The sequence below is a fragment of the Cnephaeus nilssonii genome (assembly GCF_951640355.1).
Source record: "Cnephaeus nilssonii genome assembly, chromosome: 5".
In the NCBI taxonomy this organism is placed as follows: Eukaryota; Metazoa; Chordata; class Mammalia; order Chiroptera; family Vespertilionidae; genus Cnephaeus; species Cnephaeus nilssonii.
In genome coordinates this window covers 19444986-19730414 of record NC_137076.1, presented here as the reverse complement: position 1 = coordinate 19730414, position 285429 = coordinate 19444986, and the positions used below count along the sequence as shown (strand labels likewise).

The 285429-nt window shown below is 49.3% G+C and overlaps 7 protein-coding genes, 1 long non-coding RNA gene and 1 pseudogene across 21 annotated transcripts; 4 read left to right on the top strand and 5 right to left on the bottom strand.

Annotated features, from left to right (window-relative positions):
* The first annotated feature begins 25781 nt into the window (after window positions 1-25781).
* On the top strand, window positions 25782-28236 carry KLF2 (KLF transcription factor 2). The gene is made up of 3 exons (XM_079772418.1): window positions 25782-25947; window positions 26185-27016; window positions 27615-28236. The coding sequence occupies exons 1-3, from the start codon at window positions 25873-25875 to the stop codon at window positions 27788-27790; spliced, it is 1083 nt and encodes a 360-aa protein (XP_079628544.1). The 5' UTR covers window positions 25782-25872; the 3' UTR covers window positions 27791-28236.
* An 18356-nt stretch (window positions 28237-46592) lies between these two features.
* Window positions 46593-146587, bottom strand: EPS15L1 (epidermal growth factor receptor pathway substrate 15 like 1). 9 transcript variants are annotated; one of them, XM_079772231.1, is made up of 24 exons: window positions 146511-146587; window positions 121279-121320; window positions 120994-121083; window positions 120494-120541; window positions 118488-118583; window positions 117384-117446; window positions 114459-114584; window positions 112805-112864; window positions 106025-106258; window positions 101977-102134; window positions 99443-99599; window positions 99111-99196; window positions 94890-94962; window positions 86747-86908; window positions 85962-86159; window positions 84077-84247; window positions 79424-79547; window positions 78442-78492; window positions 77006-77142; window positions 71781-71841; window positions 70923-71005; window positions 63711-63843; window positions 52250-52455; window positions 46593-47199 (listed from the first exon to the last, which is right to left on the bottom strand). In XM_079772231.1, exons 1-24 carry the CDS (start codon window positions 146541-146543, stop codon window positions 47056-47058), a joined length of 2736 nt encoding a protein of 911 aa, XP_079628357.1. In that variant the 5' UTR covers window positions 146544-146587; the 3' UTR covers window positions 46593-47055. The 9 variants fall into 9 exon arrangements, with proteins under 9 accessions (XP_079628357.1, XP_079628358.1, XP_079628362.1 ...); XM_079772232.1 differs by having other exon boundaries at window positions 84083-84247; XM_079772235.1 differs by lacking the exon at window positions 52250-52455 and having other exon boundaries at window positions 47056-47199.
* Window positions 110570-112103, top strand: LOC307100783 (large ribosomal subunit protein uL18-like; annotated as a pseudogene). The gene has a single exon. The product of its transcript is annotated as a large ribosomal subunit protein uL18-like (transcript).
* Window positions 146588-155187: 8600 nt separating the features above from the next.
* Window positions 155188-173526, bottom strand: CALR3 (calreticulin 3). The gene is made up of 9 exons (XM_079773154.1): window positions 173432-173526; window positions 173152-173253; window positions 169161-169364; window positions 167047-167141; window positions 162734-162922; window positions 158204-158311; window positions 157979-158110; window positions 156946-157038; window positions 155188-155550 (listed from the first exon to the last, which is right to left on the bottom strand). Exons 1-9 carry the CDS (start codon window positions 173520-173522, stop codon window positions 155407-155409), a joined length of 1158 nt encoding a protein of 385 aa, XP_079629280.1. The 5' UTR covers window positions 173523-173526; the 3' UTR covers window positions 155188-155406.
* A 224-nt stretch (window positions 173527-173750) lies between these two features.
* LOC307099991 (uncharacterized protein C19orf44) lies at window positions 173751-191722 on the top strand. 3 transcript variants are annotated; one of them, XM_079772243.1, is made up of 9 exons: window positions 173751-173844; window positions 177405-178170; window positions 179828-180152; window positions 183569-183642; window positions 184303-184720; window positions 185800-185895; window positions 187288-187454; window positions 188922-189003; window positions 191591-191722. In XM_079772243.1, the coding sequence occupies exons 2-8, from the start codon at window positions 177406-177408 to the stop codon at window positions 188991-188993; spliced, it is 1917 nt and encodes a 638-aa protein (XP_079628369.1). In that variant the 5' UTR covers window positions 173751-173844; window position 177405; the 3' UTR covers window positions 188994-189003; window positions 191591-191722. The 3 variants fall into 3 exon arrangements, with proteins under 3 accessions (XP_079628369.1, XP_079628368.1, XP_079628367.1); XM_079772242.1 differs by lacking the exon at window positions 173751-173844 and having other exon boundaries at window positions 177091-178155; XM_079772241.1 differs by lacking the exon at window positions 173751-173844 and having other exon boundaries at window positions 177091-178170.
* Window positions 189030-208100, bottom strand: CHERP (calcium homeostasis endoplasmic reticulum protein). Of its 3 annotated transcripts, none has more exons than XM_079772228.1 (17): window positions 207990-208100; window positions 207507-207680; window positions 203533-203717; window positions 202381-202518; window positions 201941-202092; window positions 200302-200446; window positions 200118-200207; window positions 198556-198814; window positions 197643-197818; window positions 195837-196272; window positions 194242-194480; window positions 193283-193416; window positions 192459-192545; window positions 191863-192012; window positions 191653-191769; window positions 191118-191212; window positions 189030-190867 (listed from the first exon to the last, which is right to left on the bottom strand). In XM_079772228.1, exons 1-17 carry the CDS (start codon window positions 208012-208014, stop codon window positions 190674-190676), a joined length of 2796 nt encoding a protein of 931 aa, XP_079628354.1. In that variant the 5' UTR covers window positions 208015-208100; the 3' UTR covers window positions 189030-190673. The 3 variants fall into 3 exon arrangements, with proteins under 3 accessions (XP_079628354.1, XP_079628356.1, XP_079628355.1); XM_079772230.1 differs by having other exon boundaries at window positions 191118-191161; XM_079772229.1 differs by having other exon boundaries at window positions 189031-190867; window positions 200302-200413.
* Window positions 208101-208296: 196 nt separating this feature from the next.
* Window positions 208297-217428, top strand: LOC307100092. The gene is made up of 2 exons (XR_013813582.1): window positions 208297-208463; window positions 208591-217428. It is a non-coding gene; the product is annotated as an uncharacterized lncRNA (long non-coding RNA).
* Window positions 215922-228807, bottom strand: SLC35E1 (solute carrier family 35 member E1). The gene is made up of 6 exons (XM_079772406.1): window positions 228338-228807; window positions 228007-228077; window positions 225444-225581; window positions 223566-223691; window positions 219254-219499; window positions 215922-218783 (listed from the first exon to the last, which is right to left on the bottom strand). The coding sequence occupies exons 1-6, from the start codon at window positions 228744-228746 to the stop codon at window positions 218553-218555; spliced, it is 1221 nt and encodes a 406-aa protein (XP_079628532.1). The 5' UTR covers window positions 228747-228807; the 3' UTR covers window positions 215922-218552.
* A 128-nt stretch (window positions 228808-228935) lies between these two features.
* Window positions 228936-272920, bottom strand: MED26 (mediator complex subunit 26). Its single transcript, XM_079772405.1, has 3 exons — window positions 272590-272920; window positions 233804-233878; window positions 228936-233365 (listed from the first exon to the last, which is right to left on the bottom strand). The coding sequence occupies exons 1-3, from the start codon at window positions 272659-272661 to the stop codon at window positions 231713-231715; spliced, it is 1800 nt and encodes a 599-aa protein (XP_079628531.1). The 5' UTR covers window positions 272662-272920; the 3' UTR covers window positions 228936-231712.
* Between the last annotated feature and the right edge of the window lie 12509 nt (window positions 272921-285429).

Below are 285429 nucleotides of genomic sequence, written 5' to 3'. Positions count from 1 at the left end.
CCGGGCAGAGCAGGTGGCTCGGGGGCCTGAGTGGGGCCAATTCCCTGTCCCTGGGCCCTGGGTCCGGGGACGACAGCCAAGTCCAGAGTCCCGAGGCCGCCTCGCTTCCAAACTGACGCAGAGACGGGACGTGTGGGTGTTCCTGCTTTAAATCCCTTTTCTCCGGCAAAGAATTCAACCTCCCGGCACCATCAGGGGAGAGCGGACTCAGCTGGGCTTGCGGCTGTGCACGCCGCACGCAGGCTCAGCGGCTGGCAGTCAGGGTTCAAATCCTGGCTCTGCCACCTGCCGCGGGGTCTCAGTTTCCCCATCTGTAAATACAGGACCAGCAATAGCCCCTGTGCTGTTGTGAGTACTGACCACTCAGAGGGGACCCTGTAGTGGGTGCTGTACGGGGCTGAACAAGTGCTGTGAGTTCTCACCATTATCTCCACCGGCTTTACTTCCCTGGGTGAAGCCCACCCACATATTCTTTCATCTAAGGTGGGCGTCGGTCCCAGCATCATCCCACCCTCCACAGGGTCAGCCGGCGAGGGCTGGCATCGGGAGTTGTCACCGTGACCCGAGGAGACCACACGGCCACGCTGCCTGAGGAGATCTTTCCAACCTTGCCTTCCGGGAGCCAGTGAGCACCCCCTGACTCTTTGCACCTGGAGGCCTCGCTCGCCTCACCCTGTCCCCACAGAGATTTGTCAGGGTCTTCCTGACTCCGGGGCCCATGTCCTTCCTGCTCTACCGTTAGACGTGAACATGTGGGAGTCAGGAGGGTGCAGCGGGGAGGTGGACGATCATCACCCTTGACGTAGGCAGGTCGTCCGTGCTCTGAGGGGTGGGGGCGGCCTTCCCGGAGGGCTGTCACTGCCTTCAGAACAGCGAGAACAAAGCCTGGGCACTGCCCACCTGTAGGGGCAAACCCAGCACCAGGGTTTGGGGCACCTCACCCTGGACTGAGCCCCACGGATCAGGAACATAAAAGAAGCCTCCAACGACCAGTGTCAGGAAGGAGAGCGATGACCCCAGGACAGATCCTACAACAGAGTAAAAGGGTCACAGAGGCGCATTATACACATTTTGATGCCCATCGATGGCTCTGATGACATGGACAAATTCCCGGAAAGACACCGATTCCCAAAGCTCACTCAAGGAGAAACAGCTCACCAGGACAGCCCTGTACCCGCGGTTGAGAATTTCCCACCCAGAAACCTCCAGGTCTGGACGGCGTCCCTGTCAACTTCCCCACACCGTTAGGGGAGAAATAATGCCCGTTTTACACGGACGCTTCCATAAAACTGGAGAGGAAGGAAGGCTTGGCAACTCGTGCTACATGGGGGGCTGCTGTGGGGTGCTCTGTTCAGTAGAGCAATGGGCCCCGCCCCCCTCACCCCAAAAGAGCTCCTGTTCCCTTCAAGGGGACGTGTTCCTCGGCCGTGAGGGCAGATCCCCACCCGGCTTGGGGAAATGAAAGGAACGCTTGCTCTCCAGAAATCGGATCCAGACGTGCCAGGCTCTTGAACGGCGCCTTTGTACCCTGAGTGTTGCCACAATTGCGCCGTCCCTGGCTGTGGCCTGCAGATCGCGGCCGCCTGGCTCCGGGGCCTCGTTCAGAAGTCGCCGGCGTCCTCGACCAGCTATTTTTAACTGGCCAAAGGGGACTTGTTATGGACCGGGGGCGGGGGGGGGGGCGCAGTGAGAGGAGATGGGGGCATCTGTGAGGCCGAGGGCTGTGGCAGGCAAGCCAGGGGCTCCACTGGGGTGATGGTGAACGAGTGATGTGAATGGACGCACCCAGTCAAGCTCCAGGCCTCAGTTTCCCTCATCTGTCAAATGGAGGTTTGAATTTCATCAGGGGCTTTAATTCCAAAGTAGTATGAGAGCCACATTCCATCATCAACCAACCCGAGGGCCTCTCCTCCCCCTCCCCCCGCCCCGTCCCCCTGCTCTCTCTCCCTCTCCCTCTCTCCCGCTCTCCGTCTCTCTCTAACTCTCAGTGTCTCTTCCGTGGGATGCATGCATTTCTGCAGCATTGCCTGCGCGGGAAACCGCTCTAGTCCAAGAATGAGATGACCAGTTCTACTGATGGATGGATGGATGGATGGATCGATCGATCAATTATTCCTAAGTAACTGGCCCAGAGCCTTGCGCAGTCACCCCGTCCCCACGTCCCAGCAGGGCGGCTGCCTTCTGTCCCCAGCATTTCAGAACAAGCCCGTGTTCTCTCTGGGATCTGAGTTTTTCCGTGAAACAAGGAAGTAGACGGCCAGGCCCCTCTGGGAAGGGGCCTCCTGTCCCCACCGAGATGTCCCGAGAACCTCGAACTCCCAAGGGGCTGGGCTCAACTGCACACCAGCCCACGTGCAGCGGCACCTTCCTCCAACCCACCTGGATGGGCAGGTACAGAGGGGAAACTGAGGCACGAAGAGGCGCCGTCCCTCCCCCAGCCCAATAGGGGCGGCTGCCTGGCACCAGGAACTGGGCTGTTCACCAAAGTGTCTCCTGATTGTCGAAATTGGAGCTCTGTGCTGGCCATCACTTGCCCCTGCACATGGAGTCTGTGCTGGGGGCCGGGCTCCTGCCTGGTGTGGGGGGGTCTCAGCCCATGAGGCTGCCTGGCCTAAGCCCCTCCTTCCTTATTCCCTCTCCAGATAGGAATCAGGCCCATGGTGGCCCTCCCGTGGGCCCACCCCCACTGGGACTTGAGCATCCTTGGACTGTAGAGGGCATTTTCCTGAGGGATACCCCTGGGCTTGGGGGGGGGGTCCACAGACCCACATTAGAATCCAAGCTGGCCACTGACCTCCCGGGCCTCAGTGTCCACTTCTGTTAAAGGGGCACATTTTGATCCCTGCTGCCGAGGATTATGGGGGCCTTTCAGCTGAAATATACACGGCGTGGCTCCTGGAAGCAGCTATCCAACCAAAGAGGGGCCCTGCTCCCTGCTCCCTGCTCTTCCGGGACCCTGACCACAGGCCTGATGAGAGCCCAAGCCCCTGCCTAGTGTTTTAAAAACTGTGGTAAAATGTACATCTATCCTATCTAATAAAAGAGTAATATGCAAATTGACCATCACTCCAACACACAAGATGGCTGCCCCCATATGGTCAAAGATGGCTGCCCCCATGTGGACACAAGATGGCCGCCACAAGATGGCCAGCAGGGGAGGGCAGTTGGGAGGGACCAGGCCTGCAAGGGAGGGCAGTTGGGGGCGATCAAGCCTGCAGGGGAGGGCAGTTAGGGGTGACCAGGCTGGCAGAGGAGGGAAGTTGGGGGCGACCGGGCCTGCAGGAGAGGGCAGTTGGGGGGACCCAGGCCTGCAGGTGAGAGCAGTTGGGGGGGACCAGGCCTGCAGGTGAGAGCAGTTGGGGGGGACCAGGCCTGCAGGGGAGGGCAGTTAGGGGTGACCAGGCCTGCAGGGGAGGGCAGTTAGGAGTGACTAGACCTGCAGGGGAGGGCAGCTAGGGGCAAACAGGCTGGCAGGGGAGCAGTTAGGCATCAATCAAGCTGGCAGGGGAGTGGTTAGGGGGTGATCAGGCTGGCAGGCAGAAGCGGTTAGGGGCAATCAGGCAGGCAGGCAGGCAGGCGAGTGGTTGGGAGTCAACAGTCCTGGATTGTGAAAGGGATGTCAGACTGTCCGTTTAGGCCCAATCTTACTGGGATCGGGCCTAAACGGACAGTCTGACATCCCTCAAGGGGTCCCAGATTGGAGAGGGTGCAGGCTGGGCTGAGGGACACCGCCCCCCATGCACGAATTTCGTGCATTGGGCCTCTAATATATATATAAAAGCCTAAGCGACCGTTAAGACCGGTTGACTGACTGACTGGTCGATGAGTCACTGTGATATGCACTGACCACCAGGGGGCAGAAGCTCAGGGCAGGAGCTGCCCCCTGGTGGTCAGTGCGCTCCCACCGCCAAGGGACCCCATTCATGCACAAATTCATGCACTGTCCTCTAGTAACATATAATTGGTGCCATTTTAACCATATGCAAGTGTGCGATTCAGAGGCATTTAGTTTGTTCAACCTTCACCTCTATCTAATTCCAGAACATTTCCATCACCCCAAAAGGAGACCCTGTCCTCATTAGCAGGCTTTCCCCATAGCCCTCCAGCCCCTGGTAACCATGAATCTGCTTCCTGTCTCTGTGGGTTTGCCTATTCCGGACATTTCATATCCACACGATCATATGCTCTGTGGTCGTTTGTGTCTGGCTCCTTTCACTCAGCACAGTGTGTCCAAGCTGCATCCACGTGGGAGTGAACATCAGTCCTTCGTGCCTCCTTATGGCTGAGTAACATTCCACTGTGTGGATGGACCGGGTTCTGTTCATCGAGTCATTCTTCCCTGGATGGACATGTGGGTTGTTGCTCTCCTTCGGCGACCATGAACAGGGCTGCTATGCACATGTGTGTGCAAGGATTCGAACATCTGCTTTCAAATCTTTGGGGCTGATACTCGGGAGTGGGATAGCTGTGTCACGTGGACATTCTATGTTGAACTATTTGAGGATTCCTGCCCCGTTGTGACGCTGGCAGAATTAAGCCTGAATTCCCCGTTGGACACACCTGCTCCCCACAGCACCCCGGGTTGCTCACCTTGCCCTGGCTTCTCTCAGCCCTCGTCTTCCTCCCCAAGGCACTGGTCATGGCGATGATTTAAAAAGATGTAAATAAAGCCCCACCCCACCCCCCGCCATGGCCCGGCACCCACTAGGACCTTAAGCCAAAACGGTTGCTCCCTCACACCCTACCCCCCACTTCTTGAGTTTTTTGTTTTCTCCTCTGTGTAGTATTGCCAGAAAAAACACAGGATGCCCAGCTAAATTTAAATTTCACATAAACAACAAATTTTTTCCCATTCTGTGCAAAATTTGGGATATGCTTATACTTAAAAAAAAAAGAAGTGCTGTTTATCTGAAATTCAGATTTAATTGTGTGTGCTGCATTTTATTCACTGAATCTGGAGACGGCCTTCGTGACCATGGCTTCTCCTGGCCAGGCGGAAGTCCCCAAACTCACAGGCATCACAGCCAGGCAGACCCCAAAGGCGCTGTGTTGGTGGCCCCAGCGTCCGATCCACCTGCCTCCCGTCAGCAACATCCCGCCGAAGCCTGAACCGCCGAGGTGTCCCCGATCCACCGTGAGTTCCCCGAGAAAGCTCTGGGGACAAGGACTCTGTGAAGACCCTGGGAATTCTGCGAAGGCCCATTTCAGTCTGATGACAAATGCTCTAAATCGGTCCCCAGCCCCAGGCTGCCGGAAGGCCAGTGAGCAAAGGGGTGAGCGCACAGGGTGGCCCCATGAGAGGACACCTCACTCGGCCTGCCTCCGGGGGCACCGAGGTCTGATTCACGCTTCCTCGTATTCAAACGGAGCCCACCGGGACCGGAAGCCTCGCTGTGAGGGGCAGGTTGGCCCGCACGGGTGACACTTCTCCCCCTCGATGCTCCCCAGAACCTGGCCCAGGCCCTGCGCACACAGGATACTTGGGAGATGGCGGCAGTGCCTGTAAGGAAACCACTGCCATCGCGTCCCTCAGGAGACGCCGCTGGAAGGAGGGCACCCTCCCCAGGGCCCGGCTGATACAGCAGCGATGGGAGGCCCAGGGCCTGAGAGAGAGAGAGAGAGAAACATCAGTGATGAGAGAGAATCATTGATCGGCTGCCTCCTGCACGCCCCACACTGGGGGTCAAGCCCGTTACCCGGGCATGTGCCCTGGCTGGGGATCAAACTGTGACCTCCTGGTTCAAAGGTCAGGCAGGGCCCTAGGACTTTTAGGAGCCACTGGAATTTCTCAATTTCTTTTAAAATTAGAAGAAAAGAAAAGGAACTTCTAAGGCAGAAAAATAGATTTTCATTAGTCCCTTGCCTCCCGGGAGAATAAATGAAATAGTTAGGGCCTATGAAAATCTACTCAAGTATTGTAACTTTTTTTTTTCTTTAATGAAAGGAGTATATCTCATTCCATGCAATATTTGGTACATATTTATGCTAAAAAATAAAAGTGTTTATCTGAAATTCAAATTTAACTGGGTGTGCGGTGTTTTATTTGTAAACCTGGCAGCCTGGTCTTTGGGGGACAGCTGGCCCGCACAGCCAGGCAGGAGCCTAAGGCCCAGCAGACGTGCCCAGCCCCCTCCCCCCGGGGTTCACATTGCCGCCCGGAGCCTCTCCCACAAAGACCAAGGTGGTCTTACTAGATGTTTGCACTGGGGAAGCCGGAAAAGGCCTCTCCCTGTGAACACACTCACACCCACTCTACATGTGCGAATGTTGGGAGGCACCTGAAGGTACAGCCCATTTCTCAGATGACAAAACTGAGGTTCAGGAAAGAGAAGCAACTTGGCCAGGCTCTAGGCCAGGCCTCCTCAAACTACGGCCCGCGGGCCACATGCGGGTGTTTTTGCTGTTTTGTTTTTTTACTTCAAAATAAGATATGTGCAGTGTGCATAGGAATTTGTTCATAGTTTTTTTTTAAACTATAGTCCGGCCCTCCAACGGTCTGAGGGACAGTGAACTGGCCCCCTGTTTAAAAAGTTTGAGGACCCCTGCCCTAGGCTGTGGTTCTCTTAAAAACCTCTTCTGGCCCAGCCGGTGTGGCTCAGTGGTTGAGAGTTGACCTACGAACCACGGTTCCATTCCTGGTCAGGGCACATGCCCAGGTTGTGGGCTCCGGTTCCCAGTAGGGGGCGTGCAGGAGGCAGCCGATCAATGATCCTCCCTCTCCCTTCCTATCTCTTCTGGGGCAGTTGTTTTGTATCTTTTTGATATCGTGCCCCGCCCCTGCCCCCCCCCCCCCCCCCCCCCCGTTGATGGAAGTTGTAGACACTTCATTGTAGAGAAATGCCCCGGTATCTTGCCCTCAGTGTCAGGGGTCCATAGGTCCTGTGAGACTCGTACAGAGAAGCAAGCCTGGGTCAGGACAGAGGCTTCCCGATCGGACAGCTGGGCTCCTGGCTCCACAGAAAATCAGCTGTGCCTCGGTTTCCCCTCCCTCACTACGAAGTGGTGCAAATATTACTGGCTCTCCAGGTCCTGCGGACCATGCAGGGACTGACACATAGTAGGTCTTCAAGCAACATTATTTGTTTTGTTTTTGTTAATCCTCACCCGAGGATATTTTTTCCATTTATTTTTAGAGGGAGTAGAAGGGAGGGGTGGGGGGGGGGGAGAAAAAGAGAGAGAAACATGGGTGTGAGAGAGACACATCGATTTAGCCTCCTGCTTGAGCCCGGACGGAGGCCAGGATCGAACCTGCAATCCAGGGGCACGCCCTTGACCAGGAATCAAACCTGCGAACCTTCGGTGCACGGGCTGACCCTCTAACCACTGAGCCACGCCGGCCAGGGTGCAATGTTAGTGTTTTACTCCTGTCCCTCAGCCCTGTCCCCACCAACACACACACACACACACACACACACATACACACACACACATACACACACACATACACACATACACACACACATACACACACACACACACACACACACACACATACACACACATACACACACACATACACACATACACACACACACACACACACACACACACACACGGCTGAACTTCCCCTCTACTCCTGGGGGAAAAAAAAAAAGAAAAGGGAAACTCCCTCATACTACACATATTTTTAAAACCTGCCCTTTCAGTGGAAAAGTTTCTACATCTTCAGAAAAACCCGACTGTTTGACTCGACTGCGAGGAACACGTGGCTATCCAGGGGACACATGCCTGCAACCGTGCAAAGAGGCTGTGCGTCCCCCACGCCCATCGGACGGGCCCGCGTGATGTGGGGTGAGGCCGCGGGGCACCGGCTGCCAGCCCCCCAGGGCCGCGAGGAGTCTTCTAGAAGACACCGGAGCATTCCTCCTCAGGGAGTCAGAAATCACCCCGTCGTCGGGGCCTGCCTCAGGTTTCCAGCTCTGCGATCCGTTGTTTTCCGTTTCGTTTTTCCTCCTCCTCCTCCTCCTCTTCTTTTTTTTGTTTCCTTTCTCAAATCACGTTTGTTTTTCCACAATCGAAAGTGCTCACACAGATCTGGCCCTGGCCTTCCAACTCGCTGTTCCGACCGAGCGAGACGTGTCAACAGCCGCGGCCCCCGCAGCTGGCCGGTGGGTGACACTGGAAAACCTTCTGGACAGTGAAAAAAAAAGGGAGTTTTCCAAAACTCGGCGCGGGACTTACGTAACTGGGGCCCGGACACAGGGCTGGCTCTCCAGCTTCTGCGAGCGCAGGGCGTGCAGGGCGGCGCGAGGGGAAGGCGAGTGCTGGCGGGGACGCCTGCCTCCTCCACGAGTGATAAGGGGAATGTGGGCTGCAGCTGGGAGGCCAAGTGCATATTTGAAATACGTTGGCAAGGCCGAGTCCTCGTAAACTGTCCTGAGTCTCCCGGGAAACGGCTCCAGCCGCCACGAGCAGAGGCGACCCAGGCACACCCGTGGGTGCCCCACAGCCACCCAGGGCTTGGTCATGGCTTCTCTTTATTCCTCCCAGCACCTCGGGGGTTCCGCCGCACCTCGATTTTGTAGGAAACAAAACCCGGAGTGCAGAGAGGGAGGCAGCTGGCCCCGGGAAGTAACACGGCACAGGAACGATGCCGTAGTCCACATTTTAAATATTTTCTTTAAAGACCACCCATCCCCCAACAACCTGGGGGGAGAGGGGATGGTTGGAATGAGGACCTGAGAAATTCATAAAGTGGGGATGGCAACTGCCCCTGGCTCGGTGTGGCAGGGATGTCTCTTTTCACAAAACTCAAACCTGGGCGTTATTGACTTGCCGCTGCCTCCCGGTCAGTCCTCCAAAGGCAGCTGGGGGATGCTGTCACCTGTGGTTCAGGGTTTGTGTCCAAGGTTTGGGGTTTTTCCCCAGACTCTGGGGGCCACGCTCTGGGCCCTATACTCAGGTGGCTGTTCTGCTTTCATAAGCAATAAATCAGTACAGCCATTTTGTCAGTATCTGCTAAAGCAGTGGTCAGCAAACTGCGGCTCGCGAGCCACATGCAGCTCTTTGGCCCCTTGAGTTTTTAGCAAAGGCCAGCTTAGGAGGACCCTAATTCAGTCAATAACAATGTACCTACCAATATAGTTTAAGTTTAAAACATTTGGCTCTCTTGCCGAAACCGGTTTGGCTCAGTGGATAGAGCGTCGGCCTGCGGACTCAAGGGTCCCGGGTTCGATTCTGGTCAAGGGCATGTGCCTTGGTTGCGGGCACATCCCCAGTGGGGGGTGTGCAGGAGGCGGCTGATCGATGTTTCTCTCTCATCGATGTTTCTAGCTCTCTATCCCTCTCTCTTCCTCTCTGTAAAAAAAAACAAAACAAAACAAAAAAACATTTGGCTCTCAAAAGAAGTTTCAATCGTTGTACTGTTAATATTTGGCTCTGTTGACTAATGAGTTTGCCGACCACCGTGCTAAAGCAAAGACCCAGCAATCCCACCCCTAAAGAAATGTGCGAACCTGTACATGTATTTCTTTATGTTAGTCATAATGGCCACAAAAAGAAACAAGGGAACAACTCGAAGGTCTTCAATGAGTGAACCACGGTGTGTTTCTTTAATGGAATACTATACACCAGTGAAAAGGAGCACGCGCCCGCTTGTTGAGGAGGAACCCAGGGGCACGAGCTGAGCAAAGGAGCCAGAGGTGAAAGGGGCGTAACTGTGACTCCCCATCCGTGAGATCAACAGCAGGCAAAACTCGCCTCCGGCGACAGAGGCCCGAGGTGTGGCTTCCCTCGCCAGCAGAGGGAGCCGTCTGGGGTGCTGGATGTCCCCACGTTTTGATCTGGGTGATGGTCCCATCAGCGAAACCCTCTGAGCATGCACTTCAGATGTGATCTCTCGGCTGCATGCAGGTTTCGCCTTCACCTGGAAAGGTCGGACAAGGCATTTCTCCATTGAGCGCCCAGGGCGTGCAGGAAGGGCAGTGATGACGAAGACCCATCCCTCCGGTCAGCTCAGGGGCCAGGCAGCCACAGGTGGAAGCAGCAGGTGGAGGGTAGAGCGGGAGGGTTTGGCACAACCTTCCACACATGATGAGCGCAGGCACGCGGAGCCCCGCCAGCCGGGTCCCCAGCGAAGCCCTGCTCTGATGGGGGCGGGAGGGGGGGGCAGGCACAGAGGGATTCCCCAGAGCAGGAACCGGCCCTGCAGGCCAAGGCGGGGCGGACGGTGGTGCAGAGAGAGGGTCTGAAAGAACCTGTGCTCACAGGGACCACCTGCCTGCCCAGGGGGCGCTGTCATCTACTACGGTGGCCACTGGGGTGAGTGCTCCCTATGCACCAGCCACTTCACAGCCTTCGTCTCGTGCGCCCTCCCAACACCCCCTAAGCTCTATTGGCAGATGTGGCCACGGACTTGCCTGAGGCCCCCAAACTGGGCCCAAGGTGGCAGGGTCCCCCCCACCCGCTGGCTTCCCTGGTGACTCAGCGCGCCCCGGGACAAGGTGTGTCTGCGAGCTGCCTGCACGCACGCAGCCTCCCCCAGCGGCCACCACCCTTAGCACACAGCCTCCGGGTGGTGGGACCCGGTGAGTCACGAGGACCTGGCCCTCGGTTGCCGGCTCCGAGGCCCTTTGTCGCTACAAATCCACCGGCTTGGGGAAGGCCCCGCCGCCGCCGGGCCGGCCCCTCGAGGACGCTTTCCCCGTGGCCCACGTGGGACCTGAGGAGGACAAAAGCCGATGGCCAATCATTCCCCAAACCCCAAAAGTGAGCGCACGCCTCCTCCGTGCACGGAGACCGAGGGCTTTCCACGTGAATGTGGTCCCTCCATTCTCGTCCGGGAGCTTGTCATCAGGGTGTCGGACCCTCGGCCCAGAGGACAGAGGACTTTTACCTTCTCAGGCACCTCGTCTTGATTTGGGAAAGAGGCGTTGAGCTGTGTTTATACTAGGAACCAAGGGACTCCCGCATCCCCTTCTACCCACGGGCCACATCAGCAACCCTTTCATAACCACCCATGGGAACAGCAGAGAATAAGCCAGGGGCTCCTGCCATCCACGGGCCATAGTTTGAGACCCTTGGCCTAATCAGTTCCTACCCATCGCCCCCTCCAGGAAGTCCTCCTGGATGCCTTCCTGGCCTTATGAACCTATGTAGACTCCCACTGTCCCAAGTTAAGAACCTTCGGCCTAGACTGCAAATTCCTCTAGGCCAGTGGTCGGCAAACCGCGGCTCGCGAGCCGCATGCAGCTCTTTGGCCCCTTGAGTGTTCTAACGCCACTTCTTCAAAATAGACTCGCCCAGGCCGAAAACCGACTTCTGCGCGTGGGCCACGAAGTTTCAATCGCACTGTACGTGCGCACCCGCACGCGGTATTTTGTGGAAGAGCCACACTCAAGGGGCCAAAGAGCCGCATGTGGCTCGCGAGCCGCAGTTTGCCGACCACTGCTCTAGGCCAAAGAAACCTCCCTCCACCTTCCCTCCTCCCTCCCACCCCACCCCACCCCCGCTGCCCATCACCACCACCAATGCTTAGGACAGAGCCTGCACACAGCAAATGCTTAAAAATGGATGTAAACCAAATCCACTAAATTAGCAAAAAAAAAAAAAAAAAGGGGGGGGGGGGGTGGAGGGGAATAACAAGTGTTGGTGTGAAGAAATTGGAACCCTCAAGCATTTCTGGTGGAAATGTAAAAATGATGCAGTTGCTATGGAAACCACCTGGCAGTTCCTCAAAAGGTTAAACATAGAATTACCACATAACCCAGCAATTCCACTCCTAAGTATAGCCCCAAAACAAGTGAAAACAGATGTTTAAACAAATACTTGCACACACATGTTTGCAGCAGCACTGTTTATAATAGCCAGAAAAAATCGACATCCCTCCGTGGATGAGTAGATAAGCAAAAGGTAGCCCATCTATTCCGTGGAATATTACTCGGCCATGAAAAGGACTGAGGCCTGACTCACAGCCTTGGAAACCCCATGCTGAGGGCGAGAAGCCAGACACAAAGGCCATGTAGCATGGATTCCATGTATCCGAAGCGTCCAGAACAGACACATCCACAGAGGCAGCAAGTGGATTCGTGTTTGTCAGGGGCTGGGGGAGGGGAAGGGGAGTGAGTGCTCATAGGAACAGGGTTTTTTTGGGGGGGAGGGGGGTGTGATAAAAATGTTCTGGATCTAGATGGTAGTGATGGTTGCACAACACTGTGAATGCTAAATTGTTCACTTGAAAATGGTTAATGCTTATAGTCCAAATGCTTGTGTCCTCCCCCCCAAATTCATGTGTTGAAATCTGCCCCCCCCCCCCCAACGTGATGGTAATAGGAGGTGGGACCTTTGGGAAGTGATTAGGTCATAAGGGTGGTGCCCTCCTACGTGGGATTAGACCCCTGGTAAAAGGCAGCCCTTCCACCCCGTGAGGGCGCAGCGAGGAGGCGTCGTCGACGACCCACCCAGGGGGCCCCCACCGGCCCCTGGATCCTGGACGCCAGCCTCCAGAACGCTGAGAAATAAATCTGTTGCTTATAAGCCCCCGTCGGTGGTGGTCTGTTTAGCAGCCCCAACGACTCAAACGGGTAAATATTACGTTATATGAATTTCACCTCAAACATTTTCTGAAAAGTTAAAAACAAAAATGAATGCTCAGGACCAGAAGGGACACATCCAAACCCCCCCCCCCCCCTCATTCTCTCTCCAGAGGTCTCCGCCCGCGGCACCCTCCACGCCGACTCAGCCTCGCTCCCACCAACAGCCGGGCCCCCAAGTGTTCCAGGCCAGCGCGGGCCCCACACCCCTTCCCACCCCGGATGTGTGAGCAAGCCTACGGCGGAGCCCGATTACCGTGGGCGTCGCCAATATTGTCTCAGAGGGGTGCGGGCACAGGTGTGAATCGCAGGCCGTGACTCAGGCCTTGGCCCGGCTCCCAGCAGGACGATGTGAGCGTCGGGCTGGGGGTGGACTGCACCTCTGGTTTTTCTCGCTCCGTACATTCCAGCGTGTGATGGGCCGTCTTCCCGCCGTTTATAAGTCACTGTTTGGGGTAAACAGTACAGATCACTGAGCACAAGGCTCCCCAGGGTCAGGGGAGCTCAGAGTTTTATTAAGTCGCAAGCATCCAGCATCTTGCATGCTGGCTGGGGGCAGCGGAGGTAGGTTCCCTTCCCAGAGCTGGGGAGGGGGCCAACCGGCCAGCAGGCCCCGGAGTTTGTAGGAAATGCAAATCCCAGGTCTAGAAGCAGCCTGGCTTCCCATAGTTAGACAGAGGGTCTCCCCACCGCCCCCCACAAGGGGGAAACTTGGAACCGTTGTTGCTCCTCACGAAAAGAGGGGATACTACCGCCATTGGGCAGGGATGCTGCTCGGGATGCCCCACTGTGCGCTGATTGAGCCCAGCTGTCGGCGGTCTGGAGGTTGGAAACTCCTGTAAACCAGTTCTCCTCCTGCCCTGCCCGCCCCTGCTTTTCAGGACGTCGTCTGGGGGATGCACCTTAACCTCAGAGACAGGCACGGGAGTTGGTGGGTATCAGCAGACCCGAGTTGCTGTGTGGCCTTCAGTAGGTATCTCAGCCTCTCTGAGCCTCTGTTCTCCTCAGAAAAGTCAGACCGCCTCACAGAGCGGCTGGGCTAGTTCAGTCAACTGTGAGCATCCAAGGCGCCGTTCTCCGGGCTGCAAGCTCGAGAAGCACGCTCAGGCCGCCCCCAGCCCCTGCCTCTCGGCCCACGTTTGAGGCTGCAGGGCGTCCACCTCGCGGAACTGCGTGGGAAGAAGATCAGAGGGCCGTTTTGAAGCCCCGCGCTGTCCTGGGTGCATGTGCCTTCCAGCAGGGCAGCCCCGCCCGAGAAGGGCACATCCTGGCAGCTGGCCCAGAGCCTGGCACGGGCTGTCGTCATATCCTGGAACCAAACCTCCCTCTGGCCCTGGAGATGCTGGAGGTGGTTCCTTCAGCGCCCCGGCCGTAGAGCACGCGGTTCACCAACATCACGGTGAAAAGCCGTGCAGACAGCAGGTGCCCTGGGATGACGTGACGTGGCGGGCACCTCGTCTCTGTGGCCCTCCCCCTACACCCCAGGCCCCCTTCTAATCACACAGACCCAGACTGGGGGACCCCGGCCAGCACGCGGCAATTCTGCCAAAGACACGCGAAAGCCAAGGGCAGTCTGAGAAACCATCAGAGACCCAAGGAGACGGGGGCGACAGGATGACTCCATGCCGTGTGGGACCCCGGAGCCCAAAGGGGGGCGTGCGTGGAAAATCGGCGGGCACCGGAGTAAAGTTGGGGGTTTAGTCAATAGCACCGTCCCCACAGGAACTTCTCAGTTCCCACCTCTGTGTGCTGGGCCCGGGAGAGGTTAACTTCCGGGGAAACTGGGCGAAAGGGTCCCGAGAACGCTGCATCTTATCTCTGCAGCTTTTCTGCAATTGGATTTGTCATTCCCAAACGCTGAAAAAGGTTATTTGTAAAAACAACAAGGACTCGAAGCTAAGACAGGGAGGGGAACAGTCCCTGGGGACATACTTAGGCGAAAACGTCATTCCTTGTCTATCTGACATGCAAATGCAGCCGGTGTCCTGTGTTTATTCTGGCAGCTCCAGCCTCGGCCAAGGGGCTCCAGGAACCGGGCTGGGAGATGGGGGACGGGCTGCAGGGGGGGGATAATGGGTCCCTATGTCACAGAGGCCAATAATGACTCTTAGTGATAATAATGGTGATGACAACAATAATAATCGCGCCTCTCTCTGGGCATTCACCTTACTTCACCCTGCCCGTTAGCGGGGCGCCTGCCTCCCTGCCAGGCGAGGGGGAACCTGCCGTGCCCGGCGCAGGCCCAGTGTGCGGGGACCCCAGCTCTCTCCCCCCTGCAGCCAGCTCCGGCTCTGTGCATGAGTTGCCTGGGGCTGCTGTAACAAATGACGGCCCGCTGGGGGGATCTAAACACCAGAAACGTGTTCTCTCACAGTCCTGGAGGCCGGAAGTCTGAAATCAGGGTGTTGGCAGGGCTGGTTCCTTCTGGGGACCCCGAGGGACACTCGGTCCCGGGCCTCTCCCGGCCCCTGTGGCTGCCGGCCACCCTGGGCCTTGCTTGGCTTGTAGCTGCTTTGCTCCGTCTTCACACAGCTTCCCTTTCTCTGCCTGTTTCCCCTTCTCTTTTCTGCTGACACCTGCCACCGGACTTGGGGCCACCCTAAATCCGGGATCATCTCATCTCGAGACCTTCCACTTCATTCCATCTGCAAAGACCCGGTGCGCAGGAGGATTGCACATTCACAGATACGGGAGGTTAGGATGTGGGCATATCTTTGGGGCACACCATTCACCCCACTATACTGCAGAGATTTCTCCATCAGACCCTGTCGCTCTTCTTTTTTTCCGCCCCAAATTCAGCTAGAAAAGCGCTCATCTCGTGCAGGGACCAAAGGCCAGCCACGCACCCAGGGCCCATGTGCAGAGCGGCCCAAACGTTGAAGAATGAGAAATAAGAGGAAGCTGGTGTGGTGGAGCAGGGATCCCAAACCCCCACCCGCGCCTCAGTTTCCACCTCTGTGAAGGGGGCTGATTCTGCCATCTCAGTGAGATCCATCCTGTTGAGTTGCAAGGACAAGGGGGTGGGGGTCTCCCTAATCCTCGACCAGCCCTTATCTTGGCTCCCAGTGGAACGTGGGAGAAGCCCGGTGTTCCTGGAACAGGGAGAGAGAGTGTGTGCAGGAGAGAGCGAGAGAGAGAGAGCCACCGTGGGGACTGGAGGGAAGAAATGAGATTGTGCCTATAGGCGCTCAAAATAATATCAGAAGAATAAATGCCCCCAGGAGTGGCGGGAGCATAATTAAAAGACCCCAACCCTTGTTCTAACCCAGGGGAGCCTTTTAAAATAGATCCGATTAGATGACTCCCCGAAACGTTAGATGTGGCATTACCCCATGACCCAGCAACTCCACGCCCAGGTACGTATACCGCAGTATTAAACACGGGGATTCAAACTAATACGTGTGCACAGCAGCCAAACACTGGACACAACCCCAAACGCCTATCCCCTGATGCACAGCTCAGCAGAGGAGGGCCGCTCCCTGTAGAATATTCTTCAACCGTGAAAAGGAACGAAGCACGGACACACCTGACAACAGGGAGAATTTTGAAAACATGCTGCTGGGGGAAAAGCCAGATACTCAACGAGCGCACGTGTGATTCATTCATGGGAAATGTCCAGGACGGGAAAATCCATAGAAACAGAAAGCAGCTCTGTGGTTGCCAGGGGCTGGTGGAGGGGGAGGAGGGGTGACGAAGTGACTGCGAAGGGGGACGGAGTCTCCTTTTGGGGAAATGAAAATGTCCCGGAATATTTATCGAATGGAAAGAAGTGATGGTTGCCCAACGTTGTGAAGGTACTTAAGGCCGTTGAGTTGTTCGCTTTAAAATGGTTAAGTTTACGTTATGCGAATTTCAGCTCAACTTTAAAAAACTTGAAAGTGGGGGGAAAAATTGGATCCGAAAGATATTTATACTCTTTTGTTTTCCAAAGAAATTGTCCCAGGCGCCCAGAAATTACCGGTCCCAAAAGAACTTTACAAATAAACTTGAATAAAGTTAAACAGGGTCCTTGCGAAATTCACTCCTTACAGAGGCGGCCCTGCCATTATTAATAAAATGTGGTCATGACATAACAGCATCACAATCTCCCACCCCGTGAGGGCGCTGCGGTCAGCGGGTGAAGCAACGTGCTCGAGGCCGTTCACCGAGGACCGGCCACGCAGAGGCAGATCCACAGCCGGTGCCTCTGGCTGATGACGGGGAACCGGGAGCCGGGAGCCGGGAACCAGGAGCCAGCAGGCGATGCTCCCGGGGAAGGGGAGGCCCTGTGCAGGCTGGTTCTCCGAGGAGCCGGGGTCACACCTTCCCTGACCTCAGGGGCAGGTCAGGGGGCTGTGCCGGGCTCCCAGGAAGAGGACCCCTAGGTGCCAAGAAGATAGAGCTCAAACTCAGCCACCACCCTTCATTCTCCAGGCCTCCCCTGCTGTCCCCCTCACACGAAACGCATGGCGGTGCGGGGTACGTGAGGGCGGCACACACAGGGGACACCGCCTCCGGGCAAGGTGTGCCGGGGAGCCCAGCAGCTCTGACCAGGGGCCCAGAGGGGTGACCTCACAGGCAGCAGCACTGAGGCCCAGGCCAGTGAGAGGAAGAGAGGCCAGGACGAGTGAGGGGGCGAAGGATGCCACGGTGCACTCCTAAGCTATGGGTGTGAGAGCGTCCCCGGACCCCGAGAACTGACAGGGACAACACGGGACCATTGCACCTTAGAGGCAGCCTGCATCCTTTGACAGGTGAAGGGACACACGAGCTATGATCCACCCACACGTGGAATACTACTCGGCGATGAAAAGGAATGAACACACAGAACGATGCTGAGGGAGAGGAGCCAGACCCGGAGGACCACACTGTGTGGTGGCATTTATAGGAAACGTCCAGAAAGGGCTCATCTCTAGACTGAGAAGGCACATCAGTGGCTGCCGGGGGCTCGAGGTGCGGGCAGGATGGACCACAAAGGGCAAGAGGGGTCTCCTCGGGGTGATGCGAAGTTCTACAGCTGATCGTGGTGAGGGTTGTACCACTTGGTAAATTCTATAGTATGTAGATGACACTGCAATAAATATAAATAAAAATTTTAAAAATTTAATCTAAAGCCCCGGCTGGGTGTGGCTCAGTGGATAGAGTGTCAGCCTAAAGGTCGAGGGTTCATTCCCAGAAAAGGCACGGGCCTGGGTTGCAGGTCCCGGCCCCAGTTGGGGCACCCCCCACCCCACCACCTTCCCTCCCTCCTTTCCACTCTCTCTAAAAATCAATGGAAAAAATATCCTCAGATTAGCAACAACAAAAATTAATCTAAATAAAAATTTAAATAAAAAACAAATATAAACAATTAAAATTTATATCTAAAAAAATTTTAAAATTTTTAATAAAATAGATAAACTTAATAAAATAAAAAATTGAAAATCTAAATAAATTAAAAAGTTTAAATAAAATTTAAATTTTAAAATAAATCAAAATAAAATAATGTTTAAATGAAATATGTCTTTTAAAAATTAGAAAATTTTAAATCTAAATAAAAGATTTTTTTATCCTCACCCAAGGCTATGTTTATTGAAAAAAAAAAAAAAGAGAGAAAAACATCAATCAGTTGTCTCCTGAATACACTCTGACCAGGGATCGAACCCACAACCTTTTGTGCCTGACCTGGAATTGAACCCACAACACTTTGGTGCACAGGGTGATGCTCCTATCAACTGAGCCACCCAGCCAGGGCCAAAGATTTTTTAATAAAGTAAAAATAAAACAAAACAAAAAGTAGCCCCTAGATGTATGGCCAACAGGTAACAAAAAATTTAAGAAAAAGGTCACTCTCAACTTGGTCATCGCTAATAAATTGTACCTGTACAACCAGGTGCTTGAGACATGCCTGATACTGAATGTCCAAACCACTGAGACTGAAAGTCCAAACGACTAACCTGTGGGATGTCTTCAGATTCCTCCCCCTCCCCAAATTCCTGACCTAATGCCCGGGAGCTGCCGGAGGGCAGACACCAGCTTCTCTGGCTGACAGCCTCCCGGCACCTGCCCAGTGAGAAGTATCCCACAAACGCCTGTTCAATGCACACTGAGAGGCTGCGATAGTTTCGGGGGGCAGCTCAGACTCAGGTCCCAGGGCAGCTGTGCTGGCTCCTCTCCATGGAATCATCTTCTCTAAGCTTCAGACCAGAGAGTCAGTATTTCCTGCTGGCAGGCCCTACAGTCTCTGTCTGCGCATGGTCTCCGGGAAGGGGCAGGGCTGTGGGCCAATAAAGTTATGGGCACTGGAATTTGATTTTCATAGAATGTGCATGTGTCGTGAAATGTTATTTTGATTTTTTTCCCCAACCATCATAAATGTAAAATTCTTGCTTAGCTATTGGCCAAACAAAAGCTGCAATAGTCACATATTGCATGATTCAGTGCATATGAAAAGTCCAGAACAGGCAAGTCCATAGACAGAAAGCAGATTAGGGCTTGTCAGGGGCTGGGGCGAGGGGAATGGGGCTGGGGTTTCCTTTTGGGGTGATGGAAATGTTCTGGAACTAGACAGAGGTGACGACTGCACAACACTGTGCATATCTAAATGCCACTGGATTTTTCACATTAAAATGGTTAATTTTATATTATGTGAATTTCACCTTGATAAAAAAATTATAACACACACATACATGTACATAATTAACATTGGAATATACACTGAGTGGCCAGATTATTATGATCTCTGAACACATAATAATCAGTGTGTGTGTGTGTATACATATATATATATATATATATGTGTGTGTGTGTGTGTGTGTGTGTGTGTGTGTGTGTGTGTGTGTGTATATATATACACACACACACACTGATTATTATGTGTTCAGAGATCATAATATATATATTTTAGAGGCCCAATGCATGAATTCGTGGATGGGTGGGGTCCAGCCAGCCTGGCCAGGGGGAGGGGACATGGGAAGTTGGTCGGCCTGCCTGCTGGTCGAACTCCTGATCGAGGGGACAATTTGCATATTAGCCTTTTATTATATAGGATATACACTGAGTGGCCAGATTATTATGTGTTCAGGGATCATAATAATCTGGCCACTCAGTGTATGTGAAATATAAAGAATAATACTATTGATTTTTCTTTTAAGCTGTAAGCCAGGGTGGGTCAACTTTTGATTTAGGTGAATAAAGATTGCTATCAGGAATGAAGGGGCTCTTCTGGGAAACGTCCCTTACACATGATGTCTCCGCCCTAATCAATGACAAGGCAGGCATGTTCATGCCTCTTTGATGGATGAGGGACTAAGGTCCAAACTAAGAACGCCACTCGTTCGAGGTCACTGAGCAGCAAGTGCCAAGGCCAGAAAGTGACCTGGGCTCTTGGCTGGGCTCCCCCGTTACGTCCATCACGTACTCCGCTGAACAGACCTGCTGTGAGAACTGAATGAGAAAACAGGCAGCTCTTCAGTGCTGGGCTTGGCATACCGTCGGTGCTTAATCAATGCCGCTTTCTCCCCTTCTCCTGTCCTCTGTGTGAACAAAGGGCAAAGCAGTCCTGTCTGGCCAGCGAGGAGATGATGGGTTTTCCTAGGTATCCACCAGTCGTCACCAGCTAAGCCCTGCACCTTCCCCTCACAGTCAGGACTTAATTGTTCATACGCGGTAAGAAAGCCCCGGAGACAGCAAGACTAACGGGAAAGTTCTCGGCCTTGGCAGCAAGGTGGGGACCTCCGTGAGAAGCCCACTCTCAGGGGCGTCCCGGCCCGCGATATTTCCCGTCCCCGAGAAATGCCGAGCTGCCAAGCATCCTCGCAACACGGGGAGCCCGGTTTGGCAAGACACTGTGAAGGCATTGCGCAAAGCTAAGCAGAAACACCCCGACCGGCCCAGCTGGGAGTCGTTTGTCCAGTTGGCGCTGTCATGTGACTGTAATTCCTTCAGAGCGTTCATAACTCGTCTCGGAAGCTCAGCTGCATTTTCAGTGACGTGTTTTCTGTAGAATTCCTGAGTGCTTGCTCTTGGGAGCTGGGCCAAGTGTACACAATAGCTATTTGGGGCGGGACAGCTGGTAAAGGGAGAGGCGGGCTGACCTCTAGAAGAAAAGTGAACAGAAATCCAGGAAGCTAGACATGGCCGGGACGCAGCTCAAGGAGACGGTAAGCTCCCTGTAGGGAGAAATGGGCCATGGACCCTGTCAGCTTCCTCTCCAGGTCCAACAGAGCATGGAGAGGGAGTTTAATGTTCATTTGTTGCTGAAACAGAAAACTTCTGTTTCACACGTTTCCTGAGCCCTTAAAGACAAGCCTGGCAGGAGAAGGTACGCCTTAACAACACACATGCCATTCATACAAGCCTCTGCCAGTGACAGACATTCTTAATGAGCATTGATAATGAGCACTGTGCTAGTAGATTCTGAGATTTTATCCAGATTCAGTGCTGGGATTTTATATTCTGGATAAAATCTCAGAATCTACCAGCACAGTGCTCATTATCAATGGATTAGACCCAAATGGAAGAGGGGTCAGCAAGGCACAGACACACAGCCTGTCCCTATTCTTTCGGAACTCACCCATATCACTTAGCACCCACCTTGTATCATCCGTTCACCTACTGACCACCTCGCCGCCAGAGATATGTCTTATTCCTGGACTTTTCCCCACCACCCTCCCCAGCAGCTGATGAGACAGGCTGCTCAGAGACTTCAAAACGTTGACACGGGTAAGTCACCCTCCTAGGAAGAGGCAGCGTTGGGAACTTGACCTCAAGTCCGGAGCCTTTCTCCAACAGCACTGTCACCTGAGATGTCACCAGGACACACACCCACACGGACATGTGTGGCCTCGATAGCAGGGTGACAGGACCCAGCGTGAGAGGGACCATACTCCAAGCACCCCCAGCCCTGAACACTGACGCTCTCCCAGGATGCCCTGCCCAGGACCCCCTGTCTGACTATTTGGCGTGTGCCCTTAATTGGGCAGAAAGCATTCTTGAGCATCTACATGGACCATCTCATTTCTCAAAATGAAGCTCAGAGAGGCTCAGAAAGGTTAAGTGACATGCCCAAGGTCACACAGCAAAAATGGCAACTCAAGTCCATGCTCTTTCTATTCGTTGGTGATTCTGTGTGTTGGTTCCATTCACTGGACACCCTGAAGTGTCCACACTGCCCTGGGAGATCCTCGTGGATAGCAGCATCCTCGTGTCCTGTTTGTTTCAACCCCATGTCCGCAGCTGGGGGGTAGGGGTCACAGAGACAAATCCAGGGAGATCCCTGCCTTGTGGGGCTCCCTTGTCTGGAAGGGAAGCCAGGCAGAACAGTTGGTTGCCATGATATATGAGCTTTCTGGGGAGGTCACAACAGACGGACACAAACTGGTGGCTCAAAACAACAGAAATGCGTTATCTTATCATTCTGGGGACCAGAAGTGGCTCCAGGCAACCTGTGGTGTTCCTTGGCTGTAGCTACAATGCTCCCATCTCGGCCTGTCTGCACATGACTGTGTTCTCTGTGCTTGTATCTCTGTGTCCTTTCTCTTACAAGGATCCTTATTGGATGTAGGGCCCATCCCAACCCAGGATGATCTCATTTCTAGACCCTTAAGTACATCTGCAAAGACCCTCTTTCCAAATAAGGTCACACTCACAGGTACAGAAGGTCAGGATTTGGACATCTCTTTTGGGGAACACAATCAACCTACTACCCATGGGGACAGAAAAGGAGGACGTCCCCAGGAAGCTGGGGTGAGCTGAGGAGAGGAAATGTGGACAGTCCTGCAGGAGGGGAGAGCCAGTGATTAGACAGTGACTTTTTAGATTCAACACCCAAAGCACCGTTTGTGAAAGGGAAAATTGATGAGCTGGTCTTCATTAAAATGAAAGACCTCTGCTCCACAGAAGACAAGCCACAGACTGGGAGACAACCTTTGCAAAACACCTTTCAGATAAAGGACTGGTGTCCAAATTATACAAAAAAAAAAAACCCTCTTAACTCTATAATAAAACAAACAACCCAATTAAAAACTGGGCCAAAGATCTGAACAGACACCTCACTAAAGAAGATACACTGATGGCAAATAAGCGCATGAACATAGACTCCATATCAGATGTCAGTGGGGGACTGCATGTTAAAACACCAATGAGATACCACCACACACCTAGGAGAATGGCTGAAGTAGGAAACACGGACAACACCAGATGCTGTCCAGGGTGTGGAACAACAGGAATGCAAAATGGTACAGGCTACTTTGGAAGACGTTTGGGGTGTTTCTTACAAACCTAAAATAGTCTTATCTTGGGATCTATTCATTGCATTCCTAGGTATTTACCCAATAAATATGAAAACTTATTTCCAGGCAAAAATCATGAATGCTTATAGCAGCCATATGCAATATATAGTCAATATAGCAACTATGGCCCCAAACTGGAAGCAACCAAAATGTCCTTCGGTAGGTGGATGGATAAACTGTTACATCCAGAACCTAGATTCTTTCTCAGCAATAAAAAAAGAAATGAGCTATCAGGCCACGAAAAGACACAGGGGAACACTAAATGCATACTGCTGAGTTCAAGGAGCCGGTCTGAAAAAGCTACTTCCTGTTATGAGTCTAACTATATAATATTCTGGAAAAGGCAAAACTGTGGAACCCAACCAGGGGTTAGGGAAGAGGGAGGGACGGAGAGGTGGAGCAGGCGACTTTCAGGACAGTGGAGTGATTCTGTATGGGAGTGTTACAGGTGACACATAAACGTTGTGCATTCCTCAAAACCTACAGAAAGTACAAAACCTTTAGAGTGAACCCCAAAGTAAACTGTGAACTTTAGTTAAGAACAGTGAATCGATCGTGGCCCTTCAATGTAACCAAAGGTACAACACTAACACAAGATGTTACTAACGGGGGGAACTGTGTGTGTAAAGGGGGAGGTTATAGGAGAACTCTCTGTACTGCCCGCTAACTTTTTCTATAAACCTAACATTGCTCTAAAAAAATCAAAGGTCGTTAGTTAAGGGGGAAGGAAGGGACTGAGCCAGAGCCAAGCAAGCGGAGAGTGAGAGGAAGGCACACTTGGTGGAAGACACAGCAAGTACAAAGGCCTGGGCGGGGAGGTACTCGGTGTGTGCCAGGTCCTGCAGGGAAGCTGAGAGTGGGGAGAGGGGTGGGCTGGAGTGAGCTGCAGGAACGGTTGGAGGTGGAGGGAGGACAGGACCAAGGCCGGCAACTGCCTGAGAACCATACACCTTGGGGACCAGACTGAGTTCCCTACATCCTTCCCTCATTATCCTACGGAGAAACTGAGGCTCCGAGAAAGGCAGCAAGAAAAGCACTTGAAGCGAGCTCACAGGATGTCATCTGCACGTCCACAGGAAAGAAAGAGCCTGGGACCCTCGCCATGTCCCTATTATCGCCTCCATTTCACAGAGGAGGCAGCAAGCCCCGAGAGGCCCAGCCACATACAGCGAGGGGCCAGCGGTCAAGGCCGATTCTCCGCCATCACGGTGGCAGCCACAGGGAACATGTCTGGGCTCCACGGAAGCACCTCTGGGTCCCCACTGCCCAGCAAATAGGGTTTATCAGCAAGTGTTTGTTCAATCTACCGTCGGATGAATCACGGTGAGGTGGCACGGCTCTGAGGCTCCATCCAGCTGGGAGGGTCCAGGATTATGGGCCCCAAAGAGGTTCCTTGGCACCTGTGTGGTGCGAAGGCCACCCCACTGCCGCAGCCCTGGTCTGCGGCACCCCGGCTTCTGTCAGCGGCAAAGCCCTGCTGGCTCCCAAGGGCAGGCGCTACCTGCACCTCTCGCCACCTGGCCCAAACGTGGGTTCTGGAGTCCAGAGACCAAGGCTGGATACTGGCTCCAAGTCATAGCATAAGATGCTACCCCTCCAGTGCCTACAAGGCCCCCCTTTCTACAGTTCTGGACTCACAGAACTCCTCCTGGGTGAGGTCACCATCCTCCTCTCCCCCCTCACACACTCACTTCCTCTCTCCCTCCTCGAAGGCCCCTATCTCCACCATACTTGTTCTTTTACACACACACCTCCGCTAGAGCGGAAGATTCCCAGTGCCGTACAGGGACACTGGGAGGGGCAGCCCCTTGCTGGCAGGGCTGTGGGGGGACCCAGGCGGTGTATGTAAGAGGCCCAGCAGGCAGGCTTGTTCCCGGTGCCCGAACCAGCACTGCATGTGTTGGAGCAGAGACTGTCATCTCGTCTGGAGTCTCTTCATTCCTGCAAATCATGAATGTGAAGCCGCCAGACCTGCCGGCATCAGCAGGACCTACAGCCTCTCCCAGAGCCCCCAGGGCCTCGGGCGCCCTGCTCTGAAGGGCTTCCTTGGGGAACAGTGTCTCCAAGAGGGAACATTTCACCGTAGCCGGCTTGGCTCAGTGGATAGAGCGTTGCCTGCGGACTGAGGGGTCCCAGGTTCGATTCTGGCCGGGGGCACATGCCTGGGTTGCGGGCTCAATCCCCAGTGGGGGGTGTGTAGGAGGCAGCTGATCAATTATTCTCTCTCATCATTGATGTTTCTCTCTCTCCTTCTCCCTTCCTCTCTGAAATCAATAAATAAAAAAAAAGGGAACACTTCTTGATGTCATCACGCAAGAGGTTTTGAGGGTGATGAGCAAGCATAACAGTGGGTGGAGCTAGGTGGGCCCCCAGAAAATGAGGGGCTGGGTCTCTCCATCCATCATCATGAGTCCTGGGAACCCCAATCTCCCCATCCATCGGGGTGTCTGGGAAACTCCACCCTAAGGTGGCTGGACCCGGTCACCTCATCCCTCTAGGTTTCTGGAGACCTTTCTGCGGCTGCTGCGGGGCCAATCGTTCACCCACCAGGGGTTCGGGGACCTCTCTGAGGATTTGGGGCCCATTCACCCCATCCATCGGGGATCCCAGGAGGCCACGGGGCCCAGTCAGAGTCCCAGGTCCCCGGATGCCACCCCCGCTCCAGGTCCTCCCCGTCAGCGCGCAGGCGGGAGCCCACGGGGTGCCCCGGGGATCCCTGGGCGTCCCGCGGCTGTTGTGGAGTGCGTGTTGATGCCGTCGCCCGGGAGACACGCGGGGGCGGGCCCCAGGCGGGGGGCGCGGCCGGGCTGCGCGCGAGGGGCCGGGCCGAGGCGCAGGGCCCTGGCGGCCGCAGTGGCCGGGGCCGCCGCCGCCCGCCGGCTTATATACCGCGGCTAAATTTAGGCCGCGCGCGGAGCTCGTCCCCCATCCGCGACGCGCTTCCGCGGCCCCGCCTCCGCCCGGCCCCCACGCGCGCCGCGTCTATAAGGCCGGGGCGGGCCCGCCCGCGGCCCGCAGAGCCGTCCCCGCCCGCCTGCGCCCCGTCAGTCGCTCCCCGGTGTCCGAAAGCGCGTCAGCCCGGGGTCCCGGTCATGGCGCTGAGCGAGCCCATCCTGCCGTCCTTCTCCACTTTCGCCAGCCCGTGTCGCGAGCGCGGCCTGCAGGAGGTGAGGGCGGCAGGGACAGCGGGGCGGCCGGCTCAGGGTAGTGGAACGTGGGCTGCGGGGCAGTAGAACGCAGGCGGCGGGGATGGTGGACTTAGGGCAGGAGAACCTAGGAGGCGCCGAGGGCGAGCTCAGGCGGCGGGGGCCGCAGGCTCAGGGTGCTGGGACGACAGCGGCGGGCGGCGGGCTCCGGACCCGCCGTGCGCTCACGCCCGTCCCCCATCGCCCTGTCCCCCGCAGCGCTGGCCGCGCGCAGAGCCCGAGGCAGGCGGCACCGACGACGACCTCAACAGTGTCCTGGACTTCATCCTGTCCATGGGGCTGGACGGCCTGGGCGCCGAGGCGGCCCCGGAGCCGCCGCCCCCGCCCCCGCCGCCTGCGTTCTACTACCCCGAGCCCGGCGCGCCGCCGCCCTACGGAGCTCCCGCGGGCAGCCTGGTGTCAGAGCTGCTGCCGCCGGAGCTAGACGTGCCGCCGGGGCCCGCGCTGCACGGCCGCTTCCTGCTGGCGCCGCCCGGCCGCCTGGTGAAGGCCGAGCCCCCCGAGGCGGACGGCGGCGGCGGCGGCGGCTACGGCTGCGCGCCCGGCCTGACCCGCGGGCTTCGAGGCCTCAAGCGCGAGGGAGCCCCGGGCCCGGCTGCCGCGTGCATGCGAGGCCCCGGGGGCCGCCCTCCGCCGCAGCCCGACACGCCGCCGCTCAGCCCCGACGGCCCCGCGCGCCTGCCTGCGCCTGGCCCGCGCGCCCCCTTCCCGCCGCCCTTCGGCGGCCCCGGCTTCGGCGCCCCCGGGCCCAGCCTGCACTACGCGCCGCCCGCACCCGCTGCCTTCGGTCTCTTCGACGACGCGGCCGCCGCCGCCGCAGCAGCAGCAGCTCTGGGTTTGGCGCCGCCCGCCGCCCGAGGTCTCCTCACGCCGCCCGCGTCCCCGCTGGAGCTGCTGGAGGCCAAGCCCAAGCGCGGACGCCGGTCCTGGCCCCGCAAGCGCACCGCCACGCACACCTGCAGCTACGCCGGCTGCGGCAAGACCTACACCAAGAGCTCGCACCTCAAGGCGCACCTGCGCACGCACACAGGTGAGAGGGGAGAGTGGGCGGGGCAGGAGGCGCGGGGCCCGGGAGGAGGGGCGCAATCAGAACCCCCCGGAGTAGCGGCTAGGTCCCGGAGATTCCGGAGGAGGCGCGCACTCTTAGGACTCCCCTGGGGGCGTGGCTCGGGAGGTTGGGGCGGGGAGGTGCTTTTAATAACCTTTGGGGAACTCTGACGCACAATATTGGGGAGGGGGCGCACGCTTAGGATCCTCCTGGGAGTGTGGCTCAGGACTTTGGGAGCTGGTGCGCACTCGGGAATCCCAGGGAGACTGTCTCAGAATGACAGGGAGAGGATGCAAACTTGGGACACCTCTGGGGGCGTGGCTCCCAACACCGCGAGTGGACTGTGCGCGCATCGCGGACCCTCTGGGGACGAGAATCAGAAGGAGGGAAACAAGTGCTTAGGGACCTTAACGTTGCAAAACTTAGTCGGGGGGGGGGGGGATCAGCTCAGGGAGTTGGTTTGGGGTCGGTTGCACGCTCCTAAGTAGCCACCTCCGGGGCGAGTGTCTTTGCGCACCGAGGCCAGAGTCACTGGGAGGGAAACTGAGGCCCGCTCTCGTCCCCCCCGCCCCCCCTACAGGCGAGAAGCCCTACCACTGCAATTGGGACGGCTGCGGCTGGAAGTTCGCGCGCTCAGACGAACTCACGCGCCACTACCGCAAGCACACGGGCCACCGGCCTTTCCAGTGCCACCTGTGCGACCGCGCCTTCTCGCGCTCCGACCACCTGGCGCTGCACATGAAGCGGCACATGTAGCCCGGGCGCCCCGCCCACTCGCACGCGGCCGTGGCGGGTCCCACGCGCCGGACGGACGCGGCCCCCTCGCAGACTGTGACTTGGTATTTATTGGGCCTTAAGGACTGGACGGGGCACAGCGTGGCCACCGAGGAGGCTCCCCGATGACGACGCTGCCGCCCTGGCCCCATCAGAGACTGAAGGCCCCGGTGGGAGGAGACCACGATCCTCCTTGACGAGTTTTGTTTTCAAAATGGTGCAATAATTAAGCGTCGTCTTCGCCCCGCCGGGTCTACACTAGAGGATCGAGGCTTGATGCCTTGTGAAGAAATACAGCCTTAATGTGTACTGTCTACAACGTGTTTTTTTTTTTATAATATTGTACATAGCGACTGTGACAGATATTGTATTATTATTGTAAATAAGGAGACAGGCGGCCATTGGCTGCCTGGTTCATTTTTATAAGACTTTTGCTGTGTTGTTGTTTTTTTTAATTAAAAAAAAGTTTTGCATCTTTTTAAAAAAAAAATCACAGCGCTGATCTGACTGCTTGAAAGCTGGGGGCTCGGGGCACTGGGGGAAGGGCTGAGGGACACAGGCAGCTTTGATGGAGGGCAGCCTGGCCTGGCACAGGGGTGGGGAGTGAAAGTGGGTGCTGCCCCGGCCAGCACTCAGCTTGCCAGCTGCGCAGCGCCCGGCTGCCAGAAACCTGTGGGTTTTTCTATAAATTTAAACACTGCATTTTAGGACTGAGGAAGAGCTATTTTAAGGTTGTTCCCTGAGCCATAAATTGCCTCCTTTTCCCCAGAGCTGGGGAAAGTGCTGGTCCCACTGACGTGGCCGCCTCTGGGCTGAAAAAGCCTCAGCTAATTCTGAAGCTTTTGAGGTTTAAGCCAAACTCCTGGAGTGTGCAGACTCTTTTCGGGGGGGGGGGGTGTTTTTTGGTGTTTTTTTTTTTGCGGGGAGGGAGATGTTAAGTTTCTGACATGCTTTGCCTTTTACTAGTCTTTCCTTGAAGCAGGATTTTTTTTTACAGGAATGAGTTCCCCATCTTATTAGGAAAAAGGCCGAGTGTGGTGGGTGCTCCTTCTCCAGACGGGCAAACTGAGGCCCAGAGAGGAAGCGATGGAGTGGTGGCCTTCGGGTGCCAGCTTGATCTGGCTGCTTCCCGGGGGTCCTCAAACCCCACTACAGGGGATGGGGGGGGGGTGACGTAAACCACCTGTTACTGGCATAGGAGGGACATGAGTCCTCCCTCCGCCCCCAGATGCCCCTGTGTGATGGAGTCACATCAGAGCCTTATTGGATGGAGCTGGCCACTCCAGAGACCCACCTTGCAAGCAAGGGTGACCCCTGCCTTCTGCTCTGTAAGTCCCAGTGGAGCGAGGAGGTGCCCCTCCCTGACAGATTGCCCTGCCACCCCTCATCTTCCCCCTTCTCGGGGCCCTGGGTGGGTAACCATGGCCACCAACAATTGCACAAGTGTTTTCCAGAAAGTGAAAATAGCTCATAAGTATCGACTGTTTTAAAACACTCTCGCCCATTGCGACAGAGGCTGGGATTTCCTCCCTCCCTCCATCCTTCCTCCCCGCAACCCCCCCAGGGCAGCCCTGGAAACAGCTGAGAGCGTTTGGTAATCCAAAAAAGCAGAAATGGGAGCTGACAATCTGATTCATCCTCCTCGAGTAAATAACCTGGCCCCACTTCCGCCGGGGGGGGGGGGGTGTGTGTGTGTAAGCGCGCGCACGCTGCTTGTACCCTCTGCCTCTGCAGCTTTTGCAAAAACTGCCCCAGAGCGGGACAGTGTCCCCTTGGCCTGTAGAAACGCCCCTCTTGGCTCAGATGGTCTCCGAGGCACTGGGGGCAGGAGAAAGACAAGGACAGGTCCATCGTTTCTGCTCGCTAGGGTCTCCCGTCTTTCCTGTTGAGTTCAAACTTACGAGGAAAGCTCCTTTTCTGCTTACTTCAAACTGCTCCCAGGTGTTACCCCTCCCCTTTCCCTCCCCCTCCCCCCTTCCCCAGGCTTCTCAATCCAATGAGAGGCCATTTGTCACGGACTGAAGGTGTGACTTTCTGTTTTCTGAGCGCCTCCATCCGATAGAATAGAAAGTGCCATCCTCCAGCTCAGCTGTCCGGCTCAGCAAGACACGGGGCCGCTGCTGATGGAGGCAGAGATAGAGAGACCGCTCTCCTCACGTTGCCCCTTTTCAAAACCAAGTGTCCGCGTCCCTCTCGTGGCTTCCGGATGGGCGCTTCTCCACCAGGAGCACCCAGCAGGAGAGAGGTTTGGTTATCACAACGGCGGGGGGCGGGGGGTGCTGCTGGCGTCCGTGGGCGAGGGTCAGGAATACTGCAAACACATTCTCGAAGGCACAGGAAGTCCCCGCCACAGGAGATGATCAGCCCCCTGTGTCAACAGGGCCGCGGTTGAGAAATCTGCTCTGGTTCCTAAAAGATCAGCGTGTTCGTTGCTCTGATGAGCACGGAGGTGGCCCTGTCCCGGGAGCAGGTCCGGTGGCTGGTGCCACCGGAGAGCAGCGCTGACCCCTCACGGCTGGGCCCAGGCTCCGGGCTCTGGAGAAGACACGGGACCCGAGAGCTTTGCTTTCCCGTGAACCAAGCCCTGGAGTCCATTTGCAAAAACGTTAAATGTCAAAGAAGAAAAAATACTCACCCTGCTTTCCACACACATTCCAGTCCCCGTTGTTTTTGGAGGGAGGGGCTGCCCGCCGGGGGCTGAGTGGCTTTCACATGGCTGTGATGATGAATGTATCCTTTTTCCCCGGGCAAGGTTATGACAACTTTTCCATGTTTTTTTTTCCCCTCCATGGCATGTTTTTATTATCCTTTTAGACAGCTGCATAATATTCCATTTAGATGTGCCAGGAATTGCTTGTACAAACAAGCACTGAGCATATATTTATACTTGGCCATGTTTCAGATGGTCCTGGGGTTGGGGGGTGAAGGCTTGGAAGGGATGAAGGGTTTTTTTTGGGGGGGGGTCTAGGGGGGCTTTGGGCAACACCAAAATGAGCTCACAAGAGTGACTCCAGAGATGGGGGTGGGATGTAGGAGCTGCTTTTCTGCTGAAGTTTCCGGTATGTCAGGGAGCCCGGCACCTGCAGGACGGTGTGGTGGGAAGTGGGGGAGGGGAGCTGTCAGGGGTGAGGAGCCCAGCACATGCCTGACTCAGCACCCCACCCCATCAGCGGGCTGAGTTAGCACCTAGGCCCGCCAGCGCCCTGGGGAGGCGAAGGCAACCGGTAGAGGTGGCTCGTGAAGGCGGCAACACCAGGCAGCTCCCTCCGTTGGCCGGGACCCACACAGAGCGGGGGGGGGGGGGGGATGCCATTGGGAGGCCGTTCTCTACACTGCAGGATGCTGAGCAGCACCCTTGGCACCCCCGCCCCCCCCGAAGCCAGCAGCACCCATCTCCCAAGCTGTGACGACCAAAAATGTCTCCAGATATGGCCAAGTGCCCCCCGGAGGCAGAATCGCCCCCGATGGGTCACCCTGGGCTCGGGCTCTGTGGGCACCTGGGAGACTCGGCACCTGGGACTGTCTGCCCCCCGGAGGCCGCACACGTGCCAATACACACCGAGTGAGAGGGAGAGAGGAGGTGACTCAGACGCGGGGAATCACCTGGTCAGACCATCAAACCCATCAGGAGTTTATTCTGGGGACCCAAACCAGAGTCTTTCCAAACAAGTAACACCGAGTTTCCCCCTTGGCACTGCTGGCACCTGGGGCCGGTCATGCTACGGGGTGAGGCTGTTCTGTGCCTTAGAGGGCACTGAGCGGCGTTTCTGGTCTTGACCCGCTAGATGCCAGTAGCTCCCCCTTCCCCTCCCCCAGACCAGAATGTCTCCAGCCATCACCCAGGGTCCCTGGAGAGGGCGGGGAGGGAATCTCCTGTGGTGGTGACCAGTGTGTGGGCAAACCATTCTCCCCATGGGAGCCCCGGGCTGCTGTGTGGGCCTGTGTCCTCGTCTGAAGGTGAGGATGCTGCCAGCCCGGAAGCAATGACAGAACAGGGACCAGCGCCCGGCGCTGGGGTGTGGCCAGTACCACGGGTCTCCCCTGAGGAGGTTGGTGTGCTTGCATTTTAAGTCTCCCTGCCCCCCACCATCTGTGTCTATGTCTTTGTCTCTGTCTCTTTGTCTAGATGGGTAGAAAGATGATAGATAGATGATAGATAGATAGATAGATAGATAGATAGATAGATAGATGATAGATGATAAACAAATAATCGTTCAATCTCCCTCTCTCCTTTTCTCTTTTTCATTTCTCAATCTCTCCTTCTCTCCTCCCCTTCTTTCCCCTTCCATCTCACTGTCTTCCCTTCTTCCCCTGCTCTCCCTCTCCCTCTCCCTCTCCCTCTCCCTCTCCCTCTCCCTCTCCCTCTCCCTCTCCCTCTCCCTCCTTCCCATTCACTCATGATCTCGATGCCTCAGCCCCAATGGAGTCCTGGGGAAGCAGAGGTGACTTCGCCTCAGCCCTTGCCCCAGAGCCAGTTGACAGCGTTTGCCGAGTGACTGATCTGGGGCTACACTGAGCTGAGCTCAGGGGGAGCAGGTGCTGTCATCCTAGGCACTTCCCCCAGATTCTCGCTTTCAACCCTCCCCACAAGCTGGGACCCTCCCAATAGCCTCCCCTGTTGTCCAGGGGCAGAAAGTAGGGCCCAGTGCTGGTACAGGTGGCGGCGCAGGGCTCGAACCCAGGCCGGCCCAGTCCTGACGTCAGCGCTCCTACCCGAGCCTAGAAACATCTGTGCGCTGAACCAAACCAAGCTGGCCGTTTCCCTCCAGGCACCGGTTCCTGGAAGCCGGTGCATCCCCCGGAGGCCTCCTCCACCTGCACATCCTAGAAAGCTCCTTTTCCAAAGAAATGCCGGACCGGAAGGAGCAGGGTCCGGTAACCCAGGTGCCTGGGGAGCCCGGCCTGGCTGTCATCGGAAGCAGAGGGAGGCCTGGGTGGCAGTTGCCCAAAAAGCTAAGCAGGGAGTCCCCACGTGACCCAGGCTGCCCCCTCTCTGGCAGAGACCTCAAAGAGCGGAACACAGGGACTCACACGGATGCTTGTACACCATGTTCACAACGGCCGAAAGGTGGCAACCACCCAAATGCCCTCAACAGAGGAACAGATAAACACAACCTTCCTCAGCCGTAAGGAGTGAAGCACCAACACCCACAGTGCGGGTGAACCTGAAGACAGGGCGCTGAGTGCGAGAAGCCAGGCACAAAGGCCACGTGTTGGATGAAACGTCCAGAGCAGGTGTGTCCACAGAGCAGAACGTAGGATGGTGGGTGTGAGGCCATGCGGGGGGGGGGGGGGGGGGGGCGGGGCAGGGAGTGTTCAAGGGGGACAGGGTTTCTGTTGGAGGGAATGAAACCGCGTCAGAAATAGATGGTGGGGATGGTTGCATAACAACAGGAGCGAGATTAGTAGAACTGAATTGAGTGCTTTAAAAACACTGAAACATGGAATACTTGAAAATGGTGAATTTTATGGATGTATATATCTTACCACAATTTTTTTAAAAAGGCAGGGAATGTGGTTTCTGTGAGTCTGACTCTGGACTGAGTACGTGCCACGTGTCTGTGCTACGTTTACAGGTGGGAAAAGGGGGGGGGCTTGTGGGGGCGGGGGGCAAGGTAACCGTCCGCAGAATGGAGCTGAGCTTTGAACCTGGATCTGCCTGAAATGAAAGTTTTCCCACTGAGATACCTCGGCAATGGACGGTCACTGGGTCTCTCCAGGACTCAGTTTCCCCAATAAAATCAGAATAAATCTAACGGCCCCATCACTCTAGAATAAATCTAACGGCCCCATCACTCTAGAGTAAATCTAACGGCCCCATCACTCTAGAATAAATCTTAACGACTTCACTGCAGAGCCTCTCTTCTCACTCCTCCGTCCTCACTCAGCCACACTGGTCTCCTTGCTGCCCACCAAACAGGCCCTCCTTCAGTCCTGCCTCAGGGCCTCCCCACGTGCTGTTCCCTGGGCCTGGACTGTGGTTCCCTGCATTCTTCCCATAGCCGCCAGTGGCAGCCAATCAGAGCTGTGCTGAGGACCTCTCTGCAGCCTCGAAGCCGGAAACCAGGTCCTCAGGCGAGAACAGGAGGCTATTGGCCAAAGGGCCCGGGTCCCAGTGGCCCTTGCCAGGCAGGGGGTGGAGGAAGCTGGCCCTGGAGCCTCAGTTCCCAGCACCTCTGCTTCCTGCTCTGTGCCTGGCCTGCGGCAAGGCCCCGCGCGGACCCTCACCGCACGGCTCCCTCTGTAGCCACGCCCTGGGGAGGCCCCTCGGGTGCCACCTCCCGTCCTTGCAGAAGGAGAAACTGAGGCCTCGGAGTGCTTCCCAGAGCCGACACCAGTGCTGGGACCCCCGCCCCGAAGGCGGTGCGGCCTGGAGGACCAGGCTGCTCCCATTTCAGGAGGGAGGCAGAGGGAGGAGGCCACTCTCCAGGCCCCAGGCCTGCTCCCAGCCTGGGCACGGCCCGCAGCCCCCAGCTCCCCCAGCACCTGCTCTCCTCCTCTCCACCCTTCGTGCTCTTTCTTTATTCGTTGTTGTCAAATACACATAACATGGACTTGACCGTTTCAACCACTGCTGCGTGTCCAGGGCAGGGGTATTGAGTACAGTCACATCGCTGTGCAGCCATCACCTCCATCCGTCGCCAGGACCTTTTTCGTCCTACAGAACGGAACCTCTGTCCCCACCAAGCACTGACTCCCCAGCCGCTGGCACCCGCCATCTACCTCCTGTCTCTGTGAGCTGACTCCTGCAGCAGCCTCACGTCAGTGGGATGGCACCGTTTGTCCTGTGGTGCTGGCTCGTTTCAATGGGCACCCTGTCCCCCGGTTTCACCCCTCCCGTGGCGCGTGCCCTCCGTTCCAAGGCTGAGGCGTGTTTCATTGTAGGGACGGACCCCGCCTCCTTCATCCGCTCGCCCTGCAGTGGACACTGGGGCTGCCTCCGCCTTTGGCTGTGGTGACTGACGCTGCTGTGACCGGGGCTGGGCTGCGAGCCCCTGCTGTCCGTGCTCTGGGGGCTCTGCCCAGAAGCAGGACTGCCGGATCCCTGTGTTTTCTCTTGGGAGCTTCGCTCCCTGCCACTCAGAGGCTCGGGAGTGTTTTATTTTCTGAGCCGCTCCCCCAGGAGCCGCTGGCCAAGACCAAGCCCCTGCAGCCGTCCCAGGGTGTGTTCGGTTCTCGGTTCTTTACCAGCTCCCTGCCGGGTCAGCCCCAGCCAGCCAGACTCGGGGCCTCCGTTTCCTCCTCCGTGAAATGGGAGCAGCAGCAGGAGTGGGGAGGGGAACCTCGCCAGCGACCTGGCTCCCGGGCTGCCCGGAAATCTGGGTTCAGCAGCAGCCGGAGCTGTGCAGAGAGGCAGAGCACCACCCGGAGCTGGACAGGCCTGCGGTCGAGGTGCCACTCACACCCGGCACACCCAGCCGCCTGCTCCGCCTGCAGGGTGCTCTGTGTGCAGTGAGCACCCTGCCCCACCAGGCCCCAGGCATCCAGGTCAGCCCCCCTAAGGCGGGGGGGGGAGACACAGATGCCTGACACCAGGCCCGGAGACCCTCCACCAGGCAGGGCCTGAGCTGGGCCGAGGCTCAGAATTCCGGGTCCTCGCACTCATTCCGGAGGCCACTCGGGGGGACAGGCCGCCCAGCCTCCAGCTCCCTCTGCCCTCCGGAGCCACAATACTGACCACCCGGGACCTGGGCACGTCAGCCGAGCGCCTGCCAAGGACACACTGCTTGCCAGGACTCGACTCCGTTTTAACCTAGAACAATGTGAACAGAATGTGCTATTGACAAGCCTTTCTCCACGCTCCCCTCCTGCCCCACTTTCTTTCTTGTTTAATACGGGGAACCTATAAACCAACTAGACGTAACTGACCTCAAACAGCAGCAGACACATTCTTCTCAAGTGCGCACGCAGGGAACATTCCCCAGGCCGGGCCACAAAACCAACGTCCATCAATTGAAAAGGATCAAGATAATCCAAAACAGAGAGAAACTTGGCCGATGAAGAAATCCGCGGAGACGGGTAACAACAGTGCGGAGGACCTGCTCGGAGGCTCGGCCAGCAAACCCCGGGAGGAAGAGAGGCACGCGGGGCCTGAGCTGCAGATTGCAGCTGGCGTGGGAGGCGGCTCTGGCTTTGGACGGGGGGTGTTGTAGGTGCGTGGGGGTCTGGGTCTGGGGGCACCCAGGACTCATCTGCAGATTTGGGGTGTCTGTGAGGTTGTAGCCTCCGGAATGGGAACCTAGTCATCTTCTGGGGCCCCTGAGAGCAGCTTCCCATGCTCTGAGGCTGGCAGAGGGGAGCCCACTGGGGCCCTGCTTCTGAGGGCCTGTGCCAGCTGTCCAGATCCACGCCTCCCTTGCTCCTTAGAACATGCTAGAACCCCTTCATTCAGCATCCTGGCCCTTTACGGCCCGCAGCCCCCTCCTCTGAGTCTCTACTCCTACACCACCCTCAGTCCCCATCCTAATCTCCGAGTCCTGCCTCCCGACCCCAACTCACCCTTACTCTTCCCCAACCCCATCTCTTTGCACAGGCTGTTCCTGGTGTCAAAAAGCCTTTCCCATGTGTCCACATGGCAAACCATAGTGCACTCTTGCAGGCCTAGCTCATGTCACCTCCTCCGGGAAGTCAGCCATGACTCCTCAAGCAGAATCCTTGCTCTCCGCCATGCAACCCGGCCTCACCAGGGTGGAGGCATTGGGAGGGGTATCTGGTAGCCCTGGACGACGTGGCCTGAGCAGCCAGCCGTGAGGGGCGCTGCATGAGTGGAGGGCCTGGTTGAGGAGGGTCAGCGCTATGAACGGGCATAATGGCTTTGCTCCCCGGTTCTCATAAGGAATCAAACCCAAACTGCAGGGTTTCTTGGGTGACAGGATTTCCTATCGATTCCTAAAGAGCCCAAGATGATGCTGAATGGAGTGTGCAGTGTAGACAGGACCGGGACTCCAAAGGCCCAGGTTGACCCAGTGATGCTGGGTAGTGTGCAGTGTGCAGTGTGGATGGGACTTGGAGTCCACTGGCCCAGGTCGGCCCCAAGCTCTGGTGCTCACCTCCCAGCGAGAGCTTTCCCTGGGCGGGTCAGAAAAGTAAGCACATCTTTGTCCATCCGTCCATCCATGGACGCCAAGGTGCCGCCACGTCTTGGCTATTGTGAATAATGCTGCGGCGAGCAAGGAGGCGCACCTATCTCTTCAAAATAGCGTTTTGGGTTTCTTGTGATAAGTACCCACAGCAGAATTGCTGCATCACACGATAGTTCCATTCTTAACTTTTGGAGGGACCTCCATACTGTTTTCCATAGTGGTTGCACCGATCTGCATTCCCACCAAGAGTGACGAGGGCTCCCTCTTCTCCACATCCTCGCTAACGTGTATCCCTTGTCTTTTTTAGAACAACCATTCTGACAGGCGTGCGGTGATATCGCATTGTGGTTTTAGTTTGCATTGCCATAATAATTAGGGGCGGTGAACATCTTTTCAATGAAATATTACTCCACCACAAAAAAGATGGAACCTGGCCATTTGCAACCACATGGATGAACCTAGAGGGTATGATGCTAAGTGGAATAAGTCAGAAGGAATGGGACAAAGGTCATATGATTTCATTTACATGTGGAATAGAAAACAAACAAAAAAGAAACAAACAAAACCAAACCAAACTCATAGCTATGACAACAGATTGGTGATTACCAATGGAGAGGCTGGTGGGGAGAGGGTGACATGGGTATCAGGCGTCAAATATATGGTGATGATTGAAAACTAGATGTATAGGGTGAGTAAGCTATAGTGTACACAGATGTCGAATTATAATGTTGTACACCAGAAACTTACATAATGTGATAAACCAATGGTACCTCAATTAAAAACAAAAGAAAATCAGCCCTAGCTGGTTTGGCTCAGTGGATAGAGCCTCAGCATGCAGACTGAAGGGTCCCGGGTTTGATTCTAGTCAAGGGCACGTGCCCGGGGTGAGGGCTCGATCCCCAGTAGGGGGCATGCAGGAGGCAGCCAATCAATGATTCTTTCTCATCATTGATGTTTCTCTCTCTCTCCCTTCCTCTCTGAAATTAATAAAACATTTTTTTTAAAAGGGAGAAAAGTGAAGCAGAGAGTAATGCTTCCACACTGCGGGTGCTCAGCCTCTGCTGTGTCCTCCCTCTGTCCTCCTGTGTAAGTGGAATCCCATCTGGGTGGCCTCAAGCAGGACCCAAATGGCATGTGGGCCGTGACCCTGGGATGCTGGCTCATCCGTCTGTGGGCCACACTTGGAGACGCTCGGCTCTACATCGTCACAGTCACTCAGGAAACAGTTCTGCACCCTCAGACCCTGTTCTAGAGCTGCCGTCCTGCCTTCCCAGGCACATCCTGACTGCCCTCCACCTCTGTCACCCGTGATTTCAACCTTGACCCCAAGTTGGCCTTCTGGGGACTGTCCCAAGATGAAAAGACACACTCCTGGGCCAAACCCCTTGTCTATGACTTTGGGGTTCTGTGATGTTCCAAAGCAAGGAGGAAAAGCAGGAGTCAGGAATCCAGCCCGGCCCACCCCTCCGCTGGGCTGTAAAACCTGCCCCGGGCTCCAATCCCGACTCTCCAAGCAGAATTCTCCACATTCCCGGTGGTGTTTCCGTTGAACCCCAAACCTCAAACACATCCTGATGTCTCATTTCCTCAACGTGCCCGGGTGACTTAGGCCAGCTCGTGGGGGCTCATCCGTTCGTTTTGAGTCATAGGAAAGTGTGTTGAAGGAAGGGTTTCTCATCTCAGAAGTAGGTGGTTGTTTCATTTAACACGGTCGGTTCCCACCAACCTCTGCCGGCTTCTGTGGGGCTCACCGGGGGAGCTCCCGGCCAACGCTGCCGTGCCGGCCAGGATCTGGGCCCTCGGAGACAGTGGAGCAGCCCTGGCGACAGGCAGGGTCTGGGGGCCCTGACAGGTCTGAGCAGAGCTCCTGAGTTCACCACGATCAACCTGGGGTCTCCGCCCCCGTTTCCACCTTTGCAAAAGGGGGTCGTGAGCAGCTGTCTTGGTGGGGCACCGCCTGATGGACAGGCCTGCACTGTGCCTGGCACACAGTAGGTATGCAGTGAGTGCATGGGGACTGTTATGAGAGAGCTAGTGGAACTCCAAAGAGGAAGCCCACACGTTCTACTACATCCTGCTGGTCACGGGGCGGGGGCATTGTGGGCGGGGGCAACTGGCATGGCAATCCCAGTGTCACCAGCATCTGTCTGCCCCTGAGCCGACTTCTGCTCAGGGCGAGTGTCACAGTAGGGCTAACCGTGTATTGGAGCCTTCTCAAATGTAAATGGGCATCTCTCGGGTGTCTTTTCAGTGGGAGGAGCCTGGAAAGGGTTTTGCCTAGAGTCGTGGTCGGCAAACTGCGGCTCGCGAGCCACAGGCGGCTCTTTGGCCCCTTGAGTGTGGCTCTTCCACAAAATACCACAGCCTGGGCGAGTCTATTTTGAAGAAGTGGCGTTAGAAGAAGTTTAAGTTTAAAAAATTTGGCTCTCAAAAGAAATTTCAATCCTTGTACTGTTGATATTTGGCTCTGTGGACTAATGAGTTTGCCCACCACTGGCCTAGAGGAAAAGTTTTCATAATTGCTTTATTGTTGCTGTGTTGTTTGGTTCAGAAACGATTTGAATGTGTGTTGCACTATTCATGATAGTCAAATAGTAGAGAGAACCCAAGTGTCCATCAAAGATTGAATAAGCATGCCCTGACCAGTTTGGCTCAGTGGATAGAGCGTCGGCCTGCAGACTCAAGGGTCCCAGGTTCGATTCGGGTCAAGGGCATGTACCTTGGTTGCGGGCACATCCCCAGTGGGGGGTGTGCAGGAGGCAGCTGATCGATGTTTCTATCTCATCGGTGTTTCTGACTCTCTATCCCTCTCCCTTCCTCTCTGTAAAAAATCAACAAAATACATTAAAAAAAAAAAAAAAAGATTGAACAAACAGGATGCAGTCCCTCCATACCGTGGAATGGAATATTACTCAGCCACAGAGAGGACTGAAGCACTGACTACAATGTGGATGAACCTGAAAACATCACGCTGAGTGCAAGAAGCGAGGCGCAAAAGGCCACATGTTGTATGATCCCACGTATACGAAATGCCCAGAATGAGCGCGTCCACAGACAGACAGCAGATCGGCGGTTGCCATGGGATGGGGGTGACTGCTCATGGGGACAGGGTCTCCTTTCGGGGTGATGGGAATGTTCCGGAACTAGAAAGAGGTGATGGTTGCACAACATAGTAAACATAAATGCCACAGAGTTGTACACTTTATATGGTTCATTTTATGTTATGTGAATTTCACCTCAAAAAAACAAAATCGTTTTTAAAAAGAAGCAATTGGGAAATAGAAGCTTCAGTTGTAAAACTTTACTTTTTTTAAATGAAGTTCTTTTTGTGAATGTGATTGTGAAATAAAATTCATCCGGGGAGACGTGGATAGCAAAACAAGGCATGTACATATGCACAATGTGTTTACAATGTGTACAAGGTGTATACACATATACAGGGGGATATTACTCGGTCTTAAAAATGAAGAACATTCTGGCACATGCTGCGACATGGATGAACCTTGAGGACATTGTGCTGAGGGAAATAAGCCAGGCACCGAAGGACATTAGGTGACTCCGCTTATATGAGGTCCCTAGGGTAGTAAGATGCATAGAGAGGAGAATGGTGGGTGCCAGGGGCTGGGGAAGAGGGGGAGTGAAGAGCTGGTGTTTAATGGGAACAGAGCTTCAGCTTTGCAAGATGAAGGGAGTCCTGGAGGTGGATGGTGTGATGGCTGCTCAGCAGTGTGAAGGTACTTAATGCCACTGAACTGGCCACTGAAACATGGTTATGGTGGTGAATTTTCTTATGTGTATTTTACCACAATTTTATAAATAACTAGGAAGGAAGGAAAGAAAATCCTGTCACCTCCCCCATCAGCTAAACCATCTTACTTGACCCAGTCAATGAGATAGAGAGAGGGGGACAGAGAGGGGGTGGGAGAGAGAGAGAGAGAGAGAGAGAGAGAGAGAGAGAGAGAGAGAGAGAAGAACTGAGAAGCTCATACAACTCAAGAAAGTGGAATGGAAAATGGAAAAATGAGAGCATTTTCTCCAGCCGTTGGCCTTCCCTGGGAGGGCAGACAGGGACGGTGACCCGACTGGCTGGGGCGTGCCATGAGGGTCAGAGGACCATGATACAAGAGAAAGGAGGACGACTCTGTGGCCTCAAACAGATGTCCTAGAGAGCAGGCGTCCCTGGAATTTTTCCTAGCTGGAAAAGATCGATTCTGTGGGAATGTCTCAGTCAAGGCCTGAAGAGAGAACCATATCCCATGGCTCACACTCCAGCTCCTCAAGTTTAAATGCAGGCGGTTTCTATGCATGAATGCCAAGCCATTTCCAGTAAGTCTCGCTGTCAGCTTAAAAATAACCACCGTGGAGGCCGGGACAAGCTCATGATACAGTCCGTCCGGCAGTGCCACAGGAGGGCAGTGGCCTCTGTCCCCTTCAAGTGGGAAGTCCCCTGGCCAAACCTCTGAATGAAAGGTAACATCCTGCTTTGGGGCACGACCGTCATTATCCAAATGGTGCCCAATCACGGACTTGGTCCATGGCGCCCCCTTCTCTCCCCAGACCTTCATACGATCGCACAGAAAGTGCGTGTCAGGGCTTGGCCCCCTGCCCCTCCCGTAGCCGACGCCCGCTTTCTTTAGAATGAGGTTCCCACAAGGAGGAGTGATGTAGTTGCTTGTCTCATATAGACAGAGCCACCTCTCCGCTTGTTCCTGGGCAGTAGCGCTAGAATATATGAGCCTTGCTATCAAAGTGCAAGCGCTCGCTATCACAGCAGCCATCATGTTAATAACAACCACCTGAGTCAGTAATAACAAAAACCACTACTACTGGCTGGAGGAGGGGGAAATGGGGAGGTGTGGGGTATAGAGTTTCGGTTTTGCAAGACAAATTCTAGAGAGCGATTGCACAACAATATGAATATTCTTAACACAACTGAACTGTACACTTAAAATGATTAAGATCGTAAATTTTATGTTATGTTATTGTAAACCACAATTAGTGATTTTACTAAAACTACTATGGGTCTCAGTACCTGACTTAAATGTTTAGAATATGCTGGGAACTCTACTGTGATCCACACAACAGCCCTGAGAGGTCGATGTTATCACCTCCACTTTACAGATGAGGAAGCATGACTCCTGAAGTCACGGCTATCAAGAGGGGAGCCGGCTTACACCCCATCTGTCGGGCTCCAGCGCTCTGCCCTTTCCAGCACACCCAGAGCCTCTCCATACTGTGACCGCTCTGCTCGCCCGCCCACAGGAGAGGAAAGCCCTCAGTCACTTATCCCAGCACCTAGAACCAGAGGAATCGGAGTTCTGGTCTACCACATTGTTCTCTTAGAACCAGGACCCCCACTTCCTTTACAAAGTGTGTTTATGGTTCAACAATGGCTACAACTAGTGTTGGGTCTTTTTTTTTGGCTCTTGGAGTGGAAACTCTGCCCTTTGTCTTTAGTACCAAGAAACAACATTCATTGCAGACCATTATCTCCGAAGTCCTTCTGCTCTGGTCCTCAGAGGGAACGCTGGCTTTAGCTGAAGGTTAGTGTAGGAAAACCATTGGAAAGCTGCAGATTTGTTCATTTATTCAACTAATGTTTCTTATCATGTACAAGTTTTTAAAGTTAATATAAATACATAATTATATTGATATATATTTTCTACATTGATGTAATTTACATATCAGTGATATATTCTATTTATTAGTGATAGGTTCTTTGTTATCTTACCCTATTTATTATATATTTATTTAAACTAGCATTTCTCCCTTAGCTACCAAATGGTTATCAAGAGTGGACAAAATATTTTAACAAAATATATTTGACATGTAACATTGCTTAAGTATGAGGTGTACATGTTAATTTGATACATTTACATGCAGTATGCGTGTAGGATTGCCACTGCAGCGATAATTAGCACCTCCATCACATCACGTATCTGTCATTTCTTTTTAGTGGTTGGAATACTTAAGTTCCAGTCTCAGCAAGTTTGATGATTTTAATAGTGTTGTTTATTCATTTTTAAAGTAATAGTGTTGTTTATATGTGGACAAAATATGTTAAATAACGATGAGGCCAGTACAGATGACATCTATTCCATTTTCTTCTTGTACCTGAAATCCTAAACCATGTGCCTTTCTAGAAACTTGAATCATCATCTTAAAAGACTTTCAGAGCTTCCCTGGGGGTCAGGTCCAACCTGCTTGGCCAGATGGTAAACTGAGGTCCCGAGGGTTTAGGCAGTGCGCCCAAGGTCATGACTCAGAGTGTGCACACAGCACGGCCACCAGAAAGCAAATCAAAGAGATATTTAAAGACCCACTAAACATAAACACAGCTTGCACCATGCCAGCCCACATCACGTAATCTCTCTGGAATAGGCTTCTGATAAGGATCACATTTCCATTTCCCTTTATATTTTTCCAACAACAGCTCATGATACAATTTGTACAGCTCCTCGTAACTTGGACTGGGGAAAATTTTGGGAAGAAAAAAAAAAAAAAGACCGTGTTTCAAAGGAACCAGATCTGATAAGGGAACAGAAATATTTACTCCATTATTTCAAGAGGCAGGTTCTTTGTTTCTCAGACGCTTCCTGTTTTAAAAATAGCTTTCCACAACTGTTCCAGGACTTGAGTGTACTTTTCTATGAAATTGACTTTGAAGATGTGATTTCGTTTACTTGGAGCAAGTTGCAGATAATCAGTCATTCTTTTTTCCAAAATGATGTTAAGACCAGGTATCCTGAGCCCCTTGGGTTCTGGTCCAACTGCAGCTGGAGCTGGGTCACTGGACCTGGAGGGGGTGGGAACCAGCTGTCACAGGTGGGAGCTGGGGGACGTCACCCCCTAAGGGGACAAAGGCTTCCAACCATTAGGGCAGTAAGTCAGCGATACTACAAAATCAGAAGTTGCCGCTCATCTGGATTTGTGACGGGCAGAAATAGGGTGTTACTTTTCATTTTGTTAGGTGTGATCACGGCACAGCGGTTACGGGGGAAGGTGCCACATTTCTTAGCAACACATACTTGAACATGGATGGGTAACATGACGTCACAACCAAATTGTTTTAAGGCCCCTCTGTTAAACGGAGAAAGGGAGAAAGGGAGAAAGGGATTGGTGAAGCGAAAGTGGCAACATCAAACCGAGAGCTGGTGCTGGGAGACGGTGGTGGGGAATTCTTGTGCTCTTCTTGCTGCTATTATGTTTGGAGATTCTCATCAGACGTTTTTTTCACACTGGATACTTTGTTTTTCAGGAAAGGGTGTGAGTGTTCTCTGTCAAGGAAGAGGCAGAATAGAGCCGGTGGGAGTGGGGATGGATTGGTGGATTTGAGGCTGTGTACACAGCAGATGTGTGTGTGTGTATGCATGTCTGTGTATGTGTGGCTGGGGAAGGAGGAAAAAGATTTAAAACTGGCTTATAACCTCCTTTTTTGGAGGGGAGGGGGTCTGAGAACTTCTAAGAATCAGGTGAAAAAGTCATGGACAAAAACAAACAACAAATATACACGAAATATACAAACATTGAAGCCCATCCCATTCTCCTTGGAAAGAACTCTTTCAATCCATTGCCTGGTCTTCAACTTCAATGCATTGCAAGGTTTTCAACTCAATGTACGGTCTTGCATTTACAGGACATAAAGAGCCTCTTTCCGGGTCTTTTCTGGGTAACTGGGTATGTAAAGCAGCAGCAGGAATAACAAAGCTTTTCTGAGACCAGCCAAACACTGAGCCGCCACCACTGGCGGGCTCTGGGGCTCTGGGCAAATAACTGCAGACACTGAGCCTTGGTTTTCCCATCTGGAAAATGGGCTAACACCCCACCCTCCTCACCTACAAGGCTTCTCTGGGGTTAGAACAAAATGATAGAAGTTGAATGGCTCTGAAAACTGTGAGGTTTTCGCCAAACAGTGTAGGTCTCGTGTCCAAGTAGGGAGCTATAACCACCTTGGAGAGAGGCGATTCGACGCCTTCCCGGAAGGGCCATGATGGTAGGCACACGTGGCACTGTGTTCTCAGATGTATTCTGGTGGCTCCTCCACAGGAGGAGGAAGCCTTGGGAATCACCTCCAGCCACATGCTGGAAGCGGCTTACTTTTCCAGAGAGGATCAAGGGCACCTGGCACCAGGCCTCAGACCCATGTCACCGCGCTGACCATTCTCACCTAAACTGGAAAGGCCACCAAGACTGAGGAAGTCCCAGGAACTGTCTCAGCCCAGAGGCACCTCAGGAGACATGATGACTAAATGCAGCGTGGGGTCCTGGGACAGGAAAAGGACACCAGGGGGAAACTGAGGAAATCTGAATAACGTATGGACTTCAGTTAATAATAATGTCTCAATACTGGTTCCTTAACTGTAACAAATGTGCCATACACATGTAAGATGTTAAAAACAGGGGGAACTGTGTGAGGGCCTTATGGGAACTCTTTGTAGTATCTTTGTGATTTTTCTGCAAATCTAAAACTGGGTTTGAAAAGTAAAATTAAAGTATAAAACCAAGCAAATAAATAAAGTCATCCCTTGTTATCCACAGGGGATTGATTCCAGGACCAACACAGATACCAAAACCCCCAGATGCCCAAGTTCCTTATATAAAATGGTGTAGTATTTGCATGTAACCTACATATCTTCTCATATACTTTAAATCAGCTCTAGGTTACTTAGAATACCTAATACAATGTACATGATATGTAAATAGTTGTCATACTATTGCTTAGAGAATGACAGAAAAGCCTTATGTTTTCAGTACAGACGCAGCATAACATTTCCCCCCAATATTTTCTATCCGCTGTTGGCTGAATCCGTGGATGCAGAACCCGCAGACATGGAGGGCCGCCTGTACCTCTCAGAATGATTGCCTGGTTAGGATAAGGCATTGGAATCAGGCAGCCGAGAGCCACCGTGCAGGGGTCGGGGGTCGCCAACAGCCCTGCCCCAGCTGGAGCAGGCAGGGGAGAGAGCAAGGCCTGGGACCCAGACACACAGAACACGGAGAAGGAACTTTTCAAAAGGGCTTCTAGGGTCTATCTCAGATGGGGTGGGGCTGCGTGCCCTGTGATTTCCGTCAGGGCTGATCCTGGAACATTCTGGGCCTGTGAGTCCTGGTGTCGGCAACGCGCCCTCTTGCATGGCTTTGGGATTGGAGGCTTCTCTGGATCAAGGCTGTTCTAAGGCTGTGCTCTGGCCTCGGGTTCCATCTTTATCGTCTTTACCGAGAGAAGTTGGCCTAGGATGTCTTGTCTGCCTGAGGACAGTGAGAACCAAAGCAGGGCCAAGTGTGCCGTGTCATCAGCATGTCCTGAGGTCATCCCAGCAGTTATGTCCAAGCTTCTGGAATGTTCCGGGGGAATCCAGCTGTCCTAGTGGAGTGCTCTCCCAGTCTGCCTTTCAGAGCTCATGGTGTGAAGAATGCCCCTCACGGAAATCAAACCTCAGTGAACTGTATGCGGGAATCTCTTCAAACAGCAGTGAGGTGACAAAGGACTGCATCCTTAGGGGACAGGACGACCCATGAAAACTTCCAAAATTGGCTTTCTCTGTGGTCCTAGAAGCTACTCAAACAGGATTTAAAGAGAAACACTCAACCCAGCTCTCCACGTCACTGTGGCTGGTCTGCCTCTGTGACATCACGCGTGAACGTTAATGCAAGGAAAACAATATTTAAATGAAAGGGAAGAAGAGAGCCTTTGTGTTTTGTATTAAAATATTTTATATTAATCATTCAAACTTAATTTTTATACAACGAATGCATACATCGCCAGGGATCTGTCTCGGGTCGGGGAGGCGGCAGGGTGGGTGCGCCCTGGAGCAGCTACGAGCAGAGCGTGGCAGGCCAGGAGGCGCCGCCCGCTCCCTCTGCCCGGTCCAGGAGGGGCACTGTCACCAGGCAGGGCTGTCACAGTGGAGAGGTGGTGGCGGCGGCGGCGGCCTGTGCCTTTCCAGGCCTCTCTGCAGGGCGAGCCGCATTTCCTCGCGTGGGACGAGCCGCCCAGAGCCGGAGGCCTTCTGACCAGCAAGTGCTTGACCTACAGTGGCTGTGACATGTCACAGGTGCAACGGGACCGCTGTGCGAGTGCGTGTATATACAGACTCGGAGGCGTTTCCTGTTGAGAACCCGCCACGGCGGTCCTGCCCCGCGCACGTGCTTGGCTGCCTTCGCCTAGGCGGGCATGTCCGCCTTGCTGAGCGCGATGGCCAGCTCCAGGTCCTCCTGTTCCTGCCGCCGCAGCCGCGCCAGCCTCTCCTGCTCCGCCTTCTCACTTTCCCGCTTGGCCCACGCCAGCTGCTGCTCCTCATTGCCAAACTGCAAGGGAAAAACACAGGTTGGGTTACATGGCTTGGGAGCTGCAGCCACCGGCCGGGGGTGGGGTGCGTAGGGACAGGGGAGGAGACCGAGAAGAGGCCTGTCAAAGGTGGGCAGGAAGCCGGGAACCGCACGCAATGCTGGGATGCATGGGGTGGGGGAGGGGGGTGAAAAACCAGAAAAAGCCAAAAGCTTGTATCTTGGCTGGAGTTGGGAAGGGGACACGCACGCCCAGCCCTGACACCCAGTCTGGGAGGGGTCACATGCACGAGAAGCAGGGCTGAGTCTGACCTTAACCGCCACCTTGGACCTCAGAGAAACTAGCCACCTGTCCCCTGCCGGGAACTGAAGCAGCCAACACGACGCATCGGTGTGGGACACTAACTCCCGCGGCCCCCGGGCCTGAGTCTAGGAGGCTTCCTGAGCTGGGAGAGGCCCCTGCCCAGCCTCCTCTGGGGCCGGAGGGGCGTCTCTAAAAGCAGCCGCGGAGCAGAGGTCAGCTGACCCCCAAGGAGCTAGGACGGCGAGCCTGCAAAGCCTGGGCCTCGAAGGCGGGCTGCTGACGCTGGTGGCGACAGGCGCCGGGCCTGCAGAGTCTGGCTTGAACAGATCTCTGATTTCCAATGTGCCAAAAGGTCTGGAGGCCAAGTGTGGCGACAACGGTCTTGAAGTGTGGCCTCTCCTCCCGCCCAGCCTCGCTCCGGCTCACCACGACGGTGCCCTGGCATTTACGCTGCCATTCAGTCCACAAGGTTTTCATTGTTGGCGTCCTTCTCCGAAAGGTTCCATTTTTTTTTAAATGGTTTTTTTTCAAACAAGGGAGAAAACGGTTACGATTCCAAGATGGGTGATTGCAAACCACCCATCTGAGATCCCTCAGCTCTAAGGAAAGAAAAGAAGAGCCAGATCCACACGCTTTTCTCCCAGGGTGGTCCCTGGCTCCCCCGGGCTTCCCCCGAGGTCCCCGGTAACTCTGCTCCATCTCCCAGTGAGACATCTATGTCCCGTGGGCCCGGACGTGAGAGCAGAGCTGCGGCCTGCTCTGGGCCTTGGCCTCCCTTAGCCAGAATCTCCGTGCTCAGCACTGACTCTGCCAAGCCCTGGGTGACAGAGATCAAGTGGCAGGCTGGCCCTCTGACAGGTGCCCACGGGAACAGACCGACCGATGATCCCAATCCCACACACTCCCGTGGAGGCCCGTGCAGGCCCACCAGGGTGCAGGGGAAAGGAAGTGTGACAGGAATGCACAGCTACTTCTCCACACACACACACAGTCCGCGTGACAACCCAGAGGTGGGATTCCGGGACAGATGGCAACACCACGGCCTGGGGAGGGGAGGTGGCTGCAGAGCCAAGTCCTCAGCAGCCTGGATTCTCTTGGGGTCGGGTAGGGGGTGGGGCTGTCAGCTGTTTCTGCAGGAAGTCTGGGTACAGGATAGTAACCAGGCCTCCAGGGTCCACCTGTGCTCTGGGCATGGGTGGGCCGAGCACCCAACACTGGCGCTGCCAGAACGGAGGCTGGGGTGAGAGGGCTGGGCTGAGACAGGCTGTAGGCCCCAGAGAAGAGCTGAGAGTTACCCTCAGCTCCTTGGGCCAGTGATTGGGCAGTTCTGAATGATTCATGGTTCGATGGCCGGTGTGGGAGTGAGAGAGGGCCCGAGGGTGGGACCCGGCAGGGGAGTGGGGAAGGGTGATGGAGGCAGCCTAGTCTGAAGCAGAGGTGTCCTGGCGGAAGAGGGGGCAGCCCGGTAGGCCTCTCCCCACCTGGCCTGGGAGTCAGCATGAAGTACCATTCTGGGAGGAAAAGTTAAGTTTTCGTTGAGAAACTGCCCTGAAAACTGCCCCCCCCCCCCCATCCCGTTGTGTTTCCACCACTGCGCACAGATAAGCCCCAACACTCTGTGGGGAACTTTCCAACCCCTCAACAGGAGAAAAACAAGGAAAAAACAACATATGCTGGTGGAAATGACTCCAGGCTGCTGCTGACAGGAGAGGGAGGAGACAGGTGCACTGACAGGGACCCGCCCCCTGCCTGCCGGTGGAGGGGTGGGTGGGGCTGACGAGTGATGCCACGGGTTATCCAGACCAAAGCCTGGAACCAAGGCCTTGGTTCCCAGGGTCCCCGCGCAGCCCGTGTGTCTCGGAGCCGTCTGCTCACGGATCTGCACTTCAGATGAAACAGCTGACAGAACGTTCCAGGTGCCTCCTGAGTGGACCGGTTCAAGGCCAGCTCAGGCCCCACCGTGGAGACTCGAATCACGCATGTGGTCTCCGTGCGCCGGAGAAGCATCGTGGACGGTGACGTCCGAGAGAAAACTGGCGGAGGGGGTGTCTGTGTCTCCAATCAGGTGACAATCCTTTCTGGGCCCTGGTGCAGACGCCGGAACAAGCCTATTCTCCAGTCGTCTGACCTGGAGGCGTCACGATGGCCAGGATCCGGGATGCCGGTGGGCAGCTCTGATCTCTGTATCACTCTGGTGCCATCATGGGGCTGAGACACACAGTGGGCACGAGGATGCTGCCCCTCCAAGACTCCTGCCCGAGGGCGCCCACTCGGGAAGAACGCTATGCGGTTTTATTATTGATCCTTGATTCAGACAACTCCTCACAGGAGGGCCAGGTGCCATTCCTCCATGGGACCAACATCCGCATCCTGAGACATATAACGGCTCTGCCACACATCACCCGAGGGACACTGCTAGCCGCCTCCCATTAACTCACTTATTCTGATGTTGAAATTGCATCCAACTCACTCCACAACGCACTGTTTGCCCCATCTGACATTTGCTCTGCTCTCAATGCAGACTTCCGGAACAGGTGCCGTTCTGCTAACCTATAAACACTGCTGCCTAATAAACACGTTCGCATGAGACAGAAAGGCTGGTTTTTAAAGAAATCTCGGAGAGGTTTCCCGTGAACAAGCACAAGTCACCCACTGATGGAAACTTGGGACTCGTAAACTAGAGGGTTCTAGGTGGCAGAGCTGGGGTGCCCAAGGGGGACCACATACATGTTTGACATTGGTGCCTGAACTCCAACACGGACCAAGCTACCTTTGCACAGGTAACACCATGTCTTGGTGGCACTCAGAACATCGGATCTGAGAGTCACACTGCCAGTCCGCGGGGCAGTGAAAGACCCTCCGTTTTTACTGGGGAGCTAAAATACACCGGAGAAACCCACTCTGGCCTTCTTTGCGTTAGCACAAATCCAGGTCCAGTGTACCCTGAAACCACAGGCTAATGGGCTGAACCCCCGACGCCAGGAAAATGCAAAGATACCCTGATTTCCCAGAGGGGGACAGGTTTTAACATTTTTGGACTATGGTATGACCAAGGGGAACAAACCAAACCAGTAAGATTCCTGTCTCTCCTCCAGCCATCCCATGAGAGGGGGCAGAACCTCACTGATTTCCAGACTTCCTCTGGAAAACCTGGGGCATCCGAAGCGGGAAAAGTTATTTTAAACAGAAAACAGAGCTGCAAACTCCACTGGGCAGAATCAGATTCCCCACCTGGAAATGAGGGCGATTAAATACCGGGAGTGTTTTAAAATCAAAGTTAACAAGCGTTCTGGAATGACCAGAAGTGTTGAGCCAAATGATAACTTAAAACCTTGGTATTTTTTTTAACGTTTTCCAAAAACCCAGCCCTCGGGAGGGTGCGGGGTCCACGGGAAACAGAGTTGTGCGTTTCAGAAAGAGAACAGTCATTTCTTCAAATGGCCATTCAAATCCACTTACCCCTCTGCCCTGCCCAAAACAGAGTACCTGAGTCATGCATGAATGGCTCTATTTTTTTCATCAGCATTTAATATTTTTTCCACTGAAAAACAAACGTGGTCCTATTCAAAAAACTGTAGATAAAGCAGGTTTTGTTTCTGGCTTTTATTAACAATGTCTCCATTTGTACACATCCACAGTGTGCACAGGCTGTCAACAAAACCGAGCTAACTGCAGTTGTAAAATATTTACAGGTCGCCAAGAGCCAGGAACATAGCAGCGCATTGGGCGGCTTCAATAAACCACAGGATAGTTGGGCACGAGGTGGATCTGAAATGAATCGGGCGTTCACGGGGCACGGGTATGGATGGCAGAGGTTGTTTTAAGAAGGATATTCTAGGAGTCAAAGCATCTATAAATAATGCACGTCACACCTAACCAGAAAACAAGATACTTGGCAAATTTGAACGAAGAGAAAACTTAAAAAAAGAAAGAAAAGAAAATGTGGGTGCACAACAGACAGTAAAACCAATTCTGGGAAGACAAACTCTGAATCTCTCTGAGAACAAGATCTTTGGGTACTGATGACGGTGCCAAAAACACCAAAAGTGACAGCATTTATAATCTGGAATCTTTCTCATACCAAGAAATAGCCAGACTTCTGAAAAGGCACTTGAATTTGCTTAAATAGCTTTTGGAGGGTTTGGAGTTGGGGTTTTGTTTTGTTTTGTTTTGGCAAAAGGGCTTCAGAGTGGTTGTTCTAGGCTGGATTTCTCTTTTCATCAGAGCTGTTAACTGAAACAAAAGCTTTAAAAAAACCAAACTGCTCTTCCTTCATGTACCCGCCTGGGTCCTTCACTTCGTACTTGCTGCACAAAATGCGCTGAGGAGGGACAGTTAGAATTCTTGCAGAGACCTTTTGGGGACAGTGAGATCCTAAGGTAACTTTTGCAATCTTGCTTTGATACTTCAGAAGTGTCTGACATCTCAGCTTCCAAAAGTCAATGAACACAACAGCCTCCGGGCGAGAGAAACAATACAGAGAGTCGACCCGGACAGGGAAAGACAGAGACGGACAGGTGCAGCCACCAGCTTGGGCCACCATGCTGGAAGGACATGTGCCCTCATCACAGAGTATCCAAACCATAGCACTTTTTTTTATTGAGAAACATTTTTTTCTTACAGAAAGCAGCAGTACAGAATAAATAACACAGTTGATGGCATGAGGTACCAGGAAACGTAAGCCAAAAAAACCAAAAAAAAAAATAGCCCCAAAGAAGCTGCAAGCGGAGGGGAGGGAGTGGAACGGAGGCGAAGAACTCAACTTACAGAGGTGAAGTCTGCAAAGCCCAGGGAAGAGGCTTTAGAAGGCTTAGCTGAAGAGGAGGGAGCAAATGGATCTTTTCCACTAAACGGGTCCCCAAACCCCCTTTTATTTTGGAACGGGTCACTGCTGTCAGCCCCGAGCGGCTGGAATGGATCGGGGGAGTCGGGAAAGTCTGCAGAACCGAGCTGGCTTACAGGTGTACTTTTACCTGGAAAGTTCAGGAGACAGAAAAAAAAAGAAGAGAAAAAACAAATACAAGTTACTGACCTCGGACAGAACAGAGTCCATGAAATGGGGTTGCTATGGGATGAACTGTGCCCGCCCCCCATCCCCCCAACTCATGTTGAGATCCTCAACCCCAGGACCTCAGAATGTGACTGTATTTGGAGAGGCCTTTAAAGAGGTAATTAAGTAAAAATGAGGTCATTACATGGGCCCTAAGCTGAATGGTGTCCTTATAAGAAGAGATCAGGACAGACACAGGGGTAGACCTGTGAGGACACAGGGAGGAGGCAAGCCTCCGGAGAAACCAACCCTGCTGACACCTTGATGTCACACTTCCAGCCTCCAGAACCGAGAACAACAAATGTCTGTGCTGTGAGCTGCCCAGTCAGAGCAGCCCCAGCAGATGCACACGGGGCAAGGAGGTCTGCCCGGTGACTGAGCAGCTGAGAGCAGGACCTGCCCACAGTGGTCCGCCTGCCTTTGTGAGTCACAATTTAATGGCACGCCAATGCCAATAACTGTGCGTTTGTTCACGGTCTTCTATGCTGCCTTCATCCAGGACAACAGAGTTGGCCACTTGGGATGGAGAACGTAAAGCCTGCAAGGCTAAAAATATATTGGTTATAGCCTTTTACAAGAAAACTGCATCCCCTCGCATGGAGAGGATGTTTAGCTCTGATGCCTGGCAGGCAGTAAGCAAGCCATATGTGAGACTGAGGGATGCTCCAGGCCCCCGGAAGTCAGAGCCAGGCCACCTGGGTACCCTTCGAACCCCAAAAGGAAACGGAGGACTCCAACTGCAGCTCTGCTCTGCCAGAGGTGCTCAGATACAGGTGGGTACCCCCCCCCCCCCAGTGTCTACAATTTCCTGTCCAGCTCCCATCCAGTCTCCTCCAGCCCTCTGCACCCCTTCCCACTGAGAGGAGCACCATGTGTGAGGGTGGCAGGGGAAGCCTCCAGGGCAGGTCCTCTTTGGGGTGGCTGGTTCAAAGCCCCGAAGAATTGCCTTGGGGAGAGCCCAGGCGATGGCACCATCCGAGGCTTGATCACAGACACACACATCCTCACACAAAGCACACTGGGAGGGTGTGTGTATGTGTGTGTGTGTCCTGGAGCACCTGCAGCCACTTCTGGGCCCAGGGAGACCAGCTCTCATGTGTACACTGTGCCAGTGTGAGGACACCACACCCATGGGCAAGGGGGCCCTGGGAGACAGCGTCCAGAGGGATGGGGACACAGGGAACAAATGCTGACCTCCTGGCCTGACTACCCCTGGTCTTTCCACAGCCATTTCCACTGCCCTGACTGCCCAGCCCGGCTAGTCTCTCACACCTCCACCTCCCCTGGCACCTCCCTTAGCCACTCCTCCCCTGCAGCCACCCCCACTGCGTTGGCCACCTCCCATGGCACTGACTTCTGTCCTGGTCTAGCCTCCAGCACACCTGAGGGTCCCCGAGGGTCAGCTCCATGTGGGTGGTGGAGCTCAGCATACTATAGGTGCCAATAAATCCCACCCTATCCCCGGTTCTAGCCAGGGATACATGTGAGCCAGGGACTCAAGGCCTTTGGGGGAACCACTCTGAGAAGCTAGGAGGGACTAAGGACCTCTAGCTTCCCTCCTCTGCAAGAAAGAGCAATACTCACTGGTGCACTTGTGGGCTAATTTTTTACCAAAAACTAACATGATGATGGACCAAACAGCAGAATTCTAACCCGGGAGAGAGTAAGAGCTGCTGGAGACAGGCTGAGAGCCCCAGGGAAGGGCACAGACTCAGGTTCCGGCAGCAGGTCCGGGGCAGCTGCCTGACTTTTGGGGCATTCCTTGCAAGGTCTGGCTGGTCACAAAGGACAGATGTCTAAGCAGGATAAAGAGGTCAAGCTGATCCCAGCCAGGGGTCCGAGTGTTCAAGTACATCACCCGCTACTGTGTTTTTCTTCTTTTTAATTAAGAACTTCCTCCCCTGGTTTGTTTTTTGTTGTAGGTTTTTTTAATTGCTTTTGGGGGTGTGGTAAGAATCCAGCCTGCTGGGATTTGAAGCTGAGGTTTCTGACAAGCAGAGATGATGGGGAGATGAAAAGCATCGTTCACATCAAGAATTGCTCACGCCTGGTTTGGCTGGTGCCGAAACCGTTGTTATTTAGAAATCATGACTGTGTTCATATGAAACCAGGGCACATCAACTGCTCTTGTTTTCAGAGGGGGAAAAACACAACGGTTTTTTCTCGGTCATCTGTTTTTGTGTTTCAGCACAAGGCTCAATTATTATTGTGCATGGCACTTGCAAAGTCAGGGGTGTTGCCAATTCGGTTGACACTCTGCTTGTGACCAGAGGCTTTCTGAGTAGGACACACACCAGGACAGCCCTGAACCCAAACTTCTCTCTGTGCATCCCCACTTATTTTTAGCAGCTACACTTTTAAAACATTCTGGGTCTAGTTCCTGCTTTTACATAACCACTTCTGCTAATTCCTTAATCGTTTTCCGATTTTCTGAGGTGCAGTTTATCTCAAACGTGACAGAATAACTTTAATTTGCTTCCGTGTCCCTGAGCAAACTCATTGCACAATTTTATGCCTTTTCATGGTTCCAGGTACCACGAGAAAGGATCATGACTGATGCGTGTTTCAGAGAAGAAACAAAAAATCTTTCAAAAATTGGTACAAACGCTAACCAGGATCATGCCTGGCACGCACGGTTTGGTGTCATCTTCCTAGATTTCTGCCCAGGGAACCACCGGCCCCCGAGTGTAGCAGAAGGCGGTGACCAAAGTCAAACGAAATGGAGACCCCTGGGGGCTGCAGGCTGCCGACCTGGCACCCACAGTGATTCTCCAACACTTAGAGTAGTTTTCATGAACAAGAGGAGGACGCAAGATTGAAGAGAAGGCAAAATAGGGCTTATTTCAAACCGCAGCAGTTTCAACAGTTACCCAAGCGGTGCACCGAAACCGCACACAGGACTGCCTTTAGCAAAAACAATATGAACCCGATGGTTTACCACAGTGTGTGCTGTTAAAAAAAAAAAGCTTGGTGGCCGGCTCCACCCTGGTAGAAATGTCTTCAATTCTCCTATTTCTGAACTTCTCAAGGCCTGAGAGCCCCCGGGGCTGGGATCGGCCAAGTGGCCAGGATCAGGGCAGTGACTCCAGAACGAGTTATTGGCAACGAAGCTCCCAGTTCTGCTTTCCCAACATGCTTTTCAGGAAACCCTGGCCAGGAAGGGTCCCTGAGAGCCAGTGCATGGAAAAACAACAGAACACAAATACACATTCTGCCCCGCCCCCCAAACTTCAAAAAATATGAACACTGAGAAGGCTGAACGAAGACGGAGTCTCTCGTTCAAAATTCTTAGGAGGATAATGATAGGTTTTGGATGATTTAGGATCTCAACATATCTGATTAATAAAATATCAAAAAATATACGAGTGTGAATGTGTGTATTCATTCCAACCTTTCCAACCAGACACTTGCTGAGTTCTATTTATAAAATTCAGGGCTATAGTTGGAAAATGCAGTTCTGCAGATGAGAGATAAATACAAAAACAACAGAAAATAAAAAAAAATAAAAAACAAAGGTTTGTGGTCAGGACAGCTGCCCCACCTCAGCTATTACCCTACACAACACAGGACGTTCTCACAACTGCCATTTATCCCAACATGGGACATCCACACAAATATCACTCACACTACACAACATGGGACAGCACACAACTGTCATCCATCCTACACAACCTGGGACTCCCATCCTACGGGGGATCCTCACACAACTGTCACTCATCCTACACAACCTGGGACTCCCATCCTACGGGGATCCTCACACAACTGTCACTCATCCTACACAACATGGGACGCCCACACAACCAACCAGGCTTCTTAGAGTCACACCACAAGGAGAGCTGTGGCTGGGGAGGGGGCTCTCCTCATTCCTGTGGCTTCTCCCTTCCCACCCCCACATACCAGCAAAACAGAGTTGAATTGGGGGGAGTGGGGAGAAAGCGAGAACCAGGCTGTTCAGAGCATGATGCTTCAAATTCAAAATTGCTTGGGAACTTTACAGAAAAAGACTGCTTTTCACCAACACGGACCCATGTTTGCTCTGGCTCCCACTATGGTGGGCCGCGGAAGGCCAGGGTGCACAGGACCATCTTCTCACCGGCCTGCAGGTGAGGAGTCCTGCAGAAACAGCCCTCGCTCACGGCTGCACATGCGAGGAGAAGGCGAGCGGCAGATCAAAGCTGTGCCAAGTAGCACAGCCCCGCGATAAAATCTGAGGTCCCACCATCACAGCATTGAGATTTTCCACTAAAAATATTTACTGAATTTTAAGAAAATCTGCTTAATGCATTGAAGGGAACAGGATGAGGTTTGGTTCTGAATTGTTGAGAAAAGCTGAACAAATATTTACTATTATCCACTGGGCTCCCTACAACTGGTGTGTTTCCATCCTCTGGGAGGGGTCTGGGAGGTCAGAGGTCATGGAAATCTCACAGGGTGAGGAGCCCAGTGGACATGGGGTCAACCAGAATCAGAAGGAAAAGGAGACAAAGGGGGGAAAGCAGCCACGCACTTTGGGTCCTCCAAAGATAAATACCTCTTGGAATGAGAAATACAAGTTTCAAGGTTTCCACGAAAGGCTACTATGACATTTATAAGAAACCTGGTGGAGGAAAAATCAGATCTACAGCCAAAATGGGGGGAGGGGAAGTTACATGATTAACAAATGAGTCCCAACTCAGTCATCACGACAAAAAAAAATACAGACTGCAGGTCTCACAGTTCTGCTTTTTGAAAAATCACATTTGTTCTTTGATTTGCACCTTGGACACACTCTGCCGGTCTGCCCGCACCCTCCAGGGGCTCAGGTGCCTCGGGGGCCTGGGGAGAAGCTAGCTACACAGCAGCCAGGTGGCGGGGCCCTGGGTCTGAACCACAGGGGCCACTGCCTTTGTTCCTCCCTACAGAGGAACGCTGATGCTGCCAGAATGCCACTTCTGCTCTGGCAGAGAGGTGCTGTGCCCACATTTAAGAAAATCACCAGGGTGCCACGCTGTGGGTCTGGAAGCGGTTAGAAGGCATGTGTGCACTGGAGGGCCACGTGCAGAGCCCATCAAGAACATTCTCCCGCTGTGGGGGTGGCTCAGGAGTCAGGAGAGCCTGTAGCAGAATGGGGGACCCCCACGCTCATTCTTTTTATGACCATCTGCCCCCAATCAATCATACATCTGCTGCTTTTCAGTTGACAATGGTGGGGGGGAGGGGGGGCACAGAGGTTTGACTCAGTGCTTTGAATGTGAGAAAAAGAAGAAATGAACAACCATGTTCACCCCCATCAAGAAAAAGCAGGGTAACACAAGGGAGCACCGTCCTGGCCCCCCTCACCTTGCTGTAGGTAGAACCAAAAACCCAAGGGCTGGTGGCAGGTACACAGGTCCCAGAGTGGTTGGGAAGGGCACCAGGGGCAGGGCAGTGTCTCCTGTCTGTTCACACCCATGCTCAGATACAGGATGGGAGTCAGGCTCTCTGTACCCCACACCACGACCCTCCAGGGCCCCAGCTGGCTGAGCCAGCTGAGCCAGCTGAGCCCTGATTTCTGTGCTTCAAGACCCCAAGCCTGGGCATTTGTAACGCACTGAACAACAGGTGACAACTGTGTCACTTGACTCCCACTCAATCCGCCCTTCTGGGTGCAGGAGGGTGGGTGTGCGCTAAGATAGGCAAATGCTTCTATTTTCGAACTCAGCCGACTTTGCAGAACAGAAATTCACCCAAAGAACAACCCATCTCCAGGCATTTTACTTGCAAGAGGCCGAGAGGAAAGCACTTTCCCTCTGCTGCAAGTCGGGTCCCGCCAGCTCTCGAGCACTCCTTCTCAGGGGCACGCCCAGCCCGGCACAGACCCTGCCAGTGTGCAGGAAAGGTGGCTCCGAGGGCTGGCCGGCAGTGCCGAAATTTTCCAGGCTTCTCGTGCAGGCAGCGAACTGCTTGTCCCATTCTAGAACTTCATATGTACCCACTGATTATCTCTTTGAAATCATCGTGGGAACGGAATTAAAGTAGTTAAGTTCAAGGCTGAGGTGCTAACCGCATGGCTCAACTGGAGAAGCCATTTTAAAAGTGGATCTTGTGTGATAAACATGAGGTCGGGACCCACATGGGTGAAGGACGACCACCATGGTTTCGCCCAGCCTGGCCTCTCAGAACACAGGGAGAGCCAAGCACACACCTGCCAACCCAAGGACGGGCGGCAACCAGAAAACTGTGCAAAAGAACGAACCTGAAGCCAGTCAACCTGTGTGGAATCCACACACAGTTTGTAGGAGGGACTCGTGTTCTAGGGGGAAAATGATTTTTCCTTTTTTATTTTTATTTTTTGAGAATCTTTTGAATCACACAGGATGCAGGTTAAATGGTATCTCGTTTGTCTGTGGTCATCAGAAGGATTATGGGAAGGGAAAAAGGGGCAAAAAGACCTCGTAAGTGTGTGCACTGGCTTTTTGGGGGGTGAAAAGGTCATTAGCAGTAATAAAAGGACAATTAAATTGTGGAGAGGTTAAAGGTGACTGGCTGGTTAGTGGTGAAGGCGCACTAGCTGGTGTTACCCGGGCTCTGCAGGAACCGCAAAGCAGGGCTGCACTTGCAGGAAGTGGCAAGGGTGGGGCCGGGCACAGCGTCCCACTATCTGTCGCCGTGGGGCGGGAGGCCCAATCACTGACACCCACACAGCCATTTCCTGCACTTGAAAAAAATCTGTTTCTCCCTTTGCAAATCAACAACTTTTACCTAGAAACTCTTCAGCGGTGAGTTCTGACTGATCTCGATCTCTGCCCGTTGCAGAAAATACACACTGTTTACCTGGGGAGGTGTGTGCACAGACTCCAACTGACAGGTTTCGAAGGGTCTGATTTGCATCTGCCTGGAAGAAACCAATTCTCTTGACCCCAAACAGACACCTGCTGGTTACTCAATACTATAATAGACCTTTCTAGAAAAGACCTCCAGGCACAGAGAATTCAGTGCTAAAGCCCTGTGCCCCAGAGGGTGACATGATGGTCCCCAAGGGCGCCCTTCCCAGCTGGGGTGAAGAGAGAATTGAGGATTTGGGGTTGAGAGCAGATGGCCAGTCATGGGCTGCTCTAGTCACATAAGTATGACACCAGAACTTTCCCAGGGAACCTTCCAGGTGGAGGTCCCACACCGTGACAGCACAGGCTGACATTTAAATACATGTATTTATTGCATGTCAATGAAACCTCGATCAGGCTAAAAATAAAAAAACAATTACCCCAGAATGTGAACACTACAGCTTCTAGTGCATGCAAAACACCATGCGTGACTAAGGCCCAAATGTGCACTTGGTCCCATTTGAGCGGCAACTCCAAGCTTTGCCAGAGAGGTCCCTGGAGCCTCTTTGTAGTTCAGCTAACCAAGCTCTGGCTTTACTCAATTGCAGATTTCTCCTAAACTGCAGCCTGGTGGGGAGAAAGGGTCCCTGATAAACCCTGTGAGCACACAGCCCATCCTGTCTTTTCTGGGGAAAGGAGCCTACAGAAGGGGGATCCCGTGTCCTGGTCTCACACCCAGGGTGGGGTGGGTGATGCACGTCACACACATCATATTATGGATCCTTGCCTTGTGCAGGCACTACCCACATGGGCACTTGGTAGGCCAGAGTTGGTCCTGTGCTCAGACAGGAAAACTAAGGCTCAGCAAGGCTAAGACGCTTGCCCGAAGCCCCTGAAGGAGATGATCAGCAGGGGCAGCAGGGCCAGTACGTGAGCCCAGGCCCTCACTCCAACATCTGTCCAGAAACCATCCTGACCCAGCAGGCTCCCTGCGTCCTAGCAACACAGACAGCTCAGCAGCCAAGGGAAACAGCACTGGAGTCACCTGTGCTGGCTTCACACGTGACAACTCTAGGCACAGAGACCGGATGGGTTCTAGAAACCTCGGGGCCCCTGGGACAAACAAGCCCCAGATAGGAAAGGGCAACCTCAGACCCCTGTCATGTGCAGGGTGGCAAGATTTTGGAAAAGCATGTTCTGTCACCTTGGTTTCTGTGAGTGCAGGTATGAAGTTGCGTGTTTGGTGTGTAAGAAAAACCACTATAACTGGGCAGTCTAGATTGTCCACTATGCTGTGTCCACAGGATCACAGCTCAACCACCAGGACCCCAGGACCACAGGGCCCCAGGAGGAGGGTGCCCACCTTATCTCCTCCCCATTGAGCCACACTGGGATCGCGCCTCTGCTACTTGTCAGGAAGGCCTTTGACACACAGCGCTCCCAGGTGAAGGTGGCCACCTCCTCATGCTGGCTATGTGGCCTCTCCAAGCAGGAAAAGGCCAGGTCAAGAGAATAGCAAAAAACACATTCTTTTCAACCTGTTCGATTATATATTTTCTTAAAAAACAAAACAAAACCAACCCAACACTCTTGGCTGCCTCCCATCCTAAGCAGCCAAGAGAACAAGAGGCGTGCTGGGTATTTTTTAATGAATGCTTTGAGCAGGACTTCCCCCTTCACTCATCTGCCGACCTGTCCTGCTAATAACCAGGTACCTCCCAGGCTGCTCCTGGTTTATGCGCCCTGCTCCATGCAGTGTGGACAGCAAAGGGGGGGGGGCGGGGGAGACTGCGCACAGTTGGGCCTTAATTCTCTCAACTAGAGAAGCAGCAGCGTGGGGCAGACACCTTCCTCTGCATCCCCAAACTGCCAGATGCTTGCCCCCAAATGCAACCCGTGAAAAATTCAACTGCTGGGTCCATGTCGAGTATGAATGCATCACACAGCTTGCAGTTTCCATGGCTAGTGCTAGAGGTTAGTATGAAATCACAGCAAAACGCCACTGGAAGTGCTCAAATGACAACCACCACACAATATGTACCTACCACCCAGTAGCGTATACAGTGCACAGCTTTTCTGTTCAGCCATCGCTTCTAAGTAAGAGAATCAGACGAGACATTTAGGTGTCTACCAGGATACGTCATGGTTGGTCACAGATTAAATACTGCACATGTTGACAGTTTTCCAGAGCATTCCGGACCTCACAGTATGGTTCTCATTACAGCTGTCTTTGGAGGTGGGAGGCCTGGGTGGGGGTAGGTCACTGAATTCAGGGTCAGTCCTGCTGCCACCTCGATGTGTCCTTTCTCACTTCCCTTTTCTCTTACGGTAAATAAAGGGCATCACAATGCCTGTCCTGACTTGCTTGCAGGTCTCCCTAAGTCTGGAGAAGCAACAGCGCTTCCTAAAGGTCTGCTGATGTGAACAGGGTATCTGGGGCACCTTATTGGCCAAGGCAGAGCACGGGTGTGACAGCCCAAAGCCATGAGCAAAGGCAGCCTAAGACCCCATGATACAGGCCCAAACCTCCCAAGGTGTGGACAGCTCTCTAAAAAGCCCGAGCTCTGAAACCGGCTCCGAGGAAGTCACTGGAAAAAAAAGAAGCCAAAATGGGGTGGGCAGGCTCGAAGACAGAAACCTGAGGGAGGAGACAGTGCGGGGAAGTTCAAAGCAGAGCTAGCACTGATTCAGGGAAGGGGAGGAGGCCGGGTGAGAGTCTCCAAGGGACCTTGAGAATGAAGCTCTGCTCTTCCCAGCAGGTGAGGGGAGCAGCTCCTCCTCGAGGCCCAACTGCTGCACTGCCCTGTGGGTGTGAGCACATGCATTCACACCAGAGCATGTGCACCTCTGCAGTACGAAAGCAGGTGCATGCAAGCACTGTGAGGAGGTGTGTGCGCGAGGATGGATGCATTTGAATATGTGCATGTGTGCATGCAGTATGTGAACACATGCACACACGTGAACAAGTGTGTGCCTGTGCGTGCACACTTTGTGTGTGTGTGTGTGTGCGCGCGCGCGCGCTCTAACTCTCATCTTTCCAGTGGGATGAGGAGACTCGATGCTATTCCATCAGGAGACCATCAAGGGTCCCCTAAGAGCCACTGCCTCTGTCTAAGGTACACGCAGCCTCTCACAGTGGAAGGGAATTCCTCTGTTGTTTTTGCTTTTCTCCCCGTTTTATCGTAAATGCTTTGATGTGTGGCTGATAGAAGTGATCTCTTTATGCATCTGTTTCTGCTCACAACTCACAGCAAATCTGTTATAAATCCGCCCAGCCCATGGTCAGACTTGCTCTCATGTCTCATCTGCAGGAGAGCAAACGGCTCTGCACACAGGGCACCCATCCTCCTGAGAAAGCCCTGGCCCTGGTGACGGGAGGGGCATGGCAGCATTTTTAAATAACTCGTCCTCTGTTTGTCTCTACTGTGTATCTCATGTAGGAAGACTGGCCTGTCTTGGCCCAATGACCATTTCTAACTACAGACCCAAGGGCTGCAATGATGACACAAAGTGGAGCCCTTGGGGCAGACTGAAGGGAAGGAGAAGGAACAGAAGGCAGAACCGAGGGAGCATCAAGTCTAGAGACAGTGGGTGAGAGTTTGCCTGGAGACCACAGAATGAAAGATACGTGCTGGCCAGGGTGCCAAGAACATAGAAAGTGGAATGGGTAAAGAAAATGGGAAATGGCAGTGAGTCCCTCTACTGCTTTCAAGTCTGGTACCTGGCCTGTGGGCCTATCACTATCACATAAAGACTCCACGCATGACTTAAAAGTCCCCAGAATCCTCAGAGGGCGTCAGGACCAAGGCTGAGTGAAATTGCAGCGCCAGCCACAGCCAGGCAACCCCTTGCTGGGAGCCATCTACTGAGATGCGGGTGGCAATGGGGGAGCATCCTGCCTCCTTTCATGTCAAACTCAGCCAAGGAAGACTCCCACCCCTGATACCCCACCCCGAGCCCTTAACCAGTCTGGAGATATTGGATCGAGGGGGCAGACTCAGCTGCTTTCCCCACCCCTGGGCCACCCTGAGCCAACCTGAGAAAAGCTTGGTGGGGTGGGGAGGCCAGAGGGACTTCAAAGCCCTGGCCACATGTCAGACAGGGGCTGTGTGGCATCTCTCCTTGCGCCGAGGAGGGCCCTAAGCCCTGGGCCTTTGGGAGACCATCTCAGCCTGGAATGGACTCTGGCCCACAGGACAGGGCAGGAGGAGTGCTCCAGGCACACACCATGAGTGGACCGAGGCAACTGGGCAGAGGGTAGACCCTCTTGTTCCCCGTGCAGACCTCACAGCAAAGCTCTATTCTGGGCTGGTGAACGAAGGGGCCCTCGGTCCCACACCGTCCTGTGACAGTGGGTGGGTGGGTGGGCGCCGGTGAGAGAAGAAAGCGTACTGACCGCTGGGCGGTTTAGGCCGTGGAGGAGCAGGTTTCTTCGGAGGCAGAGCGGGAGTGTCCTGTTTACTTTTAAAGGGGTCATCGGAGAATCCTGCCCCTCCAAAGGACGAGGTGAAAGGACCAGAAGGTGGGGGCTGTAAGAGAGGACACGAAAGAGAGGCAAAAATAACTGTTAACATGGAGCAGCGGACTTTCACCGAGTCAGCACTCGAGTACCGAGAGCCTGGTGAGGCCCCACCCTCTGGGCTGTGAAACTCGGTCCCCACTAGGACCTTGGATCTCTCACAAGCCCCCACTTTCCTCCACCCTCAGTAGACAGGGTTCCCCTGGGGTCTGTGAGGGAGAAGCCAGATCACAGAATAGGTGAGAGCAACCCCATGTCTTGATGGGCTTGTGTCATGGGAGGGTGCTCCCTGCCACACACATATCTTTCCTGACTCCAGGGTCCCCTGGGCCTCCTGCTCATGCTTGAGATGTGCCCCACTTTCACCCCCTTCATTCAGTGACAGGCAGCTCCAGACAAGGGTCAGAACCATACCAGACCCTCACTGTGCCCCCGAGAGCCATTGCCCACCTAGTGACTCAGGTCAGAGCCCACCCTTGAATACCTGGCCCATCCCCACCCATAAGCAGGGCCAAGATTGCCTCAGGGGGCAGGGGGCTCTTAGCACCTCTGGCCCAGACCTTCTGTCAGCAGCAAACCACCCCATCGTCTCAAACCCAAACAGGAGCCCATCTCCCCACAAAAGACATATACATGGAAGATGGGTGGGTGGGTGGGAAGATGGTAGGCAGAGAGATGACAGGTGGGTAGGAGGTTGGATAGGAGGTAGGTGGGTGTAAATCAAGATGACAGGTAGGTAGGTAAGTAGATGGTAGGTAGAAATGACAGATAGGTGGGTAGGTAGGTAGAGATGGTAAGTAGATAGGTAGGTAGATAGTAGTTAGGGATGACAGGTAGTGGGTAGGTAGGCAGGTGTTAGGGAGAGATGACAGGTAGGTAGATGAGTAGAGAGAGCAGGTAGATGGCACTGCGTAGCCCTGGTGGTCATAGGTAACCTCCAAGCACTCTTCATCACGCCCGCACAGCCTAATTCTTTGGCCTCATCCCTGCTGACTACTCTCCATCCCCTTCTAAGACTCCCTGGTACCTGCAGCCCCTTGGGCCCGCATTTCCGGTCCCCTGTGCACAGAGGGTCTCCAGCTGGAGAGCCCTGTCCACCGGAGCCCCTCTACTTCCTTGGAGACTGGCTAGACCTCACTGCCGCCCCCAGAGCTCTCTCCGAAACCCCTCCTGCCAGCTGTTCCTGCAGGTTCCCACAGGACTCACGTCACCACACCAGGCTAACAGGTTCCCAGCCCCGTCCCCCCTAACTGGTAGCCTGGGGGCAGGCTCGAGTTCTCCTCTTCTCTGCTGAGAGCGAGTGCAGGTGCTGGGGCAGATGCCTGCTGGCCAAACCTATAGCAGCAGTGACTATCTATGTGCATCCTGACCTCAAGCACCAGCGCAGCACCTGGCACAACACACATCCACTGACAACTGGATGAGCCGCAGACAGGCCAGCTCATCTCACATGACGGGCATCCCAAAGGGAGAAAATCACTTTCTATGGGTGTGGGGGACCACTTTTACTGAAACAGAAAATAACTAGAAAAAAAGAACAAGAAGATACATAGCTACCTTTTCGCTTTCCACAGTTTCAGTTACCCCTGGTCAACTGCAGTCTGAAAATATTAAATGAAAATTTCCAGAAATAAACAATTCTTAAGTTTTAAATTGTGCACTTTTATGAGTAGCGTGAATCATCCCTTTGTCTAGTATCTCCATGCTACAAACACTTCCTGCCCATTAGTCACGTAGTAGCCGTCTCGGTGATCAGACCAATTGTCACTGTATTGCAGTGTTTATGCTCAAGTCAATTTTATTTTACTTAATAATGTCCCCAAAGCACAAGAGTAGTGATGCTGGCAATTCAGGTATGACAAAAATAAGCTATAAAGTGCTTCCTTTAAGTGAAGGGGGGTGGGGGGCCACACAACGAGGGGCACTTTTAATTCTTCCCCCAGTGGGGCAGGCCTAGGGACAGAAAACAAAGCAGGAACACATCAGTGGGACTTTCTCGGACAAGCTGGACCCAACAACCACTGGAGAAGTAGGGAGAAGGGCCTGCCTCTGTCACTGGGACTGTGCTGTGTGCTGCTCCTCCCCTCCAGGATCCAAACACAGGGACAGGAACTCAGCTTCCTCTGTCTCTGGTATCTAGTCATAAACATTAGTCTCAGGTTGGGGACAGATGGCTAGCCCTCAGGGAGGAGGGGTTCAGAAGGCTTCTACACACTCAGCTGACTCCATTGGACACGCTGGCCCCTACCCCAGCACTCTGATGCAGCCTGCGTAGGAGATGTTGTCTCTGCCATCACTTCCGTTTTTTTTATTTATTTGTTTTTATGGATTTACTTTTATGGATTTCAGAGAGGAAGGGAGAGAGAGAAACACCAATGATGAAAGAGAACCATTGATCAGCTGCCTCCTGCATGACCCCTACTGGGGATTGAGCAGGCAATACAGGCATGTGCCCTTGACAGGAATCAAACCCGGGACCCTTCAGTCCACAGGCCAATGCTCTATCCACTGACCCAAACCAGCTAGGGCCCATCACTTCCATTTTACACACAGGGAAACAGAGGCACAGAGAGAAGACAGAGCCTGCTAGTCACACAGCACCTCAGAGGAGTCAGAGTGGGAACCCAGGACATATGCCTCCTGGGCCAGGGCTTCTGGGCCCTACCCTAGGTTCTAGCATCCTGTCACCTCATGGTAGGTCTCAGGCCACATTCTGGGCAGAGCATCACTGTCCTCAGGCCTGTGAAGGAGACACACGTGGATGTAGACAAGAGCAGAGCAGGCCAAGGGGTCAGCGGGTAGGAGAAGGCCCCAAGGAAGATGGGGATCTGCAACGCCACCCTTCCCCCCTCCCCAGATTCATTTCTCTGCCAAGACCATCCCTGCTCCAAGTGAGTGGGGCTGCCAGGGCTGTGGCAGGGCAGAGAGGTGCCTTCTCCACAGCTGCTGCTCCCCTCTTCCAGGCTCTATGGTCACTGTTCTTTTAGATACAAGTCAGGGAGTCTCTTAGCAAAATCTGCGGCTCAAGTTTCCAGAACGTCTGCCTGGACAGGCTGCAGAGCATGGTGGTCAGGGCTGGGGTCTGGAAGCCCAGCCTTGCCACCTACTAACAGCCTCAGTGCCTCAGTCACTGCCTCTGTGAAGCTGACAATAATGACAGGCCCTAGCTCATAGGCTAAGGCCAAAACACAAGGTCATGTGTAAATTGCTCCAACTGGCACCGGACAAAGACAGCACAAAGACAGTGTGGTTATTACCATGACAAAGATGTGGATGTGATTGGAATTCTTTCAGACATCACAAGAATCTGCAAACACCTCTCAGCTCCCAACACTTTTGTCTGCTGCTCCCTGTCATCTGCAGAGTCTTTCCGGGGGCAGCAGCATGGGAACTGTTGTAGTGTTGACCTGAAGCTTCGCTTTAAAATGGGTGATTTAGCCCAGCAGGTGTGGCTCAGTGGTTGAGTGTCAACCCAGGAACTAAGAAGTCACAGTTCAACTCGTGGTCAGGGTACATTCCCAGGGTTGCGGGCTCCATCCCCAGAATGATGTTTCTCTCTCATCGATGTTTCTATCTCTCTATCCCTTTTCCTTCCCCTCTCTCTAAAAATCAATTTAATAAATAAAATGGGTGGTTTAGGGTCTGTTGTCTGGGAAAGAATGGGGTGGGGGCAAAGGACACAGAGAAGTAGGGAACATTAGTGCTTCTGCCTCTGCTGTTCGTAGAACACACCCCGGGCCTGGGGCTCACACAATGTCACCACAACCTGAGACTAACAGGCAGGAATCAAGATCATTTTCCTAGTAGAGCAGCAGTACAGGGACCCCAGTCCTGGTCCTGAGTACTGGCCAATGTACTAGCTCTGGGGATGGGGTGCAAAGGGATACCAGGGCCCTCTGAACAGCTCCCCCCCAGGTCTCTGGGTACAGAGTCCCCTTGTCCAGCCGGCCCATGTGCTACAATAACTCTCCCGGCAGGCTGGGTACTCTCCACTCCCTCTTCTGTTTAAACACAATGAGTGAAGCAGCTTGCTCCCATGTGAAAGGGTTTCAACCGTAAATGCCTGGTGCACCCTCATCAGTGAATTATATCACTCCTAACACTCAAAAGCCTGTGTCATTTCCAAATCCCAATTTTCACAACTTCAAGTTTCCCAAGAAGCCTCCTTTGGAACCCGACTTATTTCTCCTCAGGCTGTGACTTCAGGGAAAGTCGCTATTTTTGGAAGGGTTTCAGTAAAGTCAGTAGGGGCTCTCTGGGCTGGCCCAGAGTGAAGTGTGCTGAGAGAGAGAGAGAGAGAGAGAGAGAGAGAGAGAGAGAGAGAGAGAGAGAGAGAAGCTACTATGAAAAAAAGCAGTTCTAAAAGAAATGTGTTTGGGTTCAAAAAAACATCCCTAAATAGAAATGCCTAGCTAAAAAAAAAACAAACAAACAAAAAAAACAAACATGAAAAACAACTCACGGGCTAACAACCAGCCAAGTATTTCATAGATGGCCTTTTTCAGAGGAGAGGTGTGAACTAATTAAGCTGGGGTCTTGTTTTTATTCTCAGATGCTCCCTGAAATCTATTTGGGGGAATGTGTTTTGAAAGCTGGGTAACATAGGCTTGATACAGTCTAGAAAAATCTCTCTGGGTCTGGGGACACCTCAGCTAGGAATGCAAGCCTGAAGAAGCTCCCAAAGGAACTGACTGGAGTCACATCACTGACTTGTTACTTTCCTTCAGCCAAGCCGAGGGTAGACAACCCTGCTCAGATGGGGAAAAGCTGGCAATGTGTTAAAAAAAAAAAAAAAAAAAAAACCCACACACCTTCTTGCCACTTTACTTTCGTTTCCCTCAGGCTTTTATTTATACACATGATGTTCTTGAAAAACAGAGAGGGAACCAAAAGGGAAACACAGACCTACAAGGTTAGGGCTTGGTATTTAGCGGGACCAGTGGCATGAGATCAGGAGCGGATGGGATCGTGGAAGCAAAACAATGGGGTACTGGAGGCAGTTTTCCACAGCCCCATCCAGCTCCACCCCACACAGGGCCAACAGGAAGGGGCGCTGGCTATGGAGTCATTAAGTGCACGTGTGTGGGGACATGATGGGGACATGATAACAAGGAGAAGGAAACTGGAATTTCAAGGGGGACAGTGCAACTTTAGGTTAGAACGAGAAGAAAGGACCTAGGCTCAGAACTGCCTGGCTCTGGGGTCTCTGCAGAGTCTGCCTGGAGGAAGGAGGGATGGCTGGCCATCCTGCATCAGCCCTCAGACCCCACAGCCTCTACTGAGATACTTCTTGAAATGAGGGCCTCCCTTGTGCCCTGTCCTTGTCCTTGTCCTAGTTGGACCACTGCTAGTTCTCACTCCCTCTGCCTCTGGGGCCAGCCTCCTGCAGGGAGATGAACCACAGTGACAGCTTGAGAATCCAATCAAACCCTTTCTTGGGGATGCTGCCACCATGTGGCAGAAGTTTTCTGATTTCAAGAGATGGTTTCCCGTCTGCTAAGCAGGGATGGAAGCTGAGAGCACACAGCTCCACTCAAGGAGTGCAGGCACGTGTCATAGCCACTAAGCAACAAGCAAATGTGAAGGATAATCTCACACCCAGGTGCCTTCTGACCAATCCCAGACAGCAGCCCAATAGTCCGGGTCACAGTGTTTCCATATGAGGGATGGAGGCCCATTCCCTCCAGGAACTGGAAGAAGAGAGGCCGGAACACCAGCATCTCTGGGTTTCCTACTGCGGCAGTCAATGGGCACACAGACACTCTGCCTCTCCAAGCTGGATTTTCAAAGCTGGATTTGCTACCTCAACAGTATGCTAGCGCATTTCTTTGAAAACCTAAACAGAATCTCAAATGCTTCTCGGAAGCTGCGTACCACAATAACATGTTGCTAACCACAAGAGCTCAGTGCCCAGACAATTGTGTGCTCCTAGGGCTGAATGAACATGGAGCAAGCAAGCAGGATGCTGCGAGGAGCTGGTGCAGTGAAGGTACTGGCGGGACAAGCAGGGTACTCCTCGATGTGGGTGCATGGCTCCCACATCCTCCAGGTACTCCCTCCCGAGTCCCTTCTGTACCATCTGGCTGTGAGCCTTCCCCAACTAGAACATAGATAAGAGAATGGGAATGTATTGTTTGTGTCCCTCCCCTCCCAGGGATCAATGATATCTGGCCAGGAGCAAGAAGAATGAATGAAGAAAGCAGAGTTCTATGCTCCATGGCCATAGGCTGTATTGCATGAGGTTCTTTATCTATGAGATCCGCCCCCACCTGCCTGGGGGGCTGCCAGAAGGAGTAGAACACACAGGCTAAGGCCAAGACAGCACACCTAACGTTTTCCTTAATTCTTCAAAGAAATGCATGCTCATAGTTAAAACCAAGGCACCCTAAAGGTTATAAAAAGAACAGAAGACCCTCAGCATGCTGCCTTTCCCACTTGGGAAGGCCAACGTTTTCTACTTCTTAGTAGTTTCTTCTGAAATTTACCTCAGTAATCATGGAGTTCTACTGCTAGTTCTGAATCTGTCCATTCTGGACATGATCAACTGACTTCTTGCTACATTAAAAGATTCAGCTCCTCCCCAAATCGCTCTCGAGACAGCACTCTGACACCATCTGGAGCTACATCCATAGTCAATTAATGTACCTATAGCCACAAGGAAATGATGTCCAGCCTGAGAATGGCATGAATGTTGTCTGTCTTGAACTTTTCACCTGTGGATTTATTCACTGAACTCTCCCTTTCCAAACCCACTGGGATTCTGTCCATAGGCAGTCCCAGACACTTATCCCACTTCCTCCAGACACCTCCCACCTGCCAGCCTGTGGTGCCAGGGTTCCAGCCTCAGAAGGGATTGGGGGCTCGGACAGTTTAACACAGAGGAAGGAAAACTGTTCTAATCACAGTCACAGGTACTTCCTAGACCTTGTCCACTGACTCATGGCCTCGTGTGAGGGTGCATTTCAGAGTTTGACATGTACAAAGGAAATACGTATGTGGTGTTAACAACTACTCCTGGCAGCCATGACAAGACCACAAGAGGCACAAGGACCTGGCAGAGGCACAGGTGCTCCACGGGAGGGGCTTTACCTTGGACATCTGACTGAAGTCCGCAAAGCCCTCAGCACTATTGAAGGACCCACTTCCGAAGGGGTCTAAAGTTCCAAAGTGACCTGCAAGCAGCACCAACAGAGGCAGAGTTACAGGGCATCCCAGGACACGCCTCCTGGGGTCAAAGGAAAGGGTTGCCTCTCGGTAGCCAACAGCCCTGGAAGCAGGAGATCCGGGAGGTCACATTTGTTTGCTGGGGTCATGCTTCTGGATGGGGCTCTCCCACTGGTTCAGGAGGGGAGGTAAGAGGGAGAAGAGGAGCCATTCCACAGTAACCCACCACCCACACGATTGACATGAGGTAGTCATCTGTGGGTAGGGATTTTTGTTGAGCTTTCTCTTTGGTGGGGCGATTTGCTTGGAGTAAACCCCCATGCCCACCTATGACATCAAACTCTGTAACCAACAAGCCAGCAAGGCCGCAGGACCAGGCAGGGCCTATTCCCAAAAGCAAGGGGGAGTCTGCAAATGCTCCTTTTCCTTGATGCAAAAACCAGTACCCTTGATCAAACTTTGGATTCTTTTAGGAAAAATTCCAAGGTACAAATCAAAGATTTATACAGAGGAATGAGTAAAGAGTAACCAGTAACGTTGGTGTTATTACAGAGTTAATTCCTACTGCTGAGCTTCCTTTCAGGAAAGATGCCAGCACTTACTTGGGAAGATGAACAGCTAGGGGGAGCTCTGGCTGAACTGCCTCTGGTGAGGGTTTGAGTACCACTGTCTAATGACATAAACACTGAGGACACACCAGTTTTGGAAATGAAATCATTAAATGGGTGAGTTCCTTCCACTGCCTAAGGAAGAGTCAAAAGGAAAATAAGCCATCAGTCTCACCTGATCCTCTTGAGGAGACACTGGAAGATGAAAAAGGATCACTGGATTCAAAGGGGTCGAGCTGAGTGAAAGGAAAGAGGAAAGAGTGAAAAGCAGTTTATTGCCCCGTCTGTTCATTCAACCCACAATTTTTCTTGACATCTACATGCACTGTATCTGGTGCTGGGCCTTGGGGAGGGTAAAACTATTAAAACTAAACCCCAGCAGAGTGAAACCCCAACAGACTGACTCTTCCTGCAGATAATACCTATGAAGTCTTAACAAAATTAAATTTTTAAAAAAACAACAATAACAACCACTTGAAGGCTTAGGAAGTGAACCAAAGAAGGCAGGCTTTGGAGGAAAATCGAAACGTGGCAGAAAAAATAGCACAGTTGACCCCTGTACAACATAAGTATTAAGGGTGCTGATCCCCCACACAGTTGAAAATCAGTGTATAAATACAATACACTCTCCACATATGCCAATTCCTAACCACAGATGAAAATTATAGTTGACCTGTGAACAACTTACAAATTGAATAAGTGAAGCCGCGTAGTTCAAACCCATGTATGGTACAAGGTTGAGTTTTCCATTTTGACAGCTATATTTGAGAATATAGGGAGGCTTAAGACTTCAATAAAATATGCCATCTTTTGCTCTGGTCAGCATGGCTTAGTGGTTAGAGCATTGGCCTGTGCACTGGAGGGTCATAGGTTCAATTCCTGGTCAAGGACATGTACTTGGGTTGCAGATTCAATCCTACTCCGGTCGGGGATCCAGGGGGATGTGCCAGAGGCAACTAATCTATCTCTCTCTCTCTCTCTCTCTCTCTCTCTCTCTCTCTCTCTCTCTCTCTCTCTCTCTCTCAAAATCAATGGGGGGAAAAATATCCTCACTCCTTGGGTAAGGATTTTTTTTAATGCCATTATTTCTGGCCTGAAGACCAGAGGATGGAAGCCTGGGACAGTCACACCCATGGGAAGGGACAGGGATCCAGAAAAGATAGGAAGAGAATGGAAGCCCAAATTCCATGTTCAGCTCTGCCCAAGTCTCAGGCTTACCCCTGTGGACGGAGAGCAACTTACAGGGAGTTTTGAAGTGTGAATCTCACCAACTTAATGGCCTGGTGAAACTAAACTACTCAAGCTCTTTGGAGAAATGTAACAGAATCCAGTATCCATAACAGAGTACCCATGATGCACGGGATACATTTCTAAATGATTCAACATACAAGAACCAATGTAGCTAATTCTCAAGGGAAAAGACAATCAATGGAGTTAATCCCAACATGACCCAGATGTTGGAATTCTCAGAGGATGACAACTTTAAAGCAGTGGTAACTGCTCAATGAAATAAAGGAAAATACACTTGAATAAAAAGATAGGGAGATCTTAACAGACAAATAGAAACTAAAGAAACAAAGGATAGAGGAAAAAAGTGAGCAAAGGTGAAGACAGAAGAGTGGAAATTCCCAATCTGAAGAAAGAAAAAAAAAGAATGAAAAGAAAACAGGGCTTTAGGAACTTGTGGGAACATTAGCAAAAGGTCTAATACAGGTATAACCATAAACTCACAAAGAGAAGAAAAAAACAACAGGATAGAAAAAGAAAATATTTGAAGAAATAATGGCTGAAAACTTGCCAAACTTGGTGAAAGACATAATTTATAGATTTAAGAACCTCGGCAAACCTCAAACAGCATACATACAAAAAGAACACACATCCAGACACTTCACAAACTAATGAAAAGTGAAGGTAAAGAGACGCTCTTTAAAGGAGCAAAATATGTTACATATAGGGGAACAACTATCAGAAAGATGGGTGACTTCTCATCAAGGACAATGAAGGTCACAAGGCAGTGGAACAACATCCTAAAAGTGCTAAAAGGAAAAAAATACTACTAGATTGGGCACTTAAACCCTTCCAGAATGACAACTAAGTAGACCAGTATTACAAGAAGTGCCAAGGGAAGTTCTTCAGGTTGAAGGAAAATGATAACAGAGAGAAAATAAGATCTTGAGAGAGGAATGAAGAGTGTTAGAAATGGTAAATCAATGAGTAAAAATCAAAGACCACTTTTTTCCTCTTTAAAGTTTCTTTAAAATACAATGAAGTAAAGCAAAAATTATAATACCATCTTACTGGCTTTATAATACATTTACATGTTTTACATTCACAGGACAGCTATAACATGAGATGCTACTAGTTGAGGGGAGATGGATAAATGGACCTATATGGCTGCAAGTTTTCTAAATTTTACATTAAATGATATAATATTAACTCCAAGTAGCCTATGAAAAGTTAAGTGTATATGGTTAATTCCTAGAGCAACCTCTAAAAAATAATAAAAAGAGGCATAGTTAAAAGGCCAATAGATGTCTTAATCCAAAAGAGGGCAGGAAAGGGAGAACTGAGGTACAAAACAAAGAGGATTAAAAGAAAGCAAACAATAAAATACTAGATTTAAATCCAACCATATCAATAACTACATTAAATGTTAAGGGATAAGGGACTAGATTAGACACTCCATTTAGAAGGCAGAGTTTTCCAGATTGGATAGAAAAGCAAGCCCCAACTACACAGCCAACTCAAAAGATATCCTTCAGCCTGGCTGGTGTGGCTCAGTGGTTGAGTGTCGACCTATGAACCAGGAGGTCATGGTTCGATTCTCAGTCAGGGCACATGACTGGGTTGAGGGCTCAATCCCCAGTGGGACATGCAGGAGACAGCCGATTGAAGTTCTCATCTATGTTTCTATCTTTCTATCCCTCTCCCTTCCCCTCTCTCTAAAAATCAATAAAAATATATTTTAAAAAACGAAAGAACCAACCCTGCCAACACCTTCATATATAAACACCAAATAGGTTGAAAATAAAAGAATTAAAAAAAATATGACACAAACAGTAAGCAAAAGGAGGATAAAGTGGCTACTTTAAATGTGTGATAAAATAGTTTCAAGACAAAGATATAACCTGAGGAAAATAAGAAACCCTTTATAATGATAAAAAATAAAAAAAGGTCACTGCATCAGACAATAATTATACATGTACTGGAGGCCTGATGCACGGAATTCGTGTAAGAATAGGCCCTCGCATCCCTGTCTGGACGGTCGTTCTGCTGTTCGGCCATTCAGTCGATTTGCATTATTATAGATAGGCACTTGATAAAGCTTCAAAATATATGAAGCAAAACTTGACAAAATTAAGGGGGATATAAACAATTCCACAATAATTGGAGCTTTAACACCCTACTCTCAGCAATTGGAAGAATCAGAAAACAAATACAGTGAAGACATAGATGACCTGAATACAACCAACTTTGACCTAACTGGCATTTATAGACCATGACACCCAATAACTGCAGACATTCTTCCTAAATGTATGTGGTATGTTCACCAACACAGACCATAAAACGAGTCGCAATAAATTTCAGAGTCTCAATAAAAACATACATATATGTTCTCTAATAACAATAGATATTAATTAGAAATCAATATTATACAATACCTAAAGAAAAAAAACAAGTATCTGGAAACAAAACAATGCATTTTAAATAACACATGGTTCAGAGAAATCACAAGGGAAACTAGAAAATATCTCAAACTGAATAACAATGAAGACACATATCCAAATGTGTGGGTGGTGTTGGTGGTATACTGGCTTGCATAGCTGCTTTCCAAAACGTGTGGAAAGCAAGCTAAAGCAGTGTTTAGAGGAAATGTGTAGCTTTAAACACATTAGAAAAGAAGGTCTAAAATCAATGGCCTAAGGTTAGATATTAAGATGTTAGGAATAGAAAAGCAATGTACTAACCCAAAATAAATAGGAGGAAGGAAATAATAAAGGGCAAAAATCAGTGAAACAGAAAACAAACAGAAGAGAAATTAACAAAGCCATAAGTTGGCTTGTGGAAAAGATAACAAATTGATAAAGAATAAGAGGACATGCCCTAGCTGGTTTGGCTCAATGGATAGAGTGTCGGCCTGCAAACTGAAGAGTCGCGGGTTCGATTCCAGTCAAGGGCACATGCCTGGGGGAGGCAGCCGATCAATGATTCTCTCTCATCATTGAATGTTTCTATCTCTCTCTCCCTCCTCCTTCCTCTCTGAAATCAATAAAAATATATTTAAAAAGAATAAGAGGACAGCCCAGCCGGTGTGGTTCAGTGGTTGAGTGTCGACCCATGAACCCAAGAGGTCACTGGTTCAATTCCTGGTCAGGGTACGGGATTGATCCCCAGTAAATGCTGTGCAGGAGGCAGCCAATGGATGATGTTTCTCTCCCATCGATATTTCTATCTCTCTATCCCTCTCCCTTCCTCTCTCTCTCAAGTCAATAAAAACATTAATTTTTTTAATTAAGAGGACAGATCGTCAAAACCAAAAAAAAAAAGAATATTCCATGACAGGTCCTATAGACAGAAATGCTACAAATGAACCCCTGCCTTCAAGGAACTCTGGGTCTGATGATGCACACACAGGTCCATGGGAAGAAGAAAACCAAGGAATGTGTAAGTGGGAACAGAGATGCAACCTAGAACACTAAGCGCGGCTACAAACCACCCTCACACAGTCACAAAAATTATTCAATCACAAAACACTTTGCGGCCTAATGTTGTACAAAACACATGGTTTGCTAGATGTTGGGGGGCGGGGGTCATGTTTGCCTCACACACTAAGTGCAGCCAGGCTGGTCTGGGCTTCCTCCTGCCGTGACTGGGACCCACTGAAGCAGTCTGACTCCACTGGCACTATCACTGCTGTGCACTAGGAAGACAGCAGGGGTCGTCATGTGGAGGCCAGGCTGGTGTATGGAAGTGTGTGGTGCTTTGTTTTGTTTTGTCTTTGTTGGGAGACAGAGCAGCAGCTGGGGCAGAGACAGAGCAGAGAACCCAGCAGACGGGCCTGAGCTGAAGTAAAGGGGCACAGAAAGGGACAGAGGAATGACAGCTGTTCAGGACACTGCTGCCTCCTGACTTGGGCTCCCTGGACCACTGGGATGTGACGCCATGCTTCACAGGATGATCCTCGCAAGGACCCACAGGCACAGCCACCCTGCCATCCAGGAATGAGCCCTGGCCCATGACCTGGCTGCTAGAGAACCACCTGGCCTCACACTGCCCACAATCGTCAGGCTTAGTGAGCAAAGGACAGAATCCCAATTCAATCCGTAGGGAAAGACAAGGACAGGCTGCCTTCACAGGCACAATGCACACACAGGTACTCCCCCTTCCCACATCACTCACCTTTGAAGGTAAGGAAGGGTTTTTCGTGAATGGGTCTGAGGTAAACGGGTCATTCTTTGTATGTTTCTTAAAGAAGTCATCGGGGGCAGAGCCACGGAATGGGTCGCTTTCTTTGAAAGGATCTCCTCCAAAAGGATCTACAAAGTGTTTTGGAAAGGAGGAAAAGAATGCATCATGAATAAACATTATGTTTAGTGAAAGAAGCTAAATATGAAAGAACACATAATTGACTGATGCCATTTAGGTGAAATTCTAGAAAAGGTAAAAACCATAGTGAGAGAGAGCAGGTCAGTGGTTGCCAGAGACCTAGGGGTTTGGGGGTGGGTGGCACAAGGGAACCTTTCAGGATAATGGAAATGTTCATTATCCCACACGACTGTACTCATCTGTCAAAACTCATCTCACCCTGGCCGGTGTGGCTCAGTTGGTTGGAGCGTTGTCCTGAACACCAAAAAGTGGCAGTTCGATTTCCAGTATGGGCACATACCCATGGTGCAGGAGGCAACTGACCGATGTTTCTCTCACATCAATGTTCCTCTCCCTCTCTCCCTTCCTCTCTCTGAGTATCAATTTAAAAGGAAAAAAAAACCATCTTATTACATACTTAAAATTAGTGAATTCTGTTGTGTACCTCTCAATAAAGCCGATTTTAAAAATAATAAACAATGTGGGCAAATCCATAGAAAGAGAAAAGCAGATTAGTGGTTGCCAAGGCCTGGGGGAGAGAAAATGGGGAGATGACTACTAATTGGGATGGGGTCTCCTTTGGGGTAATGGGAATATTCTGAAACTAAATAGAGATAATAGTGGCAGAACATTGGAAATGTACTAAATGCCAGTGACTTGTTCACTTTAAAATTATTATTTGTTATGTGAATTTTATCTCAGTAAAAAAAGAAAAGAAAAAATATAGGCAAAGTGATCCCAATACCACAACCACAGTGTGTTCGTTCCCCTCAAATGTGGGGTGCGGAATGGTAACTAGAGAAGGGGGAAAGCCACCATCACCAGGAAAGAACAGACACTGGGCTTCCGTGCAATGCAAACAGTTGTCCTTCCCAATGTACACTGCCACCACTCTTGGAATGGATGGACAGAAGTCCTGCCATGTGCGTGTACTGCACAGGACCCCCCGAAGCTGCCACAGGTGACATAAGCAGGCACAAGTGACTGAGTTGCTGTGGGCAACAATCACCGGGCTGCCGGGAGCTCCTTTTCTAGTTCTAACGGGAGATGGCAACAAGGGCACCAGACTGTGAAAGGGAGAGACAACGTTACTGCCAATTTCCTTCAGAAATTAACTTCCCTGCTGCCCTGTGGTGGGGGGCCTGGTGGAGGAGACTGGAAGATGTTTTACATTGCCTTCAACTTGCCCTAGGAACCAGACTATTCTGAGGACGAGTACATGAAATGTGTCTTTTAACAAAGGCTTTTACCTGTGGAAGCTATCTGCTGTTCTGCAAAGGGGTCACTCTGGAACGGGTCACCTAGATTAGAGGAGAGAGAAACGTTTAGCTTTACAGTAGAAATGACCCTAGCATTATCAAAGTGGGAGAGCAGGGAAGGCCACTGGCTGAGGCAGTTTTTGGTGGCTAGGACGTAAGATGAAGTGAAAGGTATTCTGGCTGCTCAACCCAGGCCAGTGTCAGAGAAAATGTACAGCCAGGATTCACTCTTCTCCTTCTACGCCATGTGCCACTCCTGTATCTCATCTCCCCCTCACATCCCTTGGTTATAAGAACAGGGGACCTGGGGCTGTCCCAGTCCTCAATCACGTGGCCCACCCTGGAGCCATGATAAGCTCGGTACATCTGAGCCTCAGGAGCTGCCTAAGGTGCTTCACTCCAAATCTGCAACTGGAAAGAGTCCCACTGCCACTCCCTGCCTCGGTATCTTTCTCAGAAATGTACAGATAGTCTTCCTGGAAATACTGTTTTGCTCTGGGGGGAAAAAATGGAGAAATGTAGGAAATCTTGTTTCTAGAAATTCTTAGTTATTTTTGACTCACGTGTAGCTCTGGGTAAACCCACCAGTTGAGTCCTTAGATTTATGTGGGGATCTGTCATTTGCAAGGTAGTTTCAGTAATAGGTAGTTTCATAGTCATTACTATATCTGATTATCTTACCAATCCTTCCAGTGCAGTGAGGAAGTATGTGCCACCCACTGGTGGATGGAAACTGAAGTGCAAAGTGTCTAGGGGCCGAGCAAGCCATGAGCTCTTCCCACCACTCCCCACGGCCTCAGCTCCTCAGTTAACTGGGTACGGTGAAAACTCAAAAGGCCCGCGAGGCTCAGAGGATTCCTTTCCTCCTCCATTCCAGAGGGTGATATCCCCCACCTATTCTGGTCACTGAACAACCCTCAATGGCACAAACTAAACAGCCTTTCAGTGAGAGAGTGGGAGCCAAATGAAATACCTTTGAAGGGATCGGCTCCTTTAAACGGGTCAGATTTGAAGGGGTCTTCTGCCTGGAAAGGATCCGGATGCAATTCTTGGGCATTGTTGCTAAATAACAAGGCTTTATTTTTGAAAGGATCATCCTAAAATTTTGTGAAGAGACAGGACAGGGACTTTATTATTTCAGATTTAAAGCAAAGTACAGAATTCCATACCTAACTCATAATTTTTCCTTTTAGTGCTATGACTCTAAAGAGAATAACTTTTTTTAAAAATCATTGAAGATGGACTTTAGTTAATAATACTGTGGCGGCAGTGACTCATTAGTTGTGACAAATGTGCCATATAAAGATTTTAATAGGGGAACGTGGGTGTGGGGTGTATGGGAACACTCTGTACCACCTTGGCAATTGTTCTGTAAGCCTAACACTCTTCTAAAATCGTTTATTTAAAAATCACTGAGTGGAAGCAACCCAAGCATCCACTGGTAGATAAATGAATAAACAAAATGTGGTATATATACATGCAATAGAATATTATTCAACTTTAAAAAGGAAAGAAATTCTGACACATGCCAAAACATGGATGAACCTTGAGCATATTATGCTGAGTGAAATAAGCCAGTCACAAAAGGAATCATATATATGATTCCACTTATAGGCAGTCCTTATAGTAGTCAGATTCATGGAGACAGAAAGTAGAATGGTGGGTGCCAGGGGCTAGGAGTGGGGGAATGGGAAGTTAGTGTTTAATGGGAAAGAGATTCAGTTTGGGAAAATGAAAAAGTTCTAGAGATGGACGGTAGTGATGGCTACACAACAATGTGAATGTACCTAATGGCACTGAACTGCCCACTTGAAAATGGTTAAGATGGTAAATTTTGTTATGTATATTTTACCACAATTAGAATTTTTTAAAACATCATTGAGACAGAAAATAAGTCACATTTTTTGAAATCTCAGAAAAGAAAATATAACAAGCCACCAACTGCAGCACAGGACTCTTCAAAGGTGTGATCTCCCTCAGTTATCTTTATTTCAGAGCGTGTGGGCATTTTAAAACATGCTGTTTCCACACCAAGAAACATACAATGCTGGCTATTTGCATCCTGGGAGGAAGTGAGTGCTTATGCAGTTAGAACTACTAGAGCATATACACTACTTTGCATTTTTTTTAAGTGCTTATTTCTAGAAACAAACAAGCATATTTAAATCAGAAGGAAAAAAGATTTGCTTTTGAAGAGTACATTTTTATAGTGGAAACAGCCTATAAAGGGGGGAGGTGGAGTTTGCAGTATAGAAGGGAACAATGCATTTGGCTTAAAAATACTGAGTGTTTTGGTTAATAAAGACACATCCTCAGTGAAAACAAGTAAGTTTCACTGTGATATTTAAAAGCACAACGTCCTCCCTGACTCTGGTGAATGTGCCAGCATCTATGGGGCTGGCACATGAATCCATTCTTCCAAATGACCAAAACCAAATGAAAGAGCTGGAGCTTTAGTCAAAACACAACAGTGGTTACTGGGAAATGACATCAAAGGTGCCAAAGGAAGATTCCTGACAAGCTTCTACCACATGAGGCAGTCCACCTGTGGGGGCAGGATGGGTCTCAGAGACACCGGGTTAACAGGAAGCCATGGGCTTTGGAAAAAACGAACCAACCCCCCTGGCCTCTGATGAACATGAAGCAATTGTTCTTACCTGGGAGAGATTATCTGGAGCCTCCAGCCAGGGTGGGGAAACCTTCCCAAGGTGGGGAAACCACAGCAGGTTCTTAGGCAAGTAAGTACAGAGGTCTGCAAGCACCGCGTCTGGTGGCAGAGCACGGTTCTGTAGGGACACTGTGGTGCTAATGACCACAAGATGGGTACCCAAGGAGCACCCAATGGGGCTCTCAGACACAGAAAATAGGATGGAGTCCTAATCTAAGGAAGCCAGGAGGCCAGGGGGAAATACCCCTCTCGAACTGTACCATGGGGCAAGCTACCTACCCCAGAAGGATCAAAGAGGGATCACAACACAGATGAAGCCAGTAGTTAAGAATAACAACTTGGCCTCGAAACAGAAGTTTCTTTCATTTTTAATTGGCACCACTTTACAAGTTGATTGGATTTGTTTTGATTTCTTTTTAAAAATGTTTTTCATCATCATTTGGAAGACTGCCAAATACCAGTGGACAATGTCAGAGAAAAGACTGATTCTGGGAGCTCCAGCCATGAGCTCCCTAAACTGAAAGTCAGGTCTCCACTCTCTCTCAGGGGCAATTATCTCCCTGAGGCAGCCATTCCTCGCTCCCCTTCAAAGGAAAAGCCTCAGAAGACCCTAGCAAGACTCACGTGGTTAGGGTAACTACTGGGGGTTTGGGTTCCATTTCACAGATTCAGAGCAGAAAACTAGATTTCCCCTGGTACAGAGATACCATAATCTTTCCCGTCCATGAGAAATGAGCCATCTGCCAACTTGGGAAATGCAAGTGCAGCAGACCAGCATGGTGTGAGTGATACGTCCCTTGGCAAAGGTTAAAATACCTTCAAACAGTAAGTTCATAGGAAAGTTTTGTACTTCACAGGAAATAGAAATGACACCTGTGAAAGGGCATCAAAGGGGTTTCTGTGACATTCCTTCCCTTTAAACGGGACTGGGCAGTGGTGTACCGGTGAACCAGCTTTCTGGAAAAAAGTCCTGATGGGCAGCTTTTGCCAATTCTGTGGCTGATTTCAAGTTATTGGTTGGATATTGACATCAAGGGCAAGAGGTCAACATACTCATCATCCAATGAGAGAAAAGATATAACCATGACTTTAAGAATCCTGTGTCTCTTGGACAAAGTAGCACAGTGTGAGCTTAACACTAAACTTAGTAATTTTAGTAGAAATGCCTAGGCTTAGAAAGTTCTAGATGCAGCTCTGTGGTTATATTAATCTTGGGACTAAACCCCTCACTTTCACCCCTCGAAGAGAACTAAGAGCTCCCTCTCCTTTGGAGCAGTCTTGAAATGTTCAGGAGTAAATAAAAAGCCCTCTTCAAAGTGTTTATTAAGAAATGGAAACAAGCCAAAAAAAATGCTTTAAAAACTGTATTTGTACAAGATAAATAGTTTTTCTTTCAGGTATCAGTTGCAAGTTTCTATGTAACATAACTGACATCAACATTCCCAGATGAATTGACTCTCAGGTAAACGCTGCTCCACTTAGAAGAACAAAAATTAAAAAAGGTTTAAAAAAAAATCTGTGGGGAATTGGGAAGGAGGAATCACTGGCCACTTGCAAATTGCCACTTCACTGCCAACTTTTATCCAAGGAAACCAATTTTATCAAACCCTGCCAAACAGTTTAAGAGCAAGGTGTTCCTGAACTAGCACAGATTCAGACAAGCCGAAAGCCATGGGAGGGGACTAGTGACAAGGAGGGGGAAAGTAAGAGCTGGGCTGTGAAGCTGAAATGCACACCGAGGGAGCCAGACACCAAGCAGGAAATTCTGTCCCACGCAGTTCATGAAGGATGAATGTTCATCGTCTACATTCAAGCTGACGATGGGCCCAAGAGCGGATATGTCACCCATTTACAATTCCACAAGAGTGAGGAATCTGAATGGCTGAGGGAGGCAGTGATGGCCAGAGACAGGAGACAGATGAGAACACCACCAGCATATTCTAAGCAATGTGGGGAAGGAAGCTCAGCTTCCTCATAAATTCCTGGGACTGAGAACTTGGCTACTGAGAAAAGAAACATGTCAAGGAATGAACATAAAGAACCGAGTATTGAGAGCGAGAAAGGCTGTCCAATTACAAGGAGGAAAGAAATCCAGGAAGCAAAAAAGGCTGGGAACAGAAGGAGGGCTTGGAAGGGGAGCCCTGGAAGAGAGAGATGAAGTGCAAGGTGAGCTGCTAAAGGCTTTGGGAGCAAAGCATAACCAACCCATCAAGACCAACCACGTCCCACTGGCACCCTCAAGCGCACAGAGACACTCTCCTCAGCCAGACTAAATTGGAAACAACACACACCAGGGCTCAGGGCTACAAAGGCAGACTGGTGGGAACAGGGAGACGTGAACAATCTAAGGAAAAAGTAGCACCTGCTGGATGCCAGAAGCCTGAGAGACCACAGCAACCTAAGAGGTCAATGGCCCCTCGGGCCTTGATCAGGGCCCCCAGGTTCATGAGGTTTGGACTCATGTGCCAAAGTTTCAAATGTAACCAATATTTCAGAACAGAGGCCAATTCATAGGTGAGACAGTAATGTCCCAAGAGGGCTATTTTCTTTATCTTTATCAATACATTTGATTTTCAAGGTGCTCCTTGTGGAAACAGACAAACACATTCCCTCAGTCCCTCCATTAGCAGGATGTGGGTTTCACAATTTAGGAGACTGATCCAAGTTTGGTTAAGTTTGGCAAGCCTTCCATATTTGGGTGATTGGCCCATGGAGATGGAAGTCTTTAAAAAAGTGGTTTTACAAAGGAGTCAGGCTATCCCATTGCTTTGCCCTGGATGGAGCACAGCCACATACACTGGGCTGCGGGGCTGGTGGGGACTCTCAAAGCAGCAGTAAAAATGAGAAACACCCGGCACTTGGATAGAACAAAGCTGGCATGTGCTGGACCGAGTGGGAGGGGCATTCTCAGATGCCAATGTGGGACCTGATCCCAGGACCAGAATACATTTATTCCACCTTTACCATGGTTCCAAAACCGCCCCTCTCTGTCAGGGAAACACCCTCGCTCAGGTCAGCTAAGTTGGTCAGGCTGGCGCCATGGGCCCCATCGAGTGCCTCGTCGTATTGCTCCAGGCTCCTGTGGGCTTCCTGCTGGCTTTCATGCAGCTGGGCAAGCTTGCTTCTTGCCTGCACAACAAAGACATCACTTGCATCAAGTGGCGTTTTAGGGGAAAATTCTCAAGTGAGACATGTTTTTCATACAACCCTGAGCAATTCGTGTGGGTAACTAAATTACCCATCTAAGGAGTAGGTGACCCCTGTCACCATATTTACAAGAAGTGAGACCCCTCATAAACCAAGACAAGGTCCTTCTCATGGCCCCAGAAGACCTCTCTGTATCCCCAGCCCCTGAGAGAGGCATGAGTTCAAAAAAACATTTGTCGATTCTAAACAAACTGAAATGAGACAAAACCCAGATTCACAATCTGTTCAAAGTAATACTTTCTTTTATAGGGTTTTTATTACCCACTTGTTCCTCCTTGTCCTGGAGAAGACGTGTGAGGCCCAGGAAAGGAAGACAATCTATGAGGTCAGACAGACCCAGGCATTTACTTTAAATGTCTCGTACACACAGCATGACCTCAAGCTGGTGACCTAACCTCTCTGTTTCCTCTTCTCCAAAGTGAACCATTGGAAATCAAAAGTAAACAGAGTCTGGCAGGGTGGGCATTAATAAATAGCAGTTACTGTTATCATTATCATTATTATTAATAACATGCTCTTATATCCTGGCTCCTATGAAGATTTTACAAATTCTAAAAATATTTAATATAATCCTACAGATGTTAACAAAGCACAATTTAGGTATTAAATCCCCCCTAGTACATGTTTGTGATCAATTTTTGTCTGTAAACTGTCAAAGAGAACAAAAGCTCTATTTAGTTAAGAAAGGAAGCACAGCCCTGGCTGGTGTTGCTCAGTGATTAGAGTGTCAGCCTGCACACCAAAGGTTCTCGGGTTCAATTCCTGGTCAAGGGCATGTACCTGGGTTGTGGGTTCACTCCCCGCCCCTGGTCAGGGGCACATGCAGGAAGCAACCAATCCATGTGTCTCTCACATTGATGTTTCTCTCTCTCTCCCTCTTTCCCTCCCTCCCTCCCTTTCTCTTTGAAGAAGCAATGGGAAAAAATGTCCTCAGGTGAGAATTAACAAAAGAAAGGAAGGAAGGAAGCACAAATAGCCATTTCAATACTGCCGAGGGCACACATAACCCCCATTTTGTAAGAGGGAGACCCAAGGGCCAGCAGGGAGTCCTATGGCTATCACATTAGTGGGCAGCAAAAGAGCTCTCCCTCTGCTGGTAAGCAGCGCTGTAGGACACATGGCCTTCACACCAGAGCAGGACAGGGAGGGGCTGCCCAGGAAGCTTGAAGAACTGAAGAGAGCCCTGCATTCAACACTGCTCATTATAGGTTGGGACCTCCTCAATGTAACAGTCTTCAAATCTGCATGGGACAGAGAGGCACTGGGACATGTCTCCCACACTCATGCTTATGGGAGAACCAGGCTGATGAGATCATTTCCTAAACCCAATGCTCTCTCCCAGTGAGCCATTAATTTAATGCCTTTCATTCTGCCCCTGCCCACTCCCTAAAAATGAGATGCATTCAGGCAGGGAAGGGAAAAGAGTGAGACCAAAGTCAACATGATGCTAGAACACACACCAGGGGTTCTCAGCAATTAACCTCCAGGCGGCAGGACGCAAGTGAAGTGAGTGAGAGCAAAGGGAACAAGAGGCCTCAGGGCAGACACTTGGCCCTGCCAGTCAAACAGCTCATGGCAGCTGCTCTGCTTGGCAGAAAACCCTAGGCCTTGGTAGGGCCTGCTCCCAGGGAGATACCTGGTTGATTTCATCTTGTGTGGACTTCAGAGACTTAATAATGGTTTCCAGTTGAACCTTTCCAGCCTGAATGCTCTGCTCCAGCTGGGTCTCTTCCTGCTGCAGCCGGTTCAGTTCCGATTTGGCACGGTTCAGGTCATCCTCCTGGGACTTCAGGTCAGATTCCTGCGACTGGATCTGGGTCTTCAATGAGGAAATCTGAAACAAGATGAAATATGGCTCCAAGGGAGAATTCTTAGTTCACGGTTCTTGAACAAGCTAAGCCAGGGAGGCCAGACGCCTGACTTCCTCACGGGCCCTCTCTCTACACCCAAAACAAAGGCAGAAACAACAAGGCAGACATGCTCACCCATGTGACTAACAGAAAGTCATGTTGGGATAAAGAGGAACTCAAGCTCAAGCTCGAACAAACACAGGCAATCTGTCCTAGTGGCTGAATGTCCCCATACGAAGCCTAAGAGGGTTTTATAATCTACTGAGGCTAGGGCCTCCCTGGTTTATGACAAGCAGTGAAGATAGCAGAGGAAGGAGAGGTGTGCTGGACTCCCATGCTGTCAGGCATGGGCCAGGGTAGGTTGGCTACACACATGGGTTCCTGGGGATCAAGGCTGATCACTCCTACAACTTGGCAGGTGAGACTGAGGTCAAGTTCCAAATGTGTGAACATTTCTCCAAATGGTATGTCCAACTACTCTATCAAACCAGCAGGATGCTCCACATTGTGTTTCAAGGTTAGAGAAGCCCTTGGGAAGCTCCCTCCCCATCTGGACTCGAGCGGGACTCACCATCTGAGTCTCATCCTGGCACTTCTGCCTGACGTCACTCAGCATGTCTCGGAGTTTGGCCTTCTGCTGATCCATTTCATCCAGGCGGTCCTGGGCATCCTGTTTCTGAGCTTCTAGCTCTTGTAAACTGCTTGTTTCCCGGTCTAAGTCATTTTGTAATTCCTAGGGAAGGGTTGTGTAAATTTACTTGAGACTGGTGAAAACGAGCCATGCTGATATAACAGGTCACCGCCTGGGCTAGAGCCCCTGGACATCTGTGCTCGGGGTGGCACCCTGCACACACCCACTGTGAATTTGTGCATCTCAGCTGGGTGACTTGGGCTCAATCTCTCATTAAGTCCCTGCAGCAAATATTTACCGATGGCCTAAGAGAGGCCAGGCACTGGGAGAGGGGCTGGGTCCCTGACAAAAAGAGCTCTCCAGTGACCGATGGCTGGGGGTGGGCAGGAGAGAGGAGACATCTAAACACAAACGAACTGGGATGAAAGGCATGAAGAGACAGCATTGGTGCTGATAGAGTCACGAGGGGGCATGGGGAGACCAGACTGATGCTACATGGGTGGAGAAGACCGCAGTGGAAGTACCACTTAGGATGGACCCGAAGAACAAGCAGGTGGCAGCCAGAAAAAGAGGCAGGAATGTGACCATGTTATCTCAGACATGCCCCGTGTTCACCAGTCTCAAGTAAATTCAAAGATCCAATAGAGAGGTCTGGTGGAAGGGGCCACAGGGAGCTCCAAAGGGTGTGGGGATGTCCATTCCAGCTGGAGCAAAGGGAAGCAGGATGAGGGCGGCAGAGGGAAGCCCCTGGAGACTGTTCAAATGTGGGAGTGGGACCTGCTGATTCTCCATTGCTAAAGCCCCTCCAAGTCAGCCATATCTACAGAGATGGCCAGTGCAGGAATCCTTGGCCCTGACAACTGCACTCCTAGGAAAAGCATCCTATAAGTATATGGAACATGTGAAAACATAAACATCTGTTAACAGCAAAATCATCAACAATGCAAATTCAACCAGGCAGGGCTGGCTGATGACTTACAGTACAGCCCACTCAAGGGACCTCAAGTTCCCAGTTACAATGTGAAATGAACAAGGTGTGCAACAGAGCACATGTGTTTTGCACCCTGGCATTCATGCAAACAGGAAAGGGAGAATATGCATAGATGTCTCTCCTTAAACATGCACAAGGGAAGGCCTGGGAGCAAATCTACTGCATCCCTGGAGACCAAAGGGAGGACAGGAGGCTTCTCATCTTTGATTTTCAACCAGACAAAAGTCTTATGGAATGTCTTATCTATCTGAAACAGGATGGCAGAAGAGAATGTAGCCTGCGGAGCCAACAGAGGGAGCCAGGATGGTGGGCAGAGGGTTCAGGCTGGGTCCAGGGAGAGGTGACAGTGGCCGAGGCAAGGAGGTAGCTGTGGACTCAAAGAAAGGGGTGAATTTGAGGATCTCTAGTGGAGGTGAAGAAGGACAAGTGGTAAGGCTGACCCCCAGGGCTGGCCAGAGCTGCAGGTGGCTGCTGCCTTTTCAGGACAAAACCCGAAGACTGTGCATGGTCTCCCTCTCCCTTGCTTTGAGGACAGGAACATCTCGGCTCTCTCTTCTTTCAACAGGCAAAATGCATCTCTGAGTTATTTTGGAGAGCTGCGTTCTCTACTCCGCAGTCTACCTGCCCCTGACCTTTAATTCAAAGAGCACATCTCAAGTCTGACAAGTTTGGGAGATAACACAGAATGTCTGAAAGGGGATTGGTGGTGAAGAGTCGGGGTGTAGGTTTACCACATCTGAGGGAAGGACAGGTGATGGGGGAGGGGGAGACAAAGTGTGGCAGCCTGGGACAGCAGGTGGCCAACAGCCTAGGCATGTCACAGAATCTGGGCCTTGTTCCGAAATGGATAAGGAGCCATTAAAGAGCATTGCAGAGACAAAGACCCATCAGCTCATGTTTAGAAAGGGCACTGAGGTCACAGTGGGGGAGGTGTCTGAGCAAAGAGAGAACAGAAATAATGCAGACAACTCACAGACTCAACGAAATCCCCACCAGAACCCCAACTGGCTTCTGTGTAGAAACTGTAAACAGATTCCAAAATTCGTAAGGAAATTCAAGGGATCCAGACTAACCAAACCATTTTTTTTTTTTTACATATATATTTCTATTGATTTCAGAGAGGAAGGGAGAGGGAGAGATAGAAACATCAATGATGAGAATCACTGACTGGCTGCCTAGCAGCCCCATACTGGGGATTGAGCCCGCAACCTGGGCATGTACCCTGACAGGAATTAACCATGACCTTCTGGTTCTTAGGTTGACACTCAACCACGAGCCACACAGGCTGGTCTAACCAACAAAATCTGGAAAAAGAAAAACAAAGTTGACAGACTCATACTTTTCTATTTCAAAACTTACCACAAAGCTTCAGTCATCAAGGCAGTGTGGTACTGGCATAAGGAGAGAGATGTATAGAGATCAATGGGATAGAACCAAGAGTCCTGAAATAAAGCCACATGTCTATGGCTAATTGAATTTCTGATGAGTGCCAAGACCATTCAGTGGGGGAAAGAATAGTTTCTTCAACTAAGAGCACTGCGACAACTGAATCTCCACATACAAAAAAGTGAAGCTGGACCCTTACCTCACACCATATATAAAAATTAACTCAGAATAAGTCAAAGACCTATATCTAAGAGCTAAAACTATAAAATTCTTAGAAGAAAACATGGGACAAATCTTAATGACCTTGGGCTTGGCAGTGAGTTCTTAGATGTAACACCAAAAGCAAAGGCAAAAAAAAAAAAAAAAAAGGAATAAAGTAACTGGGTCTCACCAAAATTTAAAACTTTTGTACTTCAAAGTACACCATCAAGAAAATGAAAAGACGCCCTAGCCCAGTGGTCGGCAAACTCATTAGTCAACAGAGCCAAATATCAACAGTACAACGATTGAAATTTCTTTTGAGAGCCAAATTTTTTAAACTTAAACTTCTTCTAACGCCACTTCTTCAAAATAGACTTGCCCAGGCCGTGGTATTTTGTGGAAGAGCCACACTCAAGGTGCCAAAGAGCCGCAGTTTCCCGACTAAGGCCCTAGCCAGTTTGGCTCAGTGGACAGAGTGTCGACCTGCGGAATGAAGGGTCCCGGGTTCGATTCTGGTCAAAAGCACAAGCCTAGGTTGACAGCTCGGTCCCCAGTAGGGGTCATGCGGGAGGCAGCCGATCAATGATTCTCTCTCATCATTGATGTTTCTATCACTATCTCCCTCCCCCTTCCTCTCTGAAATCAATAAAAATATTATTTTTTAAAAAATGAAAAGACAACCCACAGATGGAAACAATATCTTCAAATTATATACATACATACATATATATATATATATATATATATATATATATATATATATATGTATATATATGTGTGTGTGTGTGTGTGTGTATATACATATATGATAGAGGACTTATATCTAAAAAACATAAAGAACTCTTAGAGCTTAGTAATTAAAAAACAAATACCCAATTAAAAAATGGACAAAGATTGGAACTAAATTTTATCAAAAGAAAATATACAATGGCCAATAAGCACATGAAAAGATGCCATCATAATTAGGGAAGTATTTGGGGCACATCCAACAGAAAAGCTATAATAAAAAAATGGGAAATAACAAGTGTTGGCGAGGATACAGAGAAACTGGAACCCTTACGCATTACTGGTGAGAATGTAAAATGATGCAACCACTTTGGAAAACAGTCTGAAGGTCCTTCAAAAGGTTAAGCATAGAGTTATCATATGGCTTAGTAATTTCACTCTTGGGTATACACTCAAGAGAAGTGAAATCATATGTTCACATAAAAACTTGCCCATCAATGCTCATATCAGCACTATTCACAATAGCTGAAAAGTAGAAAAACCCAAATATCCACCAACTGATGAATGAATGAATGAATGAAAGAAATGTGGTCCAGCCACACAACAGAACATTACTCAACCATAAACATAAATGAAGCATTAACATACAATACAACATGAATGAGCCTTGAAAACATCATACTAAGCAAAAGAGCTGGCCAGGCCCTGGCCAGTGTTGCCCATTGGTTAGAGTGTTGACCTACGTACCAAAGGATCTCGGGTTCGATTCCTGGTCAAAGGCACATACCTGGGTTGCAGGTTCAATCCCCGGCCCCAGTAGGGTTGTGGTACATGTGGGAGGCAACCAATGCATGTGTCTCTCACACTGATGTCTCTCCCTCTCTCTCTCTGTCTCCCCTTTCCTTCCTCTCTTCCATTCTCTCTAAAATCAATGGGAAAAATACCTTCGGGTAAAGATTAACAATAACAAAAAACACACAAAAAGAGGCCAGACACAAAAGACCACCTGGTATATAATCTCATTTATATAAAATGTCTAGAACAGGCAAATCCATAGAGACAGAAAGCAGATTAGTAGTTCTCATAGGCTGGGGGAGGGGTAATAGAAAGTGACAGCTAATGGAATAAGGTTTCTATTTAGAGTGATGAAAATCCTATCTAATAAAAGAGTAATATGCAAATTTCCCATCACTCCAACACACAAGATGGCCACCCCCATGTGGTCAAAGATGGCCGCCACAAGATGGCCGGCAGGGGAGGGCAGTTGGGAGGGACCAGGCCTGCAGGGTAGGGCAGTTGGGGGGGACCCAGGCCTGCAGGGGAGGGCAATTGGGGGGAACCAGGCCTGCAGGGGAGGACAGTTAGGGGCGACCAGGCCTGCAGGGGAGGGCAGTTAGGGGTGACCAGGCTGGCAGGGGAGGGCAGTTAGGGGCAACCAGGCTGGCAAGGGAGGGAAGTTAGGGGTGACCGGGCCAGCAGGGGAGGGCAGTTGGGGGCAACCAGGCCGGCAGGGGAGGGCAGTTAGGGGTGACCAGGCTGGCAAGGGAGGGCATTTAGGGGCGACCAGGCCTGCAGGGGAGGGCGGTTATGGGCAATCAGGCTGGCAGGGGAGTGGTTAGGGGGTGATTAGGCTGGCAGGCAGAAGCGGTTAGGGGCAATGAGGCAGGCAGGCAGGCGAGCGGCTGGGAGCCAGCAGTACTGGATTGTGAGAGGGCAGTTGGACATCCCTTGAGGGGTCCCAGATTGGAGAGCATGCAGGCTGGGCAGAGGGACACCCCCCACACCCCGTCCATGCACGAATTTCATGCACCGGACCTCTAGTGTTCTATAATTGATTGTGGTGGTGGTTGTAGAACTGTGTGCATATACTAAAAACCACTGAATTATACAATTTTAATGGGTGAATTATATCTCAGTAAAACTGTTGATACAAAAACAAAACAAAAAGATGCCGCAGGCCCTCACCAGTACAGTAGTGGGTAGCAAAGGAAATGGAGCTGAGAGATCCCCAGGGCAGGATGGGGGAGGGGTGATGTGAACAGGACTGTGGGGGCTGAGGCTGAGCTGAGCTTTTGCTGCTTAAAACCAAACGTAAACTGACTTGAGTGGAACAAAGGGCTCCCACTCCACACTGGGCCCTGATCCATAGCTGTGCCAGCAGGTGTGGTGCATGATCTCCTGGCCTGACCCAGCTGGCAAAAGGCAACAGGAATGAAATAAACCTGTTTTCATAGAACTTTTAAGAAAAATATACTGTTCTGTCCCTGACCAAGGAGCTGCCATCATTCTCACCAGCTTACAAATGAGGCCCCCAAAGAACAGGGCTGGCCTGGCTAGAATTAGGCTTCCTCCCAGCTGTGGGAGGGGTCTATCAAGGTGCACATGTACCCAAGTGTCGTAAAGATGGCAGGGGTGGAGAAACCAAGATGGTGGCCTAGGTAAGCACCTAAACTGCTGCACAACAATTTCAAAACAACAACTAAAAGGCAGAACAGATATCATCCAAAACCACAGGAAAGCTGGCTGAGTGGAAATTCTACAACTAGAAGGAAAGAGAAAAGCTTATGGATCAGAGGAACCGCAAAGCGCTGAGGTACGGAGACGCGCGCGCAGAGAGGAAGGGCAGCTGAGTGCCTGGCTGGCGGGAGGGGAAGGAAGCCCCCGACTGCACTGAACCCCAGTTCTGACTGCACTGAACCCCAGCTCCAGCCGAAACCCCGTGAACCCAGGCTCATACGGAAGGAGTCTGGACTGCAGAGAAAGGCACACGGAGACTCGGGGGAGCCGCAGCGGGCAGGGGTCTGGAGGCACGCGCGCGTGAGTACGCACAGAGAGGTCTGACTGCGGAGGTTGCCGCAGGCTTTCCATAGCGGAAGGAATCGGAAGCTCCTGACTGCACTGAATCCCAGTTCCGACTGCACTGAATCCCAGTTCCGGGCGAGCCCCTGGGGGATTAGGCTGACAGGCAGAAGCAGTTAGGGGCAATGAGGCAGGGGGAATCTGGACTATCAGGCGGAAACTCAGGGGAGCCAGGGAAGGCAGAGGTCTGGAGGCGCGCGCGCAAGGCAGGGCTGACGGGAAGCCAAGACTGTATGCTCAGCCCCAAGACTCCGCCCCATCCAAGCTGAGCATAGAGGCTTTTGCAATTTTGCAAGTCTGGTCCTACAAGGCTGTGTCCAATACAGAAGGTATCCCGGCATAGACACAGCTGATACTCACAGCCAATTGGCCTGGGAGGTCAATTCCTCCCAGTGATACCAACAACAATCAAGACTTAACTACAACAAGGCTGTACACACAGTCCACAAAGGGGAGCACCAAGAGTGTCCACCTCAGGTAACTGGGGAGGCTGACCCACAGGGCCACATAGGAAACCTAGCACACAAAGCTACCCTACTAACTCAGGGAAGCGGCGAAAATGCGGAGTCAAAGAAACAGACCACAAATGAAAGAAATGGAGGAGAACAGAGGACTGGATATAGAATTCAAAACCATGGTTATAAGGTTTTTCAAGAATTTCCTAGAAAAGGCCGATTAATTTAACGAGACGCTCGAGGATATGAAAAAGGACCAACTAGAAATTAAACATACACTGACTAAAATAAAAAATATTATACAGAGACCCAACAGCAAACTAGAGGAATGCAAGAATCAAGTCAAAGATTTGAAATACAAAGAAGCAAAGGACACTCAGCCGGAAAAGCAAAAAGAAAAAAGAATCCAAAAAGCTGAAGATAGTGTAAGAAGCCTCTGGGACAATTTCAAGCATACCAACATCAGAATTATGGGGGTGCCAGAAGAAGAAAGAGAGCAAGACGCTGAAAACCTATTTGAAGAAATAATGACTGAAAACTTCCCCCACCTGGTGAAAGAAATAGACTTACAAGTACAGGAAGAAATCCAAAGAGGACCACACCAAGACACATCATAATTAAAATGCCAAGGGCAAAAGACAAAGAGAGAATATTAAAAGCAGCAAGAGAAAAACAATTAATTACCTACAAGAGAGCACCCATACGATTGTCAGCAAATGTTCTAAGACAGGTTAGAGGCCATTGTCTGAACCTCACAAATTCAGGCTGACTGAAAGAAGCCAGACACAAAAGGCCACATGTTGTACAAGCCCATTTATATAAAATGTCCAGAACAGACAAATTCATAGAGACAGCCCGGCCGGTGTGGCTCAGTGGGTGAGTGTCAACCTATGAACCAGGAGGTCACAGTTCGATTCACCATCAGGATACATGCCCGGGTTTCGGGCTCGATCCCCAGTGGGGGGCATGCAGGAGGCAGCCAATCAATGATTCTCTCTCATCAATGATGTTTCTACCTCTCACAGAAATCAATAAAAATATACTTATAAAAGTAAATATAAATATATTTTAAAAATCCAGAAAGACAGAAAGCAGATTAGAACCTTCCAGGGAAGGGGAAATGGGGAGTGACTACTAATGGTTATGAGGTAACTTTTTGGGGTGATGAAAATATTCTAGGATTAGAGATGATGATTAAGCAACATAATATGCTAAGAACCACTGAATTGTACACTCCAAAACAGTGATTGTACATTACACAAATTATATATCTCAATAAATTTTTAAAGCCCCTGTCTAAGATTATAGGGAACTTAAGAAAATTCACTTGGAAACGCCCACAGAGCTCCAATTCCCAGTGAGTGCAGGGCCACTTTCCCCTTGACCCCATCCTGCCACCACCGATGAAACTCCCTGCCCTGCATTTGACACAGGACAACCTGACCAGAAGGAACACCATGCTTACCTGCACCTCGTTCGTTTTCTGTCTGATGGCCTCTTCCTTTTCTCTAATGTCTTGTTCCAGTGAGTATTTCTCCCTGAGTGTTTAAAGATATTTCATGAAAGCACAGAGTAAGTTAACTGTCACCACAGTGCAGATTCTCCACCTGACTTCACAAGACCCAATTCCAGCCCTAGCTGGTTTGGCTCAGTGGATAGAGCGTTGGCCTGAGGACTGAAGGGTCCCGGGTTTGATTCTGACAAGGGCACATGCCCGGGTTGTGGGCTCGATCCCCAGTGGGGGGCGTGCAGGAGGCAGCCAATTGGTGATTCTCTCTCATCATTGATTTTTCTGCCTCTCTCTCCCTCTCCTTTCTTCTCTCAAATCAATAAAAATATATTTTTTTAAAAAGACCAAATTCCATCCATCACTATGGAAACCCACGGAAGTCTAGGAATGACCCCAGGGACCATTTGCTCTAGGTGATCCCCTCCCCTGATAGCATGGGGAAAACCTGTGGGTGCGATGAGGCATCACTCCCACTGTGAACACAAGAGCCCTTTAAAGCAAAGGATTTTCAAAGAGGGAGTCGGAGTGATGCCCATGGTGAGGAGGACTTTAAAGACTGATGTTTCAGGAGCGAAGGAGCAGAACAAGCGAGCACCCTTGACCTTGGCTCTCTGAGACCCTGACCAGGGAGCCCAGTCAAGCCCCTTGGGACTTCTGGTCCATACAGCTGTGCATTAATAAATATGTGCAATTTTAAGCTGTTATATTTGTGTCAATTTGTTATGCAGCAAGAGAAAAGTAATCTCCAAATCCTGTTTTCACTCACTCACTGAATAGTGAGCATCTACTGCTTGGAAGCACCGAGGGCTAAGGACCTGGGGACACACCACCAGAGGCTCCTACCCTCATGAAGCTCACAGTCCAGTGGGGAAGACAGGTGACAAATCAATGCACAAATCAATACAATCTAAGGGCCACAAAGTAAACCCAACAGGATAAGGAAAGGAAAGTGCTCTTCAGGGAGGTGGTCTGTGAATGGCAGACATGGTGGAAGAATGTTCTAGACAACATGAAGAGGAAAGCAAAGCTTGGCTGTGGGAGCCATGGTGAGAAATTTGAAGATGCAAGTAGGGTGGGGTTTAGAGGGCTGGCAGCAAAAAGTGGTAGTGAGGCTCTCGGGTCCCTGGGCTGCCCCCAGCTAACCCCTAGCAGGAGGCTGTGGTTGGCCACTATGCACACCAGGTGCTCAGTGGGGCCCTGCCTGTCTCCTCAACTGCACACAGCTATCAACCCCCAGTGGCAGAAACCAGTCTCATTCTCCTCCTTACGGACTGAACATTTGTGCCCCTCAAATTCATATGCTGAAACCCTAACCCCCAAAGTGATGGTATTAGGAGGTGGGGCCTTTGTGAGGTGATTAGGTTATGAGGTGGATGGAGGAGCCCTCGGGAACAGGATTAGGGCCCTCATAGAAAAGACCCCAGAGAGCTCCTTCATCCCATCCACCATGTGAGGGCACAGAGAGAAGACAGCCATCTATGTACCAGGAGGCAACCACACCAGACACCAGGCCTGCTGGTACCTTGATCTTGGAACCTCTAGAAGTAAATGTCTGTTTTTAAGCCCCACAGTCTAGAGCAGTTTGTTATATGCACTAAGTCACTCTTATTGTGCCCAAAGGGGCTGTCTCGGTGGCAGAACATCACTAGCCAATGCACCCTGCCAGCACTTGCACAAGAAGGCCTTCTTTAGGACATTCTGCCAGATATGAAACAACTGCAACCATCCGAATATTCATCTCTACAAGCCGAAGACTACCTAACAATATCCTTTTTAGACCCAACCCATTATGACTGGATCACGTAAAGGGAGAGGCAGCAGGTATCGCTACAACCCCCACCAGCAACAGCTTGCTGAGTCCCTCTCAAAGCTGCCAGCTGGGGGCCCAGCCTCCTGTAGATAGATGCTCTTACACACTGGCCTCTCACCTTCAGAGGAAACACTCCTGGCTGTCAGAGGCTGCTCAGCTGTAGAGGCTCCCCTGGCCTGACTTGGACACTGGTGCCCCTCCTAAGACCCCAACCCTTGCATTATAGGGCCCCTATGCTCCTCCACCTGCTGTTCTGATTAAAACCTGATGGGGCTCTAGGACACTGGCCTCTGCCTTCACAGACCATCTCAGCCTTGCAAGGTTGATTGATCTCTGGTTTGGAGGACACAGCCCCTGGAGCTAGGGGAAGAATGGGGGCCATCCTCTGGACTGAGCATGAAGGGGGAGTCTGGCTTCTGCAGGCAGCCCAGGCTGAGGCTTTGTGACCCACCCAACCAGTCCCACCTGACATTTGACCTGCCTTTGCTTTCTCAGGGCTCTGAGAAGGAAAGAAGCCCCTCTCACAAACCTCTGTAGCTGAGGGCTCCCAGCTGTGAGTGGAATCCAACCCACTCTGGCAAAATACTGCCATTTAATTTTTGATAAATATAGGGTGTAACAAAAGTAGGCTTACAGTTGTTCCTATGGAAAATAATACAATCCTATATAATAAAAGCCTAATGTGCTAAGTGTCCGGTCATCTGGTCAGCCGTTCAACCAATCAAAGCATAATATGCTAATGATATGCTAAGGCCACTCAACTGCTTGCTATGACATGCACTAAACACCAGGGGGCAGACAGTTGACAGGTTGATCAGTCGCTATGACGTGCACTGACCACCAGGGGGCAGATGCTCCAACCGGTAGGTTAGCTTGCTGCTGGGGTCCAGCAGATCGGTACTGAGCAGGCCGAGCCGGACACACCCTGGAGCCCTCCCTCTGTCCCTCCCCAGCTGGCCAACCTCCTGCATTCCTCCCTGGCCCCAAGTGTGCACTGGTGAGGTCCCTCGGCCTAGCCTGCACCCTCTCGCAATCCGGGACCCCTTGGGGGATGTCAGAGAGCTAGTTTTGGCCCGACAGTAGAACGACCAGTCACTATGACGTGCACTGACCACCAGGGGGCAGATGCTCAATGTAGGAGCTGCCCCATGGTGGTCAGTGCACTCCCACAGGGGGAGCACCGCTCAGCCAAAAGCCAGGCTCATGGCTGGAGAGTGCAATGGCAGTGGCGGGAGTCTCTCCCACCTCCACGGCAGCACTAAGGGTGTCCGACTGACGGCTTAGGCCCGCTCTCTGTGGGAAGCGGGCCTAAGCTGTCAGTTGGACATCCCCCAAGGGCTCCCAGACTGCGAGAGGGCACAGGCCAGATGGAGGGACCCCCATGAATGCACGAATTTCATGCACCGGGCCTCTAGTAAGTAATAATACAACAGTAAACTCTGTTTTGCATACTCATAACTGTAAACCTACTTTTGCCCCATCCTGTAAGTGCTCTCTTTCCCATGGAGGGCAAAGTGCTTCTGGCCCTTCTGCTCACTGCCCCTAAGTAAGGAAAGGGCCCCCTTTCCCAGAATTAACTAAAAAGAGGATGCAGCCTGGCTGGTGTGCTGTTCAATGATTAAAGCGTCGTCCCACAAACTGAAGGGTCTTAGGTTCAATTCCTGGTCAAGGGCACATACCTGGGTTGCAGGTTCAAGGCACAGCCCTGGACAGGGTGCATGCGGGAGGCAATCAATCAATGTGTCTCTCCCACATATCTATCTCTCTCTCTCTCTCTATCTATCTCTCCTCCCCCTCTCTAAAAATTAAGTAGAAAAAAATATCCTCCAGTGAGGATTAACAAAACAAAACAAACAAAGAGGATGCAGTTCTACAGAGGAACCCAGGGACCTATAGGAAGTGGGCATATTTCTTTATGCCAGACTCTGAGAGTGCAACACCCTGTCCAAAGCCTTCATTCATATATGGGGAAGCCCAGGAATGGAGCTGGAGACCCAGATGCAAGGCCCCTCTAACAGTTTAGCTGTCAATCCTAAGCTATTAACTTGCCACCTGAGTCACAGTCACTTTATGTGTCAGAGATAACAAGGCCTTTGGGGAAGGTGGAGGGAGGTGCTGGTGCTGCCTGGTAACCACCTGCCTGAGACCCCACAGCCCACTGGCTCCAAATGAAGACTCATATACTCAAGTTCATTAAGTCACTTCAGAAACACAGAAGAATTTGTGTCCCTTTACTTCTGTTGAACAAACTAGTGGTGGTCACTTTCCAGAAGTTTCTGAAACCTCTCTCCAATACTTCTGATAGTGACCTGGGGTAGGTCTGTGTGAGATTCGGGATCTCAGGGGAAGAAGCCACTCTCACATACCTTTGTAGCTGGGCGATCTCTTGACTGATATCATCGAGTTCCTTCACACCAGTGAATTCTCCCGACCCAAGAGAACTTGAGCTGTCCTGGAACCAAATTCAGACACTCGTACATATTACCACACTGAATTCACCACACAGCAGGGACTAGTAGGTCTTAGAATGAGGGATAAAATCGTCTATGTCTCCCCCAACCCCCAGGCCTGAGAACTATCTGGGCATCCAGACACACCAGAGACCCCTGGGGAAGACTCACACAGGCTGCCAGCGCCACCTGGTGGCGGGCTGTGGAAGAGATTCAAATACAACAGGGGTGTGCCAGTGGCTACTCACCGGGATAGGGGTGCCTCTCTCTGAGGGTGGGACCATGTCCGGCGAGAGGACCTGAGGGGGGTCGATGCCTTTACTGACCTTCTGCTGAATGAAATACATAGCTAATGCGAATTGGTCTTTGCTTAACTTTCCCGTTTGCCTCGTATCGGCCAGGGCCCTGGGAGAAATGTGGGACGCTAATTACACATCACAGACTTCAGATTTAGGATTCACCCGGAGCAATGAGTACCAGTCACGGGACCCATGCTTTTAAAAACTGGATAATGATGATAAAAACAACAGGCCATAGTGTAACACCTTTTCTACTGAACATCCTACTCTGGGGATCAGTCCTGGCCTCCCACTCGAGCTTCCCACCCAGACACTGGTCAGGGAGGGGCTGCGGGGCAGGAGGGGGCTCCCTCCTGGCTATTTATCGTATGCTGGTGGTAGACACAATGGTCCAGCACAGAGCAGTCATTCCTATGAAAATGGAAGCTGGGCCAAGTGAGCACTCAGATCTTTACCAAATTCCTGCAGCCCTGGGTCATCTTAACGGCCTGGGACACTGGTTTTCAATGGAGACAATGGCAGCAGCAGTTTGTGTTGTGATCATAAGGGGATGGGGCCTGAAAAGCCAAGTAAGGCTATGCTGCACAGGACAGTCCCTCCCTGCTGAGGTGTCACTGCCTGCATGGCCTTTTGCTGTCCTGGCAGGTAGGCAAGGCAGCACATAAGCTCAGGAACCAGGAGCTGGCCGCTATGGGAAGGGAAGCCTCTCATGTAAGGACTCGGCCTCCACGTCTTCCAGAAAGGTCTTCCCTTCATTCAATCACTGCCCACTCAAACACGTAGCCTCTTTCCCACTGCGCGGAGTCACTACAGAAATGAAATCATTTTCTAATGCACAGCAAGGAGAGCTGGGAATGTTGAGCAAACTCAGGCCCAAACACTGTCCGTGAACAGGGCCACAGGGAGCATGGGAGCATGGAGACTGCTGACTGTCGCTAATCAAGGCTCATTTTAAAAAGTCTTCGTTCCGTCAGTTTGAGGGCACAATTTCACACTGCAGCTACTTCTCGGTCTGCCTGAGAGGGCCAGTCCTGCTGCACACCGAGCCCACAGCAGCTTAGGCTCTCCTCTCCAGCACCTCCCCATCTCTCAAGGATCGTGGGCTCCAAGGCCACATGTGGGTGCTCTGTCAGGTCCATGCTGGTCCTGACACTATGCTGACTGACAGGCACTAGGTGCTGTTAGGGGAAAGGCCCAGTCCCTATTTTCCCTCTGCAACCCGTCTTGCCCTGTTCTCTCCTTTTAGTTACGTCCCCTCCCCGGTCACCTGCAGCCTAATCTAGATGGTTGTTTCACTTTCCCAGCGGTGATTCTAGAACTCACAGAGTATGCCCTTTCCCTTCACTCCCTATATGCAATCCTCTGCATTCCTGCTTTAATCCAAAAGGATGATTTAATGGTGTCATTTACGTGTTGTTACATCACTTACAGATTGGGGTATATGTTATAAATTTCTTCCCTTGCATTGTCCCTTTCAAGTAATGATCGGGCCTTTGACTTCTGAGTACATCCATTTCAAGTGATAGAGGGGATGTGTTTATTGGTTTCTAAAAGGAAACACTGGATCTGAAGGGGCTGCAGCTGGGCCTCCCTCAGCTGGTTTGTGACTAACTTTGGGTGTCGTGTGTTCCTGAGGATGGCATGGCCCACTTCCTGGGCAGAGGCCTCCCTTTACAACATGGAATTACTGCTCTACTTGGAGGACTCACTTCTCCAGAATAACATGAAAATTCTCTCCTTATCACCCCAAGTGATGCTCCCAAAGGTCCTAAGCTCTGAGGACAAAGCTAAGAAGTGACTTTCAACACTGGCCAGGTACAAAAAGAGGCACCCCAGTGATGTGAACATTGCTCTGGCTGGCCCCAAAGGAAAGTGGGAGTGAGCCCTGCTCTTCAACCCAGCCCTGAGGTGCAAACCAGTCTCACCAACAGTATGCCCAGTCACTGTGCTGCAAAGGGCACCGTCTCTATAGCAGGCAGCTACAACCTCCACTGCCCAGGTCGGCCCTGCTGGAGCTTGGGGGTTCTTACTGCATATTCCCCCACAGGTGGCCAAGTGTTTCCATCCCAAAAGACTGTGATGAAGGCTGACCTCCTGCTAGAATCAGCATAATCACTAGCAAGAACTGGTCTTAGCCATTCAAACAGGTCACCCCAGAGCTCTCTAGGGGGGCGGGACAGGAGACCCACCTGCTGGAGGAAAGTGAACTGACAGGCATGAAATATAGGGTACAGGCCTTCATACCTATACCTTGCTCAGCCCCCATCAGCCTGGTGAAAATAAAGTAAGGGACAGACACAGAGGCCTTTGCAAGGCTGAGGAGGCACCCTGACCATCCCTGACTCCACACCCTCCTGTCCTACTTATCCCCACAGCACAGCCTCATTTCCACGGGGCCCCTTTGAGCCGCCCACAGCCATTATAATCTTCCACAGAAAGAGGCCCAAATATTAAGGAGCAGATATCCGTCTACCTGTCCTTACCATATGTGTGCTAGAAGGTTCTGGTTGAGGCCAGAGTGCATGAAGATCTCCTTCACCTCCTGGCCGCTCACATAGCCATCCAGGTCCAGGTCGGTCTTCAGGAAGATCTCATCAAAGCGCATCTTGTCTGCCACTGGCACAACCCAGTTTACTGTTGGCTGAAAGGTGGTTTTTGTACAATGGTTAATCCTCAAGCTTTTCATCACCTACAAATATACACTATTAAAGTGTTTTCACATGCATTTTAGCAGAAAACCCTCCTCAGGACCCAATGAGCCAACAGGGTAGACAGAACCCTGTTCTGTAAAAGGGGAAACTGAGACTAAGAGAGTTTATTGCCAACTCGGTCAATCTCACCCAGAGGCCAGCCTATAACTCTCTGCACCCCATCACAACACCACTCTCCCCTTGTGCTGACAGGGAGGTAAAGATCCAGCAGGTCTGTCCACCAATAGCTCTTCACCCCCACTGCCAAGGACATGCCAGTGATGTTCCAGGAGAGGCTTCAAATGTGTTGGGCAAGACCCTCCTGACCACCTATAGGAGACAGGCGATGGAAGGCCTGTCTCCTAAGAACTGGCCCAGCTCTCACGCCAGCCTTCCTGTCTGCCATCTTCTGTCTGCAAACACTTCCCTGCAGCTGCCAGGTGTGTCTCGATGCCCACAGTGCCAGGATTCTGTACTCCATCCTCTGTCTCTGCCCTGACTCTATGTGACAAAGGAGTGCTCCTATGAGGTGTTGGCATGTGCAACAGCCCTGATGGGGGGCCTCTGACGATCACCCAGATTGTTTCAGTTCAGGGTTTTGGATAATAACTTAGTACAGCCAAAAAAATGGTCAGAAAACTTATCAGGACCTATGGGCCAAATTCAAAAAGCAAGGGCTCTGACAGAGAGACTTCCAGCAGCAAGATAGACCTGCATTTTACTTGCCACCTGATGTGACTTTGCAGGCTGCTTCCCATCTGCTATGGGACGAAGTCAGAAGAGATGTGCATACAGGAGCTCTAGTGAAGAAGAGGCTTGCTGTCTTAAGTGACTGGAGTAAACTAAACCTCAGATGCCAAGAAACCCAAGGAAAAAGTTACAGCGGGTCAGACAGGCTGAGCTGAGGGGAGAACAGTTTCTGTCTGGGACAACAAAAGTCCTGATGTTTGCTGCACAAACAGAATAACCTTGCTGCCTGATTTCTGGGGTATCGGGGCATGTCAACAGCAAAATCCTGATGCTTGCTTGGCTACAAATCCATACAGGGCAGACTTCCCCTAGAGCTGGGTTTAAGCTGGCTCTGTAGCCGCAGGCCCCCAGTGAATGGGAATAGACCCTGGTGGCTGGAAGGAGCCTCACCCCACATCTGGCCATGAACAGGAACAGGTGGCCCTTGGGGAAGTCCCAGAGACAGGGCATCACTAACCTGCAGATGAGAGAAGTGGGGGAGAGGGAGCATGGTGACTGTGGGTCCCCAGAAACGCTCATTCTCATATCTGATTCCTCCAGTTGGCCCTATTCCTGAAGGGGACACACCCTCCACTCCCACTTCTGAACCTAACGGCCACTAGTAAAATCAGTCTAGTTTAAGAACTCTTGGCAAGCCCTGGCTGGTGTTGCTCAGTAGTTAGTGTCGGCTCATGCACCAAAGGGTCTCAGGTTCAATTCCCAGTCAAGGGCACGTACCTGGGTTGCAGGTTCGATCCCCGAACCAGTGGGGCATGTTCGGGAGGTAACCAATCAATGTATCCCTCTCACCTCAATGTTTCTCTCTCTCTCTTCCCGCTATTCCTCCCTCTCCCTCCCTTCCACTTGTTCTAAAAATAAATGGAAAAAATATTCTTGGTGAGGATTAACCAAAAAAAAAAAAAAAAAGAACTCTTAGCAAGAATTTAGCAGACTAAAGGAGATGCTAGGTTGTCTTAGAAAACAACAGCTTGTGCAGGTCTAAGTGACCAGACTCACCCTCTCTTTGTCCCCACCCTACTGTCCCCTTGCTCACCCTGCCCTGGCCTGCTCCGTTTCTAGAACATACCTAGTGCTCCCACTTCACAGCCCTGGAGCCCAGGCACAGACTAGTCCTCTGATGGCTTCTTGTCATGAAGATTTTAGCTCAGACATCATCCTATCAGTGACTGTCCAGCTGGCCCCATCTGCAGAAGCATGCACTCCTATTCACCCAGACACTTCTGGGCCAGGCCTAGTCCTGGTTTCTCATGGCTGTCAGACCTTCCTTAGTTGATTGATTTACCAATCATTTGCCTTCCCATTAGGGAAGGGGCCTATCCCACAGTCACTGTGGCACCACCCAGGACCTCCAAAACACGCCAGGCATGGCTGGAGAGCTACTAAAGATATCTGGTTGGGTTGTCTAGACACTGGGCTTCTTAGCAGCCAGCCATGTAAATCTGACCAAGCAGAGGTTAACAGCTATGGGCCATACCCTCCATCTGGCCAGGGCACTTATAGGAGCTGCATTAGCCTTGTGACTGAGCCAATGGCCCTCTCTGATCTCTCTTTTTTTTTTTTACTCTAGGGTGCAAAGCTGTGTTCTATGAGCTCCTTGAAAATGAGCCTCCTGAGTCAGAGGTTTAACTTTATAAACATGTTATGAGCAAGAGAAATCACTGTCTGATTATGCACTTCTCATTTTCATCATATTATGAAATTGCACAGTGGTGCTGGCTGGCCTGCTTGTTACATTCATTGCTTTGCCTTTGAAACCACAAATGAGGCAGAAAGCGAAGCATGATTCCAGATGTAACTCTAGTTCGAGTTCTCACATATTTTAGACAATCTCAAAGGTATTCATTTATAAAGATGCTGCATTTGCCAGAACAAAAAACATTTATATATATATGATGCTACTGTGCGTGCAGAGTCTGAGCCCACAGGTGTCTTTCTAACATGAGATGGATGCTCTCACTCATCTCATTATTCAACATACACTCACTGAGCATCAAAGTACCAGAGATTGTGCTAAACAGTGAGATTATAACCAAGACCTAAGTCTGCTCTCATGAAGCTACCAGGTGTTTGTGTAAAAAAACCATACATAGTTCACTATATTCCCAGGTATGAGAATCTAAAAGAATGTGAGGTAGCCCTGGCCAGGTATCTCTGTTGGTTAGAACATTGTCCTGATACGTCAAGGTTTCAGGTTCGATCCTCAGTCAGGGCACATACAAGAATCAACCAAAGAATGCATAAATAAATCAATGTCTCCCCCTCCTCCCCCTTTCCTCTCTCTAAAAATCAATTTTAAAAATTTAGATGAATGTAAAGCAAAGGGAGGAGAATGGCCGAGTGAGCAGGACCTGGGGATTGCTGGGTGATGATGTGGTCATGCCAGGCTCCCTGATAAGGTGTTCCATGATAGAAGGCTCACTAAGCAAGGTGCCCCAGTGCGATCTGGGGATACCCCTCCCAGCAGAGGGACTGCCTGAAGCAGGAGGGGCAGAGAACTGAGGACAGGGCCTGCTGGGAGGTTACTGGGTGTGTCTGAGGAAAGGTAGTGTTTATATGCAAGTGAATGAGAAAATTAATTCTGAGTCCCTGTTGCTATGGGTCTGAATATTTGTGCCCCCCTAAATTCCTATGTTAAAATCCTATCCCCCAATATGGTGGTGTTAGAAGGTGGGGCCTTTGAAAGGTAATTAGGTCATGAGGGTGAAACCCTCATGAATGGGATTAGTGCCCTTATAAAAGGGACCCCGGAGAGTTCTCTAGCCCCTTCCACCATGTGAGGACACAGCAAGAGGATGGCTGCCTGTAAACTAGAAAGCCCTCATCATTTGCCCAATCTGCCCATGCCTTGGAGGTTTCCAACCTCAAAAACAATGAGATATAAATGTCTGTTGTTTATAAACTACCTCATCTATGGTATTCTGTTACAGCAGCCCAAGTGGACTAAAATACCTGTCACAAATATTTTTAATTTAAGCATAATCATTGCCTTTTGGGGGCGCAAAGTACTTGTTCCCAAGAAACATCTCGCTGGGCCTTTACACATGAAAATGGCCGTGCTGAGAAGTGGCCACATACACGGAGGGCACCATACCTGTGTTTGCTTGATACTGTGCTTGGGAGACAAGCTTCCTGTGCTGTTTAGGCTGCTGACGCTGCCATGGGAAGGCGTGGAGCGGAGGCTGTCTTTAGGCGGGGGGCTAGCGGGCAGGACAGGCACGGCACCTGGGAACACTGTCTTCTTCCTCTTTGTGGGTGGGATGAGGGACGGGGGCAGGACGGAGGGCACGGGTTCCTTCTCAAGGGCTCGGTACACCAAGTGCATGGCCTGTAAATGCAAAAGAGAATCACGTTCAGGTGGTCAGGACAAGGGCGGACAGAAGGCAGCTCTATCAGGGGCAGCAATGACAAGACAAAGGTCATTCTTTTTATTTATATATATATATAATTGATTTCAGAGAGGAAGAGAGAAGGAGAGAGAGAGAGAAACATCAATGATGAGAGAGAATCATCGAATGGCTGCCTCCTACACGCCCCCTACTGGGGATCGAGCCCGCAACCCAGGACCCTTCAATCCACAGGCCAACGCTCTATCCACTGAGCCAAATCGGCTAGGGCCAAAGATTGTTCTTTTTGAGGTCACCTCTAAGCTGAACAGAATAAAAATAAACCTCTTCTAATAAGCTATACTTCCAATGTAAAAATTTCCAAGGCATTTGTGTAATTGTGACATTGAATGAATGCAAAAGGAAGTCAATCATGCCAAAATTCACACATCCCTTCACTACACAAGAGGGCCAGGGCTGACAACTCCCAAAGTACTGGAATTCGATAGTCTAAAGACAAACCACAAGAGCTGTGTTTAACTTCAAGATATTCTGGAGACTCAGAAAACTACAGGAAAGGGTGCTGTGCCCAGGACAGGCGGCTCTCCTGTTTGAGGCAGGTAGGAAATGGAAACTTTGTCTAAATCAAAGATTAAAAGTTTATTTCAAAATGTAACAAGACCAAACCACATTTACAATGCTCCTCACTTCAAAATATTCTTTTTAAAAATATGTATTTTATTGATTTTTTACAGAGAGGAAGAGGAATGGAGAATTAGGAACATCGATGAGAGAGAAACATCGATCAGCTGCCTCCTGCACACCTCCTTCTGGGGATGTGCCCAAAACCAAGGTACATGCCCTTGACCGGAATCGAACCTGGGACCTTTCAGTCCGCAGGCCAAACCGGATAGGGCCAAAATATTCTTTAAGTTGCTATTTGTATAAAGAACAGATCCTTAACACAGGTAGGTCACTATAAAATTCAACAAAATATTACACCCAGCTGGTGAATAAAAAACACACACCACAAAATGACAATTCTAAGACCCATTTATAAAAGAACATAAATCTTGGCTAACGTGATAAGAAATGACAAAAACAAAACAAAAAGGGCCCGGCTGGTGTGGCTCAGCGGTTGAGCATCGACCCATGAACCAGAAGGTCACCGGCTCGATTCCCAGTCACAGCACATGCCCAGGTTGCGGGCTTGATCCCCGGTAAGGGACGTACAGGAGGCAGCCAATCAATGATTCTCTGTCATCATTGATGTTTCTATCATTCTATCCCTCTCCCTTCCTCTCTCTGAAATCAATAAAAACATATTTTTAAAAAAGAAAAAAGGGAAACTTGGGGCTCATGAAGCTGTGAGAAGAAAGAGGCCCATTCCGGGTTCACTCTGGGCCAATTACCCCATTCCTGAGGACCACTCCAAGGACGCTTCAATGATATGAACACTTTAAGTCCAGTTCAATCAAAAGAAATATTAAAAAATAAATAATGAGGGGGCAAGGAGAGGAGACTGGGGAGTTTCATGTTTAATAAGGGCAGGGTTTCAGTTATGCAAGATGTAGAGAGTTCTGGAGATAGATGGAAGTAGGGGTGGCACAACAATGTGAATGTACTTAATGCCACTGAATTGGACACTTAAAAATGATTAAGATGGTAAGTTTTATGTTATATTTTACTATACAAAAAATAATAATAATAATGGACAACCAGTGAAAACACAGATGGAGAAACATGGAAAATGCTCAAAGTAAAAAGGCAGAACAGAGTGGACGTGAGTGGAGAAAACACAACTGAATACTTGCTGGGTGTAAGGCAGGGGTAGGGAACCTTTTTTCTGCCAAGGGCCATTTGGATAGCTATAACATCATTTGTGAGCCATACAAAATTATCAACTTAAAAATTAGCCAGCTTTAGGACTGTCCCTATTAACTTTGTTTTATGTAAATAATTTGTGGAAGTTTCTGAAAAACTTGCTTTTGCTTACTTAATTTTGAATAAAAGCTAAATTCAAAATAAAATAAAATTAGCCTGCTATATTTGGTCAAACATTTAATTAACTCACCCCTAATGCCTTGGCAGGGCCAGACCAAATGACTTCATGGGCCTTATATGGCCCTCAGGCTGGACGTTGCCCACTCCTGGTGTAGGGGATTATGAAGGGGGATGGTAAATCTGTAATTCCCTTGTAAAATGATTTAGATTTAGCCTAGAAGTTTAAAATCTTGAAGGCTTTAAACACATAATATAGTCAAGATAGTAAGAAGCTTCAATTCATTTATATGTTGTAAAAACCACATTTTAAAGATGTTTAAAATTCCTAGAACAGAGGGATATGGTTGGGTATTCCTAGATGATGCACAATTGTGGTATTTTTTAAAAATTTTGTTCTTTGGGGGGAGGAGGGGGAAAACCTTTGAACTTAATTACTGTTTATTAAAGCCTTATCCTTAACTACAAGGGACTACTTTATTCTTTGTTTGAGATTTAATGGAATGAGGTAAGTGAATAAATCCTATGAATGAGAGAGAGAAAGGTCCAACATGGGAATGAGGTAAAAGGAAGAGAGGCAGAAGAGGAGGGACAGACTGACAGGTGCACAGGATGAAGAAGGCAGGCTCAAGGAGAGGTCAGCCCACCCACCGGGCAGCTAAAGAAGCGGATGGGTCACTGCAGGGGTGTGCAGGGAGGGCAGCTACATGGGAAGGTAGCGCATAGGACAGAAGAGCCTTATCTACACACAGCTCACTGCTGTCACTAAAAGGAGAAGAGGGTTTAGGCCCAGACAGAAGCCGACGTGGAGCAGGAGCACCCCAGGGGTACTGAGCACCCCAGTGCACAGATCCTGGTTTCCAACAACATTCTCCACTACAAGGAGTGGGACGCCCTGGAAAAAGGGCTGGTATGGGGGAGCCAGGAAGGTCTTATTGCACCATGAGGAAACAACTGGCCAGAGAATGATGGGATATGACCAAAGGACAAAGGAGTCAACGGGGAGGAGCTCCCACTGGGCAAAATAAGTCAGGCCAGTAATGGATTACAAACTGTGAAGCAGAGGACGCATCCATAGTCCACTCTGATACAAACAAATTCCTGATGGTAGAAGGCTAGCTAGAAAATGTGCAAGGAATGACGGAATTACAAGATCACCACCTGCAACCACCAGAATCCTAACTGATATAGTCAAAACTCCTGGGAGGATGGGAGAACGAGCAGGTGAGAATCAGAGGGGTATTAGGCTGTTCAGTCTCCATGTGTCTCTCACAAGAGGCCGAACACGAAGAAAAAGAATAACTACAGCAACCTCCACCCTGACCTCAATCAAGAATTGACACTGTCGTAATGACATGTAATAAGACATCACACGTTCTATAGATGACCTGCCATAAGACATCACATGTCCTGTGGATACCCCAGGAGAACACACATCACCTCCGTGCACATCCTATCCCATAAAGGTGCATGGCCTGGGCCATCAGAGAGAACAAGAGACAAACCCATACCAAGGGACACACTACAAAATGCCCTCTTCAAATGCCCATGTGGCCATGAGACGTGAAGACAGACAGAACTGCCCCAGATTAGAAGACACAAAAGAAACAGGGTTACAGAACATAACATACCAGGCTGGAGTCTCTTTTACTACAAAGGACATTGTGTGGAAAATTGGCAAAAATATTAATAATATCCTTAGATTATATAGATGATATAATATAGTAATATAGCCTGGCTGGTAAGCTCAGTGGTTGAGTGTCAACCCATGAACCAGGAGGTCAGGGTTCAATTACAGGTCAGGGCACATGCCCAGGTTGTGAGTGGCAGCCGATCAATGATTCTCTCTCATCATTGATGTTTCTCTCTCCCTCTCCCTTCCTCTCTCTAAAATCAATAAAAATATTTAAAATATATATATAGTAATATACACTGAGTGGCCAGATTATTATGATCTCTGAACACATAATAATCTGGCCACTCAGTGTGAGTGTGTGTGTGTGTGTGTGTGTGTGTGTGTGTGTGTATTAGAGGCCCGGTGCATGAATTCGTGCATGAGTGGGGACCAGCCAGCCTGGCCAGGGGGAGGGGACATTGGTGGTTGGTCAGCCTGCCTACTGGTTGAACTCCTGGTCGAGGGGACAATTTGCATATTAGCCTTTTATTATATAGGATATACACTGAGTGGCCAGATCATATGCGTTCAGAGATCATAATAATCTGGCCACTAAGTGTATAGCTATCATAGTAATTACTATAATAAATTAATTTCAAAGCTCATTTCCTGATTTTGAAATGGAAAGTTGTTAAGAAAATTCCTTGGTTTTAAGAAACACACACTAAAGTATTTTGGGTTTAGCTTTTTTTCTCCACCAGAGTTAGGCTAGGCCTGCAGGTCTGTGGCAAGCCGCGGACGTGGGTCTCTCTTCCGCAGGATGGGGTTTGTGAAAGTTGTCAAGAACAAGGCCTACTTCAAGCGATACCAAGTGAAATTCAGATGACAGCGAGAAGGTAAAACTGATTACTATGCCCAGAAACACTTGGTAATCCAGGATAAAAATAAGTATAACACACCTAAATACAGGATGACAGTTCGCGTAACCAACAGAGATATCATCTGTCAGATTGCTTATGCCCGTATAGAAGGAGATATGATAGTTTGTGCAGCTTATGCTCATGAACTCCCAAAGTATGGTGTGAAGGTTGGCCTGACAAATTATGCTGCAGCATATTATACTGGCCTGCTGCTGGCCCGCAGGCTTCTCAATAGGTTTGGCATGGACAAGATCTATGAAGGCCAGGAGGTGACTGGAGATGAATACAACGTGGAAAGCATTGATGGTCAACCTGGTGCCTTTACCTGCTATTTGGATGCAGGGCTTGCCAGAACTACTACTGGAAATAAAGTTTTTGGGGCCCTGAAGGGAGCTGTGGATGGAGGCCTATGTATCCCTCACAGTACCAAACGATTCCCTGGTTATGATTCAGAAAGCAAGGAATTCAATGCAGAAGTACATAGGAAGCACATCATGGGTCAGAACGTTGCAGATTATATGCGCTATCTAATGGAAGAAGATGAAGATGCTTATAAGAAACAGTTCTCTCGATATATAAAGAACAACGTAACTCCAGACATGATGGAGGAGATGTATAAAAAAGCTCATACTGCTATACGAGGAATCCAGTCTATGAGAAGAAGCCTAAGAAAGAAGTTAAAAAGAAGAGGTGGAACCGTCCCAAAATGTCTCTTGCCCAGAAGATCGGGTAGCTCAGAAGAAAGCAAGCTTCCTCAGAGCTCAGGAACGGGCTGCTGAGAGCTAATAAACCAAATCACAATTTTCTATGATTTTTCAGAGACAATAAACTTATTAGGCAAACAGCTATTTCTGTGTTGAGCTCTTGTTAATGAAACTGTAGGAAATACCCTGAAATTGGCAGTATTTTTCCTCAAGAAACAAGTATAGATTTTTCCAGAAAAAGATGTCTTGCATATCTTCTCATACCTGCTGCTTGGGCTTCTGTTCTCAAGTCTGACAAGCAACATACCAGCCTTCCACTAGAAAATAATTCTTTCATTGTAACCAGATGATTAGTAGGGAGAAAGGTACCTTCAAAGTATGTAATTTTAAAGTAATCAAAACGTATTAACCTGTGGGTTTAATTTTTGAAAGGAAGCTGTCCAATGAAGGTCACATAGCTAAGATACTTGAATCAGATTAAATCTTTGAGCAGAAAATACTGGGTCTTTTCTCTACAAGAGGTGTAATTTTATGGAGATGTTGAAGGGTACATGGCCAGATCTGAATAAACATGAAGAGCAAATCCTTGTATATTTAGTTTATACGAGAAAATACTTGATGGATAAATTTATGTGCCTCTAAAAAAATAAAATAAAATAAAAAAATAAAGTATTTTGGGTTTAAAAGGTATTGCATCTGTAACTTACTCCAAAATGGTCCAAAGGAAAAATTCATGGATGTGTACACATATATACATTTACTCATAGAGAGAGGGAGAAAAGGAGGAAAAAAAGATAAATGTGGTAAAATAGAATCTGAGTGAAGGGTGTTTACTATAACTTTTCTTTAAATCTAAATTATCCTAAATAATAAAAGGCTAATATGCAAATCGACCAAATGGCGGAATAACCTGTTGCTATGATGCACAGTGACCACCAGGGGGCAGATGCTCAATGCAGGAGCTGCCCCCTGGTGGTCAGTGCACTCCCACAGGGAGAGTGCCACTCAGCCAGAAGCCGCACTCACGGCTGGCAAGCACAGCGGCAGAGGCGAGGCAGCGCTAAGGATGTTGTGGGGAGCAGGCCTAAGCTGGCAGTCAGACATCTCCCAAGGGCTCCTGGACTATGAGAGGGTGCAGGCTGGGCTGAGGGGGGGACACCCCCCCCCCCCAGTGCACAAATTTCATGCACTGGGCCTCTAGTATTTAAATAAACATTTTTAAAAATTAAAAAAAAATAAGTCCAGAACCCTTCCCCACACCATGAGAGGCACAACAGAGTGAGAAAGAGAGTCACAGTGGGGGCCTACCACAGCAAACTCATCTCTGTCCAGATGTCCATCCTTGTCAATGTCACTGAGGTCCCAGACCTGCAAGGGAAAGAGCAGCAAGGCTTACTGGGGGGTGGGATGTACCAAGGCTTACTGGGGGAGGAAGGGGTGGTGTGCAGCACGAGAGCCCACCAGAACTCAGATTCTGAGTACACGCTGAAGTTAAAACAAGGCGATCAAAATGCATTAAGAACCAAATCTGCAGATTCTCTGAAAAACCATCATCCAATAAAGTATTATGAGTTCCAAGAACCATTCTGTCATATTATGTTCATGATTTTCTGTAACAAATGATCATGATTGTAATCACATCCTCCCTGATTTTTTTCTTTATCACCTCACAAAGAAATCTTAGCTAGAAAGATAGTTTGTTTTTGGCACAGGTGTTGCTCTAAACATAAGACCTCCCCCCCCACACACACACACACACACACAAACCAGCTCCCACCCCTATTCTCAATGCACAGGGTCATGGACATGTGGTCGAGCAGGTCTGTGGTGTCTCATCTCCTCTCCCATCAGCAGATGGTGAGTCAGGTGCTAGGCTTGTGCTAGGCTTACCTAGAACCTGAAGACCAGGCAGACAGGTATGAGTTCCTAGAAAAAGGCCACGTGCCAGATTTTTTAAAGTACAATTTAAAAAAGGCACTGACCCAAGTTAGCTCTCCACCCTGCTGTGTCCTTGGCTATGACCTCTCAAACATTCCAGAGGCCAGAGCTTCCAGCTGGCCTCCCTGCCTTTAGTACTATCCCCGGGGTAACCACAGGGACTGCTCTAGAACAAACTCTGACACTACCAGGCCCTGCTGACAGCTCCTCAGTCTGGCACACGGAGTCCCCGGTACCCTTAACAGGTCCTGCACCCCAGGCCAGCCTCCTGGGACTCCACCTTGAACTCTAGGGACACCAAAGTATTCATAGTCCCCTCAAGCATAGGAATGCCCTCTTAAAGGTGTTCAGAAAAGCTGGCAATAGTAAAGCCATGTTACAAGCCTTAAAGACAATGAAGTCATTAAGGTCCCTGAAAATGGCTATAAGAAATTTTAATAATGAAACCATTTTCATAAGACATGAGCTAATTTTAAAGCTTCACTATAACTAGTACTAATGACTTGGTGGAATTTCTAAATGTTAGTAAAAAAATAAAAAAATAAAGGTGTTCAGTACTGGGCTGAGTGCCTTATGCCTTTTCATTTAGGAAGCAGAAAAGTAACTTTCCCAAAGATACAGTGTATGTGTGGGGGAATCAGTATAGGAATGGGCCTTCCTGCCTCCACAGTCCTCCCTGTGCCCAGGGCTTCCCCACTGACATGAGCCAAATCATTCTTTGTGGGGCATCCTAGGGACTGCAGGGTGTTGTGCAGCACCTCTGGCCTCCATCCACATGATGCCAAAGCACCCAAGCCAGGTGGGACAGCCCAAACTGTCTCCAGACATTGCTCATGTCCCCTGGGGGTAGAATTGTACTACCCAGCATGCCAGGCTGCCTCTGATCATGCTGTCACAGCCTGGCCTTCTCAACCTGTAGTCTGCCACCTGAATGAGCCATGTCTAAAGCCTAGGAGGTGTCTGTGGACAGCAAACATGGGGCCAGCAGAATCTGCAACCTTGCAGGAGGTGAGAAACCACTTACCCTGCCCAGGACATCAAGAGGCAACTTTGAGTTCATGAGAACTGGCTTAACTTTGTCTCCAGAGAGCAAGCCATTTATGGGTAACAAGCTTTCGAAAATTCCATCGAATTTTGCCTTTTCTTCCACCTAGATGGAAAAAAAATAGCCCAAGTGAGTAAAAAAGTGGGCCTGTGGGAGAGTCTAAAGCGAGCTGGAAGCTCAATGAAAGCAGGCGAGGATCCACCCAGGCCTCACCTAAATGCACAAGACAGTCTTACAGCAGTTCCAGAATGAACTTATGCCCTGCAAAAAACCTCTGATACCCATGGATCTGTCAGTCAAGATCAATGGGAGAGAGAGGATCTGACCGCAGGGGCTGCCAGGGAAATAAAGATCACTCCACCTGTGTCCTAGGACAAGAGCATGCATGGATTTTAGTTCTTTAAGACAAGCAACTAAATCTGGATATCAATCTAAAGAACAGAATTAAAAAATCAAATATAAAAGTAAACCAAAGATTTTCCCAGACAGTGTAGCTCAGTGGTTGAGCTTCGGCCCATGAATCAGGAGGTCATGGTTCGATTCTCAGTCAGGGCATGTGCCTAGGCTGCAGGCTTAATCCCTAGGAGGGGGAGACATGCAGGAAGCAGCCGATAAACGTTTCTCTCTCATCGATGTTTCTATCTCTCTATCCCTCCCTCTTTCTCTCTCTAAAATCAATAAAAATATATTAGCCCTAGCCAGTTTGGCTTAGTGAATAGAGCATCGGCCTGCGGATTGAAGGGTCCCAGGTTTGATTCCGGTCAAGGGCACGTGCCTGGGTTGTGGGCTCAATCCCCAGTGTGGGATGTGCAGGAAGCAGCCAATCAATGATTCTCTCTCATCATTGATGTTTCTGTTTGTCTCTCCCTCTTCCTGATATTAATAAAAATATATTTTTAAAAAATAAAACAAAGATTTAAGTAACTAGTTATCCAAATCATCATTAAACTAGGAAGTTCCCTGTGTCTAACAGTGAAATAATAAACAATAAAAAGTCCTCATTAACAGAGCGAAGGTCTGGGCAGAGCAGTAGCTCCTGCTATTTTGAAATATGACATGAGGACAGCATATAAAGGGGGCTGCTGGTGAGGAAGTTTTGGGTGGGAGATTCCAAAATACCTCCTGCAGAAATAGAGACTGCAGTAATTGCAACCAGGGGACCGAAGACCTCTTACCACCCGCTCTGACTACAAGCTGAAACCACTGGGGGCCCTAGGAAAACACTCTCAACAAGTGTTCATCAAAAAAAGAAAGCAGCAGCAAAATGTGGTTCATACTCCAGTGTATCATTCAATCTTAAAAAGGAGGAAATTCTGACACAAGCTTCAGTATGGATCAGTCTGAAGGACATTATGCTACGTGAAATAAGCCAGACACCAAGGGCAAATTCTGTATAATTCCACTTACATGAGGTCCCTAAAGTGGTCAAACTCACAGAGACAGAAAGTAGAATGGCGGGTTGTTGGAGGCTGAGAGAAGCAAATGGGGAGTTAGTGTTTAATGGAGACACAGTTTGTGTTTAGAATATGAATAAGTTCTAAGAATGGATAGTGGTGATGGCTGCACAATGTGAATGTACTTAACACAACTGAACTATACACTTAAAAATCATTAAGATGGTGAACTTTGTTATGTGAATTTTATCACAATTAAAAAAAAAAAGAACAGAAACAAGAAGATGACCAGACACTGCACATGAGTCACTGTGAGCGATAAGAAGCCAAACACTCAGTATCTGCCTTGAGCGTTGGGCTTCTCCCACTGACCTGTCAGGCTCAGTGACTTGGTGCTTCAAGAAATGCAGAAACTTTCACAACAGAAAACAACACTTGGCACTTCAGGTTTGTCACTGTTCTCTCTGAATGTAGTCTCTCTTGAAAGCAGTCTACCCCATCCCAGCCCCACTTCTACCCTGACTGCCTACCCTCCTCAAGGCCTCAAAGGCTCTTCAGCTTCAAGCCCTCTTCCTGAGGCCTCCACATGGCTCCCACCAGAAAGAGACCAGAAATGTTTAAGGAATAAAATCTCTTTGGTGCCATTTTTCATGACAAAGCAGCCCTTTTTCAAAGCAAGCGTCATGCAACTGAACAATGGATAAAGAAAAAGTCCTTTGCTACTGGGATCACCACCAGCAAACTGCTCGATTGCTCACAGAGGAAACTTCACAACTCCTTGGTCACATGAGGCCTCCGCCTGCCCTGTCTCTGCACAGACCTCTCTCCATCTAAACCTTTCCAAGGAGAGAACAGACCAACTATGTAAAAACAGAAAAGAAGCACTTGGGGGCTGGAGGGGGTCGATATTTTATAACAAGACTGTTGGTGATGTCAGTATTTAAGCCAGATAAAAGTGAGGAAATGTGACAATCCTCTCACAGTGAGTGGGAGTGAGGAAGTCTCATCATTATCTGAGGGACCATCTCTGCATCCCCATGTGCATTTCCTTTAGGAGCACTTACTGGAAGACACCACTCATTTTTTTCTTTCTAGAAGCAGTAACACAGCTTTCCAGCCATAACATCTCTTTCTTAAAAGTTTATGTGCTGAGAGAAGCTTCAAAAAGCAATGAAAGCATCAAAGAAGGAGGAGTGATAACACATAAGCTAGCTGGAAATGATAGAGTTGCAAAGACATGCTGGAGGTCCTAAAGCTTGCAAGTTCTCACATTTTCCCCTCTATCCTGATTAACAATACAAGCAGCAGAAACCACAAAACATGACCTAGAAATGCCAAATGTGGTCCATAGCTGCTCTAAAGACTTTCATTTGAAAAAGTATTTCATCCCAATTCTATGGCATACTCATTCTGAAATACAGTAGATGACAAAAATATTTGAATCAACATTATAAATGGCTAAACAACTGCACATGAAGGACAGCCAAGGAGTGTCACCCCTGTCACTTACCCTCACAGCCCAAAGAGCCTCTGCAGAAGGTGGCGTGACCATCAAAGGGCTGCTGGTGTCATGCTGGGGGGGAAAGAGAAAGAATCTGCTGTGACTGACATAGAATTAAATTACAGGAGGATGTGTTTATGTTAAGGATAAACATTTCAAAGTGCTTTCAAAACGGGAAGACCTGGCGCGCTTGCCCTCTTGGGAACATACCCACACTGTTTCCTCCCCCCTCTTCTTCCCTCTCAGGCATGCATCTCCTTAAGGGATCCCAGGAGACTTGCAACCAGGGAAACAATGGGAAACGGCAGCTCATCCCGAGCTAACCCCCTGAACCTGTCTCTAAGGCCCCCTTTTCTCTGACTTTCCAGTGAGCTGACAGCAGCGCCCCCTGGCTCAGTTCTTTCCCATAACGTTTCTAGAGCCAAAGCAGCCCCATGTAGTCTCTATCCTGTTGCTTCCTATATCCAAGGCCCTTCCTTGTTTCATTGTCCCCAGCTTTAATAAACGTACTCTCAAAATAAATATTAAAACCAAGGGGGAAGACCTCAAAAAGTTAAACACAATGACCATAAGACCCAGCAATTCTACTCCTAGGTATGCACTGAAAAGAAGTGAAAACAGGTGTGCAAATCCTTGTATATGAATTTTATGTCCACTAGCAGATGAACAGATTATACAAATGGGTAGGCCATACAATGCGATCTTTCTCAGCCATGAAAAGGAAGGAAGCATTGACACACACTACAAAGTGGATGCATCTTGACATCATGCTGAGTGAAAGAAGTCAGATATACGATTCCATAAAATGTCTAGAACGGGCAAACCCAGAGACAGAAGCAGATTAGTGGCTGCCAGTGGCTGGGGAAGGGGAAATAGGAAGTGATTACTTAATGGGTAGACGGTTGCCTTTTGCGGTGATGAAAATGTTCTAGAACTAGATAGAGGTAATGGTTGCACAATATTGTGAATGCATGAAATGTCACAAAATTGTTCATAATTTTAGGTGAATTTCATCTCAAAAAAGGGAGAAAGAAAACATGGAGAGAGAGGCAGGCAGACAGATAGATACATGGGTGGTATTACAAGGTGAATTGGAAGGATTTTGACACTTACGAATTTAGGCGGTGGCATATTCAAATTCAGATTGCTCAAGGTAACTTCGTGGCCACTCTGTGCACAGGCCACTAGTCTCAGTGCAACATAGAAACCCTGCAAATCCAAAAGGATATATGAATCCTACCCAGCCGGCAGTGGCAGCAGAGGAAGAGCTGACTGTGGCAGCAGGCTTTAGGGAAAGAGGGATGTCAGTTCACATCAACAGAGACTGCATGTGCAAAAGTCACTTACAGTGTCAAGGTGAACTGGTCTCACCCTGGGAGCACTGTTTAAATGAATATGCTACAACAGACTTAGCCCATTTGCATTCTGAATGCTGTAACATTTCAAATAAATGTATTTTCAAAAATAATCAGCTCCCAACACTTAGAAAATGCTAGATTATATAACTAGCAAGCTTAACATGTTTAAGATTATGAATTATGGCTCATATGTGTGACTTTTTTAAAATGGTTTGAAATAGACACAGCTATTTGGGAATTTACATTCAGGATTCCTGTGATCCCCTTGGCTGGCCTCACTGAACAGGGCATCCCCTGCCCACCCACCTCCACCTGTCATGGCCCAAGGTGGACTTCACCTCCCATGCAGGGACAAAGGACCTGAACTAGGCAATCCACAGCCTTGGCTCTTCCCTGCCCTCCTCCTAACCCTGAACAACCCTCACCACAGGCTTAGTGAACTCATGCAGCATCACCTAATTTTTTTAAATTGGTAACTGGATCAACAACATAGACTGTCTTATTTTTCTTAATATTTTTTGTTTGTTTTTAACATGGACTGTTTTAAAACTACAATTACAGTATTTTTTAATGTCTTCAAAGAGATAAGCAATAGATCAGTCTTCCTCAGGCTGCTTACCACAGAATGCCCATGTAGAGTGTCAAATAAAGGGGACATAAGCCCTAGCCAGTTTGGCTCAGTGGATAGAGTGTTGGCCTATGGACTGAAGGGTCCTGAGTTCGATTCTGGTCAAGGGCACATGCCTGCATTTCGGGCTCAATCCCCAGTAGGAGGCAGCCAATCAATGATTCTCTCTCATCATTGATGTTTCTATTTCTCTCTCCCTCTCCCTTCCTCTCTGAAATCAATAAAAAATATATTTTAAAAAGGGGGGGCATAAGTTTAGGGGGACTAAATTAGGAAAAGGTAACAGGCTTCTTTCCATTGAGGATGTTCAGACCTTATACATGCAGATACACAGTGTGAACCTCAAGGAAAGAAGGAATAGTGGCTGATGCTTTCTTGATGGATCAGATCCTAAACTGTGAGATACCAGGAACAACATCCCTTGCAATGTAGTTTAGGGAAAAGCTGAGCTAAATTAAAATATGACCATTTGTAAGTACTATAAATTTCCATTTATAGAACATTCTTGAAATTATGAAATTGAAATGGAGAAGGAACCAGCGGTTGCCAGGGAGTAGGGTGTGACTACCAAGGGCAGGAGGTGAGGGATTGATTCACTGTGGTGCTGGGGCAGGTCTATATCCTGACTATGGTGATGGTTATGTGAATCTATGCAAGTGATAAAATGATACAGAACGACACACACACAAAAAAAAAACAACAAAGACGTGTTTATAAAACTGGTCAGCTGTGCATAAGGTCTTTTACTGGTTTAGTACTTGGCTCTGATCTTTGTGCTATAGTGACATAAGCAGCTCTCATTGGGGGAGCTGAGGAAGGAGACACGGGAACTCAACCATTTCCGCAACTTCCATGAGAATCGGAAGTTATTTCAAAATAAAATGTTTTTGAAAACATTTTAATCACTTGTAAGCACACAAAATATGAAAAGATATGCTAACCATGAAAGATGGTTCCAAATGTTCAACAAAAGGCCTTTATTTATAAAGAAAATCTTCCCATTTTAACAATTTGACAACTGCACTTTTGTCTAGTGACACGTCAGTGGTACGAACAGGAAGGAAGTACAGAGGAGGCCAGCCTGGGGTCTCTGGCCCGGCCCTTCCACTTGGTCTGAGCATACGTGTATATACCTGTTTGTCCAAGAACCCTTTACCTTCTGGGTCGGCCAAGTCCCATATCTGTAGAAACAGAAAAATTCTCATGAGTGTGACTGCTGATCGCTGCTCATTTATTCACAAAACAGGAGCCACCACCATTATATGTAGGTCTTAAGGGAAGGCCGGAGAAATCCCCAATTTGTAGCAGGTGAATGACCTGTGCCCCTCCCTCCGCTAGTCCATGGCAGAGCCCCAAGAACACCCAGGTCCATTCAGCTCCCAGGCTGACACAAATCCATAAGTTGTCAAGACCCCTAAAATGCTCAGGCCTCTTGTCTGCTACCTAAGCAGCGATTGGCAGCTGCCACCAGAGCATGTGGGCCCACCTTTTACAGCCCTATTACAGAGGGTGGCAATGGCCTGTCCACTCCCAGGAGGCCTGTCCCCAAGAAAAGGGGTCTGCAGAGCACATCCTGCCACCTGCTGGGGAAGCCCCAAGGGCAGCCACAGAAACACCCTCAGTCTTGACGTACCTTCCCAAGGATAATGTCTGAGAGCCCAGACTTCTTTAGAAAAAGTGCAGCTTCACTGGCTCCAACTCTCCCTGTGTATGCTGGGTCTACCTGCAATGGGAGAGCGATACTGAGATGCAGCTTCAGGAAGCAGAGCAGCAGATAAGGCAGCATCCACCACACTAACGGGGCTGATAATCCAGAGAACAGAAGGGAACAGAGGCCACGCCAGGCTTCAGTACAGGGCTGTGCTTTCTGGGTCACTCACTCTATAGTTCCATCCAAAAAGATACCAGTGAAACTTACCTGCTTGTAATATGATTCATATAATGGATTTCCAGTGGGAATCTGTAAACAAAATCAGGTATTGGTTAAAAGTAGACATACCCCTCAATTTTATTACCAAAATATAAAATAGTGAAAAAATTTGCACTTTAAACATCCTCTATAGACACACTGCAGTTTATTTTCAGCTACAGATATTATACTTACTTGATTTAGAAAAAGGAAATGCTAATGCTCTTTAATAAATCCCAATTTCTACAACAACAACATGGTTGTTCAGGCAGGAGTGGCAGCCCAGAGTCGATTTCCATGTGCTGAACGATGGAATTCAATGTGTCAGGGAGCTCAAAGACACCCTTTTACTGTGAGATCATTCTCTGGCCCCAGAATCAGAACAGGAGTCTCTGCATTTCATCATGAATCACCAGACATGCAAGCATCAAACCGGTTTCCGAGTCCCAGATTTCGTCCCCACCTGCCACCAAGGGACTATGCAGAAATGCACATTGACCAGCCCCGCTGGAAAAGAACTGGCCAGGGACACTCCCACTATGATAGGCAGGAAGTTCAAAGCCCTTGGCTCAGCACAAGATACTCCATATTCTGGCCATCAAATCCCCAAGACATTGCTATTAACTGCCTTGTCCAGTGTCATGTGGCAAGTTAAGGCCACACCTGGATCCAGCCTGGTTAGCAGCTGCGCCCACGCACTTCCCACCTGTCCAGGACCTCTCTTCCAGTGGGGAAGAGAGAGTAACCAGGGGAGGTGGAAGATGGGAAGGAATTAAGCAGCCACTAAGATGTGGGCTATAAAGACTGACACGTTGGTGGTTTGCTTATTTGTTTGTTTTTAAGATTTTTAAATTGATTTTTAGAGAGAGAGGAAGGGAGAGGGAGAGGGAGAGCAACACTGATGTGAGAAAAATATCAATGGGCTTCCTCCTTTTGCATGCACTCTACTGGGGATCGAGCCGCAACCTGGGCATGTGCCCTGACTAGGAATTGAACCAGCAACCTTTTGGTGCACAGGATGATGCCCAACCGAAACACACTGGCCAGGGCAAGGTGTTAGTGTCTTACAGCATGCAGGGAGCAATGTAGTATAAAAACCTGCTGTTGATTAAGTGGGCAAAGAAACGTGAAGACAACACTATCCTATATAATAATACTAGAAGCCCGGTGCACGAAATTCGTGCACGGCGGGGGGTTGTCCCTCAGCCCAGCCTGTACCCTCTCCAATCTGGGACTCCTGGAGGGATGTCCGACTGCCCGTTTAGGCCTGATGCTGGTGGGATCAGGCCTAAACGGGCAGTCGGACATCCCTCTCACAATCCAGGACTGCTGGCTCCCAACTGCTTGCCTGCCTGCCTTCCTGATTGCCCCTAACCACTTCTGCCTGCCAGCCTGATCACCCCCTAACCACTCCGCTGCCAGCCTGGTTGATGCTTAACTGCTCCCCTGCCAGCCTGTTTGCCCCCAACTCCCCTCCTCTGCCAGCCTGGTCACCCCTAACTGCCCTCTCCTGCAGGTTGGTCACCTCCAACTGCCCTCCCTTTCAAGCCTGGTCCCTCTCAACTGCCCTCCCTTGCAGGCCTGGTCCCTCACAACTGCCCTCCCTTGCAGGCCGGTTGCCTCCCAACTGCCCTTCCCTGCTGGCCATCTTGTAGTGGCCATCTTGTGTCCACATGGGGGCAGGATCTTTGACCACATGGGGGCAGCTATATTGTGTGTTGCAGTGATGATCAATCTGTATATTACTCTTTTATTAGATATGATAGAGGCCTGGTGCACGGGTGGGGGCCAGCTGGTTTGCCCTGAAGGGTGTCCCGGATCAGGGTGGGGTTCCCTTGGGGTGTGGGGCGGCCTGAGCGAGGGTACTGTGGTGGTTTGCAGGCCGGCCATGCCCCCTGGCAACCCAAGCAGAGGCCTGGTATCTGGAATTTATTTTCCTTCTACAATTGAAACTTTGTAGCCTGGAGCAGAGCCAAGCCTCCTGCAGCCATTTCTGTGGCAGTTAATTCACCTTCTACAATTGAAACTTAGTAGCCTTAAGTGTGTGAGCCCGGCCAGGGTGTGCGGAAAGCTTTGCTTCCCCTGTTGCCGCCGGCAACCCTGGCCTGCTCTCTCAAGCTCCATTCTGCCGCCATTTGTTTGAATTTGTTTACCTTCTATAATTGAAACTTTGTAGCTTGAGTGGAGGCTTAGGCCTGCAACGGCTGGCAGAAAGCTTGGCTTACTGTTACCTAGGAAACCTTGCTCTCTCTGGCTGTAGCCATCTTGGATTGGGGTTAATTTGCATACTCGCCCTGATTGGCTGGTGGGTGTGGCTTGGCTGGTGGGCGTGGTTTATGTAACGGAGTGATGGTTAATTTGCATATTACCATTTTATTAGAGAGGATAATAAAGAGGTAATAAGCAAATTGACCCTCACTCCGTCACACAAGATGGCAGCCCTCGTGTGGTCAAAGATGGCCACCACAAGATGGCCGGTAGGGGAGGGTAGTTATGGGCCATCAGGCCAGCAGGGGAGGGCAGTTGGGGGCAACCAGGCTTCAGGGAAAGGCAGTTAGGGGCAACCAGGCCAGCAGGGGCGGGCAGTTGGGGGGCAATCGAGCCGGCAGGGGAACAGTTAGGCATCTATCAGGCTGGCAGGGGAGTGGTTAGGGGGTGATCTCTCTCTCTCTTTTCTCTCTCTCTCTCTTCTCTCTCTCTCTCTCTCTCTCTCTCTCTCTCTCTCTCTCTCTCTCTGAAATCAATGAACATGCTCTTGGGTCAGAATTAAGAAGAAAAAAAAAAAACTAAGTAAGAAAGGCTGGAAGATAATGAGTGATGGCTTGAGAAAGAAAAGGTGATAACACCAATGAGGATTAAGAAGTATGCTGCTGTATCAGCTCCCTGCTGTATCAGCTCCCTGCCCAGAGCTCTTACCTGACACCATCACTGGGGAAGGCTGTCACCCTTAGCTCCTTATGACCTTAGGGGACAGTGTCCACCATCACATCACACTCTATGTGGCCTCCTAGGTTTAAAACTCCACATGTCGTCAAAACACTCCCATCTCCCAAAGGACTAAGGCTGACAGGGGAAGCAAAATCAGGCAGACTATTTGTCATCTCTCAGTCAAGGTGACAGGGGCCGGGCCAATATAGCACAGCACGTGCCACTGACACTAGAGTGGAATGCACAGACTCAGAGATCCACACCATGACAACAAAGGTCCCCTTCCCGCCAAAATTCAGGGAGGCACAGGTATGAAGTGCATTTCCCATGGGTGTTTTCTTAAAAAAAAAATCTCATGGTAGGCAAGAAAGGTTTCCAAGCTACTGTGAGTCCAATGAAAAAAGTTACAGTAAATGGGGAAGACAGGGATAACATCTGTCTCAAACTTCCCAAATGCTTTTGAGCTTCAAGATCCATGATCAAGAGAAACAAGGCCCTGAATAGTCCAGAAAAGTGTCTAAAGCACCAGACCCAAAGCTTCCCCCATCTGTGCTGAGTGCTTACCCCAGTCTAGGGCCAGGTCCAATCCCAAATCATCTCAACTGATAGAAAGACCAGACCATGCCTCTGCCACTCTTCTCTTACTATGGGATTTAACTTGGGTAAGCTGGGGCAATGAAGCAGATAGAGGTTTGAATTTCATTACATATAATTCAGCTACTGCAAAAGCAGAAGGGGAGGGAAGAGGGGAAAACACCAGATCTAACTGGTACTTCCTCTTAACACACTACTTTCTCACACGGATGGTGGTTACACATGCAAGCTGCCCAAAATGCCACTGCGACAAAGCTGAATATGCATGCTATTTTTAAAAATATATTTTTATGGATTTCAGAGAGGAAGGGAGAGGGAGAGAGAGATAGAAACATCAATGATGAGAGAGAATCACTGACTGGCTGCCTCCTGCACACCCCCTACAGGGGATTGAGCCTGCAATTGGGCATGTGCCCTTGACCGGAATCGAACGCGGGACCCATCAGTCTGCAGGCTGATGCTCTATCCACCGAGCCAAACCAGCTAGGGCTGAATATGCATGCTATTAATGCCATCAATCTCTCAAATGCTGAACAATCTGTGTGGCCAGTGCTTGCACGGAGACCTCAGTACAACCAGCTGGCTGGTGGGGCAGCAGCTCCCAGAGGATGCATCAAAGCTACTGGGACAAAGCCCTCCGAACTGTCTGCCTATGTCTGACCCCAACGTAAGCCCAGGGCCAAGCACAGGGCAAAGGGAGAAAGAGAACAGGTCAGGGGACAAGGCTTTCAGTGTAAGAGAAGCAAGGCCCTGGCAGGGAAGTTCAAGGTTATGGGTTTGATCCCCGATAAGGGCACATATAAGAAGCAACCGATGAATGCATAAATAAGTGGAACAACAAATCAATGTTCCTCTCTCTCTGTCTTTTTCACCCTTCCTCTCTCTAAAATCAATACATAAAAATTAAAATAAAGAACAGAAGCAAGACGGGCATGGCATTCTCCTTCATCAGCCGACTGTACTAACAAAATGTCATCATTAACTAGGCAATGTCTGAATTATTGGTGAGTTTCAGTAAGTTTTGGTTTGACCTTTTAGTTGCTCTTCATGTCTTCTTTTTTAAATAAACTTTTATTTTTAATTACAGTTGACGTACAATATTATACTAGTTCCAGGTGTACAACCCCATGATTAGAAATTTATATAACTTATGAAGTGATCACCCTCATAAATCTAGTGCCCATTTGACACCAGTTATTAAATATTATTGACTATATTCCCTTTTTACATCCCCATGACTATTCTATAAATACCAATTTATACTTCAACTTTATCACCCAGCCCCTTAACCCCCTTCCCATCTGGCAACTGTCAAAATGTTCTCTGTATGTGTCTGTTTCTGTTCTGCTTGCTCATTTATTTTGTTTTTTAGATTCCACATGTAAGTGAAATCATCTGGCATTTGTCCTTCTTTGACTTATTTATTCAACACAATACCCTCTAGGTCCATCCAGGTTGTTGCAGATGGCAAGATTTCATTTTTTATGACTGAATCATATTCCATTCTATACATATGCACCACTTCTTCTTTATCCATTCATCTATTGACAGACACTTAGGTTGCTACCATATCTTGGCTATTATAAACAACTAGAGGCCTGGTGCACAAAATCCGTGCATGGAGGGGTGGGTGTCCCTCAGCCCAGCCTGCACCCTCTCTAATCTGGGACCCCTCGAGGGATGTCCGACTGCCCTCTCACAAACAGGACTGCTGGCTCCCAACTGCTCGCCTGCCTGCCTTTCTGATTGCCCTTAACCCCTTCAGCCTACCAGCCTGATCACCCCCTAAACACTCCCCTGCCAGCCTGATTATGCCTAACTGCTCCCCTGCCAGCCTGTTTGCCCCTAACTGCCCTGCCCTGCAGGCCTGGTCACCTCTAACTGCCTTCCCCTGCAGGCCTGGTGTCCCCCCCCCCAACTGCCCTCCCCTGCAGGCCTGGTGTCCCCCCCCCCCCCCCAACTGCTCTCCCCTGCAGGCCTGGATCCCCCCCAAATGCCCTTCCCTGCAGGCCCGGTCACCCCCAACTTCCCTCCTCTGCCAGCCTGGTCGCCCCTAACTGCCCTCCCCTGCAGGCTTGATCGCCCCCAACTGCCCTCCCTTGCAGGCCTGGTCCCTCCCAGCTGCCCTCCCCTGCTGGCCATCTTGTGGTAGCCATCTTGTATCCACATGGGGGCAGGATCTTTGACCACATGGGGGTGGCCATCTTGTGTGTTGGAGTGATGGTCAATCTGCATATTACTCTTTTATTAGATAGGATGCTTCAATAAACATATGGCCGATGTGGCTCAGGTGGTTAGATATTGTCCTGTACACTTAAGGTCGTGGGCTCCTGGGATATGCAGGCCAGAGTCAACCACTGCCTGTGCTCTGCCCAGGGCCACCTGGCATGACCTACAAAGTGATCTGCAAATGGTTGCTACTCTACTTGTGCTGGGCTCAGAGGTGCCCAGCAGAAGCCAAGCTGCAAAACAAGGCCGGCTGACACTAGCGCCATGCCTGAGGCCACTTAGCAAGAGGTACAGGGTAGCCCAGCTAGTGTGGCTCAGTGGTTGAGCATCGACCTGTGAACCAGATCAGGGTTCGATTCCCAGTTAGGGCATATGCCCACGCTGCGGGCTCAATCCTCAGTGTGAGGCATGCAGGAGACAACTGATCCATGATTCTCTCTCATCATTAATGTTTCTATCTCCCTCTCCCTCTCCCTTCCTCTCTCTGAAATCAATAAAAAACATATACATTTAAAAAATAAAAAATAAAAGGTACAGGGTACACAGAGGCCAGATGCTGCTTGCTGAAAGATTTTAGGAAAGTTGGCAGCATGAGCCAAGACAGGCTATTTGTATGGAAAAGCCACTGGAAAGGACTTAAGTGAACCCACAAGTTGGGTGGGACAGGGTCTCAGGGAATCACTGGGGCGAGGTGAACAGTATTAGCAAGATTGAAGGTATCTCAGATATGGTGCCTGCCTGCTGGCTGTGGGGGAGCACTCAGCAAAGGAACAATGGCCTCTGCCAATACTTCTGTCTGGGAGAAAGCTGCCCCTACAGCTCTCGACCTGCTGCCAAACAATTCAGTTCCTCTCCATATATCCCTGGCACCTTTTGAACTGCTGCCCCAGCTCTGGAGCTCAGAGTGAGTCTGAGTAAATCTGTGCAAGTCTTTTAAGAGAAACACCAGGGACTCCAAGAGCACTCCATCTCACTTGCCACAATCTCTGCTGGTTTTTACAACCAGAAGTTATGGGGATTTCTCTTCCCTGGGCTGGGGGGGTGGGGGGGGGGCTGGTTTGGAGCCAGAACCTCTGACTCCTCAGGGAAACTTCCACAGCTGAGATATCGCTCCTGATTTTTAACTACCACACATGGGTATAGACCAGTCTGTTCATCATCTCTACCCCTCCTACTAGTTTCAATGTGGCTTCTACTTTATATCCTTAGTTATAGGACTTCTATGCAGATAAATTTCAGGCTGTTCTGAATAATGATTATTGTGTAGCTTAGTTGTATTTATGATGTGGTTGTGGGAGATTCCGAGGATCATGTTTACCTATGCCACCATCTTGACTGGAAGCTCCCTTCATGTTTTACTTTTTTTGTTCGTTTGTTTTATTGTTGTTGTTTTTTTAATCCTCACCCCAGGAAATCTTTTTCCATTGATTTTTTTTTTAATCCTCACCCAAGGATATTTTTTCTGTTGATTTTTATAGAGTGGAAGGGAGGGAGGAATGGGAGAGAGAGAAAAAGGAGAGAGAAACATCGATGTGAGAGAGACACATCGATTGACTGCCTCCTACACACGCCCTGACCGGAGGTGGGGTTTGAACTGGCAACACAGGTAACTGCCCTTGACCAGGATTCCAACCCAAGACACTCTGGTGCACAGGCCAATGCTCTAACCACTGAGCAATGCCAGCCAGTGCTCCATTGATTTTTTGAGAGAGGGGAAGGGAGGGGGAGAGACAGAAAGAGAGAAACATCAATGTGAGAGAGATACAGCAATTGGTTGCCTCCTACATGTGCCTGAAACGGGGCTGGGGACCAAGCCTGCAACAGAGGTATGTGCAACTTGACCGGAATTGAACCAGCGCCCTTTCAGTCTGAGGGTCAATGCTCAAACCACTGAGCCTACCTTCATGTTTTTATTTATTTTTTATTTATTCGTTTATTTTTATTGTTAATCCTCACCGGAGGATATTTTTCCACTGAGAGTGGAAGGAAAAGGGAGAGACAGAGAGAAGCATTGATGTGAGAGAGACACATCGACTGGTTGCCTTCTGCACACATCCCGACCAGGGCCGGGGAATCTGCAACCAGTATGTGCCCTTGACTGGAATTGAACTGGGACCCTTCAGTCCACAGGCCAACACTCTATCCTCTGAGCCAAACCAGCTAGGGCTCTGTTTTAAAATACTAAGAGAGCCCGGCCAGCATGGCTCAGTGGCTGAACGTCGACCTATGAACCAGGAGGTCATGGTTCGATTCCCAGATTCCAGGGTCAGGGCACATGCTCGGGTTGCGGGCTCGATCCCTAATGTGAGGTGTGCAGGAGTTAGCCAATCAATGATTCTCTCTTATCATTGATGTTTCAATCTCTCTACCCCTCACCCTTCCTCTCTGAAGTCAATAAAAATATTTTTAAAAAATAAAATACTAAGAGAGAGAACATAAAAACTTCCTCCAGCCCAGATGCAATTTACAATTGGGGGGACAGGAGAGGGCACATCAGGGATTTCACATCTTTCTGTTGAGAGGGCTTTAAAACACCACAGTTAGGTGAGCTCATGCGATTTTTTTACAGAGAGGAAGGGAGAGGGACAGAAAGTCAGAAACATCGATGAGAGAGAAACATCGACCAGCTGCCTCCTGCACACCCCCCACTGGGGATGTGCCTGCAACCAAGGTACATGCCCTTGACCGGAATCGAACTTGGGACCTTTCAGTCCGCAGGCCGACGCTCTATCCACTGAGCCAAACCGGTTCTGGCAGCTCATGAGATTTTAATGCTGGATAAAACTAGCTTGAGATGAGGGCACAGCAGAAACATTTTGAAGGAAAGACCCTCCTGATACCTAATGCCCCAGAATCGAGTCTACCCAGCTCTGACCCTCACTTTCATCCATGGCAGGATTCCTAAATCTTTATGCCTGGAGCCAGGAAAATTTGCAGTCTGCTGGAAGTATGTGCTCACATGCCAATGATCCCTGACCTTGCTCAGTTCAAGATGACATTTCTTTCTAAAGCAAATTAGTTTTCATTATACAACTTTTAGAAAAGTATCTGTAATTTTTGTACTGATAAATAGTGGATCACATTTATTGAGCACTCACGGTTTTCTATCCTGCATCTCATTTAATCCTCCCCAATAACACTATAGGCAGGTAGTATTACAGCCCCCAACTAACAGGTGGGGAGACTCAGGGTCACAGAGCCAATGAGGGATGGAACCAGAGAACCACCCAGGCATGTAGCCCTAAGCTAGTGTGTCTCCTGCAAAAAACAGCCCAGACATGACAGAGCCAAGCGCTGGGCCACAGCACGGCCTCCTACACATACTCACTCACCTGGCAAATGCACAGGAGATCACATGATGGTGCATTTTATTCAACAGACAAGGCCAAAGTGCAGGACACAACTTGAGCATATATATACCCTGACTCGAAAACCAGCACAGCCTGCCATTTCCCCAGGAAAACGGAGACCCCATCAGGGCTGTGTTTTAATGTGCTATTGCCAAGTTTTGCAGGAAGTTGGGCACATAACACCAAAAGACATGCTGGTGTGAGTTCCTATGTGGAAAACCAAATAATGATGCAAAAAAAAACAGGGCCTCTCACACCTGTCAGAATGGCAACCATCAACAAATCAACAAACGATAAGTGCTGTTGAGGATGCGGAGAAAAAGGAACCCTTGTGCACTGCTCGTGGGAATGCAGACTGGTGCAGCCACTGTGGAGAACAGTATGGAGTTTCCTCAAAAAACTAAAAATGGAGCTCCCATTTGACCCAGTAATCCCACTTCTAGGAATATATCCCAAGAAACTAGAAACACCAATCAGAAAGGATATATGCACCCCTATGTTCATAGCAGCACAATTCACCATAACTAAGATTTGGAAACAGTCTAAATGCCCATCAGCAGATGAGTGTATTAGAAAACTATGGTACATCTACACAATAGAATACTACGCTGCTATAAAAAAGAAGGAATTCTTACCATTTGCAGCAGCATGGATGGACCTGGAGAGCATTATGTTAAGTGAAATAAGCCAGGCAATGAAAGAAAAATACCACATGATCTCACTCATTTATGGAAAATAAAGAACATTATAACCTGATGAATAAAAAGATAGATACAGAGGCAGTAAAGCACCGAACAGACTGTCAAATTACAGCGGGAAGGCTGGGGAGTGTTGGGGAGGGAGGGAAATAGATCAACCGAAGGACTTGTATGCATGCATATAAGCACACCAATGGACACAAGACACTGGGGGGTGGGATGAGGGCATGCGACAGGGAGTAGGGGAGGCTGGGGGAAGGTCAATGAGGAAAAAAAAGGAGATATATATGTACTAATATATGTAATATTTTAAATAATAATAACCTAAAAAAAAAACAGGGCCTGAAGAAGTACTTGCTTGATAATCTTTGCATTTTTGCCTTCCACGTAGGGATAGTTACCCTTGTTGCTTGCACAACCATTATCTAAGCTGTAAGCCCAGCCACATTCTGCAGGTGAGAAAACTGGAACTTAATTCACTACCACTCAAAACTTGTCAAGAAACACTGGGGCATCCCAAATCTTTCTGGAACTGACAGCTCCCTCTGATTGCCCGATCAGAGGTTCCTAAACCACAGCTAAGGTAAGCATTACCAAGAGAAGAACTTGAATGTGAGAAAGAGCTTTTATAAAGCTCAAGGAAAAAGACAGATATCCCAATTTTAAAAATGAGCAAAGGGTAAGAGAAAGACAATTCAGAAAGAAGAGAGGCAGCAAAGTTAGGGGAAAATGTTCAACTTATGTATTGCAAAATTAGAAGAAAATGTCAGTGTTTGCCATCAGGTCAGCAGTCATAGAAAGGTTATCTGCAGGGCTGGCCAAAATGGAAACATGTCTTGTGCCATGCTGGTAGAAAGATAAACTGACCAGCCTTTCTGAAGGTCAATGCAACAACATGTGAAAAATGTGTCGCCTCTGTTATGCAGGTTTACTTCAATCCCTACCAAACTCCAGGAAGATTCTTTGTAGACACCAATAAAATTATTCTTTTTAAAAAAATAAATTTATTGAGGTGGCATTGGTTCACAAAATCATACAATTTTCAAGTATACAACTCAATAAAACATCATCTACACACTGCATGGTATACCCATCACCCCAAAGGATTACTCTAAAATGTAAATAGAGCACTGGCCTGTGTGGTTCAATTGGCTGGGTGTCTTCCCGTGCACCAAAAGGTTACTGGTTTGATTCCTGATCAGGGCACATGCCCGGGTTGTGGGCTCAATCCTGGTGAGGGGGCATGTTAGAAGCAATTTTTTTCTCTCTCTTCCTTTCTCTCTCTCTAGAAATCAATAAAAAAAATATTTTAAAAAATAAAATGTAAATAGAAAGGCAAAGAAACTAAGATGAATAAAACAACTCTGAAAAAGAAGAATAAAGTAGGAGGAATTACTCTACTTGATTCCAAGGCTTGCTATAAAGCTACAATATTCAAGACAGTGTGGCCCGGCCTGTGTGGCTCAGTGGTTGAGCATCGACCTATGAACTAGGAAGTCATGGTCAATTTCCGGTCAAGACACATGCCCAAGTTGTGGTCTCAATCCCCAGTGGCGGACAGGAGGCAGCCAATTAATGATTCCCTCTCATCATTGATGTTTCTATCTCTTTCTCCCTCTCTCTTCCTATCTAAAATCAATTTTTTTTTAAATTTTTTTAAGTGTGGCATTGATGGATAGACAGACACATAGAGCCATGGACAGAATGGGAAGCCCAGAAACAGACCCACACAGATGTGCCTACTTCTGGCAAAGATGTAAAAGCCATCCAGGAGGAAAGAGTCCTGTTCAACAAATGGTGCTGGAGCAACTGGACATCCAGCCAGAGGAAGAAAATGGAACTCGACATAAGTATAAAAACTAGTGGCCCGGTGCACAAAATTCGTCCACAGAAGGGGGGGGTCTCCTTCAGCCTGGCCTGCACCCTCTCCAATCTGGGACCCCATGGGGGATGTCCAACTGCCGGTTTAGGCCTGATCGGGCCACAGGGATCGAGCCTAAACCGGCAGTCAGACATCCCTCTCGCAATCCGGGCACTGGCTCCTAACCGCTCACCTGCCTGCCTGCCTGATCGCCCCTAACCACTCTGCCTGCCGGCCTGATCACACCCAACTGCCTGCCCTCCCGGCCTCATCACCCCTAACTGCCCCCCCACCTGCCTGATTGCCCCCAACTGCCCCCCCCGCCAGCCTGATCGCCCCCAACTGCCCCCCCCCGCCGGCCTGCTCACCCCCAACTGCCCCCCCACCGGCCTGCTCACTGCCATCTGCCACCCCTTGCCAGCCGGCTCGCCCCCAACTGCCCTCCCCTGCCGGCCTGATCGTCCCTAGCTGCCTCTGCCTTCAGCCCCGCCACCATGACTTTGTCCAGAAGGATGTCTGGAAGGTCTCCCAGAAGGTCTCCCGGTCTAATGATCATATTATCCTTTTATTAGTATAGATTAACTCCAAATGGCCCTAGCAGTTTGGCTCAGTAGATAGAGCGTCGGCCTATGGACTGAAGGGTCCCCAATTTGATTCCGGTCAAGGGCACGTGCCTGAGTTGCAGGCTAGATCCCCAGTGTGGGGTGTGCAGGAAGCAGGTGCTCAATGAGTTTGTCGCATCATTGATGTTTCTATCTCCCTCTCCCTCTCCCTTCCTCTCTGAAATCAATAAAAATATATATATTTTAAAAAATTAACTCCAAATGGATCACAGACTTAAATGTAAAACTATAAAACTTTTAGGAAAAAAATATAGGTGAAGATATTCAGGATCAGGAGCTGGGCAGAGAGTTCTTATACTTGACACCAAAAGCCTATTTCATCAGAGGAAAAACTGATAAACTGAATCTCATCAAAACTAAAAAATGCTTGCTCTGCAAAAGACCCTGATAAGAGGATAAAAAGACAAGCTATGGACTGGGAGAAAATGCTTGCAAATCACATATCTGACAAAGGACTAGTATCTGAAATATATAAACAACTCTCAAAACTCAAAAACAGAAAACCAAACAGTCCAATGAGAACATGAGCAAAAGACACCAAAGAGAATATACAGATGGCAAAAAAGCACAGAAAAGATGGCCACCATATTGTTAGCCATCAGGAAAATGCAAATTAAAGCCACAGTGAGATACCAGAACACACTATTAGGGAATGGCTAAAATAGCAACACCAGTGAGCAGGCAGAAAAATTGGATTGCTCATACATTGTTAAAATGTACAGCTACTCTGGAAAACAACTTTGCCATTTCTTAAAACAAACAAATAAATAAAAATTAAACACACCACTACCACATAACCCAGCAACTGTTTTGGGTACTCATCCAGAGACATGAAGACTTAGCTTCACATAACATGCTGTACTCAAATGTTTAGTGCAGCTTTATTCATAGTCACCCAAAACTGAAAACACCCCCGATATCCTGGGATTGGTTAAATGAATTATGGTTCCATGGAATACTGCTTGGCAATGAAAAGAAACAAATTGCTGATACATGCAAAAATCTGGAAGAATCTGCAGAGGATTATGCTGATTGAAAAGGCTAATCTCCCAAAGTTACATACTGAATAATTCCATTATATAACATTATTAAAGTGCTGAAATCAGCCTGGCCAGCATAGCTCAGTGAGTGAGCATCAACCTATCAACCAGGAGGCCAGAGTTCGATTCCTGGTTGGGGCATATACCCAGGTTGTGGGCTCGATCCCCAGTGTGGGGTGTGCAGGAGGCAGCCGATAGATGACTCTCTCATCATTGATGTTTCTTTCTCTCTCTCTCTCTCTCTCTCCCCCTTCCTCTCTGAAATCAATAAAAATATATATTTAAAAAATAAGTGTTTTCCCACCTGGGGCATTTTATTTTTTTTTTAAATGCTGAAATCATAGAAATGAACAGATTAGTGACTGCCAGGGGTTAAGGAAAGGGTGTGGGGGCGGGGGGGGGGGGAGGAGTGGGAGTGGCTATAGATGGGTAACTGAGGCCTTGACCAGTGTGGCTCAGTTGGTTGAATGTCGTCCGATGCACTGAGAGATCACTGGTTCGATTAATGATCAAGGCACAAGGCCTAGGTTGTGGGCTCGATTCCCAGTAGGGGGCATGTGGGAAGCAGCCAATCAATATTTCTCTTCTCTCATTGATGTTACTCTTTCTCTCTCCCTTTCCCTTCCTCTCTCTCTAAAATCAATAAAAACATTTTTTTTATATAAAAAAGGGCAATTCAGGATCCCCATGGGAATGGAACTGTTCTGCATCTGACGAGAGTAATGTCCATGTTTTGGTTGCGATGGCATACTATAGATCTCCAAGACATTATCACCAGAGGAAAGTGGGTAAAGAATACACAGGATAGCCTGGATAGTGTGCAAAGTGGTTGAGCGTCAACCCAGGAGCAAAGAAGCCATGGTTTAATTCCTGGTCAGGGCACATGTGAGCTCTATCCCCAGTAGGGGTCGTGTTAATGGATGATGTTTCTCATCAATGTTTCTATCTTTCTGTCCCTCTCCCTTCCTCTGTCTCTAAGTCAATAAAAATGTACTTTTTTTAAAAAAAAGAATACACAAGATATCTCTGCATTATTTTTTTGCTACTGTATGTGAATCTACAATCATCTCAAAATTTAAAAAAACAAATTTAAAAAGGACTTAGGGGACCTCAACCAAATGCAAAGTTCCATTTTTAGACAAGCAGGAAAATTGAATCTGGACTGGGTATCTGACAGTACTAAGAAATATTGTGTAAGGTGTGACACAACAATAACTTTTTTATCGAAAAACAGGAAACTACATAAAGTGGGGTTTTTTTTTTAAAGAAAAACGGCCTTAACTGTTAGAGATGCATATTGAAATATGATTTCTAAAATTTTAAAAAAAAACACTTGGAAATAAAAATGAATACAGGAAGATCAGGAGATGGTAGCCGGGTCAAAGAGATTTGCTAAATTTTGGCCTCTATGGTAAATGGGTGGTGGGTACATGGGAGCTCATTAAACTCTTCCTGCGACTTTTATTGTTTAAACTTTTACATAATTAAAGACCAACATCTGATGAGTTTCTGCTCTGGCAAGGATCCTAAGATACAAGCTGCTTCTCAGTCAAATATGATAAACTAAGAGCAGCTTTATCACCAGCTGGATCATGCTTCTGTCAAACAATAAAAACTAGCATTTCTTTAAAATATACACATGTGCACACACACACACACACACACACACATGTGTGTACATATGCTCTCCCAGTACTGTAAGGACTCCTCCTGAAGAGTGATCAGCCATGCAGAAGAGGGAAAGGCAAGAGAGTTTCATCAGTTCGTCCAGCTTAGAGGTGTGACTGCAGGTGACAGTGACGGGCTGAAAACCTCTAAGGACTGGTAAAGATAATAAAGAATTGTGTCTCCACTGAACAGAAAACCACATGGCAGTAAAAACAGTATGAGCAGAACATGTATGAGTGTGGTATGATCGTCAGATATTTGCTAAGTGAGAAGGAGGGCCCAAACCAGCTCCACAGTTGTGACCTGGCTGGTAAGCACAAAGTAATCAAATCCATGTGAATCTAAATGTGGCTGGAGAGACACCATGTCCTATCAGGGATTCGGACTGGTAAACCACTGCCTCCTCATGGTTTTCTGAGCTCTCCAGGGTTCCAAGCACACATTGCTTTTGTAAATAGGACAAAAAAAGGGAAAGGGAGAAGCACAAGAGGGATCTAAAGGGAGATACACAACTCTCCCTAGGGACCGAAATGACCCCATGACAAGGGACAAGCTGAGGACCTGTGCCCGCCATTCAGCACAGGACTCTGTCCGACCCATGCTGAATTCAGGGCCTGAGGTGTGGACATGACAGGGGGGTTGGGGGGAGTAAGGCCTGCAGTCCCCCAAGGAGAACCAAGAGCAAAAGAACCACAGCTGAAAGTTTAGACGAGCAATGAAATGTCATGATAAACAAGACAGCTGGAAGGAGTTCAGGGCCAGGAGTCATTTGGAGAGGCTGAAGGTCAGGAAGGAACAGGAACACAGAATCAAGCTGTGAAAGCTTCGGGGCTCCTGGGAAACCATCGCTCTCAGCCCATCTACCAGAATAGAAAGTGAGGAAGAAACAGAGGTCACCCTAACACACTGTCCTAGTGCAGGATGCAGGACACAGAGGTCATCAGCACCACCAGACAATGTGACCTCGAGTCCTACCTAGAAACTTTATGCAACCCTGGGGAGAGTGAACAGCCTCTTGGTGCCTTGGTTTCTTCATTTGGAAAATGAGGATGAGCATCTCCATCACAGGAGACTGACTCAGGGTAAGCGCTGGTCAAACACTGGCTGTTTTGAGTCCTGTTCTCTCCTTCCACCAGCTCCATGTGAAAACTTTGTGCTAGTCCCAGAAATGTCCCCCATCCCAGTTCTACCTCAAGCTACCGCCTGTCCCTACCCTTCACAGAAAACTTCCTAACAGGGTAGTCTGCCCTTAGATTCAACAGTTCTCAACCTTGTGGATTTATTAATTCATTCATTCTCTCATTCAACAAACACAATGAGTTCACACTGAGGAGGCATGGATGACACAAAAGTGTATGGGATGGCACTCTGGGGCTCAGGAAGAGGAGACAGGTAGGCAGAGTGAGCCTGTGGCTACAGAGCAGGGTGCCGAGGGGCATGACAACAGGAGACACAGCTATGGCTCCAGAGTCTGGGCAAAGGTCAGGGATGGGTAAGCCAAGTTCCAGGGCAGAGGGGCAGGCAGGGACTCTGGATCACTCAGCACCATTTCAGCCAAGCAGGAAGGGTGGATAAGGTAAGATGACAGGGTCAGTGCATGCCTTGCTGAGAAGCCACCCTGAAGGCGACCTTGGCAAATGTGCACATGAGAAGGTACCTAAACATGCACTCAGCTACACAAAAGGGGGAACAGGAGGGCAGGGCAAGAAGGAAGCAATCAGGATGCATACCCAGGTTGTGGGTTCGATCCCCGGTCGGGGTACGTGCAGGAGGCAATGATGTCTCTCTCTCCCTTCCTCTCTCTGAAATCAAAATAATAACAATCCTATAAAATAAATTGGTAATATGCAAATTAACCCTCACGCCCTCACAAGATGGCTGCCTATGACCAGGCTGGCAGAGGGGGTAGTGAGGGATGACCAAATGACTGAACAGCAGGCTGCATGGGGCGACAAGGGCAGCAGGGGGAGCAGCTGGGGGCGACCAGGCCGGCGGGGGGTTGGGGGCAGTTAGGGGCGACCAGGCTGGAAGAGGGGGGCAGTTGGGGGCAACCAGGCTGGCAGGGGGGGCAGTTAGGGGCAATTAAGCTGGCGGGGGTGGCAGTGAGGGGCGACTAGGCTGGCGGGGGGGGCAGTTGGGGGCGACCAGGCCGGCAGGGGGAGCAGTTAGGGGCAACCAGGTCGGCAGAGAGGGGCAGTGGGGGAGCAACCAGGCCGGCAGGGGGGGCAGTAAGGGGTGACCAGGCCAGCGGGGGGGGGGGGGGGGAGGGGGGAGTTAGGAGCAACCAGGCCAGCAGGGAGGGGGCAGCTGAGGGCGACCAGGCTGGCGGGGGGGGGAGAGTTAGGGGCAATCAGGACGGCATGCAGAGGCAGTGAGGGGCAATCAGGCCAGCAGGGGGTGGGAGGGGCAGTTAGGGGCAACCAGGCAGGCAGGCAGGTAAGCGATTAGGAACCAGCGATCCAGGATTGTGAGAGGGATGTCTGACTGCCGGTTTAAACCGGCAGTCAGACATCCCCCAAGGAGTCCCAGATTGAAGAGGGTGCAGGCTGGGCTGAGGGGATCCCCCCACCCCCGTGCATGAATTTCGTGCACCAGGCCTCTAGTAAATAAATAAAAACAAATGAGATCTCACACTGTTATAACACTTAGCAGCTTAAAAATAACTTTAAAAAAAAAACAAACACACGAAACTACAGCACAATGCAGAGCCCAGACCTGAGTCAGAAGAGCAGTGTGAGCAGAGCTTGCTAGATGTAACCTTTCACAAGTGTCATAATGCCTACTGGCCTCAGTTTACCCTTTATAAAGTGAGGATAAAACCAACCAGAGTGACTGGGAGGATAAACTGAGTAATCCAAAACTCCTTTTCTGCTCAGTCCTTGGCCCCTTCGTAGTGAGACCTTTCCAGACCTCATGTATGAGGTCTTGCTTCATAGTTCTCACAGCATGATCCCACTGCCATGGGACAGACTCTGTAGGTACCTGTTCATTTCCTTATGCTGTGCCTCCCTCCTTAGAATCCTGGCTCTATGGGGCAGGATTGTCTTCACGCTCACTACTACATCCCACTGCCCAGAAAGCACCCAGCAAAGAGAAGGTGCGCAGTAAATACTTGCTGGAAGAAGGGCTCACTACACAAATAAACACACTGACAGCATACCCATCAGGGTCCTGACACTCCACTGCTGTGAGGCATATATAAAACTGAAGTTATTCCCAATTTGCAGATGGGGAAACTGAGGTGCAGAAAATACTGCACAACTAAGGGCACTGAAAGAATATCTGGGGACCCTAACACTGAAATACAGGCACCCTGAAGAGACCTCAAATGATAATGGGGCTTAGAATCTTCTTCGAGGGAGAATATGTGGTAGTTTTATGCATGGACGCTGGCCACTCAGGTCAGGTCAAGGTAGTGAGAACCTGAGAGCACCCCCAGGAGCGGGGCTGATGAAGTGCCTCTCACCTGGGTGGTAGTGGTGTGTCTGTCTGTTGGCATAGTAATGTGGCACAGCCTGGGGCATCAGAAAGTGGACACTAAGCTCTAGGGTACCATCTGATCCAAGATAGTCACTCCACTTCCCAGATCAGCTGATTGGGGTTAAGAACCAGGCGTGGGAAACTTGCTTTAAAGTTCAAAATCGGGGCAGAGGGGGAGAAACTTATACGTTCTTGCTTGATTGGGAGCTACTTAGTTGACAAAAACAAAACAAAACAAGCCAATGCAGGTCTGTCAGACAGAGAGACAGCCAAGGAATTCTGCATCTTACAGGGAGGGGCCAAACTTTACTCTCAAACCTGGCTCTCTGCCCACCAATTTATATGGCATCACCATTAGCATTCTAGTAAGATAGTGAGACAGCAATTATTTTAGAGAGAGAGAGAGAGGAAAAAAAAAACCAGAAATGAAAGGACAAACAAGTGTCCCAAGCTATCAGCATTCATTCCAGACACACTGGCCGGGTGTTGTCTGGGCGGGGTGCCCAGCAAGCTGCCTGGAAGAGTGGAAAGAGCAGGGTTCTACAGGCAGATGAATGTGGGTCAACCCCAGCTCTGCACCCACCAGCTACAGATTATTGCAATCTCTGTGGGTCTGTTTCCCATTTGCAAAATGGGAAAGTAAGCACATAACAAAGGGGGTAAGGGGGGGGGGGGGGGGCGGTGTGGAACTTGAGCAAAGGAAAGACTATCCTTGCCAATGAGACCAATGCTTTCCTCCAGTTACCATGTACTTCCTAGGTCCAGGGGCCACACAAGGGACTCACAGGAGGGACAGGAGGGAGAGCTTCTGCTCAGGTGGGGCTGAAGGAAAACAGCAACAAGGAGGCCTCTAAGAGCAGCTGAACAGGCAGCATGCTGCAGGAGGTCACAGCATGGGGTTGAAGGGGGCACTGGGAAGAGAAAGCGGGTTGTGTGGAGATAATGGAAGAGTGGAGAGCAAGCCCACAAGGTCAGGTGGAGCAGGAGCAGGGGGCATGGGAATGCCAGGCCAGGAGCAATCAAGCTGGACATACTGAAGGGGAGGGGAATGGGAGCCGACAGAGGTTTCTGGAGCAGGCAAGTGGTTGAGGATGCGTTTTTGAAGATGAATCCCACAGTGATGTGGGATGAACTAGGAGGCTCAGCAGGAAGGGGAACAGCCCCAGTGCATGAACTTGTGGGTACAGTAAAGAGAAAACTAGTTCCAGAGTCCAGCAGGCTGGCAAGGACAAAGGAAAAACAGGAGGTTGGACTCCAGAAGAGTGTGGAAGGCAGGTTTAGAGTGTGGTGCACAAACATGCCAAAGACCATGCCAAAGACGGAGCACACAGAAAGAAAGGATACAGACAGAGAAGGCTGACATTTGGGGGTAGGAGAGTGTGAAGGTCCTTTGGTGGGCTACAGTGACAAGTGTTTTGAGAAAGACTAGCCCTAATGACGTCCACTGGGGTTAAGAATGGCAAGATGTCTCTAAATGAAATAAAACTCTAAAATCACCCATAATTTGCCCTAACTGGTTTGGCTCAGTGGATAGAACATTGGCCTGAAGACTGAAGGGTCCAGGGTTCGATTCTGGTCAAGGGCACATGCCCAGGTTGCAGGCTTGATCCCCAGTAGGAGACATGCAGGAGGAAGCTGATCAAAGATTCTCTCTCGCCGAAACCGGTTTGGCTCAGTGGATAGAGCGTCAGCCTGCGGACTGAAAGGTCCCAGGTTCGATTCCAGTTAAAGGCATGTACCTTGGTTGCGGGCACATCCCCAGTGGGAGGTGTGCAGGAGGCAGCTGATTGATGTTTCTCTATCATCATTGTTTCTGACTCTCTATCCCTCTCCCTACCTCTCTGTGAAAAATCAATAAAATATATTTTTTTTAAAAAAAAAGATTCTCTCTCATCATTGATGACTATCTCTTTCTCTCCCTTTCTGAAATAAAAAAAAAAAATTTAAACATATTTTATTGATTTTTTACAGAGAGGAAGGGAGAGGGATAGAGTTAGAAACATTGATGGGAGAGAAACATCGATCAGCTGCCTCCTGCACACCTCTCACTGGGCATGTGCCCGCAACCAAGGTACATGCCCTTGACTGGAATCGAACCTGGGACCTTTCAGTCCACAGGCCTATGCTCTATCCACTGAGCCAAACCAGTTAGGGCTGAAATAAAAAATTTTTAAGAAAATAAAAAACAAATCAGCCAAAACCGGTTTGGCTCAGTGGGTAGAGCGTCGGCCTTCGGACTGAGGGGTCCCAGGTTCGATTCCGGTCAAGGGCATGTACCTTGGTTGCGGGCACATCCCCAGTAGGGGATGTCCAGGAGGCGGCTGATCGATGTTTCTCTCTCATCGATGTTTCTAACTCTATCCCTCTTCCTTCCTCTCTGTAAAAAATCAATAAAATATATTTTTTTTTAAAAAAAGAAAAAACAAATCACCCGTAATTCCACCAACCAGATGTAACCATTATGCTTGTGTTGCAGTGTCTACTGTATCATCTCATCTTTTAAAATAGTTACATATTAAAAATTAAATCACACCATACAAGCAGTCTTATAATTTGCTTTTCCTCTGAGCTAAATCCTCAATAATTTTTTCATTTTACAAAATATTCTTTTAAAAATAATTTAACAGCTATGTGGTAATTTCATTGTGTAGGAGGGTGAATGTTTATTTTTTTTATATTTTTGTATTATTCCAATTTTTCCTCATAAATGAAACTGTAATAAATTTCTTTGTTGCTTAAAAAAAAAAAGAATGGCAAGGTGGCCGGTAACCTATGAAAGCACATGGTACAAAGGGTAACACAGGTGTGTTTCTGGTGTGGGTGAGGCAAAGGAAAGCTGTGCAGAGACTAACATAAATCAACTAGTGACCCGGTGCACGAAATTCATGCACATTAAAAAGAAATTAATTAAAGGAAATATTTTAATATTGCTATTTGCCCTTTCTCTATAATAGAAGTGTCAGAGATGAAAGAACATTAGTAAAATGTATATGAAAATCTTCCTCCTGTCAGAATCTGGGGTGCGCCACGGAAACCAGAGTCAAGTCCCCGCCCACCCATGTGCGCCTTGAAATTGCGTGAGACCCAGACCCAGCCAGAACCAGACAACAGTCTAACCATTGGGCTAGATCAAGACCCGGCCAGCCCCACCCCGTCAAGCCCTGCCGGGTGGGGTGCGCGGCCTCAGGTCGCCTGGCCCAGCACTGGGGCAGGGAGTGCAGCCTGAGGTCCCCCAGCCTGGGCCGGGGGCACACCGTGAGGTCCCCGTCAAGCCCGGCCGGGTCGGGGGCACGGCCTCAGGTCCCCCATCAAGCCCCGCATGGCAGGGGGCGTGGCCCCAGGCCTGGCGCCGGGATGGGGGGGCGCAGCCTGAGATCCCCCAGCCCGATACCGGGGCGTGGGGTGCGCCCTGAGGTCCCCCGTCAAGCCCTGCCGGGCGGGGGGCACAGCCTGAGGTCCCCCGTCAAGCTCTGCCGGGTGGGGGACGCGCCCTGAGGTCCCCCGTCAAGCCCTGCCTGGCAGGGAGCACAGCCTGAGGACCCCCAGCCTGGCGCCAGGGCAGGGGGCACGGCCTGAGGTCCCCTGTCAAGCCCCACCAGGTGGGAGCACAGCCTCAGGTCCCCTGCCCTGGCCCAGCGCCACGCAGCCTCAGGTCCCTGCTGATTGCTCATTAAGGCTTGTTAGGGGAATTCTGCCTCTGCTGTGGGCGCAGCCATCTTGTTGCTGTGTGATGGTCAATTTGCATATTCCCTCTTTATTAGATAGGATAAGATGCTGATGGGGGGAGGGGGGATATTGATCCTAGAGAAAGAACTAGACTCTTAGAACTGACAAGATTTATATTCAGGGTTTAGGGAAGGAGATGTCATAAAGATATCAGAGTAAGGAGCAGACCAGGAAAGCTGCTGATGGAAAAAGCACACCCCCCACCCCTGCCCGCCCCTCTATAAAACCACTAGCTAACCACCTTACCTTCAACTGGCCACCCATGTTCCAAGTGTGCACTACATTTCAACCAGATCACAGCCTCCTACTCCAGGGGCTCCCCACTGCCTCAACCAGAAATTATCCTGGAATCATATTCACCCTTCCCCTGTAATTATCTGTGAACCGTGTGATCAGCCAGACTGGAGGTGCCTGGAAGGGCTATGCCTCACACCTGGGTCGGTAGGAACACCTGGTGCAGTGCTTCACTTAAGAACAGGTGTACAAAAATGTTGACATAATTACCCAAAGGAAGAAAGCCTGGCCATGCCTTCATTCAACAAACATAACGGGAAAGCAGCAGGAAAAAGCACCATCAGTGACCTGAACTTGGCAGAGGTCAGAGGATCCAGGCTGTCAGTCTCTTACAACTCCTCATTCAATTTGTTTTTAATTTTTAAATTCTTTATTGTTTAAAGTATTACATGAGTCTCCTTTTCCCCCCATTGACCTCCCCCGGCTGCTCTCACCCCCCTCCTCATTCAATTTTGCTCCCACCACCAGCCCCCATGCCACACAAGAAAAGCCATCTGTGGAAAGCTTTGGGCAGTGCAAGTAGCTGGTCTCTACTTCATGGCACTTGTCATAAGTAGACCCCACCCTCCTAGCAGTGTGTCTTCCTCACACCACCAATCGGCATGAATCACAGTCCACAGGTGTCTGTGAGTCTGTGTGCTATCTGTCTCCCTAGTAAACTGGGCACCAAATAACAGCAGGCACAGGTTTCTTGATCCCATGCCCCCAAACCCATGCCCACCACCCAGCAGCAAGAGGCCTTATGACAGGTGACCAGCAAAGGGAAGAATGACATTTAAGCTGCCACCTGAAGGAAGGAAAGGAGCCAGGCACTGGAAGATCAAGGGGGAAAGCAGGGAAGAGTGCTTCAGGGAGAAGGAACCACCTGTGGGGACAGCCTGAGGAAGGGAGCCTGACTGTCAGAGGAACAGAGAAGCAGCAAGCATGAAGTATGATTGCAGGGTGGGTGCCAGACAGAGCAGGCGAGAGAAACTGGCAGACACCGGACCAGCAGGGCTTCCTGGGGAGGTATGGGGATTTTATTCGAAAAGATTCTAAACATGTGAAATCATATGACCTGATTTACCTGATTCAGGTTTTCACACTGCCTTCCTCTCTAAAGCTAATCCTTCAGCAGTAAAATAAGAATCCCCTTTGTTATGCTGATAAGCATCACCGTGTTAGACAGCCCTTAATAAACTCTAAGGCACTCAATAAACATTAGCTATCGTCATCAAAGTTCACATTAAGGCTACTGGCAAATTTGAAAGGAAGTTTTTTAAAAGATTTCCCCCAAAAGCAGAAGCCCTTTCTCATTAAATGAGCCTGAGCGAGTTTCAACCCTAACACCCTAAACTGTAGCAATTGGCTATTATTAATACCCAACTTCTGTAGGGCACTTGGTTTACAGAGCATTTTCATTATGTTACAGACCTTGTTAACTAGTAACCGCTGGCCTTTAATGCTTTCAATTTAGTAACAGTTACAAATTGGCTAGTTCTTGCAAGACTTAGCAGGTATGCATGTCTCTCCCCTTGGATCAGCATACCACTCATGTCAACCTGCCTATCAGCTCTCCTAGGGTTTGGCATTCTTATTGCTGTGTCTCTATTCCCACATGTCCAAATCTGCCAGAGAATTAAATGATAGTTATAGAATCACTGAGTGCTTTGACGTGCCAGGCACTGTTCTAAGGGCTTTACATGCTTAATCTTCACATTATCTCCATATTTCTTTTATTCCTCGTTTCCAAATGAGGTGACTGAGGTGTGGAGAGGCTAAGAGCTTCATTTAAGGACACTCAAGAGGAATAAATGCTGAAGCCAAGATTTGAACACAAGATGATGTAACCTATGTCCTCACTCTAAATCCCGGTGCTGTGCTAGGTTAATTCTGGCAAAGTGCTTATAATATGGTACTACAGCAAATACAACACAGGTATTCAGCAAATAAAGGCAGTTTGTTATCAGCAGGACACAGGTAGTTTCTAGTTCCCACGAAAGTGTCACCTCCAGGAGAGCAGCGACCTTGTCTGTCCGGGTGACGGCTGCGCCCCCAGAACCTGGACCAACGCACATCGGACGTATATACAGATAAATGAATGAACGTCCCACCCTTTAGGAAGCAGGGCTGCTCGTTCATGGCTCTTTTTTGCACGTCTGTGTCGCGCCACTGTTACTGCCCCTTAGAAAGAGCAGCAAGCGGACTTGAGGACACAGTGGGCGCCCGGAGACCTGCGATCCCCCTTTCGCGGCTCTGGGGTGGCCGAAGAAACTCCCAGGAGAGGGAGAGATGAGTCCAGGATTCCACTGCTGGCGGGTCCTGGCTCCAGTGGGGCTCTGCCCTCCACACCGCCAGGGACACAGTCCACACCGCCGGGGACAGTCCGCCCCGCCGCTGAGAGCGGGCAGGAGACAAAGGCTCCCGGGGCCGCAGCACCGGCAGAGATGCTCGCTCCTCTCGCCCACCTTCCCGGGAGAGAGTCCAAAGCCGCGGTGCCTCGCCCAGACTGGGAGCTACGGCGGAGGACGGCGTGTCCGGACCCCGCGCCGTGCCCCGCCTGGTCGCCCCCCGGTCCAGGGTAGCGCGGGTGCCGGAGGCCCCGGGCCGGCCTGTCACCTTCAGAACAGCCCGCCCCCTCGCGCGTCCTTCGCCAGGGCCCTACAGCGGGAGCCGCCGCCGCTCAGCCCGACAGCCCCGCGCCTCGGCCTCCCCGCGGCGCCCACCTCGCGCCCCGGCGCCGCGCCCCCGCCAGTCCGCCTGGCTCGTACCTGCTGAGAGAGCGGGAGAAGAGGCGCCGCCATCTTCCCACGGACCCGGGATCCGAGCGGCGGAGGAGGGGCCGCGCGTGCGCACTGTGCGAGGGGAGGTGCGTGCGCAGCGGGGCTCGGCAGTGGGCGGGGCCAGAGCCTAGCCGCGCACGCGTAGCGGAGCCTACAAGGGCGGGGTCGAGGGTGGGGTCAAGCGCGCCCTGCACTGACTGGGACCGCGGGGCCGGGCTAGCGGGCGTGTCCAGCGGACCCTAACCCGGTGTTTGCGGTGCCTCACAGATCCCCGCCGTCTGCCAGACTTGGCCACGCTTCATTTCTCCAGGTTCTTGCCGGTGCCGAGCCCTCTTCTAGGGATTCCGTTCGCCTCCCCGTGCGCCTGGCAAACGCATTATAGGGAGGCCGTTGCCCACCCAGCAGAGGGTCGAGACCCTCGACCTGCCTCGCCTGGTGCCCTTTTCCTAGGACAGCTCTGTGTGCCTGTGTTCGAATCTGAGTCTACCCCCTTAGGGCTTTGGCTAAAACTGGTTGCGATACAATCTATGCTGCAGCAGCAGCCACAATGCCTAGAGTCAGTTCCCAGTCTCCACTTTCTAGCTGTCTGACCTTGGCAAGTCACATAAGTCGCCTCTCTGGCCCGTGGGCTCCCCTTCTGAAAAGAGGGAATGATAATATGTTTGCTGTTGTTTCCCCTCTGTGCCTCACACTGGGCTCAGCATGGAGCAAGCACCTACCTGATGTTTGCTGGAGGACCATTCCTGGAGAGGCATTTACTTATTTAAACACTGATAAGAAAATTTATGAAGTGTTCTAAATTAAATTACAGGGGGCTGGAGAGTGAGAGAAACAGAACAGTAAGGCTGTTAACAGCTGGGAGCAGCTAACAAGACTGCTTACACACCTGAGTGTGTAATTCGAGGTGGCTATTTCCGCCATAATCTAAAAGAATAGCCAGCAACTTCAAACCCCGGGAGCCTCGCACTTGTTTACACGTGGACTTTCAGGACTTGCCCACTACCACCTGGGACTCTGCACCTATCCCAGAATGAGCTTGCCTCACCTTCTCCCACCTCCTTAATCTATAGTCGACATAAATTCTTTCAAAACAACTTACATTTTCTCCCCACTACTTACATTTTCTCCCCTACTCCAAGACAGAGGACATGTGTGTTTTTTCCCACCTGTCACTGCTGCTGGTGGTTTAGACTCCGTGCCCCAGGACCTGGTCTTTTTTCTTGCTAGCAATGGCCCAAGAAACCCTCTTTTTTGTTTTTGTTTTTTTGTTAATCCTCACCAGAGGATATTTTTCCATTGATTTTTTGTTTGTTTTTTAGGAGCTAGTGGAAGGGATGGGGAGAGACACATATCGAGATTGGTTGCCTCCTGAATGCGGACCAGCTGGGGGATGGAGCCTGCACATGCCCCTGATGGAAATCGAACCCAAAACCCTTCAGTGTGAGGCCAGTGCTCTAATCATTGAGCCCAAACAGCTAGGGCTAAAGTCTTTATTTTAAAAAGTAATTTAGCCCTGACCAGTTTGGCTCAGTGGATAGAGTGTCAGCCTGTGGACTCGATTCTGGTCAAGGGCATGTACCAGTAGGGGGCGGGCAGGAGGCAGCTGACTGATGTTTCTCTCTCATCGATGTTTCTAACTCTATCCCTTTCCCTTCCTCTCTGTAAAAAATCAATAAAAATATATTTTTAATAAAATAAAATAAAAAGTAATTCAGCCCTAACTGGTTTGGCTCAGTGGATAGAGCGTCAGCCTGTGGACTGAAGGGTCCCAGTTTCAATTCCGGTCAAGGGCACATGCCTGGGTTGCAGGCTTGATCCCCAGTAGGGGACATGCAGGAGGCAGCCAACCAGTGATTCTCTCTCATCATTGATATTTCTATCTCTCTTTCCCTCTCCCTTCCTCTCTGAAATCAATAAAGATTTTTTTTAAAAAAAAAAGTAATTTAGCCATGGAAGTTACAAGTTTTAACAAAATGTTTTGCCTTCCATTCACTATGGACACCCATTCATCTGTGGCGGGTTTCCACTAACAAGGTGAGGAAGAAGGGCCAGCAGGCAGCTGACCACAGTGGCCCAAGGTTTCTTCAGGGCCAGTTGGACCCCCTTGACCTGGTCCCCTGTGATGGTGCCTGGCAGGCAAGCTAGAAGGCATGGATCTCAGGGGTGGGGCACAGCTTCCTGTGCACCTGCTCCATTCTGGAGTCTCAAGCACTGCTGCTCCAGTGTCTTCAGTGAGTTGGTGCACCTCATGCCGTTCAGATGATGATAGCATGCTTTGTGTCCACTCAACAACTATGTCCCCATCAAATACTCCTTGAGCAACCCTCATCCCAGCACAGGTGCTCCAATGTTGGACCAGACAGACACAAGCTCTACCCACCTCAACAGCCTACAGTGGGGGTCTAGCCCTGGCCTCCATCAGAACCCCCGGAGGGCTTCTTCACACAGACTGGTTTCTGACTCTGACTCATAGATCTGCTGAGGCAACTGGTCCCACCCCCATTGTGGGAACCCCTGGTCTAAAGGAGGGAAAGACATCAAATATTATTACACGAGAAGCAGACCACTGTAAGCAGTGATAGTGGGTTGCACAGAGTACTCCAAGGGTGTGCCACTTGAAGGTGGAGCATGCATTGGGTGACAGAGGTAGGAGTGAGGACATGGCAGGCAGAGGCAGCTAAGCAGCACAGAGAGACTGAGGCTCTGGAACTCAGCACAAGTCTCAGCATGAGGCCAGATCATACGCGGTCTTACAGGACACCCTTTTCCAAGAGCAATGAATTAAAAGCATGTGTAATCCAGCCTCATCTTCAGACTGTCTTGTTCTCTGAGCTCCAAGTTCTCAGATTCACCGTGTTCCTTTGGCCCTGGGCAAAGAGCAATGGGAAGCTGCCAGAGGGTTTTCATTTGTTTTTATTTTGAGGGTACGTTTATTAAAGCTGGGGACACTGAAACCAGGAAGGGCTTAGGTCAGAAGAAGCAACAGAAGAGAGCCTAGGCAGGCTGCTTTGGCTCACTGAAAAGTCACAGTGAAAGTGAGCCAGGGCGGGGCTGTGGGTCAGCTCACTGGAAAGTCCAAGAAAAGGGGGCCTTGGAGACAAGCTCAGAGGGTTAGCCTGGGACGAGCTGCGCTGCCCATTGCTCCCCTGGTTGCAAGTCTCATGGGGATCCTTACGAGTTTAGGCGATGCACGCTTGTGGGGGAAGCGGGGAAATGGAAAGGCGAGGGCGTGCCTGCCAGAGGGTTTTGAATTTGATCAGATCTGTGTTCTAGAACAGTGAGTCTGAATGCAGTGGGCAAAGTGGACTGAGAGGAGAGGGATGGAAGTGAGTAGGCCATCTCGCAAGATGCAGCAGTGGTCCAGATGGGGGTGATGGTTTTTAGCTACTCGGTGTACTTTATCAGGTCCATGTTCCGTGAGGAAAAGAGAAGTCAACCTAGATATTTCAAACAGATGATATTTGATACAGGGGACTGAGTACAAAAGTACAGGAAAAACAGAACGGGTGTGTCACGTTACCTAAGATTAGTAACTATAGGAAGCTGCTAGCCCATTTAGGGCCACAGGTCAAAAGGAAAAAAAGGTGTTACCCAAAACCAATTTAATCACTGGGCCCTCACCAGAAATGACTGTTTCGGCCGTTGTTGCTAGAGTCACTGCTCCTGTCACCACTGCCTAAGGTGTTGGCCGAATATTGAAAATAATGGTTTCTCTCCACCTGCCTTATGACTTCCTTTGACAGAACATGGGAAATGGTATCTGGGAAATATGTGCAGTTTCCAGCCTGGGTGTCAGAGTCTACTGGGGCCATGACAGCAGACTCTTCTGCACCTGCTCAGCTGAAAACAGGCTTGGTCCCACATGTCTGGCCTGAGTGGCCTGGGACTCCCCCTACTGCTGTGGCCACCATGCTTGGCAGTGCTCAACTGTCCTGGGGACTCTCTCACTAGAGTCCAGGGTACACTTCCCAACACAGCAGCCATTCACCATGTGTGGCTATGTAAGTTTTATTTTTTTAAATACATTTTTATTGACTTCAGAGAAGAAGAGAGAAACAGAAACATAAATGATGAGAAAGAACCATTGATTGGCTGCCTCCTGCACATCCCACACTGGGGATGGATCCCACAAGCTGGGCATGCAACCCAACCAGGAATCGAATTGTAACCTCCTGGCTCATAGGTTGATGCTCAACCATTGAGCCACGCAGTCCAGAAGCTATGTAAGTTTTAATTAATTACAATTAAATATGATTAAAACGCATTTCTCCATAGAATGTACAACAACAATAGGAGTTAACCCCAATGCAAACTATCGACTCTGGGTGATAATGACATGTCAGTTCATCAATTGTGACAAGTGTACCACTGTGGTAGGGGATGGATGTCGTTGGTAGGGAAGGTTGTATGGATGTGGGGACAAGGGGTATATGGGAACTCTCTCTACTTTTCACTCAGTTTTGCTGTGAACCTAAAACTGCCCTAAGAACATTTATTAATTTTTGTAAAAAATCATTCCTCAGTCCCACCAGCCATAGCCCAAGGGTTCACATGCAGCCAGTGGCTATCGTATGGCCAACACAGGTGGGATAATCTCCATCTTCACAGAAATTTCTCCAGGAGAGTGCTGCTTCAAAAGATCATCTCGGAGGGATTGCTTCCAGCATTTTCTCCATAGGCCTGGCTCTCCTCCTTCCCTTACTAACTTCTCAGAGTTGAGAGAGGTAGGTAATGTTTGAATCCCACCCCTGCACAGCAAGGGAGTATTTAGTTTCTAAGACTGAAAACCCCTGATGAACTCTGAAGACCAATAAAGTCCAAGTTCGAAGGTCTGCCAACTTTGGCCAAAGCAAGAACAAAACTTGCCAGAATTTCACTTTCTGAGCGGACTTTTCATACTGATCATCTGTGAATATGCCATTTATAATTTCCAATCTATTCAGCATATTTGTAATATCACTAGATTCCAAATTTCTGGTGTCCTAAATTTGATACAGTAAACTCTCGATTTTGCAGACCTTGATTTACCAGACTTTGGATTTAATGAACAAAATGTCCAGTCTGTATGTCACATGTGAAAATTAACACCCTGTTCATTTTAAAATACTTTTAGCCCTAGCCAGTTTTGCTTAGTGGATAGAGCGTTGGCCTTTGGACTGAAGGGTCCTGGGTTCAATTCTGGTCAAGGGCACGTCAGGCTCAATCCCTGGCCCTGGTCAGGGCGTGTGTAGGAGGCAACCAATCACTGTCTCTCTCTCACATCGCTGTTTCTCTCTCTCTCTGTCTCTCCCTTCCACTCTCTCCAAAAATCAATGGAAAAATATCCTCAGGCAAGGATTAACAAAAAAATAATAATAATATGCTTTTAACCAAGATTTGCTTATAATTAAATTAACAAGTTATTTTATTGTTATTAATTCACTGTTTTTTAAGAATAGTTCAGCCCGGCTGGTGTGGCTCAGTGATTGAGCATCAATCCATGCACCAAGAGGTCACTAGATCAATTCCCTGTCAGGGCACATTTGCGGGTTGCAGGCTAGATCCCCAACAGGGAGCATGCAGGAGGCAGACAATCAATTATTTTCTCTCATTATTGATGTTTCTAACCCTCTCTCCACCCTTCCTCTCTTTGAAATAAAAAAAAAATTGTTAAAAATTAGAGTTTATTGATTTTTAGAGAGAAAGGAAGGAAGGGAGGGAGAGAAACATCAAAACATCCATTCATCATATGAGCCTAACCAATGGTTAAGTTCAACAGGGGGTTGGGGCATCCGTGGGGAGGGGTGTGGGATGGGAATGGGGGGATGAGGACAAATATGTGACACCTTAATCAATAAAGAAATTAAAAAACAAAACAAAACAAAAAAAAAAAATCCATTCATCTGCTGCCTGCTGCCTGCCCCCTACCTGGGAATATGCCCTTGACCAGGAAATGAACAATCAACCTCCTGATGCACAGGATGATGCTCAACCTACTGAGCCATGCTATCCAGGGCAATTCACTGTTATTTTATTTTTTGTTCATCCTCACCTAAGGATATTTTTTCCATTGATTTTTACAGAGAGTGAAGGGAGAAAGGGAGGGAGCAGAGAGAGAGAGAGAGAGAAAGAGAGAGAGATCATCGATGTGAGAGAAACACATGGACCCATTGTTTCCTGTACCCACCCCAACCGGGGCCAGGATCAGGATTGAACCTGCAACCCAGCTATATGTCCTTGATCAGGAATCACTGCGACCCTTTGGTGCTCGGGCAGATGCTCTAACCCTTGAGAAATACTGGCCAGGGCAATTTATTGTTATTTTTAACAAAGTTTAGAGAAGAGGCCATATGTCGGAAAAAAAACACTGTAGTAATTTTGCCAACATAAATAAATATTACATATATACAACCATAGTCCACATATTTAAATCCAAGAGTCACTACTCGTAAATAATGTTCGGGGAATGATTAGCACGTGATCACACTGCATTGTGCTTGGTAATTGGTTCTGTTGTTCTGTGGTGCAAGTTTCTACAGCATTTTTTTTCTTTTTCTTTTTTTTAAAAATAAATCTTGATTGCCGAAACCGGTTTGGCTCAGTGGATAGAGCGTCGGCCTGCGGACTCAAGGGTCCCAGGTTCGATTCCGGTCAAGGGCATGTACCTTGGTTTGCAGGCACATCCCCAGTTAGGGGGTGTGCAAGAGGCAGCTGATCGATGTTTCTCTCTCATCAATGTTTCTAACTCTCTATCCCTCTCTCTTCCTCTCTGTAAAAAATCAATAAAATATATTTTAAAAAAATAAATCTTTATTGTTCAGATTATTACAGATGTTCCTCTTTTTTCCCCCCATAGCTCCCCTCCACCCGATTCCCATCCCCCCGCTCCATCCCCTTACCCCCACCACTGTCCTCATCCATAGGTGTAAGATTTTTGTCCAATCTCTTCCCACACCCCTCACATCCCCTTCCCCCCGAGAATTGTCAGTCCACTCCCTTTCTATGCCCCTGATTTTATATTATTCACCAGTTTATTCTGTTCATCAGATTTTTTATTCACTTGATTTTTAGATTCACTTGTTGACAGATATGTATTTGTTGTCACTTTGTTGTTCATAATTTTTATCTTTACCTTTTTCTTCTTCTTCCTCTTCTTAAAAAATACCCTTCAGCATTTCATATAATCCTGATTTGGTGGTGGTGAACTCCTTTAGCTTCTTCTTGTCTGTGAAGCTCTTTATTTGACCTTCTACAGCAGTTTTAACTCATGCCTGCCAATTTTCAGACATGTGCTAAGCCACACCCCAACCGTGTGCATCTGCTTACTCTTGGTGACTGGTGAATGCATGCATTTACTACATCTATTCAATATAAATTTAAAATTACCATAATACATACAGAAAACTTTTCAGTAAAATTGAACTTCTCATACATACTTAATTACACAAATGTATCTACATAAGTAAAAACAAGTAAGCTAACTAATTTGTTAATTTTTTAACATATGCATTCTGAAAACCTACTTTATTATATACAAGAGGCTCAGTGCATGAATTTCGTGCACAGGTAGGGTCCCTAGAGGCTGCCGGCTGGGGCCTTCCTTCATTCTGTGTCGCCCCCTGGTGGTCAGTGTGCATCATAATGAGCGATCGAACTCCTGGTCAGTTGAACTCCCGAGGGGACACTTTGCATATTGGGCTTTTATATATATATCAATAGGACTTTCAGTTTTAGCAGACACTGCCTCGCCCAAATTAGTACATTATATCAAGGTTTTACTGTAATTTCTAACACAAGTTTCTGCATGAGAAAACAGGTCTCTTCAAAACAGAAGACAGCTATGTGTGACTTTTTTAAAAAAGCAAAATGCCCAGCTGGTGTGGCTCAATTGTTTGAGCATCATCCAATGCACCAAGAGGTCACCAGTTCAATTCTAGGTCAGGGCACATACCCGGGTTGTGGGCTTGATCCCCAGTAGGGGGCATGCAGGAGGCAGCCAATTGATGTTTCTCTCTCATAGATGTTTCTATCTCTCCTCCCTCTCCCTTCCTCTTTCTCTAAAACCAATAAAAACATATTTTTTAAAAGCAAATTATTTGATTTGAAAGGAAAACATTAAACTGAGAAGTTATCACTATTTTCACTTGAGAAAATGAATTTCATTCCTGTCTTACAGAGAGCTCACGGTCACAGAAGTGGGCCACAGAGTAGGGAGGGGAAGCTTCAGCTTCTTTATGGCATTTCAAATGTCTGTGTGCGAGGGAAGCCTGGTTCTTCAAAATAACCAAGATACTGGTGGAGCACACAAAACCTTACCACGCTGAGGATGTTGCATAGATCTCATATGGAAAATTTTCTCTATGTTATTAATAATTTAAAAACCGATGAAATAAGGCATCATTTCCCCTTTTTCAAAATAGATTTTACTAACTTTTATTTATAAAACATTTTGGGGATTAAAAAAAAGCATCAGGCCCTGACCAGGTGGCTCAGTTGGTTGGAGCATCTCCCTATACACCAAAAGGTTGCAGGTTCGATCCCCAGGCGGGGCACATACAGGAGGCAACAGATAGATGTTTTTCTCTCTCTCCCTTCCTCTCTCTCTCTGAAAACAAACAAACAAACAACAAACAAACATGTCCTCAGGTAAGGATTTAAAAAGAAGAAAATAGCATCAGGTTTTTTTTTTTACCTGACTCTCACCAGCCTCTGGTTCCCAGCACTCAGGTTTGTCCAGAGGAAACATCTTGTGCGCAGGGGTGGGGGGCTTGAGGAAACCACCAAGAAGCATAGGAACATTTCTCAAAGAAAATCAGACAAATTCCCATGTGTGCAGGCATTTGAGCTTTTAAATGTAGATTAAAGTAACAAGGTTTACCAGTCATCTTTATCTGGGGTGGGGTGACTAAAGCTCATCCCTCTTGTGAAATCTCCTGAAATTATTTTCTCTCCCATCAAACCTGCCCATCAGCAGGTCCTCCTCATCTTCCTCACGGGCCTTCTTCACTTCCTCCTTAGCCTGGATGGCATCCATCTCCCTTTCCGGGCCCTGCAGACAAAAACAGAGACCCGGGTGGCCAGAGATTATGCTTCCTGGAAGCTGACCAGATGTTAATATGCAACCTGCCCCTGCGTTCTGGAAGCTTCCACTCCAGCTCAGGGCAGCTAAAAATGAGCCCCCAAAGCTATCAGGTCCTAATCCCTGGAACCTGTCAATACAACCTGATATGGGGAAAAGGTCTTTGCAGATGGGATTAAATTGTGTTGAGATTATCCTGATTTATCAGGTAGACCCTAAATTCCACCATTAAGTGTCCTCATAAGAGAGAGGCAGAGAAATTTGAAACACACACACAGAGGAGGAGAATGCCACATCAAGACAGAGGCAGAGCCCGGCCGGTGTAGCTCAGCAGTTGAATGTCCATCCAGGAACCAAGAGGTCACCAGTTCGATTCCTGGTCAGGGCACATGCTCAGATTGCAGTCTCAATCCCCTGTGGGGAGCTTGCTGGAGGCAGTTGATCGATGATGTTTCTCTCTCATCGATGTTTCTATCTTTCTCTCTCTCTCTTCCTCTCTCTCTAAAAAAATCAATAAAAACATTAAAAAAAAGACAGAGGCAGAAATTAGAGTGATGTGGCCACAAACCAAGGAACACCAGAAGCCACCAGAAAGCTGGAAAAGGCAAGAAAAGGATCCTCCCCTAGAACCTTCAGAGGGAGAGTGGTCCTGCTAATGGAGTTCTGGCCTCCAGAACTGTAAGAGAAAAAATTTGTGTTGTTTTAAGCTAGCCAGTTCGAGGTGATTTGTTATGACAGCCCCAGGCAATGAATTCATCCCTTCTTTCTGTCCCCAGAGCAGTGGGTCCCTGTCCTTCAACCAGCTGACCAGCTGAATGGGTGATAAGAGGAGACCTTAGAGCCTAAATGAGAAAATCCAGGGAATGTAAAATAAGGCAACACATTGATAACTGTTTGGCTGTGAGGGACATTGTAAACCCAGCCTGTTCACTCCTGGGCTGTTCGCTGAAAGATACATACAGGAATGATTGTAACAGCTTTATGCATAAGGCCACAAGCTGGAAGCCACCCAAAGCTGCCTTGACAGAGAATGGATACATACCTTCTGGGATATTCTCACAGGAAGATCGAGCTACTGCTGCATGTGATAATATGAGTGCATCTGACAACACTGCCTAAATGAGTAAATATGACTCCATTTATATGAATTTCAAAAGGAGGTCAAATTGATCTAGATAAAATAGTGGCTCCTTTGGGGGTGGGTGCTGGCTGGGAGGGGCTATGAGGAGGCTCCTGAAAGCATTCTGTGTGTTGATCTAGGTGGAGTGTTCATTAGCAAAAACTCATCAAGCCCTTTCCTACATGTTAGATTCAAGTGCAGAAATAAATAAATAATGAAAGAAAAGTTCATTGCACTCTTCGTACCTTGGTTTCACCCCAGGTGGCCTTGCCAAAATTCTCAGCATACTCTTCGTCGTCTGTGATCAGGAAGTTATCGAAGATGGTTCCAGATCTCACCTGCAGATGAAAACAGGGCCTTACTTACTTAAAGAAATGTAACAACTTTCCACCAAGCAACAATTGTATTCTTCTCAGTACTGTGGCAGTTATTAGTTCTCAAAAGCAGCACATGCTTAAACCCATTTCTAGAATGCCGTTCCCTCCAGGGCACTGGTTTTCAACTTGGCTGCCTATTGGGATCACCAAGAACATTTTTGAAACTCCTGATGCCTGGTCTCAACCTTAGGGATGCTGCTTTAACTGGTCTGGGAGCTGCCTGGATTTAAAAAGCATTGAGACTTTGAAGAGCGCCCCAATGCCTGGAGCACTCAGCAATATTTAATAAATGCAGTTCAAGAACCTTTCTGTGCAACGTGTGGGCTGGGGACTGGCAGCAACAGCACCACCTGGAAGCGTGGTGGGAATGCAGAATCTCAAGCTCCACACCAGACATGCTGCATCAGAATCTACAACCTTGTCCTAAAGCTAATGGTCCCACAGGTCAGCTATGAGCTGAGGAGTGACCAATTCCCAGGGGGCAGAGGCAGACAGGATGTGCCCAGAGGGTGAGGAGGTCATCTGTTTTGGCCACAGCCTTGGGTCCAGCTACAGGTGGCAGGCACACAGCAGGAGTTCAAGAAATACAAGCTGCCCTAACCGGTTTGGCCCAGTGGATAGAGCATCTGCCTATGGACTGAAGGGTCCCAGGTTCGATTCCGGTCAAGGGCATGTACCTTGATTGCAGGCACATCCCCAGTAGGGGGTGTGCAGGAGGCAGCTGATTGATGTTTCTCTCTCATCAATGTTTCTAACTCTCTATCCCTCTCCCTTCCTCTCTGTAAAAAGTCAATAAAAAATATATTTTTTTAAAAAAAAAATACAAGCTATGTAAATTAAGGAATTTACTGGTAGGCTGAAATTCAGTTATTAAACTAAAGCAAATTTAAAACCCAGTGACCTGCCAAAGCTCCAGCCCGATGGCACCAATGTTCTCAAATTCTGAAAGGTCGTATTCCGTCAAATAGTGGGTGTTTTTCATCTTTTGATGGAGCCAAACGTCTTTATCTATTCCTTCCGGTTTCAGGCCATCCTGCAACAACAAACCGCATGGGGTGGTCCCCAGTGATTCAGCAGGGGAGAGGGCAGCCCGAGGGTGTCACAGGAAGAGGATGCCGCCATGTACCTGGTAAGGAGGTTTCTGAAGCATTGGCGCCTGCCAGTCGCCGTCCAGTTCACTGTTCCAGTCGCTTGGCTTGCTGGCACTGGCATCCAGAAAATGCTTCTCCCAGTCCTTAAAATATGTGTAAGGAAAAAAAAGATTCTCAGATTTGAGAAAGGAAATTCTTAGCTACCAGGAAATGGCCAGGCCTGTGACCCAGGTCGCTATTTCCTCATCTCCTTCTCAATTTGGTGGTTGAAGGGCCGAGTGCTCAGGGTCCAGATCCCACAGAGGGCCTTGGGACCATGCATTGCCGGAATGTTCTCTCTAACCCCCCCTCAGCCCGTGTGATGGTACCACTTTTCCCATGCTATTGACAGGAATAGCAATGTGGAAAACTTGAAATAGTGTCTAAAGGTAAAATGATGGGCAAAAAGTGATGATGGGAGAGGGGACCACACATTCACTGATGGTTAGCTGGAATCTGTCCTACATCACAGTCACACATGGACTATTCCAGAGAGAAGCTGGATAACTAAGAAATGTCCCAATATTTACCTGGATAGCAGGAGAAAAGCAATTACTATTGAGTCATTTTATAGACATAGAAACACCTATATACACACAAAAATAATACATATACATGCATATATATATATATACAGTTAAATATACAATCTATGCATAATATATATAAGTATATATATATTCAAGTTTATACAAACTCACATATATACATATATACACATCTATATACATATGTGCATAGCTTAGTAGGTACTGAATAAGTAGTTGTTGAATAAGTAAATGGATAAGAAAAAATTGCTTAGATTAATATTCAGATCAACATATATAAAAGCATAAAAGTTGTATACAATGGTGTTTTCTCTTTTAGAACTGAGAAATTGTAAACATTTTTAAAAATATATTTTTTATTGATTTCAGAGAGGAAGGGAGAGGGAGAGAGAAACGATGAGAGAGAATCATTGATTGACTGCCTCCCACACGCCCCCTACTGGGGATGGAGCCTGAAACCTGGGCATGTGCCCTTGACCAGAATCAAACCCAGGACCCTTCAGTCCACAGGCCAACGCTCTATCCACTGAGCTAAACCATATAGGGCAACATTTTTAACTTAGCAGCTTTTTCATGATACTCTTTTCAACAACTGAAACATGGGAGTTAGTCACCTCTCCTACTGCTTTTTGTTGTTGTTAATTATCACCGAGGATATTTTTCCATTGATTTTTAAGAGAGAGAGGGAGGGAGGGAGGGAGGGAAACAGAGAGAGAGAAACATCGATGTTAGAGAGACACATCAATTGGTTGCCTCCCATATGAAGCCCAGCTAGGGTTGGGGATCAAGCCTGCAACCGAGGCACAAACCTTTGACTAGAATTGAACCTTGGCTCTATCTACTGAGCCAAACTAGCTAGGTCTCTTCTACTGTTTTGTTTTGTTTTTTAAATATATTTTTATTGATTTCAGAAAGGAAAGGAGAGGGAGAGGGAGATAGAAACATCAACGATGAGAGAGAATCATTGATCAACTACCTTCTGCATGTCCCACACTGGGGATTGAGCCTGCAACCCAGGCATGTGCCACAACCAGGGATTGAACGGGGACCTACTGGTCCACAGGTTGAGGCTCAACCACTATGCCATGCCAGCCGGATTCTCCTACTGCTTTTTGACCCAGACCACAAATGATAACCATGAACCACTGTTGTGTTGGGATCCAGAAAATAATTACAATTCAATCTGAGTAGCAGGCTCCCTAGTAGAATTGTGGGTTTTCAGATTCTAATGCCATAATGAACTAATTTGTTTAGGAGCTCATAGGGGTCTGAGCATAGGGATAAAACAGCCAATCCAGAAAGGAGCTTCTGAAAGACTGATTAGCCCCTGTGGGGACCTGTCTCCACCCAAACTGCTGGGGCAGGGGGTATTGCAGGGGTTTTGTTGTTGTTGTTTTTGCCATTCTGGGCCTTGTTTAAAGTAAGTGCTTTTTCTGGGTGAACACTCCATTTTTTGGTTTGTTTTTAAAGTAAGAACAGGAGGGGGAAACTTTGCCTTTTTTCCCCCCTTGAGATATGATGAAAAAACTTTTATGTTGGGGATTTGCTCTAATCTGAAGGCATTCTCATTGATTGGACATAATTGATTACAAATTCAAGGAACTGAACTTTCAATTATCTATGGGGAAAAAAGGATTGCCAAATAACTTACTAGTCTAAACAAGATGCCATTTTGATTTAATAATTATATTCAGTCTATTCTGAAGTATTTGTTTATTACATAGCAATGCCACCAGTAAGTTGTATATTGTCAGAAATTAATTATAGGTATCAGCCCAGTACTCGTAGTTATGGCAAAGATGACTGTCTTCAGATAAATGGCTCAGGTTCTGGTATAGTATTTGATGCTCAAAACAAAATGTTATAACAATAAAAAAAAAAATAGACTGGTCCTAGCCAGTTTGGCTCAGTGGATAGAGTGTCGGCCTGCAGACCTAAGGGTCCCAGGTTCGATTCCAGTCAAGGGCATGTACCTCAGTTGCAGGCTCCTCCCCAGCCCGGGCCCTTGTCAGGGCACATGCAGGAGGCAACCAATTGATGTGTTTCTCTCACATCGCTATTTCTGTCTTTCCCTCTCTTTTTCCACTCTCTCTAAAAATCAATGGAAAATATCCTGGGGTAAGGAAAAAAAAAACACAAACCAGAAACATAGACTGAAAAAAAAAGTGGATGTAGTGGGTAATTCCAAAAAAGATTTATCTACATCCTAAATCTGTGAATGTAAGCTTAAAGTGTGTGTGTGGGGGGGGGGAGGGTCTTAGCAGATGTAATTACAAGGATCTCGAGGCAAATCAATTGGATTATTCAGGTGGACCCTAAATCCAATGATAAATGTCTTTATAGGAGACAGAAGAGACTCAAGAAGAGGAAAAGGCCATGTGGAGATGAAGCCAGCCAGAGATACTGGAGTGGTGTGTGTACCACCCAAGGAATGCCTAAAGGCAACAGACACTGGAAGAAGTAAGGAAGGATCCTCCCGTAGAGCCTTTGTTGTAGGGTCGAACCCTAGAGTCAGAATAAGACCACCGGAGGCTGCTGATTGATTAAAAAAGCAGGCAAGGATTTATTGAACTGGCCAGGACGGCTGCGAGAGCACCACACGTAGGTGGAGTCCACACTCACGACCGCGCCGTTCCAGGTGTAGGTAGTCCTTTTAAAGGTCCAAACCACAAAATTTTCCTTTGTTCTAAATTCTAAATTCTAAATGCTGGGAACAGCCCGCAGAGGGGTTCCCAGCCACATCCTGCTGGACATTGGAATGTGGCCCTATCTTGCGAAAGCAAATAGTACAGAAGCAGAACTGAGCAATTAATAATCTCTAAAGGTTATCTGCAGTTTCAACTCCTGGAGCTCCTGAGTCAATGGGAATCAATCTCCTGTAGTTCTGGTCCACAGGCACAGGAAAATTACCTTTGTGAGTCTCCAGGTCTCAGTCTGGAAGCTGAGGTAACTACCCTATTGTTTAAGCAAGTAAGTGGGTGCAGCAGCCAGAATAGCAGGGTTAAAATTCAAACAGCAGTTTTTACCTAAGTATGGTTACTACCATACTTCACCTTGAGAGGAAGTGTGGTCCTGCCTGCCAACACACTGATTTCTAACTCTGCCTTCAAGAAGAACTATAAGAGAATACATTTCTGTCCTTTGAGAAATGATGGAAAGGGTCCCGGGTTTGATTTTTGTTAATCCTCACCCGAGGATATTTTCCTATTGATTTTTAGAGAGTGGAAGAGAGAGGGAGAGACAGAGAGAGAGAAACATCAATGTGAGAAAGTGACATCGGTTGCTTGCCCCCCACATGAGCCTCAACCAGGAAATAGAAAAACCTTTATGTTAGGGATTTGCTCTTTGTGGTGCTTTGCTACAGCAGCCCTAGGAAACATACATTTATATGTTTACGGATCTTGGTTGTCAATCACAAGTATGAGGCTACAAAAATATTTCATGTTCAAATGCAGAATAACACAAAAAAATTTTTAAGGTTTCGGATGCATTTAATTTTGGTTAAGAAGAATAAACCATATTTGTTTTTTGTTGTTTGTTTGTTTGTTTTTAAATATATTTTATTGATTTTTACAGAGAGGAAGGGAGAGGGATAGAGAGCTAGAAACATCAATGAGAGAGAATCATTGATCAGCTGCCTCTTGCACACTCTCTACTGGGGATGTGCCCGCAACCAAGGTACATGCCCTTGACCGGAATCGAACCTGGAACCCTTCAGTCCGCAGGCCGACGCTCTATCCACTGAGCCAAACTGGTTAGGGCCCATACTTGTTTTGATCTCAAATATTATAAAACTTTTTCACAATACCTTGAGGCATGCAGATCTGTGGCTGGTTTCAGCACATATGCACTAGAGAGAGCATTTTGATCATTATGTTGTTGTCATCATGATTACCCGCCATGCAGCAATCATACAGGACCTAATACGTACAAATTTTGCTTGCACACTTTCTAAAATTGTTTGGGAAAAATCCACACCTGGAGTTTGTCCTCTTTCTCCTGCTCCCAGTCCATGGACTCTGCTGAAGACTTCTCCATCTTCTTCAGTGATGTTAAGTTCCAGTCATACTCAATGCTGCCGGATTCGATCACTTGGCCATCAATTTTCACTTCGTAAGTGAGATCTGGTCTTAAGATCAGAGTGTAGAGGTGTGTAAAGCCATCAACCTGCACATTTTAGGGGAGGAAAGGATGACAGGGAGATGTTTCAAGGCAGGTCTAAACATGCAGTGTAAGTTATCATCAGTCAAAGACTTGCCATAAACAGAAAGAAGAGGGGTTGTAGGACAGGGGGCTATAACGGTGTAACAGAAGCGTTGCCTCTTTGTAGAACACTGCTACCGGCAGCCTTCTCTGGAGTGGCCGATTCTCTTTTGGGCAAAGAATTCCCTTCTTCCTTATATTCCCCACTATAACCCTACAGGCAGTTACGATGGGGCAGCTGGTGTAAACCATGGGACGATGGCGTTGTTTATGAAAAGTCATGTTGAAAACTACTTCCTGTTCTATATCCTGAAAGATTCCTAATGAAGTCTGCTCGTTTCTTTTTTTCTATAATTTTGTTTTGTTTTGTTTTGAATCTTCACCCAAGGATATCTTTATTGACTTTAGAGAAAGGGAGGAGGAGAGAGGGGGGAAGCATTGATCAGCTACCTCCCATACATGCCCTGACTGGGGATTGAACTGCAACCTAGGTGTGTGCCCTGGCCAGTAAATCAAACCCACAACCTCTTGGGGGGTGGGACAACACTCCAACCAGGGCTCCGCTCTATTTCTAACATAGGGGAGAACTTTCTGATGCTCTGAGCTATCCAACAGTGGAAGCTCTGTGAGGGCAGGCCCAAAGCCCTGGGCCCGCCACAGAAAAGTATTCAACAAATATGCAATTAAGGATGGGTGGGGGGTGGGTGATGGGTGCCTGGGGAGGCTGAGGGTGCCCAGGATATGCCTGCCTGTCAGTAGCGGAGGGGAATCCTACTGGGCTTCTCAATGCAAACCCATAGCATCAGCATCACTGGGAAATGTAGGTTCCCACATGGGTCCCAACGTGCTGCGCTGGAACCTGGGACCCTTCAGTAATTTTCACAGGCCCTCCAGGGACACTGACACTGTTCAGGTTCAGGAGCCACTGCTCCAGTGTTTTAAAGGGTCTGTGTCAGGAGGATTCTCTCCCTACCAAGAGCCAAAGCTAAAGGCTTCTTCAGTTCTTGCCTGTTGTGCCCTGCTGGATAGGCCACTGCTGGCCACACAGTGGCAAATGGCTTGTCCAAGATCAACACTACAGTCTGCTTGGTGTGACAGCTGAATACCAATGCTCTCCCCCTGCTCTCTGCTGGCCTTCTTCTCAACTCCCTTTCCTAATTTCACTTTGGGCTCCCTGGCCCCATGGTTGGGGCTCCCCAGGATTTGACTACAAGAGCAGAGCCTCCTGGGGATTATATTTATTCCCATACATATGCAAACAGCTCCAAAAGGCATCTTTAATCCCAACCATCTGCCTGAGCTTCAGACCTGCTTCCAACAATTTACTGACACCTCTATCTGGATGTCTGCCAGGATTTCACCCCTAACCATTCAACATGACCCCCCAGTCTGCCCTAGTCCCTCCTGGACCTTTGTTTCCCTTCCTAATTAACAGTAATGCTACACATCCTCAGTACCCACATTCCAAACATCATAAACTGTGCCGCGCCAGCACGGCCAAGGGTGAACCTGAGGAGGGGCGGTGAAGGATTGAAGAAAAGACAGACAAGAGAATACAGCTGGGGCTCGGTAGATCTCCTATGCCTGGATGAGGACACAAAAGACCCAGCCTGCAAGCCGATGCTTTATTTTACAGTCTGATTAAAACAAGGGTAGATTAACATGTATACAAATGTTCTTGTTTTGGCAACACTTGCTGCACCTCCCACAGCCATTAGCTACTTAGGAAGGAATTAGGGAGGGCTACAAGGTCAGGCTTAATTATGCTAGGAGAGCTCTGCCCTCCAAACTGGGACTTGTTTGTGGCCCTGCCACAGGCCAGCCCGAGGCTTGACCCTAGAGCCGCTCCCTACAATAAAGTCCTCTCACCCCGCTCCTGAATAATGTCAAAACGCTCCTACGGTCTGCATTCCCCCAGAGCCTGGGCCCACAATCTCACCTGTTTTCCTGCCTGTTGATCACCCTGTCCCCCACCCACCCTCTCCAGAACGTCTGAGCTATTTTTCTAACATGCACTTCAGACCCCTTGAGGTCTGACCACTGCCTGCAGGAAAGGTTCTCGCCCTTTCCTTTCCACATCACAGAATGAATCAGAACCCTATGGAAATAATGGTACTCCTCCCTGGGAAGACCGGAATGCTGACTAGCTGCTGGGAATCAGTGCTCCTTCAGCAGATGGGTGTTATTTTTCTAACAGATTGCAGAAATAGCAGCACATGTCTGAGGAAGTCATCAGCCTTGGGTGCCTCTCAGGGCCCTGTAGGCTTGTTGACCCCAGGTGGTCATGCTTTGGCCTCCCAGGCATGATCTGGGCCAGTGGTCGGCAAACCGTGGCTCGTGAGCCACATGCAGCTCTTTGGCCCCTTGAGTGTTCTAACACCACTTCTTCAAAATAGACTCGCCCAGGCCGAAAAACGACTTCTGCACATGGGACACGAAGTTTCAATCGCACTGTACGTGAGTGCCCGCACGTGGTATTTTGTGGAAGAGCCACACTCAAGGGGCCAAAGAGCCGCATGTGGCTCATGAGCCGTGGTTTGCCGACCACTGATCTGAGCTGAACCTCACAGCCTCCACAGTGTCTCTCCCATACACCTGATGTGCAACTGAACAATTTCCTGGGACTCCATCGTAAAGACCTGCCCTTTGATCCAAACACTAAGTGGAGGGAGAAGGATTAAGACTGTAAACTTCCCATCGCCCCACGGGAGGGGTGCATGGGGTGAGGGGGGAGCTCACAATCCAAGTGAACCGCAACATCAGTAGGTTCCCACTGATGGTGCTACCAAGAGGGATGGTGCTACCAATGGAGACTCACTGTGGTTTTGTGAAGAGGTCTAGTGCTCCCTGCTTGGGTTAGGACTGACTAAGGGAGAGTTATAGATGCTTCCAATCCATGCTGTCAATGATCGTAAATACACTAGGGCCTCCTGCCCAAATTCACGCAGATTGACGCAGGCCTCTGATGTTGGAGCCCTGGGCCCTGGGGGTGTCTCAGGGGACAGGTTCCTGTTTCCTGGTGCTTATATGCAAATGAGGGGGCATTGCAGAACATACTTCCCTTCCACAGGCCCACATGCCAGGGACTTAACACAGGCCACCTCTTTGGAGAAGCCCTAGGTGGGGCCATTGAGTTCTAAAGCAGGCCCTAAGACCTAAAGAGTCATTTTCACAGAACCCCTGGGTAAAAAAGTAAGAGTGTATGCTTTCATTTTAGAAACTTTTCTATTTTAAATGTTTTGGCATTTTGAAGATTCATTTCTCCAATTAATTTTCAGGAATAAAGGAATGAAATCAGAAATATTTCATTCCTGCCCTAACCGGTTTGGCCCAGTGGATAGAGCGTCGACCTGCGGACTGAAAGGTCCCAGGCTCGATTCCGGTCAAGGGCATGTACCTTGGTTGCGGGCACATCCCCAGTAGGGAGTGTGCAGGAGGCAGCTGATCGATGATGTTTCTAACTTTCTATCCCTCTCCCTTCCTCTCTGTAAAAAATCAATAAAATATATATTTTTAAAAAAAGAGAAATATTCCATTCCTTAGTAATGATGGCTATAGTTAAAATGTGACCACTCTGTTGTAACCCTGATGGGGCAAATTATAAATCGATGCCACAGCTCACAGTAAAAAGTGAATGTGCCCTCCTGATGGGAAAAAACTCCAGAAACCAAACCAGAGTAGCGGACAAGTGTCTCTAATGCGCCTGCTACACCAGAGAGCAGGGACGGGGTATGTTTGCTATGACCCATCCCTGGCTCACTTAGATATTTTAAGATCAAAACTACTCTCTCTAAACTTATGTTACTATCTGACAAGAGTTAACACAACCACTGATTTAAATATAAAATCAGCCCGAACCGCCATGGCTCAGTGGTTGAGCATCAACCTATGAACCACGAGGTCAGGGTTAGATTCCAGTCAAGGGCACATGCCTGGGTTGTGGGCTCCATCCTCAGTGGGGGGCGTGCAGGAGGCAGACGATCAATGATTCTCTCTCATCATTGATGTTTCTATCTCTCTCTCTCTTCCTTCCTCTCTGAAATCAATAAAAATATATTTAATAAATAAATAAATACAAAATAATTTACCTTACACCTGATAGGTTTCTTGTTTGAATGATACTGATTCTTGAAATGTAAAATAACATGAACTTTCTTGATATCAAATCCACAAATATCAGGTCCTACAAAAAAAAATTAGCTGCTCTCAATTTCCCTGCATAATGCATTACCACAACATACCCCCAACCATTCTCCTGAAATAATATCCAAGGCACAGGAAGCTTACATGCCCAGAAATGATCAGTTACCTACATGGAGATATTTAAATGGATATCTCCCATTTATATCACCTGAGAAGGTGATACCGTTCTCAGTTCAGGTCATTTCTCTGTTTCCTGCAGCCACTTTGGACTCAAGTATAAATCAGCATGAGTAAGAAAAGGTTTAACAATCTAAAAAGCATCCCTGACATGCTGCCTGAGTCTGGGGTCCTTGCTCAGAAGCTCTGACCAGAGTCCCTGTACCCAGGTGAGGGCTTTGGAGCTGGACTGACAGGCTCTGACCTCAGCTCTCATTCAATTTTGAGACACAGTTGCAACTATGCAGCCTCCCTATGCCTTGAGTTAATCTTGACTTCACAAAGCTATTATGCCAATTAAATGGGCTAATTTTTTTAGGGTTTTTTTTTTAGTACATTTATTGATTTGAGAGAGAGAGGAAGGGAGAGGGATAGAAACATTGATGAGAAACATCAATTAATTGGCTGCCTCCTGCACACCCTCTACTGGGGATGGAGCCTGCAACCTGGGCATGTGTCCTGACCGGGAATCAAACCATGACTTCCTGATTCATATGTCAATGCTCCATCACTGAGCCACACCCATCGGGCTATTTAATTGTTTTTTCAGGCTGTCTCTGTGCCAAGAGTCAGCCTGAGATGTAAACTTAAGGTCTTCTCAGGTCTTTTCTGAGTCTTTCCCTGGGCATGTGTGGTCACTTTCTAATTTTCCCTGCATGAATGTCTGGCTTCCTAAGGGGAAAGGGGAAATAATGAGGGGAGGGGGGTGCTGGCCCTTTACTTCCCCTGGAAGTCACTTTGGCTGGAGGCAGAGAGGATTACAATAGTGAGGGAGATACAACAAAATGGCTGCCCCTCTCTGTCCCCACCCTTGTGACCGGAGGCACCAATCAGTGATCAGAGCTCAGATCCCAAATATTTGGAGAACAGAGTCCTTTCTGCCCACCCTAGCTCCTGCAAGTTGTGTATAAGCTGCTCCAGGAACACCTGCCCCGCTGCGTTAGGGGCGGAAGGTGGGTATATGCTACTGTGCTGAGGGCTAGATGGACTGAATTTAACCTTCCCGGTTTTCCCTGGAAATTGCCATCCTTCCACAGACTCCAGAGTTCCAAAGTATTTAAATCTGGCAGCTTCTGCCAGTAGAATTGTTGTCTAGGTAGGGAGACAGATGCCTAGTGCTTCCTACTCTGCCATCTTCCCAGAATCCTCTTCATTCATAAAGCTTTTGGATTTCACACTTTGGTTATGTCTAGTTTCTGTGGCCCAATGTGGTCTCTTCCCATTCCAGCACAAATTTTAATCAAGATCCCCTGGTGTAAGGAGACATTTACTGCATTCCAGGGTCAGCCAGTTTTTTCTGTGAGGGGCAAGACAGTTAATATTTTTGGCTTTGGGGCCATATGGTCTCTGTTACAATGACTCCACTCTGCCACTGCTGTTTGAAAGCAGCTTTAGACAAAATGCAAATGAACTGAGTGAAGCTGTAGCCAGTAAGACTTCATTTGTGGACACTGACATTTGAGTTTCATATCATTTCCATGTGTCAAAAATATCATCCCTCTTAAGATTTTTTTCAGTCATTCAGAAATGTTAAAACCCATTCTCAGCTCACACGCCCTAACAGACACAGGCTGTGGCCTGATCTGGCCCATGGACAGGGTTTTCTGACTCCTTATATATTCAGAATACTTGTGTCTACATTAATATTAAACATATAACTTTCTCTAAAGTATAACAGGATGGTACAGGTGCCTTTTTACAATGTTAAATAGATTTAACAGGACTAAAAACCTTTGGCCAGGCACACACAATACTACCATCTTAGCAGTCTTGGTCTAAGGATGCCATAGGTGGAAGGATTATCAGTCACCAGAAACGGTTGCTTTGTACTACCTGAACTCACCAAACATAACATAGTACTGGGACTTCCCACTCAGGTTCTTCTGGTCTACATCCGAAGGGAAGATCTTAATGTAGCCCCCTCCACAGTCCATCTTCTGCTCGTGTTTCACTGTGTACTGAACGACCAGCGTCTTCCCTTTATTGCTGAATGGTTTAAACCGTGCAGAGATGGCATAGAATCGGCCATTTTGAGTGGTTTGCAGACCTTCAAACAAAAAACACTCATGAAAGATTAGGAGAGACAGTGCTCAGTGATGCAGATAATTAAATTATTGTCTTTCTCTTAGTCCCAATAATAAGCCTCCTAACCATTTACATTCATCCAGCACCTCTAGTCCATTTGTACAATATACAATGGACATGCCACAGAACTTCTTTGTCACACTCAGATGTTTTTGTACTTAATATACCACTGTTATGTTATAAAAGCACTTTAGCTCTAAGTGACAAATATGCATTCTAATGATAAAGAAAAGGTTAATTCTGCTTCCATTCATCTTTCAAGGGGTGGGGATATATAAGGAAGCTTGTGTAGCAACTGAATTAAAATACAAAGCATTCTATTTCTTTTTTTTAAAAAAAAATATATTTTATTGATTTTTTACAGAGAGGAAGGGAGAGGGAGAGAGAGTTAGAAACATCGATGAGAAAGAAACATCAATCAGCTGCCTCCTGCACACCCCCCACTGGGGATGTGCCCGCAACCAAGGTACATGCCCTTGATTGGAATCGAACTTGGGACCTTTGAGTCACAGGCCGACACTCTATCCACTGAGCCAAACCGGTTAGGGCTCTACTTCTTTTTCTTAATTCTCATCTTAAAATAGTGACTTAAGAGTCACAACTGACCGGCTGGTGTCGCTCAGTGGTTGAGTGTTGACATATGAGCCAGGAGGTCATGGTTTGATTCCCAGTTGGGGCACATGCCAGGTTTGTGGGCTCCATTCCCAGTGTGGGGGTGTAGGAGGCAGCCAGTGCTTCTCTCTCAACATTGATGTTTCTAACTCTCCCTCTCCCTTCCTCTTTGAAATCAATAAAAATATATTAAAAATAAAAAAAGAGTCACAACAGCAGCCCTAGCTGGTTTGGCTCAGTGGCTAGAGCATTGGCCTCGGGACCAAAAGGTCCCGGGTTCGATTCCTGTCAAGAGCACACACCTTGTTGCAGGCTCCTCCCCAGCCCGGGCCCTGGTCAGGGCTCCTGCAGAAGGTAACCAATCAATGTTTCTCTCTCACATTGTTATTTCTCTCTGTCTTTCCCTCTCTCTTCCACTCTCTCTAAAAATCAATGGAAAAAATATCCTCAGGTGAGGATTAGAAAGAGTCACAACAGCAGATGGAGGACAGAGTGCAGCTCTGTAAAATGGTGCTTCCCTGTGCTGGATGAGCTGGCTCGTGCTTGTCATGTGTGATGGCTTTTTATGAAGCTACCATCCTTTGTCATGTGAATCATCTCATATTTGCATTATGCATTTAAGTGTTCACTTTGAGACCAAAACCCCCTTTTCAGTAGCCACTAGGCTCTGTACCAAATCCTTACCTTATACTGAAATTCATCAAACCTGAAAACAGAGCCAGTCTTATTATAACCTACCCTTACTTGCTCTGTACTCTGGCCCCCACAGCTGCTCTGAGTCATCATAAATGGACTTGGTATTTGTATTACTACATCCTGAATTCATGGCTGAACTCCCTTCCACCACACCTCTCTGTGTCCTTCATTCTTTCCTCACCCTCCCCTTCCTCAGATTTGCAGCCCCTCCTCCTCATGTGGCCCTTTCCATTGAGGCAATTCCTAAGGCCATATGATTCACCATCTCCCTCTGTGTCCTACCCCCCTCCTCAGCCACACCCATGGCCTTTCTGACTAAATTCTATTTCTTTTTCCAACAATAGCTTCTATGTCATGGTCCCAGGGGACCACAACAGAAGGGGCCAAATTAACGGGTATGCTCAGTGCCTTGCCTGTCTGCACTCAGTAGACATGTGCTGCAGTGAATGAAATGCACACAATCTCAGGATTCCAGATTGAAGGGAGAAAAAACACTGTGGAAAAAACCAAACCGACTCTAAGTGGGAACCCCTGTCCTTGGACAAGCTTCATAGAATCACCTGCTTGTTTTCACTCCATTTTTGTCATATAGCCTGAATTTTGACCAACTCTTTGGGTCAACATCCTATCTAATAAAAGGGTAATATGCAAATTAACCGTCACTCTGTCACAAAGATGGCAGCGCCCATAGCCACAAGATGGCAGCACCCACTCCTCTCAGCCCCGCCAGAGTCCCCCAGTCCCGAGGGGGTGATCGCTCTCAGCGTGAGCGTTCTGCTCCTGGCCACGGATGGGCCTCTGGGCAGCGGGCGCGGAGCGGCCAGGCCCCACAGAGAGCTACTGGCACACATATTCGTGTGCAGGGCTAATAGTTTAACTTATAAAACTGCATATACAATTGAAAAACAGAGGCTGCCAGACAGGGAAACATGGGAATAACAGGACCAAGATAAAGGTTGAATGGAAGATGGTGAAGAAGTAAGTTTTTCCTCTAAATTAGGGGTTAGCAAGCTTTTTCTGTAGGGCCAGAGAATAAATATTTTAGGCTTCATCTGCCATTTGTTCTTTGTCCCAACTACTCAATTCTGCCTTTGCAGTATGAAAGCAGTTATATAGACCATATGCAAACAAATGAGCATGGCTGTGTCCTATTAAAACATTATTGACAGACACTGAAATTTCATATATTTCATTGAATTTTATATACTTTTTACTTGCCATAAAACACTATCCCCCCTTCAAATTTCCCCCTATTAAAAAGTGTTAAAACCATTCTCAGTTTGCTGGCTTAGGAAAAACAAACAGGTGGTAGATGAGCTGTATCTTGTCCACCTTTGGTCATCAGAAGTGAGAAGAAGCCAGAATACAGGTTATTCTAGAACCAGGAGGCTACTGACTTGCAGGGAGGGGGTATCAGGCCAGCCTCTGATACCTCATCATTGATCAGCGGCCTCCTACACGCCCCCTACTGAGGATCGAGTCCGCAACCTCGGCATGTGCTCTGACTGGGAAGCAAACTGTGACCTCCTGGTTCATAGGTCCTTGCTCAACCACTGAGCAACACCGGCTGGGCCAGACTGTGTCTTAACAGCTCTTTGTTAGAGAGTTGAGGACGGAATCCCTCGCTTGACCTGTGTGTACAGGTATAAACATTCATCCTGTTGTACCCCTTAAGACAGGGGTCCTCAAACTACGGCCCACGTGCCACATACTGCCCGCCGAGGACATTTATCTGGCCCGCCGGGTGTTTTTGCCGCCGCTGCCTGTCCTGCTTAGCAGCCGACTTAGCAGTGTGCATAGGAATTTGTTCATAGTTGTTTTTTTTAAACTATAGTCCGGCCCTCCAATGGTCTGCGGGACAGTGAACTGGCCCCGTTTAAAAAGTTTGAGGACCCCTGCCTTAAGAGCTGTGCACCTGACAGCATTTAACGTTTATCTGTTTTTCTTTCCTTCTTAAAGTGAAGAAGAAGAAAAAAAAAGATTTTTTTTTCCTCTGCAGGGCAAGGCCCTGGGGCCCCCTAGTGCATACAAAGCAGGTTTTGCTGGGCAAGTGAAAAAAAGAGGAGGACAAAAAGTAACGCCAGAGCCCTAGCCAGTTTGGCTCAGTGGATAGAGCGTTGGCCTGTGGACCTAAGGGTCCCAGGTTCCATTCTGGCCAAGGGCACATGCCTGGGTTGTGGGCTCCATCCCCAGTAGGGGGCGTGCAGGAGGCAGCCGATCAGTGATTCTCATCATTGATGTTTCTATCTCTCCCTCCCTCTCTAAAATCAATAAAAATATATTAAAAAAAAAAAAAAAAGTAACGCCAGACCCTACCGAAGCCTTGGTTTCCTCACCTGTGAACGGGAGTGGGACGTGTTGGGGCGAGCCACACCTACCTTGAAAGGTTGCTATGGGGGATTTAACATTTAGCTTGATTTTCTCTGGAACCCTAAACTAACCTTTGTCTTTTTCTTTATGGCCATAAAATTTCCCTGACGAGAGTCTAAAATGCCCGAATTGGGAGTCATTAGTGGACTGCACCCATCGGTTCCTCCAGCGCTCTGTGGGGGGAAACAACAGCGGTTAGGGCCGAAAACTTCCTCTGGGGCCAGGGAGGGTGAGGGGCCCTCGAGGCTTCGCCACAGCCCACCCCGGGGCCAAGCGCGACTCGGGCCATCCGTTGGGCGGCAAGGAATGGGGGGGGCTTACACCCCCGCCACCATGGCGTCGCCTTTTCACCTCCGTCTAGAAACTCCTCCTGGAAGTAGACGGTGGCCAGCACCACCCGCAGCACACAGACGGCCCAGAGCAGGACCCCAGGCGCGGCCATAGAGGGTGCGCGGAGCTTCTTGTAACCGCCCCTTTGCTCCCAGCAGTCTCTGCGGCGAGCCGGGCCCTGCTAGGAACTACAACTCCCGTCACACCTCGCGATTGTGATCCGAGGCATCACTGGTCCCAGCGCGCTATTGTGCCACTCCCAAGATGTCCCGCTATTGTGACCTGGGGCGCTATTGGTCCTCGGGGGCGCAGGGGGCGCTGGGAGATGTAGTCTCTTTCGTCCTGGTGCGGTTGCCGGGGGCAACGGTCCTCTCAAGTTTGAGTGCCAGGCGGAGAGCGGCGTTGGACCCCGTGGATGGACATCGAGGGCGGAGGTTGGCTGGACAGGCTGGGCGGCAGGGGCTCTGGAAGAGAGAAAGGAGGCGCGCTCTGGGGCTGGGGTGGGAGGGTGGGAGGGTGGCGGTAGGGCAGCCCCCAGCTGCGCCTCATACCCTAGTTCCCCGGTTTGGATCCGTTCGGAAGTGTGATCCGATGTGGATCGCTCCAGGCCTGGGGAAAGACTCCAGTGCTTCGATTTTTTATTTTTAACAATTTTATTGAGGATTCATTTATATACCATACACTTCGTGCCGTTTAAGTGTACAAGTCCATTGTTTTTTAGTAAACTTACCCAGTGGTGCAGCCATCACCACGGTCCAGCTGTAGAACTTTGTTTTTGCCTCACTCCAAGGAGATAGATCCCCTTTGCCCCCTCTGCGTCCATCCCGGCCCCCACTCCTAGCCCCAGCAACTACTGAGGTGCTTTCTGAGTCTATAGATTTGTCTTTTCTGGTGTTTTGCATCTAGCTACTTTCACTTACTGTAATGTGTTTGAGATGTTTGCCTATTATGTGTATTGATATTTGTTCTTTCTTACTGCTGAATAGTATTTCATTGTATGAATGGACCTCAGTTCTCATCCATTCTCTAATTAATGGACATTTGGGTTGTTTTCTCTTTTTCTCTATTATGAGTAATAACTGTTACGAATATTTGCATATATTTTATTTATCTTGGGCCACATGGAGTGGAATTGCTGGATCATTTGGTAACTATGGTTAACCTTTTGGGGAATTACCAGATACATTCTAAATTGGTGACTGCACCATTTTACAATATCCCCTCCCCAACAATTGAGGGTTGCAGTTTATTTGCTTCTTCACCAATGCTTGTTAATATCTGTATTTTTTTTTTTTTTTTTTACTTTTTGGTTATAGCCATCCTAGTGGGTGTGAAGTGGGATCTTATAGTGTGTTGTGTGTTTTGTTTAAAATTTTTTTGGTAATCCTCACTGGAGGATATTTTTTCATTGATTTTAGAGAGAGTGGAAGGGAGGAGGAGAGACAGAGAGAGAGAAACACTTGGATTGATTGTCTCCTGCACGCTCCCTTGGGGCCGGAGTTTGAGTTTGCAACCGAGGTACATGCCCTTGACCAAAATTGACCCCAGGACCCTTCAGTCCGAGGGCCAACACTCTATCCACTGACCCAAACCGGCTAGGGCAATCTTATGGTGGTTTTGATTTACGTTTTCCTAATGGCTAGTGATGTTGAACATCTTTTCAAAGGTTTGCTGATGATTTGAGTATCCTCTTTGGAGAAATGTCTGTTCATGACCTTTGCCTATTGATTTATTTTTAATTGTGTGTATTTTAAATATGTCTATTTTAGTTGTGGTAATGTACATGACATAAAATTTGCCATTTTAACCATTTTTCCATTGGTTATTTGTAAACGTAGGGAACATTTCAGGACAACCACGTGCCAGAAAACCTGGCCTGGTGGTGGGGCCTGCCCTCTGACTCACAGCATAGGCTGGGCTGAGCCATCTCCTGAGCCTCACCTACAAAATGTTGATAGAGTTGTTGACGTCCTTTCGGCGCAGTATGGAGACAACCCACGGTTCCGCACACTTCTCCCGCGGTCCTTTGTTTTCCGCCTCATTCCTTTTAACGTCTGTGTAGTGTTCTGTCATCTGAATGCTGTCTCCTGGACTTGCCCAGGTCTCTATGGATGGGTTTGGATTTTTGTGGCTACAAACAATGCCACCATGTCATTCTCTAAAATTCTCTGTGCACATTGAGAATGTTCATTATAAGTAAATTCCCAGACATGGAATTCTCAGGTCGTGAGATCTGTGTAGTTCACATTTTCATTGCTGTTGCCGAGTTTCTCGCTAAAGGGTGCAGCAAATACAGACCCACCACACTGTATTTCTCCATCGTTTTACGTTTTTTTTTATTTTTTATTTTATTGATTTTTTACAGAGAGGAAAGGAGAGCGATAGTTAGAAACATCGATGAGAGAGAAACATCGATTAGCTGCCTCCTGCACACTCCCCACTGGGGATGTGCCCGCAACCAATGTACCTGCCCTTGACCGGAATCGAACCTGGGACCCTTCAGTCCACAGGCCGACGCTCTATCCACTGAGCCAAACTGGTCAGGGCCATCGTTTTACGTCTTTAAAATCTTTGGAAACCTCTGTAAATCTTGCAGTCGGTCGTTCCTGTTCTTCAGGGGCACACAGGAACTTCAGAATATGATGAAAGCTCTGGTCCTTCTCCCAGAAAAATGTCCACCAGCTTGTGTACATAGTCTGTGGCTGACATTTGTTGAGGGGAGGGTGCTGTGTCTGTCCATAGCTTTCTCTTCCTTCCAGGTCAGCGGTCCTCACACTTTTAGGGAAATAAGATTTTTCTGGGGACCTCAAATATACAGACTGTGTGTGTGATTTTTGAAATCCTCACCAGAGGATATGGTTTTATTGACTTTTAGAGAGAGAGAAAGAGAGAGATTGAGAGAGAGAAACATCCACCAGTTGCCTCCAGTACGTGCCCTGACTGGGAATCGAACCTGCAACTTAGGTATGTGCTCAGGCCGGAACCGAACCTGAAACGTTTTTGTTTTTTTTTAAAATATATTTTATTGATTTTTTACAGAGAGGGATAGAGAGCTACAAACATTGATGAGAGAGAAACATTAATCAGCTGCCTCCTGCACAGCTCCTACTGGAGATGTGCCCGCAACCAAGGTACATGCCCTTGACCAGAATCGAACCTGGGACCCTTCAGTCCACAGGCCGACGCTCCATCCACTGAGCCAAACTGGTTAGGGCCTGAAACGTTTTTGGTGTATGGGACTATGCTCCCACCAACAAAGCCACCCAGCCAGGGCCAGATTGTGTGTGTGTGTGTGTGTGTGTGTGTGTGTGTGTGTGTGTGTTGTGTGTGTGTTTTAATATATTTTTTAATTGATTTCAGAGAGGAAGGGAGAGGGAGAGAGGTTTGAAAACATCAATGTTAAAGAAATAGAAACATTAAAAAAAAAGGGAAAAAAACACACATCAATGTTGAGAGAGAATCATTGATCAGCTGCCTCCTACACGCCCCCTACTGAGGATCGAGCCCGCAACCTGGGCATGTGCTCTGACTGGGAATCGAACCGTGACCTGCTGGTTCGTAGGTCCTTGCTCAACCACTGAGCAACACTGGCTGGGCCAGATTGTGTCTTAACAGCCCTTTGTTAGAGAGTTGAGGATGGATAAAAGAGGAGCCCTGCCCGACTGGCGTGGCTCAGTGGTTGGGCATTGACCTATGAACACAGTTCGATTCCTGGTCAGGGCACATGCTCGGGTTACAGGCTTGATCCCCACGAGGGGGCCATGCAGGAGGCAGCTGATCAATGATTTTCTCTCATCAGTGAAGTTTCTATCTCTCGCTTCCTCTCCTTTCCTCTCTAAAATCAATAAAAACGCTGTAGGTAATTGCTTAAATGGTACCAAGTGTCTGACCATTTTCCTTGTCGTCATCATCAGGCTTGCAGGGAAGGCTCTGTCTGACCAGACTACACAGGGGTGGTTTGAATGCATGATACATTTCTTTCTTTCCTCCTTAGAATGGCTTCAACAAGAAAAAACTGCCATCCCATGCGTGAAATCTTTGGTGATTTCAATGATATTTCCTTAGAAGATTCAAAGATGGAAAAAGTAAAAAACGTGAAGATCAGTAGGAATCTTACCAAAATAGCTCCCAGTAATAGCAGATTTCTAAAAAGAAGCGCAACTCTGGGTGGAGAACACTTCTTCCCGAAAGGGGATGCTGGCCTGGGGAGTGGGCCCTGGCTGTCCGCGGGGAGACCCCCGACCACCGCCTCCCAGCTCAGGACCAGCGCCGCGCTTCGGAAGCTGGCCCAGATCGAGTCCAAGATCATGAATCGGAAGGTACAGCTGGACCTGTCTGACGTGGAATCCAACTCGAAGACCTCCCAGGACAGTCCTCCCTGGAGAGCGGACAAAACTCCTCCCAGGAGTCCAGCCGAGCTTTCTTCCCAGAATACAGACCGAACCTCCCAGGAGCAGGCCCGGGAGACTCCTCTCGCCGGGAGCAGCACACCGGCGGGGAAGGTCAGCAGGTTTCTAAAGAGGAGAGAGCCACCTGCGGAAAAGCTACCTCCTGAAGCCCATTCTGGGAAAGAGAGGAATCGTTCGGTGCCCACAGAGAAAGCACCCGTTAGAAAGCTGGATTCGCCAGACAGCGATGAAGAGGAAATGAGAGAGCTGCTGGGAAGCTTGATGGAATCTTTCGGAGAAAAGGAGCCACGCGCGAATCAGGGCCCCACCGGCACCCGAGTCGCTGGGAAAAAGCAGGTAGAACTGTTCTCGGTAAGGTTGGCACGCATTCGTTTTCAACACAGTCTGCGTTTGTGCCTTTCTGTCAGAGCAGGTGTGACCCAGGGGCCACGTGAGACAAGGGTTTGATGAGGAAAGGTTGGGTTTCAGACGGTCACAGCTACCTGTGTGGGCCTGCTCTGTAGGGGTGGGACCCGTTAGGCAGTTTTGCAGTAACGGGTAACTGTGTACACCACGGGACAGCACTTTGTCTGACTGGTTGAACACCAGCAGTGATAATGCCATAGGCAATCCAGGCCTACTTGTCCTTTGTGTCACACAGGGATCATTACCTTGGGAAGGCTGTATTTCCATTTTTTTATTGGATGAAATTCACATAAATTTGACCATTTTCAAATGAACAGTTCACTGGCATTTAGTACTTTCACAATGTTTTGCAACCACCACCTCTATCTAGTTCCAGAACATTCTTATCATCCCCAAAGGAGACCCTGCACCCATTAAATAATCACTCTCCATTTCTCCCTCCCCCAGCCCCTGACAACCACTAATCTGCTTTCTGTCTCCATGGATTTGTCTGTCCTGGACGTTTCATATACATGGAATCATACAACAGTGTGGCTTTTTGTGTCTGGCTTCTCTCGCTCAGCATGGTGTTTTCAGGTTCATCCACATTGTGGTGTAGGCCGTGCTCCACTCCTGTTGTTTTTGTTTTTGGGTGTTAACCCTCACCTGAGGATATTTTTTTCATTGTTTTTTACAGAGAGTGGAAGGGAAGGGAGAGACTGCGAGAGAGAAACATCGATGTGAGAGAGACACATCGATTGGTTGCCTCCTGCATGTGCCCCGACCAGTGTGGGGGGCTGAACCTGTAACCCAGGTACATGCCTTGACCAGAATTGAACCCAGACCCTTCAGTCCATAGGCCGATGTGGTTACCACTGAGCCAAACCGGCTAGGGCTCACTCCTTTTTATGGCTGAATAATACTCTATTGTGTGATGGACCATATCTTATTTATCCATTAATCCATTGATGGGCATTTGAGTTGTCTACCTTTTGGGCATCCTGCTGCTATGAGCCTTTGTGTACAAGTATCTGAGTCTCTGTTTTCAGTTCTTTTGGCTAAATAGCTCGGAGTGGAATTAGTGGGTCCTACAGTAATTTTATGAGCAACTTATTGATGACCAGTCAGACTGTTTTCCACAGCGGCTGTACCATTTTACATTCCCACCAGCAGTGTATGAGGGTTCCAATTTCTCTACATCCTTGCCAATACTTATTTTCTATTTTGTGATTATAGCTACCCTAGTGAATGCTAAGTATTGGGAAGGCTGTGTTTTATGGGGAAACCCTCTGCATATTCATTGTGGTTCTGTTGAAGGTCCCAGCTATCATAGACATGCACTTAGGGGCCTTCATTTAGAAATGTGTAATTAACAGTACATATTTGAAGGCAAAGTGATATTTCTGATTACTTGTGGAGTATTTTTTAATTCTAACATTATCTTGTCTAAGTGTTGTACCTTGACTTCCAGAAATGAGGGGAAACAGAGACAGGGCCACTGAGGGATGGATATGTGGTCTAGGAAGCCCTGGTCTCACGCACCCTGCTAGCCACATTGTCAAATGATAAGGACTTACGTATCACGCGCTTGGTAATTTGGTTTCTTTTATTTCTGCCAAAGTAGGATCAGATCCCAACTCAACCAAAACTGCTTTCACTACCCAGTGAGGAGCCTTCCAGCGCAAAGCCACCTGGGACATCACATCCGCCAACTTTCCCATTGGCAGACGGGACTCTTCGCAGTGTGCGCTCAAGAGCTCACTCCCCGCAGACTCACATTCCTGCGGACACAGCCCCCAGCACGGTGTCATCGCTTTCCGTCACCAGCACTGTGTCAGAGCCAGTGCCCCCCGGGAAGGCACGTGGCAGGCTCTCATCCTCTCCCGTGAGGAGTGAGGCCGGGCCCGGGGAGGAGTCGCTCTCAGAAGCCTCTGACGACAGCCTAAATGGTAACCCACAGCCCTGTGCCAAGGTGTCCCCCTGGGCAGACAGGGCGAGGCCTCCTTAGGGTCCCCAGGGTGGGGGTCACAGGCTATTGTCACCGGGAGTGCATGGTAGGCCCTGCCACACCCTCAACTCCCTGACCTTTCCTGAGGGGCCAAGTCAGATTTTTGTTCTGTCTTTTTATTTTCTTACGTCTGTTTTTATTGGTTTTTAGAGAGAGGGGAAAGGAGAGGGAGAAACATCAATGTGAGAGAGAAACATCAATCGGCTGCCTCCTGTTCACACCCCAACTGGGATATGGGTGTGTGCCCTGACCAGAAATAGTGTGATCTTTTGGTGCATGGAATGACGCTCAACCAATGGACCCACACCGGCCAGGGCTGTTCTGTCTTGAATCTCTTCATCCAGTAACCCTGACCAATCAGAGCAATAACCCAAATCCTCCTAGAAATCCTCCTAGAGCCATGTGCAAAAGAAAGGCAACTCAACTCTCCTTTTTGTAAAAGAGAAATTTACCTCCTTTTTAAATTTGGAAAAGAAAAACATCTCTAGTCACAGACATTTCCACATTATTTAACATTTTTATTTTAAAATTGTATAAGAAAGAGGAGAAAGCAAAGAGATGTGCTGCCAACGTAGATTTCTTCCTTTGATCCTCGAATCTAAACGAAAGAGCTGTCTTTAGTGCCTGCTGTGTCCCTGCAGGACGACCAGCGAAGGCCAGCCTGCCCCACGGGTGCCAGTGACTGACTGTAACTCGGGAATCAGTTGAAGGGGAGGAAAAAATAGATTGTTTCCTTTTCCCCTTCTAGGTTCTCCGCTGCGGCTCTGTAACAAAAGACAGTTGAGCCCTAGCCGGTTTGGCTCAGTGGATAGAGCGTCGGCCCGCAGACTGAAGGGTCCGGGTTTGATTCTGCTCAAGGGCACGTACCTCGATTGCAGGCTCGATGCCTGGCCCTGGTTGGGGCGTGTGCGGGAGACAATCAGTCTCTCTCACATCGATGTTTCTCGCTCTCCATCTCTCCCTCTCCCTTCCACTCTCTCTAAAAATCAATGGGGAAATATCCTCGGGTGAGGATTAACAAAACAAAACAAAAAGACAGTTGAACAGGAGAAAAGCATGACATAGTAAATAAATATATATATTTTAAAAAATATATTTTATTGATTTTTTACAGAGAGGAATGGAGAGGGATAGAGAGTTAGAAACATCGATCAGCTGCCTCCTGCACACTCCCTGCTGGGTGGGGATGTGCCTGCAACCAAGGTACATGCCCTTGACCGGAATCGAATCCAGGACCCTTCAGTCCACAGGCCGACGCTCTGTCCACTGAGCCAAACCGGTTAGGGCGTAAATAAATATTCAATGTAAGTTTTACATGACATGGGAGCCCCCATAAGGAAATGAAGACCTGAAGGGACTGTCAAGCCCGAGCCTGTGGGTGCTGGGTTTGGTGAGGCGTGGAAAGGCCTGGAAAAATGTGACAGGACCAAAGGAAATGGGCTAAGGGCAGTAAACTGAGCAAAGCCTGCTCTTTGGGATTCCCCAGTACCCCCCGTCTTGGCCACGGGGGTGCTCCCTTCCTCTGGGTAGAGGGACAGCCCCACTCAGACCTGCTTCAGGGAGAAGGGCAGAGTCCTTGCCGCACCTGCCAATCCTCAGATTCTTTCAGCTTGAAGTACTCACTCTGCCGAGGTGCCACCCCGGGGGGTGAGGGGAGGAGGAAGCACTGCCAACAAAGGTCCACCCCTCCCTCCTCCCAGGTTAGGTTGGGGTCAGAGCACGCAGGGGGCGGGTTGAGGCTGTGGATATGAGAAGACCCCTTTGAGCCCCTTCAGGGGCTGCCAAATGCCATTTGACGCCTGGCCTATTCTGGCAGGATCCTTGCGCCTGAGGGGCTGGTAAGTGGGTATCCCCACCATTCTGGCGAGTCCTCGGGCTAGAATGTCCTGGTGGCCAGACCCTGCCCACCCTCATCCAGTTGCAGCCTCCAGGGAGGGCGGCAGCTGGGAATGAGTGGTGAGTACGAGTCCAAGTTTGGGGTCTGACATACCTGGGGGACATCCTAACCCCACTGATTATTGGTTGTGCAGGCTTGGCCTTTCTGTGCCTCAGTTTCCTCACTTGTAAAGTGGGACAGAGCCAAGTCCATGAGACAGTGCATGTGAAGTGCCTCCGCTGGCCCGGCTTCACACGTGCGTTTACAGATTGGCTGATGTGACAGTGATGTTATTTCTCAGCCAGTGCCAACACCGTTCCAAGTGCTCAAGGCCATGACCTCCCTTGGGGCCGTTGCCCTGGGCCAGCTGGGCGGGCTCAGCTCAGAGGTTTTGTCTATGATCGCATGTTTGGACCTACCTGCCGTGTGAATTGAGATGACTGTTAGAGGAGCTTGGAGGAGGGGCGAGTCCTCGGGCTAGAATGTCAGGCTGGGTTGGACCTGGTCTTTCGATGGGTAGGTGGGGCGGGCATCGGGCACAGCCCCTCAGCTGGCCTTTCCAGAGAGAATGGGAGCTTGCTCTCCTCTCTCCCACCGCTGGCTCTTGCCTCCTGCCCAGAGGGCCCTGCTCCCATTTGTTCCTGCTAATACCTTAGCACTCACATCGTCCGGCCTTGGCAGTCGGCCAGCTGGAGTGCCAAAAGGCTCATTCAGTGCCAGCTCCCAGGTCCTTAACTTGCTTTAATGGGAACATAGGATGCATCAGGCCCAGCCTCGCATCTGCCTGAGGTGCCACTCCACTAGGCCCTGCAGCCTTCTTCCCATCTCCCCCAGAGGCTGGGGGGCCCCTCCCACCCCGCATACTTCAAGATTTTCATTGCATTGTGATCATCTGCTCATCCATCTAAACCAGGACCCGGGAGGCCCAGGGTTTGTTTTATAAATTTTTATCAGAACACAACACAGCCACACACATTTGTTTACACCTTGACTGTGGTGGCTTTCACACACTAAGGACAGCTGAGTAGTTGGGACAGAAACTGTCTAGCTTTCAAAGACAAAAATATTTACTATCTAACTTTTTTATTTACATATATTTTTATTGATTTCAGAGAGGAAGGGAGAGGGAGAGAGAGATAGAAACATTAATGATGAGAGAGAATCATTGATCGGTTGCCTCCTGCATGCCCCACACTGGGGATTGAGCCCACAACCCAGGCATAGGCCCTGACTGGGAATTGAACCAGTGACCTCTTGGTTCATGGGTTGATGCTCAACCACTGAGCCACGCCAGCCAGGCTGCTATCTAACTCTTTAGAGAAAAAGTGTGCAGACCCCCTGGACTAGTTTACTGAGCACAGGGGGGCATGTCTCCCCATCTTCCTATCGCTAATGCTTAGCCCAGTGCCTACAACACGATGGCAAACATTTATGGAGCAAATAAATGAGTAAATATTATCATGTTACATTTTTAATTACAGATTTTAGAATAAATATTTTATCCCTTGATGATCTGGCTCCAGCTGTCAGCACGCAATCGGACTTGGAACAGAAAGTAAGCACAACTGTCTAATTTTTCATTGTAAGTCATTACTTAGGATTTGCAACTGTTACACTTCCTTTAGGTCAGCAGTTCTTAACAGGGGGTGACTGTGCCCCCAGGGGACACTTGGTGATGTCTAGAGGCATTTTTTGGTTGTCATGACTGCGGTGGGGTGTGCTGCTGGCGTTGAGTTGGTGGCTGCTGGGCTGGGTGCTGCTCAGCCCCCACTGCAAAGAATGTCTGGCTCTCAAATGTCGAGTGCCACAGGAGAGACCCTGACTTAGGTGATAACAGGACGAAGTTACTTAATACAGTGGACAGTTAAAGCGGGTCCCGTTTAATCCACCCATAGCAACACCTGCCTGACTTGTTCCACTGCCTGTTGTGATTCTTGCCATATTAGAGACCACCTCAATATCAAAGGCATCTAATAATACACAATAATGACACTAACAGATTTCACTCATGTGCTCCCCACATACTGAAACCAACAGTGTTACGTGCAGCAGCCCCACTCAGTGACGCCCCCTGCCCACATCTAATAAAGGACCAACATGGGCCCTCGCCAGGTGGGCCCCCAGGGGTTCTGCACGTCGTCTAAGGCAGTGGTATCTGGAGCATGTTCATCACTCGAAACCACTTTCCAGTTATCGCTACTGTCCTTCGTTTTAGAAAGGAGGTCTGAGGGAAAAGGCACCCAGCAAAAGCCCCAGGACCAGGGGCCCCCCAACCGGCAGCGAGGTCTCGGAGCACCTGAGCGAGCCCTCGGCCTCCTCTGCTGCGCCCCAGCGTGCTGCTAGCCTGAGGTCGACGCCTGGGGAGCCCACAGCCAGCATCGTGAGCGTGGCTTATTCGGAAGATTTTGAGAATTCCCCAAGCCTGACAGCATCAGAGCCAATGACCCATTCTGAGGAGTCTCTGGACAGGACATTGGCCACTTGGTCTGAACTCTCTGCAAGCCTGAAGACAGACCACCCCCCACCAACAGGTGCCTCTCGGAAAAAGTGGGCCCAGGATGTGACAAGAGTCACAGTGAAGGAGCAGGCTGTGCAGACCCTTGACCCCGCCTTTACCTACCAGTGGACAAAGGGTAAGTGTGAGGCCGGAGTGCCCGAGGAGGGAGGCGCAGGCCTCGGCGGCAGTGACAGGCACTCAGGCTGTGCACTGGGCACCTGGAGGCGTGACAAGGAGCTCCAGTGTCTGGAGTCTGGCTATCGTGGTTAACTAGCTGGGGGTCCTTGGTGCCCTGCTCTCCTCTTACACAGATGAGGGGCAGCTGTCCTGGGTGTTTCCTTGTCTTCTGAGCGCTCAAACATTATGAGTTTCCAGAATCAATGACCAAGGCAGTAGTTCTCAACTGGAGTGATTCTGGCCACGGGGGACATTGGCAAGGTCTGGAGCCATTTGGGGCTGTGACAGCTGGGTGGAGGACAGGAATGCTGCTAACACCCTGCAGTGCCCAGGACACCCCCACCAAAGAGTGATGTGGCCCCAAATGTCAGTGGTGCCCAGGGTGAGCCTGGGGGAGCAGCGTTGCGACAGAAACTGCCTTCTGGCAGCTCATGGGGCCTGTGCAGGTCTCCCAGGCTGCACTAGCTGGTGGTCTCAAGTTGGTGTGTTTGGGTGGATTCCCTTCTGTGGTGCAGGGGGCCCTTCTCATCATGCCCAGTGTGACTTTCCAGACATTTCTCTTGTCCCCACTGTCAGCCTTGGCCCTTCTGGAAAGAAAGTTCCCTTTTTTGTTTTTTTTTTGTTTGTTTGTTAATCCTCACCCAAGGATATTTTCCCATTGATTTTAGAAGAAAGGGAGAGGGAGGGAGGGAGCAAAAGAAACATCGATTGGTTGCCTCCTGACCAGGGCCAGGGATCAAACCCACAACCCTGGTACATGCCCTTGACCAGGAATTGAACCTCAGACCCTTCAGTATGTGGACCAACACTCTAACCAATAAGCAACACTGGCCAGGGCAAAAGTTTCCTTTCCTTTAAGCATTGTCTTGCTCCCTTGTCTCATCTAGACAACATCTGCAGCATAAACAGAGCTTGTTCCTGGACTGAACAAGGGGTATAATTCTCCTGGACTGGTTCATTTAGATTGGGGGTTTAGCCATACAGTAGCCATTGCTCCAAATCTGGCCACTTACCCCTCCCCCTTTTTCCTTGGGACAGAGGCCGGTATGGCGACCATCGGGCCAGCCCTGGGAGGTGCCTATGTGGATCCTACACCCATCGCCAGTCATGTCGTCAGCGCAGATGCAATAGAAGGTAACAGCCCAGCTCGGGGGGCCTTGTGGTGAAGTGGATGCATTTCATCTGCAAAGTCACCCCCACCGTTGGAAGTGTGGCGCCACGTTTAGTGCTGGGTGTGAGGAATCCGTTGTGGGGATTGTCACAGCCACAGGCAGCTGCTACAGTTCCTCGGATCCCAGATGATAGACCGAGTGATCAAGAACCTTCCATCTGTCTTGCCAAAGGAGACGAATGTCAGACAAAAGAGGAAGGTTATAAGTAACACACCTCTAAGCCTCTCCATTCCACCAGGCTATTTTTATTTTGTATGTTCCCCTTTGAGACTTTTAATCCAGAATCCATCATTTGTTTTTCCTCTGAAAACACTCGGCCAGTATGGTGACTGGCCTCCTTGCTGAGTCTGGGGGAGTCATGGAGCCTAGGGAGACCCACCCCAGGCTGGAAGACACGCAACAGTTCTCCAAAAGCCTTTTTCTTAGGGAGCCCAGACTTTGCCAGGTCCCCATGGGGCCACTGATGGCTCACATGACACCAGTAAGGTTACACTAGTACTTACTATTTTCCCCCCCCATTTTAGTTTTCTTAAAATTTAAAAAATATGAAGATATTAAAATATAGTAATTGTTACAAAAGAAACGTTTATATGTTTAAAAAGAGATTTTAAAAAACTTAATATTAACCTCAAAGATTTTTCCATCTATATATATAAAAACCCAGCAACCGAATGGCGGAATGACCAGAACAACCTGTCAACCAGTCACTATGACATGCACTGACCACCAGGGGGCAGACGCTCAATGCAGGAGCTGCCCCCTGGTGGTCAGTGCGCTCCCACAGCGGGCCGATCCCCGCAGGCCATGCCAACCCTACCAGTGCACGAATCCATGCACCGGGCCTCTAGTGTTACTATATATTTGAATAATGATCATTTTTAACACTTGCAGTTTTAATTCTAATTGTATTTTTATTTAATTATTTTTTGATTTAATTACATTTAAATGCATAAATCAAATTTACCCCCTTTCCCATATTTAAGTGGGTAGTGTTAAATAGATTTACATCATGCAATTGCACATTTTGGGTGTCAATTTACTAACCTTTCTGTGTGTTGGATGTGGAGGTGAAGACTTCCAAATCTGCCTAAGAGGTGAGCATTCTTGACATGCAGCTCTGAGGTTCACACACGTCAGTAGAAGGCAGTTCATTTATTAGGGACAGACAAGAGGCGAGGCCTTCACTACTTCCCAAGGTGGCATTGCTTCTGGAAGGTATGGAGACATACCGGAAGGAGTGGGGCCTGCAGAGCACCTGGGCCCAAAGCAGCTGATGCTGACAGGATGAGGGGACTGGGCTGGGATGGGAGGACAGGGGCCCAGGGGCTGCTCAGTAACTCGGTGCTGGGGGCAGCCCTGACAGCTTACAGCCCGGCCGTGTTCGCACTCAATGACATGCTTAAGCAGCAGCTGAGCCTGACGCAGCAGTTCATGGAGGCCAGCCGACACCTGCATGGGTCTCTCCTGCAGTCCCTGGACCAAGACGCGTTCCACTACCACACCCTGGAGGAAACCAAAGAGGTGACTGCAGCACAGCTACCCCCTCCTGGGAGAGGGAGGGCAGGCAGGGCTCTGACCATGGGGACAGCACTCAGCCCAGGGCAGCAGGGAACTGTTTGATGTGTAATATATGTCACGTTATAATATATGATATATAAAATACATTACGATGTACTAGGTATATATTACATGTATACTTCTTTATAGGAATGGCATATTATATGAATTATTTTTTTAAAAAATATATTTTATTGATTTTTTACAGAGAGGAAGGGAGAAGGATAGAGAGCTAGAAACATCGATGAGAGAGAAACATCGACCAGCTGCCTCCTGCACACCCCCTACTGGGGATGTGCCCGCAACCAATGTACATGCCCTTGACCAGAATCGAACCTGGGACCTTTCAGTCCGCAGACCGACGCTCTATCCACCGAGCCAAACCGGTTTCGGCATTATATGAACTATTCTGTATGATTTTAAAAATAATTTTATCTATCGATATTTCAGTATGTATTTCTAAAAAATAAGGACTTTTAAAAAATAGTCACAGTACCATTATCATACCAACACCCAATTAACTTTATATTGTTGGAAATCCAGGGTTCAGATTTCCACTTACCTCATAAAAGTTGAACATGTTCCTATTTTTTTTTTTTTATCTATCTTTATTGATTTCAGAGAGGAAGATGGAGGGAGACAGTGTCAGAAACATCAATGATGAGAATCACTGATCGGTTGCTTCCCGCACACCCCACACTGGGGATCGAGCCCACAACCCGGGCCCGTAACCCTGACCCAAATCGAACCATGGCCTGGTTCATAGGTTGATGCTCAACCACTGAGCCATGCTGGCCCGGCCGTTCCTATTTTCTTCATCAGGATCCAGACACAGTCCATACATCGAGATGCCTTCTGTCTATTTAGCCTCCTAATCTGGAAAAGTGGTTTTCAGCCTTGAGCAGTTTAGCACCCCAAGTCTGTGACTACCCAGGTTGTTGGTGGCACGGTGGCCCACTGGGGACCCACTTTAAGAACCACTGCTCTACACCTCCACCCCCATCTCTTTTATTTGTTAGAGAAAACAGGTTGTTTGTCTGACAGTCTCCCACATTCCAGACTTTGCTGATTGCACCCTGTGGGATCCCTTTCGTTCCTCTGTTGGACGTCCATCAATTGACTGGACGCAGGCTGATCTGACCACGTTGCTGTCTATAGCCTACCATGGCTCCTCGCTGCCTGCTCTGGGCCCGTGTCCTGAGAAGGGCACCCAGCCCTTCTTCCTTCCTGACAGCAGTCACTCATCCTTTCAGACTCAAGCAGTCAGCCAGGGCTCATCTCCTCTTCTGTCCCCGCAGCGTTACCACATGGCATCTGTCATTTTTTGTCAGTGTGACCAGGAACTGCTGGGGACAGGCACTATCTTCAGCACCCAAAGCCCCAGTAGGCTGAGGCGTGTGGTGACATGTCCGTCTGTCCTCTGCTCCACAGTACATCAGGCACCACAGACCCGCCCCACTGACCATGGAGGATGCTCTGAAGGAGGTGAAGGAGGAGCTGTGAACACCACCAGGTAAGGCTTGGCTTGTGATTCTAACAAGCTGGTCTAGTACTCCAGCCAGAACATGTTAGTGTCCAGGGGATATTTAATGTGGGAGGGGGGCAGGTGGCACCTAGGACTCACGTGAGTGGAATTCCCCTCCCGGCCCCTGAGGACAGACCACAGACCAGTGGAAATGGAACCCGGGTGACCTTACCACTCATGGCAAGACAGAGGCTGCCAGCCTGTCTGGAGCCCCGTGGAATGGCTCCACCTGTCCCGGAACTGGCTTCCTAACGAGCTGAGGTTGATGGGGGATGAGAGTCCCATTTACTAACAAGGACATAGGGTCAGGGGTCCATTCTGGGGACCTTGGTGTGAGACACCAGGCAGAGCTTTTGACCTGAGCCTACAACTCAAAGTCCACACTCAGACACACCTCCTCCCTTCTGAGCTCAACACACCAAGGAAAAGGTCTTTATGAAAAAGTCTTTATTTGAAGGCAAAACAGTAAAACCCACAAGAAATTGTTAACAGCACGTGTTTATGCTTTATATCCTGAATCAGACACATTTAAACAATTCACAGCTACAGGAAACCTAGAACAAAATCAAATATTTTATCACATCAGGTTGAAAAGTTGGAGGATTTTGCATCTTATCGAAAAGAATTTTTTGAAAATGTTTCTGTACAAATAAACGGCACCGCACCCCGCTGCCTAAAGATACTAAGTGCAGCAGATCCCAGTATGGTCGCCAGCGGCTCCCTCCAGGCCTCACCTCCTCGTGGTTGGAGGAGGGTGGGTGGAAACAGGAAGTGACAGAGCAGGAGGCAAGGCCCATGGCTCCGCCCCACACTGGGTCTGAATGACTATTGCACGCAGGTGCTGGTGTCAGGGTTCTCTGAAGTGAAGAACACAAGTAGACATTAAGGGCACAGATCCTCCACGGGTATCATCCTGTGACCTGAAGATCTCTCAGATCCATCTCCTTAGATCCTTTTCTTTCTGGAGATAACAGCAAATGGCTAACGTTTAAAAAAAATTCAACTTAACTAAAATAACTAAGGGCCAGTATGTCTGGGAGGAATCAAGTTTCAAATTCTCTCACTGGGGATATCTTAGATCAACATGTTTTTAAAAACTAAACCATTTGGAGTAAAAATGAAAACCCTGTTTAATGTTGCAAATCAAGGTTTTGTTTTTCCTTTGTTAGAGTGAGCAGTACTAGCGCCTGGCCTGAGCTTTGTCACGACCTAAGTGGGAGGTGCAGGCTGTAGAGCTGGCCCGCTGCACCCCTAGTCCGGGCACCTGGTGCTCGCCAAGGCCTCCTCCACACATGCTTGCTGATTTAAGCAGAGACTCACATCTGACTGGGAAGAGACGAAAAATCCATTCCTACAGGTGTCAGGATTCTTGTCCAGGGGGTGAGAGGCTCATGTTTCTCGCTTCACTGTCCAGGGAATGAGTGCAGGGTGTCCTCACGTGAATCTTTCTATGTGAAAGCTGGTTTGCAGGTGGGGCCTGTGCCTCCCGCAGTAGAGCATGGCACTGGTCACTAGGTATGCTATGGTGTCCTCTTCTGTAGCTCCCCCAAAATGGAGGCTGTGTGAGAACCGAGAGGTCCCTACCATCTTCCGCATCCATAAACCAGGAAGGTCCCAATTGCCAAGCTGCCGGCGGATGGCAGAGCTCCTCACCACACCTACTTGCACTCGTCCCTGGCCTTCATGCGGGCGATGAAGGAGTAGCTCTTGTTCCTGCGGTAGTTTTCGTAGGGGTCGTCCAGGGCCACACCCACACCCTTGTACTGGTCCCACTTATCCCGCACGTCCCCCCCCTTGATGGGGTCCTGGATCCCTTGCTCTTTCACGCCGAGGCCACCAGATCCACTCCAGCCTTAGGAAGAAAGAGGGGTGAGTGGTTACAACCTACAAAAACTGCAATGTGGTGCCTTTATCCTGACACAGTTAAGTAGGAATGCATCTGGGGAGGTAACATGCATAAACGCTGTTTATAAACACAAAGCTGGTGAAGCATGCCCAGCAGGCCCACCCTCTCTCAAAGATAAGCTGGTGATTGGGACTTCCTCTGAAGCCATCATCCCCAACCTCAAAATCCCAGAGCAAGTTCTTCCCCGGAACCTTACCCATTTTCACCAGCATCTGATGTCCTTTGTTCTCTTCCCCAAGCCTGGAGTCAGGTAGAGGAGGTGCTGAATTAGAACCTAGACCAGCTGAGGAACTAAAATTAAGACAGGTTACATCTTTTAAAAAAGAGCAGGTATATTTATTGGAATGAAAACTTAGAATATTACAGGGTGTGGCATATGAGAACAGTCACAGTGCAGGATGGACACACACACTTGTGTCTCTATTATTCTTCGTCCTCTTCACAAGCCAGATAACGGGAACTCTAAGGTGATTGCCCCCGCTTCACACTGTGCAGCAAGGGTGGGTCACACCAAGCCCCTAAAACGGTTAGAAACAGAGCCCAGCCACCACCACGTGAGATCAGGAAGTGCCACCGTCACTGCGTTAATGCTTGGGTGTACCTGAGGCCCTGTGCCAGCACGGGCCACCACGAGCATGTCTTCTCAATGACACATTTCAACATTCACAGCAAAGCCTCAGAGGATCCAGCGCTACCAGCGGGTCACTGGACAGTTAAGACAGAAATCTTACGGCGGAGTGGGGCTCCTGGACCGCGACCGACGTCTCCTTCCTGGGGAGTATGACTTGGACCTGGAGCGGGAGCGGGACCTTGAGTGGCTTCTTGAGGAGCGGGATCGGCTACGGCTCCTGTTGGGGGAGGGGAGGAGGGCGAGCCCTGCGGGTCAGTCGGGCAGCCTTGAAGCCTCAGGCCCAAGTCCCCGAGAGGTGGTACCTGCCTACCTGGAGTGGGAACGGGAGTAGGAGCGGGAACGGGAGCAGGAGCGTGACCGTGACCTGGAGTATGAGCCAGACGACTTGGAAGACCTCGAGTTGGAGCGAGAGGAGGAGCGCCCTCGGCTTTTGGATCTGCTCCGAGACCGCGAGGGTCCGCTGCAGGGAGAGGCTGGTGAGCTGGAGCTAGCACGGCCCAGCTCCCACACAGGCTGAGCCTGCCACCCCCACCCCAGATTGCGAATGACCCCAGGGGTCCGGACATGCCGTTCACACCACCACCACCACCGCCTCACATTCCTAAACAGCTTGGTGAATACAGACCAAAGCAAACTTCTCTTGTGCTGGTGTCTTAACTCAGGCTGTGGGAAGGGCTCCTAGCACCTTTAACATAGGGGGCTAGACCCAAGACCCAGGCAGAGGCCAGACCTGACTTCCTCTGTCTATGATTGGGGGTGATGTCATATGTTTTATGACATTAGGTATTGGGGGCATGATACAACATGTTAGGGTGTGACAGAACAGTGTCACTCTAAGCCAATTCATGACAAGATGTAGCCAGGAAGGCATGATGACTCCACACAAGTCAGCAGGGACGCCCTTACCTGTTCCTCTTTTCCTGGCCTTTCCGCCGTCGGGCCCGCATTTTTGCTCGGAAGAACTCGTAGAGGCCATTCTGCTCCCAGCCTTCACTGTAAGATGGGCAATGTGACCACAACAGCCTCCTTCCCGAAGGGCACTGGGAAAGCTCATCAGGAGGGAGGAGGCTACCTCCTACCCACAAGCCTCCCTTCCCTCCCTCATTCACTCAGGATGCCGAGCACGTGCCACCACAGACAGCACTTGGGCTGTCATTTCCACGGGACACCCTTTCTGGGATGAGGAAGCAGGCTGAGGTCGGGACACCTGCTGGGAAGTGGAGAGACTGGGCTGTATACCTGACAGCACCGGCGCTCGGCCTTTCTGAACTGCAGGTGAAAGAAAGAGCTGAGGGTCTCAGGGCCTGTGGTAATCATAACTGGGAACGAGGGGCTGTGACTCACAGATGGGAACCTGTGCCTGGCACAGGAAAGGAAGCGATGTCAGCTGGGCTGGTGCTAAGGCCTTTGGGGGAGGGTATCCTGAAAGGGACCCATGACAAAGCCTGGATGTGCAGCAAGATAACGTGTCCCAAAGAGAAAAGCCCTTCATCAAGGGCCACCACGTGTGACACACATCACCCACAGTCAGGAGAGAAATGGACCCTATAATGCAACTTCTCTTAGAGACACCACACTCCTCACCTGGGCCTCACACCATGCTGAGTAGAAGGTATGGATGGTAAGAGTCTTTCTTGTGAAGCAAACTTGGGGGAAGACGGGTTGGGAGATGGGACAGAGACTCCCCTCCCATCACTGGCCCCACTGCTGGGTCTCCCCAGGCCCCGTACCTGTTCCTTGGCCTGTCATGGGAAGGAGGGCTGTAAAAGGCCTCCACGGCCGCCAGCAGCCTCTCACTGGGTGGCATGGGAGGTGGAAGGCGGATGTCTTTAGGGTCCAAAGGCTTGTACTCATGATCTTCTAGCTGCAAGAGAACACAGCTGTCACATCTTGCTGGAGCCCCCATCAGGCCCACCCAGAGAGATGCAGGTGCAGGAGACAGGGCCTGGTTTGGTGTTCAGGTTGCCCTGGGCAACAGAGTGCTCACCCAGCCCTCACTGGAAGACCCACCCTCGAGGCTGATAAAAGCCACAGAATTCTTTCTCCAAAAAAAATGACCACAGAAGACATGGCCTTCAGGATAAGGAGACAGAAAGAGCCCTGATTCATTCATAGACACGCTGTGAATCCAATGCTCTACCTGCAGGAGCCACCCTGTGCCCTGACTTCCTACCCAGAGCTCTGTTATCTCCCTTGAGGGCCCTCCCACAATCAGGAGCTTTAGCCCGGCCCAGGAATGGGCTCATCTGCTGGTCCCTCTGCCTGCCCCAGCTCCTTGCTCACCTCACCCCTCGCATACATTCCCAGGTTCCATGAAGGCACTCCTCCGAGGTTGCCCCTTCCTGAGAAACCCCTCTGCCGTCAACCCCTGGACAAGGTGGCTAACAAGAACCAATTCTAGGAGGACCCGTGCCTCAAGCCCAACCCAGCCTGCCCCAAGTGGCACCAAACTCGTAGCACCAGGAGAAAGATGCAGAGGGATAAGGGACACAGGCCTCACTGACTCGGTGCGTTCTCACAGACGGGCTTGGACAAGTTCACTGGGGAGTGGGAAATGAGAGGGAAGTGGCCTGGGGAAGCAGTTTTGTAGTCTACGGGAAATTCGTTTCCTCTATGAGCTTTTCACATGGAGACAGAGGCACTGGCCTGAGCATGTCCCACTGAGCTTGGCACTCACCACAGACCTTACCTTCACGAGGGGGGCCATCAGCCCGGCGGGGAGATCGAAGTAGGGAACGTTGGGGACCAGACTGGGGTCATCGTGGTTGATGTGGGGAGGGCCCTGTCGCCGCATGTGGGGCGGCTGCCCGTTGAAACCATGGGGAGGAGGGCCAAAGTCGGGGTGTTGGGGTCCCCCCCAGGGAGGGTGTTCATTGATCCCAGGATGTGGCATGCGATGGCCGGGGTGATGGTGAGGGGGTCCCATCTCTGCAAAACAGAAACTTATCTCAGGCTCACAGGGAATTTACAAGCTGGGTGGCACCAAGGACCTCAGAGAGGAGCAAGGATGCCAACACCCACTTTCTGAGCAGCCCTTCCATCACATTCCCTCCCACTGCTTCACTCACTGCTCAGGCAATGCAGCAAGGGGGGAGGAGCCGAGGCTGGGAGGGGGCTGGCACCCCACAGCAGCACCTGATGGACCTCAGGTTAAAGAAGGGACCACAGGGAAATCACAGAACCTTCTAACAGCAATGTTATGGGCTAAATTGTATCTCCTCCCCACCCCTCACCCCCGCATTCACCACCACCAGTCCTAACTCTCCCTCTGAAGAGGTAATTAACTTAAAATGAAGTCATATGGATGGGCCCTGATTCAGTATGACTTATAAGATTAGGACACAGACAGGTAGAAAGAGACAACTGTGTAAGGACACACGGAGAAGGTAGCCATCTACAAGCCAAGGAGAGAGACATTAGAGGAAACTAACCTTATTTCTAGACTGGGAAACAGTAACTGTTGTTGGATCCACCCAATCTATGGGACTGTCATGCCACCCCAGGATATTAACATAAGCAATAAACTAAGTGATCTCTGAGCTGAATTTATAACCAATGGAGGATGTTAAGGTAGAGGCAGGTTTACAGTAAGAATAAAATTCTTTTAAGCCCGGCTGGTGTGGCTCAGTGGCTGAACATCAACTTCATGAACCAGAAGGTCACGGTTGGATTCCCAGTCAGAGCTCATGCCTGGGTTGTGGGCTCCATCCCTAGTAGGGGATGTGCAAGAGGCAGCCAATCGCTGATTCTCTCTCATCATTGATGTTTCTCTCTCCCTCTCTCTGAAATCAATAAAAACATATTTAAAATTTTATTTTAAAAAGAGAAAGTTAAAATAAAGACTCTTTGAAAAACAACAATAAAGTAGAGGAGCTGATGAAAACTGTTGGGACAAGGAATGGGAAACCAATGCTATGACAGCGGTGTGGCCTGGACTCGGTGCCTGTTGCTGTGGGCACTTGGGGGTTCCTTTTCCTTTGGGAATCCATCTGCCCTTCTCTGCAGGACAGAGACAGGGCCCTATTCCTTGGAAGAGGGACCAACGTGTCACACCTCTACAGCTTGGTGTGTGGTCTCTTCTCCTCTGTCATTCTATGACCCTCTGCCCATGACCTAGCCTCTGGGCACATCAGGTGCACACCATAGACCAAGAGCAGGGCCTTCCGCCTGCTCAGGAGGCCAATCTGTCAGGTGCCTCCTTCAGGCAGGCAACCTGGACTTCTCCAGGAACCAGGGGCAGGAGAGGGCTGTGTGTACTGGGCCTCAAACATGCACAACACTCACCAGCAGGGAAGTCCCCCTGAGGGTAGTCAAAGCGGTGAGGATAGGGGGGCCGCTCGAAGGGGTGTCTCGGGGGGAAGTCATCCTGCATGAAGCGGGGCGGGAAGCGGTTGAAGTTGTGGGGGTGTGGTGGCTGGTTGAACTGTGGGTGCTGCTGGTGGGGTGGGAAGGGCCCGCGGAAGTGTGGTGGCCGCTGCATGCGGAAGGGCGGCTCTCGCTGGCCACCACCCCAGGGCGGCTGCTCGTGTTGGCTGTTCCAGGGGCCCTCGAACTGACTGTTCCAGTTAGGGTCAGGCTGGCTGTTCCAGGGTGCGTCACGCTGACCGTTCCAGCCTGGGTCCCCACGCTGTTCACCCCACATGCCCTCATGGCTGTTGTTCCAAGGTGGGCAGTGGGGTGGCCCACCCTGGTGGTGTGGGTAGGGGGGCTGCTCGGGAGGCTGTGAGACAAAGAGCAGATGTTAGACACTCTTGAGGCCCATCCAGCCTCCGCACTGCCCGGTGCCGCATGCTGATGGTCTGCTGGGCGTTGCCCTGGGCAGGCCATGGTGCTTTGTTTACTCTGTCGTGCACAGTGGATGCTGTGGTATCTGCCCTACCACTGGCCCCTCTTGTCCATGCTGATAACCTGACTCCCAAGTTTCTGCATCCCCATCATGGCTGAGGACTTCCTCTGGGTCCTCATACAGGACTTTCTATAGGCCCCATGTACAGGGAATCTGAACACCCCCTACCCCGATCCCCTCGTGGACAGTACAGAGGTGCCTCCCCCACTGCGTCCAGAGTATGTGTAGTAGCTGAGCCCCAGAGGCCACCCACCCTGAAGACAGCCTTCATAACTTCCCTCGACCCTGTGCTGTTCTCCTGGGACATCTCCCACTTAACTACTTGCCCTCAAGTCCTATTTCAGGGTCAGCTCCTAGGTCCAACCCAGTTGTTTCTGAAAGCTGAAGACAACATGAGCTCTAATCTCACCCAGCTGCTGCTTTGAAGACTTAAAGTTGGACTGTAACCCAAACTCAAGAGCCAGGGAGGATGTGTCCAGATGAGGCCAATCAGAGAGCTCATCTCTAGGGTCATAGTTGGTTAGCTCCACTGACCATTACCACCAGAGACTGGCCCAGGCCACCATACCCTCAGGAAGCCAGAAAGACAAACTTTAAATATGGCAATCATTTCGAAACGAGTAAGATGTCTCATGGGCAGGCCAGGCCAAGTGCATTGCCAGGCCATGGCGTCTGACTATGGATTGCCGACCAAGGGCAGACCCTCGGCGAGGGGACCCTGTTGTGAGCCTCCTAGTTCTGTTATGCTGGATGAGATGACCCTTGCCGTTGCCTAGAAGTTTCTGACCCCAAGGAAACGAGAGGAAGTGACCAGTATCTCAGCCCCAGAAAATGCTGTCTGACACTGTGACCTTCCACCTCCTTATAAAAGCACCATGTTCTTTCCAGGGTGACAAGATGTTGACACTTTGCTAGTCGAACGAGTCAAAAAAAAGGGAAGGAAAGGGAGCACCCTCCTGTACTATGTGGAATTTCCCTGCACTCACAGGAAAACAGGGACCTGTTACTGAGCATCCCAAATGATCAAAGCACCAGAGGAGGAGGCAAGGCCTGACTTTCTTGCTTCCCCTAATCCCAATACCGTGGCAAGATGGGGCTATCATACCCCCTCCCCTAGACCCCGCTGCAGAGCTTCAAGTCTCCCAGCAAGTGGCTAAAAGCCCCTCACCTACAGAGGCTGCCCGCCACCCTTGTGGTCAGTCTCATTAGGCCCAAGCATGCTCACCTGCCCCGGTAAGAAATACCTGCTGTTGACCCCAAGGAGCAACGGGGTGAGGCTGGTCAAACCATGGGGGTTTGTTAGGTGGGATCTGGTCGTGGGGCCCAGGGCCCCGGGGGCCGGTGGCTGCAGGGTCCTGGACCCCTCCTGAGGCGTCATATTCAGAGGAACCAGGCATCTGGATGGGAGGCTTGCTGTCATCTGGAGCCAGGCAAGAAGGCAGTTAGTGGAGGCCATAGCAGCAAGAGGTACCACCCAAAACAGTCATCAGTGGACACCCAGGCAGCCCAGACTGGGCTTCATTTCCTGATAAATCCTTGCTTCATGACCCAGTGAAAACTGCTGGGAAGGCAGCAGGACACACACGTCTTTTCTGAAAGCTTTACAGTAAGTACCGTACTTCTACCATGTTGACTTTAGTTTGCTGAAGAATTTTTATCATTGCTGAATTTTATTACCTATTCTGTATCTAATGCAAATATCACTTCCTCCCATTTGATGTTACTTTGGTAGACTTCTTCAGTGTTAAACCATCCTTATACATTCCTGGGACATGTTCTTTTTGGTCATAATATATTTTAAAGATACTTGGCTGGATTTAATTTGCTAAGATTTTGTTTAGTATTTCTGCATCTTTATTCACAAGTGACGCTGTACTATTATTTGTAATTCTTGTTCTGTCCTTGCCCAACTGGTGAGAAAGTTATCTTGGTCTTGGAAAATGATTTGGGCAGCTTTCCTTTGTCTGTCTGTTCTCTGGGACAGTTTATAAAGGAGAACTGAGTTGTAAAAGTTTTATTACATTTAAATGTGAAATTCCTCAGCCTGTTGCTTTAAACTGATTAGAATCTGGCCTGAGACTCCGAAACTAGAGCCCTTCTCTGGGGGAAAGCTGCTTTCGGGGACCAGCCCCCAGTGGGTGCAGGGGGGCCACCTACCGGGCTGGGTGGTTGGTGGGATGGCTGGGGCGGGCGTAGGGGCTGGCGGTGGGGCAGGTGGTGGAGGTGTGGCCTTGACTTCGGCTTCCATTTGTGGCATCTGGATCTGCTGCTGTTGCTGTTGCTGTTGCTGCTGCTGCTGCTGTTGGGCCAGGCTGTTGACGAACTCCTCATGCTGCGTCTTGAGGGTCTGGATCTGCTGCTGGAAGGCCAGCTGCACTGGCTGGACCACTGAGGAGTACTCGTTGATAAGTGTTGCCTAGTAGAAAGAGAAGGGCAGTGGCACTCAGTGCTCGAGCCTCAAGGCCCACCCCTTCCAGAGCAGCATGGGGACAAATGCTAGGAAAGCACTGGGAAGTCGGGGTGCTGCCAGGGGCAGTGAGGCCCAGAGGCTGGAGCAGGCTGGCAGGTGACCATCATGTAAACCGATCAACTTGGTCTTGACAACCAGACCACCTGAATCTAGCCAAAATCTTGATGTGCAGTGCAGTTTAGAATTCCGATAATGGAATCAGGCGATGACAGCTGTGCCCTAGACGGCCACACAGACTTTAAACATACATCACTGACAAATATTCTGAGACATGCTCATGGGCTGTGCTTACTTGCTGCCTGGCTTTGAATAAGTCACCACCTCCCAGAGCCTCAATTTTTCTCATCTGCAATATGGGACAACATTGGGACCAACTTCTGAAGATTTCAGGGAGAAGTCAGCAAATAACACATGGAAAGGGACTAGTATGGTGGAGGCTTAGTAAACACAAGCTATCATGTTTACTAAGCTGAACTCAGGAAGAAAAAAAGCAGTTAGCCTTAACTGTTGTATAGTAACACAAGTCCATTTATTTAACACAAGAAAAAGTGGGTAAAATGTGGAGAAAGTATGAAACGCACTTTCCTCGTTTGTTTCCGAGCCTGAGAGCCTGTCCCCTGTGGAGAGGGTGGCACTTAGGACCATCACTGAGGGAAGAGCCTGCACAGAGCTCCTGGCATTCAGCCAGGCCTTCCAGCCTGAGAGAAGGGGTGTGAGCTGTGCCTTTTATTCCAGAAGCTGCGCACAGGGCAGTGATGCTGGGACCATGGTAGAGGGGACCACGAAGACCCTCTCTGCCCTGGGCCTGTCCCCTGGGCAAAGGCAGACACGTGTACGGGAGCAGTGACTGCACAAGGTGATGGCCACAGCAGCCTGGACTACCTGGGGTCTCCTTACCTTCCCATCGTGGGAATGCGTGCCTGGAGGACCAGTGCAAACAAGCCAGTGACACCCTGAGAACAGGGTCAAACTGGGTCACAAGCGCACCAGGAAGCTTACCTGGGAGGGTTCCCCGCTTCCTGTGCACGGGACAGGGCCCCCCAAGGCTGCTGCTCAGACCCCGGCCTTCAACACTCACTAGAGGCACACCTGGGAGCCCAGTTTAGAAAATGCCATCTGGGCTTTGAGGTCACCATTCCATCAGCTGTTCCCAGCCCAGGTTGGGGAGGTGGGCCCCCTGACTTCTGGAAGCTGCTGGGGTGGTGTCTACCCTGGCCCCGTGTGTAGTTCGGGAGGTGGTGGCACTCACCTGGTACTGGCCGAGCCCCAGGGCTGGGCTCTGCAACTGTTGGATGATGGAGTCGTCAAAGTAGCCGTTCTTCTCCCATAGCTGCAGGAGCTGGACGTGGGAGGATGAGCGATCATGTCAGGGAGAAACAGCATGCCCCATCCCCAGCCCACCTTACTCTACCCCTCGAGGCTGTGCCACGTACCCGGGCAATCTTTTGCTGCTTGTCCTCCTCCACGGCCAAGAAGCTGGTGCAGTAGATGGGCACCACAACCTTCTGCAGGGCGGCCAGCAGCTCCCTGGCCTGCTTGCGCTGGCTGTGAGGGAGAGACCTTCCGCGCGTCAGGGCCCTGGGGCGGGACCCGGCCACGCGCCCGTTACCATCGTGGCTCAAGCCATAGCACCCTCTGCCTTCTCAGGGAACGGGCCCCAACCTGGCTGGGACGAGGGCTGGGCTCCCCACAAGACCTGTGCTGGCACTTGGGCCCCACTGACAGACAGCAGTGGGAGGAGGGAAAAAACACAGGGTGGGGACCTTCAGAGCAATGCCTGTCCCTTTGGTCTCCTTGTTAGTAAAATCATCCTTCCCTCCTGGCATAAGAATGAACAGACACAGAGCCTGTGAGAATCCCACTGTCCGCAAAGGACAGGCTAGAGCTGCTGTGGGCTCAGGGCCTTGTCTATGTGGCCCTGCTCAGCACTTTGATCCCACGTGCACAAAAAGCTCTGACTTGGGTCCCGTGTTTCAGGAGGCAGAGGGAGTATGCCCAGTGTGCCTGGCATTGGGGACCTGTGGCTGGCAGGGCAAGGCAGCCTGCCCCCACATCCTTCGGGGGGCACTCTGAGGATAATTGGGTGTGGAGGTCCCTGCAGCTGTACAGAGGTGGCACGGGACCCCCAGCGTGGCAATGAGCCCAGATGGCATGAGGCAAGTGGATGGGACCCCTCCCAACACCAAGTTCACCAAAGAGAGCTCACAGACTGGAGCAAGTGCCTGGAGTAGGGAAGTGGGTCAGGGGAGGGAGAGCAGTCCAGGTGGAGGACAGGTAGGACAGGGCTGTCTCTGCAGAGCTGCCTGGAGTCAGAAGAGGGGTAGATAAAGCAGGAAGGCAGGGAAAGTTCCAGGCGGCTGTTTATTTCCCCACATGCGAAATAAGGGAATGATGATGTAGGGAGTGGCTGGCTGAGTGTGGTGCGAGGAGGGCAGGGACCCAGGATATGTGTGTGGTGGAAGATAGGGCAGGGCAAAGGACCGAGAGGGACAGGTCAGTTTCTGCTGCCCTCACGGGCACCATGCCCTTCAGCTGGCCAAGCTCAAAGCCAAACATGGCAGCCACACACTGCCTGCTTCCTTCTGCCTGTCTCCTCCCGGGGCCTGCCTTGGCCCAGGCATCTGGTTCCTTAAGTTAACCTTTGTCGTAAGGCCCCCAAAAGGCAGTGCAGATGTAACCACTGGCCTGGGGAGGGCTGTGAGGGTGGGGGATTTGTCTTGGTGGGCTGGGACATAGGGTCAGCAAGGGGAACCCAGCATCAAGGACCCTGATGCAGGGCAGAGTCAGCTGACTAAGGGTGTGTAATGTGTATCATTGAAGCAAAGCTGATAGCTTGGCTAAGAGAGTAAGGAGTGAAGGAACAGTGGCCCTAGGTGAGGTGGGGATGGGGGTGGGAATCCAGGGATAGGCTGAGGCGAGGGGGGGAGGAGGAGCTTGTGGCACAGATGACCCTCTCCCAGGGTCTCTGGGCAAATGACCCACATCCTGAGTCCAGCCAAGTTGAGTGAAGCACAGTGGCCACAAGAGGGCCGGAAGAAGAGGGAAGGCAAGCGGGGCCCAAGAGGCCCTTACCAGTGGTGCAGCACGTCATTGATCAGGTAGATGAGGTGCAGCCGCAGCTCAAAGTGTGCCCCATCAGCTGTGATGCGGTTCCGGAGGTGGCCTGCCATTAGCTCACAGTGCGGAGGGGACTTAGCGTTGCTGAACATCCAGTTCTTCCCGGCCTGCAACAGACAGAGCAATGGGTGAGCAGAGTTGGGCTCCCCCAGCCAGAGCATGGGCAGGTGCCCAGGAAGGTCAGGGCGCAGCCGAGGGTGTAGTGCCCAAGGGCTCGGCCACATGCTACAGCCTCTGCCTGCCTTCCCCATCTCTTGGAGGTGCTCAGGGGGGAAGGGCAAGAATAGATGGGGCATCGCTACAGCAGCCCTGGCCCAGAGGCTTTGGTGGGCTCTCACCTGCCAGGAGCACTAGGTTCTGGGAGCACTGAGCCCACCCGGCCCCACTGCCCTCACCGAGATGGCATCTTTGGTGCACGTGTCAATGATGGGCTGCAGCAGGTTGTCAAACTCGTTCATGTCCAGCTGGGTCTCCTCAAGGAGCTTCTGCATCTGCTGCTCCACCGCATGGGCCACGGCCGCCGTCACCTGTTCCTGGGAAGCCAGGTGGGACCAAGACTGTCCATCAATGTCCCACCACAGCAGCAGAAGGCCCCGTCCCTCACACCCACACCTGGAGCAGTCACGGCCACGGCAGGCAGAGGTTAGAGCAAGATGAGACAGAGGGAAAGACAATGTCCACCCCTACCCCAGGTGACAGATGGAATGATTAAGACCCAGAGGAACAAGGAACCTCTGCAGGCTAATTAAACACAAAAAGAAAGTGACCAGACAGCATAGAGAGGACTTACGAATGGTCATTAGTCAGGAGAAAGGAGAGCAACCACGGAATGGAAAATTAAAACAGGATAGCAGTTTCATCATTAGACTGGCAAACTGAGAGACTGCTGACATATGGGACTTCTGTGGGGACAGGCAGTCCGATCAGGGCTGGCCGAGGCTGGACCACCCATCTTATGAGAAGCTCCATCCAGGGTGAGTGATCTGGTGTGTTTTGTTGTCAGCAATATGACAGTAATCTTAAATATAGTAATAAAACAGGGGCTGGTGTTTTAGATGCCTTATTTTTTTTATTCATTTCATTTTCCATGTGATTCATCCTACTATATTTGGCGCAAGTATTAGAACTGTAATGGATCAGGACAGAAGGGTCCTTCCCCTCAACAGCTTGGAGTGACCTGGCTAGCCAGACCTGGTGCCAATGGCACCAAAGGCCACACGGTATTCTGTTACACAATTTCTAACGTGTAGTCCCACTTATAGGTGTCCACCCAGGCAAACAGCTTGGGTAATGATTTCACTGGAATGAGAAGCAACCTCTGTCCAGAGGGACTGGGCTAAACATGCCATGGGTAGTGGCAGCACTCTCCACAGCACTGATGCTTGGTAATGAGTCCCCCAATAGTTATTTGTGAGTCCCAATGTACAGATGCGAAAACTGAGGCACGGGGTGAGCTCCAAAGACAAAAAGGGGAAAGGGGAAGGGGGGGCCCTAGGCCTACTCAGGGCTGATGGAGTGGGAGGGAAGAGGAGGAGCAGGCCCCGTACCTGTCTGAGGGCAAGCAGGTGCTGCTCCTGCTGCTGCAGGTTCCACTGGCTCTGCTGGATGAGCTCATCCATTGACGGGGCTCCCTGGGTGGGTGGGATGGGTGCAGCAGGGGCCAACGGGGGCTGTGTGAGGGGTGGCAGCGCTGCGGCTGGCTCCAGCTCTGGGGCCTGCTGCTTGCAGATGACTGGCAGAAGAGGAGAAAAGGTGCCCCTGTGAGAAGGTGGCTGGGGTCTAGGTGTCTCCTTGGCTGGCACTTGGGCAGCCCTAGGCCATAGGGGTTCCCCTCCCTACACTTACCATCCACAAGAGGACTTCTGCACTGTGCTGCAGCCGCACTCCCACCAGTATGCCAGGCTCCACTCACTCTCAGCCTGGCTCTCCCACCCCACTCTCATTCCCCCAGAGCCTAGAACCAGCCCCTTTCCCATGTCCCATCCACCACCTTCCGCCTTTGTCCCAGTCCTCTCCTTGGAGATTTCAGGACTGTAACCCTGCCACTCTTTCCAACACTGCCTGTCTTGCCCAGTGTCCTCTGGCACAGACCAAGCTAGAGCCCATCCCCCTTCACACTCCCCACCTCACCAAGGCCTAAACTGATGCTAAACCCAGGCCAAAGCTCTGCCCCCAAGAGCATCTCTCCTAGTCCCTCATCCTCTCTGCTACCATCCCCTATATACTCTTTTCTTTCAGGTTATCAAAACCACCTGACGCCCAGCCAGGGAGCCCAAAATAGGAGCAGACCAGCACCCCTGAGCACATGCTGTGGCCCATCACCACAAGCCTCTTGATTTCCTTATCCTGACTCTGTTTGGGGAAAGGGACTCCTCGGAGTCAATTGAGATTGAGCCAGGGTGAGACGACCATCCTACTGGTAGGAGCCTGGGTCAGGTGGGTGTGTGCCCCGAATATGGCCAGATGAGAAGCGATAGAAATTTGGATGGTGGGATGTGGTCTCCCCATCGGCCACTGGGTTTTGTCTAGTCTGAACATAACCATGCACTTCTGGAACCTGGCTGAGTCCCACTCCAAGGGGACCTGGCCTTTGAACAAAGACAGGCGGACAGAACAGATGGTGTTGTCCAGGGCCCATCTCGGGACACTCAGTCACTTCTTAGGTCTGGTTGAGCCTTCTGGCGTTGACACCATCGGGGATATCCTCCTCCACCTCCCAGAGACTTTTCTTCAGCAAATCTGTTCTCTCGCTCTCATTTCTTCATTTTCTCCTTCTTTCTGACTCCTTCCCAGCAGCCCCTAAATATACCTGTCTTCTGTCTTAAAAAACTTTCCCTTAATCGCATGCCCCTCATCTCAACAATTTTACAGCCAAGATTCCGTTTCAATTCATCTCTCCTTTACCTTACTAGCCCAGGGCAAGTCTGGCTCTGTCTACCCATCCCACCCCCTATCCCCCCAGCCCTTGAGGACATCCTTATTCAGCCTGATGGCCCTGTCACAGGTCCTTGTCTCACTCAGTCTGTGTGGCCACTTCTTCAGCCCCTTCCTCTTTCTCTCTGACCCTTAACTGCTGGAATGCCAGGGCTGTCTTCTCTCTGAAACCCCCAAGGGAATGCAATTACAATCAGCATACCATAATTCCTAAATCTATCATGTTCACCTTAGGTTCCTTGAGCTCTGGACCTAATTACAGCTCGAACAGCCCACAGCTTTCCACAGGCATGCATATCCTCTTGCCCCATGCTCCACCCAACCAAGCCCCATTCCTGATCTCTGTGGCTGGCATGGCTATGCCCATACACCCAAGCTAGAGCCTAGAAGGCACAAACCCTCCTCTTTCCCTTGCACCTCACACTGACAAGTCAACCCGTGCTGTCATCAGCTTCCTAGATCATATTCTGGTCTGTGTCCCTGCTGTCACTGCCACAACTCTGCTGTCACCTGCATCACCCTTGAAACTGGTCTCCCTGAGTCCAGTCCCCTCCACATGGCAATATAGTGATGCTGTTCAAAGTGTGGTCTGAGGAGCAGTCAGGTGAAAGATTCCACAAATACAGAAGTGGTGTAGGAGTACTTGATGCTATTATGGCTCACATTTTTACTCTATTTTGCAAAGGTATACTCTCTACAACAGAATTTTAAAAAACAAAAATGGGTCCTTCAACAGTTTGCAAAACACCATTCGAGAACAGTTCTGGGCCTCAGTCTTTACAATGACTAACCCTGCTCCACAACACAGACCTGAAACCAACCCTTCAAGAGACCTCCAAAGCTCCCAGGAGAATTCCTAAGTCCTTGGCAAGCCAGCCCTCCCTACTCTGCACCCTCACTTTGAGCCACTCTAAGAACCCCCGCTTCTCTGGGCTTCAGCCACCTTGAGCTCTTGTCCCCTCCACTCCCTAGTCCCTCCTAAGGCATTTCCCTCTGCCTGAACACTTTTCTCTCTTCAGTTCCCATCTGGCTAAGTCTATGCATTCTTCAATCACAGCTAGATATGGTTACCCGCAGAAAACACTTCATGAGCCCCAATCTTCCCCTGCTAGAAGCACCCTGTCCTTCCTGGGTTATGGCACCAAGTCCCAAGCAGCCCTGAATTTCTAACCCTACAGGGCAGGGTGAGTGAGCTTCCCTTGCAAGGGAAGCAGCTCTCACCCCTGGTCACTCCAGCCAAAGCACTGTCCTCCCCGACCTGGTTATGTCAAAAATATTCATCTGGTGCCCTAGTTCATGGATTCGACCCTTTAACCCCAGGAACCCTCCAGGCCGAGTCCCTCAGGCTCAACCCACTGACTTAATTCAGACCTTACCATCAAATGCCCCTGTTCATTCCCTGCTGGCTTCACTGGTTCCAGCCTCCACTCCTGCTCCCTCCAGCTTTGCCACACTGACCATACGAACCTGACCCACCACTCCTTTGTTTCAAACTCTCTCATGACTTCACACTTCCTGTAGCAGGGGTTTTAAACTGGTGTGCAGGGGCTGAGGAGTAACTGCTCCAGAGACATGTAAGCACACACAACATTTTGCCTGCAATTTCAGGAAGCTCATCTCCCTCATCCCCATCTCAAACATAACTATGCACAAGAACCCCTGAACTGAGGGTGAAAACCCAAACATCCCCCTGGCATTTCCACTCCAGACCAAATGCTTCCCTCCTCCACGCATGTTCTGTGCTCCGGCCATGCTGGGCCTCTCATGGTTTCTCCCATGGATACCTAAACACACCAAGCTTGTTCAAGCCACTGCACCTTAGCAGTTTCTTACAAATTCTTTATTGAACGCTACTGTGTACTATGTATTAGGGCACAAGAATGACTCAAAACAAAGTCTGGTGCTTGTAGTCCAGGGAACATTCAGCTTTCAATGCCCATCAACTTGAGCAATCCCCTACTCATTCAAATGTATTCAGAAGCTACGCATTCATTACTGAACAAAACGGATGTAGGACCTTACCACCTGGAGGCTATTGGTTATTCAACGGCCAGCTGTGATTTCTAACTCCATCTTAAATCCTCTGAGGGCAGGACCAGAATCCTGATGTCCAACTCAGTGAACATTGTAAACCTCTGCAAAGAACTAAAACCCAAAGGGACAATGCTTTTTGATTTGGACTGTAAGCAACTGAAATGCACAAAAACCTTGCTGGACCCAGGAAGAGCCCACAAAGGGAGCTGAACAGTGGCTCAAAACAGAGTGCTAGTCCAGCCTCTATCACTTCCTTCCTGGGAAACACCGAAGCAATCACTACTGCTGACCTCAGTCATCACGTTTGCAAAACAATAGAAAAACCCCTGATCTCTAACCCAGAAGGTGGATCCATAACCTCCTTCCCCATTACACTCGGACCCAGCAATCATTTGCTGCAGGCCTGGTAACAACGGAAGAGATCATGAAGGCCGAGCTTCCACAACTTGAAAGAGCATGCGACCCAAAAGAAGGCGGTTTGTGGCAGAGCCTGCACTGGTATCAGAGAGAGAAATCGCTCCAGGGTGCGACCAGAGAGCTGGAGAGGACTCACGCTGCTGCTGTTCCAGCGCTAGCTTGCACTTGTAGTAACTGTAGAAGTCGCCTCCGAACAGAAACGAGAATTTTGGGTTGTCCTTCTGCTTCTCCATCGTCATCTTCTCAAACTCGGGCCCGTTGCGAGCCACGAACTGGGCCAGTTTGTCGATGACATTTCGAAGCTCCTGGTCTGGAGAACGGAGAAAAGGCCACGCGGGGCGTCAGCGAGGACCGCCCAAATCCGGGGGCCCAGGCGCACCAGCCGCCGTCCGCCAGGTCGGGATCTCTAGGGGTGGGCCCCGCAGAGGCCGCCCTTGTACGGGTCCTGGTAGGGGCCACAAGCGCGCCGGGAATGCAGAGACCCGCGGGAGAGGCCGCAGGCGAACCCGGGAGCCCGAGCCCCGCCCCCTCCTAGGCCCGGGGACCTCAGGAGGCGGGGTAGGCCAACAGGGGATCCGGGGGAGAGAGAAACGGTCCCTAAACTCGCGCTGGGCCTCACCGTCGGGTGGCAGCGGCATCTCCATGGCTCCTGCCGCCGGGAACGACCTCCGGTGCCTCTCGATCCCCCACCAGCGCCGTCTGTGGAAGCCGGCAGGAAGTGGCGCGAGGGAGCCGTTTACGGCGGGCCTCGTGGGCTGCTTCCGTCCGCCACTTACGGCGGTCGCCGGGAAACCCCGGAAGTGAGGGTGGGAGGCAGGCGGGAAGAAGCCGCGTGAGGCCCAGCACGCGGGAGGGGCTAGCGGTGCGCAGACGCAGGGGCTCTTTTGCGCTTGCGCGGAGGGGCCCTGTCTCCCGCCGCCCCAGAACCGCTGGAACGGCCGAGCCGGCCGTTATCTGTGGTAGGGGCTCTTTGCTTGCTTCGTTGCAGCCCGGGGGCCTGGTGGGGCAAGGGGCCTGGGGAGTCCTTGTCCGGGTCAGGGCCTGTGTTGTATTGTCGGGCAGCTGCAGTGAAGAGACTGCGAGGTGAGGTGAGGTGAGTCTGGGAGGCTCCCGGCCAACCCCGCGGTGGAAACAGAACCCGGAGTCGCCGGGCTTGGTGAGGATGGGACTGGGCTTAGTGAGATTCCAAAGATCCTCCCACTCGGTTCCTTCCGCTGCAGCCAGCACTGCGGTAAGGAAGACTTCGCGGTGGGAACTTCCCACTCCCGCTGGCCTCAGACTGCGTGGCTCCCGCGTAGTGGAGCGCCCACGGCCGACCTTCGGTGACTCGCTTGCCAGACTGCCTGCCTTCCTGAAAGGAACAGTGATCCAACTTCTAAAGTGAATGTGGACGTTGAGAAACGTCCAAACCCGTAGAGAACTTTTATGGATTAGAGCCAAACTGACCATTGCGGGGGAGCAAAATCTCAAGGAATTGAGAACATGCTCTGGAGAATGGCAGCTCAGCAGCTTATTTTATACATTAAAATAAAAAGGAGGAGCGGTAAAGAGGGTTACATGAAATCCTTTGGTGGTCGATTAAGGGAGTTGGAGAAAACAAAGCGAGGAAATAATCTGGGACTGGATAAAAAGGCAAAATAGAGAAACATACTTCTACATTCGTGGGTACGGGATAGTTAACAGGGACAGCACAGAGATGGTATGCGGGGAACAAGGTAACAGTGAGGAGTTCTTGCCCTGTGGGGTCTAGAAAAATTATCCTCACCTTTCTTTCTTTTTTATCATCACATTCCAAAGGTACGCTATCTTCGCCCTGGCCAGGTAGTTCAGTTGGTTGGAGCATCGGCTGGTCGCTGAAAGATTGCGGGTTCGACTCCCAGTCAAGGCACATAACTAGTTTTCGGGTTCCTTCCCGGGTCTGGGAGGCAATCAATCGATCTTTCTCTCACATTGATGTTCCTCTTTCTACTTCTCTCTCTAAAAATCAATAAAAACACATCCTCGGGTGAGGATTAAAAAAAAGAAAAAAGGTATGTTATCTTAGATGCAAAAAGGAAATTGGACAGGCTCACATAAGGTTAAGATTGACTCTTGACAAGGAAGCTACAGGCCTGGGACATAACTACCTGCCATGACCTGCCTTTAGTTAGGAATTTTTATGTTCAGACCATCCAGTATGGTTACTTTCTGTCTCTATGAGTGTAAGGCCTGCCATGCAGACCTCCCCTGAACTTGTCAGGTTTAGTATGTGGCCCCTTTTTCTGTAAGAGGATGAAACCAACCCATGCTAATTGTGGGGAAAGATAAGCAGCAAACTAGAGCACACTGTGGACATCCCCTAATGCGTAGTTGGCCATTTTTTTCTATGCAAATTGATGTACATTTTAGATACACTTTTTATTGTTACAAAATGTCTCCTTTTGACACTTTGGGATTGCCTCCTGTATGCCAGATATTACGTTAGGCCAGGGGTTGGCAAACTTCTATAAAGGGCCAGATTGCAAATATTTTAGGCTCTATGGGCCAAGAGGCAAAATTGAGGATATTATGTAGGTACTTTATTATTTAAAAAATTTTTTTTTAAAAATGTATTTATTGCCCTAGCCAGTTTGGCTTAGTGGATAGAGCATCAGCCTATGGACCAAAGGGTCCTGGGTTTGATTCCTATCAAGGGCACATACCTGGTTGCAGGCTCCTCCCTGGCCTAGGCCCTGGTTGGGGCTCATGCAGGAGGGAACCAATTGATGTGTTTCTGTCACATTGATGTTTCTCTCTGTCTTTCCCTCTCTCTTCCACTCTCCCTAAAAATCAATGGAAAAATATCCTTGGGTGAGGATTAACAACAACAACAAAAAAGTATTTATTGATTTGAAAGAGAGAAACATCAATATGTTGTTCCAGTAATTTATGCATTCATTGGTTGCTTCTTGTATGTGCCCTGACCAGGGATTGAACCCACAACCTTGGTATATCAGGATGATGCTATAACTGAGCTACCCAGCCAGGGCTTTGTAGGTATTTCATAACCCAAGAGAAAAATGTCCGTAACATTTTTATTGATGGAATTCAAAATGTAATAATTGAGTACAGTTTTAAAAATACAGGTCTATTAATGAGAAGAATGGAATGCTTTTTGAGGTTCCAAGTGTCTTTCCGGTTATAAATTGACTAGAGGCCTGGTGCACAAAATTCGTGCACTCGGGTGGGGGGGTCCCCTCAGCCTGGCCTGTTCCCTCTTGCAGTCCGGGAGCCCTCAGGGGATATCTGACTGACTTACGCCCACAAGGAGTCAGACATCCTTAGTGCTGCTGTGGAGATGGGAGAGGCTCCCACCACCACCAACCACCATTGCGCTCGGCAGCCATGAGCCCAGCTTCTGGCTGAGCAGCACTCCCCCTGTGGTCAGTGTGTGTCATAGCAACCGGTTGTTCCTCTGTTCGGTCAACTTGCATATTAGCCTTTTATTATATAGGATTGCAATTGTTCTCTTGTAAAGACCAGTTTTGGTTCGCAAAAGTCCTGGCCTGTTTGGCTCAGTGGACAGAGCATCGGCCGTCAGACTGAAGGATCCCAGGTTCAATACCTGTCCAGGGCACATACCTCAGTGGCAGGCTTAGTCCCCAGTCTCTGGTGGGGGTGCATGTAGGAGGCAACCAATCGATGTGTCTCTCTCACATCCATGTTTCTCTCTCCCCCACTTTCTCTAAAAATCAATGGAAAAATATCCTTGGCGGGGGTGGGGGGTTTGGATGTGGCTTATGGATGAACAAGTCAGACCTAAGCTCTACTCTCAGGAGCCTACAGTCTATGAGGTGGGGGATGGGGCAGTAGACAGGCATAAATCAGTAAACATAAGACAAAGGTGTTACTAAGGAAAACAACGGGGTGCTGAGACCTTGATAAGGGAGGAGGGCAGGGCCTACATTGATAAAGTTATCCAGTAACCAGATGCTAGTCAGGAGCTAGCTATGTGAACACTCCAGGCAGAGGGTCTCATTGTGGGATTTTTCTGTTTAGTATGATGCTTAGTAATCTGGATGGTGTGGGCATTTTTCCATGTCAGTAAAGGTCTATATCGAGAAGTTTTAACTTGTGACCCACCATGGATAGACTTCAGAGATAGCATAGTATCACGCATATATGAATTTTTGTGAATTGAAGATATACAGCATTTGTCAGATTAATAGGATCTCTGAACCAAAACAGGTTGATGAATCTGTATTGTAATTTTTTAATGACTGCATATGACTCCGTGGTGTGGATTTACAATAATTGATTGAAGCTGTTACCAGGAAACCCCTGGTTGGGCTCGGGCTGCCTGTCGCTGTGTCCAATAAGGAAGGCAGGGTTGAATCATATTAGGCGTTTATTGAGAAGGCCAGCCAACCAAGAAGACAGGGTGCTTACAAGCATCAAATCCTGCCTTCCAGCCAGATTCAGGGGACAGAATTATAAAGGGGAAGGGGCTGGGGTGAGGAATGCAGCTATGTGCAGGCCTGGGGGTCCGAAGACATCAGCTACTGTAATTAGTCATCAGGCGATGAGATGATATTTTGACTCCTGGTAAGTCGGCCTGACCATGTTTATTGGTTCTGCTTGCTGGATTCACAGCTGAGTCACCTCCCATGCACAGGCCTTAAAAAGGAAACTTTAAGAAAAACTTAACCCCCTATTCACATATAAGAAACTTAACCCCCTATGCACATAAGCATATGTGTTCTAAGATTTAAAATAACATGATTACTTTTCAGGTTAATTCATGTGCTCTATCAGGTTGTAGGTCCCCCCTATCAAAGCCAGACTATGGAGTCTTTCGGGTTGGTTCCATTTTTAGACCACTATTAAAGTGTCTTTATATATATCTTGTGCTTAATCTAAGGTGGTGCACATTTAATGCTGATAATTGCTCAGTTGCCTCCCAGAAAGATTGTACACCCATGACTACTTTCATAATTCATTTCATATTGTTTAAAATGCATTTATCCGAAACTGAAAATTAAAGCATCACAGGGCATCACCTAGGCTCATTTCAATGGGCTAATCTAAATCCACTGGTCAGAAGAAAACAGTCGAGTTGCTAGAAGTAGAGGCTGCTGCAGAGATGTCTCCAAGGACTTGGAAACAAGACTTAAGTAAACAAACTGTACACCCCTGGGTGAGATGAACTTGCTGAAGAGACTTACCTAAGAAGCAAAATGGAAATAAGTTTAAAACCACATGCATGCTTGCTTTGGTCCTGCAAATATGCTGTGAAAAAATGTATTCCATGTCAGAAGTGTGTGCTATATTGTGCACTGCAAACTTATCCGAGGGCTTAATTGTAGCACATTCCCTATAATGAAACACTACAACACTATGTACATAGACACACAGATTCAAGAGAGAATATTTAATAATATGGGGAAATGTTTCTGGCATATTTTTAAAGCATATTACAAAATAATATGCACAATATGCCAGTTTTGTGTTTTTTTTAATGTGTACATATCCTCCCCTTCCCCAGATGCAACTGCTGTTCAGTTTCTTATGTATCTTCAGAGATAAACTATTCACAAACACATTTATGTATCAATGCATTTTGGAAATTATTCCTTCTATCCATAGATCCTTCTCATTAAAAAAAAAAAAGTTTTTTAGGATTTTAGAGAGGGAGAGGAATAGATAGAAACATTGATCGCCTCCTGCATGCCCCCTACTGGGGATCGAGCCTGCAATCTGGGCATGTGCCCTGATCCATAATCGAACCTGCTACCTCTTGGTGCATGGGTTGACGCTCAACCACTGAGCCACACAGGCCAGGCTTTCTCATTCTTTTTTTACATTGTAGCTTTAACAATTTTGTTAAATATGTATAGACAATAGGAGTTACTTAAAAATTAGGGAGGATGGCAAAAAATCCAGACTGATATCCAGACATATAGTCTCAATAAAGCTGGAGCTTGGTGTGGCTGTCACCTTGTCTCCCATAGTAACTGAATCTCATGTGGTGAACTAGCTGAGGCCACAGGAGGGGAGGAATGATGTGGAAACAGAGATGGTCCTGTCTTGTGCTGGAGCACGGAGCAGTCATTGGGCCTGATCTTATTACCAAGCAAACCTGGTCACATGGGAGCTACCCTGAGACCAACAGGCATTACAGTCTCTGGGAGAAAACATTCCTGAGTAAGAGTTCAGACTCTCTTGTCTGACAAACGGGGCCATCACTGAACCTGGCCCTTAATTGTAAGGCAGTGACGCATCTTGGGTCAGAGCTGCTGGAAGCCCTGCTGGAATTGTAGTGGCAGACTACAACACCTCTTGGGTCATCCATCCTTCAGGGTCTTACATAGCAGTGTGGTCCAGGCAAGTGAAATGACAGGATATACTTTTTTTTCTTAAACATATATTTTTATTGATTTCAGAGAGGAAGGGAGAGGGAAAGAGAAAAACATCAATGATGAATCATCGATCAGCTGCTTCCTGCACCGCCGCCATTCCCCACTGGGTATCGAGCTGCAACCCGTCATGTGCTCCAACCGGGAATTGGACCATGACCTCTTGGTTCGTAGGTCCACGCTCAACCATCAAGCTACAATGGCTGGGCCAGGGTATATTTTGATCACACAACTACTCTTAGGAGTACATGACTTAGGTGAAGAAAAACAAAAGCTCACTGTTATGGCTGCTCTGCTCAGCAGAGGAGCCTGGATTTGCAGTCAGACACTCTTGGGTTCCAGGCCTGCTCCATGGGCCAAATCAACTTCTCTTTCTATTTCCCTCTATAAAATGAGGCTAATATATCCCACTTGGGTTCTGATGTTTAAATGAGGCACATAGAATACAAAATGTGTAAAAATACCTTGTGAATTATTAAGTGCAAGTCAAAACATTCCCATATACCCTTCTACCCTTTATGTTCCTTACCTTTTTTTTCATGTATCTACAACAAATCACCTATGTGCTGTGTAAATTAAGGTGAGTGCTCTGAGGGTAGAAGGCTTATATATCTTAGCTTTCTGTACTTGGTACAAATTAAAGGTTCAGTAAATCATTGAACAAAAGATTTATGAATTAAAAAGTTATAGGCAGTTGTTTTAACAGAAACATACCCTTTGGGGAAAGAATGAAGAAAATCGAGTCAGTATAGTCAGGTTGCTAAATTACTAAAATCAAATAGGCTGAGGCATGAGTAAGTAGTTCTGTTCTTGCTTTAACTAGGTGAGGACTTACACTTTTTTTTTTTTTAACCTGTTCTTACTGATTTTAGAAAGGAAGAAACATTGATGTGAGAGCAAAACAGCAATCAGCTGCCTCCTACACACCCCCTACTGGGGATCAAGCCCACAACCTGGGCATGTGCCCTGACCGGGAATCGCACCTGCCATCTCTTGTTGCATGGGATGACAGTCAACCAACTGAGCTACACCTGCCAGGGCAAAACTTACCCTTTTTATTTTTTTTAAAAGTTATTGCTTGTTTTTTTAAATATATATTTTATTGATTTTTTTTTACAGAGAGCAAGGGAGAGGGATAGAGAGTTAGAAACATTGATCAGCTGCCTCCTGCACACCCCCTACTGGGGATGTGCCCGCAACCAAGGTACATGCCCTTGACCGGAATCGAACCTGGGACCCTTTAGTCCCCAGGGCGACGCTCTATCCACTGAGCCAAACCGGTTAGGGCAAAACTTACCCTTTTTAATTCTTCAGTTGTGCATCAATGCCTGATAGATAACCCTGTAGATTTAGGAAAGAATAAAGGACTTAGGAAAACTTACATCTACATCTATTACATCACAGAACTTTTAGATTACCATCACACCAGTCCAGAGGCTCAGAATGCAGGACTGAATTCTTTTCAAAAATGTACTTTTTACTGTAAACCGTTTTTCTTTGTTCTTTGGAACACTCTGGGTAGTGCTTAGTTGTGTTTCCGATTTGCAAATACCTAAGACTTTACAGATCTTTGTCGTTTATTTCTAGCCAAAGCCCCCTGACTCTCTTGTGCTCAGTCAACTTCAACTGCAATTGAAGGGAATGGTTTCCGAGTCATATGGAGGAGACTGGGCTTTGGAGGCAGACTTAAGTAGCTGGGTGATCCAAAACAAATAACCCCTTTGGGCCTCATTTTCATCTATTAAATAATAAAACAATGCAAAGGGATTATAAGAATTGTGTGAGAAACCACCACTGCATTGGGCATGTATATTACACCGCAGAAATAATGCTCCATAAGCACAAGCTGCCATGACGATCTTGGATTTTGTTACTTTGTTCAATAAAGGCATGTCATTAACTGATAAGCTGGGATTTCTAGTTTTATTCTACCATCACATAAATTCACAAATCACAGGTCCTAAATTAGGCTCAGGAAAATAAGATTTGCAATACTCTTGGATATGAGAACCAGGTAGATTGTTCTTTCTACATCTCTTGTTCATCTTGTTGCTGGGCACACTGAAGACAGTCACTCAGAAAGAGACCCTCACTGACAAACTGGGACCAGTCTTGATTCCCTGGAGACCATCATTTATTTTTGGTAAATGCCATCAATGAATATACAGTGTCATTCCCAAAGGATAGTCTACAGCATTTAAGTCTTGAAAACAGGTGATAATTAAAAAAGAGAGAGAATTCACAATTTTCAGATCCTTTAATAATTTAATGTTCTCTGCCCTTTAAGGCTGTTAGACCTTTAACAAATCAGGTCTAGTTGCGTCCCAGCAATAATAAAGGGCCTATTGCATTATGTATGCCAAATACACAGCAAAATTCAGAAGTTCCAGTGCTTCACTGGAACATATTCTGGCTTCTCTCCTTTGTAAGAGGGGTGTGATTTTCCCTATAATGAATTACTTAAAATACCGTCATGACTTAAAAAATTCTACACCAAGTCTCAATACAGTGATCCAAACACTATTTAAAAATGCCCTCTGAGCCTCAGTTTCCCCTTCTGTAAAATGAAGGAATTGGGTTAGTGTTGCAGGCCAGACCACACCACAAGTGGGTAAACTGAACTTGCTACCACAAACCCGAGTAGTGAGGAGTGTGGGGAACAGCTGCAAATATGAATGTGGGAGGCGGACCAGGGCAGTAGTGGCTGGAAAACCAGCCTTCAAGGGGTCAGTCTGCTCTGAACTGTCAAGTCTCAAAAGTATGTCTTTGTCTTTTGATTTGATAATTTGGTCTAATATGATTGTCTCATTTATTCCAGTGTATGTACTTACTGTAAATTTATGTACAGAATTAAATATTCCATTTATTAATTTATAAACCATAATAAAACCAGTCATTTCCCCTCACCAGCAATTTTTGCATTGGAAAAGGAAAACAAACTAATATACACATTTCAGCAACATCAGAAATTTCATTAAATCTGAATGGAGGCATAATTCATTTTGTAGATCAATTATATGTCCAAGGAGTCAGTTACTCTAATCATAAAGACAACACTGCAATATCTTTGCAGTTCAAAATTATTCCCATTTGTTATTCAACTGGGAGAAAAATTCAGCTGTAGACTTGACTGCTTCTGGTGAAGGCACTCGGCAAGCTCATCACCAATAACACCCTTCAGGATTGCCTTTTCAGATTTCACATAGCAATCACCTTGAAATTTGGGGCCAAAGTAATTAGAAAGCAAGCGAATAACAGACAACAAACAGGGACTTCAGAGGCTGGTGGTTCCTAAACTCACAGGCCAGAAGATATCCCAGACCTCTCCAGAAGCAGCCCAATGTAAGCTGACAAAACAACCGCTTAAATACAAAATTCCAATTATCAGAAACAAACCAAGTCGAGCGTAAACTGTCACTTACTCTCTGAGTGGGAAAAATGTCTCACCAGGAGGTAAAGGATGACTCCTGTCCCACATGTTGGGGACAGTGCTAAAGGAAGAAAGCATCACCACCGACCCCAGCCAGTGGTCCCAGGAGGGAGGATTAACAGTCCTTCATGATGCCAAGAAAGATGGAAACCGCCCCCCGCCCCCACCTGGATCTTGGCACACAGGTCATCATGATGTGAACCTCCCCAAACCAACTTTTCCTACTTTTTTTAAAGCCAACTTTTTAGACCAAAGCATCTGATTTGACAAACCAGATCCTAGCTTGCTGCTCACCTCGTTTCCCTTCACCAGTACATGATTCAGATCCCAATGTAAGCACCACAAGAATAGGACACGGAATCAAAGCACTGCTCTTGTCTGTCACACAAACCGTCCAGATAATTGGTATTCTTGATTCATTCTGCTTTCAGCGATTATGATCATTTGAGAGGTGCTTCTCAACACCTCATTGTTTCCTACCAAATGCTGATATGTGTCAGACAGGCATCAGCAGTGGGAACTTTTTTTGTTTTTAAACATTTAAAGCAAAAGGGTTTTCAATCTATAAGCCAGTCCGTATGCACCCCCTACTGGGGACCAAGGCATAAATACACAACTACAAAACATTTCCTACAAAAATGAGAGATCTCCATGAAATCGGCATCTCCTCGACATCCTACTAAATCGTCACAGCAGTGAAGACCCACCAGAAAAGACAAAAAAAAAGGTCAGAAATAGAGTCTGGAACACTGAACTTGATTTCCTTATGATCCCTCTCCCAGCCCTAGTCCCCTCCTCACTGCTCTGAGAGGAGCAATGCCCTGCTCCGCTCTTCCCTCTCGATCCTGACACACAACTCTGACTTGCTGGTCAAAGAATCAGCCTCTAAGAATTCAATGCTAACTGCCAACAGCTGTTCACTTGGGAGCGTTTGCCAGTAACTGCAAATAGCCATGAGGCTGAAAGGGAAACAGTCCATCTCCTCGCCCACGCCAGGGTCTATCTCCACAACGACTCCACCTTTCCGGAGGGTTTTCTGGAGATGCTATCCGAGAAGCAGAACAAGAACTCTGAATACATGACTTGGGGATTAAGTCCACACAGAAAGGTAAAACCTGGCCACGATCTCCGTAGTGCTGCCGCCCCCAGATGACAAGCTCCAGGAAGAAAGGGCATGAACACCAGTGCTCGAGGGCTGTGGTCCTCACTGCAGGGAAGGCATCCTGCTGCCCCGGGGGCCGGGAACCCCAGGGCCCTCTGATGGTTGCGCACCGTACCCCCGGCTGGGCTACATTCACCGGTTGTCAGAAGTTTCTGGTCCTGCTGGGATGGGTGGGTTGGGGGGAGTTGCAGAACAGCCCACCCTATCCTCTAGGCTCTACACGTCATAGCGGTTCAAACTGTACGAGTTTGGGTAGTTCTGCCGGCTGTACTGGAAGTGGTCTGTTAAGGTGTTGTTGCGGCCATACTGATAGTCCCCATGTTGGGGGAAAAGGACGCCGTTGTGGGGCTTCTTCAGGGGGCTCCGGTGATGCTCCTTACTGCTCAGGTCCCCTGCCGTGATAGGGAGGAGGTGCTTCTGTGCTTGCTGATTCGCATCGTACTTGGTCTGCAGGGTCGAGAAAGCAGTGGGACATTGGCTCCTTCCCGAACACACACAAGACAAAGGGGAGCTCAAGATTCACTGCCAAGTAGCCCTTCAAGGCCATGCAAGTGTCGACCCAGCAGGGCTGGACATGGCCAGTGAACAGTTAATGGACTGGCCCTCCCTGTTAGCCATCCTATGTCCTTACAGGGGACTAAACAGAGCCTGCATAAGGAGAGTGACATCCTGACAAAGCCTCAGTAGACCCAAGAGCCACAGCTGGCGTGAGGCAAGGACTGGGGTCATCCGTGGGGGAAAAGGCAGGTCAGGATAGGAGGGGCTATGCCAAGACCATAAACCAGTTTGGCAGAACTGGGAGCTGGAACCTGGGCCTCTTAGCTTCTGGCGAGGCCACTTCTTTTCCCCTCTCCACCAACTCTTGGTGCCTCCCAGGGTGTCAATGGGTTAGACAATCTCCTCTATCCCAGACTCACCTTGTTGTACAGGAAAACCCCCAGGATGGCTGTCATCATGCCCAGGACGTTGGTGCTGGTGACGGGGTTCCGCAGCATGATCAGGGACACTGTGATGACCATGATTCTCTTGGTGGCGTTGGCGACTGAGTAGCTCAGAGGGCTGATGAGGTTGAGGATGCTGAAGGCAATGACGTTCTGGGCAAAGTTACAGAAGCCACTGACAGCCAGAAGCAGGAGCGTCCAGGGCCACTGGGACACATAGGTCTACAGACGGGAGCAAGACAGCACCATGGTCACATGCCAGCCCTGGCAGAGGTTGGGAGAGCAGCACAGAGTGGTTTATTGGAGTCAGCCGGTGGGGAGCAGACCAGGATGGGTTTGAGTGTGATAGCAGGTGCTTTATACACACAGCCTCTAACCCTCACGACACTGCATGGCACAAGAGGCATCACCATCACCATCACCATCATCACTGCCTTCAACGTCACCATCATTGTTACAATCACCACCATCATCAACCACTACTGTCACTGCCCTCATCACCACCACCACCACCATCATCATGATAGCCATCACATCACCACCACCACCATCATCTTCTGCTGAGGAAGTGGAGGCGCCGAGAAGGATATCAGGTGTCCAAAGGGTGCAGAGCATGGCGTGAACCAAAGCCTTCCCTCATCCCTGGACAGTGAAGGTCAGGGCTCTGGGGTTGACAGAGTAAGGTCTCAGTCTGATCAGGCTCCTGTAATAGACACCACAGGCCTGGGGGCTTACAAACAACAAACATTTATTTCTTAGTTCTGGAGGCTGGAAGTCCAAGATCAAGGAGATTCCGTGTCTGGTGTGGGCTTCTTGGTTCACAGATGGTGTTTTCTTGTGGTGTCCTCAAGTGGTGGAAGAGGTAAGGATGCTCTCTGGGGTCCCTTTAGAGTACTGATCCCCCTTGATGAGGGCCCCATCACCCTCATGATCTAATTACCTCCCAAAGGCCCACCTTCTAACACCATCACATTGGGGGTTGGGTTTCAACATGTGGATTTTGGGGGAACACAAACATTCAGACCATAGCAGATATGATACATTCTGTAAGACAGGGAGGTCCTAGGAAGGCAGCCCCTGATATATGAAGAAACCTTCCGAGGTGGGGAGACAGAGGACCTGCGTCTGCCCCGTCTGGAAGCCCTGGGCAGCTGTTTGACCTCTCTGATTGTGGTTTGTTCTCCCTGCAACAGGGAGGATCCCTGCTGAGCCTGCACAATGCCACCGCTGTGGAGATCAATGCCATCATGGCTCCAAAAGTGCTTTAAAAAAATTCCAAGCCACACATAAGAAGGCAATTGGTGTGTCTACCTCACATCGATGTTTCTCTCTCCCCCAGTATCCCCCCCACCAGATCCACTCTCTAAAAATAAATCAATGGGGGAAAAAAAAACCTCGGGTGAAGATTACAAAATAAAGAAAAGGTGATCGGGCGTTGTTGGGTCCCCATCAGGGAAGCAGCGTCCCACCGAGTCCCAGCTTTCATTCTCTTGTCTGTCTTTTCTCAATCCTTCATCGCCCCCACTCGGGTTCACTGAACCTGGCTGAGCTGGCGCCCTGGGACTGAGTATGCCTTGGCCGTGCCAGCTCCCCACAGGTGGCGCCTGAACAGGGCCTAAGTACGGGGGAACTACAATTATTAGGTAAAAGGAGGCCCCAAGGCGTGCGCATGCAGAAAGTAAGGTAGGGAGCCGAAGTGTGGTAATAGCTCGGTGTAAAACATGGGACAAAAAAAAAAAGAAAAGAAAAGAAAAGAAAAAAGGTGATCACTAGAAGAAAACTGAAAAATGCCCTCAATACAAGAAAAAGAAAAGAGACCAGAGCAAAGCCTATATATATGTTTGTGCATGTATATGCATAGAGACACCAAAGAGCTGTAACATAGGACAGCATAAGATAACTGACACCAAACCTATCAATATAATGTAGCCAATAAAGGGAATGAGAAAGACCTACATACGTCAATATGAGTGATCTCCAGGACATATTATTGAATGAAAAAAGCAAGTTGTTCTTTTCTAAATATCTAAAAAGTCACTTTTTGTGTAAGGCGGAGGGAAGTTATGAATGTATCTTTGACTAAACCTTGTCATATCATTTGGCTTTGGAAATATAAAGATTTGACATTCAGTAAGGAGTGTGGAGAGAAGGCAATGTCTAAAAATTGAAAAAGAACCCAATGGTTCTTTTCACAGGCACATTGTGAAAACAATTCTTTCAAGTGCCCTTAGAACAGAGTATTTCAATTGTATAGTAAGGCCTCAATGACACTGACGGGTTCTGAGACTTTAAGCGAAAGGACATATGAATGAAACCAGTTTTACCAGAGGCTAAGTGATATAAGCAAGAGTTCAGTTCCTACAGCATCTCATCAATGCTCCAACAAAATGACCTGCTGTACATTTTTTTTTAAATCCACACCTGATATTTTTTCTATTAATTTCTAGAGAGTGGAAGGAAGGGAGGGAGGAGGGGAAGCGAGATAGGCACATCGACTGGTTGCCTCCCACATGTGTCCCTACTGGGGCTTGGGAACCTGCAACTGAGGTACATGCCCTTGACCAGGAATCGAACCCATGACCCTTTTGGTCCACGGGCCAACACTCTAACCACTGAGCCAAACTGGCCAGGGCCTGCTGGACATTTTTTTAAAATATATTTTATTGATTTTTTACAGAGAGGAAGAGAGAAGGATAGAGAGTTAGAAACATCGATGAGAGAGAAACATCGATCAGCTGCCTCTTGCACACCCCCTACTGGGATGTGCCCGCAACCAAGGTACATGCCCTTGACCGGAATCGAACCTGGGACCTGAGCCAAACCGGTTTCGGCCTGCTGGACATTTTTAATGGGACATGTTCTAAGGACAAGTAGAGCTGCACAGAAATCTTAAACTTCTTGCTTGACCTGCAGTTGTCCCCAGGGATGCTCATCTGAAGCAATATGTGTAAACAGGAGAACCATGTATGTAAATAACTGGAGAAGGATAACCAAATAGAAAATGTTGCAAGGAACCAAGTGTTCCAGAAAAGATATTAATAAAAAACCAAAGCAGTAATAAATTATGTGATGTTAAAGGGGAATTGAAAAGAACTGGAACTCTCTTTTCTGCCCCCAAATACTCCTTTCCTGAATATTTCACTGCAAAGGCTTAACAGCAATAGTAGCCCAACAGCAATATGAACACACCATACGATTGTGTTTCTACACACCACTCTCCAATAAAAGCAACCTGCGTCCCCCAAGCAGTGGCTGATGGCAGGTCTGGGACTGGAGGTATACAGATAAAGGAGGAAATCCTCCCGAAACAAAAGCCACCAAAGGCTGACATGTTCTGTCAGAAGGGCAGGGAGCCAATAAGAGGACTCGATTGGTCAGACAGTTTTAATTTTACTATGAAAATAATAATATGTACAACTCACACAACTTCATAAAAACAAAAGAAAGTAAAAGAACCCTACTCCACGCCCAAAAAAGGAAAAACACTTTGACTCACTGGTTTATTTGCAGTCAGCTCGAACTCTTTACTCTGAAAATGGTAATTAAAAGGGAAGAGAAGCATTGCACTGCCTCTCATGCCCTGTACTTCAAGATAACAGACGATGATGAAAAATTCTTCACAGAGAAATCATAGCTAAGCAATGTGGAAGGGAAGTTAGAACAGGGAGCCACAGTTTTCTTATCTGGTAACTGGAGATAAGCTCCACTATAGCCACAGGTGGAGCTAAGGACTAAAGACTAATGTCAAGAATCCAGCCAGATCTCATTAAGCCCTGATAAACCTTTACTCCTCCATAACTCAGGTCTGGAAGAACCACGCACAGCTCCTTATCACTGCCGCCTGCATTAGTTCCTAGCGTGCTCTCTGGAGGCTAGCCCGGCACAGGTGGTGAGAAGACACCATTTCCTGTGCTCAAGAGCGCTACAGCTACAACTGTAGTACACGGAAATATGTGCAGAGAGGACACCAAGAAGGAACAAAGGCAGTTTTAAAGTTAGGGTGAGGTATGAACCAGGTTATTAAGACAGGAAAGTCCCCTGTGCTGGCAGTCTTTTCATCTTTCACGCCACTGCTATCAGCAGCTGGGATCTAGCATGCTGGAGAAGGAAATGCAAAGAAAGTCAACTTCCTACAACGTGAGTCATGACAAAGAGGTGAGTATTTAAAGACCAGGCTGTCAGAGGCCCCAACAGCCCCCAAGTCAACACAGAGGTGTAACTCCCTGACAAAGCACCCACTTTGGAACCAGTCAAGAAAAGGGTGTGTTCTTGGTGCTGGCCAACTCACCAGGTCACTGCTGACCAGGAAAGCCGAGAGGTCCACCAGGACCCACGTGGGGATCATAAAGAAGACGGCGTGGCAGCCCAAGATGTTCAGCAGCCTCAGATGGTGGATCCGTGAGTCTCTCAATACCTGAAGAGAGAAAATCTCTTTAAAGGCCAATCGACACTGTAAGTGTCAAGGACTCGAGTTACTCAGGCTCCAAACACAGTGACTTTACATTAACCCTGAAGTCAGACCTTTGACTCCTAAACCTGCAAGGGTACCTGTGATGAGACAGGCAGCTCATGCCTGAAACAAGTACAATGTTTTATACACAAAGAACCGAAAAAAGAAAAACAAAACAGCAACACTCAATGCCTCAATGTTGGCTAGGCACTGTGAAATCCCACTAAATTGGTATATCACTGTTTCAGAACACAACCAGGTAAAGCATATCAAGAGCCATAAACATCTTCTGACCCTTATCATTATATCCTTATATAAGCCAATCATAAGGAAATAACCTGAGAGAAAGACATTGTCAATTATTGCATTACTTAAAATGAATAGTTGGAAATAACCTGCATTTGCAATAGAAGAACCAACTGTATTAATTGTGGTACCTGAGGAGTGTGATTGTTACAGGAGTTAAGAGCAATACTTTTTAATGATATCAGAGAATACAATGTTACAATAGTAAATGAACAAAACAAAATTCTAACATGTATCTATATATATAAAAGCCTAATATGCAAATTGTTTGACAGGGAGTTTGATTGCTCGCTATGACGTGCACTGACCACCAGGGGTTGGCGTGGAACATGGTTGGCGTTAGTGACACGATGCTGGCAGCGGGCAGAAGTGGAGGCGCTACTCGCTGATGGGCCCTGCGGGACTGCGGTGGGATGGTGGAGCAGGTGAGTGGGCGGCGCCAGGCCAAGGCGGGTGCGAGCAGGGGCCTGATTGCCATGCCGATAGCCCCGCAGACCCAGTGGTGGTGGGGGGAGTGGGGCTGCCGCCCAGCTCCCAGGCGCTGAGGGAGCCAGGCAGGGGGCCCCGCCCCAATCGATCGCCCTGTAGGCAGGATGGTGGAGCAGGTGAGGGGGCAGTGCCAGGCCACAGTGGGGTGCCAGGCGGGGCTGCAGGGCTGCGAGGCTGTGGGCACAAGCTGGGGCCCAATCCCCGCAGGCCACCTCGAGGGACCCCACCTGTGCACAAATTCGTGCACCAGGCCTCTAGTCTATAATATTATAACTCTAAAAGCTGTGCGGAAAATACCCCTAGCATTAATAGTTTACCCAATAGCATAGAAACCCCTTGGCAGGTAGGGCAAGTCTCCTGATTCTTCATTTCTAGCACCTACTACAGTGCCTGGCACATAAGTAGGTACTCAATTCTGATTTTTTTTCATTAAGCTTTTCTCTATTTTTTCCCCATCAAGCATATGTTAATTGTATAATAAAAAACATAATCTCTTGGCACACAATGTTCTCTCTTCCTCGCTCTTTCGCTCTCTCTCTGAAGCATGCCCCCACCTTTCCCCCTCTTCTTCCCTCAAAGCGAGTACTTTTGCTTCTCTCTCTCTCTCTCCTCAGCTCCGAGGGCCTTTCTTTTGCCCCTGAACTTGTTTCCTGACCCCATGCAGCCCAGTTGGCTCACTTTTTCTTCCTCTGTGACTCCCCCCCCCCCTGTGACTTTCTAAATAAACTTTTGCTTGCATTTGAAAATGAATAAATAAGAAAGTAACAAAAACATATTCTTGAAAAATTAAACAATAGAAAACCAGCAGAAGGACATGATTTTCTTCACTCCACCACCAAAGAAATCCCTACTTGGTCACTTTTTCAATGCTACCCATGCACCCCCAGAACATCAAGCGTACCACAGACAGTATCTAAATACCTTTTTGGAGAAAATATTCTGAAGCGAGAAGCACAGTGTGGCAGCAAGAGCACTGATGAGCCCCCACATATCAAACGACAACTCGGTGACAGTGGCCAGCAGGACGCCGCTGATGATGGGGATGAGTGACAAGTACACCTGTGGGAGAGGGCAGGAAGGGCTGATGGGCTGGAGTTGAGCTGGGCCGCCCAACACAGACACCCAGGGGAAAGCCTCAGCTGCTCTCTTCTCCTTCACCAAAGGGGCACCACCTCCCTCTCCTTTACAAGTGTTGGCTCTGACAGCCATGCTCTGGAGGTTGGGGGCAGGGAGATGGTTATCATAGTACCTGGGGCAAGGCTGTGTCACTATGGGCAGCCCCACTCCTTATACCATCACCCCCATTAAGAGCCCTTGTTTAGGGCCACCAACTGGGGCTGCTCCTAACAGATCTATCCAGCTGCCACCACCAACACACCAGGGTCTGAAACCCCGATCCTCCGGGAGGCTGGCAGGGTCCCTTTTCCAACTTGCATTTACCACTGGCCGGAACACGCCCCCAATGCTTTCTCTAGCTGGAGAGCTCCTACCCCCTCAGGCCTCAGTTCACACACCATTCAAGGGAACTTTCCCCACCCACCTTCCCACCCCTCCTCCCCTACCCCACCCCCTACCCTGTCAAGTTCCTGGACCCAGAGATCTCCACCCATTGTAAGTGTCCGTTACATAGTCTGTGTCCCTGCACTTCTTTAGGGCAGGTCCTTGTTCACTGCTCTATCCTCGTGTCCAAAACACAGCTGGCATCCAGTAACTGCCGGCTGAATGACTGAGTGCCGTGCTGGGATAGGAGGCCGTCCACAAGGTCCACGCTTTCCAGGACCTGGTGCATGCAATGGCTCCTGAGCTCTCTCAGCTGGTTAAACGGCTCCCAATTTCCAGATAAATAGAATCAATTCCTGACATTTAGCTCTTCTGACTCCCAGCTTATCTCTCTTCTACAAAGGACTTTATTAAAGTACTGTGGAGATTTTAGGAGTGGCTGGTTAATACCCCTCTCCCCCGCCCCCGCCAAGTACCTCCTCGCCCCCCAAGCCTCCACCCAGGGCAAAGCAAGGGCTCTGAATTCCAGCTTCCCCACTACTGGCTATGGCCCTTGGGCACATGACTCTCCCCTTACAAGTCCCATCTCCTCCCCTGAGATCTGGAATGACCTGCTTTATCTTCCTCACAGGGTGGATCCATACTTATTCCTTCATTATCAGACTCCTGCCCAAGTCATTCCCTACTGTTTCCTCACTGGGTGAAGTTTCCAGCTCCTTGTCCAAGCCAGGTCCAATGTCCTGTACAACGGGGAAACCTGATAAACATGCTGTGATATCGAGTGATGCAGCTGCACACCTCCTGAGCAACTCCGACTCAGGAGACAAGTCACATCTGACATTACCCTGGGAGCAGGCAGCAGAACACACCCAGTTCTTGCAGGGAAAAAGACAGGCTGAAATAAAAAATCAGCCAGAGGTGGCCCAATTCCTTTTTTTTTTTTTTAAATATATATATATATAATTGTTTTCAGAGAGGAAGGGAGAGGGAGAGAGTGGAAGAAACATAAATGATGAGAGAGAATCATTGATTGGCTGCCTCCCGCACACCGAGCCCGCAACCCCAGCATGTGCCCTTGACCCAAACTGAACCTGAGACCCTTCAGTCCGCAGGCCGACGCTCTACCCACTGAGCCAAACTGGCTTGGGCTGGCCCAATTTCTATAAGCTGATCCAAGGCACTGCTGCTCTTAGTTACATAAAATACAGGATGCCAGAAACCAATCAAGTAGAAAAGAGGCGCTCTGTCCAGCATGAAATGAATTCCATCTGGGACAACAGGAGTCCTACTTCTACTTAAGGGCATGGATGGGCAAGGCTGTCTCCGGCTAAAGCCACAGCTTCTCTCACCCCAAGGCAGGAAATACCCTGGCTTGGCATACTGAACAGACCCTGGATTGTGCCCAAAGCACCTTCCTTTATGCAGTTCTGGGTTCTGTCTGTTATTTTAACTTCCATTCTCAAACATTCCCAATTCTTGGCTGCTTTTATTTCCAAGACTTTGATGAATTTTGCCAAAATCAGACTCCTTTGACAAGCATCTCACTTCTGACCCCCAAAACCTCCAACCTAACCATGCTTGACTCTTGTAAAGAAGTGAAACTCCATTCCAACACGAAGTCAGATGTTCCATCCTCGGTCCCACTAGAGTGGAATGGGTGCCTGGCCAAGATGGGGTCAAGTCATCATCTACCAGACACTTTGGGGTAGGAGATCAAAAGAGGGAGGAAAGTGGAACTAGGGAGAGAGGGCAGTGTCCACGAGACCACACAGGAGAAACAACTCAGGGACACACACACACCACTGTTCCCAGGGTGACTTCAGAAAATTAACAGCAAAAGGGCCACCAGAGGCATCTAAACTGACTTCCTTATTTGACAGGAAGCCTGGCAGCCTGCAGGCCAGGAGCCTGGACCACGTCACCAGCTGGGCAACTTCCTGGAAGCCCTTGGAGTCCCCACCTGCCCAGAGTGCTTCTGGGTTACCTTTGTGCTCTGCTTCTCTTTCATGATGATCCGGGACAGGAGGACCACCCAGATGGGCATGGTGGCCTTGACTGCAAAGAGAAGCAATGGGGCGCTCAGGTGGCCACCCTGAGAGCTCTTGCCCCAACTTATCCGCGGGTTGAGACAGCTTGGCAGACCCTCAAAACTCTTCAGCCCTTCACTTTCTGCGGGATTTCACCCCAACCCCACTCGGCTCTCCGCTCCCTTCTCAACCCCTCCCCTCCCTAAGGCCCGCCCCCCTCCCCGTGCTAGACCCTCCCCAGCGGCATTCCAGGTGAGACACCACCTCACGACCAGTCGCCGCACTCACCGGTGTGCGCGTAGGACACCGGCACCTTCCAGATGCTGACGTGCGCCGACACGGACGCGAAGTACTTGCCGAAGGCGAGGGGCAGCACGTAGCGCGGGTAGAAGCGCGGCGGCAGCAGCGGGCCAGGCGACGGGTGCGGGTCGGACCCGGAGCCCGAGACGGGCGGCGCGGGGGGCACGCGCCAAGCGCGCAGCAGCGGCGGGAGCCCCGCGCACAGCGCCAGGATGTGGCACAGCGATACGGTCACGGGGAACGGGAAGGCGCTCAGGATCACCTTGTTGACTACGTTGCCGCCCGCGCTCAGCGCATACCACAGCAGGCACAGCGCCGCCACCCGCGCTCCCTCACGCGCCCCGCCGCCGCCGCCGCCCGCCGCGCCCGGGCCCCCCGTGCCCGGGACCGCCGCCATCCTACCCCAGCGGCCACCCCTTCCCGCCCGTTCGACGGCCCTACGCGGGGCTGGGGCGGGGCCTGGAGGGGCGGGCGCGCCCGCCAACGCCGCCCCCCATTGGCCGCCGCCTCCCGTCACCGCCGCGCCCGCCAGTACGTAGAAGCGCAGGCCCCGCCTCTCTCGGGTGGGCTTCCGGTGGAGGGCAGGACCTATCCCGGAAGCGGAAGGAGACGCGGGCCGAGAGCCCAACGGGGTTGCAAAGTGGTGGGCTGGCTCGGGGACTGGGAGCTGAAGTTCTAAAAGAATTGGTGGGCGCGTATGAGCCACCGTTGAGCTCACGGGCCACTCCTCGACATCGCGCTGCACCGGCGCCCTCAACCAGATTCCTGATAGGCAGACACCGAGGATGAAAGATCAAATTGTGAAAAGCGAAATCCTTTCTGCAAACCGGAGCGGACTCCCGTGGCTGGTTCTCTGGAGCACGTCCTGGGAACTGCTGCTACGTGCTCGGTGCGGTAGGTGTGACCCTCTCCAGTTCACTGGCGGACAGACCGGAAGCCCAGACTTGGCCGCCTCCTCGGGCACCGTCTCCTTGGCTCTGTGGGAGAGGGAGGTGCCGCGCCCCATCCGTTGATACTCTGGGCCCCCGCGGAGGAAAATAAGACGGTGTTTTCAGTAAGATGATCTTGTACTACTTAAAGGACTTTCGTCTGCTCCAAAAGTCATGTACTAAATAACTTTGGGGGTGGGCTTGGGGGTAGGAAGGGTGTTAAAATTCTCCTACAGTGTCCTTACTTGGCAAATTAGAAAGTGGCAGTCCATCGATCTTCAAAATGTTGGAGAAACCTTATCTTAAACTTGGGTTCTCAAAGACGGGCAATTATCTACTATGGGACTTATTGGATACTCAGGAGAGGTGGTTCCTACAGCATGGAGCAGACTGTCCCAAAGCCCAGATCTGAGGAAAGGATATACTCGTGTCACCAACCTGAACCCTCATATCTCCCAGCTGTTCGGATCACCATTTGTCATGGAGTAACGTCACTTCCTCAGACATCCACATGGCAGCAGGGCTGGCCACATTAAGAGTGAGAAAAACAGGCACACTGAGGTTAGGAAAGTAGTTACTCCACAGCACAGATGGTTCCACTGAGGTGCTTCTTAAAAAACTTTGATCATTTAACTTGGTCTTCACAAATCTGAAGCAAGCACTTCTATCTCCCAAATGGGGACACATACAGGAGTGAAGTGAGCCACACAGCATAGCGGGTAGACAGCAGGGCCTGGATCTCTGGGTTTACCCTATGAGATTACCCTTCTTAAGGGGGTTAGCTGCTGCTGCTTCTGTGAAATTAAGTAGATATGTCCAAGATGACCATCCTGGAGTGGAAAAACTAGAAAACCAAAGTCATCGTTCCAGGGACAAAGGTGAATTAAATGATTATGTATTATCCCTTTATAGTTAAGGAAGAAAAGTTATTTTTTAAAAAATCAGCACTAGCCAGATCTAAGCTCCAGGTCTGCATAGGGAGTTGGCAGCCTGGGGCCAGGGTCAAGAGGTATGCTGCCAGACATGGCTCTGTGCCATGCCATGTAAAAACCTATAAATATTTTAGGGTGTAAGTAAAGGTCACAAAATCTCTCTAGGGCAGGTGAGGCCTGGATGGAGACAGGATAACATTCCTTGATGTGGACCCTTGGTCTCTATCACCCAAAGCCAGTAGGTGACTCTGGAGGTGGGAGAGGCAACATGTGGCCCTGAATAAATGAAAGGCAGATGGAGGTCATTGTCCATGAAGAATGTTAACAGGCTGACTTGGTCACTTTGCCTACCCACCTCTGTACAGACTCATACTGTAGAGCCCAAACCTTGAACACGTTTTCTTGGATCATCCAGAATAAACAGATTTGGCTGTAAAGGACCAAATTAGAAATGATTCTCAGACTGGTTTGTGCAAATGGTTTTTTTTATTTTTTATTTCCACATTTATATCACAAGGTGTCCACTTACTGGACCAAATAGCAAAGTTGCTCCCTTCTGCATCGTGAGAACACAGAAGTCTAGATACTGTACATTCACTAAGGCTCCTTGTTTTTGCAAATCGCGTTATGACAACCATAAGGCAAACGAATCTAAAGGAATGGTCATGAGTGTTTCCAGCACACAGACAGGTCTCCTTGCCAAACCGTATAGCTTTACACACCAGTAGCACCTGTGGGAACTTTTTGTTTTGGGGATGAGACTCTAGAAAGGTGGTTTTCTAGATATGTGCAGGAAAGGGAAAATGAAAAAGTAGAAAGGAAAATGATTTGGCTGGTGTTGAAATGGAATAAAATAAACTCTTAGAAAACAAATTTTTGCAGCATTTCTTTAAAAAGTGAGTTTGAACTGAAACAAAATACTCATGTGTGGATGCCCATGGAGTGTGGGTCAAACAGGCTGACCAGGTGGCCCACCCGATGCCAGCAGCTCACTACATCTGGCACCACGATGGAAACACTGGCTGGATGGGGTGCAAATAGGCCATGAGGTTGCCCACTGCCTCAGACACTCAGGGCCAAATGAAAGAACAGAAAATGCAGATAGATGAGATGCATGCTTCTGTCACTGTGTTAAAGGTAACTTCTCCCACAGGTTTTCTGTGCCTGCCTGCAACTGAGGTCCCAGCTCATGGATGCTGGGAAGTGTCCGCACCTTTCCTGGGGTGGGGAACTGACGCGTTTTATAGCTGGTTTGCTATAGAGTTCTGAACTCACTTTGCCGGCCTTCCTTCCACGCGGTCCTTCCTTTGTAATTTTGTTAGTAAACTGGTAGCAGCATTTCACAAAAGAAGGAGAATTTTGAGGGAAGAGCTTAGAGAGACCTCTAGACCCCCGCCCCTCCCTTCTGCCTCAGCTGGGCTCCAAACCACTGGAGGCTTCCAGGCCTGGCCACCCTCCCGCTAACTGCAAGGTGGGAATGCACTTAGAGGCTGAGGGGCCAGTCAGTCTAAGCAAACATAAGGCAGAATGTTCAATCGCCCGTCGTCGCCGTGCGGATCAAGCGATATGCACTGCGTCCAGTCATACCAGTTACCCTGTGTGTCCTGACACCCATTCACCCCTGGCCACTGATGGGCTTGGATTCTGTCCAGATCATTCTGCGTGACCTGGCGGCTTAGCCCCGGGAGGTCGGTGGATGGGCCTGGAGGCAGTAGCACGTGTGGCGTCCTGGCCCCACGCCGGGTGCTCTCCTCCTGTTTCAGGTACTCGGACATGAAGTGGTGGGCCCCTGGGGTCTGTGCGCCAGAAGATGAGAGCAAGCTGCTCTGCCGGCTTAGGTAGGACTGAATGATCTCATTGCGTGACAGCTCCTTCCAGTTCGTCTGCTCAAAGGGGCTTTGGAGGCTGGTCTTGGCCTCAGGTTTGTCCAGCTCTGTCCTGGGTTGCTCCGTGTGCACAGGGCTGTCGGCCCGCACTGGCTCTTTCTGGGTCAGAGGTTTGATCTGTCTTGTCATGGGGTCAAAGGTGAGCTTCCGCTCTTTTAACCGCACAGGCTTGACGCCTGCCTCGGCCACTTGGCCGCCCAAGTTCACGGTGTAGTCACGAGGCCGGTACCTCTTCTTCTTTTTGCTGTCTGAGCCACCGGAGGAGGCTGCATCGCTGTCCGCCCTAGAGGAGTCTGGGGAGAAGCCAGCGCGGGGTAGGATGGGCTCGGCTGGTGGCAGCCCTGCCTTGCAGACCGGCCCTGCCAGGCGCTGGTGGCCCTCAGGCTGCTCTAGCCAGTGCACTGGGCTCTCAGCACTGGGCAACAGCTCTAGCCGCCGCACAGGGGGTGTGGATGGCTGGGCAAGTGGCAGCGGTGATGGCACCTGCGTGACATCGAGTGACTGGGGCCGAGGCAAGGGACTGGGCACAGAGCCCTTGGGTGAGTATGGGCTCCGCTGCCGGGCAAAGGAGCCCTCGTGCCGTGAGTTCCGGGGACTGAAGGAGCAGCGAGGCGGCCCTTTGGGGTGGGGAGGTCCCGAGGTCTCGTCCGCCCTGTCCAGCTGCTGTAGCACTGCAGCCTTGCTTTGCAAGCAGGGCCCGGAGGGCTTGCTCAGACCTGGGGAGCTGGTGTGCGGCCTCACAGCATTGATGGGGATCTTGACACTGTGCTTGTCATTCTCGCCCTGCTCCAGGCAGCTGCCCTCAGGGCCCACGTGCCTGCCACTGTCCAGGGGACCCGGGAAGCTCTCGGGGCTCCCACCTATCCCATTGGTGGGGAGAGGTGATGAGTTGGGAACCAGGGAGTCATGGCTTACTTTGGAGACTTTGGGAGGTGGCCCAGGGTGGCCCAGGTCACGCTGGTCCCCCCGGCGCTTGCGACTGCCAAGTCTGTCCAGCCGCAGCCCGGGCAGTCTCTGGATGTCATTGCGGTTCTTCAGGTCATGGATGCTCTTGGGTGCGCCGGCCACCCCCGCCTCTTGCCGGCAGTTGTGGGCACCCCCGTTAGCAGAGCCAGGGGTACCTGCCAGCCCCCGCAGCACTGCCTCATTCTGGTGCACAGGCTCGATGAGCTTCTGCCAGTTCCGCAGCAGCTTCTTGGCCCGCTTGGCGAGCTCTTCATTCTTGGTCTTCTTGCGGACGTCATTGATGAGTTTCCCAAGTCGCGTCTCCTACAACCAGAGAAAGACCATGGCACTTTTTTGGGACTGGGAGTCCCCCTGTGGCCCCTAAACCACTGGCTTACCAGACACAAAACCTATGGGAAATTTGGGTCCTTTGTGACATCTAAATTCTCAAATATAGTCCTCAGACCCTAGGGTCCCAGGGCCAGAGGAAGCATTCTCAGAAGTATCATCCTGCAGGCTACTGGTGCCAAGGCCACTGCAAGGACCCTTTGTCAGGAAGCTTTCTGGATGATAGTACATTGTGGGAAAGGCAACAGCAAACAAAGAGCCCAGGGCCAGCGATACCCACTGCAGTCTCCCCTGGGCATCTTGCAGAGAATAGAACCCCAACTCTGGCCCTGAACCCCCACCCCCACCACAGGTTCCTCAGTGCCCAAGGAAAGATGACATTCTCAAGCACGTGCTGTGGGCTGGGACACTCACCTCCAGTGCCTCTTTGGTAATGGGGTATTTCTCCAGGCTGGAGATGACTTCCAACACCGCCACCATGTTCCGGATCTGCAAGACAAGAGCCACTCATCACACCCCTGTCTTCCTTCCTACCTCAGCCTGCTCCACCTCTCCCACACCAAGAGCCAGTGGAGCTGGCATCTCTGAAGCCCCTGCTGCACACCTGCACCCAGGGGCAACATGGCACTCCGCACTCACTCTCCTATCCATGTACATGGCCACACTCTCGAGTGTCTGCCACACAACCAAAACTCATGACATTAATGAAACAAGATCTGCTCTTGATCAAAGAACACTCTACTCTGCCATCTGATGGGGTGGGAGACTAAAGTGTTAAATAAATAAAATTTACCAAGTTTAAAATAAAAGATTGATACATAATAATCCAAAAGATTTGGCTACCTTAACAAGATCTTTAGAGTTCATCCAAAGAAACCATAAAGAGAGCGAAAGTACAGATGCCACAAGGCCCCGAAGATCCCAATCTGGAACATACAGAGACCCTGAGCAAAACCAGGAGGTTGTAGCACCAGCGCTCAAGTCTCCTAGTAATCAGGAAGTATAGACCGAACACACTGTACATACCCACCTGGCAGAAATGGTACCTGACAAGGCCAGGGAGTTCTTGGCACAGCTGACTGGGGAGCGATGGGCTTTGTCTAGTACAAAAATGTATGTATATCTTATGACCAAGAAATTACAACCCTTTATGATACTTGCTTCAAGACAGGCCCTGTCCTACTAATACATGTTTCCATATGTCACACCACCTTGGTTTAGTTGTCTCTACAACCCCAGGGTAGATACTATTATCATCACATTTTACAGATAGGAGATAATACAGAAAGTTGCAGGTGATATGTTCAAACGTTATGATGACACCAGTGTCCTCTAGGAGTTTGAAGGAACAGAGGGAAATTTAAGAGCCATAGAAATGAGCAAACTGCAGCTTTTGTGCACTAATAAAATGGAGTTCAAACCACGGGGAGGGAAGTATTACATAAAATATACTAGTATATGGCTATCCAGCTGGTGTGTGAGGGCACATGCCAGCATTGCAGGCTTGATCGTGCGTGTGTGCATGTGTTTGTGCGCACGCAGGAAGGTAACCAATCACTTCCCTCTCATAGATGTTTTTATCTATCTCCTTCTCCCTTCCTCTAAGATCAATAAAGACATATTAAAAATATATATGTGGCTGACTCCACTTACACCAAGCACCTCAAGATTAATTAAAAATGAATCATAGACCTAAATATGAAAGCAAAAACTCTCCGGCTTCTAGAAGAAACAAGAGAAGATCTTTGCCACTTTGGGGTAGACAAAGATTTTTAAGAACCCCCAAACACTAACCATTCAAGAAAAAAATATGGACAAACTAGAAACTATTTTCATCAAAATCCAAGAACTTAGGTTTACTAAAAGACACTGCTAATGAAGAGGCAAGCCTTGGCCTAGGAGTACATGTTGACAAAACATTCCTGCTGAAGGATTTGAATAGGGAATAAGTAAAGAACTCCTATATCTCCACAAACCCAGCAGCTGCAGGTTTCCAGTGGGCTGGCTGGAATGAGGAAGCTCACATCTGGAGTAAGCCCCTTCTCCCACCAAAATCACACCGTGAGCACATCACCCCCCTACACACACACACACACACACACACACACACACACACACACACACACACACACACACACACACCACAGTTATGTAGACATGATACAATAAGGAAAGGGACATCTCCCACCCAGCCACTGCAGCATCTCCTTGTAGCTTTCCAAGAAATATTCCTTGCGTACATAAGCCTGTGCACATATTTATCACACATTTAAAAAACAAAACAAAACATGGCTTTTATGTCTTGCTCTTTCTCACTAACATCTGAAATGCCCAGCAGCACAGACCCCTCCTTTTGCTCAGCTTTCCAGGGGAGGCCCACCGAGCAGGGCCTCTTGGGGGACACTTAGGTGTTTTCACTGGCTGTTATAGACAAAGCTGCTATCACTACCTTTATCGGATGTGACTTTAGGCTAACAAACAAGCTCCCAGCACACCAACTATTGTAATTAGCCCCTAGGGAGGCTGCTCCCATTGGAAGGTGAGGAAGCCTATTTCCCATATCTTTATATCTTTGCCAGCACCAGGGTGTATCAGTTTCCTCTTGCTGCCAAAGTGTTCATATATGATCACAGACTGAGCGGCTTAAACAAAATGCATGCATCATCCCAGGTTCGAAGGTCAGGAGTATGCTTGGGTCTCCCTGGGCTGTGATCTAGATGTTGGCAGACTACCCTCCTTTGGGGCTCATTTCCTGTTCCTTCAGGTGTTGGCAGAATTCAGTTCTTCAGTGCTGCAGAACTGAAGTCCCTGTTCTCTTCATGGCTGTCATCTGAAGGCCATTCCCAGCTTCTGGTAGGCACTGCATTTCCTGGCTTGCGCCCCAACCCCGCATCATACCTCTGACCAGCCAGGAAATGGTCTCTGCTTGTAAAGATTCCATATGTCATCACCACCTTGTTTAGTTGATGACATCAGGCTGTGCCCACCTGGACAATCCAGGTCTGCTCCCTTAGTCACAAAAGTCCCTTCTGCCATGTAAGGTACCATGTACCCAGGTACCGGTGACTAGGATGTGGGCATCCTTGGGGGCTGTTACTCTGCTGGCATTGTGTATTCCTGGCTTTTTTTATTTTTTATCTGCCCCATTTCCAGTTAAAGGCAGTGTGGGTGTAAACTGCAGTGACCACATATCACGACAGTAGCCCTCACTGTGCCCAACAGATCTCTCGCAAAGCTGCCCCTGTGCTGGGGGCCAATTTGCACCCTGGTAACAATGGCCTCGTCTCATGATGTTTTCATTTGGGGCTGTGGCTGGCTCTAGAAAGCTACTGAGCTACAGGGGCGGATCTGAGAGGAGACACAATCAACCCCCTACATACCTTTAATGTGCCTTTGAGTAGGGATGTGGTGCAAAGGAGACTGCATGGTGAGGAGGCCAGTCGCACAGGGAGAGCAAGGCCACCAGCTCCCTGTCCCTAGTCCTGGGATGCAGCCTGACAGGGCCCTGAGCTTGCCACATAGCCTATTTCCACCCTAGTGACCTCACTCTGGTATATTTAGAGCCCTCGGTCCCCATACACTCCTGAACCAGCAGTCCCCGCAAAGCAAGCCCAGCAGCACAGAGTGTCCTTGTCCTTGGGCAGACACTGTCCCACTGCCAGAAAGGAGGGAGAGGCAGAACACCTGGGCAGCCTGGGACTGGCAGCCAGCTGGTGCCGCAGACACCCTGCAGCCAGGACCCTCCTTGGAAGCTTCACAGGAGCTGAGACAGGTTAGGCCTGCGGGCTCTGCCATAACTTGGGTGGTGTACAGAGAGTGCCTTCAGCCCTGTGGAAAATGTTACCCCTGCCTCCCTCCTTCTGCCCTCGCTTCATGGAAGTTCGGAACCTCCCCGAGTGCTCACCCCTCTGGCTCTGCCCCACTCTTGGCCATGACAGACAGGGCACTGAGCACTGTGTGGGAAGCAGTACTTGGACATTCCAGATAGAGTCAGTCTGCAGACCTTGAGAAATGCTACCAGGAGTCTGTCTCTGAGCCCTGGCCTTACCCCACTGGACAGGCAGGAATCCCGGAGGGTCTGTGCAGCATCAGATCAGGCCTCTGGTCTCAGATCTAGTTGGCAGCGTCACCCTAGCCAGCCTGTTGGTAGGCAGTGGCCTGACCACAGACAGAAGGCTCCTGAACCTGCATTACCAACCAACCCACCCACCCACCCACCCAGGAGCAGCAGGCCTCCCACTCTGGATAGAGAGGGCCTGTGGGTAGCAGAGACACCTAGGTGACATGCCAGGGGGCGGGCTCCCATCCAGGCTCGAGGACTGCAAAGCCCAGCACAGATCCTCAGGGCAAGGACGTGGGTGTCAGCTGGAAGGCAGGCAGGCATGCCTGTGGCAAGGGCATCACCTGAGTGGGGTCTCCTACAGCAGAGGTCCCAGGGCCTTGTGAGATGATGATAAGGCAAAAAAGCCTGGAGAGGGGAGAGGGAACCAGAATGAAGACAGTGGCATGAGCGAGGAGGCCAGGAGAACATAGCCTGCCTTCTATCAACTCCAGCCCCAATGGGAGCTGACTGCTACCACCAAAGACCACCTACCTGTCTGCATGAAAACACATGTTCTCATCACCACACCACATACACCGCTCCATCCTGTATGGGGAGGGAGCCTCTGAGTTGTTTTTGGAATAAGTCTGCAGGCCAGGGCTGAGGGCCACATGCAGCCTGCTGCTGTCATGGACACCTTGGGAATCTTCCCAGTAAAACAAAAGCACACACCTCAAAACCATCAGCCAAGCGGCTTTCCCAAAAGGGGCAGAATCCACACACCAGGGAGTCTGAGCACTGCAGCCTCTCATTTCCTCATTAGGGCTCCCGCAATTGATGCAAACTAATTTGTATTTCCTGAACAATTAGTGAGCCGAGTATCACGTCCCCTTTCTGCCAATGATTACTTCCTGTGTGAACTGCTCACGTCCTCAACCCATTTGTTTTCAGTATTTACTGGCCTCTTTATTGGAAATAAATATTGCCCAGTCATGGAACCCCCAGTGTGGTGGCATTTGCTCCACACACAGATACCTAAATGTCCTCAGGGGAGGTACAAGATGGGACATGGCAGAGAGCGGGCAGGGCAGGCCACGCGATGGGGAACACTCAAATAAGACCTGAGGTGTCCACTGCAAAGGAAGGGCAAGAAGTCATCCTGGGTGTGACACAGGTGTCTATAAAGTTACCCATGACTACTGGTGGGACTAACTCCATAACCACCTTGCTGATGGTGTTTATACTGGATTCAGACAGCTTGAACCTGGTTGTCCATTCAGGCAGCCAGTGTCTCCAGCATCAAACGTGCAGGCAACCCCTAAACTAAGGCACCTCCTGGCCTTGGGCCAGAGGAAGGAAAGAACCCTCACTGAGCACATCCTCACTAGGGGCCGGGGAGGGGAGGATGCTCCACACTGCCAACCCAGTTCCTGGGCTCTAATGGAGACTTCCCACACATGAGAACCAAGAGTAGGCACAAAGGAAATAAAACAGCCTTCGTTCTCAGAAAGCCCCTGAGCATCTAAATCACTACTCCAGCCAGCCTAGCTGGAGATATTTGCTGCTCGACTCACAGTGAATGGAAAGCAGGGGGTTGGACAAACACAGACAACAGCCCAAGGGAGAGGAGAACAACCCTCAGAAGCAGCCTGGACAATGCCAGTGCTGGGTACCACCACTCCTGCCCAGGTGATGTCCCTATCCTCCCACACCCTGGGTCACGTGGGAGCAATGAAGGAAACTGCACAAAACTCCACAGCATGCTACATTCCATGTGAACATTAAAGGTACACTGCTCATCCTAATCTTTAATGACACATTTCTTACTATTTACTAAAAATATGATGCCATCTGGAACTTGCTACAAAATAACCCACTTGGGTGTCTGTTGGAGGAAGCGGAACAGGGGAAACAATGTTGATCTGGTAAGTAGGATTTTAAGTTGGTATCTACTGATGCCAGGATGGTTACATTATTCTAATTTTATGTTTGAAACTTACCACAATCTTTAAAAAATTTACTTAAATACATATATTTCCTTACATTTGGATGGGATACTTCACTAGACCTGGAATGTCAGGGCAGCTGTGTGGAGATGAAGTGATCAGATAACCATTTTCCAATTCCTCACAGTGGCTTTGTGCTGTACCACCTGGTGCCTGTGTGGGGAGGAGGCTGAGGACTAAGTGGTTTCACAGTGAGCCTGTCTCCTGCAGATTTCAAACTACCTTGGGTTCACACTACCAGGCACATGGTGCCAAAACAGCCCGCACGCCTGGGGTAGAATAGGGCTTGTGGTCCGGGTTTCCCTGCTATAGAGCCCAGAAGGCCAGAACTTCGCTGTGCAGCTCCTTCATGCAGGAGAGGCCCACCTGCCTCAGCCATCACATAGTGGGAAGTGCTGCAGAGTCCTCAGGGGCTCTCCAGAGGGTGTCAGCCATGAATGGAAGAGTCCGCAAGAGGAATCCCTGGCTTTTGATGTTATGGCCAACCACGAGCCACACCTAAGCCCTTGTCCAACTATGGATGCCATCGATCTATTTCAGGGATAGGTAGGTAAACCCCAAGCCCTGAGTAATTACCACCCTTTGGGGGGTTGGGACTTCCACCCAAATGCGAAACAAAGAACCGAGACACCAAACTTTGGGGTTTGTGAGGCCCCTGGTTCACGGCTCCCTTTTCTCCATGCATCAAGGGATACCACTCCACCAGAAATACCCAACGTCTTGGTCATGAAGCTGGATATGTGCAGCTGTGATAAAAATGGGGAAACCCTGCACTCCCTGAAGTCTAAGCACCGGTGGGACCACCTGGCCTCTCACAGGACCACCACTTGTTGGGTTCCTCCAGGGGCCAAGCTCTAGCTTTTTATCCTTGAAACCCCACTTTACAGATAAGGAAACTGAGGGTCCAGGGAAGGTTGGAAGGTTGTGGACTTTGGCCTCATATCGGCATCCCATCCCCAATCCACTACAACAGGGAAATGCACAGGTTACAAAGAGCTCCTTGAAGCCACACAGGGCCAGCAGCTTCATTCCCAGCAGCACATTCAGATGGTCTCCAGGCTGCCTCTGCCTTCCCTCCCTAGAGCCAGGGAGACCCACACCCTCCCACCAAAGCTGAGGCTTTAGCCCACCCACCAAGGCTCAACCTGAGCTGCAAGCCACTTAGTGCTAACGATGATGGCACTGGAGCCTGCTCTCCTCCAGGCCTCAGATGGCACACACTGAGGGCGGACTCACCGCCTCTCTGTCTGGACAGTGCCCCGACCACCCGCACCAACTTGTTCAGTGGGCTCAAAGGAAGACAGGTCAGCAGTAAAAACCAGTTTAGTTAAAAAACCAACGATGTGAAAGTTGTCTTTTCCCCCTTCTTTTTAAATGCATAATGGCCTTACAAAACTGACAACTTACAAAACCACTAGCTCAAAAGACTTTTGGAAGTGTTCAGCAAGCAAGCTGTCCTTCCAAACTAAAACATGCCACAGATGGCACCCAGAAGCAACCAGACTGTGAGTCTTTCAATGTGCTGAGCTTTTCAATGCCATCCCCGGCTGAGTCATGGTTCCCTGCCAGTCACACAGCAGGCATCAGTCGTGTCTGCTGAAGGTGTGTGGACAGGGTGAATGAAACTGGGCTCTGCTGGACAAGTGTGTGTGATTTTGTACCAGCAGCACCATTTTCAGCCACAGCAAGTCTTCCTGCTTCTGATAACCACACATGTTCCCTGGCAGATGCTGTTCTGTGACTCAAACTACCTCCGTCACAAGCTGGTGCAAGAGGTGGCACCTACACCCCCAGAGGGCCTGTAAGAGCACGGCCCCAGTCTCACCCAGTCTCCCTGAGTAATAGAAGTCAGTGCAGCTTGATCCTTCTTTTCAGCTCTGGAAGGTGCAGCCTCCTTGGCCCTGCTCTGCCTTGCCTGGTCCCACAGCCAGACTGGAGCAAGGGGAACCTCCCTCGGGCAGATGCCATGCCAGCACTCTGCCTCGCAAAGGCATCATCCTCCGCCAGAAGCCCATGGAAGCCTCAGAGCCACAGGAGCAAAGTCTCTCTCAGAGGAAGAACGACACTGGGGTGCAGGGTATCCCCTGTGCGGCTGCCAAGTTCACCACTTGCAAAAGCACAATATCACTTCCTCATCAGTGGGGCCCATCTGTTCCCCAGAGGCATCCTCAGCTGGAGCATGCCCACCAGCTGAGTGCCCTGACTGTCTGCAAAGGACCCACGGCCAGAGCATGCAACTGCAGCTGTAACTCAGCCCAGGGGATGGAAACTCCCGCCTGGGCCCAGGCACCAGGCAGAGCATAGCCTGTGCCCTATAAGCAGAATAAGAAGAGGAGGCCCAAGACCCAGGGCTGCCACCCATAAGACCTCTTCAAAAGAGGCTTGCAAACAAGGAGAGGCAGCACTCCTCTCCACAGCCCCAAGCTTTATATCTCAGCAGCTCTTCCCAACAAAATTATGAACTTAAACTCTCCTGACCCCTGAATTAGGTCAACAGGATGTACAATTTTGGTTGTAATTCAGCCCTTTTTGAGAACTCTCAACTCTCATCTCTACATTGACACTACTGGAAAGTCTGAATACCAAATAGAGCTTTTACTTCTGCCAGACATACTTACAAGAAGGGTCCAGTTGGCAGTGTATCTCTGACAGTACTCCGGGTGAGGGTTTTTCCCTCCCAGCCTAGCTCCTGTAGGAACAGCTAGTAAGCATACCAGCTGTACAAGATGGAATGGCACGATGCTCATGAGAGGGGCACACACAATACTCAACCCACATGAACCTAGAAAATGGGCGATCCAAAACGAGAATGAGCCAGCTTTTTAGAAACTGACGGGGACCAACATCCAAGAGACTATTAAGTGAAACAGCAAGGTGAAAACAGTACACTCCTGTGCTGCCAACTGAGAATGCCCAGCAGTGGTGTTGGGCAGAGACAGAGTGGGGCCCAACTCTGATATAAGGAAGATCAGCCACCAACCTGAACCCTGCTTTTCCATGAGCTGGGGAACCGGGGCAGATTATGTCCGTAGGTCTTGAATGGCACACTGACCACCGTCCTTAGAGACTCTGTGTCCTCAAGGGGCAAGCCAGGGTTGCCCAGCACATTCACTGTTAAGCTCCTCTATGACCCTAGTGCAGTGCTAAGAGGCCACCCCTCCCCCAACTTGCTATCCCAGCCCACACTCCTGGGCTGTGTGTGTGGCTCAGAGTAATGGCAGTGGGCAAAAGGATCTTCTCAGTGGATATTCCTGCAACAGGGGCCACAGTGGAGAGAACCAAGGACACTGTCACCCATGGATCAGGAGGGTAAGCCTGGATATTCTGTTTCAGACATCAATGTAAGATGGGACACACATACTCTACAACCCAGCAATTCCACTCCAGGGTATGTATCAACAGAAACATGAGTACCAAGAATGGTGGGGTCAGCATCATTGAGAACAACCACAACTGAAAAAACACCCGCATGGCTATGGCCAAAGTGTAAGTGATGCCTAAATCATGACTTAGCCATTCAATATAGAACAAAAGAACTAATGCTACACACAACATCAAAGATAAATCTCAAAACTGTCATGTGAAAAGCCAGAAACAAAAGAATATGTTCTGTACTGGAGTGCAAGATTTCTTGATGGTGACAGAAGTGGAGGAAGTGGGGGCGGGGGGAGGGGAGGTGGGGAGGAGTGAAGAGTGATCAGGAGATGGAACAAGAGTGGCCTCTAGAGAAATACTCTATTTCTTGATCTGACCAGGGTGAGGGTTATTTGGATGCATTGACTTCATAAACATACACTGAAATGTAAAACTTACAACTCAAGTACTTCTCTGTATGTATGCTATCCTATATAATAAAGAGGTGATATGCAAATTGACCATCACTCCAACACACAAGATGGCCACCCCATGTGGACACAAGATGACCACCACAAGATGGCCAGCAGGGGAGGGCAGTTGTGGGCGATCAGGCTAGAAGGGGAGAGCAGTGGGGGCAACCAGCCTGCAGGGGAAGACAGTTGTGGGGGACCCAGGCCTGCAGGGGAGGGTAGTTAGGGGTGACCAGGCCTGCAGGGGAGGACAGTTGGGAGGGGGGGAACCAGGCCTGCAGGGGAGGGTAGTTGGGAGGGACAAGGCCTACAGGGGAGGACAGCTGGGGGAGACCAGGGCAGTTAGGGGCAATCGGGCCAGCAGGGGAGCAGTTAGGTGTCGATCAGGCTCGCAGGGGAGTGGTTAGGGGGTGATCAGGCTGGCAGGCAGAAGCAGTTAGGGGCAATCAGGCAGGCAGGCGAGCGGTTGGGAGCCAGCAGTCCTGGATTGTGAGAGGGATGTCCGACTGCCCGTTTAGGCCCGATCCCACCAGGCACTCAGACATCACTCTCACAATCAATCCAGGAGTCCCAGATTGGAGAGGGTGCAGGCTGGGCTATGGGACACACACACACACCCCCGTGCACAAATTTCATGCACTGGGCCTCTAGTCTATATATATAAAAGCCTAAGCAACCATTACGACCGAATGATCAGAACGACCAGTCGACCGGTTGCTATGACACGCACTGACCACCAGGGGGCAGATGCTCAACACCAATGCAGGCGTTGACCCCTGGTGGTCAGTGCACTCCCACAACCAACCTCCCATGGTCCCTACTCCCCGGCCGGCAAACTTCCGTGGCCCCTTTCCACAGCCAGCCAACCTCCTGCGCACCCCCCCCCCGCCCCCACTGCCAGGCAACCCCCCGCGGCTCCTCCCCCCAGCCGCCAGCCAACCTCCTGCAGACCCTCCCCGCAGCTAGCCAGTCCCAATCGCCCCCATCGGAACCTCCCATGGCCCCTCCTCCCCCAGCCAGCCAACCTCCCGCGGCCCCTTTCCCTACCCCTCTCCCCCTGCGGCCGGCCCCGATCTGCCCCGATCACCAGCCAGTCCAAGAATGAATTTGTGCACCAGGCCTCTTGTACTTTAATAAGAAGCTGATCTTAGAGGCCATCCTGTCCTAGAAACAAATGCCAGAGCTGCTGGGGTTGAGAGGAAGGGAAGGCATTGGCAAGCCAGCCCTTCACTCCTTTCCCACACAGAGGCACAGACTCTCTGAGAGTTCTACAGTGCAAGGTCTGAGACCTGCTGCACCATGAGCCCAGGCTACCTCTGAGACACTCAGCATGCACTATGCTTCACAGCTCATACAGAAACATGTCCACACATTCCTGCCTTGGGTAGGGGTCAGTCTGGGGAGATCAAGGGCACTCTGAAGGTTCCAGGAAAGGAGCACTCAGTAAGCAGCTCACTGTTCCCAGGAGGAGCAAGTCTAAGGTTACTGGAGCAAAACAGGCAGGCAGCTCCCACTGCCTGGGCATCACCTGCCAGCATGCTGGACATCTGTCCTCTACCACATGGTGGTCTCCTCTGAGACCACAAACCTCCACAGTAAATATTATGCCACTGCCCCAACAAGGAAGCAAGAGCACTTGTGACATACCTGGCCACATTTTCATTTTTTACCTAACCTGCTAACCTAACCTTTTAAAGTCAGCCTAGGCCTGCCTCCATGCAACTATAAAACATCTAGAAGAAAATGTAGGAGGAAAATCTTAGTGATCTTGAGTTTGGCAAATACTTAAAATATGACAAAAAGCACACACTATAGAGAAAACATGAATTGGATTTCACCAAAATTGAAAATCTTTGCTCTTCAAAAATGACACTGTTATGAAATGAAAAGACAAGTCACAGACTGGGAAATATATCATATACCTAAGAGAAGACTTGTACCTAAGACATATAAAAACTCTCTCAAGTGAATAATTAGACAAAGAACCCAAAAGGGGGGGAGGATGGGCAAAGATCTAAACAAATAATCAAATTGTTCACTAAGGAAGAAATATACATAGCAAACAAACACTTGAAGAGTTCCTCAACCACATTACTGGACATCAGCAATATACAAATTAAAACCACCACGAGACACTCCTACATACCTATTAGAATGGCTAAAATGAAAAAGACTGACCATACCCAGTGATGGCCAAGACATGGAGCAACCAGAATTCTCATACACTTCTGGGTGGGAGTTTAAGTGGTATAATCACCTTGGAAGATATTTTGGCAGATTCTTAAATTCTATCAACATGTGAATGGATGAATGAATTATATGCCCATAAAATGAGATACTATTCAGCAACAACAACAAAATGAACTATTAATGTACAGAGTGCATGAATCTCAAAATAGACATGCTGAATGAGAGAAAAGCCCAGACCAAAATAAAACAAAAAAGAGTACATATTGCATGATTCACAAAATTCTAGACTAATCTACAATGATAGAAAGCAGATCAGCAGTTGCCTGGGGACAGGGGTAGGCTGGGAAAATTACAAAGGGGTAAGAGGAAACTTCTGAAAATTATAGATATGTTTATTATCTTGACTGTGCTGATGATTTCTTACATGTACTTATAGGTCAAATGTAGCAAATGGTAAACTTTAGAAGTGCACAGTTTACTGTACATCAATTATACCTCAATAGAGCTATAAAGCAACTGTGAAGGCAGATGATAGGCGCAACAAGGTCCTGGAAAAGTAGGAAGGTAGCAGGCAAAGAAAAGGAAGGCTCTGTTGAAGGTGAGGTATCAGATCCCCATGGCGACTCAGCCCTACCTGGGGGTGAAGAGTAGAGCAGAAAAGTTACTTCTCACCTCAGTAAAATGAAGAGGACTGTCATGCCTAGGCATTCCAAGGGTATAGTAAGAACTGAACAACAACTGCAAAGTGTGTGTAACGCATTCCTCATAGCAGAAGGGACTCTGGCAGGCAGCAGTAAACAACAGCTTTTCCCTCTGGGACATTCTGCGTGTCCCCAAAACACTTGTGTAGCTAAGAGCAGGAGACTCACCATGCTGGAGCTGGGTAAGTGTTTCCTATGTTGTGAAATAGAAGGCTCACCAGCCTGGCTGGTGTGGCTCAGTGAATGAGCATCAACCTGTGAACCAGGAGGTCATGGTTCGATTCTCCATCAGGGCACATGCTGGGTTTCTGGCTCAATCCCCAGTAGGGGGCGTGCATGAGGCAGCTGATCAATGATTCTCTTATCATTGATATTTCTCTCTCTCTCTTCCTGTCACTTCCTCTCTGAAATCAATAAAAATATATTTTTTAAAATAAAATAAATAAAAGGCCCACCAGTCATCAAGGGCTGAATTTAAGGACATGAACTCTTTTCAGCAGCCTGCCTGCAAGGTTTCATTATACTTCAACTGGAGACCCAGGAGAGGGAGCCAACTTCCCAAGCTCACACAGGAAAGGCGAGCACCCACAAATATCTGCACAAAGTCTTAGGCAAATGACAGTTTGAGTGATCAATATCCATCCTCTTGACATGGCAATAGCCTCAGTGCCTTTTCCCCCCTCTGAGCTCTACATGATTTTTTCCAATGGGAATTAAGCTCGTATAACTGAATTTTGTCTGAAACCCCAACTTTTCTCCCTTCAGCTGAGTTAGACCCTTACTACTCTCAAGTGTGGCCTACAGTCAACCAGACCAGTGTTCCTGGGAGCCAATTGCACTTGAGCTCAATCTCAAGCCAATTGCACTTGAGCCCAATTGCTCACAATCTCTGCTCGAGCTCAGACCTCCTGGATCAGAAGCTGTATTTTAGTAAGCCCATGAGGAGATTCACACAGATAGATGATGGGCAGAACCACTCTTCCCAAAGCCATGGGTTCTGCTTGGCACCTTGTGCCCAGCCAATTCGGATCCTCCCCAGCAGTTAATGCCCACCAGCACCACCTTCACCCTGCTATCCAGAGCACAGGGCTCCTCACAGGTTGATCTCATCCAATCCCAAAGACAACCCTAAATCCAGGGATGTGATGTGCCGAAGCTCCAATGTGTCTGCAAGGCCAGAATGGTCACTGTGCTGTCCTGTCAGCGGTGGTCTGCAGAGCCCCGCCCCCTGCTCTAGCTGTGGGACACTGTACATCCATTGCCAACCCAGGAGAAGGCCTCACCAGGAGGTGGTGATGTGATGGGTCCGGATGAACCACCACATGATGGAAGGACAGTTAATGGCTAGGCCAGTGGAGGATAAGATGTCTAACAATGGCACCTGACAAATATAGGCTCAGACCTGCACACAAGGTAGCCCCTCCCAGATGGTATTAGCAAATTGTGCCACATGCATCCCTTACAAGCAAGAGTCCAACCACAGCAAGTCTCACCCTTTCGACATGTGGAGCCTATCATCACCACCGACACCAGTTCCATAACCTAGACTGCCAGAGCCCCAGCCTCATCCTCTCCCAGAGCTCCTGCCCAAAAAGACACTTCTCTTCTAAACCCCAAAGGATTTCTAAGATAATTATACTTAAACTCCAACAAAGACCAATAACTGTTACAACACTGGTGACATTTTCGGAGAAATCATGCTTTTCCAGTTTTCAGTCAAATGCCTATACAAACCACAACCTTGGATCACAACTGTTCAAATGATGGCAGCTGTTAAGACATCACTAAACCGTGTTTTTTGAAAACACAAATCAATTAAAATAAAAACTCATACATTGCCCAGCCAGTGTGGCTCCATGGCTGAGCATCGACCCATGCACCAAGATATTGCCTGTTCGATCCCCAGTCAGGGTACATGCCCAGGTTGAGGGCTTAATCCCCAGTGGGAGGCGTGCAGGAGGCAGCCCATTGATGTTTCTCTCTCATTATTGTTTCTATCTTTCCCTCGCCCTTTCTCTCTCTCTAAAATCAATAAAAATATAATTTTATTTTATTTTATTATTTAAATATATTTTTATTGATTTCAGAGAGGAAGGGAGAGGGACAGAGAGATAGAAACATCAATAATGAGAATCACTGATAGGCTGCCTCCTGCACGCCCTCTACTGGGGATCGAGCCTGCAACCTGGGCATGTGCCCTTGACCGGAATTGAACCGGGGACCCTTCAGTTCACAGGCCGACGCTCTATCCACTGAGCCAAATCAGCTAGGGCTAAAAACATAATTAAAACACACACACACACACACACACACACACACACACACACTCACTCACTCACACACACACAGCCAAGCCCTCCACAGGATTTGACCAAAGTTGTCCTTGTCTGGGTTGGTGCTGCCTCTGCCAGATTCCTACCACCCAGTAAGATTTCACCTTGAGGCTCCTGCAGGACCACCAGTACAGTACCTGCAAGGAGGACAGCACAAGTCCCCAAATAGGGGAAGACTTCAACAGCCCCCAGTAATCCTCACAGACCAAGAACCTGGCATCAAGGAACCTACCTGGAAGTCACGGCCAATCTCATAAGGACCCCTCCCCTGCAGTGCAGAAAGCAAGGCCAGGCTGCTCCCTTATACTGGACAGGAGCTCTGGAAAGTAAACCACTGTACCAGCCCTGCCTTCCCTTCCCTTCTCCACTTCTGACACTCCCCTCAGCTCTCTCACTGTTGTCTGTTCACTGCCTGCAGGTATACATCACAAGAGCAAGGACCTTAGTCTTGTTCACTATCACCAACTAGGTGCCTGGAACAGTGTCTGGCACAGAGACTTAATAAGTACTAACTAATGAATGAAAGAACAAACGGACGAATGAACAAACAGATGGATGAACAGATGAATGAGGTCCCACCTTACAGTGTTAGGTCCCACCATATTTATTCCAAGTCAGGATCTGCAGCCATCAAATTGGTATCTGGAGAGCAAACATGTCTTGACCTATTTCCAGCTGTCACCTGCATTGTTCACCCTGAGGGTCATGGGAACAGCGACATGATTCTCAGTGGTCCTCACACACCTCCACAAAGGGCAAGGCAAAGGGTGCCACATTTGGGCGGCCAGACAGAGGGGAAGCCACGGCCAGGGCAAGCAGAGGCTGTGGTCAGGGTAACACAAGCTCTGTTACTCATTCGGGCAAACATGTTTGTTCAGCAGGGCCCAATGGCTTTGGGGAGAGTCTTCCATTTTCAACACAGTGGTCCTGGAAGTTACCACAAATATTTTCTCCAACTTACCTTCTTGGCCACCCTGAAATTATTCCAGAGGGTTACATAAGGAGGGAGAAGGCGAGGAGTCACAGATTTTTGCAGAGCCAGACACAAAAGCAATGTGGAAAGCAAACCTCACAATCCACATGGTAACTCGTTGACAGTGGCACTGCTGGGCATGGCAGATGAGTGGCAGGTTGCTAGTAGAGGGTGAGGGATAGTGGAGGATCACCATAGCTTGGGGTTACTTGTCACCAACAACCAACTCAACCACCTCCTCCCAACCTTTCCTGCTGGGGGCTTGAGGGAGGGGAGCCTGACCACGTAATGGCAGCACTTTCTACCTCTCCCTGAACCACTGCATCACACAGGAGGTGGAGGGGCAGCAAAATGCATGGAAGGCCAGGAGCCTGCCCCATGGCGAAATGTCAGAGGAGACTCACAATCCAGAAGCATTGCAGTATCTTCTATTTGTTTGAAATGCAGGCTGGCAAAAACACTGAGAACTGGGAACAGAAAAGATTATGCTTTTCACTGTATTTCCTTCACTAGTTCCTCAATATTTTAAACCTATTTTTTCAAATGTGTTTTCTTGAGTTGCTATTTTTCCCTTCTGATCCTTAACACATAGATAATACCAAATGCAAGAGAAATGCAGCAGTGTGACCAGGGGAGATGCAAGCATGTTTGTTACTGCAGCCTATGTCAATGAGAAAAAAAGAGAAGGTTGTGCTGGTTGCAAATCTCTACCTGTCATCCCAAAACAGCTCGGCCCAGGCACCTCAGCCCCATCTCTCAGAGCAGTTCCTCGGACACAAGGCTGCTCCTTCCTCCTGGAGCCCCAACCCCAGATCCTTTCCTTCTCTCCCTCCACTTCCCCACTATTGCTGTGCAGTCCCACTTCAGGGAGGGTCAAATCTGCATCATAGGCCCAGGTATGGCCTCTGGACCTCAAGGCCCACCTGGTGGCTCTTCTTACTCCCCTGACCCTGGCTCCTGCCCCAGTAGCAGGAGCAGCAGCAGCAGCAGCAGCAGCACCTTGGAGCAGGCAAGCCTGAGCCTGAGTGAGTTCCCTTTTCTCTCACCTTATGCAGGCACTACACTTTCCAATAAACCAACCCACGCTATCCCTGTTAAGATGTGTCTTCAAACCCCTGATATGGTGGGTTAAGGCCCCTGATTTCAAACCCCTGATACAGTGGGCTGAGGCTCACTTCTTACCCAAGTGATCAGACTTTTTATGCCTACATATAGCCCCCTAACTTTTTAGACAATGTGACCACATCTGACCTAACATGGAGCATGGTGGGCACACCAACGGGAACCCAGAGCTTGATGGTGCCTGAGCTCCCCTCCCTGACCATGTGGAGTCCCGCCCCACCCCATCATTGTTCCTCTTCTCCTCTGAGAGCATCTAACTAAGCCACTACTGGTTTTACATGTGTGTCCTCCTGAACTCCAACAGCCCCAAGAAGCATGCCAATGGACATCATCACCACCCAGGTCTGAGGCACTGTCTCCCCTGAGACCCTCACATTCCCACCAGCCTGAGCCATGACATTTCTTTGGGTGACTTTCCCATCCTTGTCCAGAGGCTGTGAAAATTATGTAGTTGAAATTGAAACTACACCATAGGCACTATTTTCTTTTTCACTGAATACTTCTCCTCTTCCTGTTGCTACATAATCTTCATAATGATCATGTTTAACAGCTAAATGTTCCATCAATGCATCATAATTTCCTTGACCTTCTCCAACTGTTGGACATTTCACTTCCTTCTGAGTTCTCCTACTACAACCAGTGCTGCAATGAACATAAAACTCACTCCTCTTTTTTTACTTGGGGACAAACTTCCAGATGTTAACTTTGCTCCAAGGATTCAAACACTTTCAATGGCAACTGGTACTACCTCAACTGTATTATTATTATTACTATTTTTGCCTCAACTGTTTTTAACTCCTGGCTTGTATAGGGCAATGACTCTGTTACCAAGGGGAGAGAGAAAGAAAGCAAAGGGTCCCTGAGAGGTGGGTCCACTTGTCTGGCAAAAGTTCACAAGGTGGAGGGTTGTTATCCTGCCTTTGTTATCTATCCTCTGACTCAACACAGGTATGCCAGGGTGTCTCCAAATGTGAGGGAAAGAAGAAAGTAACCCTCAGTGCAGTAACCCTCCAGGACTGGCACTGAGGCCAAATTGCTCACAGAGACTCAGGGAAGTAGAAGAACTTGTCCATGGCCAGACCAGGGGACACAGGATCTAAACACACACCTACCTGTCTGACTCCAAATCTAAGGGCTCTGATGCTGCCACACTATATATACTACATCTCCGAATAACAAAATCTCCAATATTTCCACTTTCAAAGTCTATTTTGGCAGCACCTCTGTGGTAAGAAGCCACTTCCCACTGTTACTCATTATCCACAGTACTTAAGATTAGAAATTCAAACCATCAACTGAGACAATCACACATGGGCAAGCATTGGGACAAGTTCATTTTCAAAAATTGACACACGCCGAAACCGGTTTGGCTCAGTGGATAGAGCGTCGGCCTGCGGACTGAAAGGTCCCAGGTTCGATTCCGGTCAAGGGCATGTACTTTCGTTGCAGGTATATCCCCAGTAGGGGGTGTGCAAGAGGCAGCTGATCGATGTTTCTCTCTCATCGATGTTTCTAACTCTCTATCCCTCTCTCTTCCTCTCTGTAAAAAATCAATAAAATATATATTTTAAAAAAAATTGACACTGGAAAACTTTTGGGAAAGCACACTCAACACCATATCCAAGTTTGCCCTCTCCTGTTCCAGGTCCCCACTGGCACACAGAGGTGCCCCAGATTGTGTGGGCTATTTGGTGCCTCTTAGTCACTGTCCATCCCATATCCCCTCAATATCACAGCACTGCCACTTTCTAAGGCTGTTTTCAGGCTGCCTCCTTGGAGCTCCCAGGGCCCAGTTGGGGCCCAGTCCCATCCCAGTCCCTGACCAAACACAAACTATCATGGACTATTCCTTTAGCCCAGGCCCCATGTGGGTTCTGAGGACATGGTGATGGCCCAGGCTGCCTCAGCTAATTAACCCAGCAGCACCTGCTGGAAGCATGCCCTGTCCAAGGGTCCAGAATCCCATTTCTCTCTCTCCAAAACAGCAAGTAAAACCCACAAACCTTGTTACCATCAAGAAGTCACATCAACAATTATCCCCTGCACACTCTCCAACAGCTGCTGAACTATGCAAGTTGCATGGCACTGGCCAACAATCCCAGTCTCCTGAGCTGCTCCAGAGCTGGACACCTCACTTGGTGCCCTGCTGCTCTGCCACCCCACAGGTCCACAGCCCTCAGGGCATCTGCAACACTAACAAACATAACATCACTTCTGAGAGTGGTGCATCAGGGCTGCTGAGCCATGCCCATCATCTATAACAAGTTTTAGGTCTGGATGAGAGAAAATGTGCAAGATGACAAATGAATCAAATATTGTAAGTTTACCAGTAGCTGAAAGTCGGGATAATGTAACTGAATATAAATCTAACAGCTACAGTAAGTAAAATCTATCCTATCTAATAAAAGAGTAATATGCAGATTGACCATCACTCCAACACACAATATGGATGCCCCATGTAGTCGAAGATCCTGCCCCCATGTGGACACAAGATGGCCACCACAAGATGGCCAGCAGGGGAGGGCAGTTGGAGGTGATCAAGCCTGCAAGGGAGGGCAGTTAGGGTGACCAGGCCGGCAGAGGAGGGAAGTTGGGGGCAAACAGGCTGGCAGGGGAGCAGTTAGACATCAATCAGGCTGGCATTGGAGTGGTTAGGGGGTGATCAGGCTGGCAGGCAGAAGCAGTTAGGGGAAATCAGGAAGGCAGGCAGGCGAGCAGTTGGGAGCCAGCAGTCCTGGATTGTGAGAGGGCAGTCGGACATCCCTCGAGGGTTCCCAGATTGGAGAGGGTGTAGGCTGGGCTGAGGGACATACCCCCCGCCCCCGTGCACGAATTTCATGCACCAGGCCTCTAATATATATATAAAAGCCTAAGTGACCGAACAACCAAACGACCAGGTCAACTGGTCGCTATAACGTGCACTGACCACTAGGGGGCAGACACAGGAGCTTCCCCCAGTGGTCAGTGTGCTCTCACAGCCAACCTCCCATGGTTCCTCCCCTCAAGGGACCCCACCTGTGCACGAATTTGTGCACTGGGCCTCTAGTCTTATCCTATATAATACAAGCATAATATGGTAAGTGTCCGGTCATCTGGTTGTCCATTCAACCAATCAAAGCATAATATGCTAATGATACGCTAAGGCCACTCAACTGCTTGCTATGACGTGCACTGACCACCAGGGAGTAGATGCTCTGACTGGTAGGTTAGCTTGCTGCTGAGGTCCGGCCAATTGGGACTGAGTGAGATGGGCCGGACATGCCCTGGAGCCCTCCCACGGTCCCTCCAGGTTGGCCAACCTCCTGTGTCCCTTCCCAGCCCTGATCGTGCACGGGCGGGGTCCCTTGGCCTGGCCTGTGCCCTCTCACAATCTCGGACCCCTTGGGAGATGGGCCTGATCCTGCAGGCCAGGCCAAGGGACCCCACTGATGCACAAATTTGTGCACCGTGCCTCTAGTAAAGTAATAAAAAATATAGCACATAGCCCTAGCCAGTTTGGCTCAGTGGATAGAGTGTCGGCCTGTGGATTGAAGGGTCCCTGGTTTGATTCTGGTTAATGGCATATGCCCGAGTTGCGGGCTTGATCCCCAGCAGGAGGCAGCCAATCAATGATTCTCTCCCATCACTGGTGTTTCTTTCTCTCCCTCTCTATTCCTCTCTGAAATCAATAATATATATTTTTAAAAAATAAAGCACATTGACTGGGAAAACAACTGATACCAAATCCTGGGTTGCACACAAACTTCCTGATTTCCCTCTATGCCCCCTGGAGGGACTCACAACCTCAGACGCTCCCCTGGATCCTGAGGTGGGGATAAGCCTTGGAGAGAGGTCACTAGTCAGGCCAGGGCTCCAAATGCCACCTGAAAATTAGCCCTTTACGTTTTCCCCACTTTACTCTTGTCATAAGCAATAATGACTGGGCTTTGAGAAGCAGGTTATATTTTTTCTAGTGCCATTAAAATAAACACATAGCTATCAAAATAAAATGGGATCCCCTTCAAGCCAGAAAAGTCCTTTTGCATAGCAGGCAACACTGAGCCCCCAGCACAGGATCTTCATGTGATGTACTGGCAGTCTCTTCATTTCACAGATGAGCTTGAGTCTCTATGCCCCTCCAAACAGATGCCATGTTCATCTCACACAAAAAAGATTGTAAATAGATACAAGGTTTCTCCTCGCCTGCAGGAAGCTATTGTGTAGGCTGCAGCTGGAGGAAAGGGCAAAGCCATGCTTTAAATACTATTTTTTCTGTGCAGGGTCAAGCGTGGAGGATAGTCCTCAAGCCCTGGCTCACAGATCCCCATCTTGGTGGTGGAGACAAGAGAGTATCCTAGAATGGGGCTCACGAGGGAAGAATGGGGGTTCAGAACTGCATGCATGCACAGACATGGGACAGGGAGAGGTAAAGGGGTTGTAAGGCAGCCCCGTGTGCCAGCAACAAGGGTTTGGGAGATCAGCTTGCTTTGTGGGATCTGGGGTACCTTGGGAAATTATAGTGGAGGGCTGAGTTGGGTTATGATTCCCATCATCCCCAAGCTCATCTGTCTCCCTTGGCAGAAGCATCTGTACCCAAAGCCCCCCTCCCTATCTTGCTGGCACTGCTTCCCTGCCCCTGCCAGCCTCAGGCTGGAACTGGGGCTAGGCAATCGCACCCTGCAGTGGGCAAGAGAGTCACTTCCCTTCACTGCGCCAAAAGCCTCATCTAGGTACCAGGAAGACAGTGTCATCCAGCTTACGGGTGCTCTGAGGACTAGAGGCAGACTAACCAGCACTTATACAAGGGTATGGGCTCTGCTTCTGCCCTCTCCTGGCATAACCCTGGATTCCCACTAGGCTGAGTGAAGGCACAGCAGATACCACCCTACTCTGCACCAACTTTCCTCCCAGTGATAAGCCTAAAGGCCCTGCCTGCTGTAGGAGTTTGGCTAAAAGATGCACTAGGAAGAGTTGGGTTTTTTTTTACAGCTTCAGTAAGGCCAATCAGGCATGACTTTGTTAAAAATTCTTTTCTGTTGTTAAGAAATTCTTACACGTAGCTCTACAAATAATCACCCTGACACTCCATGCTCTCTATCAGCCCCCTTTTACAGGGAGGAAGATAAGGCACAGAGAAGTCACCTAATCTGCCAGAGGTCACACAGCTGGGTTTCGTGCCAGGCAGCCTTGCTCCCAAGCAATGGCTTTTCACTGCGTGCTTTGCTGCATCACAAAGAAATACAGATAAGGCACAGCTGTAGCCTTGAAGGCACTCCTACTTGGCTGCACGGGCAGACCATGATTAGGGAACTTCAAACAGTATAGGCTGGGGATATTCAATGTTCTGGGGCCTTTGAGGAGGCGTGAAGAAATCAGAGGCTGCAAACCAGACAAAAAAGTTGTGGATAAACCAGACTGAGGGCACAACAGGAGCCAAGGGTCAGGGGCATAGAGCAGCATAGCTATTGCAGATAATACCAGATGAGAGTGGGAGGGGGCCACGGATAGGCCATGTAATGGATCTCAGGCCATGCTCTGAGCAGGGTGTGACATGGTCAGATTGCACTTTTAAATAGCTGATTCCAGCTGCCTGGTGGAGAACTTATACCTGAGGCCAGGAGACAAATCTGCAGATGCTGCCCAATTCCAGGGAGCAAGATGGTGAAGGACAGGTTGGGGTGGGTGTGAGGTGAAAGGGGACAATGAGGCAGGGAGAACCCAGGAGCTCAGAATGTGGAGGCCATCACTTGGAGCTAGAGAGGCCATGAACAGGAAGAAGGGTAGGATGGTCACTGAAGCCGGGGAGAGGAAAGGCCTGCGTGAGGAGAGGAAACAGGGCAGGAGGGGAGAGTCTGTAACTGGATGCCAGGGAGCTGCTGTGGTGCTGTCTTACTGATGTGTGCTTCCTAGCTTGTCTACTTCACCAGGTTCTGAGCAGGGACTTTCCATGTTTCACCCACTGAGATGCACCAATATATCACCAAAGACAAATGTGCCAATTGGAAGACAGTCTGACTCAGAGATCATGAAATGTGACTGAAAGAGACACATTGCTGCTTCTCAGAGTGACCCTGAGCGCTCAGAGGTGGGCAAAGGCACCCAGTCTCCCTCGCACCCAGCACACCATCTGGGACCAGATGCTATCCGCAACTGTTCCCTCCCCTTAACCATGACTGCACGGGTCTCAAGATTGGCATACTCAGCTTCTCTCCTCCTACCAAGACTGGGGCAGCAGCAGTCACACCTGAATGCCACACCTCTCTGCCCAGCCCACCCCCGGCTCTACCAATAACCTTTCCAAGCTCAATTCAAAATAGCTCTGGGGCCCTAGTGGAAAAAGCCTCTGCACTCCTAACCTCCTTGGAGGTCCTTCTGCTTGGACTTCCCTCCCTCAAGCAGCCCTCAGGTGCCCCCCTTTTGATGCTCCACCCACCTCATCCACCAGCATTCCTCTGCTGCTTTTCTACATAGAGCCACTATACTCTGTCATCCTGTTACCATGTCCATGCCCACCCAGCACTGTGGCTGATGGGCACATGTGCAAATGGACAGGGCAGCTGAAGGAGAGAGAGGGCTGGACTTGGAATCCAGAAGGTCATGGGCAAGTCATCATCCTGGGTGCCTTCCATGTCTCTAAGATAAGGACAGCAATTGCTCCCCTATGGGACTGTGTGAGACTCTGCCCAGCACATAGTTAAGTGCTGGCCAGATGGGGGTCCCAATCTGTCAATGAGAATCATTGCACTCATAGCCTCTCAGGGCCCCTGCTAAAACACATGTGATTCCGAATGCTAAAGCCACATCTGAGGGGAGTTACAGAAGATTCAGGGCAATGGACCTTAGTAATTTCCCCACTGTAAGTAGCAGGGCCCTAACACTGGCTGCCTTTTGATATCTGGGAGAGACATCCTCTGGTGTTCCCAGGCTCTGCGCTCCCCCCCTCCTCCCTCCCTGTCACCTTCCATAGGAAGGTGCTCAGCACAGCAAGCCTCCTGAAACCATGGCCAGCTCCACCTGCATTTTCCCTTACACACCTAACCTTGGTTTTTGAGAAAGGGCGTGGGGGTTTGGGGGGAGGTGGGAGGTGCTGAGGCTTCAAGGAAGGTCTCTGGCTAGGTGAGGCTCCAGAGAGTGCTGGCAGAAACCCTTGGTCAGAGGGTGACACTGCCTCTCCCTATCCCTCAGCCTTAGAGCACCAGCTGTCAGCAGAGCTGTGGAAGACCAGAAGGCACCCACAGAAGTACCCCTCCATATTGCTGCTGTGGAAACCACCACTCCACACTTTAACTGACAGACCTACTCAAGCAGAGACTTAGCACACTATTCAAAAAGCATCGTTTTATTAGCGAAATTCTGGAAGCTGGCTCAATGATAATAAAACAGCTCCTATCATGAAATATTATTCTGCAGTTAATGGACTGAGTTAGACTCATGTAACAAGGATAGAGAGACACTGAGAGAAATGAACTGGCTGCTGACCCTGTGCCTGGCTAGTGTGGCTCATTGGTTGGGGCATCATCCCATACACCAAAAGGTCATGGGTTCAATTCCCGGTCAGGGCACAAGCCCAGGTTGCAGGTTCGATCCCCTATCGTACAGGAAGCAACCGATCAATGTTTCTCTCTCCCTCTCCCTTCCTGTCTCTAAAATGTCCTTGGGTGAGGATTAAAAAAAAATTAGTCTTAAAAAAAAAAAAAAGACATGTGTGCCAGAATTTATTTAAAAACCACACACAGGGTTCTGGGGTGTATCTATCTCTACATGCACAGGAGACATACTCCAGACCTATGACAGTTTTCTACAGAGAGACAGAAGAAACTGCATCAGTGACAGAGGTCAAAGGGGACTTAGCTGTAGGTTAAACATTTAAAGTTTTAAAGAAGGAGGGTATTTTATTACTTGTGTACTGATAAATCAGTGAGAATAAAAAGAAAGAAAATGCAACATTTTAGGCAGAGAACAGGGCAAAGGAAAGCCCCAGAGTGTGGGCCACACCTGAATGCGCAGGCTGGTGTGGGCTAAGGGTCTGGGGAGAAGGGGGCTGTGAGCTGCTCGAGTCAGTTCTGCAAAGAGGACTCAGAATCTAAGGGGACTGCACAGAGGGACACTGGAGTGTGGAAGGTGAACCTAGGCATGGTTTGCCAGATCACACGTTTCTACCTATTGTTTTCAGTGTAATCTTTAACAGTGTTTTGTTGACTCTTAGTGTCCTGATCTGTATGATAATACATATAGCTGCTCTGGCTATGAGGACAGGAAAAGAATCACAGCCACACCTCCTGACACACCCCAAACTACTGCCTCCCACGTGTACTGCAGGCCACATGCTGTGCCACCACTGTAAGGACACTGTCCCATAGAGTCCTAGAGCTGCGCTGGGGTAAGGCATTTTACAAATTCAGAATCAAAGACTCAGAAATTAGATTCTGCCTAAGGTGACACAGCTCACACAGAGTTTGAGACAGCAATGTGGGCAGGACTTCAATAAGGCCTTGGGATCCTCAGAATGAAGGCCAGGATGCCCAGATAAATTAAAAAGAGAAATGGATGTAACATAGACAGATGTAACATGGATATAATACCTCCAAGGTGGGAGGCACAAAAAAACATCACTGGCCTTTGCCACATCCATGCAACCCATGGCAGCTGCTGTCCTCATATAACCCACACACATGGAGAGCAACAGCAGAAGGAACTGGCACAAGGGCACCTTGCCAGGAGGTGGCACCTCTATGTTTCTGAGGCCAAGAGGAGGGTCTCCAGACTGGTACTGATTGGGATGGTTGGAGGAGGTGAGAGGTTCAGATGAATGGTGGGCAGGCAGGAGAAACAGGCATGATGAAGGCAGAGGGGAGGATGGGGCAGGTGGAAGATGCCCAGAGAGGGCATAAGCACCTGACAACACAGCACTGAAATGGAAGGTGCCAAGAGCTCATGCTGTAAATGGCAGCTCCTAGGAAAGGAAGATCTGAAGGCTGCATGGAGCTCTTACTAACCAAGTGTCTTTTCATATCTGTCTCCTTATCTAATCGGACTCCCAGCAAATCTGTCATTCAGTCAGGCCAGCTTTCCTCCTCCTTTCTCCTCACTGAACGCACATACTCCCTCACTTCCACCTCCTGGAAAGGGATGGGTGTCAAGTCACTAGCCTACCAGGCAGCTCAGAGCAAAGCTGGGGCTCCACCTGGTCCTTATCAGATCACCTGGCTTTACCCATATGGTGTGTCAGGAGGCTGCAATGCAGGCCTCTCCAGGGCTGCTATTTCCCTGCTCCCATAATGTGATGGCTTTTGGTCTGGGTCCCCAGAAATACAACTGCCTTCATCTAATTAGGAATGAAACAAGTCTGCACGCTTAGCCAGTTCTTCTATCTCATTAACTAGCAGTGTGATTCTCAGTCAAGTGGCAATTCTGGATACCATGGCCGGCAGAGGAGAGGCCACTGAGACTCTCTGAAGACTGTTTGGCCTGTAAATGAGGCCCACATAGTCAGTACAAAAGTAGACTCAAGGTGCAATGGGTGTGGATTTCATTCCTTCCTTTTTGGAAGAAGGGGGCAGAAACAAATATGGCATTAGCCATGCTGAGATCTAGAGCAATTTTTATGGCTCAGTGGTGAGGTTAGCAACAATGACTTCCTTGATCTGGAAGGAGAATGTAGTCAGAAGATAGACACACACACACACACACACACACACAGAAGACACATCAGGAAAACTTCGACATGGGAGCCTAAAGCCATCCTGACTGCACACCGCAACCATTGCAGCCAGTAGAGAATAGATGTAAGTGTTCATTTAGCAGCTATTTATTTACTGGGAAAATACAAATGTACTGCGTATGTGCTGAGGAAGTCAGGGAGACACGCAAACAGAACAGGTGACTGTCCTGAAAGCTTTGAAGAAAATAAACAGTGTGGCATGTGAGAGAAAGGATTCCTCCCAATCCCTGGCCGAGGCGAGGTGGTCACCTCAGCCCCAGAGCCCTAGAGAGAATGGGCAGCAAAGGATCTGGAGCACAGCGCCCTGCTCCACCTTCAGAGCAGCTGACTCATCAAGTACCTTCAAAGGGCTCTGGGCATGGCCCCCCAAACACTCAAACTAAGAGAACCTTTCAGCAGCCAGCTGCAAAGGCACTGATGCCATCTTGGACAAGGAACCTGTGACCTACAGCCCAGATCTCCATCTGCACATACACCAATACTTCTGCTCTCCTAGGGCTGCTGTACCCTGCACCAGGGTCCAACCTGCCTAGGATAGGGACTCCACCCAGGAGTGTGCTGGAGCCAGCTCACAGCAGCCTATGAGAGCCCAAGGTTATTCAGAAATCTTTTCCTAACATCATGTTACTGGCTTGAAATTAGCCTGGTAGAAGTGTTTAAACTGTGGAAATTGACAAATACTCAAATCAGGTCTTGACTTATTGTCAGATTGATGAACTCTATACATCCCAATGCCTGCTTTTTGTTGCTGTTTTAAAAACACTTAGTGTTGGTGTTTTTTTTTTTAAAAAAATTACCAGTTTTTTTAAAAAATATTTTTATTTATTTCAGAGAGAGAAAGGGAGAGGGTAGAAACATCAATGACGAGAGAGAATCATTCATCGGCTGCCTCCCGCACACCCCTCACTGGGGATCGAGCCCAAAACCCAGGCACCTGCCCTGTCCAGGAATCGAACCGTGACCTCCTGGTTTATAGGTCCACACTCAACCACTGAACCACACCAGCCGGACATCCCAATGCCTATTTCTGTAAAAAATGTCCCCCCACCCATTTTATATATATTTTTCTTATTGAGGTGAAATTCACATAATATAAAATTAACCACATAAGCGAAGTTTTTATTGGAACACAGCCATGTCCATTCATTTTCATGTTGTCTATGTTTGCTTCTGTGCTATAAATAAAAGCAGAATTGTGGCAAACACTGTATGGCCAAAAATATTTACTATCTAACCCTTTGCAGAAATAGTTTGCAACCCTGGGGTTTAGATTTAAGAAAGTGATGGAGAAATGTTAATAATGCAGATTAAACTTAATAGTGTATCATGCCCATAGCCGTTACATTAGAAATAGCACAATTGAGGACATATTCTTCTAGTCTTTGAAAACTATTATCTGATTCAGCAGATATCACTTAACTCATTAACATAAACAAAAATATCAATTGATCTTTAAGTAAGAACTATACTCCCAAGATGACTATAGATACAAAAGTTCAGCAACAATCAAAGAAAACGGTCTGTGAGAGACAATTGGCTACATGGAATTGACAACAGAGTGTCATTTATTTCCTTGTTTGTAAACTGTGTGTTACTGATCCTTCATATCAGCAGAATGTATAAGCTTATGTATATATGTAAATGCATTTTTTTCCTAGAAACATTTAATGGCACACCACACAATGAATTAGAGTTCTTCATTATTTCAAAGTACTTAAAATAACGTTTGAATAGAACTAGAATCCATCTGCATTATTGTATTTCAACATTACATATAAATGAAAAGAGGGAAGAACGTGGATTCTTTAGAAATGCTAATGCTTATAAATTACTAAATGTTTACTAAAAATGGTTCTAAGTTTTATCATCTCCACTTGTAAACAGAATTTCTCCACAGTAATTACCAAAGCCAAGCAAAATCTAACAACATATAAAAATTATGTCTATGGACACAGTGCCTAAAACTTAACTTGTGGTCCACTTCTGTCACTGCCAGGCTGCCAGCAAAGGGGGAGCAGACAACCCCACCTTCAGTTGCTTGCTGAGAGCCGGTGGGAAAAAGCAAGGTCATGAAAATCACCTGCCCTTACTCCTCTCAGTTACCTAAGAGGAAGAAGCTAGGCCAAGATATGCAGGCACCAGTTTCTGGTTACCAGGTTAACCAGGGGGAGGGGACAGACAAGAGGTAATGGACAGGACAATCAGATCGGACCAGACCATAGCCAGGGCCTGTCCATGCCTCTGAACCCAAAGGACAGAAGTCTGCAGAGCATGGCTCTTGCTTGGGCCATGGGCACTGCCTTTTCATAACCATAGGAGGCCTGGGTGGTCTGGGCCTCCTGGACTGTACCACCTCTTCCGCCCAGACTGGGTCCAGGCAGTTACTGCAGCACCAGGAGAGCTGCTAGGGACAGGACAACAAGCAGCACTGTGGCAGGAGCTCCTGGACTCCTGAGTGCTCCTCAGTCCATGATGGAGTCAAAAGCTGCAACCAGCACCTGTGCAAACACAAGGTAACAGCAAGGTGCCCAAGTGTGACTACAGGCAAGTCAGAGTCTGCGGGTTTGACCAGAATGAATGGGTTACTCAGAACTCAGTGCTGCAACCTCACAACATTCAAACCAGCCCATCCAAACCTTACATTTCAGCTACTTCCATTTTGCCACCTGGACCCAAGTCTCCCAGCCCCAGCACTTCGCCCAACTATTTGATGGTGCTATCACATCAAAGATGTGATTAAACTAGCATGCACCCAGGGGACATTGCCAGCTTGCTCCCCACTCTATTACCCCCTTCACCCACAATAGGCCTCAATGTCTCCTGAGGCATCCCCTCTATTCTGGGCAAACCAACCAACATAGCCCGCTAATTCCAGCAAAGCCTGAAGGCACCAGGACATGTCTACTGGGGTTTCTGGGAAAGTCCCCTGGCCTTTCTTCCCCTGAATAATGTTCCACAAGGGTGAATCTTGAAGCTGTGAAGGCTAAAGGGAAGACATCACTCTGTGTGAAAGCAACACAAAAAGTAGAACAGAAAGATGGCCTTTGAATGACTCGAGCCAATCAGCCCCTTTGCTTTCAAGCTCCTGTCATGAGCACAGGGCTACCCTTCCTCTGTGGGAGACCTGCAAACAGAATTAGTAAAGAAAGTGGAGGACAAGTGCTGTACTAGCAACTATCTCACTGAACGCTGGAGGCAAACAATGTGAAATAATTAGCGGAAAGGGTCTAAGGTTCCTATATTACATTAGAGGCCCGGTGCACGAAATTTGTGCATGGGTAGGGTCCCTAGGCCTGGCCGGGCATCAGGGCCCGCAGGGCCTTCCTTTGTTCCACACCTCCTCCTGGTGATCAGTGCACGTCATAGTGAGTGATCGAACTCCCAAGGGGACACTGCTTATTAGGCGCGCGCATACACACACACACACACACACACACACACACACACACACACACACATATATATATATATATATATATATATATATATATATATATATATATGATACCTACACACTAGTGTCACTCACTCCCATAGACAGCATGAAAGAGGGAGCTTGCCAACTGCATGCCCAGCACAGATGCAAGATGAACTGAGGGGTAAATAAAGTTTGGAAGTGGCTTCTAGGAGGGCTGGCCTTAAGAAGAGGGCAGTTAGCTAGCTACTTAGAGATCACCTGGGGGAAAGAGAATGTGGCCACTACCCCACAGCCCAACCTGGACTGGGCCAGGGACCTGATGGCAAAAGGGGACAGGAGAGCTAATTTGGGATGGGGAAGGGAATATCAAAAAAAGCCATGGAGCAGACAAGAAGTCCCCAGTCCCCAGTGCATGCAAGTGGAGTTTCAATCAGCTTGGTGGGTCAGAGTACTACCCAAGAAGCCAAGTATGACCAGAGGTATAGGTAGGGGATGGAGCTGAAGATACCAGCAGGGCAGCGGAGCCACCTACTGGGCCCTCAGTGAGACACGATCACACACAAAGCAGTCCTTTATCAGTAACTCACCTGACTGCTGACATCTGCACCACAGAACCCCTCACCACAGAATCTAGGCCAGCCACCTACAACATTACTCTGTGCACACAGCAGATGAGTGACTGGGGTCTCCACAGCAGCTACAAGGTTGATCCATCAGAGGTGTGTCCTGGAAAAAGCATCACCTACTTCCTAACCCTAACGAATGAAACCCAGGGGAGAGGAGTGTCCAGGAAGGATCTGGTTTGTCACATGACCAAAAAAGCAAAAGATCCCAACGTGGCATTTGAACAGTATCTCCTGGGAACACTGAAGAAGGGATCTAAGATCACGAGCCATCTTTTCTGTCAGGAGTAAAAACTACCAGCCAAGAAACAAAAAGGAATCACCGCATACCCTTTCCTCAGAAAGTTTAAGAGAAACACAAAGCATTTCCTTCTGGCCTAAATAAAAAGGTCTACAGTGTGCCCAGCTTACAGAGTGCCTGGCTGGTGTGGTTCAGTGGCTGAGCGTCAACCTATAAACCAGGAGGTCATGATTCAATTTCCAGTCAGGGTACATGCCTGGGTTGCAGGCTCCATCCCTAGTAGAGGGGCATGCAGAAGGCAGCCGATCGATGATTCTCTCTCATCCCTGATGTTTCTATCTCTATCTCTTCCTTCCTCTCTGAATAATATATATATATATAAATCAAGCAACTAGAACACCGGAACGACCTGTCGCCATGACACACACTGTGGTGGCCAACGGGGCCGATCGGGCCCCGGGCCCCCCTCCCAACCTCCTGCGTCCTTTCTTGCCCGCCGGCCCAGCCCCGATCAGCCCTCATTGGGGTGGGCTGGCCGGACCCCAACCATGCACAAATTTGTGCACCAGGCCTCTAGTACACACACACACACACACACACACACACACATTTTAAATGTCTACAGAGGAATCCTGCGTAAGGATACGGACCCAGGCAAGAAGAGTAGAACATCTTGTACCCACTGTGCTGTCACAGTGACATGGGAGGTCTCAGCAGGTGGGTGAGGACTTGGAAGTGGGTTTCAATCCAGTGTGATCACTTCTAGCAGTGTGCCCGCAGATCATCAGTTTCCACAATGGCACAGTACCTGCCTCCCCAGTTGCTGTACAGATTAAATGAGTCTTTAACACACAAGGAGTGCTGAAAAGTACAGCACTTAATACCTACCCAGCGTTGACCGCCAGTTGCCAAGATCAGTCCTTTGCACAGGAAAATCAACAAGCATCTGAGAACCCAGTTGCTATGAAGTTCTAGATACATGAGGAGGAACTCGTGGTCCTCTACCAGGGAGCTTGCAATCCAAGGAGAACATGAATAACAAGACCTGTTTTCAGCAGGAATGTAGGTTTTAAGTCATGTGCGGTACGTGGGGGAAACTGTCTTGGATTAAAGCAGGAAAGGTTTCTGGAAAAGGGAGAAGAGGGAGTGAGGAGGGATTGAGGTGGGGTGGCAACAAACAGTACAAAGGTTCCAGCCCTAGGTGTCATATACAGACAAGAAAGGTCAGCTTACAGATTTAAGTAGATACTGTTTGGATGACAAGACATAACTTCATTTCAAAGCATGACTAGATTAGCTCTGTCCTTGAATTTTCTCAAAAAAAACAGCTACTTAAAGTACACCTGTCATTATGTGGGAGTTCCTGAATGTTTCTGATCATAAAAATGGATCCTGACAGAAAAAAAGATTAGGAGCAGCTAGGCTAGTAATTTTAAGGGTGGAAAGGTTGTAGGAACTGGGCAGGAAATACAAAACTTAACATTTAAAACGTTTTGTGTTTGTAAGGTTAAACTTCAGAAGATGCACTAGAATCCAACTTTCATGCTGAGCACTGCTTGTGTGTGTTGGGGTCGGGGTAGGGGGGAGTGCGGAAGATTGCAGTCGTTAAGCCCACTGGCTTCTGAGCTAACCAGCACTGGGTTTAGGCCCAGATTCCAACAGCCTCCTCTTCAATATTGGACAGATCTTCCCTAAAATGAAGTTCAGAGAAGCAACCAGGATGCGAATCACTCACTCCATACAGTCCCTGGCCCACAGTATGTGCTCAGTAAATGGCAGGGGTTCACTTCATAGCCTTCAATGAAGACAGGAAACTTCGTTGCAGTCCTAGGGACATTCCAAGGCTTTGAACTCCATCTGTCTGGCAGTGGCACCTCACCTGACATGGTCCTTCTCCTTTATTGCAGGCTCCACATGGAGTCACAGAACCTCTAGGAACTCATATATCAGGAGTCTGTGGGTCCAGACAGAGGGTCTGGGTGTGTCTGTACCCCAACCTGGTATGGTAGTCCCAAATTGTCTCCAGCTAGCTCCGGCAATAATCAAGAGCTCTCCAAAGTACAGTAGGGCCTCCCTCCCAGGAACTCCTGCCACCCAGAGTAAACCTAACACCGGGGTACAACAGCACTTCAAATACTTGAAATCAGCTCCCAAGCTCTTCACAGAACCTGACACCTGCCCCCTTCCTATCCCACTGCTGAGGGGAAAACTATTCAAGACTTGCTGGCTATTCCTCCAAATTCTCTGATCCCCTAAGATCAGAGATGAACCAAAAACTGACTTCCTGCACCTGACTGTAAAACTTTTCATTCTGAAAACTCAAATGATGAAGAATTCTAGAAAGCCATTTCTCACGCTCTTAAGAATTCCGACAATCTTTGAACAAGACAGAACTATAAGCCTTTTACAGCCACTTCAACCCCAGGTCCCCACTCCCATCCCAAATAGTCCATGTGCACACTCTACGCCTGCTCTTCTCCCAACAATGGAGGCTCCAGATCCCTGGAAGGTAACGGCCAGGCATGTCCAGGTCTGCACCCTTTGTACCCAGCACATAAGCTCTTGCTAAAAACGTTTATTCAATGGCTGAGCTACCATTTCCAGTTTTACCATATTTCTCCATAATCAGAATATCAGTTGGTGATTGAGATGTTAAGTATATTGCCTCCCAAGACCTGGAATTCATTCAAAGAGTACTTTTAAACAGCATGCACAATACTGGTAGGCCTTCCTTATGCAGGAAATGCTCCCCAGTTCATGGACTCCCTATGTCAATTCTTGCTCCATTCCACACCTGTGCCTGGAGAGTGAAAATAATGTTGCAGAAGGGAGCTCTGAGCATGGGCATTCTGGGGCTGAACTGAAAATGCACTACCTACACTGCCACCTGCTGAGCCACAATCTCAGTCACCCATTCTGGCAACTAGCTAGTGGGCACTGGGGGACAGGCCCACCACCAGGATTAAAAAGAAAAAGCACAACAGAGACAAAGCCCCCAGCTTCCAGAAGACAATTTGCAGTGGGGGTCTGGGTAGGAGACCCACCTACTGAACTGCAGTCACATAAAGATCAGGCTGGGGCCTGGTTCTGGTTAAACTAGAACTCCATCTAAGAAGTTGCCCACAAAGACACCAAAATCAAGCCATAGGTGAGCACAGCTACCCTCCTACACCTAACCCCGAGGTGTGTGTCCTGCCACACACAGCTATGTCCTGAGCCCAGGAGCTCAGTTGACCATGGTGCCTTTAAAAAACTGTATCAGGACAAAAACCACTTCCCACAGGCTGATCCTGGACAGTTATCCAGGCCTTTGCAACCTTCTGTCATGACAACATACTCCCTCAGGACACATGCCCGGGTTTTAGGCTCGATACCCAGAAGGGGGCATGCAGGAAACAGCTAATTGATGTTTCTCTCTCTCTATTCCCCTCCCTTCCTCTCTCTAAAAATCAGTAAAAACATAGTTTTTGTTTTTTTAAAAAAAGGACAACATAGTCCAATTAAAGCCACCTCTGAGGACCACCCAGAGACCTCCATGAAGATGCAATGTAAAGTCCACCTTCTTCTGAGGGAGTGTCACAACAAGGACACACACCTGCTTCACAATGGACACTTGTTACCTGTCTATTTCCCACACTCATAACACACCACACTGCTCTCCCCATAGATCCTGGCTACAGTATAAAGAGCAAAGACAGGAATGTCACTGAATTTGGGCAACAGCGTGATCAGGCAGAGACATGCTTAGATTTCATATCCTCTAATATATTGGAGAGAATCAGAACAAACAGTCTTCTATTTTACAAGAGTCCTCTTTTCTGCAGAAATCAATGGCATTTTAAGTTAATATCAAAACTGCTGTAACCTGGAAGCAGAAAACAAAGCTGGAACAAGACTCATGAAAGTTCCACGTCAGCTGGCAGCTGCCACACCACAGTGTGGTCTGGCCTAGGACTCTGTCCCTAATAGTAACCTTAAGATGTTTCTGGGGCAGGCTGCCTAATATTGTCAACCTAATATTGTTAGATCTGGCACAGGTAAATCTAACCCAACTAACTGTGAGTCACATATAAACTTATATGAGAGAGAAGAGGCTCTCACATCTTGTCTTATCAGCTCGAGGACATTGCCCTCTTAGGCCTCTTCAGAGCCATCTCTCCATCTTTGAAAGCAGTGTGGTAGTATTTAGAGTTGGAGGTATATCACTTAGTAACTTTGGGTATTGGGGCAGTCACCTCACATGAAGTCAGAAAGTAACAAAAGCATCTTGTCCTCTCCTGGACACAAGAGACACTCACTAAGCAGCATATACCATCACTGTGCAGAAATGAGAGACAGGTGGCTCAGCTCACCTTCCTTACAGGTTGGTGAAGGGAAGTAGAAGATGCTATTAAATGCTGTTCAAAGTCCTGTGAAGTGTGTGTATCTGTGTAAAACTTTGTTATTTTAGAAAGTTCACACAATGCACATCGCATTAAAAAACTTTTAAGACAATTCATGTTAGCCTCGGCTGCCCTTTCCATAACCTGAACCCTGGATTGGAAAGGAGTTTTTGTGGCACATACTCCAGTCCCCAGTTCCACTTTGCAGGTGAGGAACCTGCAGCCCAGGGAAACTAAGCAGCATCGTAACCTTCAAATTCCTAGGTGGGAAAATTATCCTTCTTGAGTGTGTCTCTCTGCAGAGACCCTTGGTCACCTCCTGTTGGAACCTGATGTCTGCAGAACTGTGAAGAAGAAAGTTATGCCTGAAGTTTCCTGCTGAAGAGCCTGACTGCTGGCAGGCATTTACACTAGCGTTCAGGGCCAGTTCAAGTCCCTCTTCCCCTCAGTGCCTCCTCTAGCCTCTCCCTGCTCTGACTATAGGGATACTCACCTGCCTTGAGCAAGGCCTGCCTTGTGCTGTTACTCAACTTGCCATGGGGCTTCAGTACCTGTTCAGTCAGACCTTTACTCAGATGCCAGATAAATATCCATGCAGAACTCTGTAGAACTCTGCATTAGAATATACCATACTGAACCCCTGGGCCTATAGCAATCACAAGGGCTTTTCTGTAAAAGGTGGCTCATATGAAGCTCCTCAGTCATAAGTCCAAAAAGGATTCTAGGGGTTAGTCAGTTTAACCAGCACTTAGAAGGTACATCCTAATGCTTCTGTTCTAGAGAGAGAAGATAAGAAACAAACCATGCTCACAAAACTCTCATTCTGGTCAGGAAGACAAAGTCTGAACTTTTGTGAAACAAAAGTGGGAACCTAATCACCTGCTGAAGAGACTGCTGGGGTGGACTAACTGATTTCTGGCAGGAAAAGACACTGCCCTCAACTTCATCTCTAATGAAGCAAGATTAAGCTGTAACAAATGTGCACACTGCACTCAGAGAAATTGTCAATACTCTGGGCTGACACACCAGAAGAGTAAGGCTTGACTGTTCTGAAAAACTTTTAGTTGTATCTGAAAAGGAGTGTAGAAGAATTACTTCAGTACTGAGTTGATGCTATAGAAATTCAAATACTCCAGAGGCTAGAATTTAGAGCAAAGAAACAACTTTCCTCTTAAGAACTCCTTTGTCAAGGAGGAGGTCAGTAAATGTTACTTTGTTACTTCCCTAACTTTTCAGATACTTGCAGTGCCACATTGATTTTTCAAGCAAAAGCTGTTTGTTAACCCTAACTGCCCATAAAGGTAAGCATTACATGACACAATTCTGTGTTGCTTCTCTCAAAAGACGTTTAATTTTAGTGTTGGCTCTTCAACTCTGTCCCCATTTTTTTTCCATGAGCATCTTAAATATGTGTCAACTAACTATCCAGAAGTGGAGTTCATAATTGGGTAAGGCAGAGAAGAGCAGCTGCATGGCAGCAATGCCTTGTTGGAGCCACCTCACTCTTACTCAGGTCAAAAGACAACTACAGCCTGGCCATACTATTGCACATTCTCCACCAGCAACCCATTCCACCAGGGTTCTGAGTTTCTATACTTGGTTTGCTCTAAGCCACGCTCTAGTCAAATGGTTATTAACAATGTTCACAAACACTAACAATGGCAGCATTTAAAGGAGGTACTTTCCTCATCACTCATATTCAAAGACACAATTTCCCAATTCCATCCATCACACTTACTTAGTAGGACTCTATGCACACCTATCACCAGAGTCACCCAAAACAAGCCACGTGAAATGTGAATTCTATGCCATGTAACACAGCCATTAGCTCATCTGGATGTAATGTTCCTGAATGCACCAGGATACATGAAGCTGAGATTTGTTCCCTCCTCCAGATTCTGGCTAGTTCCTTTTCCTCCCCTACTCCTAGAAAACCTCTAGATTAGAGCCTTACACATGCCCCACCTAATCTACAAAATCATGAACACTTGTGAAAGCACCTTCTGATCCCAAAGCTCTCCTAGGTGGCATTAAGGTTCAATGCTAACATCTCAGCCACTCTCAGACTCCCCCGAAGTCAAACAAGCACGTGGAATTCAAGAAATTGCACTGGGACTCCACAAAGATGCAAAAGTCATCAAGACTTACATTTTTTATGTCACTTGCTTTATCCTCTAATATTTCAGTCTTGAGAATTATAGCAGCACCAGTTACTGCAAAAATTCTGGAAGGTTTTACATAGCTTGTGCCTACTCCACCCCCAAAACCCTAACAAAAATGTATACATTTGTTAAAGGCAATTCCCACCAAGTCAGTCTTAAGGGGGCCTGAAGACCAGGGGTACTTATGACACAGAAACCAGATTAAATAACTCCTCAGTTTCTACCAAAACTGCACAATCCAGCATGATTTAAACACATACACACACCACCACCAACAACAAAAACAGGCTAAAGCATACTAAAAGCAATTAGCTAAGCTCACATAAAGGAAAACCAAAAGCCCCAACTGAAAGTTACCTGGCCAAGCCCAAGACGATTTTTTCTTCCATCCCCAGCATGTTAAAAAGTGATCTCAATGGCCACTTCCTGGTCTCCCAGCAAATGCAGGGACTCACTTCATATCGGGATACCATCTTCCCATTGATCAACCTGCTCCTGCCACAGGGGAAAATGACCCCTATCGCCAACAACCCATTGGAGAATATGTGAGAACATGATGAGTCTTTCCCTTCACACACGGAGGGAGCAGGGGAGATCCCTCTGCAAACAGTAGCCTCATTGTAGGGACATCTGAGAAAGACACCTTGGGGTTAACCCTGACCTTCTAGGTCACAAACCACCAGCCTGGGACCCCTAGGTAGGGGAAAGGGACAACCGAAACAGGGCTCTTGGGAGAAAGAGATAGAAAAGAATCACCTCTAATTGTCTACCAAAAAGTAGGACTCTGGTTTGGTCAGAGACGCAATGGGCAGTTAGGCCCAGAAAGGCAACATGAAGAATCCCACCTTCCCCAAGATCATCTTCCGTTGGCTGCGACCCCAAGAGGGACCCGGCAAAGGCATGGCCACTCCCAGAACCCAGGGGCCTCTCCAAGCGCCCTGGGCACCCAGCTAGGGGCAAAGCGGGCCCGGGGGAGGGGGAGGCGGGTTCCCTCCGAAGTCAATGTGCTTCCAGCAAGGAGAAGAGGGAAGGAGGACTTCCCTGATCACCGAGAAGACCGAGACACGGGTGGCAAGGGCTCCCCGAATTATACCCAGGACACCAGTTGCTCCACAGCCTTTCTCCCTCCCCTCCCCCACGCCCGGAGGGTTTCCCGGGGGTCTCGAGTCTCGGGGGAAGAGCAAGGAAGGTAAGCCCCGTCAGGAGCAGCAAGGGCCATAGAGCTGGAGCAGGAAGGGAGGCAAAGCTCTGGCCTCAGATCCGGTCTGCTCCCTTCACCCAGGCCGCACAGAAGCCTCGGCCTCACGTACCGAGCGCCCCGGGTCTGGGCCTGGGGGGCGAAAGGCTGGGATGGCAGCGGCCCTCGGGGAAAGGTGGGCCTCAGACGGGTCCCGGAAGCCCGGAGGATGAGGGATACTGGAGAAGGGGAGGGTCCCGGGCCCACGAGGCCTCGGTCCCGGCCCGCGCGGGAGGTACATACGTTGCTTTGGGGGTCGATGGCCTGCAGCAGCCGGTCCCTGATCTGCTGCGGAGACGACGGAGCCGCTGTCATTGCCTGGGCGAGGCGGGGGGGGAGCGGCCAGGCCAGCGGGCGGGCGGGCTGAGACGGGGGACGAGGGTCACTCACTCGCCGGCCTCCGAGAGCGGAGCCTCATGTTCCCCGCGGCGCTGGAGGATGAGGGGGCGCGCGGGGTGGCGGAGAGGGGAGCCGGAGCCGGGGCTCGGGCCCGGGGCGCCGCCGCCACCGGAGGAGGAGGAGGAGCCGCCGGAGCCGCCGCCGCTGCTGCCGCCGCCTCGAGAACCAAACTCCAGTGAGCTGCCCCCGCGCGGAGCACTCTGGGTAACCCGCGCCGCACGCAGCGTCGGCGCCACGCTGAGGAGATTGGGAGATGGGGCGGGCGGAGACGCCAGTCCTGGGCGGGGCCACGCGCGAGCCACGCCCCGCGCCTGAACGCAGGCGCACGCAGGCGCACTCACCGCAACCCAGCGCCGCCCCACCCCCCAACCTGGGGAGCCGTTGAGAGGCGGTTGGGCGGGGCAACGGCCGCAGCTTGAAGGCCCCGCCCCCGTCCGTGTCGTAGGCGGAGGTTCCTGACGGATACCCGCGCTGTGCGCGGAGTCCTTGAACCCAGCGCTGTGGGGACCTCCTCAGGGGAGAAAAACCTTTCCCGCACTGACGGAGGTGACAGGGGTCGTGGGCGGGAGAAACTGACAGTTTTCCGAGCCCAGGGGTCCTTCCTAGCCTCTCGATCGGCCTTCTTGGGGGCGAGGGAGACAAACGTCCACTTTGTGATGCGCGTGTAAGGGTCTACCAAGGGGCGCGAAGGAACGCCCCCGCCCGCGTCCCTGTCCACCCCAAAGGGCGGGGGTTTGCACCGCCTAGCTGAGACAGAGACGCATCTCTCGGAGGAGCCGCCCCCCCAGCTGGGATAGCTTCAAAGCCAGCCCCTGAGCCCCCCCCCATGGTTGCAAACCTGTGCCCCAGTGACATTTGGGACCGGATCACTCTCTCGTAGGGCCGTCCTGTTCGTTGCAGGGTGTTGAGCAGCATGCCTGGTGTCTGCTCCTCCAGTGGCCGGCGGAATCTCCCCTTGCTGAGAACCACTGGCTTTAAAAGACCCACCCTGCTTGGCGTGGAGGCTGGGAAACGAACCCTCATTTTATGAACCAATCATTTCCTAAAGGAGGAAACTAAGGCCCAAGGTCACCCAGAGTTAAAGGTCAAATCCAGAACTGCTACTGTCTAGGGCTCCCCGCCCAGCCCCCTTACGGCCTTCGTACATTGCTGTCTTCTTCTCTAGAAGCTGTTAGAAATACAATTGTGAGAAAAGGGGTGGAAAGGCAGGCTGAGTGGATTATTAGCTGTAGCCTCAAGAGAAATAACTTTTTTTTGGTTGTTACCGGAAAACCTAGATTTAAAACAGGAGACAGGCAGCTGATGAGAACCACATGTGCGTCTTGGATCTGCCATACACCTGTTAGTCTTGCATTTGTTATTTGCAAAAACGGCTGCTTCTGCACATGTGAAAAGTTTTACATCACATTTGTGGGAGGAAATAAACATGGGCAAAATACTTCGTTCAGTTAGTTACTCTCCTTAGAATGAGGTGCTTTGTGTACATGGTCCAAGTTGGAAACCTGCCCACTTGGAAATATTCTTTATCTCATTTAAGATAAGCAAAATAAACAAACTCTCAAGAAATAAAAAGCTCTCCCCCAAGTATAATCTAGTCCTGCCTCTCCTTTTAATTTCTAGATGTATACAGCATCTTATCTTTTGATCAAGGATTGTACCAAAATAAGCAATGTTTTGCATGGGTCAGGTTAAGAAAACTGGAAAGCACTCACTCTTTTTATTTTTCTTGTTTTTTAATATTTTAAAATTTTTTCCCATCATTATCCCCTCTAAGCCCTCTTCCCCCTCTCACCACAGTTGTCCATGTCCATCAGTTCTCTCTCTCTCTCTTTTTTTTTTTTTTTTGTCTTTTTTGCTCAAACCCTCCACCCCCCTATTCACCTCCCCCAGTTGTCTGCCTGCCTTCTATCTACAAGTCTGTCTCTATTTTGCTTGGTAGTTCAGATTGTTAATTAAATTCCACCTAAGGCCCAGCCAGAGTGGGTCAGTGGTTGAGTGTGGACCAATGAACCAGCAGGTCATGGTCCAATTCCGTCTGGGCACATGCCAGGGTCGTGGGCTCCATCCACAGTAGGGGGCGTGCAGGAGGCAGCCGATCAATGATTCTCATCATTGATGTTTCTCTCTCCCTCTCTCTAAAATCAATAACATTTTTTAAAAATTCCACATATGAGTGAAATCATATGGTACTTGTCTTTCTCTGAACTATTTCACTTAGCATAATGTTCTCCAGGTCCATCCATGCTATTGCAAAGGGTAACATTTCCTTCCCTTTTACAGCACAGTTGTATTCCATTGTGTAAATTTACCACAGCTTTTTTATCCACTCATCTACTGATGGACTACTCGGTCTATTTCCAAATCTTGGCTATTGTAAATAACGCTACAATGAACATAGGGGTACATATATTCTTTTGAATTAGTGTTTCGGGTTTCTTTGGATAAATTCCCTGAAGTGGGATCACTGGGTTATAAGGCAGTTCCATATTTAATTTCTTCAGTTAACTCCATACTGCTTTCCACAGTGACTCCACCAATTTGCATCTAACCAAAGGTTCCCTTTTCTCTCACTTGTTTGTTGATTTATTGATAGCCATTCTGATAGGTGTGAAGTGATATCTCATTATAGGTTTAATTTGCATTTTTTTGTGATTAGAGACACAGCATTTTTCATATGGCTATTGGCCATCTGCAGGTTCTCCTAAGTGTCTATTCAAGTCTTTTGCCCATTTTTTAATTGGATTGTTTTTGTGGTGTTGAGTTTCATAAGTTCATTAATTTTGGATAGTAACCCCTTGTCAGATATATCGTTGTTACCTACTCTTTTTAAACTAAGAAGAAACAGCCTGGCTGGTGTGGCTCAGTGGTTGAACATCAACCCAGGAGCCAAGAGGTCACTGGTTCAATCCCAGATAGGGCACATGCCTGGGTTGTGGGCTCAATCTCCAGTAGGGGGCATGCAGGAGGCAGCCGATCAATGTTCCTCTCTCATCGATGTTTCTATTTCTCTATCCCTCTCGAATGAAAAAATATTAAATATAATAAATATACACATGAGGATGCACATGAACACACACATATAGTTTTATTCCACATTTAATATACGCAGGTCCTTGAGTAATGTTATAATGAAAATGTTTTTGTCATAATGATGATATGTCATAGGAACTTAACTCTCTGTGGTAAGACTGGTTATACATTGTTTCTTTTAAAGTTGAAGAACCTGCCCTGGCCAGTACCACTTGGTTGAGCTTTGTCCTGTGCACCAAAAGGTCACCAGTTCTATTCCAGGTCAGGGTACATGCCCAGGTTTCCGGTTCAGTGGGGGTGTGTACAGGGGGCAACCAATCAATGTTTCTCTCTCACATTGATGTGTCTCTCTCCCTCTCCCTTTTTCTAAAATAAATAAAAACATATTTAAAGTTGTAGAACCTATCCACAACATTGAGGACTTACTGATATACAACGTATGCTTGTCATGGTAAAGATCAACTCTAAACGGAATCTTGAAAATTTTAGCAGCCTCTCTAAGGATCTATGATAGATACTGTAGTTCACCTGGCCAACTTTCTGCTTTGAAGAAGAGATATTTGAAATCTTACCCAAAAGTGGGGCTCAAGGTAAATGCTCTTGTTGTAATATCCTTGGAGATATATCCCTTAAATTATTTAGATAGAGCACTGGCCTCACCATTCTGAGAGGACAAGATCTTTTGTGTTTGGAATGTCCTTGGGAAAACTGTCTCATCTTTTAGCAAGGTGGCCCCCAAAGACTAGGGAGAGGAATGGCTAAGTCCATGACTTGCTCTTGCCATGGAAGTGGCTGGGAAGATAGTTTCAGGAGCTTGAGGGCAGAGCATACCCAGGCAATCTTGGCAGTGAGGGAGTGGCCGTATCCTCCCTTGCCAGACAAGCAAAGGCATCACAGAAGGAAGCCATGAGCAAGTCAGCTACCACAACTGCACAGGACCAGTCTTCAACAGCGACACCATGTGGTGGCAAGGAGCAACAACAGGAAGGCACTGGGCAGACTCCTGAAGTGAAAGCAGCTGTGCCCTTTTAGACACAAATCCCTTAGAAGTGGGCGATTTATTTTAGTTTAGTTCTTTCTGGCACCAGAGTTTAGGGCTTTTAATTTGTCCCAAAGTTGCTGAAGCCAAATCATGATAAAAACATTCTGCTTTCCTTTATACCCCAACACACAAATAATCTACTTGTAGAAAAAAATTGGTTTTGTACATGGGAAGAAACAATATAAATTCACAACTTACAGATAAGGGTTAGCTCTATCGCTCATTTCTTTAAAAAGTTTATATGGATATCCAGTCAAAACTGACAGGGTATCTTCTTTGAAATGTTCTCTAAACTAATTTCTAAGTAGACCACAGGACTGTATCCTGTCTTGAAATGTTCTTAGAGGGTTCTGTCAAATGGAAGAGGGAAAGAGAGATGGAAAAAACTATTCAAACTTCATCTTCTTTCCTCGTGGCTTAGTCTCCTCCTTCTCTGCCTCCTAGGAGGCGGGGTGGGCAATATAAAGGAGAGGAAATTACTGGACTTAGGCCAATAATGTATGTGGGCACTCCAGTGATTAATAGGAAAAACAAATGTAAGCAAATCTACCACCCCATTTTGACCCATATGTTAGCTCTGAGTTTAACAGTCTGGTGGACATTTTAAAGAAACATTTTCTCATATTAACTCATTCAACCATATCAATGATCTCAGAAGTACCTACAGATGGGTTTCAGAGTTCTGCTTGGCTTTGCAGCAAGTCCTGTTTACTGTAAAAGTGAAACCAATTTCAACTGGTTTTGAAAAGCCCTGATGTGTCATTGCTTTTAGAAAGGGCTTCAAAGATAGAGGGGAGAACTCAATTTTTTCAAATAATATATATTTTATTGATTTCAGAGAGGAAGGGAGAGGGAGAGATAGAAACATCAATGATAAGAAAATCATTGATTGGCTGCCGCCTGCATGCTCCCACTGGGGATCGAGCCTGCTACCCGGTGAAGCGCCCCAACTGGGAATCGAATCGTGACCTCTTGGTTCACAGGTCGATGCTCAATCACTGAACCACACTAGCTGGGCAGAGAACTCAAAAGGGCAGCAGGAGTACTAAGGTGGGAAAAAGCCCTTCTGGAAAGATGTTTGATAGGGAGGCATTTCAACTGAGAGCATTCATACCCTCTGACCCAGTGTTTCACAACTTCCAGAAATGTTTCCAAAGGAAGCAATCAGATGCAGACAAATGTGTATGTTCAAGAGTGTTCACAGAAGCATCATTTATAAGAAGAGGGGAAGCAACTTAAGTGTTAGGAATATATAAACACACTTGGGGTCAATTCGTGAAAATGGAAAGGTTATGTACTAGGAGAGACCACAGGATTTTACAACTCCAACTGGGGTAGTGGTCTTGTCTTATGGATGTGTATGCACATGCAGAAATTCATCAAGCTGTATGTTATGTATAAACTTTGAAAATAAAGAACATATAGTTTTAGATGGAGAAATAGTAGCTAATCTAGCCATTAGAAACCAGTATTGAAAAATCCAATTTCATATTGATAAAATGCAACATACACTATATACTTTACCTTAATTTTAGTTTTATTAAATATATATATCTATAATAATAAAAGCATAATATGCTAATTAGACCAGACATCCCAATGACCTTCCGGACATCCTTCTGGATGAAGCTGCAGCTGCGAGGGCCGAGCCCCTTGCACAAATTTCGTGCATCGGGCCTCTAGTGTGTGTGTGTGTGTGTGTGTGTGTGTGTGTGTGTAATGTACATGTTGCATAGGAAAAATATTGGAAGGAAAGAAACCAAAATATTCACAGTAATTGTCTCTGACAGAACTACAGGTGATTTTTCTTCTGACACATTTTTGTTGTTGTTAATCCTCATCTAAGGATATTTTTTCCATTGTTTTTTCAGAGAGTGAAGGGAGGGAGGGGAAGACAGAAAGAGAGAGAAACGAAGATGTGAGAGAGCCACATCACTGGTTGCCTCCAGCACATGCCCTAAGGGGGGTGGGGAATCGACCTGAGACCCTTTGGTGCATGGGCCAACGCTCTAACCACTGAACCACCAGCCAGGGCTCTTCTGACACTATTGCCTGCAGTTCCACATTTTCTAAAATGAACATGTGGTGCCTCCTGGTCATCTCATCCAGTACCAGGGTTATTCTAACCTCTAGTAGTCTCTCTAATTCTCACCTTCTGACTCAGGTAATGCTAATCTCAAGTGTGCTCATTAGCTCCCAATTCCTAAAGATGGATTTGCTATCAGGACGACTGATGAATGTCAATCTAAGTCCTAACAGTTTGTGTTTCCCCTACTACCCCAGTTTTGTATTACTAAGAATAATAACTACAGGGAGTAACATTTATTGAGTACCTACTATGTGTCAGGTTCTCTGGTAAGGGCTTTACATGAGGACCCTGATGAAACCCTCCTTTAGTCTTTGGTCTTCCAACTTTGAGTGAATGTTGGATGTTTTGCAACAGAAATATCACTCTGATGAGCATGTGCTAGCCCAGACACCTTGAGGTGTCCTGTCACACGCAGGACATGCAGCTGGAAAGTGGGAGAAGTTCACAACTTCCAGAAATGTTTCCATAGGAACATTTTGGGAACTGGCTCTGGTGCCCAGGCTTTGGGACAGGCCACAGCAGTGAGGACCTACTGTGTGCTGGGCACATGCCACCTGGATTGCACCAGGAATAAAGGGGCCATAAAGCAAGGATGTGGCAGCCTCTAAAAGCTGGAAAAGGCAAGGAATCTGATTCTTCACTACAGCCTCCAGAATGAACCAGCTCTGCCAACCCTTGATTGCAGCCCGGTGACACCCATTTTGGATTTCTGGGTTCCAAATCTGTAAGATAGTAAACTCATGCTGTGTTAAGCTGTGAAGTTGGTGGCCATTTGTTACAGCTGCCCAATGAAACTAAGCAGATCCTTGACTAAAAAGGCATATCCCTTTTCCTTTACATGTAGTGTTGCCCCGTTAGAGCTTTCTGCAATGAAATGCACTTGAAATGTAGCTACTCTGACTGAGAAATTAGGGTTTTAATTTTAGTTAATTGAGATGGAAACCGAAATAGCCACACTCGGCTCATGGCTGAGATAGGCTAGTAAGCCAGGACAATAAGCCAGGACAAGTGGAATAGGGAAACAGAGTTTGCAGCCATCTAGTAAAGTGGAAGAAGGGTATAGGGGGGATAAATAAGTAAAGGGTAAAAAAGAGCCTTGGCCAGTGTGTTCAGTGGTTAGAGCATTGACCCACACATCGAAGGGTTGCAGGTTCAAGATTCTTGGGCAAGGGCACACACCTGAGTTGCAGGTTCCATCCCTGGCTCCGGTCAGGGTGCATGGGGGAGGCAACCGGATGGATGTGTTTCTCTCATACACGTTTCTCTCTCTCGCTCTCTCTCTACTTCTCTCCCCTCTTTCCTACCTCCCACTAGTTCTAAAAATCAATGGATAAAATATACTGGGGTGAGAACAACAAAGAAAGTACAGGGTTTGCATTTCTCCTCCCCAATCAGAGTGTAAATAGCTTAAATCACCTTACTCAGGGAGAGAGCAGAAATCCAATTAGTGCCAATTATGCCAACCACACCAAGGATGAAATTAAGAGAATAAATCTCATTTTGGCACATCAACATAAAACGGATGACTATTCTATTGATCCTCTCCTAAACTTCCAGCCTTTAAAAACCCTCAAAACAAAGTTCCCAGGTTGTGTTCTCCCTACCAGGAGCATGCTCAAGCTCAACCAGGTGTCCTCAAACTACGGTCCTCGGGCCACATTCGGCCCGCCGAGGACATTTATCCGGCCCGCCGGATGTTTTTGCCGCCGCTGCCTATCCTGCTTAGCAGCCGACTTAGCAGTGTGCATAGGAATTTGTTCATAGTTTTTTTTTTTTAAACTATAGTCTGGCCCTCCAACGGTCTGAGGGACAGTAAACTGGCCCCCTGTTTAAAAAGTTTGAGGACCCCTGCTCAAGACTCTCCATTCCCCTCTTCTTCCCCCATAGTCATGCATCTCCTAAACTCTAAGGGACCCCAGGAGACTCCCAACCAGGGAGCAATGGGCAGTGGCAGCTCATCCTGGGCAAATCCCCAGAACCTGGCCCCAAGGCCCCATTTTTCTCTGACTTCTTAGTGAGCCCAAGTAGCCCAGTCTGAGCTCATTTTCTCACCTACTCTCTCTCCTGTTGCTTCTTCTTCCTTGTTTCACTGTCCCCGGCTTTAATAAAGGTCTGTAGTCCTGGCTGGTGTGGCTCAGTGAGTTGGAGCATCCGCCCATACACCAAAAGGTGGCGGGTTCAGTTCCCGGTCAGGGCACATACCCAGGTTTTGGGTTCGATCCCCGGTTGGGATGCATGCAGGAGGCAATCGATCAATGTTTCTCACATCGATGTCTCTCTCTCTCTTTCTTCTCTCTAAAAATCCATTAAAAAAGAAAATACTTGTCCTCTAAAAAGTCACCTGGACTTATATTATGAAATCTTCCCTCCACAAAATCAAGAACCTGCACACTACCAGCCAGCCCTAGGCAGACCAGTTAAAAGTGTGGCCTGTGAACCAGCAGCATGGACACTCCCTGGGAGCTGGTTAGACATACAGAATCGCAATTGTGCCTCCAACCTGCTAAGTCAAATCCATACTTCACCAAGACCACCAGGGAATTCATGGGGTCATTAAAGTCTGAGACGCCAGGGTGGAAGCCACCATCCAATCCACACAAATACTTTACTATGGAACATCAGGAGGCAAATTCCTTCGTTAGCAGTTCTCAGGGTCAGCTTTCTAGACCACATGGAGTTCTAAAAAATTGTAATGCCTCGAAGCATACTATTGGCCAAGGAGATGAACTAACAGCTGCTGAATAGGTCAGAACCTTGGCCATCTGTTATAGACTGAATTGTGTCCTCTCAAAATTCCTATGTTGGGAGTCCTAACACCCAATAAGACTGTATTTGGAGACAGAGCCTTTTAAAGGGGTAACTAAGGTTAAATGAGGTCATAAGAGTGGGCCCTGATCCAATATCACTGGTGCCCTCGTAACAGAAACACCAGGAACACACACACAGAGGAAAGGACACATAAAGACACAGTGAGAAGGTAGCTGTTTACAAACTGAGGAGCGAGGCCTCATCTTAAACCTGCTGGCTCCTGGCTCTTGTACTTTCAGCCTCCAGAACTGTGAGAAAATAAATGTCTTGTTTAAGCCACCGAATCAGTGACATCTGGTTATGGCAGCCCCAGCGGCCTAAGACACTGTCTCATTTAAGCCTCATAAAACCCTGTCAAGAGTGTCTTTTAATAAAAGTAATGACATCGATGAAAATAACACCACTCATGGAGTACCTGTCCCATGTCAGGCAGGTTAGAGGCACATGTCAAAGCTTTCTCCTTCACTGTCCCATATCACAGATGAGGATGTGGAGGTGCAGAGAGGCCAGTCGATGCTGCACTCTGTAAGGACAGAGCCCACTCTGTCTAGGCCAGGCCTCCATCAGTGGTAGGCAGACAGATATGAGCAGAGCAAGGACGATGGGCCAGGTAAAAAAGGTCACCAGGGTAGAAAGCAAAAGCTTAGCAAAGGACAGCTGTAGGGTGGGACCTCGTCCTCAGGGTGACATTTCCTCCCCTAGCATAACTCTGGTCATGGGCTTTGGACCCCCTGACCTTTCCTCCCTAGAAATAACATCTAGGCCTCAGTTGTATTTCAGTTCCAGGCCCAGAAACGCAGCAAACCCAGACCAGTGACACCATAGCTGACCTCAGGACCAGCAGCATTGAATAATGACCCTGCCCTGACGCCGACTAATCAGTGGAGACCCGGGCCCTGAAGGGACACACCTGGAAAACTGCTGAATATTCTATTGAGATCTTCCCCTGGAACCTCCCCTAAAATCTCCACCCTTAAAACCCTTAGGAATGAGGACCTAGTACACAGTACACAGTCCCTCCTGGGAGCACACCCACGCCTTTCCCTTCCCCTTCCCCCCCAGGCATATCACCTTTGCCTTCCTCACTTCTAAGCTCCAAGGGCCCTTCTTTTGCCTTTATAATTTGTTTCCTCAGCTCATTTCTTCCACGAATTACTTCTTGTACCTCTATGATTTTCTAAATGTTCTCTTATAGCTTGAGTCTTGGCTGTGAATTCTTTCCTAGCCAGAACTCAAGTACCGAGGTTGCTGAAGCCAGGTCTGGTCCAACCACACTGGTCTTAACACCTGGTGCTGTTCTTACCACCCCTTTCTGCCACAATCCTCTTTTCCCTAATTCACACAATAAACCAATTAGATGCAATGAAGATTTATTCCCCCTAAAATAACTTCCACAACTCCCCCAGCATAGCCTATATACTCTGGTGGCCCACACGTACCACTACCTGCCATGACAATGATGTGAAGTAAACAGATGAACGGGATTTTCCCATAAGATGTCTTTTTTTAAAATATATTTTTATTGATTTCATAAAGGGAGAGGGAGAGATATAAACATCGATGATGAGAGAGAATCACTGATCAGCTGCCTCCTGCACACCACCTACTGGGAATGGTGCCCACAACCCGGGTATGTGTCCTGACCAGGAATCGAACCTCGACCTCTTGGTTCATAGGTCAATGCCCAACCACTGAGCAACACCGGCCGGGCCTTTTAAATTGTCTATTCCAGGGGTTGGCAAACCAATCTGTAAAGGGTCAACAGTAAATGTTCAGTTTTGCAAGCTAGATAGTCTCTGTCCTGTGGACGAAAAAGGCCCCACATACTAAACATGCAAGCTCAAGGGAGGCCTGCATGGCGGGCCTTACAAGCTCAGAGACTGAAATTAACCACACAGGATGGTCTGAAATGCAAAGTCAATCTTTAGGTTAACTGAGCCGGTCTTTTATAGTCTTTTTGCATCTAAGATAACATACCTTTGGAATTTCCTTTTTCCAGACCCCTCAGGACACAATCTCCCACCAGAGCAGGAGATAACAGAGCCTCTCATTATTATTGTTATAGTTATTGATATAACTATCCTATACCCACCTATGTAAAAGTGTGTCTATTCCTTTCACTTTTTAGCCAATCCCAGAGATTCACCTCCCAACCCCCACACCCAGCTTTGTTTTCTACCACCTTCCTCATCTATCACCAATGAATTTCATGTAAATCCCCTTACATCTTCTCCTTTGATTCTAATGTATAAAATAAGGTGCAAAAGAGCCATTCTCTGGAACATTTCCTCAACCCACTGAGATTTTGTTTCCCAGTAGTTATCGTCAGGTTGGTTCAAACAAACTCATAAAAAAATTCTTACAGGTTTGGACATTTCTTATGCTGACAGTCGCAAGGGCTCAATTATGCCCTTACAGCTCCTAAGCAGCCATTGATGATACATTAATGATTGGGCGTGGCAGCATTCCAATAAAACTTTATTTATGAACAAAGAAACTTGAATTTCCTTTCATTTTCTTAATTTCCCTTCCAACCATTTACAAAAGTAAAAAACATCCTCTCTTGTGGGCCGTGAAAAGGTAGGTGGTGCGCCAGACCTGGGCAGCAGTTTGCGGACATCTGGTATAAGTCAAAACAAAAAGAAAGCCATGTAGGTGGAGGTGGAAGAGGACACAGGAGGGATAAATGGTGATGGAAGAAATAAAAGAAAAATAAAGCAAGCCAAGAGCCACACACTGAACTAATTCTTGCCATTCTTCTACTGAAAAACATGGACTTTGAATTTCTGATTTGCTACAGACCCTTTTGCTTGATTTCTCATCCAGGAACACTTGCCAGTACCACACTCTTACTTCAGGGATGCTCAAGTGCCAGAGAGGGGCTAAAAGCGGGTTCAGTGCTTTCCTCTGCATAATAATGAAAGTGAAGGGAATGGTGAAAACAAACCCCCAAATCGAATTTACATTAAAAAAAAATAACATGCTTTTGGTTTATGCACAAACACCTTACGTCTTTCATCAACACAGGAAAACATCAGGAGGTCTGTCAATATTTCATAAACTTAAATTTGGTTAAGAAGGCAATAATGAAATGGTTGAAATGAAAAGAAAATGCTTCACTAATGAGTCTCTGGTTTTTCAGATCTAAGCACTTCAGAGGAGAGCCAATCTCATTATCACATTGAGCTGCTACTCAGAAGAATCACAGGAGACCAGGAGGGACCTCTCGCCTAGCTAATGAGAGACATAAAATCGGGTTTTGGTCTATTAACCACATCACCTGAAAATGGCTGGCTCGATTTTCAGCAAGTCTGAAAGACATGTTTGCAAATGTCTTTACTAAAATCTAGATCACAAGGCACGCAAATGATTCCACCTGAGTGGCTTTGGGGGAAAGGGGCACCTTGAGATTCTCCATCATCCCCATGCTCAGGGGCTGGCAAATTTGTCCTGTAAAGGGGCCAGATACCCAGCATTTTCAGCTCTGTGGGCCAGATGGTCTGCCAGCAACTCTCCCATTGTAGCAGGAAAACAGATAAAATAGCCATAGACAACACATTCTCAAAGAGGGGTGGCTGAATGCCAATAAAACTTTATTTAGAAAAAGAAGCAGCAGGACTTGGTGATTTCCAGTTTGTACTCTAGAGCAGCTGTAACTGAAGTACAATGAGAAACTCACACAGAGGGACATGTTCCATTCTTAAGATGGTAAGGG

What these genes read in the sequence shown, in the direction of transcription:
- KLF2 (XM_079772418.1), top strand. Translation starts at nt 25,873, where the DNA reads ATGGCGCTGAGCGAGCCCATCCTGCCGTCCTTCTCCACTTTCGCCAGC. An exon ending in GCGAGCGCGGCCTGCAGGAG is followed by an intron (nt 25,948 to 26,184) that starts GTGAGGGCGGCA and finishes TGTCCCCCGCAG; the next exon opens with CGCTGGCCGCGCGCAGAGCC. An exon ending in GCACCTGCGCACGCACACAG is followed by an intron (nt 27,017 to 27,614) that starts GTGAGAGGGGAG and finishes CCCCCCCTACAG; the next exon opens with GCGAGAAGCCCTACCACTGC.
- EPS15L1 (XM_079772231.1), bottom strand. Translation starts at nt 146,543, where the DNA reads ATGGCGGCGCCTCTTCTCCCGCTCTCTCAGCAG. An exon ending in ATATGCCACCGCCTAAATTC is followed by an intron (nt 117,447 to 118,487) that starts GTAAGTGTCAAA and finishes TTTCCCCCCCAG; the next exon opens with CATGACACCAGCAGCCCTTT. An exon ending in ACAGAGATGAGTTTGCTGTG is followed by an intron (nt 106,259 to 112,804) that starts GTAGGCCCCCAC and finishes TTGCATTTACAG; the next exon opens with GCCATGCACTTGGTGTACCG.
- MED26 (XM_079772405.1), bottom strand. Translation starts at nt 272,661, where the DNA reads ATGACAGCGGCTCCGTCGTCTCCGCAGCAGATCAGGGACCGGCTGCTG. An exon ending in CCATCGACCCCCAAAGCAAC is followed by an intron (nt 233,879 to 272,589) that starts GTATGTACCTCC and finishes CTTGTCTTGCAG; the next exon opens with ATCCGGAACATGGTGGCGGT. An exon ending in TTACCAAAGAGGCACTGGAG is followed by an intron (nt 233,366 to 233,803) that starts GTGAGTGTCCCA and finishes CTCTGGTTGTAG; the next exon opens with GAGACGCGACTTGGGAAACT.
- SLC35E1 (XM_079772406.1), bottom strand. Translation starts at nt 228,746, where the DNA reads ATGGCGGCGGTCCCGGGCACGGGGGGCCCGGGCGCGGCGGGCGGCGGC. An exon ending in GGTGTCCTACGCGCACACCG is followed by an intron (nt 228,078 to 228,337) that starts GTGAGTGCGGCG and finishes TTCTCTTTGCAG; the next exon opens with TCAAGGCCACCATGCCCATC. An exon ending in TCCTGGTCAGCAGTGACCTG is followed by an intron (nt 219,500 to 223,565) that starts GTGAGTTGGCCA and finishes TCCCGTCTGTAG; the next exon opens with ACCTATGTGTCCCAGTGGCC.
- CHERP (XM_079772228.1), bottom strand. Translation starts at nt 208,014, where the DNA reads ATGGAGATGCCGCTGCCACCCGACG. An exon ending in TGGGGCTCGGCCAGTACCAG is followed by an intron (nt 198,815 to 200,117) that starts GTGAGTGCCACC and finishes TCTTTCTACTAG; the next exon opens with GCAACACTTATCAACGAGTA. An exon ending in TCAGGGGGACTTCCCTGCTG is followed by an intron (nt 194,481 to 195,836) that starts GTGAGTGTTGTG and finishes TCTGTTTTGCAG; the next exon opens with AGATGGGACCCCCTCACCAT.
- LOC307099991 (XM_079772241.1), top strand. Translation starts at nt 177,373, where the DNA reads ATGCATGATACATTTCTTTCTTTCCTCCTTAGAATGGCTTCAACAAGA. An exon ending in AGCAGGTAGAACTGTTCTCG is followed by an intron (nt 178,171 to 179,827) that starts GTAAGGTTGGCA and finishes CTGCCAAAGTAG; the next exon opens with GATCAGATCCCAACTCAACC. An exon ending in CCCTGGAGGAAACCAAAGAG is followed by an intron (nt 187,455 to 188,921) that starts GTGACTGCAGCA and finishes TCTGCTCCACAG; the next exon opens with TACATCAGGCACCACAGACC.
- CALR3 (XM_079773154.1), bottom strand. Translation starts at nt 173,522, where the DNA reads ATGGCCGCGCCTGGGGTCCTGCTCTGGGCCGTCTGTGTGCTGCGGGTG. An exon ending in CCAGTACTATGTTATGTTTG is followed by an intron (nt 167,142 to 169,160) that starts GTGAGTTCAGGT and finishes TTTTTTTTGTAG; the next exon opens with GACCTGATATTTGTGGATTT. An exon ending in AGAAACCTATCAGGTGTAAG is followed by an intron (nt 162,923 to 167,046) that starts GTAAATTATTTT and finishes TAAAATGTGCAG; the next exon opens with GTTGATGGCTTTACACACCT.